Source organism: Cinclus cinclus, chromosome 15, assembly GCF_963662255.1.
Source record: "Cinclus cinclus chromosome 15, bCinCin1.1, whole genome shotgun sequence".
NCBI classification, from domain to species: Eukaryota; Metazoa; Chordata; class Aves; order Passeriformes; family Cinclidae; genus Cinclus; species Cinclus cinclus.
The window spans coordinates 8704243-8977604 of record NC_085060.1 but is presented as its reverse complement, the minus strand read 5'-3'; the positions used below and the strand labels follow the sequence as shown (position 1 = coordinate 8977604).

At 45.4% G+C, this 273362-nt stretch overlaps 2 protein-coding genes across 4 annotated transcripts; both read right to left on the bottom strand.

Annotated features, from left to right (window-relative positions):
- Positions 1-15914: 15914 nt before the first annotated feature.
- On the bottom strand, positions 15915-70267 carry MBNL3 (muscleblind like splicing regulator 3). 3 transcript variants are annotated; one of them, XM_062502612.1, is made up of 10 exons: positions 70094-70267; positions 44321-44485; positions 36341-36541; positions 34683-34919; positions 32323-32376; positions 26984-27134; positions 24724-24759; positions 22543-22637; positions 21026-21099; positions 15915-19098 (listed from the first exon to the last, which is right to left on the bottom strand). In XM_062502612.1, the coding sequence occupies exons 1-9, from the start codon at positions 70265-70267 to the stop codon at positions 21043-21045; spliced, it is 1170 nt and encodes a 389-aa protein (XP_062358596.1). In that variant the 3' UTR covers positions 15915-19098; positions 21026-21042. The 3 variants fall into 3 exon arrangements, 2 of the variants coding, with proteins under 2 accessions (XP_062358596.1, XP_062358597.1); XM_062502613.1 differs by lacking the exon at positions 32323-32376; XR_009933639.1 differs by lacking the exons at positions 22543-22637; positions 24724-24759; positions 32323-32376.
- A 55534-nt stretch (positions 70268-125801) lies between these two features.
- HS6ST2 (heparan sulfate 6-O-sulfotransferase 2) lies at positions 125802-252991 on the bottom strand. Its single transcript, XM_062503014.1, has 2 exons — positions 252480-252991; positions 125802-126738 (listed from the first exon to the last, which is right to left on the bottom strand). Exons 1-2 carry the CDS (start codon positions 252989-252991, stop codon positions 126036-126038), a joined length of 1215 nt encoding a protein of 404 aa, XP_062358998.1. The 3' UTR covers positions 125802-126035.
- Between the last annotated feature and the right edge of the window lie 20371 nt (positions 252992-273362).

Below are 273362 nucleotides of genomic sequence, written 5' to 3'. Positions count from 1 at the left end.
TTCTTTCTAAAATAAAATCCCCCAGTCACTTCAGGCCCAATTCGATGATTCCCGCCCGTAGGAGAAGCTGCCCTCCAATATAACCACGTTTCTGCTGCTCCCTGCGGTCTGCAGAATTTCGGCAGGCACGTGTGGATTTGTCCCTTTCCCCTCTGCATCACCTGTTTGATTGCAAGTCCAAGGTAGACACAGCTGCTCTTTGTGTCCATCCTGGGCTTCCAGCAGCCCTAGAGAGGTGCCTGGTGAAGGCTAAAACTATCCAAGGGTACTGAGGAGGTGACTCTGCTTGTGGCTGTTTTCACAAACAGCTTTATTTTATTCACTTCCTTTCCATAAAGAGAACATGTCAATTATGGGACAATGTCAGTGAGGACTTTCATCCTCCAGAACAAATCTTACTTACGTTACACCACATTTCGTTCACTCTTCTTTATTACGTGGAAGTAAAAAGCCCTCTCCTTCCTTCGCCGTTGCTTCCAGAACTGTGTTGTCAAGTGAATTGCTGGCAGGAGGCAGATGTGCCTGGATGGAAGATTTTCATGTGGCTGGTGAATCAGCTCGAAAATGTAAAAAGGTGAGCATTAAAACAGGCTGCCTCCTACTTTAACCCCATTAGAAATCACGAGTTGTTGCAAAGTACCTTAATGCACTCAGGGTGCTCGGGATAAAGGAAAGCCACAGTTGCTCCCAGAGGAGCTTCCCTTCTAATTTTAACCATGACACAATCGGCGACAGTGACAAATGGGGGGAGGGAGAAAAGGGGCAAGGGAGGATGAGGGTGACAATAATAAGATTACACGGTCACTTAGGTTCATTCTGTGCATGTCTTTGTGGCACTGCTGGTCCATTATGTTTGTGATAGGTGGAGGAATGACTGTGGGAGAGGAAGGGGCAAAGTGCACAGTGGGAGAAAAGCCAAATATATTTTTGTGCAACTGACTTTAACCAGCAACACCCCGCTCATGGGCTGAGGGGAAACCCAAGTAGGTGGACCCAGGATTGGAAAACTGGATTTTTTTTCCCCCTCCTCCAGTATTGATTTGCATTGCCAAGATTTATTTCCCAACTCACGGCACTTTGTACCTGGGCATAGATGCCTACAGCTGAAGAAAAGGGCCGATCTCAAAGTGCACCAGGTTGTTCATTATCCTTAAGGCGAGTCATCCCCTTCATTAAACAGTTTGTGCAGCTCTTTCACTGCCTTGTGCCCTACCACATATCCCGAGCCACAAAAATAGCTGGTGATGTAAAAGGTTTTGAAACTCTGGATGGGAAGAGCTGCTTCTGCCATAAATGGCCAAGCCCTGAGCCAGCCATGCAGGGCACCTCCTGCCAGTACCACCTCTGCCACTCCCTCACTATCACCATCTCCTCCTCGTGAGGTGCGGCACATCCTGGGTCAGAGGCCTGACTTAATCTCTGCTGCCACTTTCTCCATGGCTCCTGCCAAGGAGAAAGGAGCAAGGCTCAGCCCTCGGTGCTGCCCCAGGAGGGTTTGCCCTTTCTCAGCAAAACAACCTTCCCAAATGAACATCCGGGCAGGATTCAATTGCTGCCAGAGCAGCTCCGTGCTGTTGATGGACTCAGCTGCTCTGTGCTGCGCCTGCAGCCAGCAACAATAAAGCAGACTCTTATTAAATTAACCTGCTAAGACACAGATCCTGCAGGGATGTTCAGGGAACAGACAGATGGCACAAGCAAGGGCCAGCAATAATTGCAATCCCCATCTCACCAATGTGAGAGATGAATCCTGCCTGGTGCTGTGCCCAGCAGGGAGGCAGGACTGGGAGGAGTACCTGAGAGATGACAAAGGAGCATGTCCAAGCATGGATGGAGTGAGGGGTGTGGAACACGTCCTGTGGTTGCCAGGGTGGGACTGCACCACCCCCCAGCAGCAAAAGCCTCCCCACTACAGCCACAGTGTGGATGCCGTGCGGCCACCACCACCTCCTGTGGGCTGTCACCACTGCCATCATTGATCGTCTCTGACGTGTTTGCCCGAGCTACAGACCAGGCTCTCCTCTGCCAGGAAGCCTGCAGCAGGCTGCTGAGCCAGGGCAGCAGGGATAGCCCAGATTTCACCTCAGTTACCATCTAGCTGGGGACATCATTTGCGTAAATACATGCAAAACCAGCTTAAGACCCAGTGTCATTTCTTCTTTGCCTCTTCCAGAGGTTTTGCTAATCCACTTACTGTGCCTTATGGTGTTCAGCATGGAAGCTGCAGGGTAGGGACCAGCTCCTCAGACCTCAAATGGCTACCAGAGCTCCGGGGCTACTCTCACATGTAGCTCATTCAAGGAGGTTGTGTCACACGAGTCACACAACTGCAATGACAGCTTAAGTGTCTTAGGGATTGGATGTGTCCACCTGGCCCAAATTTCTAATTCTGGGGCTGTTTCAGAACCTGCAGAGATACTTTTCTTTTTTGCCAACTTTTCCTGCCAATGTAGAGATGACTCAGAGGCAAATCCTGAGGACATTTCTCAGAAAGTTCTGATTTTCTGCCATCCTTCAGCTTTTAGCCATTACTTTGGTAGCAACAAAAGGCATGATGGTGCTTCAAAAGAGGTAAAGGACATTTTCAAATTCTGAAGCAGAACAGGGCTGCACTGAAATACAATTGATACAACAAGAAGGCTATTGGGATTTCTGGGAGAAGCATCTCTCTGGCTTGCAGACATAGTACCAGATCACCAGCCATTTAGAAGAGCTTGGCCCAGGAGCTGAACAGCACCACAGGGTAAGATGCTGTTGCTAGCTCTGCCACACTCACTGCCTGTGGCCCCTCACCTCCCCACCAGCCCTCTCTCCTGGTTATCCCCTCTGATGCTGCATCTTCTGCCTGCAGGATCAGCATCCAAGCGGGTCTCTGGGTCTCTGGGTGGTGATGAGTCACTGCTCCATGTGAGCAAGCTGGTGGTGGTGAAGCCAGAAATGTGGTTTCACGGGTCATTCCTCTTCCTATTTTCTCCAGACACTGAGCTCTCTCCTCGTTGCCCTTCACAGTCCAAGCTGCTGTAATCCTTTCTGCAGTGCCTGGGAAGCGCCTCCAGCTATTGCTCACTGGGTCTGTGCTGTGCTCACACTGAGCTGCAGCTCCATGGCTCTCAAAAAGAGACCTGTCCTCCACACACCCAACATGTGATGCCAGCACAGCACCCTCTCCCTGGGTACCACCTTCCACAAGTTTCTGCAAAGCTGAGGAGATGGGGCTGTCCTCAGATTTGCCTTTGTTAAATCACCAACACATGGGACAGCCTCTTCATAGAAATACATATACATACATATTTTACAGTTTCTAGCCAACAGTAGTGTAAAACTGAAAATACAGCTCCTTAAGACTAAAAAGCCAGAAGGCAACAGTGAACACATAAGCCAAACCTCTTGCTTTAAACTCAAAATGAAAAGAAAGGAGGGGGGAAGGTAAATAATCTGTCAAGATATATTTTTAAGATTTGTAAAAAGAAAGCAATTTTAAAGTGATGTCTTACAGAAAGGTTCCCATTTGCTTTTAGAATTCCACGTGTTTTCCTTTTTTATCATATTCCTGCAGCATTTGCAATTCAAATGCTACAGAAATGTGTAACCTTGCTCATGAAATTTGCTGGCCAAATGAAGCAGCCAACAATTAATTAGAGTGAACCCCCCTGCTTTACTCCCATTGGTGAGAACAAGAGAGAGAAGATGTAAAATTTAACCCAAATGGTGTATTGAGAAAATACTTTCTTATGATGTTGATATTAATAAGCAAAACCATTTCTTTCCTCCCTCTTTTTTAGTAAATTGCTTTTCACTTGACAATTTCCTCACAGCAAAGTGACAAGTATTATTCCGAGTCGTTAATTCCTCCATGTAGGCTCTGGCACTGAGCTCATTAAAGCATGCTGAGTCCCCGGGCGGGCACTGCCAGCTTGTGCAGTGACCTGAGACCAGAACAGCCACTGCCTTGTCTGTCCCCAGCCATGGGACAGGCACTGTCACCAAGACAGCTGAGCACCTTGGGCAGGTTCCTCAGTGCCTTGGGTGGGTGACACAGGGACATTTCTGTTGGAATACTGGTGGCCCTTTCCTGGAGCATCTTTCCTGGCTGGCACGGGATGCCAATATCTGAGTTCTGGTAGCACTCACGGCATGTGAGAGATACAATTCCCAGGTGGGCAATGCCACTGTCACCAAATGCTGCAGGGTGGCATGGAATATCAAATCAGAATATCACCGACCATCTTCCTGGCATGGCCCTGTTCCCCATGCTGATGACATTCACTTTCCCATCCATCTCTTTCCCCCAGCCACAGCTGAGGATGTGCAAACACACCAGCAAAGTCCCTGTGCCTAGCACATGTCCCCAAATGGCCACCCTGAAGGTGCCTCCTTGAGAGCGGAGGCATGTCTTGGATGAGATGCTTCCAGAGGAGATCAGCCTGAGGCAGAGGGAAAGGCTTTCCATAGCAGTGCAGAGCCATGGGCAGTGGGAGCCAGGCAGAACTTCTCCCCAGGCTGTGTCTGCCAACAGCCAACAATCCGTCTGCAGAGCAGGAACACAGCGAGCTCATTATGAGACACTTGATCGGCCTCCCTGTCAAGGGAGGCTGATGGGACAAAGCTGTGTGTCCTCCACACCAGAGCCTGTCAGCTCTCCTGGAAAGGACACCTGGCTGCTTGGAGACAATCCAGACACCAGCAAGGCTCTTCGTAACACCCCGGAGAGCTGCAGCCTGGATGACATGTGGCATCCATCATCATTATTCAAGGGAGCCAAACCAGCAGACCTCAGAAGCTGACTGCTCCAGGAGCATGGGAACCAAGGGGTTAAAGTGCTTGGCCAGGGAAGGTCCTGGGAGGAGAAAAGCACTGAAACTGCTTAATTAGAGTATTCAAATTAGATGGGCTTTTAAAGCAGTTAATTTCTCAACTTGAAAAAAAAAAAAAAAAACAAAATATTTGCCAGCCAGGATCAGAAGCAGTGGGAGCCATCGACAGCTTTGCTGGGGCTCCTTGTGCTGGGGAGGACTCCAGAGGTCTCTGCCATAATTATCTGCAGTCTTTGGTATTTTGTTCTGCAGTTTATGAACTTGCCTGAGCATTTTGTGGATAAAAGCTGGTGATCCAAACCCCAGCTGTATTTCTGCTTAAAGAAGCAAGGGGCTGCTGCCTGGCATTGCCGTGTGACAGTTTGGTGTTTTCAAAGAATTTCCTAATTTACAGGAGGATCAAACCAGTGGCTGGTGAAAGCAAACCGTGGCTCTGTCAGCCTGGTGCTCCCTTCCAGCCTCCAGGACAGGCAACCACATCCCATCCCTGCACAGATGGACTAACAAACAGCCCTGCATGGACCAAGCCACCACTCACACTGAGGGTTCCCTGCCTCATTGATCCACAGCCATGGACACCTCACTGTCAGCAGCCCCTGAGCAAGTCCAGCGTTGCCAGTGCCAGGGGGAGGATACTCTTCCCTCTGCCTTGTGTCACAGCAGACCTGAAGACAGCTCCAGTGTGGGGATGTGGACTTGGCATGCTGTGGGGACAGTGCCAGGGTTCATCCCTAGGTTAGTCTTTGTCTGTGAGTTGACAACTCTCCTTGCTTTGGTCCATCTGCTTCACCTCTCTGGTTTTTCTCATCTGCTTTTTTGCTGTTCTAATATTTTCTCTAATATTTAGTCCCATGCCAAATTCTTTTCCATCCTTTTAAAATTCTGCAATTCTCTTCCCCCCCCCCACCCTTACCTCGTCTGCATAATTGAGAACCATCTTGTATCCCTCTGTGTTCAGTCTTCATACCTTGTGCCACCATTATGTTCCAATCACTTAAACATGAGATCTTTGCATATTATTCCTGTGGAGACAAATTTTTGCATGTTCCCTAGAAAGAAAGTCATCCTCCATTAGCAAGTGCTTTGTGGTGAATGAGAGAGAAGGGATGTCACAGCAGGAGCAGAGGCAGCAGTGGAGGGTCCCACCCTGCACTGTGCCTCAGAGTGATACTGATGTCTGAGATGAGCTGGGATTTCTTCCCCCGCAATATCTTTGCTCTTCAATGGCTGTGAGTGAAAGGCTTTGACACCCTTCATCAGCACAGCATCAAGTGAGGGCTGGCACACATTCCCTGCCACCCTCCCTCTGGCAATGCAGCTGCCAGTGCCCCTGGTGTCACCCACCAAGTCTCAGCACAATGAGAATGGAAGGAAAAAAACCCACTTCCCCCTGCACAGACACACTGCACCAAGAGCAGAGAAAATTGATCCCTGGCTGCTGAGCTCTCTAGCACTCTGTGTTGTTGAAAGGAATAATCAAGGCTGGCCCTGGAGAAGGCAAAGACAGAAAGGAAATAAAAGCTTTCCCTGTCTGATGATTTCTCTCTGGCGCTGGGGCTCTCCCTGGGGATCCCAGTGGTGGTTTTGGGAGGCACTGGGGCTGCTTTTGCTCTGGGGCCTGGTTCAGCAGCAGATCCACAACAATCCCACAAAAATTCTGCTTTTCCTGCTCACTCAGCAGGTCTGAGGGAAAGAGGCTGCCGGGGCTCCCAGCTGAGCCCCAACAAGGGGCTGCCACATGCACTTACACTGCGTTTGGTCAGGGATGTCACTTGAGCCACAGCACAACTTCTGTCCTTCGTGTAGCAGCCATTGTCTGATGCAGAAAGCCTGGCTTTCTCCAGGTTGAGGCCCTCACATAACTGCAGGGATTGGTGTTTGGGGCAAGGATCAAAGTGCTGAAGTGCCACTCGTGGGGCTAAGACAGGAGAGAAGACTCCTCACTTGCCCACAAGCCACGGGTTGAGCTTTGCCCTCCACAAGAGTGTGGGCCATTTGCCGCAGCCCATCACCAGTGGCTCAAAATCTGGATCTGGTACTCAGTTGTTTCAACAATTATCAGATTAAAAGAAAAATCCATACTGAAAGGGGAGTCCAGAGGCTCCTCCTGGCTCCCAGCAGCACACCCTGAGCTGGCCCAGCCCCAGCTTAAGCTACTTACAGTCCAGGGGACACAAATTTCCACAGGCAGCCCCCTCAGCCCCATCCTTGCCAAGCTGTCCAAGTGCCAGGGGTAGAGCTGTGGCAATGTCAGACATCTGCAAGCAGGGGTGTGGGGGCGACCATCACATCCCCACACTGGTCCAGGGAAGCTGACTGTCACCTCAGCCCCAGGTAAGGACTGCCAGAGGGATGCTCCATCATTTGGTGGCCTGTGGAAGATGCAGGTTGGTGAGGCTGCAGGTGGGGAGAGGCAGAGGAGGAGGAGGAGGTAGCAGATCTCTCCCAGCTCCTGATCTGCAGCCCTGTGCCAGGACTGGCCAGGCTGGCTGGCTGGCGGTGGGTGTTCGTGACTCATGATCCCTGATCACCATCCATGACACATTTACTGCCAGCAGGACGGGCCTCCCGCCAGCACAGCAGCCCTGGAGCCTCACAGGAGGGTGGCTGGGCTTTGCCAGCAGCTGTGCTGATGCAGATAGGCAGGGAGGTCACCAGCTGCAGCCGTGGGATGCACAACCTGGTGTATCCTTTGGCTGGGTGGGTAATGGGGGCAGACCAGGACCCTCTGTCCCAATGTTTAGTGTGGGAGCACGGGGGCAGAGGTGGGACTTGGCCAAGGCCAAACATAGCAGGCCTTGGAGCCAGTCCAGCTTCCTCACCTCCCACAGCACCCTCCCTGCCTTCCCAAAGAGCTGGCTCCCAGCAGCAGGCCCACGGTGACAAATGCATTTAAAACATTCTTTATTAAGTGAGAAATCTCACTGCTCTCCCTATGCCAAGCCCTAATACAGTGCAGACCTAAATACAGCACTAATGCAAAAGCTTAAAGGATTTCCCATAACTGAGCAAAGCTGGCAGAGGGGTGAGAGAGCCTGGGGTGGGGGGGAACTGCAGCCCACCTCCCTCCTCAGCACGGGCTGCCTCAGTCTAACCCCACTGGTCTAAATGTGGCCACAGCCCCCACCCTTGCAATGTTCAGTGTAGGAAATCAAACTCTTCCAAGGCCTCCTCCTCCCCAGCTCAGAGCCCCAAGTTGCCCTTATGACCCTCACCAAAATCCCATTGATTTATGCAATAGCACAAGTAGCATCATGATGTGTGACCTGTGCATCACCTGTCCTCCTGCTGCCAGCACTGCCTGTCCCAAACCTCACTGAGGGTCACAACAGGGCCAGGGCAGCAGGACTGGGCACATCCAGCTTCCAAAGCACAAGGGATGCTCCAGGCAGGGGAGCTGCTGAGCCAGCACCTGCTGCTCCTGCACTCCCCAACATCATGGGGTGTGGGAGGCCACCGGCACCCTGCACCCCAGAGAATACATGGCCTTACCTTTGCATTTCCTCTGCCTCAGCACAGCCACCCTTGGCTCTGAGAACAGAGATGGGAATATCCTGTGTCTCCTTATTGGCATGGCAGAGTGTGACCCTCAGGCAGGCTCACCCCACAGGGCAAGTGGCTGATGGCTTTCATTCAGGCTTCTGTGGGGGAGAGCAAAACATAGTTTTCTTCAATAAGAGTTTTCCAGAAGCTTTACAAAGCACAAGCACCTTTGCTTTAGTGCAGCCACATGAAGCCCGAAGCACCCCCGGTGGCCCTTGATGTGATCACCAGGAGCTGTTCACCCATGGGAGCCCTTACAGACATTCAGGTGTCACTGTGCTGCAGGTGTGGGGGCAAAACCGAGGGCTGGCAGGCATGGCAGGGCTGTGGGGCCACAGCCACAAAGGCCTCACAGCCATGGGGAGCACAGGATGTGCAGGAACTGCAGCAGAAGCACTGCCAGGGAGGTGGGCTGAGCGTTGGTGCTGTGAAGCATTACAGCAGAAGCAGCATCGATTACAGACATAGGCTCCGAGCACACGGTGGCTGCACAGGGTGGGAGGCAGCAGCTCCCTTGGGAAGGCTCTGATAACATTTGCAAGCAAATCATTTACACAAACCATGGAGCAAAGCAGAAATACCTCTGTGGAGCCCAGCTGTGGCTGTGAAGAGAGAAATGGTGCAGAAGCACTGTACCAGGGCCTCCTGCCTAACAGCAGGGATCTTGCTCAGGCAGGTGGTGAGGTGTCACAGCGCCATCCCCTCACGGCTGGATTTACACTTTCACATCCAGGGGAAGGGCAGTGAGAACAGTTGGGCAGATGCCAGGGCACATGCCTGCTAAACAGGCTGGCAGAGCCACCCTGAAAAAGGCAAAATGAGGAGGGAAGGGCAAAGTAAACATCTTCCAAGTGAACCAGGCCTTGCTGGGACCCCATCATGGCTTGCTGGGTGGCTGCTCCTCCAAGCCTGTCCCCATGGCCTTCAGGCTGTGGCTTTTTCTGTCTCCCTGTCCACAGACACCTCAGAGGCCTCCCAGCCCACTCACAGGGAACCTTTGTTGGCATGTGCTGCCATCTCAGAGATGTACTCCAGGCACATCTCACCTGGGCTGGAGGAGGCACCTGAGTCCATCGTCTGCAGTAAGAGCTTAGAGCACAAGTGAGAGGATACAGGCTGTTCCTCACACCACCCTGCACTCTGACATGACCCCTGCTGGGGAGAGCTAAGGGCTGCTTGTGTTGGAGAGCATATTTTAGATCCAAAAGTCATTGGGGATTAGCCAAACATTTCTCCATTCTCTTATTGCTCATAATAAACAGATCAAATCGATCTATTTAACCAGCACTAAGACCAGAATGAATAAAAACTGGCTTTGGACCATCTGAATATGGAGGAAGTCTTGGGAAATTGAATTTTCCCCATGTTTCCCACTGAAGCTTCAGCCGAAGAGTTAAAATAGATTTTTGCATTAAACTTGGCTTTCCTGCACAAACAAGCCCCATTGAGAAAGTAGATGGGCCAGGTGCTGTAAGACTTCAAAATGACACATGCTGTAAATACAGCATCGTGAATAATTTTGCTCAGATCCTTTAAGCCAACACCATCTACAAAGCAGTTTATAGCAGCTCCTCCTGTAACTTCTGCAAATGTGCCCCAGGTAATATCACACATACCAGGCCCAAGGACGCTGTTTGGGTTTGAAACACAATTTAAAGTCTCTTGTTGATGGACTACCCTCGATTTTGAGTACTAATGGAACTCCCACCCCCAACCTCCTCCAGGGGAGATGCCTCTGAGCAGAGCTGGTGTCTCCAAGCAGCCAAGGCCCAGCCCATCCCACATCTCCAAGAAATGCATCACTTGAAAACCCTTGTCTCCATCCTGCAGGGAAAGAAAGTCAGACCAAAGCTAGCAATAAAAATTATGAGTAACCTTTCAGGAAGGATCCCATGCTTCCACATCAACTGCCTAGAAAAGTTTAAGTTCCACTTCTTTTTTTGCTCCAAGAAACAGTTCAGACATTTAACTGTGCCATCAGATGAGGCAGGAGTCATTTATAGAAGAAAGCTCTAAGTGGCCTTGACACACAAATAGAGTCAATTAACCTGCAAGGAGAAGTCAGGGGAACAGGCTGATGAAAAAGCAGCAGTTACATAATTTGTCCTGGGCTTGGTCTGTCTGTTCTCAAAGTCAGCAGCTTGTCCTACTGGGGATGAGGAGCAGTGTCTGCCCAGCCTCCTCTGGCAGTGCTTCCTCCAGCAGTGCCTCCTCACACCACTCCTGCCCCGAGCAGCTCTACTGCACCCGCATCCCCTGAAACACAAACTCCTAATCCCTCCCCCAAGTCCCAGGAGTCAGATTCTTAAACTCTTTTGGGAAAACAGCCAAGGATCCCTCTCTTGCTGTGAGGGGACTCCCTCATGCTGGCACCAAACTGCTCTGGCTGCCCCATCCAGGCTCATCCATCACATGGGTGCGCTGTCATGGTCACTGTCACCTCAGTGTGAGGTGCCAGGGCTGCACAGACACGCACACATCACCAGGGCAGTTACTCACATCCTCGGGGCTCCCGACGTTGTCCTCTGCCACCCACGAGCTGAGTGGGGCTGTGGCCTGGGACAGCCACGAGCCCTGGCTCCGTGCCTCCAGCTTAAAGCCTTGATGGAGCAAGTGGTGACCGCAGAGCAGTCTAAGGGTAAAAGCTCCTCTGATGCAATGCTGTTGGGTAAGAAGGTGCTGACCAAGGTGGCCTCACTGGTGAGCAGTTTTCTTACGTCTAAACCTACGCAACGTTACAGAAAGGACAAACAAGCTCATCAAGAAGCAATTTTCTCTTGCGGCACCTAGACTCAGCTCAGTCAATGGCTCCAGACTATGCTGAGAGGCAGCCCCAGCTTGTGCTGGCCAGAGGTGCGAGCTTGGGATGAGCTGGGCACTTGGAAGAGAGCTGGGGAATCCAGGCTGCTGCCAAATGGGAGCTCACTGTTGCATTATTGCACTGGGACATTCCAAACAGTATCTGACACGAATGCTGAAAGAGAAAAATTAATACACACATCACTGTTCTACAAAAGCGGTGGGCCTTTGAATGGGAGTTGATTCATTCTTCATGGTTATCTTCAAATGCACAGTTCTGATCTCCACTCTAATCACATCACAGACAGGGTCAGAAAGGAAGCATGGAAAAATACAAGCCAAGCAGACCACATCACATGTCTCCGAAGGTCTAAGGCACGAGAGAAACCAAAAGGCAGCATCTGGAAAGTTTTACTTTTTATTTTTCTAAAATACAAATGTCTGTCTTGTGTTAGTAACTTTAATATGATAGGCCGAATGCATCCAGTAAAAAGGAGGCACTGGCTACAGAATTCAAAATACTGAAGATATTTTCTGGAAAGAAATTTATTCTGTTGATCTACACTTCAGATATAACATTGATTCAAATCCATTAGTTATTATTTTTACATCAGAATCTTTGAAGTTTGGGACTAATAAACTGGAACTTGAAAAGTTTTTAAAGTAAACTCCTATTAATGTGTAGATATGGATCCATAAAAAACATAACCAAGAATTTTATACACTTTATTAAAAGATCAAAAAATAAACAATAACAATATAGAAGTAACATACTAAAATGAGTAGCATTATGCACATTTCTAAAGCACGTACAAGCACTACAGCAATATAATGTGGCAAAAAGAAACATAAATTCAAAGCGTACACCCTGTTGGTAGCAGTTGAGGGAATGAACTATCCTGTTATGGAACTGAAATACTGCATTAACCTACGCCTGTCTGGATCCAATGATATTTTAATTTCTTACAATTCCACAGGGCTAAGTGTAATAATAATTTGTATATATTTTCTAAACTATTCCATTAAATTGATATCTAATGTTTCCCTTACTTTGTTTTACCAGAAATGCCTATGAAAAGAAGAATGTGCTTCAAAGATCTACTTTACACAGTACAGTATAAATGTTTTTATATATTTAAATTAAAAATTGACAATTTAGGAGAACATTCTCTCTTTGATTTTAGTGATTGCCTAAAATACAATTCTCTATTTATAAAAAAAAATAGTGATCTGTTGTCAGGTGATGTAATAAAGGGTGAGGAGTTGGTTCATTTTCATGATCTAAAAAAAAAAAATTAAAACAAAGGTAATTGGAAAGAAAAAAAAAAAATCCCATAATCCAATCTAAGAATGGTCTTATCATCCCCTCATCTGCTAGGATACAAAAGCCATGGCAACAAAATCATTTGGCTTCCACCACTATCAAATAGCATCTGTGTACAGTAATAAAGAACTGGAACCTTGTAATTCGGTGTCAGGTAATTCTCTCTGTTGTGTGTTTGGAAAAATAACTTCATTTCATTTAACAGTTGTGTTATTTTGCATGTTTAAGTATCTCCTTTGAGAGGCATATAGAGTTATTTTTGATGATAGAGGATGTCAGTAAAGATCACTAGCAAAGATTTTAGCAGTGCAGTCATGATCATGCTCATACCCTGACAAAGTTTGACCAGCTATGATTCATTTCACATATTTTTCTCTCATAATCCTAGAAATGAGAAAGAGCTTGATTACAGAAACTGATTATGGCAAAGGGAGGCCATAATCATGTGGTGGCTTGAACTAGCTGATTATTTTGTATTAAAATCTAGGTTATTATATAACACCACAGAGAGAAACAACATCTCATTTCCCTCATTTTAAAGACGCTGGGGCCACTCCAACTCAGCAAAGCACCACTTGCACACCCCGTGGTGCAGAGTGGGCTGGCTGGGCACACACTGGCATCGCCAGGAGTCAGGAATGCTGGCTGAACAACAGGTCTTGGGCTTGGCAGCTACAGCTCAGCCCCCAGCCTCGGGGCATCCAGCAAAGGGCGACAGTGACATCGGATGCCACTCCCCACCAGTTCTGCTCTGGGGGACTTGACTCACGGTTCAAGTCAGGACCAGACTCATGGCAAAAACAGCTACTTTTCTGAGCAAAACTGGGGCTTGGGTTTTGCAAAAAAACAAACAAACAAACAAACCCTTAAAAAAAATCCAACAAAAACTGAAACTTGTTCCAATCAAAAAGAAATGGGTCAGCACAGGCGCTTCAGTTGCTCCAAAATCCCCCAGCACTGCAGAGTCCCAGCAGTACCAACACAAACAGGAACAAGAGGCTCTCACTGAGGTGCCACAGCTTTTTGCTCTCCTTTGGTGGCAACTCAAAGGGGCCTGTTAGCCCCTGCCACCAGCCTCCACCTCCCTGCCCCAGCAAGCACCTGAAGCACCACCATGTGCCTCTCAAATAAACACCATGGCTGTCACACAGCAGAAAGAACTGGTCCCAGAAAATCCCAACACATCCCTGTCCATCTACGGCACATCAGCTCCTTCCATTTTGTTACCGTGCCCCAAAAGGTTAAAAAAAAAACATTCAAGAAGCTGTGACCTTTCAAATTCACTCCGGGATTTAAAACACTCACCACAATGACAGTCACCTCCCACAGATAAACACTTCCAGACAGAAATAGGATTAGGTGCTAGGAAAAATGTGTGTGTGCTGCCGTGGACCTACCAGTCCTAATAGGATTCACTGAGAACACAAATCTATCAGAAACATGACCTGGGGTGTGTTTGAAAATGTAGGCTGATTTTAAAAAGTAATTTGAATCTTTGCTAGTGACCTTACTAATTAATTCCACACCGTTTCCCATTCTCTGTGCTGCAGGTTGGAGCTGACCTGTTATCAGTCTGCTGTATAATAAGCTATGGCAAACTACAAAGCTTTTACAACAGCAAAGCAACATCATGCTTTCAGATAAGTTTTATAGCAAAAAACTCCTCCTTTTCAAAGCCTTAGTAATACCTATCTCTTTTACAAACTTTTCCTGTATTATTACAGACTTTTTATATTCAAAATAAGTTCCAAGGATTTCTTTCGTGGACTATGTACATAAGTGCAAAAAAGGTGTGTCTCACACATTCGTACACTAACTGAATCAGTTTAACTGCAGCATATTTGTATCTTCAACACTGTTATGGGGTCATTCCACAATATTTTTTTTCTTATGTACAGTTTTTGCTAATATAAATTAGTATTAAAATAGTTATATGCTTAATCATTTAGCCCTGATCGTAACATAATTGTGTGAGTGTTCAATTACTGGAGAAAGGAAAATTGCAGGCAAAGCTACAGTACTGAAACTGATTAATTCTGAATTCCCACCGTGTGAATGGATGTGAAATGAAAGCAAGACCGGTCACTACGCTGTAAATACAGGCTGCTGTGTTTCTGAAGTGAAAATACTGTGGAATAACCCTTGCCACACAACAATTTCTACAAGCTATAAAACCTGACTCTAAATCCATGTGTTGTAAACTTCTTGACTGAAAAAGTGACCTTAAAGACACAAATTCAGCGTTCACATGGGACTTTGGGATTTTAAAAATATTCAATCATATCTTTATCTGACAGTATCGAACTGTACCTTTAACAAGCTCATACTGTTACACATCACTTTTAATTTACATGTGAAAATTTCACAAATAATGTATACAAAGGTAGCCATGTTGTAGTTTTGTTGCCATAGCAACAACAACTTAATATAATTAGTTAACAATGAATCTATCATTGTAGGAGTTACATACAAAGTTAATTTTGTTCTTAAACTGTAAACTATACAAACTAGTTATGGACTGTATTCTATACCTTACCATGCTTCAGTGTTGGTTTAGAATATAACTAAATGGGCTGAATACATGTATTAAAAATTTTAAACTTTCTCTAACTCTCCTTCAAAATTAAATTCATTAGTTACTAAAGATATCAAAAAAAGCAATAATGAAAACCTTAAAAACTAATGGTAGAGAAATGAAAATACGTGACATGAATTAATGCGTTGTAGCCTAGTAAAAATGAGTTGTAGCTCTATTTACATTTGGATTAGGCTATCAACTATTTTTTTTTAAGTTATTACAGTCTTTAACATACAGTATATACTCTAAGGCCTTCAACAGGCACATGGTAAAATCAGGTCAATATCAAACTAAATCCATTCAACAGGAATGGGAAATTAGATTTTCCTCATAAATTTCACCTTTTTCAATTTTCATGTCTGTGAAATGTACAAGGGATAAACAAAACGAGGACTCCAGTTTCTCAATCGCTGTGTACCCGGCGTGTCCTAGAGCTACTCCTACCGCGCCAGCGCCGGCCCGAGCCACGCCGGGGACGTCGCCGGCACACTCGTGTCCCGCTCCGGCCACCCGCGCCACCGACCTTAACGCGCCCGGCTCCGGCGGCAGCTCCGCAGGGTCCCCGCTCCAGCGGGAGCAGCTGCGGGACCCCGGCCCGGCCGCGTCGCCCTCGGGGAGCACCCGAGCGCGGAGGAGGCAGCGAGGAGGACACGGGGCTGCCCGCGGAGGGAACGGCTTCTAGAACGTTGCGATGCAAAAATGCACAGTCAAAAATCATCGGCTAAAAATTTCCAACTAAAAAACACGGCTGATTGTGAAATCATGTTCCAAATTACTAAAAACACTGTATTTAACAAAAATAATCTTAATAGTTTTATGAATCCATTTTATTTTAAATCCCTCTTTTATTGTCTGCTTATGTTACAGTTTAGTAGTAGTACTTTTTATTGAAACTACTAACAACCTCTTTTCGTGAAAATGATCAATCTCAGCTTTCATTTTCCCTCTGCATGACCCGTTTTATCCAAGTTTCAGCATTTCTTGCATATTGTTTGCATAAGGCTGAGAGAAATGGACAAAGAGAAATAACTTTGGATAAATAAAAAATATAGGTTCATGGAAAGTGGGAAGCTTATAAAAATGTCACTAAAATTATATCAATTTAAACAAACTTACATACATCTCTTGTCAAATAAAGGATGATATTCATGCTTTTATGACATTTGTTTAGAGTCACTAACTAGCTCGGTGACTTTGTAATAGTCTATTTAGGAAATTTATAGTCTGGCGACTGTTTTTTTTTTTCTTTTCTTTCTTGAACAAAGAAAATTAGAGCAAGTCATTGCACAACTAGTTTAAATAGTGCTACCTCAAAATGGCATTTTTGCCGAGATTGTTTTGAATTTGGTGAAGTTTAGTGCTTCAAGCTTTTCTTTCCTTAAACTCATTTACAAATTAACTCTAAATTTGCCAGCAATATAAAAACTGTTGTGGCACCTAATATAACTACCCTGAACATCCCTCATTGGACCTCTTTAATAAAAAATAATCCTTAAACACTTTTTTTTTTCAGTGCTTTAAATGTGACATGAAAACAGCTGTATTCTAGGTTTACATTCTATGCACATCTATGCCAGATGTTTAAGTCGATAAATAAAATAGGAGGTTACATCAAAGTTTCAAGATATACAAAAATCCATTTAGCACTGAAAAAATTTCAACCTCCTTGAACTCATAAAGCCATACAAGCTTGAATGCATCCTTTCTGGCTTAAGAAGATCAGCTCTGTTCTTTGTTGAGGCACTGGCACAGGTTGTGCAAAACCCATTTTTGATACACAAATAATTTCAAACAGGAAGTACTCAAATCCACTTTTTCCACTAACAATGTTATGGTTTTGGGAAACAGAAACACAGTGGTGAAAAGAACAGGTATGTGGTCGCCAATACAAATGAGGGTCACTGATTTCAGGCCACCCCATCACTTGTGAGCACAGATGGCTGGGGAACATCCACGGACACAAGCAACTGTCAAAACTCAGGGTCCATAAAGGAGGTCTTGGGGGGAGGGTTTTTCCCCTTTCTATCAGGGTTTGGTTCAAAGTCTGCCGAATTGAATAAAAAGATTTCTCAAGGCCTTCTTGAGCTGGGCTCCTCAAAGGTTCGGGCCATGAGGGAATCCATGGGCAGACAGTCAGAGCCTGCCCTGGGGCTGCACCCTAGGTGCACCTCCATAACTCCTGGCCCGTGGAGACACACATCTAGCAAACTGTCTGTGTCCTTACTGCAGGAGAGGGGGCAAGGAAAACCTAACCAAGTCCAAGGAACTGGGAAAAGAGAAGAAAATCTGGTTGCCTGAATTTGGCACTCTACAGGACCACTCTGGGCTCAGGGTGGTCACCCCTCCAGACACTGTGAGCTGGTCTCTTGCTTGATTCTCTTTCTCCTTGTATGGAGTTTGTGGATTTACAGCAGCAAATCCATCTCTGCCACAATGCCAATGATACTATAGAGATATGACAGGGATGAATTTGGAAGTATCCTCAACCAAAATGCATTTCTGCAGCCAGATTGTTCACAACACAGCATAACGACAGGCAGGGCTGTCCAGGGTGCACGGGCTGAAATGGTTTTATTCGTGCGTATGAAAAGGAGGTATTGAGAACTAGCCCTTGTTGTGCAGCAAACATTGCTCTTGATCAAGTAGAAGGTGCCAAAATAAATCCACTGACCGACAGGAACTCCATTAAGATGAATGTTTATCTACAGCAGAAAGCTTATGCTGAGCTTTTTGCTGCTTTGATGTGTTTGCTTTAAAGGGCCAGAGATCATAGGGGGAGAGGGGGGGAAATCACCCACTTATGGAAAATGGTGATTAAATAAATGGGGCATGCTGACAAAATTTCAACAAGAGACACATACAAGATTTCAGGCCAAAATGTTTCAGCATGCTTGGTGGAGCCAAGTCCCAAGGCTCAGTGCTACCCAGCCTGGCCGAGCCACGGCCCTGGGCCCTCCCCAGCCAACGGCTGGCACCTGCTCCTCTCCAATGCAATGAGCTTTTGCCCAACTGAAGCTGTCTCACTCCACTACCATTTTTTTTGTTGTTTGTTTTGACTGCACCATGAGAACAGCGAGAGAGATTGTGCGCCGTTTGCAGCTGAGAATGCACTTCAATGGACAACAGAGCTGCAGAAATCCCTTGATGCTTACCCCTGTCTGAGCAAATTGTTCCTGTGCCCTTACTGAGCCTGGGCTTTTGTGTTTTTGGGTTTTTTTTGTTTTTTGTTTTTTGTTTTTTTCCCAGAAGTTTCCAGAATCAGCTCATTGTATTGAAAGAAGAACCCTGAACTGGACTAAAATGATAGCTGTCCTTTCACATCACTTGTATTAAAAATTTGGAGACTATCTGAAGGCAAGTTTTAAATGATAAAAGGAGCATTTAACATAAGCAACTTTAGCTGACATTAACAGCAAAATCCAGCAAAGGGCAGAACATTCTGTGTCGTGTTTTTCAAGCACATAATTCCTGTTTCCCACAATAACATTTTTAGTAAAAAACAAACAAAACCCCATAAAACCTACAGTATATGAAAACTTAAGACATAACAATTATGAAAAAATGGTATTGAGTATACTTGATAATGATGTACACTTTAAAACAAATCAATAGACTATGATGTAAACAAAACAGTAAGATAACACTTTAAAAACAAGACAAACATTTATCCATCGATAGTATACAGTAAACCAACAGTCCGCTGTGCAGATGCACTTATCATGATGGTAGTCATAAAATGATTAAGTGTGTTAAAGTAATGTGTTATAAAAGTCTATTATAATTTCCTACTTGTATATCTCATATAACAGAGCGCTGTTTGTTAATTGTTTCTATAGTGCTTTTTTTTTTCTTCTTTTTTTTTTTTGACATTCCCATTGATCAGTTTTTGGTTAACATGTAGGCTGCAACAGGCTTACTGTAGAGGTGGTAGAGAATGATAGAGGGAAGAGGGGAATATATACAGAAAGGCCATGCGCAGCTTCCCACCAAGAAGTCCTGGTGCTCCATAATTTTACTGTTCAGAATTTCAACATGGTCTGCTGCAGGGGAAAGAAAAAAAACAACAACAAACAACTAGTGAGAAGTTAATACATCTATATTTTAAAAGTTATTCTAATACACTTACATCCTCAATGTGTTGCCCAAGAGGTTGTCATTAGTATGTTGCAGACGGACATTTTATTCCATTAATTTTCTGATGTAGGGAGAAATTGCCAATAACACACTTGGCATCCTCTTAAATTTGCACTTATGACTTTCTCTTTCCCATACACTTCATACACAATGACAGGACAAATAGTGAAAGAGGGAGGTGGACAAATAATAGTCTTCATTTTTGGATAGGATGCCAAGTAGAGACTGGCTAAGGAGAGAGCCAAAGGAATCCCTGGTCTGTGTTAGCTCTTGTTTCCTTCAGACAACCACATTAAATCTGATCCTAAGGAGTCACAAGCCAAAGGCAAACTGAGCCCAGAGATAAAACACAGACACAGAAATCCTGTGCTCAGAGGACCCTCTTTTGGGAGCAAATTGCCTCTTTGTGATGTACTCATGAAAATCCTCCACTGAAGGACCCAACAACTTATCTCCTGCAGAGCTAGACCAATCAGCCTGGCTATCAGGACTACTTTAACCACGGAGGAAAAGAAAAACAACTGTCAGACCAGCCAGTGTTTCAGTTACCGAAGTCCCATTCAGGGAGTCTCCTGAAAAAAATGCTGAAAACAATCTCAAAGACTTCAAGATGAAGCTCTTCCAATCAAACAATCTCCTTACTGGGTGGAACAGGCTGGTTTACACACGTCATGGAAATGGGTTAACATGTCCAGTGTCATGCCTGTCTGGCATTTGGAACAGCAATACAGTCTAAGCTGAACATTTTCACTAATGTGGATAAACTTGGTGTCACCCCTCATGAACAGTGTCCATAGCCACAGTTAGCAGGTCATGTATACATACGGTATTTAATTAAGGTCAGCAGAGATAAGGGCCACCACTAAGAAAGTAGCTTCTGTTGATTGCTAACAAATATCATTACAGAATTGCTTGCCAAATTAATTCCCAGTATTCAAGGACTTGCCTGTAATATGTGACCTAAGGAAGAAACGGGTGCATATCCATATCTGCATACACTAAATGGCTGCTTTGAGAAAATCTGGTGGCCTCTTGTTGAATTGGCTGAACTGCTCTTTACTCTCTTGGGGTAAAAAAACACAGTCAAGAACTGAAACTACACAGAGATTTTAGCTCACGAATATCAGCTAAAACTCACAAAGAAAAGCAATGGAAAAGTGACACTGCTGCTATGGCTGTGAAATAATACTCTGTAAATCCAAGGACAATATCCTCCATCATTCCCCTCAGATGAAACTATCACCTTAGGGAAGCCCAGGATCTGCGGGTAGGGTGAAGACTATGTTGCTTATGACATTCATTCTGGTCTTCAACCCACCATGAGCCAGGCCCTCTCTGCAGCTGACCAGCAGAGTTCTGCCCAGACCAAGCCAGCCTTGCATATGCACAGCAGCTGCTGTTGATCCAATCCTGCTTACCCCAGGAAAGAAAATATGTCACTAACAGCAAAAGAAAAGTTACACCTTTTCAGCTGACTCATTACCAGAGCAGTCTTTGCCATCAACGCTGCAAATCCCTGAGGCATCTGCAGGCAGCTGGGAGCAATGCAGAGCAAGAGCAATGTGTAAACAGAGCCATGGGGCTGGGGAGTTGCACAGGGAAGCTGCAAACACTGCCACACAGGTACTTGAGACACAGAAAACTCGTTATAAACCACAGAGCTGGTCCGTGCCTGTGCTGCAGCTGCTGAATTCCTGTTGAGTCGGCAGAGCATGAAGCCAATGGGGTCCCATGGGCTCAGTCCCCCTGCCTGAGCCAGCCCCATGTTTAAGGGATCCAGTGCCCAGGTACAAATCAATTCACCATAAAGAGAAATACCAAAAAGGAACTTACTGTTCTATCGGAAACTTCTACATCTGTGAAACAAACATGCTGCTACTCAGTTCATCTACTGATAACTGGGATATCTACAGCAAAAGAAAACAAAGAGCACAACACATTAAAACATTGCCTTGAGATCAGGCTGTTCATTCTGTCTTCAGTAACAAGTTAACATGTACATCAGTGTCTTATAAAACAGGATCTACTCCCAAGTCTTTATTTTGCTACACTTTAAGTACAATGTAGCTGCACCACTACTGATGCCTTGTGGAGTACCTGGTGATTGTACTGGGATTCTGACTCCATAGATTACAAGTAAAACAGAAATGCCTTGAAATTATCTGGCTGAAACAGGACTCACACAGCCACAGAGCAATGCTGCACAGGAAATTCTACTTTCCTCTCATGACCAATACAAGTCTGAGTAAGACCTGCTCCACCTGAAAATAACAACAAAGCACAGAAAGAGACTGGCAATTCCTACTGTGAGCAGTAAAACATTGCCTAGGACTTAGCAGGCAAAGCTACTGAAATCCTCATGACTTCACACCATCAAAAGACTAGAGGATGTCCCCAGAGATATTACTGGCATTCAGCATGGCTAACAGCCTCCTACCAAACAAAGTGACGCCTCGATTTCTTTGCAATAGCTCTAAACCTGAGAGCATGACAAATAAAAATGCTAAAATTAGTCCTGGGAGAAAAAAAAAATTAAAAGGTGTTCAAAATGTCTCTGGTCTAACTGGGAGAAGTTGTGTCACACCAAATTATCAGGAAGCATCACTAGGACAGGTTGTGCGTATACATTTCAGGACTGGTGCAGAAGCAGCCATCACACTCAGTATCTTCAGGGGAAAGTTTTGGAGAGAATTATGGCTCGGCAGACATGCATGGAATCCTGTACACTTATGGCAGTGCTACAATGGCACATCCTGCACATCCAGAGTCCTTTCTGTAGGGATGAGTGACATGCTATTGGAATAAAAAAACTTTACACTCCACAGCCTCACCCCTGATTTTTGGTTGTTTGGGGATTCTTTGGTAGTTTTTAGAGTCCAATTTTGTGGTGGGGGGAGCCCACTTTGTGTTTCGACTTCCACTTTCCAGCCCAGAGAAGACATGCCAAAATACCACAGGGAAGGATGCTAGGAGTGGTATTTCTGCTTGAGACTGAAAGCAGAAGTGCTGCAAGTCTTGCACGACTGAGGGATTCACAGCCAGTGTTTTGAGGACCCAGGAGGGGGTGTGTTTTTGGAAGAAAGCCTGGCCCCAGCCAATCGCCCATCCCTATGCTCCGGCCGGGGTTGTGCCCATCCCGCAGCGGCAGGACGGCCCCTCTCGGATCTTGGGCACACACGTGTGCACACACACACATGCACACACACACATGCACACACACACGCACGCTGCCTCTGCGCCCCAGCCTGCGCCGAGCCGGGCGGGACGGCGCTGAACCCTGCACGGGATCCAGCCCTCGCCCGGTCCTCAAGATCTGAACACGTGAAAGAAAGCCATTGAAAGGGCCAAACCTGATTGGCGGTAGCTGTTGCAGCGAAGGGGACGCTGGTGGCAGGAGTTGTTGCTGCAGACACAGTGGTGGGCGTAGCACCGTGCATCATGGGCACTTTCGGAAGGGAACCATGGAAGCGACATACAGGAGGGTGGAGCGTATATATATTTTGTTTGTTTGGTTGGTTTTATGTAACCATGGCAACATGTGGTGGATTTGGGGGCGTGGCAGGAATCACAGCAACAAGCCATGTGACATCGTCATGAAGGACACATCGGGGCGCAGCATGCAATCACAGTGCAAAGCAAGACAGCGTTGGGAAAAAAAATAAACAAGAGAGAAGGGGAAAAGCCAATTACAATTATAATTAAGGAAAAAACCAAAACATTCTCAACACTTAGTACATTTATAAGCAGAACAATGATGTATTAGACTCCGAGGGCCAAATTTCCAAAGGGGGGAGAGGATGGGTGTGCTAGCAAAAGCCCACGTCAGCTCGCACCCGTGGGGAGTTAGACACAGCCAGTGCACGTTCCTTTGGGTGGGGACATTTTGGCAAGCGCACCCTCCCGCCCGCCTGGGAAAGCTTGTCCCCTTCCCTCCCCACCCCGTCCCCGCCAGCAACCAGAGGTACATGATGCACTTTGCAGCGGCTGCCGCAGCCCTTTCATCAGGTTTTCTCGCCTCTCTCTAGCAGGGACAATGTTTCGGCACGGGACAGAGCTGGAGGCACGGCAAACGAGCGGCTGGCAGACTGGGCTCTCTCCGTACAAACTCAACATGCTTCCTTTCCACCCTAATTCTATAGGATTTGGCAAAACTCCCTTCTTGCAGGGTGGGGGGATGGAGAGGGGAAGGGACAGAGAGGGGAAAAATACACAAATGCATCTGAACAGCTACAATTTGCAGGAAGAGCATCCAAAAGGACAACGAGGCAGCAGGGAGCTTGGCAGCCTTCTGAAGCTGCACGTCCCGCAGAGCACAGTGATGGAAGGGATGCTCTGGGGCACACACGAGCATCCCCCAAACCCGGTGGGGGGGTTTGTGGGGCCGAGGAGCCCATTGGAAGGCCCAGCCATCCCCACAAACATGCGGTGGAGAAGCAGACTTGCCTTCCCGTCCACCCCAGCAGCCATGGCCAGCCCCAGCAGGGAAGGAGCATGTGCCTGTGGCTGGGCACGCTCCGGCCGTGAGATGTTGGAACGTGTGGGTTGGGGTTTCCTACAGGCAGAGGTGGACTTGAGGGACTCAGCTCCCCATCATGCAAGCGATGTATCCTCCCTGTACTACAGGGAACAGGCAGGTTCAAGAGCAGAGTGTTTAGCCATTCATGCCAGAGCTTCCAGACCTGCTCTTGGAAAGCCCTGCACCTCCCCCTGGGCTCCTGCCTCTCTCGCTCTGGCTAAAGCAGGCACACACCTGGATGCTGGTAGTCTTGCATAACCTTGGCTAGAGGATGAAAGCTCAGCTTTCACCCGCCCTGCTGTGCCTAGCAGCTGTAGACAGAGGGGAAGGTCCTCAAAGGCCTGCAGAGGTTTCATCAAGACCCAGATGCTGAGCCTGAACAGAGTGGATCCCTGCAGCACTAATGAGCATGTACTCTGCCTCCCTGCATCCTACGTGCACCTGCAGTGGTACCTCCCTATGATCTCCTGTACCTGCACACCTAACACTGCCCTACAAATGACTCTCTAGCCAGTCCATGACCCAAACCCTGCTTCTCTTGCTGTACAAGCAGCACCCTGCTCTGGCAGAGGGGCTGACCCCAGATGTGTACCTCCTTAGCACCTTTGTTGAACCAGTCACCTAAAATATCCTCAGAAGGACAACCAAAAATCCAAACTTAAGTCCACCTGTTGCTTGATTCAAAATAAAACAAAAAAAAGCCAACAGGATCCTCCCACTTCTATTTCCTCGCGTCAGATGACTTAAATGGGCTGTAAAGACATTTAAGTGACAGATTTTTGTCTCTGAAGTGGAACTAAATAGGGGTTGGAACACATCACCTTGGATTCTCTTTATTGTAAGTCACATGAAACACTGCACTGCACAGAAATTAAAAGGGATACAACCATTTAAGCCTCAAAGAAGACAGATAGACAGTCACACCACTCAGCCACCCAGATTCTCACTGATGCATACTAACTTGCAGTCTCTTTCAGATTAGGAAAAGTTGAGAAGTTTGTGTAGAAAAACCTACCAACGCTTGCAGTGGGTGTCATGCACAGAACTGACCCTGCACACCATGCATTGAAGCGTGGAAAGATGAACAAAAGGGATATTTCATTAGTGAAGCTTCAGTGTTAGGTTATCACTTTAACTAAAAAGCAGGTATTCTCTTTGCAGCATTCAGTATTTAAGCACATGCAACCAGATTCTGCATATTGTTACATCAATAGTTTAAACTCAGTTTTAAGAGATCATAGCAAGCCAAATTAATTCTTTAATTCTTGGGTAGTAGAGAATAAACTCCTCCCACCTTGGTATTAAATGATATGATTGATCCCAGAAATCAGAGTTGTTTGGGATTTTTTGGGTATTGGGTATGCTGATTTTTTTTCTGATCGTGTCAACAGAAAACAAATTACCCTCAAAAGAATGTCACACTCATGTTAAAATTGACTTTCCAAAAGCAATTTACTCCCACAAGCAGGGACTGTGATTCAAAGTTTCTAGTTTAAACTGAAAGAGGCACTTATTTTTCTGGACTTGAAAAAATTGCAGTTGTGATGCCATTTTCAAGAGACAGCCTGGCTCCCCCCTGCCATGGCAACCCACAATGCTGATCTCTCAACAACTGAACAGGAGATACTAAGAAAAGCAACAGCTCTCTTCCCCTCACCATAGTGAGAGCTGCGACGTGCCACCTCTCTGCTCTGCCTTCCTAAGCACTGCCAAGGCCAAGCCCAGAGCTGGAGTCTGATGTGTAACAAATTCATCACAGATCCATCCTCTGACTGGAAATTTGCTGCACTGCCCAGCATTAATGCCTTCAGACAAGAGCAGGTGCCAGTAAGCAGCCCTGTTATGCATCAGCCCTGGGCGTAATTTCATTGCTGTGAGACCAGCACCACAGCACAGTGAGTGCTGGGTACAGCTGATTTATCAGCTCCTTCAGAAATGCGTGTCCTTATGTCAACTTTGGCAACTGTGACCTTGAGGAAGAGGAAAGTTTAGCCAGCTGGGATCTTGGAATTCTCCAAGGTGTCTGTGTTTCCTGAAGAAGTATTTCACTTGGCATCTGTCAGAGCTGTGGTAAGGTCAGCTCAGCCCAGCTCCTCCAACGCTTTGCAGAGCACAAGGTAAGAGGCTACTACTCCATCTCTCCGCGTGAGAATCCACTTCCCTGGAAGAACATCTTGGCAGCTGCTGAGTTCTGAGTGTTTCCAAGGGCTCACAGGAGCAGAGGGTTTAGGTCCCCGCTCCCTGGGTCCACACTCCACCTGAGAAAGTTTGCTGTCAGGACACGAGTGTCTCTAAAGCTTTTCCCCTGACCCCAAAGAACAACAGGCACAGGTCCACAGTGTGTTCACCTCCAGGGGTCAGCCCAGAGAAACACCCTGCATTTATGTAAATATCATCTGACAAGTAAATACAGCATTAAACATTAAAAACATTAATTTTCCTATGATGTTCTGAATGATAATAACGATACTAAAATATGGGCTATCAACTCTGTAATATTCCTAATTCACCCACTTAAAATACTTTCCACTCCAAGCAGGTTTTTTTTATTTGGCTGCAGTTAATTAGCCAGTCAGTAGTCAGTCACATCTGCCACATTAATATTTCCAGTCCTATAAGAATTACTGAACTGCATCTTTCAATTTAACTCTGAGATCTTAAAGGTACAATAAAAGCTGGGAGTTAAATTGCTTTTAAAAAGCTTAGGGTATTGTACTGGTCAAAAGACAAGGAAGAGAGAAATATATGCCTTTAAAGAGGATTATATAATTTGTATTTACTAAAGACTAACCATTCCCTCTATAAATATCACAGCTGCAGCAATATGTAGGTCACTGAGATACAAGCTCAGGAAGGTGCCTACAGCCTCAAGAGAACAGGCACAGATGTCTATAAGATATTTTAACATGAGTCCAAGAGTGCTACACAGGAGTCAAAGAATTAATTTGGGATTAACCAGTTGAACCATAAGGAGGAAAAACAGAAAGTATGAATTCAAGAAACATGCAGACATTTTTCTTAGTTTGACTACTTAAAAAAAACCCCCAAACCACACAAAAAGGGCTAAGAAGGATCTTTACATGTGAAAAAGCTCTAAATTGTAGTAGGTGAAGGGATAAAAGTCAAACAACAGACGTTAATTTTGCATCCATTTTTAACATGAAACTACACACCAATACTCTTTTGCTAAGGACTCTTAAAAAACTGCTCATTAGCTGAACACCAAGGTCATAAAATAAACAACCATGATGGTGGGAAAGCAAGGAGACACTTACCTGTAGGGATGAATGTAGGCTGTTGCAACTGCATGTTGGCTAGAGCCTGTTGGTAGTGGAAAACGCTTGGGTTAAAGACTGTGGTGGCACCATTGTTTTTTTCAAGTGCTGGCCTCTTTGGTAAAGGTTGAAGTGCACCAGGCGGCAGGGCCTGTGGATAAGGGAGTCATTAAAGACAAGTGGAGTAAATAAAGAGGCCCAGATGTAGGTCAAGCATGCAATAAATAGTAGGGGGTCTTGGCTGCAAATCACCTGCAACTCTATCAACTTAGCAAGACAGGAAAGAGAAGAGCAGCTAAGTCACAGTAGGAATAGCTGGTGAAACAACAGCTTCACTAGGTAAGCAGTTAGTAAATGTACCAGGAGGAGGGGCAGAGTCCAGAAAGAGGGGGGATGCTAAGAAGCTTTTCAGCAAGACTGACTTGGGTATAGAGGGAGAAAAAAAGCACTGGGAAAAGGAAGGGGAGAGGTGATCACCTGGACAGGATGCTACAAAGAGCGGTTGCAGGCAACAAGCATTAAAAACCCCAAAACAAACAGGAAAAATACAGTGGATGACTATTCAAAACCCAAGAAGATTAGCATAAGCAACAAATGCCATGGGAAAAAAAATGGATGCTTGCCTCTGGTTCGACACCTGCCTACAGGTATGTATGTGTGCATGTGTGGAAGCATGCACATTGTGCAACCAACCCATGTGTCCAGATGGTAAAGCTGTAGCTGTTGCCAATTGAACATATAACATTACATTCACAGTAAAATGTGTTTCCACTTGTTAGTAGAGAGGCTGAGCAACATGGTCAAGACCAGGCCTGATTCTCCACTGCTCACACCAGAGGCACAGCCCACCACCAGCAGATTTGGACCAGCTCCCACTTTATAGAAGGTGGCCTCCATCAGTCAAATACTGCTCACTCATTATTAACAGTGGAAAAAGCCATTGACAAATCCCTTCTTTTCATTCTATCTCACCACCGGGCTTCTTCCAGCCCGTCAAACCTGTTCCATGATCAGACTTGGTAAAAAGCATTAACCCAACACAGGAACTTTTCTCAGTGAGTTACTCATCATTCATCCAAGCATGTCTCAACAGCAAAGTAGTATGTCAGGTTCTTAAGAGACAGGAAAGTTTCTAATGATTTACAGCTTTTCATTGTACCCAAGTAAGAAACCACATTTTTTTCTTCACATTGTGATAGAAAAGGGTCCTTTTTAATTATGCCCCGCAGTCCTTTTGCACGTATCACTCCCATTGACGTCAATGAGATTTATGCACGTGGAAGTCATGCAGAATCAGGTCATTTCTGACTAGTTGTTAGTCTGTATCATGTAGCAAAGCAATGGCTGAAAAACAGGGTTATCACTCCTAATTTTATTTTAATAGGTCACAAATGAATGGTAGGTAATGGAGAAGGTTTGGCTAATGAAGGGTTAAAGCTACAAACACAAAATACTCAGAAGAAAGGACACAAGCAAAGAGATTCTAAAGCACTATGAAGATCAACACACAACAGAAGGTAAGTGAAAGCTTGCAACAGTTTGTTGCCATCTAGAAACAGGTTTCACTTTAATTTGCTATAGGAGACTGCTCATCTGAGAAATGTTAAGCAACATACTTCCAGGCAAAACATTACTCCATCCTATCTCTACTCACATGGTTGCTTTTGGGTGGTTTTAATATTAAAAAAGAAAATTAGAAGAAATTGCATTTGCAAAACTGCCCTCAGACATGCACACATCCTTTGCCTATGCTAGTGGGCATTCACTCTCAGCATTAGGATTTAATCTCCCCAGATTTCTTCTGGCAGCTACCAAAAGATGGGACAAATATTCTCAGACACAGACACTAAAATCTTTTACTTAAGATCTGTATTTTAGGATGATGTATGGGTTTTCATTTCTAGGTAAGTTTTCCCTGGTATCTGTGTTAAATCTGCCTGTTACCTATAACTTGTCTATTTAACGATGGCTACATGAATGTTCCTCCAGGCACAAGACAGATCTGCAGCTTACAGTCTGGAGTAGTTTCATGTACATCACAGAGGTTTTACAGCTTTACAGTGACTGAAGAACTTGCTACTTAAATTCATGCTCCTTATGGTACCCAATTGCTAAATAATCCTTTTCAGACGCTCCCAAAATCTGTCAAAGAAGAATGTACTAATTATAGCAAAGCAACTGTGCCAGGCACATCATGGACTTTTGACTCCCTGCTTCTTGGCCAAAGGCTGTCACCACCCCAAATCCCACAATGGTAGTGCCAAAAGCACAACAGCTGAAGGCTTTGAGACCTTGCTGTGATGTCCCAGCATATCACAGGACAATTCCCAAGCCCAGCACTGCAGTCAGAGGGGAGCATACAGACACCAGCAGGCCCCAGGGATGTCAAGACACATCAGACTATCCCATCACCTCTCCAGCATCACCCCTCCTCCTAACCTGCTACACCCCCTTGGGAGAAAGGTAAAGAAAGGAGCTATGGCAGCCTCACTGATGCTCCCTCAACAGCAGCCAGGTGGAGAAACACAAATAAATGCAATATTTCCAGAGTGTTCCAAAGAACCACTCTGCAGCAGCTCCTGTGCCACCTGAAGTCCAGCTATCCCATATGGGCTCTGTGGGCAGGGTAAATAGGAACCCATCTTGATCTGCTTCTGGTTTGACCCAGTCCTGTGGGTCACCCCTCCACCCCTGCAGCTGGAGGAGTGTTCACACAGGATACATGCATATGTGCTCCTCCTGCTGCCAACCCATCTTATTTTAGATACCAAGGTGTAGGAGGGCCCAAGGAGACAGAATGATCTGGCTTCAGCCCTTCTCCAGCCTGTGCACTGAGGTAAGAGCCTCAGGCCAGGAGCACACTCACTGAAAGGTCCATCTATAATGCCTTGAAGAGGCATCTAAAACTGCACATCATGAAGCTGGGCCAATACTGCACCAGGATCTGACAGGGACACAGGATCAAACAAAGGTGTCTCATTTGACACGGGCTACAATTTTTGTATTGCTCAGGACCTGGAAGAATTGTAGAAGCTTGAGGGGATACAACATTTCTTTCTTGTACCATGTCCTGGTTCTGAAGGAATCCCAAAAGCAGAATATACAAAAGACAACAGAGACTCCTCACCACCAAATTCTGCAGTCAGTGTCTCCTCACTCCAGCAGAGGAACTAGAGTAAACCCCTGTAGCAAAGAATTTACTTGATGAGTTTGCCTCATCCAGCTGCTTGTGCTTTCCCTCTGGACAAGCGATGACCACCACAAATAAGCAGCAGCAGCTCTGGACAGTAACTTTTTCTGACTTTATTTTTTTCCTGACTTTATTTTTTTTTGTGTTTGTGTGTACACATAGGTATGCAACCTTTGCAACAGGATCTGGCCATCTGCACCAGTGAAAGGGTTAATTCAGTTCAGTATCCATGTGATAGTCCTGCACTGATCCAAATCAACAATTTCTACTAATTAAATTCCAGGCAGCCTCCCATTTTTGGGCTGGGAAAGCCACATTCCTGCTCGAATGAGCATCTGAACAAAGAGGCTTGTGCCACTTCTCTGCATGGCATGGAAAGCAATTCTTCAGCAAAACTGACAGATAAAAACACACTGCATGCCAAAGTCAGAATTTCCCACATGCTGGTTAACAAACCTCTCGTTATTTTTTTGCAGGACAAGAACTGGATTAAATCTTTGCAACAAACAATTTAATTGCACCTCAAAGTTCCCCTCAGATTTGTATCTGCTGGGACCAGATCATACTTCCACCCTTCTGCACTCAGCAAAGAGGGGCTGGGTCTGCTGCCAGGCATGACACAGAATGATCTGAGAGGACAGAGGTAGCACCCATTCCTTGGCAAGCAGCAGAAGCAAAGTGAGCAGTTTCCTCTGAAGACCATACATGCTCTTATCACTCATGAAGGTTTCAGAGGAGGTGACATGAGTGGTTGCAAACCTTTCAATGTGTCAAGAGCAGGAAGACTTGTACAAGTTTGGATTGTCTTCTCTCAGAGGGTTTGTTCAGCAGGGGAGTAGTTATGGGCTCTCCCATTCTCTGCCAGACCGTGTCTCCTCACAGTGGTGGCTCTTGGAGAGGCCAGTGAGGCACTGTGCAGGTCCTGCCTGCACTGGCTTTGGGGCCGTGTCTGTGTCAGCCGTGAGCAGAGCAAGTGAGAGGCTGCGACATCACTCAGCACCATTCCACCACTGCTGGCAGAAGCTGGGTCCTAGCAAGGCTTCCTACTGCTGCTGCCTAGAACTCTGATAAGGAGATCTCTTGACTCCTTAAACCCAAAAACAAGTCTTCAGAGAGAAAGGAGAACAGATCAGCTTCTCCTCCCTAGCTCTGGGAATGAGAAGCAACATCAGCTCAATGGTTTTACAGTTCCTCTGCATCCACTCTTCTCTCTCCCTGCTATAGCTGGGCAACAGGAGGCCTTTCTTTTAAAATGCACTGTATCCCTTATAATTTGGGAAAACAGGAAGGAGTTGTCTTCTATGGAGCCAAGACTGACAGCACTGTGAGGATGCCTTTTGCCTCACTATGAGCATCATAAAGCTAAGTAAAACATATTATTTGAGAGTAATAAAACAATCAAAGACAGCATATATGAAGACAGCTTGCAGGCAGAAGCTCAGGGAGCAGATCCCATGCTTGAGACTGAAGCAAAAGGCACCCAGAGCGAGGTCCCTTTGCTGACACTGTCCCACTGGGGAATGGGGGATGAACCACAGACAGAGCCAGCTGAGGGGACAGCCATCACCCCAGCATACCCAACACATGAGCAAAGTCCCACACTGCACCTGCTTCAGTTCCCAGCACAGATCCCTAAGGATGCTGTTCAGCCCTTTTCCCCATAAATCTCAGTTGTCTCATTACACAGAACACTCTTGTCCAGGGCAGTTACCAGCATGGCACTGTCAGGAAAGGCTGCGATGTTGAGAATACAAAGAAAAGTTACTGGATCTGTCCTGCAACGACCCAGTCCTCCGGCATTTAGAGCACACTGCAGAACTAAGGAGCTAAATTCTCAAATTCTCCCTGAAACATTGCACCTTGTGACTCCAAAGCTGCCAGTGTTTGGAAAAACAATTCAAAAGCCAGAGCTGCCTCCCCCCCAAGATTATTCACTGTCTCCAAAACACATTCAGGCTTCAGGAGGCAAAGCTCAGACATTAATGGATGGTGTGTGGGGCACAGGATTGGCATGTCTGAACGCACACTGAACATTTCTGGTTGGGATGGGCAGTCTCCCCAGGCACTAATACCACAGACCAAGAGCAGAAGGCTTTCATGCAGACTAAGATGGTTACGTGCAAAGCAAGAAGGTGAAAGGTCCAAGTACCAGGTCAAAGGTTGCCTCGAGCGGTCGCTTCAGTGATCTGACAGCTGGCTGAGTCTTAATTAGCAGGCAGCGAGCACATGATGGCAATGGGCCGGGGAGGGGGATCAAGCACAGTAACAAAAACAGCAAGCAGAGGTGTGTCAAGAGAGAGCAACAATTTGGGAAGGCGAAGAGAAAAAAAAAAGTGAAGGCATTATACAATATATTAAGAAGACGAGGCATGCACAACATGGAGTGGCTGGGTAATTACCTGGCCTAGTGGCAAGTCAGTTATTTTGCCTCGGTAAGTTTTAAAAGTAAAGAAATGTCATCACAGGACACGTGCTTTGGAGCTTTGTCACATCGGCTGGCACAGCAGGGCAGGAGAACTCAGGGATTAGCACCACCTGCACAGGGACCGGCACTGGGCTCCAGCCCTCATGCTGCAGCTACACATCATGCAGAGGCCAGCAGAGCACTCATGGAGGGGAAAGGACCACTGGAAAAGGAAGGAGCTTCAAGCACATGCTTAAGTGCTGTCCTGAACTGGGGACTGGGCCTTAACCAGTTCATCCAGTGCTGCACTGACTTCAGCCAAGCAGGAGCGAGTAAAGCTAGTACCTGTGCACATCAAATAACTGCAGGATTGGGTCCTCAGAAATGCTGACTTTAGATCTGAAGTCATTCTAAATCTGTTTTAGAATGTTGACACATAGCCTGGCATCTGTTTTTCCCTTCAAGAAAATGGAGCACCTTTCTTCCCTTTAATAAAGTCTTACACCTCAACAGGTACAGTAAATGCATCAACCCTTGAAAAGTCAATGAATAATGTAGGCTGTTTTGGTAGCAGGGGTAATGCAACAAGCCATCAATAAATATTTTAAAGGTTCTAGTCATACAAATAGGGTTAATTACATTTTTAAGAGAAGCCAGCAGAATGAATAAAACATGCATTGGCTTTGGTTAAGTAGCAGTGTCCTAGATAATTAGTGAAAAAGTCAAGATTCAGTTGTGAAAAACACAAGAGTTTCATTTAAGAAGCTTTTTTTTTGACAGACTTGGACTCTTATTTCAACAACAATAAAAACAGCAAGAAAACTAATATATAAACTCTGCAGGACAAATAAATACTGCAGTATAAATTAAATGTTCAAATTACATTCCAGGTAATAGTCATGCTACAAGGAGGGCACTTGTTTAATTTCTAGAACTGCCCTGGCTCTGCATTAAATTTCATTATGTATTAAAAGCATTAAAAGCATTATTTACTACCTTAAAAAAAGAGAAAAAAAGTACTTGGAAAAATTGTAGTGACCTTAATTCTAAACTAAAGGGGAGGCAAGAGCCGTTTTAATATTAAAAAAGTTAAGAAATCATAGAAGAGAGGGAAGGGACCTCTAGAGATCAATTGACCAACACCCTGCTCAAAGCAGGGTCAACTACAGCAGCTTGCTTGAGATTCCATTCAGGCAGTCTCTACTCTCAGTCAGTATCTCCTAGGATGGAGAATCCTGTCATAGTGCTAGACCTTTCTATGGTAAATAAATTTTTCCTGATGTTTAAATGGAATGTCCTGAATTTCAATTTGTGCTCATTGCTTCTTATCTTTTCATTGGGCACCACAGGGAAGAGTTTCCCTCCACCTTCTTTACCTCCCACATCAGGAATTTATGCACATGGTTAGGATACCCTGGGCCTCTTCTTCCCTCCCCAGCTCTCTTATCTCTGGAATTAACAGGTCCCATTAAACCAAGCTCAACAGAATGGCAAACATATATACCAGCTAGGAGTCACCTGCCAAGTCTTCCTTGACTCATGTTCAGAACTGTAGATATAAGTAGCCAAAATTCAACTTAAAATTCTACAGGTGGGACCATCTCTACCAGGTCCAAAGCATCAAATGTGTCAGGAAGTCACCCTTGTTTTGTGTCTTGTAATTTCACTAAGTCTTTGCAAAGGTATTGGATATAAGTTTGCTAAGCTCACACAACTGATATCATCTGCTTTTTGCAGAGAACAGGCCAGGATCTCCCCAAAAATGATATACTGTGTATTGAGGAAGCTGAACTGATCCTTATGACTCAGCCAGGGAAGGTGTTGGGTGCTGCTGCACTTGCATTCATGTCACATCACAATGTCAAGTCAGCAAATCACAGGGCTGGGCACAGTGTCCCTCCCTACCTGGTGAGATGTTCTGTACCACTGAGAGCTTCATGCTGTGGTGAGCACAGAGACAGGATGAAGAGATGGAATGCATCTTGCACATGCTCTCAGCTCTCTAGTCAGCCAATTACAAAGCTCTCTATTTTTCCACAAATGACACATATGACACATGAAATCTCTTAGCAATGGAAATGCAGCTTGAGAAGAGCTCTACTTACCATTGCAGCTGCAGCTGTCTGGTTCACCTGGTGTTGAGCTGCCTTGATTTTGGCTTGCAGGTGTGCAGGGGGATGAAAGTACTTGCATTTCTCCCTAGAGCATCGACCTTTGATGTAATCCATGCAAACTGTAACAGTATTTTCATTTGTGTCTATCATTGCAATATCTATAGGGTGAGCATAGCGGCAATCATTCTCACCACGTGTGCAATTTCCACGCTGAAACTCTCGACAAACCTTAAAAGAAAGTCACATTGTTGAGCAGAACATCAAGGTACTTTTCATTTCAACACAGAGTATCAGTTCAGTTGGCCACACTAAACCATGCGTATATTCTAAATCCATGCTCATCTGGGGTAGCACATATATCAACAGACACAGAGACAACTGGTGCTACTCACAACTGCTTCAGGGGATGAAAAAAACCACAACATTAACATGGCAAATTACCAAATGCAACTGAAGTACAGAATTTGTGCAAAATGGAAAGTGACCCCAGAAAATCAATGTCATTTTGACAAAACTTTTGCAGCTCAGGATTCCTTCCCTGCCTCTAAAGCTTAAATGTTAATAACTTTGCCATTTGTGTCTCACCTGGATTATATATTTGTTATGGAGCACACTCTTGGGTAGGACATTTAATTCTAAATGTTACATGTTACTGCTATTTGCAACAAGTACTTTTTCTTAAACATGAGATGCCTCTTTCACATAAATAGTCTTCCTGCCCTTCACAATAAATCCCCGAGCCTGGCATTATGTGACAGCACATTACCCAGCGATGTGTTTGAAGGTGCTGCCAAAATTACGAGTTGTACTAGGATCTCACAGATCCTCGTAAGTTATGACCACCAAAGTATCAGAGGCAGAGGAAAAGATTTCACAAAAAGTCTTCAAGGTTTCTTGTCTGAGGAACTGAGAAAAGTTGTTGAATAATATAGCAAGTGGTGTAGCTCACATACCAATGTACAATCACACTGAGTGTGGGGAAAGGTGAGACGTCAGCAAGGCAAGATAAAGTACATAACACAAAACAATGTGTTTTGAAATTACACCCTTCTCTGCTATCTTCCCGTGTTATAATTTACACCTGCAGGGGCCTCTGAATTCAGGCCCTCAGCCCTTATCTCCTGCAGAGTCTCTGCTTAGGGTTTAAAAGACATTTACAACTCCTCCACCAATAAGCCTCAGCATGTCCAGCCAACTGGGGAGGGAGAGACATCTTTCCAACACTCCACACTCACCACTCCCATCAGTGTAATGCTTAAAGCTTTTTGTAAAAGCTCAGTAAGCTCATCTCTAGAAAACAGAAACATGTTACCTCCAAAACATCTCCCACCCAACAAAGTTTAAGGGCAGACCATTTACTTGGTTTTTTGAGGGTTTTAAAGCAGGGCAGATCACATACAAAAAAACAATCCTAACCCTGCTCTAACACCCACTGATACCAGAAGACTGAGTTTTCCCAGATTTCCAAGGATTTGGGAAAAGGCCCTGCAAAAGCGTCTGCTCTGGCAGAGCGCAGCAGCCCTGTGCTAGAAAAGCTGCAAGTTGAACTCTCTACTATGTTGCATCAGGTCATTTTAGCAGAGAGCAACAGCTGGGACCACATGTCCTGTTCATCCCTCTCAGCAGTATTGTATCAGATGTCCAAATACCTCCAGTTTATCCGTACGCATCAGTTTCTGCCCAGCAGAGCCTCCCGGTACTGTAACAGTAGGATTTCCAGAAACCAGGACAGGAGTATTTGGTAAAAGCTCTGCAGGAACTAAGCCCATCCCAGGAGAAACATGACTCAGGTAGGGACTAAAAGCCATTGTGGGGCTTGTTGCAAGCGATGGAGTCACAGGAAATGTTGTCTGTGTACAGAAAGAGAAAAAACAAAGTATTAGTTAAAAAGCTCTGTCTTGGATTTCCCATCAAAGCTTTGCATGGCACTTCAATCCTTTTAGACAATTTGATTAGCCACATCAAAATGCTGTGCTCTCCAATCTATTCAGTTATTGCCAATTATTTGCGATCCATTCGCTTCTCCTGACTCACAGATTTGTGACTCATCCTGAATACAAGGCATCTTTATTTCTCAGATCAAAGCATATTGATGATCTTTATAGTTTAATGACACAATTAAGGATTTCATGCCAGCAATTAGGGCAGGCCCAAATTAAACAGACTTCTCATTCCCAAATAAATGTCTCATCTTCTTTATGCCTATGCCGCAATGCTGTAGAGAGACTCCAAGGTAAACTGCAGCTTCAGGGCCTGGAAGCAGGTAACCCCATTAGCTGCACTGCTACATCCACCATCACCCTGCCCTGAGCTCCATGTTAGCATGGCCAGTGGTCCTCAGGTTAGACCAAAGGCATCATTCAGTCAGGTCAGGTATCCCTGCTGCAGTACACTCGGTTGGTCAGGCACCCTGCACATCTGGGGTTGGTTTCAGAGTGTTAACAGGCTCCAAGCAAAAACCATTTTGCAGAAGGATCTAAGCCTGTGCTCCATGTGAATGGCAGCAAGAGGATACCAAACTCATTAATGTCACAACATGCCAGATCTCATGGCTTTGGCAAAGAGCAGGCGAGTCTTGGGCTTGGAATAGCAATGAGAGAGTGTACCAGGTGAGATGGCACAGGTGGACTAGTGAGATGTCCAGGACCCCACCTGTGCTACAAGAAGCCATGTTCTCTTTGGGCCAGAACAACAGGCCATGAAGACCTTGACCACCTCAGGTCCCTACATGGTGTTAGGCAGGTCGTCTGAGTGTAGCAGAGCTTCAGTACTGGGGGCCAGAAGCACTTCCCTGATCGACTCCAGCAGCACTCATCTGGAAAAGGAGCTGCTGTGCTGGCAGAAGGTAAGCACAAGGCTCCTAAGCAGATGCTCAGTTTAAATTCTGGGACTAGCCCCTACCACCAAGGAGTTTGTGAGGTTTTAAAGCACCACGATCCAAAGTATTCTTGGGAATTAAGCTAATTCCAGCTGATGAAAAACTCCACCTGCCCCTACTGAAGATGAGAGCATGCATGGCAGCACTCCTGCTCCTGTAGCGGGGGCTCAAGTACCCACCAGGGAAAGCAGCCTGAAACCTGCAACCATTTTTATTTTCCCTCCTGTCACCTACTCCACTGTGAACTCTGGATTCCAGTTAAAGCTGGCAGGTGTCTGTGATGCCATCTTTGGGAGCTACAGCCTCTACTTGGCAATAAATACAAGTGCGCTTACACAATGGCCTGGGGCAGGTTTTTTGGCCACACACATCATTCCCTCTTTTCTTTTGTTTTGGTACTTCTACTCCTGTGAAATTCTAAGAGAAACCACATATGACAGTGTATTTCTCAACAGCATCTTCTTCCTGGTACTTTCATACTTTACTTGTTGCTATGTGGAAGAAGTTAACCCTCAGTAACACCAGCCAACTGTCCTAACCCAGCTTTAGCTTAACAATGCCTCTTCCTAAGGCCAGTGACAGCAAGCAGCTCCCAAGCTGATGGGAAAGGGAATTGTTGACAGAATATATGCCATCTGCTCCTCAGTGAGGAGACAGCTTCCTGCATCAGTGGTGTTGGATGCTTTAAGTGTAGCAGAACCAAGTAATTCTCCTTCCGGGAGGGATTTCCTATTTTCCCTACTGCAAGCCTTAGTCAAGCACTGCTTCAGCCGTTGGGAGACTTCAGCCACTAAGGCCAAAGATCTCCCAATCCACAGACATTTTACACCTTTTTCAGCTAAAAAAGCTCTTTAGGATTTCCAAAGCTGTGACTCCCTGAACACTTTAGTGAGAAGGCAGCATCATTAGACTGTTTTCTTTTGTGTGAGTACCAGTAATTACAGTGGTATCTGCTGAACTTCTGTCTCCATTTGCACTATAAATGCTATTTTAAGGCGCTTTGCCCACCTGGCCACTTTGCACAGGTTATAGTCGGGCCTGACCTGTTGCCAGCATTTGTTTTAGGTACCCATAGTAGCCCAAACTTTGCAGTACATGTGGCTTGCACAAATGTGTGGGCAAACCTACCCTATGCTTTTCAGCAAGTAATACAGCAGAATATCCTGACTGAGGAGGTATGGCACAAATATTGCTCCAAAATCCCAACAGCCAGGCCAAGGACATCGCTGGTTTCTGAGACAAAAAGGAAGATGTTCCTCCCACTGCTGCAGGAACGATTTGTGCAGATTGGGAATGCTGGGGGCTTGCAACACCTTGCACTGACTGAATTCACCTGAAACATTCACTAAGAGATGATACACCACCCTCTTCACCAAAGCTACTACAAAGGTGGAAGCAAGACCTGCTCCCTGAAGCACAATCCCCACCTCCCTCAAAAGCAGTCCCTCTTCTCACTGGGAGCAACCAGCAAGGGCTAAGGGATCCAAGACCAAGCTGAATGAGAAAAGATGTGCATGAGGAACAACTAAGTAGCACAATCCACTTGTGATCCTGGAGACCTGCAGAGTGATGCTTGTAGGAACAGGATGAGTTTTTATTGCTACTGTTGTCTGTTCACCCCTTTCTGTGCCCTGACATCTGCTGCTGCGTTCCCAAGGTTTCACAAGCATTCTTTCTGCCCGCCTGCACCATGTGCCTGCTTCCCTGATTGGAAGTGCCAGTTGTGCTCCACACCCTGCCCGCAGGCTGGGGCTGAGCTCGCAGCCAAGCGGGTGAGCAGCCAGGGAACAAGCAGACCTCACTTGACATATTAAACCTACAAGAGCTGGGGTTTTAAGTCTGGAGTGTGTGCAGCACTCTGAGAACTGCGCCTTTGTGAGCTGGCACCAGGGAGCTCTGTATTTATTGTGGCTGATGAGGGGAAAAGATGGGCTGTGCTCACTGCCAGACCCGGCTGCCTGTCTTGGATTGGGAAATCCAGTCTGGCTCATGCATCAGTACCAGTAATAGCGATGCTGCCAGCCAATTCCTTCCTCTACGTCTGTGCAGGTCCCCCATGTCCTCAGGGAACGTGAGCAAATTTCCTCCTTGCAGCCAGAACCCAAATTTAATTTTTACTCCAAACAGCACTGCTCTCCTCAACATGCCTCCTGTCCACCTCTTGTGACAGCTGTGCTGCTTTTGGCTGGGATACAGTTAATTTTCTCCACAGTAGCTGGTGTAGGGCTGTGGTTTTAATTTGTACTGGAAACAGTGTAGATAATTCAGGGATGTTTTTGTTGCTTCTGAGCAATGTTTGCAGAGGGTCAAGGGCTTTTCTGCCTCTCACCCCACACACCCAGGGAGTTGACTATGGGGGGCAGCACAAGGAGTTGGGAGGGGACCAAGGACAGCTGACCCCAACTGACCCAAGGGATACCCCAGACCAAATGGCATCATGGTCTTGATATAAAGCTGTGGGTGGATAGAGGCAGGGAGGGAGAGCAGATCTGACAGAGCAATGTTATGGCTATACACTAAAAAACCAAACTCTCAACTTAATTGCTGATGTGTTCTAGGGCAAAAGAGAGAGATTGAAAGTATCAGCACTTACTCCTGCTGCCCCCCTTAAAGCTCTTGCTAATACAGGAAATACAGAGACAGGTTTCCTTGCAAATTAACTTCTGTAAATCACAGCATAGACACTCTACCGGTAACTCCTGTGCATAGGGAAACAGGTTGCTGTGCAGCAGCAAAGGGCTGAGGTAGCAGCTCACAAGACTGGTTTACTGAGTATTAAAATGCTTTTAAGAATAGTAATAATTTTAAAAAGCCAAAATGGCTGTTGTGAGAACCCGTATCGGGGGGGAGGGTTGCCAAGGACTTTGACAGCTCTGAGCTCCTCACAGACCTCAAGCATGGAAGCTGTTGGGTTGAAGGTGTGAGCAGAAAGAAGGAACCTCCCAGGGAGGGACATTTGTCACCACAGGTGACAACAGAACCCCCAACAGCTGATTTTGTTAACAATCTAGAAGTTGTATTCAATTTGGCTAGCAAAAATTGTGCTAAAGTTAGAGAAGAAACACAGAGTGGGTGTGAAGAGGAAGGCAGAGGAGAGGTTGGTGTTTTGTCAAACACAGGCACTGTCTCAGCCAGGAAGTGTTGATTCTGAGTTACCTCAGACCCTAAAAAAGGGAAAGCCTGAAAATGAGAGGCCCACTGTAAATAAAGAGGTGTTGATAGCCTGAAGGAGGGGAGACAGGTCACTGCCAAGCAGCTATATATGGAAAGCACACAAAAAACAATGGCTGCTTACAGTCTGGTGATAGAAACTGAAGCTAAAGACCTCGTACTGACAAGATTGAAAACCTTGATATTAAAAATTAAAATTACTTGATGCTGTCAGAAAACCCAGAAATCTGCGTACCCCTCCAATGTAACTGCATGGGGCTGGCTGGCTGGCTGGCTGCAAAACCATCCTCCAACATGAAGGCTGGACATGCTGGAGTGAATCTAATGGGCCACAGCACCCAGCTTCCTACCACCAGCGAATTTCCCCAACCAGACTGCAAAGATACATTCCTAGCTCAAAGGATCTCTCATTTGTGGGCTGCTGCAGTGTAAAAGACAGGTGTTAACACCCCACAGCATTGTCTCTTGGCAGATACCAGCTCCTGGGTGGGCCAGGGTACATGCGTTTATTCATTCCTAGCGTGCCTTAGACTAGAGGCTGAGATACAAATCAGGTTTTTGCTGCATGGAACAAATGCCTGTGCAAAGCACCTGTTGAAATTGGTGCCAGCACTTGCTCCATGCATCACTGGCCAAGCAAGTTGCTCACCCTCTGCTTTAACCCCTCCATCAGCAACCAAGGAGTGGCAGCAGGATCCTGCTGCCCCAGGAGGAGACAAAGGGCTGGGTTAAGTCTGGGCTGTCTTCAGGGGCATGGGTGTCTCAGAACCATCAAGAGTTTTGTCTACGAAGACCTTGACATAAAGAAAAGATGAAGAGCCTGAAAACAAAGAGAGGAAACAGCCCCCCTAGGCAGCAGCAGAGGCAGCTGCAGGGCAGGAGTGGTGGCAGGTGTGTCACCACTGCCGTGCTCCCAAGGCTCGTTCAGGCACTAATGGGGAAGCACCACACAAACCAGTGCCCTGCTCCACATCACTTGGACCCTGGGATGAAGCACCTCCATGGTCAGCTCCAAAAGTCTATCCCACACTGCTGCGAAGGGATAAAGCAGGATGGAGCAGGGGAACTAGACACAAGGTGCAGCACTTTTCAGGTGGTCTTGCACTGGCACACACAGGATGCAAAGTGACCATATCTGAGGAACCAGATATAACATTGACCAAAGTAGCTCTTCCTATCAATGCCAGAGCCCAGCTCGCAGACAGATGCCATTTCAGGAAGCCTGGTGAAAAGCTGCTGTGTCGAGTGCTGTTTGGTATGGATTTGGTGGGGGGGTTTTTGGTTTTTTTTAACTCAGTAGCTTTTCTGGTGAATCTGCACTTTAAAATGTCTAAGCATTCAGCTATTGTTTGGAGCTTATATTAAGCATGCTGTTTCAAATCTCATCTCTGGCAAGCATCCCAATTAAGCAGGCATCCCGTTGATCAGTTTTCGGATCACATGGGATTTGTTCTGCTGCTGTATCAGATACAATACTTTCTGCTTTGACGAATTTCATGTGTACCCAGAAGGAGGCCCCACCCTTCTCATTTAGAAAGAAAAGAATTCTCAAAGCCAGCTTCCACTGACAGCATCTTTGGGAAATCAAAGGCAGTTGAAAGAGCAATCTCTTGTTTGTCCTGAAATTGGTGTGGAGCAAGTCGGGCAGCAGGAATCAGACCAAGAGGTTGTTTAGTCTGAGTGAAGTGTGGGAAAGCATGAAGGGAGCAGTCACTGCAGAACAAATTTTTATTTTTCTTCTTTGCCCATGTCTCCCTTATGGCACAATTTAGAAACCAGGGGCCTTTCTGATCAGATAAGGTTACCTCTGAAATGACAGCACTAACCAGACAAACCAACACATTCAATCTCAGAGGCAATTTAAAAGGCAGAAGTAAAATTTAGAAGCATACTGGACCAGCAAGATTGCAAAGTGGGAAGATGGGAACTTTCCAAAGAGGAAATCCCAAACATGCTTTGAATAGCCAGTCAAAGAGCATCCACTGTGAATTCCCCACAGAGGAAAACTCAAAATAGGAAGGGTTTGCTTTGGGTACAGGGCTTGGAAACCAATGCCATTATTTTGTGAGAATTCAGGATTTCCTTCTGATGTGGACATACTTTCAAGCTGCACAAAAAAAAAAGAAGTTCAAGACTGCAGCAGATAAGAGATTTTCCTAGCTTATAGGGCAGGGCAAAGATAAAGCTACTAGCAGACACACAGGATGATCAGAGTGATGACAAACATGGAAAAGCCCCCAAAAGACAGGAGGAATATGCCAGACTGAGGAAAAAGTCCAGTCTGGTGGCAGACCACCATCATGAATGAACATTGGGCAGCATTCCCTGATGAAACAGGGAAACCTCCATCACAGGTTCTTACACCAAACATCATAATAGCCTCCAATGAGGAGGAATCCTTCATCCTTCACCCATTCAAAATCTTCCTCCCAAATTTGTCCTAAACCATCATATCTCTGGTGAGAATAAACCAGAAACACCTGAGCTTTTCAAAGCTGGGATGAAAGATGCTGGGTCCCACAAGGGCAGGGAGGCCATACACTGTAGGTGGGACACCAGGAGGCCAAATTCAGGCTGATTCACAGACTTGACACCTTCAGGCTAGAAGAGCTTGTCCAAAGGACCTGGCCAGTCCTCCCATGTGGCATAGCACAAGAAGCCTCACCCAACTACAGCACACTAAGCGCTCATTGCCTCAGGAAAGATACTCAGCCCCAACTTTAAACTGAGAACTCCTAATTAACTCTCAGTGCAGCTTATTCACATCAGCACTGAAGAGCTGCTTCAAGACCTCTGACAGCTCTTAAAATATACATTGTGACAGACTAAAACTCAGCTGACAAATGTCATCCCCTCCCAGATACACCAACCAGAAGACACAAGCCATCCTCTCCCTGGCATAACAGGGTTCTCCAGCCTGAAACCTGTTTTAACTGACAAGCAAAAGCAAGGACAGGCAGTGAAGGTTTCTCTGAACTACCTGCTCTGCAAACACCTATCTCCCACAGGCTTCCCTTCCTATCTGAAGAGAAGCAAATCTTTCCTGCTCTTATTCTAAATCAGCATTACTGTGAAAAACAAGTGACAGGGCTGTGACATTAGCACAGCTCTCTGCTGGGACAACTGCAGTGAAATGGCTCTCACTTCCAGACATTAAAAAGGATTAAAGTCTAGGTAGGATTCTTCTTCCCCAGTTTTAGTCCAACAGTGCAACACATCTAGTCCAAGAGAGTCAGCACCATCTCAGTGTAAAACAACTTTCCAAAACAGGATCCATTGGAATTGAACCACTCAGAACTTCTGGGATGTACATCAACCAACTGGTCAAATAAGCACCTGGTGATAAGACCATTTCACTTGAAGCCCGGAATCTCATAGCTCCTCAGTTATCAGAGGAAAAGAGAGACACAGCTTGCAAGGAGATGCAAAGGTAGCATCAGACACCCCTCTGGAAGATTCTGCTCAGTTCTGTGCGGCACAGCCAATGGCCTGAGCCCAGGCACAGGGCTGGGGCTTGCATGAACAAGCAGGGGAGGAAGAGGGAGCAGTGTGAGCCCGATGGGTCCATGCTGTAACTCACAATTGGCTGTAGCTGCGCGCCCGGTAGCATGAACTGCATCTGCTGAGCAAACATGGCTGCGGCCGTCTTCTGCTGGATCAGGTTGTTGCGTCCATTTATTTCAAGTTGTGTTTTTAAATGTGGGGGAGGGTGAAGATATTTGCAGTTCTCTCGGGTACACCGGCCCTAAAAAATATAATGGAACAGCATTTCAGTGAATGTAACACCCAGGGCAGCCAGAGAAATTTAATTAAGGATTGTTTGGGTTACTGGAACAACACAATCATCAAGGCGGAGGTGGCTTGGTAGCTACTGTGCCTCTTTTGTGATTTTTCTATAGTAGGTGAAGAGAAGAGCAACATGACTTCTCCTGCAGTAACACTAACTGAATACTATCAAGCTAAACTGAAAAGTAAGGCTTCCTGATGTTAAAATGATTGTTGTAAGAAAAAACCCCAAACAGTCTAACACAAATACCAATACTTTCAGAAGCTAGTGGCAACAATTCCAGAAACGACAACAAAAATTCCCTGTTTCTTTGCGTGGGTTGCTTTTCCCCTCCTTCCCAACACCAGATCACTTAATTGGCCCTGACAACCAGACAGCAAGAAACAAAACTTTCTCCACCATCTCCCCAGCTGCACTAGATAAAACTTGAAGAGGACAGCTCTGTAAGGCAGCACCTCCGATCCACAACATGCAGGTACCCTGAGATGCTGAGCACTGGCAGTCACAGGAGGAAGAAACTATTTTCCCCCATCATGCTTTCATTTGTCAAAAGTGATGTGTGTTGCATCACCGATTCCTTCCCTCCTGCAATAAATATAAGCACTGGCCATGTCAGTGGCTTCTAAAAAGCAAGAGACCACTGATGCTATCCCTACAAATCAACTGAAGTCATCACTTAAAAAACATATATAAACTGTGCCTTACTTTAATAGCATTTGCAAGTAGACATAAGAAGATAAATATCAGTACACTGCTAAATAAGAAAGCTAGCAACAAATGTTGTCATTAAGATTAAATAGTTCTTGAAAAATAAGGTTTTTTTCTCTCCCCCCTTTCTTTTTGAATGTCTTCCTCAAGAAACAAGAGGCATACAGAAGATATGAAATACTTAACATAACTTTATGCAAAAATGGTGACTTTTTTTTGAGGAACAAATTCTTTTGTGCTATTCAAAGCCTATTAAAAAAAGGCCAGACCAGAAGGCCACAGAGCTACTCCATGACAGATCATTAATAGCAGCTCCTACAGCCAGCAAAGGCATAGGACCACCCAGCCTGTCCCAGGCAGTTGTCAAGGCTGGACACAGAGTTCTCAGTCTCGGTGTAATTAAATTTGCTTTCCAAAAGGGGCACATCAGAGGACTCTAGGTACCTGCCCCTGTTAGCAGGGTCTCGTGCAGCACAGCTGTAACCCCACAGCCAGGTCCACAGGGATGCAGCTATTCCATACCACTCACCCAAGGCTCAAGGGGGAACCGCCGGGACCAGCCCCTGATGCATCCAGGATACTCCCCTGGGGATTCTTTAAAAGGCTTTTGCAAACATACAGGTGGAATCACTGGACAGTCCAAGTACCACTGCAAAAGGCAAACACCGTGACCCACTGCAGGGGCTGGTTTTGAATCCCCAGCCAGGCTCCCCAGCATGCCAGGTAGCTGTAGAGCAGCCTGAGATTTTCAAGATTTATTCTGCCTGCCTTCCTGATGGGGATAACAGCTTCACTGGGGAGAGGGCTGCAGAGCTTGACTGCAGCTTAAAAGGGGCTGTTCAACATGTGCCATGGGAACAGGCTTCTCTCTTATCTGCTCCAAGGAGATCAGAGTTAAACAAAAGGTAAATAATTAAATTCAAGTAGTGATGGGCTAAAGGCAGTGGGACAGGAAAAACACCCCACTTCCAAACTTCAGCAGCCTGGCTTGGTGGAATGAAACTTTCTGCTCCTAAAAGAGCCCAGTGGCTCCCAAGAACCCAACTCAAAAGGAAAGAGGCTTTTTAATGCTATTGTTTTGGCTTCTCATCAGTCCAACAGTCCCAGATCCCCAGCAGTGAGTTAATTGCTCAGAGGCCCTGAGGACAAGAATCTTCACCAGACTCCAGACACTTTCTCACATCTGTGTGAAGTAAGGGTAAAATGGCACCACGATGCTGGCTGGTTCTCAGACACGCAGTGCTACTACAAAGGAAATAACTGCATTAATTTCCCATCACCTGGGATCCAGCAAGAGTCCAGGGTTCAGCCTCAGAGCATATCTGCAGTGCCCCAGCTCCAGAGCTCCTGCAGGGCTGCTGCTGACCAGAAGCAGACCCCACGGAACCACAGGCTGTCCATGGCCAGGCAGCTGCTCAATTCTAAGCTCCAGCCTCCCCAAGCTTACACATCAGCCTTAGAAATTCCTCCTGACTGTAACTTGGCACAAGTGCTTTGGGTTGGGGAAATACTTATTTCTACCAAATTTGGAATAAATCCGTGTAGATGTTTCTACACTGAAGGAATGAAGAAGATGAGAAAAAGAACTACTACTTTTTGCAAACAATACTTACACAGTTGACTTCAACTTGAGAAGGACTTTGCTATTTCAACTGAAATTGTGAATATCATTGACACCAGCAACCCCAGCTTGGTGTGAAGCTTTGTTATACTTTTTTTCCTCAAAGCAGTTTGTTTAATTCCAACAGGGGGTTCTACAAACAGAATATTTTTGCTACCAATAAAAAAAACCACCATACAGCATGAGGCGTTGGTCTTGCAGACAGTCTGTAAGCTGAAACCAGTGCCCACACAGTGCTACTGGTTTCAAGGACATAGATTTGTGAGAAACAGAGCTGTGCAGATGCTGCTGCAGAGCAAAGGCTGTGAAATACTGTCAGGCAGGCCTCTGGGGGCTCAGAAAGACTAAATGAATCACTGCCACACTCAGATTCAAACCCATGCCTTTGGTCTAACTCCTCCTTGCCAACATTTTGATCCTGTGTTTCAGGGGGGGGGGGGGTGTAGTGGAAGCCACAGCTGAGTTGAGTTGCCCTCTCCAACACCACAGTAAGTTCTTCATCTCCCAGACAATGAATTTTTGGAACTGGCGATGTGATGGAGTGACACATGTTCCCAATTTAGACATCTTGCTATGTAACAACTTTCAAGACATCTCGCTCTATAGTGATGGGCACCAATAGTACCCCTGAACTCCAACACTGGTAGAGGTGAGCCCTTCTACCCTTCCATCACAACACCTACAGCTCTTGGCACTTCCCAGAAATACACACACAATCAAGACCAATTTCAGCTCTACAAAAGCTGCCAGAAGGACAAAGGAACTGCCATTTTTAACTCCTCAGTACCAGCTGCACCACAGCAGGGAAAGCAACAGGGAACTGGTAGAAAATCTGCTGTGTGGATGCTGGGCTGGGGATAAATAAGGACAACTCCATTTTACACCTGTGGCCTAGGAATACAACATGAGAAAATACAACAGGAGTTAGGCCCCCCATTTTAGATGAGCATATTTATGCTACGAGGCACAGTTTTCCTGCAGGGACTAGCTGTGGCTCCAGCATATTGAAAGCTCAGCACAGGGCACAGGACCGTTCCAGGGCTGTGCACAGACCACCAAAGGAGACTTTCTCTAAGCTGAGTGTTGCACAAAAAAGCACCATTGCAGCACCTGGAGTGGCCACATGTGCTGGTAGGGGGCCTGGTACTCAAAGAGACTGATCCATGCTGCTAAGCAGCACATTGAGCCTGTGGGCACCAGTGCAGCCATCCCCCTGGAACTGGAAATTTGATTTTTGCTGCTGTCAATTTAGCCTGAGTACTGACTCCAGGACAGGCACATTCCCACCATGTCCTGGGTGGCACACAAGTCTGCAGCCAGGGAATCACCACCCAGTAACAGACTGCTTCTGGCCTTGGTAACATGCTAAATATAGCTGTATTTTCTGGCTCCTCACAAAATGGAAGGAGTCTGAAAGACCATGTTCATCTGCTTCTTTGCCAACTACAGCCAGGAGGGAAAAACATATGGACTGCACTTCCAAAGCTCAAAAAATGGATATTAAAAATAAATCATTAAAGGATTTTATAAGAGTATCTTCTCCCCACACACTCCCCCACCCTTACAGTAGGCTGCTGGCATGTGATTGACTCTGTGTTGCCAACTTAAGTCATGCTGTGATGGCGTATACTGTAAATGGCTGGCATCTGACACCAGCTAATGTGACAGCAGCTTGCACTGCAACAAAGCCAGCTGTTTGGAGTGCACTGACAGCAGCACACTGAAATCCAGTAGAAAAACCAGCATTACACCTGGCTGTGTGGAGTTTGCACATTGTCATCTGCATCCTAACTCAGAAGGAAGCAAATAAGAGCATTCTGGTTACTGCACGAGGCTGGATGAACCTTCCCTAAGCATGTTGCACAAATTCTCTCCTCCCTGGCTGCTGAAGAGAGTTGAACTGTGCTGCAGAAACAAGGCTCCCAGCACAAACCCAACACTTGTTCACATGTGCACCAGTAATACAGTTTGTTACGGTCTCTTTAATCCCGGACACCAGTAAGGGGCTCCAGACACACATTTCTGGTTTTAATGACTGCACACTATGTCCCATCAATCATGAGCAGTTCTCATGTGAAAATCTTCAAGCTAATGTGGCTTTTTACACTCTGGAGGCTGCAGTAGGTTGGTACCCTGACTGTGCAGTCTTTTCCACAGACACTGATGACATGTGCAATGACTGACAGCAAAAAGAATGAAAAGAGACCAGGCAGGAAAGGATTTCCACGTTTCGCACAAAACCAGGCACCAAAACACAGCTTGTCTACATAACGTTTCTCTGCATGAAGCAGCAGATTTCCACCTCCCCAAGAGGAACTCAGTGGGGAAGCACATTCAGAGATGTGCTGGCCCTGCTTACTCAGTGCCTGTCACTCCAGTGCTGAGGCATGAAACTCTCTCTGTTTTCCATCCCACTCACCACATGCACACAAAGGCTCTCTGCTGGCCATAGATCCTTGCTCCTGCCACAGCTTTCTCATACATAACACAACCTCAACCACCATGCTGTCTGCCCCACATTTGCAGGGTGGGCTGCAAATTCATGCCACAGAGCATGAACTGTCCTTCAACAGTGGGAGGCAAAGTGAGAAGCTCAGGGTTGCATCCCCTGTGTCCGTACAGCACAACTAAGAACATGCTGCTTTAGGTCTCCCCCTGCTGCCACCTGCTCTGTAAGAAAAGAGAGGTCCTGGGAGGCACAGTTGGTACCTGGTGCCCAAGCTCCAAGTCCTTCACCCATCCTACAAGGACTTGAAGCTTCAAAGCTACCCTTCCAGGACAGCAAACCACCAGTGCACCACCTCTACTCAAGTGCTTTGTGCTCACTGCAGTTTGTCCCTAAGCAACCTGCTCCAGGGCCGAGCAAGTGGAATGTTGGCTGGATTGAGTGGCTCATCCTGCCACCTCCAATGCTGCACCACACTTCTCTTTCCATACAGGCAAAGAGCTGCACTGGAGGAAGGGGGATAGCTGTCCATCTCACTGCTGGATCAAACGCCTTTCACTGGCAAACATCAAATAGCATGGCAATAGCATGTTTTCAAATGGAAAACAAAGGAGGCTGGAGCTGACAAGTCAGTCTGATCATTAGTGAGTGTTAGTGTCTCAGATAGGTGTTCATGCAGCCCAGCTGTCACTCGCTGCAGTTCAAAGCCAGCCCTGAACACAACTTTATCTGCAAATCCTTTCTACAGGCTAATGAAATTTCAGAAACTATGCTGCCAACTGAGTCAGTGAGAACTGCAATATTGCAACCTCCTTTGAACACTGACCCTGGCCCGATATATCAGCTAACTTCTGCCTAAGAGCAATGCTTTCCTCCTAGCAGTGTTGGAGTAGCCCACTTTCACAGAGAAGTTTTGAAGTGAAATTACGAAGAAAACACTCCTTGAATATGTTCTCATGAAAGGTTGTTAGACCCCTACAAGCATCCTAAAAAGCAGGTCTAGAAGAATATAGCGAAATGATACATCTCCCCATTGCCCAGATAGAACACCTATTTTCTTTGTACCCATTACCTGTGTATCTCTCAAACACGGGACTCCAGCACATCAATCTCAGTCTCACAGCTGATTTTCAACTACAGTTTTGCTCCACTTGCAACAGAAACCTGAAACTTCTGGTTTAGGCCAAAACAGGAATTACCCCCTTCCTCCTTGAGGAAGGGCCCATACTTAAAGGCTGTGGTCATACCTACCCCCTTCCTTAAAACTCTTAGCTCTAGACTATTGCAAACCATCCTCTTCCAACTCTCCCAGCACAGTCTCCAAGCTTTTCCTTAGGCCACTCCCCCAGTCCCTGCTGCTGTGGGTACCTGCACAGGGCACTGTGCTCCACCCAACCCCTGACCAGTGCTGTGCAGGTACACAGATTTTTTTCAAATGTCCTGCAGATGACACTGCAGCTTTTACATCCCTGCATGTCATCTTCTTTCCTAACAATGTAATGTTCTTTGATTCACTCTCAACAAACCTTTTACAGAACTACTCCAGACCCAGCTATGCTGCACCCTGTATGAGGCAGCTGATTCACTCCAATGCTGTATTTCATACTGCTTTTATTGAACTCACTTGCCTTTTTATGGATTACTTTTCCAACCTGTCAAGACTATCTGTAACTCTGCATCTGGTTCTCTATAAAGAGTGTCTGTAGTTCCTCCCAGCTCAAAGCACCCTACCAATTTAACAAGCATACTCTCTCTATTCCATCATTCAAGCCATCAGAACAAAACAAAACTGAGCAGTCCTGCCAAGCACATCCTTCCTGACTGACACTGAACTCAGTTTTCCAAGCTGTTGTGGATAGTCACATAAAAGTTTATCCTGTGCTTTGTTCCCTGTCTTGTTTGGAAGCGGATTTGTGCTGCGTCAAAGACTCCCAAGCCTAATGCCAGCACTTCATTCTCCCTCTCTGAAATAATTCATCTCAAAGGCTTTCCAGTTCTACTGCTTTTTCTGTTCCTTTTGGGACAGATGTTGGAATTCTGGAGAGTCTGTGCTCTGCACCCCTCCTATGCCAGCAGCCCTGCTTATACAATATAGGGTACAAAGAAGCTGGTGGTCTAAAGCTACTTGTAACAGCAATAAAAAATGCAGCACAGCTGGCTGCTGACATTTTTCAAATGCAGGTGTAACACCCATTTACAGAGAGCCCAGAGACCGCAGTTATGGTGAGGATCCTGCTGTGAATAGATCATAGCTGGAGAGAAAAAACAAAAATGTATCTTCTAGTTACCATTACCAGATGGCAAACAGCCTTGAAGGCAAGGGAAGCAACACAGATTTCCTAACATACAGAAGTTTCAATTTCAATGTGTGTGAATAAAAACGCTAGAGTTAAGGTTAATCTGGTAGTTTCCAGCTACGGATGGTACAGACCCTGCAAAATGCATGTTCTAGCCAGGAAAGAGTAGAGTTCATGAATACAGAATTTGCTGGAAACGGAATTCAAACAGCCCACAAAAAGCACAAATCACAGTTTTACAGTATCTCTGGGGTGAGTTCTGCCTAACTTTGAAATTCCTGAGTTTAAAGAGCCACCTCCCTGAGCCTGCACAGACAGATGAGAAGAAAACTGCTAAAAACACTCCAGGTGTTATTTTGGCCCAACTCAGCTCCCCTGCAGTCACTTGAGAATTGTTTGCAGATTTTATGCTGTTCTGAATGATGCTCTGAGCTGCAGCAGCAGCAGCAGCAGCATGTCAGTTCTGACCCAGGGCTGCTGAGGTGAAGAGGAACATGTCTTTTGTCAGGGTACAGAGGACAAGAGTCAGACCTGCCTTTCCACAGAGCTTCAGTGGAAAAACCAGAATAACTATCACAAGCTCCCAGGGCTACCAACGTTCCCAGCACTCTGAAGGCAGCCCCAGCTTGTCACTAAAACAGCAACTGAATTTCATGGCTTCAATGAATGTTAGGTCAAGCCCTTTCTGAGCAAGCCCAGACTTGATTTTGATTGAAATGAGTGAACCTTGATGTTTTGCATGATTCCAAATGAAAGCAGGTGACATTTGGCAGCTATGACAAGAGTTTTGGGTCCTTTTTGAACTGAGAGCTCAAAGCAAAGCTCAGTGCCACATGCAAGTGCAAGGCAGCTTGAAAACCCTCGGAGCACAGCAAGCAGGTACTCTGTGTTCACTCTACTGAAGGGAGGCTGGTATACTTGGCACAGTCCCAGTCTACCCAGTTTTCCTCTCCCTACAGCTGCAGAGCAGAGCCTTGGGAAGCCAACCAATGTTTGAGCTTAAAAAACCCAAAACATTATATCCCTCTGCAACTTTAAAAGAACAGGTCAGTGAAACACCAGGTAGGGTCTAGCTCTAAGTCCAGGGAGTTAGAAAAATGCACAAGGACTGTAAAGCAAACACAGAAATCCCTGGCTCTAAGACACTGATGCTGCTCTTCGGCCTCCCCCTGTGACTGTTCTGGTGGAATATTTTTGCTTTGCAGGGAAGATAGAAAGGAAAGACACAGAATGTAAAAAAAGCCAGCATCATTTTTCCAAAAGGTATTCAAGTCCAGAAAAACAGCTGTCACCAGCCCACTGAGGAGATAACTGAACAAACACTACTAAAGACCATAATACTTCCATATCTTTGTCATTCCAGCCTTTGTCTGTGAAAGCCAACCTCTACCACAAACCAAGCTGTAGGGGCTGTGTTGTGTGCCACTGGCTCAGGGGGATGTGCTGTGCTTGAAGGCTCTCTCCCATCACAGGACTGGAAAGCTGCCCCTTGCCACCCACTCACGATGACCAACCCCTGTGGCACGTGGCCAAGCTGAAAGGGCTTCAGTCATCTACTTATTGCAGAGATGGACAGGTCACCACCAGAAAGGCACATAAGGGACTGCAGCACTTTGCCCAAGCCAGGGAGGTGCTTCCCACCACATGGCACGAACAGTTTAGCAGCTGAAAGATTTCACCAGTGTATTAAAAACGTACACTGAGCACATCACAGCGCTTCCCTCGCAGCAGGGTAAGAGAGTGATCAGGTGCAAATGCTGGGAACAGATGCACAGTGTGGCCAAGCCCTACTGCACATGCAGTCCTTTCAAGTTGTCTGCATGAAAGTGCAAAGCACTTGGACAGGGGGGCTTGCAATATCAGATGTGCTCTCCTGGAACTCAAACATGCTTATCTAGGACTCACTTAAAATCTGCAGCCTCAAAATGCTTGTCAAGCTTGTTTTTGTTACATAGCTCAAACCAGAGCAGGAGACAAAAGCAAAGAAGAAAACAGTGTTTCTATGTCCTCATCTCCCTTTTTGGTAGCACCTTAACTGGTGACAGCCACTCACAGCCATTGCCAATCACCTCAAACCACTGACCTCGGCAGGCAAATCCAGCTTCAGAAAGAAACCATGGCTTGTCACCACAGAGCTCAAGTACTATCACCCTGACATTTTAAAATATATTTTAATTAGGAACAGGGGGGACATGCAACTACTGCATTCCAGTAGACTCTAAGCAGCCACAGGCACTAGCCTAAATTCCCAAATCCTTATTCACCTGGCAATTAGGGAAGCTGAGAGCTGCTGTGAGTGAAGTTTTGCACATTGCTGAATACAGCAATGTTCCACTGAGTTTCCCCAGGACAGCACAAAGAGGTCATAGCTGTCCTCCTGCTTTCACGCAGGATTTTCATTCCAAGCTGTTTGTTATACTTGAAGGTTCTTAAAAACTCAGAGCAGTTATTTTGTTGGGGAAAAGCCCTGTAGCTCCTTCATTATATTTTTACATCTTGACAACTCTTTCCAGCTCTGTTCCCCTGCCAAGCTCTCTTCTTTGAGGCCAATGGCACGCTCTGTTATGCTCAATGAAAAAAGTGTATTGATTTTAATGTTTTTGGTTTGTGGAACATTTAACTTGCTCCAAGCAATGGACAGTGTTTACCAAACCCAAGAAATATATATTAAGAGTATGGCACTCTCAAAGTATGCTTTTTGAGCTGCAGAGCCACAGAACAGAAAAACATGTTTATCTGAGAGATTACTATTTCCAATAACAGCAATCTCATGCCACAAAAGACAGGAATAAAGACTTCATCAAGCTCTTTTCTTTTGTATCCACCAATACATTCTGATTATGCTACGTTTGTGAACCATATCACTCTGTTACCACCACATATTTGAAATTATGTTTAAACAGAGTAGAATTATCATCATTTAGAGTTCTGAACTGAGCAGTTTTAATGTCTTCCAAGTATTATTCCACTATTCTCCTAGGTTCAGGAATGTTAACAGCACAAATAAAATAGGCTTCTTTAATACAGCATCAAAAACAGGCTCTCTCCAATACAAATAAGACTTTAGAGACGTGCCTGGCCACAGACCTGCTGAAGGAAATGATCGATAACAATTACAAAAGAAGGCATTTAGTGTCCAGTAAAGAGAGCACATTTAGGACCATGTTTAGCCCTGGGACAACTGCATGCAGAGTAGGATGTGGAGTAAGTGACATCCAGCAATGTTAATATTCCTGTGCGTTTCAGTGTGGGACTGTTTCTAAAAAAATCAATTCTACCTGGAAGATAGAAACACTGGCAAGCCATTGATTTTTTTTCTATAATAAATTACCAAAAAAAAGCCGATGCCAGCTCTCTAGAACAATACTGCACAAGTACTGTATTAAAAAACCTCACAAAACCCCAAAGAAAAACAAACAAAATTAAACTTCACATGTGTTTTCTACCTTCCATCTCCTTCAATTGTGTCCCTCCTGATTGCTATTACACCACGCCAGCATTTCAAAATAGCAAGTGCAGTTTCTCTTGTCCCTTAAACCATCTTTTCATTGTAAATCCCATAATCCAATTCTATAACTTTCACCAGTTGAATCTATCAAGGTCATATGGAAAGTTGATGCTTCTGACCTTCCTCTACCTACAGTGTCTGTTGAATATTACAATTGCAGCAGGCAAACCACACGTAGACAGAACCAAGCAAAGTACATTAAAGCCCAGGAGAATAAATGTTAAAGTACTGTGTTCATGAATACAAATATCTGACATGTGACCACCTCTGGCAGCCTCACGCCTCAAGTTTACACAAGGGAAAAGGCAAATAGGGAAGAGCAAAGATTGATAACTAAGTGTCTGACCCAAACCCTCCCTCATGTCCTGCAGAGGGCAAAGTCATGCTCAGGAAACCTCATTGTCACCATGTTTCAGAAAGCAAAATGAAATTGCAAATAAAAAGATATGAAGGTGGCTAGGTTTGGTTGGGTTTTTCTATGCACTTGGCAGAATACAACCATTCCCTGAGCAGGGAATGATGTGGCTGGGCTCTGCTACTGTGGCTTTCTACATTTCAGGTAGAAACACCAAGATATGTCAGAACACAACACAACAGTAGCAATAGCTTAAACCAACAAAGGAGGAGAGCGCATGGCAATAGCAGATGCAGCAGTTCAGAAGGGTGATGGCCTCAGTTGCCACCACAGGATTTGGTCCCTGACGTCTGTCAGAGCCAGGGGTCTGATGTTCCAAGGCACAGGACACCCTTCTGCTCTTGGCTAGGATTTGCCCCATGGCAGAGAGCAAAGCCAGCTTGCCCTGCTCCTCAGCCTGATGGCCCACTGATGCCCCCAGCTGCTTTCTCAGGCTACATTTCAGTTCACCACAGACCAAGCTTTGTCCCTGTGCTCCTGCTTCAGCTACACGTGCCAGGCATATTTGTGCACAGCAGCACGTTTCCCCTTTGCTCTGGCTTTGCAGAGAAGCTACCAGAAAAGGGCTGACTGTGTGCCACCAACTCCACACATCTCCGAGCAAGGACCCCAAAGCTTTCTGGTCCATGCCAGGCCTCAGATTCCATGCCCACAGTATAATGAACTTGCTGTTGGTCAAAGGATTAAAAGTGCAGATACAAAAAGTACCTTCAAGAGAGCTCCTGCAGCCTGCTAGGCACAGCAGGCACGGACCACACATCTCACATGGACCTTGGCTTCCAAAGAGGACATTCAGGCCAAGTGACATTGAATCATAGCCCTCCATCTAGGAGGCAGCAAGGCTTGAAGAGAAAGGAAAAAAGGAAAAAGGAAAAAAAAAAAAAAAAAACAAGCAAAAATAAAAAGAAAGCCTGCCTTGCCCTAGGCAAATAATCCACCTCGGTCAGCTTTTGCAGACTGATCTATTTAGTGAGTTGTTTATTACAGTCAGTAACATATGCACATTTAAGTCACAGAGGAGATTTTTCTCTTAAAAACCACCTTCAGTAATGCTCTTTAAAAAGCACCTGGCAGCAGAAAGCAGATATGTGACCCATGTTTGCTACCATCTCAAGTGAAAGGGAGATTAAGGCAGTGTCAATGCTTGTTAGGAGCCGAGCCCATGGAGAAGCATAGCAACCTGTGGTGGCAACAGGACAGACTTTTTTACACAGAGGCAAACACGATGGTCTCACAATGCCAAAGATAATACACTGACATCTCTATGGGCAAAAGGAGTTTGGCGATGACAATTCTGAGATAAGACTGCGATTAGTGAGACATATTTAGGTGCAGTTCCCATGCACTAGTCACAAGTGCCACACAGGCAGCCAGCTTTAATGAACACGATGCCAAATTCTGTGCAAACATCTGAAAACCTCTTAATATACAATGGATTTATTACAACAACCTTGGCCAGAGCAAAACTTCTACCTGCTCTAATGACAGCACTGTTCACAAGTCCCTGTTCCCACATCTGTTCCTCCTGAGGGTGTGTGCAGATGCACACTGCCAACCTCACTCAGCCAAAGCGGATCCATGCTCTTGTCCCTAACTGAGCACACTCAGTTACAAAGCAACAAAGCCTTCCCAGGAACAGCAAACCAACACAGATGCTGCAAACCAGACTGCTCAAGAAGGCTTTTCCATGCTGACCTACATAGCCAAAATTTGGGGTCTGTAGGTCTCTACACACTGACATACAGCCCAAAGACCCCAAAATCTAGCAAGAGTGGTCTGCTTTCTCCACGTGATGCCAAGAACAGGTATTAACTGATAATGCATTTTGCAGAAACCATGATTTCAGCTGCTGAGAGGTGGCTACATTCCATGTAGTCACTGAGATCTGTTCCCCTCTGTGTAACAAGAGCTGTAGGACAGGACACTGAAAAGGTTGTATGCCTAGTTGGGTGGATTAATCCATTTACTCCTGTGGGATGCAGCTTTTGGTCTGACCTAAATTCTCCTATGAGCAGTACTGGTCTAAGTGCCAGAACAGCTAAGAAAGGAATGTGTCCTGCATGTGCATACATGTGTGTCTGTCCATCCATCTGTCCCAGCTGACCAACAAGAATGGAACTGATCAGGGCTTTCCTTTCATTTGCTTGGTGCTTTGGAGTTCATGTTTTTAATAACCACCAGATTCACTTACTTTGGTTTGAGAGCACAAGAGAAAAGCTGGGGGAGGCAGAAGCAACTAAAGCATATCCATGTGGATGTGCTTGCTTATTCAGACTTGAGGCATAAAAGCAAACTGATCAAATTACCACGGGGTTTTTCTGTCCTTCCTGTATTGCTGCTCTGCTTTCCAAATTCCTGCCCTGAACTGCTTACCCTTGTCCCGTTCAGTACTGACTGTCTGAGATGCTCAAACTTTTGTAGATGAGGAGGAATGCAAGGGTTACCTTTTGAAGGCTGCTTTCTATTAGAAAGCAATCTTAAAAAACATTACTTCCTTCTGCAACAGACACCTATCTCATGTATTTTGCTTTTGCTACTGACAAGAGATATCTTCAGATGCAGCACAATTCCTTCCTAAAAGGGCAGCAAGAAAAAGACCTTTCGATGCCCTGAAGGGGCACAGTCGGGATGAGTCAGCTGCAATGTAAATGTTCATTTGTTTTTAGGTGGGATGGGCCCCTATAGATGAGGTAGGAGGGATTGAAGGGATTTTTTTTCTGCAAGGAAGAGTGACCTTTCTTGAGGACATCTGCAGTCTCTCTGCCACGTGAGAGGAGTAGCTGCAAAGAAGCTCCAGGGTCATTAGCAAGTCTGGAATGCAGCAGGACCAGTGCCTACATAAGCAAACACTCCAACACTGCTGGAAAAAAAGCTCAAACTGGTTTAAACAAAGATAGATGGGCTTCTGATAGGGCCTCGGCAGAAATCTCTGCACAAACTTTTCAAGTGCCTCTGATACAGGCCAAGAAGGACAAAGTAAGAAAAGTGCTAACACTTTTCCTCTGATTGGGCTAAGCACTAGCACTAAAAGGATGCTTAAAATCATTCTCTGAGAATTAGCAGAATCAAAACAGGAAAAAAACCCCGTTTTGAGTAGTGTTTTTGTCCTACCTAATGTGAGTTCTATTCCAAGACTTCTAAAGATTTTATATTACTGTGGACTCTTCAAAAAACCATGCAGAGAAACACAAAACAAGAATGAAAATCCTCTTAATTCAATCCGTGCTTTATCGCACAAGGCCGCAGCAGGGGATTTCTGGCTGTGGGAATACAAATACTCATCAATGCTACAGCTCAGGGTCCTGCTCCAATTACTACCCAAACACAAAATGAGACAGTCCCAGCCTGAAGAGTTTACAGTCTAAATACACCAGACTTGGTGGAAAAACCCCAGGCGGTCAGGGGAAGCCTCAGCAACACTGGGACTGCATTCCAGCTGCTCTGTGCTGGGCTGCTGCAGCCCTGATGCCCTTGATGCCTCCCGAGCTCCTTCCTCCCGGCAGCCTGCAGTGTCCCACCTCTGCATCCCTAGCTAAAAGTGATCCTGCCCATTTGTCTCCCAGCCCCCAAGGGATTTCCCGCTCCCCGCCCCCAACTCTCCCAAGGATGGTGCAGAGCAGTTTGAGTGGGTTCTGGTGACAGGAGTGCTGTGCGGGTAATCCGTGCCCTGCTGTGACATGCCGGCCAGCAGATGCTGACAGAGCTGGCAGCAATGGTAGCCGAGCTCCCCAGTCCTATGGGAAAGTGGCTTGAGGAGCTGCACTGCTCCTCCCCAGCGTCACCCCCACATCCTTCCCTCGAGGTCGTCCCTTGCAGCTCAGAGAAGGTTTCAGACATCTCTGTCTTGCTTTTATCAACCCTGATGGCTTTCCAGCTTCGAGCACCAGAGTCACTCAGCCTGCCTTCCTTGCTCCATCTCCCACCCTGCAGCACATCACCGAGGTTTTACACGCAACAGGATTGACACAGCAGGGAGTCAAAGTCTGCAGGGAGGTAATTGTGATTATATCTTCATCTGAAAGGGCACCAGATGCACTAAGAAATAAAAATGGCTGTTGAAGCAGGAGAGGAGAGCGAGAGATTTCTCAGGCTGCCTTGTACAGCCCCTGCAGACACTACAACAGGGACAAAGGACAGGGCAGCTGCACTAGGGCTTGGGGACAAATAGGCCCAGAGGGGAGGAGGAAACAAAGCAGAAAGAAGAAACAGGGCATTAGAATAAGGCTGCAAGTCTTGCACCATCATAGCAAGGTTTGGGAGGGTTTCTGCATAAGCAGGAGCATCTTTTAGCACCTTCCCCTACAATGATTGGGAAGGAGCAACATTCCCTCCAAAGACAACTCTCTGTCTTGAAAGTCCGCTGGTTTATGAAACAAGATCCCCTCACAGGGAAGAAAGAGCTGGTTTAAAACATCGTCATCTCTGCCATGCCTGGATGACCTTCCAAGCCCTCTTTAAAGGCTCATCTATATGTCTGGCTTTCAACTCCCCACGACTGTGAACACTAAAGTGCAACTGCATGGACTGAAATGTCCAACCCCACGAGGCTCTAGCTTTCTCCTGGCAAACTCATCCTGGGTTTGCTATCTGCAGCATCACGTGGAAGGGACTCTGGGAGCAGAGCCCAAGCACTGCATGCAGCACAACACTGCACAAACCAACCATTTGGGATCAAGAGCATATAATGGCTGCAAGCCTTACCCATGCTCTGATCCTTTAGGAATGGACAGCAAGAGGAAGAAACGCAGAATAGTGGGATCTGCCAATACTGTTGGGATTACACACTGCTTTGTATTCAAACTCAGCTCAGCTGAAGCAGGGCTCTTTAAGGACCTAATCTCCGTGTGACTGTTCCCAGCCTCACCCATGCCCCTGAGGATAACAGGGACTTAGGGAAGCACAGTCATGACAGCTTCAGTCTCAGGCACATGGGCTGCAACTCCACCATGTTGGTGCTGCCCTGGCCACCTTTGAACTCCCACGCTTTCCTAAATGCCCCTCTGTTTAAGAGTTGCCTCCTCTCACTATGCATCCAGAGCTGATCACAATACCCAGAGTTTATAAGGCAAAGAAGAAGTAATGAGACAGAAGTAAAGCACCATATTTCAGGCTATTGGCTTAAATCCCCATCAGAACCTGGTGTGGGTATTGCTGGGCAGAGATGTGGACATCACTCATGGAACTCAACTGGATTCCAACACTCCTATCTGTAGTGGTTGTTTGGGGTCTTTTTCTGACACCAGCGTAGGAGAACAGCTGAAAGTTAGTGCTGTGTTAATGCAGAGTATGGTCAGAGGCAAGATAAAACTTGGAGTCACCTGGGCAATGCACTGTGATACCCATTCTAGAGTACTCGCTAAACTGCTCCTGGCTCCCATTCCCAGAGTTAAGTAGAATTTGCCTCACTTGTCAGTGGTGTTCTGTGCACCTTCCTAAGCAAAGGGTGGGGGCCAGCAGCACCCCTGTAGCAGTTATGCTGGACTGGGTGGTAGGTCTTTCTCTCTACTGTGCAGCCAGACTAATAAACAAGTAGATTGTTTTAAAAATTCCACTGCTTCAAGAGGAAAACTTCCCAGAGCACAGGCTGCCACCTTCCAAACAAGGTCAGACACTGACCTCCTCCCCCACCGCCAATGACCTTATTAGCACTGATCACGGTTCTAATAATATCCCGCACTGTAAGCAGGCCATCTGCCGTAACATTTCACTACAAACTTAGGGAATTGCTTGATTTGAGTATGCTCGTGTCCCAGCAAGCCAACTGTGCCCTCTCAGGAATATGATTCTTCCTCACAGCTTCAAGATAAATGTTGCAGAAAGGCACCTCCGTGTCTTTTCAGCTTGGAGCTGAAGCACACAGACAACAGCGTCAAGCCATTCCCAGGTGCTGGCTTCAGACAGAGGAAGTTAAAATACAGAGTTAGTGGTTAATAATCCCTCACTCCAGCATCCGGCTCCTCTGACAGTGAGGACATCAAGTAACCATGTCACTGAAATCCTAAACCAAGGCCAAACACTAACCAGACATTCAGAGAGCCAGATGCAAAACCCAGGGCTCCCAAGGGATCAGCATTACTTTTGTGCCATGTACTTTCTGCTGTGTGGACAGCAGAAAGATTTTACTATCCTAACACATTAGCTATGGTTAAGCTGAATATTTTCACTGTCATTACAGAACAGGGGACTTTCTCAACAGGCAGGTAAGCTTACAGAACTAAGCATGCTTGATAGCTATTCCTTTGGAAGGAGCCAGGGTTTGAAATGCTTACTCAGTTAGGATACCTGCCTAGAACACCCAGAGTCTTGCTACTACAGCAGCTCAGCTACACTCAGCCTTCAAAGGCATTTTTTGTACTGCTCCTGTGAGCTCAGAAAGTGCAATTAAGCACAGAGACTGACATTATAACACTTTGAAGCAGTTTGCATCATCACAAGGCTCTGAAAGGTGGTTTTCCAAATCCTTGGCCTTTCCTCTAATCAAAAGACTGTCATCAGACATGGCACGAGCACTATATGGGGTGAGGAAGGGGGTCAATGCCTGGGTCCCTGCTGTTTTATGAACACTAATAAAACAGTATTAATAAGCCAGAAGTAAAACTGCGCCTTGTATGGGGCAACATTCACCCAAGGTCTTCAAAGCATTTATTTTAATAGCAGCAAAACAATATTTATAGGGGCAGAATTTCAAAGAGCTCAGCTCCTCACTTGGAAATCTAACCACTTATTGAAATGCTCTGTGGGAGATGTCAGGCAATGGCTCTCCAGAAAGCCTGGCACATCTTGTTTATTTGTTTTAAAGCTTCTAAACAGCTCAATTACATAAAAGCATGTTACTGCACCCTCCTTCAGAAGGGTGAAGCAAGTGGCAGAAAGCTATTGTCAGCTAAGGGATTACATCAAACTGATGCTATGCCACTAAAGAAACCCACCAACTACATGTGCTCGTTCAGTCACTTCCCTTGAAGGCATCTTTCACCACCTCACCCCCAGCTCATTCTGTTGACCTAATGCAATGAGGAGCAAGAGAAGTCCCTAGATAGCTTCACCAATATTGCAGCAAGATAGGACATCACAGCCAAGGATCCTCTTTGCCCCGGACTCTGTCCAGGCATAGAGAATTGTAGGTTTGGTGCTTCTATTTCAATCCCAGTGATAGCTACTGCTACACATCAGGGCTGGAAGAAGTAATGCTTGAAGTTCTTCCCTAGAAGAATTTGGCAGTGCCATATTTTGCAACATGGCACCGTTTGAGGTGCCAGAGCTCGCTGTACACACACACACACACACACACACACACTTCCTTTTGTGCTCCCTTGGCCAACTTCTGACTCACAGCAGGCGGGGTGAACAAGACCACAGCCATTTGCTATCTGGGCCCAGCACCTCATCTCCCTCCTCCCTGTGCAGAGGAAGACCCTGGAGCTCACAAAGCATCCCCCTGCAGTCGTGCTAGGTCACAGGCACAGAGCTTGTGCTTGCAGATCCCAGAAGGCTTGTCAAGACTGCAAACTCAAGGTGTGCATGCAAAGAAACTCCCAAAAGCCAGAGGTGGCAGAGCAAAGGACCACGGGCAGCTCTCCCCCTTCAGAGAGTGGCCAAGACGACCAATTCCCACACTCAGAGCTTGATGTAACAGCTCACTCCAGCACAAGAAGCTCTTTGCTGCTCACAGGAACTCTACAACACTTAAAATCAGCCTTAAGTATTTTGCAGAACCGGAACCTTGGTCTGGACGGCTTCACTCTCCAAAAAGGAAAGCAAGCCTCAGGAGCAGGAGGTGGCACACCATGGCCAGTGAATATTGCAATATGCCCATAAAAGGTTTCAAAATATATCTGCTTAAGCACATACAGAGGCTCAGAAGGATTTAGAGTCAACATCCCAAAAGAATTTCTCTCCTGCTTTTTTAGGCAAGTGTGAGCAGCAGTCAGCACTTTACCATCATCTTCCCAACCAGAAACCCAAGGTTACTCTTGGCTAATATTAATAATGTAAATGCTGCTGGCTTTACCCTTCGAGGATGGTGGTTTGCTCACACCACAGGGAGAACAAGGCAACATGAGCTGCAGACAGAAGCAGAGGCCCTGCATTGCAAGGGATGCCTGGTGAGGAAAGGAGGGGCAAGGATGGCAGCAAAACCCCACTGCTGAATTTGCTTGGCCCATCTCCCTGAAGAGGCTGGCCTCCAAAGTGTGGTCTCAGGACCAGTTTGTGGGCAGAGTTCTGCTTTTCAACACAAGGGGAAAAGCATACAAGCCTGAGGCCCAAGGAAAAGCTGTAATCAATTAATCATCTGCAAGAAGACAGACAAGGACAGTGTTCCTGCCATTGCCCCTTACATTAGGGGTGCCTCAAACATGCCAGCCTGTGCCTACACCTCTGCCAGCCTTTTGAATCTGTCCCAGAGACACCAAGTATGAGATTGGCACTCTCACACAGGCAACAGCAAAGGCATTTGCTCCTGTGTGGGCAAGCCCTCAGGAGAAATGTGGGGTCAGGAGGTCTGGGGCACAGATGGTGCTCTCCATCTACTGCACAGCAAATACCCAGTCACCAAACATCCACCCTCTGCAGGAGCACAAGCAATGAGCTGAGAAGAGAGCATCCCTCCAGGGTAGCATCAGAACTATTCTATGCCAGGAAACCTACAGATATCTCACCTTTCTTGCCATGTTACCATGGACAACATCAAGATTACAAAGCACATGTCCTTGTAAATGTAAAGGCCACGCTAGTGTTCCCTGCTGAGGCTGCTCAGCTACAGAAAGACCCGCCCGAGATGAGGACAAGGCTAACCTCTTCACTCCCTGTAACATACCTCAAAGATCACCTCCTTGCTTTAGAGCACAGACAAGAATTCCCGGCAATGAATAACACCTTCCTGCATCTCCCCATCTATTGCTGTCCTTGCAGCACTGTCACCAGGTAAGACCAGCCTGTTTCTAGTTACACAAGTTCACCCAGCAGCTCTGCAGAGAGCCAGGACCAAGGGAATTCCAGCTGCTGGACTCTGTATTCAGTGCCTAAGGTGCTCTGTCCTCCTGCTAACCCTGCCACAGTGGCAGCAACCTGCAATAGAGAAGGCAAGGGAACAGCTCAGAGCAGCAACCTTCTAAACCATGAGTGCAAAACCCACCAGTGCTCATCTGCTATGGTTCAGCTGTCACCGATGAATGAAATGTGACTACAGGGCCAACAGAGAAACCACTGGATAACACAAAACAAATCAAACATGCTGTGTACAGACCTCTGTCCCACAAAAAGACAAGCTAGGCAGATTTAAGGTGTATCCTTTCTCTGGAAAGCTGAACATACCTAGGGAGGTCACACATCACTTTCAAGTAACCAGCCTTAATCCCACAGAGAGCATCTGCAGTCCAGACAGCAGGGCAGGCCACAGGCAGTGCCAGGCCAGCTTCTCCATCAATGCTCTCCATCCCACAGATGTGCCAAAAACTTCTGAAGACACTTCAGAAAGTATAGTATAGACAGAATGTGTGCCAATTAAATTAAGCACTGAAAACATGGAGCTTGTTGTAACCTATAGACAAGAAGAGATCAGGCCCAAATTATTTTTCCCCCACTATTCTGCTTGAAATACCAATTTACTTCAGAGAGAAATACAAAGAGAAATACAGAAATTAACAGAGAAAGACAAATACAGTATTAACAGTTTTTATAAAAAAAATTGAGTCTAAATACATTTTCTGCACTTTAAATTGTTTGATTTGGTAGTTATAAAAATTTATATTGAAAAGGTTATATAAAAAAAGCACTTATGACATGCTGTAAGACACACAAGCATCCAGAGCATCTTGGACAGAAAGCTGCTGCAAATCTACTGTTGCCACACAGGTAAGTGGCTTAATGACCATGGAAAAGTGGATGTTTGTCACACAGGTCACTTGGCTCAACACTGTTCTTGTGGAATATATACATCTCCATTACACTGAGCTGAGACATGGAGTCGGAATGTCTCCAAAAATACCACTATGTCTTTGTTTGCTTTTTTCTTCCTCCCTAAAAGTGCAACCATATGCTAAGTTTAGTGGGTGTTTTTAGTTGTTTCCTAATTTGGAGTTTATTTAAATTTCAAAAACATAGATTTGATTGCCAACCAGTAAGTCAGAAATAATTCTAGTCAAGTCAGCATAAACCAGGTACAAATTAGCATGAAAACTGTGAGGAACAGCCTCAGGTACATCAGTTTCAAGATCATATAGTACATCATTGCCCAAGCAGTGTGAACTTTTTGGACTGCCGTGGGATTTTGAATATTATTACCAGGGAATAACACTTCTTTTGGAAAATAGACAATTTAGACAGAACTACTTTTAACTTCTTTTTATGCATGTTCACAGAAAATTTTTCACCTTCTTTTTATAGTGTACTGCTTTTAAACATGCAATAGTTTAACAATGTTTTTCACGTTAGACCTTGTCAACGTGACCAAGTCAAAACTCGTATTACTGAAATTTTTCACCCCACTATTTTCTGACTCAAAATGCTCTTTGAAGCTTCAATTCACATTAACGTTTATAAAGAAAATTTTAAAACCCCTAAACAGCAAAAAACCCCAGCCCACACCTCACAAAGCTACATTTGTAAAATTTTTAAACCCCAAGTCCTCAGTGCACACATCCAAACTGTGAGCAGTATAAATCAAAGCCACTGTGAACACTTGATGTGCATTACCTACACATTTTTATGTAACATCTCACCATCTCCTAATGCCCCATCTCTCAGCTCTCTGCTCCATTAGTGACCAAAGACAACGCTTTTCTTCCTTCCTGACAACATCAGAAACTGAAAACACAACCTATGACTTTCTGGCCAGAAACTAAGAGTTGGACAGGCTCATATCCCACCTTCCTGATCCAGCCTGAATAAGAAAGTTAACTACTTGATGAGCAGCCCACCAAAGTGCCAAAACAAACCTTTGTAGGAATTGCCATGAGCCAGCAAACCATGTCCCAGTCCTTACAAAAAGCACTGGCTCTGCAAGGGACGGTGCATACTGAGTGATGAGAGAAGCAATAAACAAACCCTGAGGCCACCCGAGTTTACAAAGATGACATGACATTCCTCTCCTTTGCTCAGACCATCTCTGAGGTGCCACAGGAACTGCCTAGGAGGTACTAGAGAACACTGGCCACTGACCAGCAGCCCTTGTGGTCACTTCTGGAAGCAGGGTGGCTGAGCATAGCCAGCTCTTGTGCCTCTGGACTGCCCTCCAATCAAGCAGTGCACTCTCCTGCCATTCACACAAATTAATTCAGAGAACACTGCTTCCAGAATAACAAGGAGGGATGCACAAGTAGAGTGAGAGCTCTCCTGGCATCTGATTCAAATCGCAGTTTTTTGCAAGGAACTATTTTTAAGTTCTGTATCAATCTGCTTGAGAAAGGTTCCTTCTGCTGCCTACAAATGTGCAAACTCCCCCTTCAAAGAAACACAGCTCAGGACAGCAAGATCCAGCCTTGCACTTTCAACCTAATCCAGACCAGATGTTTCATGACCAAAGCACTGCACAACACACAACGTTCCTGCAGAGCATGCTCTGGTGAACCCCACCTGAGCATCTGTGAGAGCCCCCATTACCTTCAAGGAGTCCTGTGTGCTCTTCACAAGATTACAGGTAGCACAGATTAACCTGTGAAAGAACCCACACTGAGGCAGTCTGACTGATTCTGGAGGCCTTACTGCTTTTTCCACAGGAACAGGCATGGAATTACTATAGGAGATTGAGGAAAAAGGGGAAAAAGGGTTTCAGTAAGCATATGGATGCTGTGCATGACCTGACCAGTGAGGTGAAACCATTGTTTGCTGGGTTATCAGAAGTTCCTGTATGAAGGCATTGTTCAAGCTTAAGAGGTCTGTGAGAAAGAAAAAAACAAAACAAAACACAAGCAACAGCAGCACACAATGGATGCAGATAAGCCACGTCTGAACAAAGCCCTGGGCAGCTGCAAGACAACGAGAAAACTTATTAGCCACAAGCATCCTATATCCTGCCTCCAATAAAGCAACACAGATGTTCTGCTAATGCAGGGCATGAAAAGACAAGAGAGCACTAAGCAGCTATTGAGCTCTCCACAGGAGAGAGGTTCAGTGTTCCACAGCTGTTGGGCACAAAGACATCCACAGGATGGGCACCAAAAACCTCTTAAAGGGTCTGAGAATGTAACATCTCTCTGGTAAGGGTGGCCACCCTTACAGCCATGAGCCCCTCAAGACGACTGCAAACAGGGATTTGCCAGCCCAGAACAGAGTGACCATTGCTCGAGGGTTTAGTCCCCAGGGGAGTTGTCCCCACTGGGAAATGCATGGCATTGGACACACACACTCAGGGGACTGGAACAACCCTCCACTGCACAGGGAAACAGGGCTCTGTCCACTGAGAGCTGCTGGATCCATGGGGCTGAAGGAAGTGCTCCAAGACCCACTTTCTTGTCTGCAAAGAGGGGTGCAGAAACAGCCTCATCACCTTTGGCCAAGTGCTCTGCACAGTCGGACCTCTCCTCGAGTACTCCCTAAAGACAGAGCTGTCAGCCCTCCACAAGGCTTTCCTAAGTCCAAAAAAATCTGTTCTCTGGAAAATTCAGAGAACATGCCACTTAACCAGCACATACTGGGCATCTGCTAGTGAGTCAAGAGGAAACTGCAACCAGAAAATTATTTAACAGCCAGTTACACAGGAAACACTCTGAGCTGTAGAAGATCACACCCTACTCCTTCCTTTTTTTTTCTTTTTTTTTTTTTTTTTTTATTTTGGTGGGGTTTTTTTCCTTAACATGGTGTTCCCCATCCCATTGCCACTGCTGAAGTGGGAGAAGTGTTTGCTCATATCAGTCAGTGGGGTTTTGAACTCCAGCTTCCCATGGACTTGGTCCTGCCCATCATCCCAGCCCCAGCTGTGCAGAGAGGGGCTGGCACAGAGAGCCCGGGCATGCTGCAGGAGCTGCACTGCCAACAGCACACGTGGGGAAGCGTCACACACCGGGTGACAGCACAGCTTAGAGCCCAGCCAAGCTGGGTGGCTGCACGGGGACACCTCCCCAAGATGCTGCAAACACCAGCAAGGGACACAAAACCACCCTTCACTGCATGACAGCCCTTCCTTCCATTCACAAATAAACACTATAAAATAGGAACATAATAATCTCTTCATTAAAAGTATCTGCACTGCCTCTGGCTACAATTCAAAAGTTTCAAGGGCGTAAAGAACAAGATTTTTTTCTCCCTTCAATGAAAAAAAAAATGTTTGCCTCTCACTGTCAGCAAACCAGCAATGTAAATGAACATTTGAAAGTCACTGTATAACTAAGAGTCATTTTATATAATCAGATTAAAAAGAGAAAACTGAACGCAAACAGAAAACTTGAGCTTCTTGAAAAAAGAGAACAGAAATGAAAATATTAAGAAGTCACTAGCAGGAATAAAATGGGTAAACCAGCGTCAGTCCAGATCCAGTCCTGGTCTGAACCTCTGCATATATAATTCTACCAGTTCTGTTACTCATTATGCTCATAAAAGTAAAACCAAATCTTTTCAAGCAACAGCTGAAGATCAAGAGAAAACTTTTAAGATTGCAAAATTTTCCAGACTCTTTCTAGAAATTTTACCAGGTTGATTACTTTGGTCAAAACATTAAACACAATGTCAAGAATTCTCATTTGCTATCAGTTATCCATATGGTCTCAGAATAAAAATACTTTTGAGAAGTCATACCTTTGGAAAAAAAGAAAAAAACAGAGTGGATCTTCCTTTCCCAAGAAACATGGTGAAGTGAGGCCAGAAAGAGATACCCACAACCCCCTCCTGTGAGCCCCCCTACTCCTCATCCTGACTCACAGTTCAGGTCTGTGGTATTTTTGAAAGTCACCCCTGGAGCTCCAGCAGGGACAAGCAAACAAGAGCCATTTACAGGCTCCAAAATTGACTCTGCAAGGATTAGCACCAACTTCAAGGCTCAGCCATAGCTCCAACAGGCCTGGCAGAGCAATCGAGTTCGTGTGTCCCTAGCAGAAAGCATTTTCCCAATGGCCATCTCTGGAAATGCTGTTCTCCATATATTTTGGCTGGTCCTCACCTACAGGACAACCTTAAAGCGCATCTGCAACTCTGTCTCCAGGAAATATGAATAAAGTTGATTCATTATCTTAAAATGCTGCTTTAACTTCTGTTCATTAAAAGCACATTTCAGGTCCCTGAACCAAATGCACAGCTGATGTGATCTGGACACTCAAAACTGGGTTTTAGTTCTCTCTATTCTCCTTATTTCATTTGCTGCCCACAAACTGTGTTTTCTGTTTCAGGGACAGCTGTATAAGACCTGAGCTACCACTGAAAAAAACGCCCTGGATAAAATCCCCTCTCCCTGCAGTGCCCGGCACTCCAGGCAATCACACCCGGTATCAGATTCAGCCTGGATTTCAGGAGCAGCATCCTCCCTGCAGACACAGAGCAATAAACAGCTGTACCGCACATCCCACACCCCTGCACACCGAGCCACTGGGAAGGGAAAGAAAAGCAAGGAAGCTGAGGTAATGCACGCGTTACAGTCCTCACCTTTAGGGAGTCAAAGCAGGCAATAACTCGACCATTTTCCACATGGCAACTCCGTGACGGATGGGCGAACTTGCACTCTGCATCAGACCGAGAACAAGTCCCTCTCTGAAACTCTCGACACACTTCTAACGTCAGCCATTTTGTATCACGAACCAGGGAAACGTTTACAGCCATATTAAAAAACAAAAATTAAAATGCAAGCAATCGCACCCTTCCTCAGGGTAATATTTACTGCTGATCTTCTTTTTTCTTCTTCTTTTTTTTAAAAAAAGGGTAAAAAAGTGAATTCAAGTTAAACGTGAAGAAATAACTAACTTGTTGCTTTGGTAGAACTCCTATTCATCAGCACTTAGGTTTTCATTTAAGTCAAATCGTGTTTCTTTAAACAAGAATTAAACATAAAGCCAATCATAAAATAGAAATCTTATCAGAACAACTGAAAATCAAATTAGAGGCCAGCTCCTAAAAGTGCAATTGTAGAAGTTAAAATACAAGTGTTATATTTTGTGCCACTGCCAAAGTTACTTGCAAATAACTGGCAGACTTTCAAAAGAATTCTGTGCTCTCCAGTTAATGGTTTCAATTATTCTTGCAAAAAGCATATGCTGCTGGCAGCACTTCAGTTTGTGGAATGGTCTCGGTCCTTGGGGAGAAAACTTCGTTTTTTTTTTTTTCCTTCTATTTCTTGCTTCTAAAAATTATGGTTCACGAGCATCAAAACAGGCAAAAGGATGTCTGCTTTATTTTTTTTTCCTCTTTCTTTTCTTTTAAATATTTGCTACATAGTCGGGGAAGGAAAAAATAAAATGGCTGAGCAAACTGCGTGTAAATGGGGAGGGGAAAAAAAAAAAAAAAGGGCAAGGCTGGAGGAGCCGCCGTCAGGGCACGGGCCGCAAGCAACGCCGAATTAAACAGAGAGGGGGGCGAGGGGCAGAGAGAGGCAGCCCTAGACAGAAATCCAAGCAGCGGTGGCTTCAGGAAAGGCACTTTTCAGCAACCTGCAGGAAAAAGAGAAATAGAATCAGCCAGGAGCCTGCGGCCCCGCTCGGGCGGGCGGGCGCGGGGCGGCGCCGGCGGCCATTGCGGGCACGGGGGGCACTGCCCGCGCCGCGCTGCGCATGGGAGGCGGCGCCGGCCAATAGCGCTTGCCGTTACAGCAGCACCCGCGGGCAGCCGACCAATACAAGAGAGCGTCTCATAGGGCCGCGGTGGGTGCGGGCCGCACGCCGCAGCCCCGGGACCGTCCGCGGGGGACGGGACAGCCGGAGCTGCGGGCAGCGCCGGGGAAGAGTCTGCTCTTCGGTATTTTATTGTTTTAATTCACGTTCGCTAACCCACCCCCTCTTCTGTAGAAAATGTTCAGGCAGGAAGAGCGGCCGCTGGCTTTCTAACATGCAAGGCTCCGGCTCGGCCCTGCCGCGCGCTTCCAAGGTGTTCCATTAAAGCCATCCCCAGCGCGGGGCTGCTCCTGCCACGGCGCATGGAGACAAACGACCGGTTCGGAGCGCTCCTCTATGGAATCAGGGCCTGCAAAACCAAGAGCAAACCCGACAGGGAAACCTAAGCCACACACACACCACACACACGGAAAAAATTAACTCATTGCTCACAGCTGTAGTTTTCCACCAGACCAAAGGCAACTCGAATTACTCTGACTCCAGCAACTCGTGTTATACAACAAACAACTTTCAGTGCATTCCAGTTGAAGGCTTCCTTGGCATCCACTAAAATGTTAAGCTGTCCCAAGAGTCTCCCATTCTAATATTAGCTATACCATTGCCGCCTGATAGGATTGGGCTGTTTCCAAGTTCCCAAAATCCAGCCCTTTATCTTCCTAAAGTACGACCGTCCACTTTTGCAAATATTTGACAGGCACGGGATGTTGCCTGGTGTGACTGCTATTAAGATTTCAAGCTTTCCTAGGAGAAGAGCCTTCAACTACAAAAAAAGGAAGCTTAAATTCCTCTTTTATTATTGGTGTGTTATTGCAATTACACTGATCAGTAACTGAAACCTACTGGAGCTGGAAACAATGGAAACAATGCTATCAAGGAAGAAGTGTGGGAAGAGGCTGTCATCAGCAGCAGGGGGTGGGGCACAGAGGCTGTTTGATTCACAGATCGAATTATTTCAATTTAGAAAAAACAACGCTCATTAAACCTACACTGCAAGTACTTTCTAGGCTTAATTAGACTCAAGTTGATAACAAAACCTGCCCAGATCCCTGCAATCCAGCTTGAGGCACCAGCACAAAGCTTGGTCTGACCCATGCTTCCGGAAGGACCTTTGCATTTTTGTACATCAGGTGGGGAACAGAGACTGCAAACGTCATATTTGCTTAGCGTGTTTTAAACTTCAAAGAGAAGGAAAAAGGCACATCTAACCGTGCTCGTGTCTTTGGGGTTTTGTAAAGAAGAGGTGATCTAAATTAATTCCAATTTTGTAAACAGGGCAAATTTATACAATAATCCCGTTCACTGATATGTGGGCTCCCTGTTCAAATAAGCTCAGAAAGCAGAAGAAATTAAAAGATGGGCAGAAACCTTCTGCGGGGAGCTAAGGACTAACTGGGTGCAGCTCTTATAAACGAGCTAGAACAGGTCAGATATGGGTGGGGATTAGAAAGAATGCACTCTCAGAAGTTCTTCCTAGCAGAATGAAATACAACCATCTTGTGGATTAAGTGCTTATTCCACAGCTTCAGACTACCAAGGGAAGTGAGGGTCTGTTAATCCTGGGGATAGAATACGATGGATCTGACTTAACACACAGTTACACCAAACACTAAGGTGTCCAAACAGTATAGTAACATCTGTCCTTCCCAGCCCTTCAACCTCAAGAAATCCCAGTGTAACAAAACAGATGTTGATCTTGCTCTTAAGGCATGAAGCTCAGGAGCACACACTGCCCAAAGGTACATGGCTGCACTAAACTGCTCAGTCCTCAAAATGAAGAGCATCATGTTAATGAAACCTAAATAAAATTAACTTTACAAAACATTAAACTACAAATATCAAAACATTCACACACATGTAACACGGTGGATATTTTTCTTTACAAATCATGGCGGAGGAAACAAATCCCCTGATGGAAACTGCCCCTGCCACACACCCCGCAGAAGGGCACACTCATCTGTGCAACATTCAAGAGACAAGAAATTTTCTGTGCTATGGAAACAACCCACCTCCCTGCAGAAGGATTGACTCATCTCAGACCCTGGCACCAGAGCTCCTGTACTGGAGGAAGCCAAATTAATGAATATATTCCTCATACCACAATTCTTCAGCCTGTGAGGCACCTGGCAGAGCACAGCAGCAGCACACACTGCCCCATCACTTGTTTGCTGGGCACTCAGGAGAGCAGTTAAGCACATGCTTAAGTCTGAGCGTGCCAACAGTCTTTCTGGAATGAAAATCTGAAGCATGTACTTAGGTGCTTTGCTGAATCAGGGCCTAAATAAATGAATCTGCTTCACAGGTTTATCAGGACTGGGAGGCCAGCAAGAACAGGCAGCAGTCATCGTGTTTCGGCTTACATGATCACAGCCCAGAGGAGCACGAGTTAGGCTTTTCTGCAAGTCAACAAATACAGTTCTGTCAGTGTTTGGATTGCTGCAAATCCCTCTCCATGTGGTCACGGGGAAGGCTGGAAACGCTTGCATGCCGGGCTGACATCACAGCAAGCGCTGCACTCTGCTGCAGCGAGGCTCCCACGCACAGCCCAAGGACAGCGCACCTCAGACAGGAACCTGCCGCCGACAATACAGAGCTTCAGTTCTCCAGGCTTCCACTCCTGGCAGCAAACAACTGTTCTCACCAGAATGCACCCTTACAATTCCTTGTATTACCCTTTATGGGGGGGAGGGTGTGGGGTGGCTGGCATTTTATTCCCTTTGTTCTCCTGTATATTTCAAATGGAGGAATTAAAAAAAAAAAATCCATGCCAAAACCAACATACAACTTACAAGGATTAAAAAGTAGCTCCAGAAATCAGGGGCTTTGTTAGCATGCAGGAAATACAACAAAGGGTAGGTGCTGCCTTTTGAACCCTTCCCAGCAAGCCAGATCCATCTGGCAGGGCTCAGCTCCTCCAGTACCAGATGAGCTAATCTCATTTCAACTGCATCGGCATCAAAGCTGGAGAAAGCAGCAGAGCAGAGAGAAGAGCCTGTGGCCTTTATCCCTGTAAAGAAACTACAATATCCCTGAAGCCTCTGCTCCAGGGCCACTTGCTGGGCCTGGCTCTAATTGCCTGAGCTGCAGGAGGATGGGGCTTCCTCCAGATGTCAGATCCAGCCTTACAGCTACCGAAGTGCAGGGAACAAGGGCAGTCTGAGGAGCAAAGGTCACACCAGGGCTCGCCTCTGGCGGGACTAAGATGCCCTGACTGCTTGAGGTAACATGAGGACGAGTGTATTCACTTGATGCTTGAATTCCTCCTGCTTGCCACGAAACTGATCCCCTTCCACTGACAGCTCCCATGGATGTCAACTTGTGAGGACACTTCCTGACAGCCCAGTTCAGAAATGGTAATTTATGTGACAGGATGGATTCGAGCAGCTCCCTAGTGTAAATGATGCTATTTAAAAGAGATTTTTTTTCCTTTCCTTTTTATTTAAAAAAAAAAAAAAGACTCAGTAGAAGCGCCAAGGTGGGTTCCTTATTTACTGTTTCTCAAGGATTTCTGGTTCACAACTGCTCAGTTGAGAAACAGAAGTGCTGTTGTCCTAATGCATAGTCCAGTGACTAAGAACAGCAGCCATTCCCTTTGCCTAAAGAGGAATAGGGGTACTATAGACACATTGGAGTTTTCACAAGGTTAAGTTCCATGCCTGTTCTTTATCATATGTTATTCTGTCCATGCTCCTCTTCCACTCAAACCACCAGCCCATGACCCTGGAATTGAGGACCAGCTCTCCTGAGTCAAAGCTCAGCCCTGCCAGGCTGCAGTGTGCTGTACCTAGTTTTGCAAGTTATGGTCAGTGAAAACTCAGACCCATCCTGGATGGATGGATATCCTGGAGACACAGCAATAGAGAAATTGTGCTTGCAAAATCAAGACCTCGAATTTTATACAAATTCCACTAAAACTAAATATTGCTATTAATGTTCACTGAGTATCTAGATACTGTCACAGCCTAAAAAAGACTTCTGTCTGTGGGATTTCCTCAAAGCACTAAATTCAGCTGACAGTACAAATGCCACACACTGATCAGTCCTTGCACCTTTGAGATTATTCTGTAATCTGGTATTTTTATGGCACCTTAATGAGTATGGAAGAGCTTGGTGTGCTCACCACCACATCCTTGATAAGCCAGAATAGGGAACTCCTCACCCAAACAGCATTGAGATGTTTCCATTATCAATCTTCCAAATAAACATAGTGTTCCTGGAAACACTGCAAGGCAAAGAGAAATGGGAGCAATGAAAATAGCACACTTTACTGTTTTGTTCTGAAAGGGAAATAAAACTCTGTGGAGAATACCACCACCCATCCAACAGCCTTCCTTTCTCTTCCACTTTCACAGCAAGTAGTAAAGAACACATGAAACTATATCCTTGCTTATCAAAGGAACCAAAAAGTTATAGTCAAAGGCAAGGTTTTACTGAGAAGTGTTCTACTGTTACATTTATTGGCAGTGATGCATGAGTTAAGATAATGCACGTTTGTGGGCAGCTTTCCAAGTCAGTGAGGAGGGGAGACAACAAAGTTTAAAAAAATCTTCATCTAGGATCTACCAAGCCGGGAACACGGTGACATTAGTTGAGTTGGTTGACAGTAGAGAAGTTAATTTTGGGCCTCAGAAAAGCCCACGGCAATTTAGTTGCTGTCACCATTGTATCACAAGGCTTTACTTGGGACTGATTCAAAAGTGCTGCTTCACAACAGCAAAAGAAACCACTAAATTAACCCCCATAAAGTCCAGGCATGGATCCTCCATTGCTGAAGCACCAGTGACAGTGCTCCTACCCTACCTCACATAAAACACAGCAGTGTTCAGATTCCCACAGACACGATTCCTTTCTGTATTCCATGGTGGAACATTGACAGTTTGCACACAGCAGGGCTGCCTCGGCCACGGGCTGGCTCCTGCCCCCTGCGCTCCCAGGCTGTGCACTGGGACCAAAGCCATCTCAGCAATGGCAGCTTCTCCAGGGCTGCTCAGCGCTCGTGCTCTTAATGGGCTGCAGTATCAAGACCAAAGAAGGTCAATTCATTTTCTGTCACCTGCAAGAGGTATTTTTGCTTTCAAATTAGAAAATAATCTTCTATTTTTTGCTCTGGCCCTCATACTTTAAAACAAACACTTCAGGGACACAGTAGACACTTTGAATATTTCCTTTTTGAACATTTTGTACCTGGACACATTCTCCCTCAGGGAACAGTTTACTTAATTTAAGGTAGACCTTTACAGCTAAAAGAAAATAAACCTCCTTTTGTTCTTCTACCAGTTACTCAGAAAAAGAGCAAGTTTCCTCTACCATGGGCACGCATGGAAAGTTTCTGTTCAAGGTCTAATCACAGATGTTGGGGACCATGAATCACCAGGGGTCACACCGTGTGCCAGAAAGTCAACTCAGCTCCGAATGCCGTCTGTTCAGAACAGGATGACAGAACCCAGAAATAAATAATAAAGCCACGCAAGTAAAACAACCCCCCAATGCTGCTGCAATGGAAAAGCCTCATTTTCAGGACATAACCTCACTACAGAAGTGACAGGGTGGATATTTGGGCATGCAAGTACCACACAAATCTGTGCTGAAGGAACTGCTAACACTTCTCCTTTGCTCCCACTCTCTCATTCTGCTGGCTTACAGCATCTTTGGAGAGTGGCTGTTACTGGTTGTGACCTCTCTGGACAGAGCAGCACAAGGAACATCCTCCTGCCCCTCAGTGGGAAAGGCTGTACATACTGCATCCCATCTCTTCAGAGGCTTTCCAGCCCTGCTAAACTCCTGGATTTATGGCACTCTGGAAGATGGCTGTGGGGCTCTGCAGGGCCAGCAGTGCCACTGTACTTGGGAAAATGGATCATGCATCACTGGCCTCTGGGCACTTCCCACTGCTCTTAGATGTCCTAACACAACCTCAGCACCTCTCTTACATGCAGAGGTGGGCAATTGAAAAAAAACAAAGTGGGGAAAAAAAAGGGGAAGATATAAAATAAAGTAGCATGATGAAAGGAAGCCCTTCACTGCAGAGAAAAAGAATGTAAAAATACAGGGAATTTTATCCTCCTGTGTGTACATGCAATTCTCCAGACTTACACCCTGAAGCAAACAATCACAGGAAAAATGAATGCTGAGTTTAAGGAAATATTGAAAAAAAATCCCTTTGTTTTTGCACTTCTTGTCCACCAAAATTCAGGGAACTCCTCTCCCCTTCACTCCTACAGGATTAGTTCTTCGAAATGCTTCCACAGGCAAATGGATGGGAATTCTTTCTCCCTATCTGCTGGGGATTTCTAAGCCAAAAATGCACTACAGAAACATTGAAGTTTAAGGAGCTTTTTTGTTTATTTGTTGATCTTTGAACAAAGTCACAGAAGCTGCTGTGCTGGACCCACGCACATGCCTTGCCAGAACAAATACCTTTCCATAGGGTGTTCCAGGGCAGCATGCATTGCGGTGCTTCAAAGGGAACTTCCTCCTCTTTCACTAAATAGATTTGTTGTTAGAATAACCATACATGCATCTCTGTTCTTTTGGGCTTTTGATTTTCTTCCATTGGCTTATTTGGAACCAGTTAGAGGTCAAGACCCCTTTCCTACTTCAGCTCTCTACTAGGACTGATAGTGACCCACTGCCATCCCACCCCTGTGGGATCTGGGGGATGCTCTGTTGATCAGGCAGCCAGCCAAGTGAGACTTTTGCTTGACTAAGGCCATCAGCAGTAAGAGACACATGGAGAAAAATGCTCCCTTCTATTAGGACCTGCCTGGCAAATCCCTTCTGGCATCCTACATGAGGCAACTTCCCAGTGCTGAGGGCCAGGGAGCTGCCTTACAGTGGGGTGGCTGACCCGAAAGGACCATTTCCTCTGCAGTGCAGAAGCAGCTACTGCACTTGCTGTGAAACAGTGCTAAAATCCTCTCCAGTGCCAGCACCACTTGGGAGGGGTTAGGACCACAATTACACCAGCTGCAAACACAAAAGAAAAGGGAAAAAAAAATTGTTGGCAGGGATCTCTGGAGGTCAGCTAATCCAAACCCTGCCTCAAAGCACAGCCAGCTTCAGAGGTGGATGCTTCCATATTAAAGCATAAAGAGAGCTGTCTCACACAAAGAGAGCTCAATTGAGTCAAACAAATTTACAGAGGAGACAGGAAAGGCCAAGGCTCATTAAGGCTTGTTCCCCACCATGTAATCGTAAGAAATAGGATCAAGCAGATGTATCCCACAATCTATCTGATTATCCTACTCAGTGTTCAAGAAACCCCCAAAGTCCTTGCCAGTCAGGTGTCTGCATGTGTTTGGGACAGCTGAGAGGAGGGAATGCTTTTACCCCACTGCCCTTCCTGGGATTCTGCTGACAGTAACAACCTACAGGTATCTCCTAAGCTCCAAGTTTGATTGTAGTCCTCAAGACTGGCAATATACTCTATCAGTCAGGAGAAAAACAGTAAAAGGAGCCCAGCTCAGTCATTCACTGTGCTGCAAAGGCAGCCTGGGACTTTGAAAAGGTATCAGATGTGTTCTACACACAGAGGAGACCAACCCAGGTCTGGTGCTTCATAGATACCTCCGCCCAGGCACACATACTTGTGCCTGGAAAATTCCCACTCCAGACTTCTCAATCACAGAGCTTTCGGCTCAAAGAGACAGGTTTTTCTCCAACAAAAAGACACTTTCCCTGCAGGTCCCATACAATACCTTCTATAAGCACATACAGATACACTACAGCTGAAGACACTCCAGTGTTTCCTGCCCTACCTGGCCACCACAGGTCTGCAGAAAGAGGAGATAGTACTTGGGACTGTGGTTTGAATTCCTTCTCAGCTGGAAGAATTCAGAGAAAACAATAAAAGTTTTTCTTTTAACATTCTTTGTACTGAGCGCTTGGATAAGCCATAAGTAACTTGGCAGCAAACCAGTTTGGTACAAACACAGCACACCAGAACACAATGCAGTCATCACAAAGCCACCGCTCTGGGCCAGACAGTAATTTTCCCCTTCATGCAGGGCAGGCCTCCAAAATCTTTGTGCTCCTACATTCAAGTCCATCTGAGTTACATGATGTGTTAAAAATGAGGACTCATGCACAATAGGGAAAACACCTATCATTTATAGGCTACATGGAAGGGAATACAGTGCACAAAGGTAACCAAAATACATAGGTCAAACAATTCAGGACTTGAGAAACGTAAAGCCTTGACTAATTTCTCAACTCAGACCTCTAACAGCATCCTCAGGTTGCAAATCCAATACGCAAAGGCAGGAGGAGACTGAAAGGCTGGTAACAAAAGCATCTAATGCATTTACAATATTTTCTTTCAGAATTAAAATAAAGAAGTTAGAACAGGTAGCAAAGCAGGAAAACCAAACATAGTGGCAACTGAGAGGATATTTACCACTTCCACATGCCAGTGAAAACCCAGAGCAGCCTAGTCCTAAACCCCAAAGGCATTACCATTGCACAGGTAGTCATCATTTTGACAGGAAAGATGCTCTAGTCCTGTCAGAATGGGACCCTGGAAATAGGGGCTCAAACACTGCTGCAGCCACAGGTGGTACAAGTGACAAGTCACTAAATCCCTCCGCAAAAGGGGGTTGCTACTTTCCCATCTCTCAGCGATGTCTGGCAGATAAAACACAGGAACTGCAATCAGGCATTAAGAAACTGCTGCAGTAAAGGCTGTACAGGCACCAGATGAACAGATCTGTTTTGGACCTCACAGCCATTACAGTATGAAGCAGGATAGAAGAGAGAGAGCAGAAAGCATGCACACACACAAAGATCTGCCCCATTAATCCAGCAGGCTGCAACAGGATGAAAGGCACATCCAACAATTCCAATCCTGCTTGCGCAGCAGTAAATACCCTCCCAGCATGCAGGGGAGGAGGCACTGCTGTCGTACTTACAGGAGAGCAGCCAAACCAAAAGGCACCTAAAGCTGTAAGGGTGAGGTTTGCCACCAAGTACCACCCACTCTACTCTCTGTCCAGTGCCCCTGTGGGAAACAGGGTTTAGGTGTGCATGCAAAAAGAAGGCAGCAGAGCCAAGCCCTAAAAAGGCAGGAGGAAGTCAAAATCACCCTTGAGGCACTTCCCAAACCATTCCGAGTTAGTGTATTGGCCTCTCCTGTCTTCCATGCACCCCAAAATCTGTTATTCATTACTCTCTACCTCACTGCCAGGTAGATGAATCAACTTTTCGGGGACTGAATATCCTCCATTTTCCCTGACATGCCAGAGTCATTGACACCAACTGAAAGCCTCAGATCCTCACTTATCTCACCCTCCTGCATCTGTAACACCACAACCTGTAACTCCTCTCCCCCATGGAAGTCTTAGTGACCTGAATTATTTTCAATTTCCCCCATAATGCCCGTGGGCATGCCTTTCTTCAGAAAGCATCTGAATCAGCATGAAACCTCTGAATCAAAACCAGGAGCCCAAGGTGGTGGGCAGATGTACAGATGAACAGTGTCTTCCATGTGCCCCACCCTTCCTGCCACCAGTCTGCAGCCCCCAGCCACATGCAAACACACAAGCACCCACCCCTGTCTGTGTCTGAGCTGAATTTTAAAGAATTGGCAAAAAAACCCCAAGTAAGGATATATTCCATTAAACCTTGAGCGCACACGTTGAACCGCTATCCATTAATGAACTTCTGTCCCCCCCACCCTAGAAAAGGAGCTTGGGTGGTGGTAGAGGGAAGAGGAGATAGATGGCAAGTGAAGTCTTTGTTTTAATTGGCTGCTGTTAAGAACATTAGAAGGATGTTTGAAGGAGAATGATTACGGGCAGAGTGCAGAGGAGGTAATCAGAGGTGTCCAACAAACTGAATTTATGATGTGGCTTAGCAATCCATCACCTGGCTATCATTCCTATGTACATGCACATACGTAAGCCTTAAAATATATTTAGCTCAGGGGATCTGGAAAAGAGAGGCTTTTCTTGCAACCCCAGCTAACAGTACTTTGTTCCTTATAATATTACGGAAGCAATCTTTTTCCAACAAGGGAGGAAAATTAGATATAAAAGTTAAATTGTTTTAAATTCTTCTTAGTGTGAAGACAACTTTGTTTACTAAATGCATATGAGGGAACATATGTGTATAGCACAAACTCAGCAGTGGAAATTTGGCTCCCTGCAATTCCCTGTTATATAGATGCATTTTTTCCAGAGGAAGTCCAATGGTCTTGTTTGTTTTCACCACTAATAGAGGAGTTCAATGAAATTTTCTATTGGGAAAGTCTAATGAGGTCAGAATAAGAGAACAGAGTAACTAGGAAGGAATGTCATTGCGTTTTATTTTTAGAAGAAGGATAAAGGTGGGGCCTCACAAGAGGCAGGGGATGGGCCTGTTTTGGCACAGAGGGACAGGCTAGAATGCTTGGTCCTGTGAGTCTGAGGGGGTTTAGAGACTTTTTTTTTTAATTGCAATAATGAATCCCTTGCCAAAATCAGTGAATGAGTGGAGGGGTCCAGTTGAGAGAAGAGCAGAGTGATGCCTGGGGGTGCACAGGCAGCGGGGTGGCAGCAGCCCTGGGGAATGACTGAGGGACAGTTCTCAGCCACACTCCCCTCCCCAACCTGTTCCCCTTTCTTTCATGGGAAGATGAGCCCTTTCAGCTGCTCCACTGATCTGTGGATCTCTCTACGGCAATTTAAAGGGAACCCAAGTTACAACAGGGTAAGCATGGAGGGAATCAAGAGCCAGAAAAGCTCAGTGGAGAAATGCAGAGGGGCACATGGCTCTGCAAAGGGAGCAGTCATGACTAGGACAGGAAACAGGATTGACTGTTGCTAAGGCTGGATGTCAAAACCCAGAGAGGCAGCCTCAGGGAGAGGAGATGGGCCAGAGTAAGGCTGTGAAAATGAAAAGGAAGGAACAAAGCTAAATTAAAGAACCAAGGCAGAGCGGAAAGGGGCTTGACTAGGATAAACAGGTAAGGAGGAAAAAGGGTGCATTCAAGAGCAAGCAGGCCGTGGTCTGTTTCCTGGCATCAGCTAATCTGATTGGCACAGAGATACAAGAAACAGAGGCTTAAATAGCTCATGGGAGCAGACCTTCAGCTGGAGAGAGCCATCATCACTCAGCAATTAACTCCCTCGAAGGCTCTGCCCGCAAACCCGAAGTGCAGAGCTGACCCTGCTGAGCACTGCCAATGCAGAACGAAGGAGCATAAGAGGAAGTGTCTTTCCAAGGGTTAACATACAGCAGAGAACAAGCTGTTCCATGCATTCAGGTCACAAAAAACAGAACTGGGACTCGCAACACACACCATGCAGACACTGCTCTGCCAGGATCACCAGAGCTAAAGTGCAGGAGCAGCCAACTCTGCCTGCTAGGAATGAGACTGCAAGGAGTTTCACCTTAAAAACGTGCAAGGACAGCATTAACCCAGGGGAGAATTAGCCAGGGAACACTGAGGCATCTGAGAAGACCAGAGACTAGAATCTCTGTTCTGCCTCCTGAAATATCTCTAGGAAAGGAGTACGGGAAAATTCTTTAGGGGAAAGTGTGCAGGACCAGGCATAAAGCATTCTCTCACCCTTTTCTGTGCTGACAAGTGCTGCAGCTTTCCTACTTGTGCTGAATATATAGGTGGAAACAACCCAGATGACTGGAACCAGAACCCCAGGAATGGTTCAGCGAGGGCAAGAAAATGCTTCTTGACAGGGAGTCACGAGAGGCTGGATATGCCCTCCAGCATGCAAGCCTTCAAACATCATGTGGGGTGCATGGTTTGTGGGTACTTACTCTGCTCCTGTCCACAGGCAGGTGTGGGCAAAGAAAGCAGGAGCATGGAGGAATGATGCTCCTTCCAGCTAGGCTACAGCTGATGAAAACGATCCAGCAGCCCCATAGATGCCCAGGAGTAAGAGCACAGCAGACATGCACAATCTCCCATCCTGGTGCTCCAACCTCCCACTCCTTCTGAGGACTCCCTAAGCATGTCACTGTTTGCCTGCTCACTATTCCCCATCCATCTCCTTGCTTCAAGCTTGCCCAGGTTCCACAGCACTTCTGAAAGCTTCATGTGCCCACACATTTTGGCAAGGACCTCCAGAGTTCCATTATGACTCATATGAAGGGAAAGACCTCCTGTAAGTCCCTAGCCACAGTCATGCCCTCATGTCCCTGCCTTCCCCCGGCTGGTTTTATGATACACCACAGACTCAGCATCAGCCTCTTCCCAGAGACACACGCTTTTTGGGGCTTCTAGTATCAGCAGTGAACTTAAAATCTATGTGCAGTGGTTAACAAAGCTTATTTTCCTGTTAGATAAAAGGAAGGGGCAGAGTCAAACAGAATAATTGCAGGATAAAATGCCACAATTTCCAACACTTTCTGGGAGCTTGACATGGCAAGTCTCATTTCCAACCCCAGACTTGGGAGAAATCTTGCAATTAAAAAAATTAACAGTGACCTTGAATACAATGGCTACAGTTTAACTAACCTGCACCCAGGCTTTGTTAATCAAGAAGCCCTTCTGTAAACTACAGCACGAAGGCACTTTTCCAAAGATCAGGTTACCTCAACCCAGCCACACCATGGTGAAAACTTTAAAAATCTTTACCTAAAAGCTCAGAAGAGTTCTCCAGTGCTGAAACCACCCTATTTGCTCTTCACCCTCTCTCTGCAAGGAGCAAGATGAGCAAGGAGCCTGGCTCAACCCATGGCTAAGGCAGCCCTTGCAGTTAAGCAATAACAACCACTAAACATTTCCAGGGCACTGATGACCAGCTGGGTGGGGTTACATCACATCCATGAACCTAATCAACATCTCAAATTCTGGAACTGCATAGCAGAGGCTGCACCAGGATTATAACACAAAATGAGAAGATACTTTTAAAGCATGCATCTTTCAAGGCTCTGGAGAGCCTTACAGCTACATCTTCACAGATAATCACATCACAGGTACAGGACAAGGTTCAAGTGAGTGCCCAGAGCTAATGAGCCAGTTTATCCATTTTATCTAGCAGAGAAGTGGTTTTTACCCTCCATTCCATAGTAATGTTACATTGACAGGTGCAGCACCCACAGTAAATACTATGTCTGTCCCATATTCTGAATTATCCCTTTAGGGATGAAAGCAAAGATACATATTCAGGGAATGGATGTTTCCTGCAGCCTCCTGCACAGCTTGCAGCATTAGAAAATTAAGATGACTAGAAGAGCAAAGCCTGATGTTGCTCCTAAAGCAAAACTTATTTAGTAACATTACTCATAGGCCAGTTAAACTAGGGAGTTGGCTACTCTGGACTCTTTTCTGCTTACCTTTTTTATGGATTATAGAGCAAAATAAAAATTTCAAAGAAATGTCCTGGAAATGCCATGTGCTCTAGGACACCGAGCCTAACGTTGCCTCTCTCCTTAAATTGTTACCCTTAACAAAATATCAACTGCATGCATTTGCTCTTATTGACTAGCTGGAATACCACTGAAATGTCGTTGGAGTTGGTAATTAGTATTTTTAACTCTTGGGAAGTGATTTTTATGGCAGTACTTCCTGCTGGGGTTAGACTTAACATGTCCTCACTCCTCTGGAAGGCTCACCAAGACCACATCAGATGTAGACATCTGTGCATGTGGATGGGCCAAGGTCTTAGAAGCGTTATCAGACTACAAGAGAACTATGAGGTCCAAATGGTCTTGTTTCCATCCAGGCAGATGTTCAGCATTGTAGATTTGTGCAGTTCTCCCATCATTCTCATCTCCTGGCAGTTTCAATTGCTAGATCAGCACATCTGCCGAGCTCCACGCTATTTCTGCCCAGCCTGAGCTCTGCCTGCAGACAGGAGGGCTCTTTTTGTCTGGATCTTTGTTCTTTTAACATAATCTAAATATCACTCCCTTAACACCTGATTTAGTATTTCAACCCCTCTAATTACACACAGTGAGATTTTATCGGAAATCTGATTATTGTTTGAAAGTCTGAGCATTTCATCCCAGCCTCAGAATTGATCTATTGACTGCCTTTAAATCTCACATTTTAATTTAACATTTAACACTTTATACCCGCATTAATTACATTTCCCATGATCAATATCAACAAACACTTTCTCTGGCCCTCTCCTGATAGAGAGACCTTGGAGACCCTGCTCTGCCAAACACTCAAGACAGCTTTGCTCTTGAGCATGGGCATTGACAGGGCTGATCTACCCAGTGGAAGAGGAAGGAAAACGTCATGAGATACAATGGTAAGTAAGCAGCAAGGCTTAGTAAGCTACACCAGGTGCAGACCTGGCCATGGTAGTGGCACGGGGACTGGCCTGGCCCCAGGATGTGGGGAGCAGAGACTCCAGCCAGCTCAACATCCATCTGTCCCACTCCCACCTTGGCTGGAGGGAAATTGGGCTCTGAAGCAGGGAGCCACCAAGCACAGGTTCCACTGTAACTCCTGCTCACTCCAAACAGTGGGTGAGCTAGGCTTAGCCTGTCCAAGAGCTGCAAGCAAGCACTGGGCCATGGGACATGCCTGACTGGCTCAGTATCTCCTGACATTTAACCAGCCTGCAGCTCTAGTGCCCATGTTTGCCTCCACACAGAACAACAGGAAGAGCAAAGTGCCCCTCTGATCTCCAAGTCTAGCAGACCTCTTATGAGCAGACAAACTGCACAGATTAATTACTAATTAAGGAAGACACCCATCATGCTGCCTTTCTATCCAGCCACTGCCAGTCTCAAAGGTGGCTGCTATAAGGCACTGGATCCAGCTTTGCCATGAGGACAGTACCAAATCTCTTTCTCTAGGCCATGGGAAGCAGAACTGGCTGTGCTTGAGGAGTGTCAGGTCCTCCTTGTACCCCATCTGCAATGCATTTGTGTTTGTGTTGTGACTGGAGATTGAAGATGACATTGTCCCCAGTACTGCACAAAAAAGGAATATTTGTCCCTGAATAATTTCTCTAGCATATTAAGCACAAGTCATTCTTATGCAAAGACTGCCCTGTACAGCTGCCAAGGTCAGTAAGACCTTGCTTTATTTGCTGCATAAGGGCTGGCTGTGCAAGATTTACCTTGTACATATTTTTCCATGTGTTGTCTTAGATTTCCCTGCTGCTAGTGTCTATGCATCTTGCTGTCTGTTCAGTAGGTCATGCTACCTTCTCTGGCTATTAATAATGACTACCCAATATTCAGTGCTCCAGAACAGTCAGAATTCCAGCAAACCAACTCTAACAGTATGTTTAATTCAAAAGACAGCAAGAACAACATTGAATAACAATTTTCAAGGAAAACATGCTCCACAGATTTTGCTAACAACATCAATATGTTTCTATTTTCAGGGGGTCATGACCTGGTATCCACTCACACAGACATCACTGTTCACATTCTAGTATCTACATACAGATGATTTTTTTGTGCAAGGATTGCATTCAACCACATGGCAATGCCTGCACATACAGGCTCTGGATTACAATATCAGTGAGTGCAGTCTTCAGGAAGCAGCCAAGTACTGAAGAACCTGGGTTTAAATAGATGACAGGATCTGAAAATAATTCCCTGTGTTTTTTAAACTGCAGACACATTTTTACAGACTACAGCCAATAGTTATACCTAGACTAAGGATTGTCCCTCTCCCCAGCTTACTAAACCCTGTAACATTGCAGGTACAACAGTCAAATTTAGATAGTCACACAAGGAAGAAAAACAGTATTTTTTTTGCAATATCACAATACTGCAAAACTCAAAGTTCTTGACATTTAACCCAAGCAGCTCCTTTGCAGAAGAACAGAATTAAGTGCTCCTCCTGAGGTCAGTGGCCAGTTAGGAAAACTTGCCTCCCCTGCCCAGGAAGCACCCTGCCTCACCCCAGCCTCTGAACCCAAATCAGCGGGGAGATGGCAAACAAAAATGTCTAACACATCCCCTGATCTGCCAGGAGCAGTGCAGCAGAATCCCCAAGGTAGCCATCTTTCTTGCTGTTTTACTTCCCCACACCTGATCCACCACAGCAGCATTTGGTGCTGAGCTCCAGCTTATCAGTGTCTGATGCAAACAAGCTTCCAGACAGTGAGGAGATCTGGTCTGGTGGGAACAGCAAGCCAGGACCCCAGAACATGGCTCATACACCCTTCTTCCAGCTCATATCAAAAGAAATCAAGCTGGTTTAACTGTTTCACTTTGCCCCCCAACATTGCTTGAACCCCATTCACAATTTACAGCTAATAACACTAATGTCACATCACCCTGAGGGCTACAAGCTCCTGGGGTAGAAATCCTCTTCCCCCTTTACCCTGCAGCAGTCTCTGACCTTGGTAAAACTCCACAGCCATTACCAGTAACACAAACCATCATTCAAACTTAAACACATCCTGGTGCCAGCAGCTTCTCAACTGGAGACAGGCAGCTCTACAATGGGGCTGCACAGAGGGGTTAAAAAGCACTGCTGAAAAGGGATACAAACAAGGACTCCAGGCTCTGAGCAAGCACACTCTGCCATACAAAAGGTGAGCATCACTTGTGAGCAAGAGCTGTCTGGCTAAGTATACTGCCTTTGTTAACAGAGAAGGCTACATGATGGAGTGGGCTAATTAACTGCATTTTACTTTGGGAAACCCAGGCTTAAATCCTGGCTCTTGTCACAGTTGAAAATGAATTTAGGGACTAGAATGAAGGCCAAGGTAATTTATTTTCTACAAAATCATCAAATAGTTGCCCATCCCCTAATGGAGAGGCCCAGAATTCTATGTGAAGCCACTGCTGCTTATGCAGTTTCTCCAAATATGTAAGTTATTAACTTATTGACATGAGTGGTGATAACAGCTACCCATGCTGCTTAGCTGGACTGAGCACCCCAGCATGATGAATCTCACCATTCAACATGGCCTGTGCTTCATGATGTAGTGCCACACCGCTTGCAGGTCCTACAGGGAGGGACATCATGCCTGGCAGGATTTAAAATTCAATTTTCATATGGAGTCATTTATCCCTTAACTTTGAAGAGCTAAAGCACAACTCTGGTGTAACTCTAGTTACTTCACTGGAAAACCACTAGGACTGGTTGTGGTCCAAGGGAGCTGAGGGTAATTTCCCCACTTCCTCCCGGATGAAGGCTGCCCAGCAGAGCCAGGAGGGAAGTAAGTACTTTCCCCATAAAGTAATTCTCTATTTTTATCATGCTAAGAAAGTCTTTCATTTGGAAACTAAAACTCCTGCTTCAAGAAGAAGCTAAGCACTCTCTTCCTTTCTGATTTATACCACAGAAGCGTTCATCTAATCAAATCAGCCATTTTTTCTGAAAGGCACCATTGTGGAAAAAAATCTGAACAGTACACCAGCTCCTGAAGGTCTCCAGGTAAGAAGTAAAGATAAATTACATTCCCGACCCTGGAGGTGGCATGTTCCTTCATACTACTGTTTGCAGTGTCACCTCACCCATCCCTAGTGTCACAGCTCTTCTGAGAGCAACATACTTAATGGGTAAGCAGCAGCTAATGATCATAAAGCACAGTTTTGGGCACAATATGCTGTTCTACCAAAGTATGAGGTTAGTGCTTCTGAAGTGCCATCACTCTCCTCTTTCCTTCTCTCTCAAAAGAGACAGCCTCCAATATCCTCAGTCACCACCACAACTGAATTTGGGCAGGAGGACACAATGGAGGTCAAAAGGAGCAAAGAAACATTTTCTGAAGCAGCTTCCAGCACATAATGCTCCAGCATACAGCACAGCTCCGCAATACAGCACCTTTCATCTGTACCAAGCAGGAGACCCAGACACTTAACCCTCCAACACAACAAAGTGAGGGGCGGGTGTTGTCATCACAGTAGGGTTTTACACCAAGCCAAAGGTTTGTGAGGGAGGTTTCCCTTGAACAGCAGAAGAGGAAAGCTTAAGTCAGACTTCTGTCCAAAAAGTCAGACTCAGTGGGAAGACACAGCAGCCAGTGTCCTGGGGCTCACAGAGAGCTCAGAGACCAGGAGGTCCCTGCTCCTAGGAACAGACAGATTGCCAAGGCCAACCCAAATTCTGCAAGTAAGGGCCACACATCTCCCCCCACTCTTATCTTTAAATCCTCTTTACTCTGCAGAGCTATTCTCCACCCTCCTTCCCTTTTAATCAGGCCTGACCTACAGACGTCAGCCTCATTTCGGCTAAGTCAACACAACTGCCACATCTAGGATGCTGTTACAGGAAAAACTTTACACTCTTGGCTGGATTCCAGAGTCTACTTCTTGGTCTAGACCTGACCTCGTTCCTTCTCTTCAAGCTTAATCCTATACCTTAAGGGCACACAGCGACTCCAACATGGGCCTGTCTATGCTCAGTCTCCCCTTCAACCTGCAGACTCTTTTGATCACCCTACACAAATACCAACAATTATTGACAGGAGGCTCCCTCAGAACTGGTTGTTCTTAAAAAACACACGTGTTCAAAAGCCAAAAAGCAAACAAAACACACAGTACTTTCTGAAAGCTGAATCCTTACCCTAGAGCTCACCTAACAGAACAAGAGCCTTAAATCAACAGTTCCCAAAGTTTCCTCAGAAGCAGCTCTGGCCTCACTGAAACCATAGCCAAGTTTGGAATGGCCAGCTTCATCTAAACGTTAGAAGGGGGATGAAACCAACCTTAAAAACAATTTCTTTCCAATGCCTCTGTCATGGGCAGGAATACCTTCCACTAAAACAGGTTGCTCAAAGCCCTATCCAACCTGGCCTTGAGCACTTATTCATCCTGTGTCAGAAACACAAGTCAGGACACCAATAACACAAAGAACACCTTGTGTGAGCACAAAGGACTTCAACCAGATACCACATCACCCCCTGACAGCACTTTACCAGGCACAGCTCAGTGACCTGCTGCAATGCTGTAGTCAAAGAGCAAGCTGGCTCCTCTATTCTGCCACACATGGCCTGGTCCCTGCTGTCCCCACCCCAGGTGGCCAATGCGCAGGAGGCACAGGATAGAGATGGATGGACAACAGCTTGTCCTATCTTGCCCAAACACACCATACAAAGAGGGTATCAACAGTGAGCAGGATCTAGCTCCTGCACCTTGTGACCCAAAAACCTCGACCCCAGTCACACATCAGTAGCAGCAGTGGGAATATCAAACCACAAATAAGGTACTAGTAGCTTATTTTTTATCTGCTTATTCCAAGGCAGCTAGCTGTGGATTCAACCTTCAGGCAACAATGCAGGTTTCTGTTAGCTCTCAAAAACATTTGCACAGTGCTTTGTAAAGTGTTTGTGGGCGATGTTTGAAACCCTAATTATCTGTTTCTGACACGATGCTGAACCAATACTCTCCTAGTTCACAAGGAGCTGTAAAAGCAAAACTCCATCAAGGCTAGGAAGAGCCTTTGGATCAAATTGTCTGAGCTCTGAAACAGTCTTTGAATGTGCTGCAAGAAATCCTCCATACAAACACACCTTTCATATCAAGGAAGGAGGAGGGGAGGAAAAGAAAAAGAGATTAAAACCAAAAGCCAGATCTTCAGGTAACAGAAAAATCAGAGGTTCTCCCTCAGTTTACAGTGCCATGGATTTGAGCCAAAGGTGCTTTTAAAGTCCTTTTATGAAATATTTTAATCTTTCAGCCTGTTATGTGTGCAAGCTAGGCAGTGCTTTTCAGAGAAATTATTTATTCAGCTTTACAGTGACTAACCTGAATTTCCAGACTGCTTCAAAAGAAATACTGAAATATTTCTTCACAAAAGGCAAAGAGCATAAGACTTCTTCCCTCCTTGTTTTTCCTTTCCTTTTTTCCTCAGATGAAACATTTCTACCTCTCGTCTAATAAATAAACAAATTATGTACCTTCCCTTAAAAATATGCTCTTCTCTTCACCTCCATGCCAAAAATGTGCTGACAGTTTTTTATTTTTTCTTTGCAGATCCCACTCAAAATGCAATAAATTCCTTTTTCTAAAAAAATTATTTTTCAGTTTAGCTACATACATGAAAAAAACCAGCAAGTGTTACATCACTGGCTGCAGTTTTACAACCTGGAATAAACTGAAGACCATGCTGAAAAGCATGGGATTACCATGGGCTTGGTATTAGTGAGATAACCTGGGAGAAACAGCCACAGTCAAAAAGGAAATTACAGGGTCAGTGAAAGTGGCCACACTGTTACATGAACTGCCTGAGTGTTACTTCCTAGTAAGTAAGTAGCATCACAACACTTCGCATACAATTAAGGCTTTAATCCAAGCCATCAGATGAAGGACCAGTTCCAAAAGGCGTGGACTCACCAGGATACATTTCCTGGCTCCCAGGGTAGATGTCCTGAGGACAGGGAGCTCAGGTAGCACACGCCTCTCTTCACCATGCCTTCACTATGTGCCTGCCACCGGGGAAGCAATGTCACAAACAGCAGGTCTGGTTTAAAGCAAGGTTTAAGGTTCTTACAACTGTATTTCATCAGGGGTAATCTCTAATTCTGCAGTGTGGAGGGTGGATGTACATTTTCTTGGGTGGAGATGCCCTCTATGCAACCCAGCCTAAGACCTTCACTTACACAGGGCTGTGATTAGGGGATTCAGGTCATAAGCAAGCAAATCTCACGCTTTAATTCTCTCTGTCTCTCATTTTGGTTGCCTGGATCTCCAGGATGAGTAACATCACATTCCTACAGAAACCATGCTGTTCATGTGCAGCATCTCTCTCCCTCAGAAAAGGGAAATGCACGAGGCTGATCATGATAAGCTCCCACTCAAAGATGTTGGATGTGCCACAGCACTTTTTCCCCAAGCTGAAAACTCCAAGCAGCAATTCTAAAGCCAGTCTTGCCTCCTCACCTCCACAATCCAGCTAACAATATTGCATCAAATTCATCAATACCAGTGCATTTGTACCTCCCCTCTGGTAAACCGTCCAGAAAGTCATGCATCCAAAACTACAGCAGCCTGCACCTTCTTGCACTTTTTCAGTTTCCTCCTAAGATCACCCTTCTGAGGATCTCTGTGGCAACACACATTCTAAAGCCACACACACAAAAGCATATCAGATTGCAGCCCTTGTTTCGATCTCCTGTAAGTATCATGCAGGATTAACCCCTTGCTAAATGATCTGGGACTACGGTAACACACTACCAGATTTGCTATTTATTTGTGGCAGCTTTCACTACTTGCAGATGCTGTCCAAAAATACAGAAGAAAAATGTGTGCCCCTGGGAGCTCACAGTCTACAGGCAGAGGTGAGGAGAAACGCTCTGTTCTTATTAATGCAGTTCTACAGAGAGCTGGGGAAAAAAAGAAGCCATGTCTGTGTGCTTCTCAGAAGCAGATTATGGTTAATAATACAAAGATTACCAACATTAAATTAATTTAAATTCATTCCTCTATCATTCCGAATATTAAGGTTTTTTACCTTTCTCCCAGAATCAATCCCATTTGTAGTCAGCTTCATCCTCTGCCTATCACAAAGTTATCATATTTGGACAATAATCACCACAGTGGACTTCTCGACAGTTTTGTTGTATTTGGAGTCTAAAAACAAAAAAGTATTTGCAGCGTTAGGATGCTTACGATTGCTGCATAAATCTCTGAAGAAGTTTCTGCAGTCCTAATGGGCTCTTTGCCTATCAACAGGGGAAAGTGTCACTTGTGCTATATTAGTGTCACTCCTTCAGACAGAACAAGTGGTGTTCAGCCTCCCTCAGGGAGAGGGAGCTGACACTCACCAGTGTGGAACATGCCACAACACCAGCACATGGCACGTGCCCACTGGACCAATAAAAAAAGTGTCTGTTGCTGGCGACCAAAACTTGATTTTAAATTTGAGTTGCTCCTCACTAACATTCAGATTCAAACTGAAGACACTGCTCTGTACCACCCCCTAGGAATGTAATGGTTTTACAGCCAGTGTAGCAAACTGAAGATGGAGCACAGTAATAGCAGCAAAGCCAAACACAGATTTATTTTTATGAGGGGGAAAAAAAAATCCTTTTGAAATTTAAGTTTCAGTTTAACTGTAAAATCCCTCTCCCCAGTCATCATGACGCTGACAGAGACATCCGAGGATGCTCAAGAGAAAGCCATCAGGAAAGCAAGCCATGTCACGTTTGCTGCAGAAGATCACAAATGATTGAGATTAAAAAGTGTTTCGCAAGTGTTTGAATCTACATTTTAGTGAGAGAAAGGGAACTTCATGTCAAAAAACCTGCAAATCAGTGCCAGTCAGTCCCATATCTGGCATGCTTAGTTGGATGGTGGCATTCCCCTCTTGCCCTTCTGGTGCCTACATTGGAAAGTCAAGCCAACATGTCCCCACCCCTATAAAACCAGAATTAGTGGGCAGTTGTCTGAAATGTAATGTGTGGTGATTTGCCACTGCATGGGATCAGTCCAACTCAACTGCCCAGTCCTTTTGTTTCAAAAAGGGAATTACTGCCGCTAAAAAGACACCTGCCTTAGCTCATGGCCTTATGCAATGGATGCTCTAAGCATTTTTCTAATTACATCAGTATATAATTATTGGAGTGTTTTATTGAAGCAAAAAACCCCAGCACCTTGCGAAAGGCTGCCAGAAACTGACTCAGCCTCACCCATGCAGACGCTCTCCTGCAGCACTGGGCATCCTCCAGCTCCACTTTCACCACCTTTTCCAGCTGACCCAAGCACAGCTGCATTTGCCCAGGCATCATTCCTGCCCTCTCTCTTAGCCAGGACAGGCATTCATGAGACTGACAAAGCAGAGGAAAGAGGACAGCAACAGTGAGGAAAGAGAACACACCTTTCAGTGCCAAAAAACATATGAAGTGCATGAAGGAGCAGGCTTAGCTCATCGCTGCACCCATGAAGACAAGAGCACTTGGCATAGCCTGGGAGCTCAAGCAGCCAATGGCTCTGCCTTGACAATGCCCCATTGTCAAGAGGTTTCCACCTCTTGTCCCAGATACACACATTCCTCACAAGATGTTCCAAGATCTAGAGGAAAACTTTATCATGTCATGCATTTCTGTCATGCAAAATGGTGTCACCACCCAACTAGGGGCATCTACGTCGGGTCTCTACACCTGGGCTGAATTTAGAAGTCCACGTATCTCTAGAAAAACAAGATGGATGGCACTGTACAGAAAACAAATCTGTTATTAAACACATGAGAAGCTTTCCTGTACCTTATTAATAGATCTCAAGGTCTTGTCAGAAGGATAACCTTCCACCTAACACAGGGCACAGAATGAATTTGGCATTTGGCAGCAGCATCCTCATTCCAACCTTGATACTTGAACATCAGCTACTGAATGAGTCATAGTACAACACAGTCACCAGAGCTGGAAAGTCCCCAACCCAGCATTTCTCTCCCTTCAGCAAGGTTCATAAAACCTCATGCAGATTCTGCCCTATATGCCATATTCATCTCCTCAGTCTCAGAAGAAACATGGATCACAGCTACTCAACCCACTGCTCTGTGGACCCTGAAAATCATGATGAAGGTGGTCAATCCCATGAGAAAGCCACCCAAGAGAGGTGTCCTGGGCAGACTGGTGCAAGGGAGTGTGCAGTGCAGGCATGGGGAGGAGTGGGGATAACCTGCCTGCACTTTTGAGCAAGGGGGAGAGGCTGGTTGCACCTAGAGGCAGCAGAGGAGGTGTCACCTCACTGCAGAGATGCAGGAGGGAAGGGGCTCACAGTTCATCCTGCAGAAGAGCAGCCCACTCTGGTTTCCTTATTTACATGACCTGAAGTGCAGCTTCCTCAAGCACCATGTGAAAGGTGCTGCTTCATTAGCCAGACCACACCTGGGCACTTGGGACACCGCCAACGTTTGCTCTGTTTGCTCGTCACTGAGGCTCTGCTTAACGAAGGGCACTGAGGTTGTCACACCAAGTGCTTCACTGAGTAGTTAGTTGAGCCAAGTTCATCACTGATGGACCTGGTCTGAGAAACAGAGTACAGGGAACGGAGGCATATGTTTGTGGATCAGGAGCCAGCAAATGCAAGGTGGAGATGCCAGTGCCAAAACTGGGCAGTCTGTCGAAGAGCACGGAGGCTTCACAAAACACCTCTGCACTCTGACTTCCTCAGTCAGATACAACTCCAGCATCTGGAGGCTCAAGAGAAAGGAGGATAAATAACCTGTAACCCTGTGGATGGCTCCATGCTACTGTTTCTTTTTTGTACTTCAGAAATAATGTCACTGAAATGTATCTGAGAGCAACACAACCCCCCTGGGCCAGCACTGCTTATTACTATTTGTATAAAAATGTTCAGAGTATATTTGAAAGGAGCCCACTGATACCTGGTATGGCCATACAAAGAATTCTCCATCCTGACTTGCTGGCTGCAGAGTAGGAGATCCTAAAACTGAGCAACTTCAGAAGAGTGAACGAGCACTGATTAAGAGTTTTGATCAGATTTTGGGGGAGAGAAACCCAAACACTTCTGCTGCCCAGCCAGGGAAGAGCCCAAAGAGCCTGATTCTCTCTTCTCCATGAGTTTTGCACCCTATGGCCTGCAGTAACATTTTGCATGCTGTGGACTAACCCAATGCTCTGGAGAACAACTCCCCACAGCAGCCCAGCAGTCAGCCATGGCTCAGAGCTTGTCCTTTACCAGGCAGGATTTTCCACCATGACATGGGGATGTTTCACAGCTCACCATTCCAGCCTTTAGGACCACTTTAACAACTGGTCCATCAACCCACACAGGCTCCTCCCAGCATCACAGCCCTGCGTTGCACAACCACACCTCACCACCACACAGTCCCAGAACCTTCCACCAAAACATTACCAAATGCTTCACAAGCACTAACGAATTAAGTTCCAGCATCCCAATTAACTCCAGGAGCAGAGAAGCAGGCTGAAGTGTCCCCATCTCCCTGTAAACCTGCTGGGGAGCCAGGCATGGCAGACAGACCTGCCAGCTCCCTTCCTCTGCTCAGCTACAGACCTGTGAGATATTTCAAAGGCTCTTTCCAAAACAGAAGGACAGGAGAAAAAAAGAAAAAGCTTTCTGTTTTCCTTGAAAAGCAGGTCGTGCAACAAAGAAAGCACTAATAAAGGTTTCACCATCCAAATTAAAAGTCAAAGCCAGCAATGAAGTGTCTCTGAAATATAAGAAACACGTTGTGCACTGCGTGAAATTTATTGCTGCCTAGCAGAATGAAGCCAAACATCTTAATATGGAAAAACACCGCTACTTTTGACCCAAACAGATTGGGAACAGGAAGTAAAAACAAATCACCCAGCTGCAGCCTCCCCACACTAAGAGGAGCAGCAGCCAGTGCTTCCTGCCCACCCTCACCCTGTCCATGGCTGCCAAGGTCTGCACACTGTTTGCTCAGGGGCCAATCCCACCTAAAACAGATAGTTTGCTATTAAAGCTGTTGTAGGCAAGATCAGGCCTTTATTGAAGGTGATTCAGCTGGGAAGAGCCAGGAAAATGGAACTGCAGGAATCACCCCAATGCTGCAGCCATTTGCAAACTGCACAGGGACAGGCTCCCCTACAAGCAGATTCCCCTTCTTTCAGTGGTTCTCTAGATTTTCACCAGCCAAATTCCTGACTCAAGACAGGCATATTTCAAGAGTTAATTTTGGTTTTACTACATTATCACCAGCAAACCCTGAGAAATTAAGTCAAGCCTCAATTGGCTCAAAACATAATTGCATTTCTCTTAAATAATAACTTTGCATTATTTCATTTTTGTTGGGTTTTTTGGTTGTTTTTTTTTCTAGCTCGTGCATATTACATTTTAATTATATTTTAAAGCTTTCATTTGCAGCTACAGGAATAACCCAGAAAGACATACAGATAAGCTTATTTTCAAATCATCACTTGACGAAGGACATGAAGCTTTAAAAAAAAAAGTGACAAATATACTAAAGGCCTTGGGAAAAAAATGAGACATGCAAAACTGAAAGTCCATTATCTCTTTTGTTAAAGCAAGTAACTCAGTGCCAAAGAGAATGGCTTTAAGACCTCAGCAGAGCAAACGCTGAATATCACACACGTAATGTAGTAGAAAATGTCATTTACACAAATGCTACACACTGAATAGCAGCTCAGAACCCAGTATTCTGACTAAAATTCTGCTTTCAGCAAATCTTGTAAGTATCACTTTTATCAGCTCGAGCAGATTTTTCCTACAAGATTTTAAAAGATTACATGCCAGGTGTAGAATACTTCATAAAGCAAAATTAGATTTTTGCCTTGCGTGATTTTTTAAATTTTTTTTTATATATATAATAGCAACCAGCAAATTACAGCCATTAGTATGACACTGCCTTCACAGCAGATTTATGGCAGCATTACCAAAAGCAGAATTTCATCCAACAACACTTCTGGATAACACAGACATCTGCAGAAACAAGGGGGGGAAAGCGCATAAGCATGCACAACCACACATTTTTTGCATTACCATCCAAGACTTTTACAAGAATGGGTGTTTTGTGGCACTATTTTGCAAGACAGTACCCTGAGCACGCACAAGGGTCTGGTACACTCTTCTGCACACAGCGACCTCCAGTCCTACCTCATATTATTTTAAATCCCTCACCTTCACGCTCATAAATACAGCTTTGGCAGAGGAGCTGCACTGCAAGGAAGGAAACTCGCCCCACACTCCTGCTACAGTGCTACATGAAATCCTCCCTCTGCCCCAGCAAGCTCCCGGCAAAAATATCCAAGTTTATCACGCCAAGGAAAGAACAATAAGTGCGAGTCCGAAAAGGCAGTCAGAAGTACCGCCAAAAAATCAGAGTTCTTTCTCAAAAAAAGGCCCTCCCTTAGGAAGCCTGCCAATCAAACCCGATCACGAGGCTGTTTTCCGAGGGTGAATAGAGTTCTTATTGACACAGCTTATGTCTGCAGCGTGCAGCCCTCCACAAGGCTTTCAAGAGCAGATCGGATTACACAGACACATTCTCTCTGATTTTATGCATTCAGAAGCCCTCAGACATAAAATACACGGCTCAGAAGGCCACCGCTTTTCCAGCTTGCTATTGGGCTATGTGCTTTTACAAAAAAAAAAAAAAAAAAACAAAAAAAAAAAAAAAAAAAAACAGGCAAACATATCCTGGCACCTTCACTTGGGCTCCCAAGGCTCTCACCCTCACTCAGCAGGGCCTTATAATTTGCAGGCCAAGCCACAGATTTGCTCCATGTGAATAATACAAGACGACTCATTCCCATGGTGAGTACTTAGCATCAGAATGAGAGAAGGGAAAAAACAAATATCTGCTGACACCATTTAAAATGGGAGACGATAACATCGCTCTGGGTAGACAATCCTTCCTGGAAGACCACATGGAAAAAGGGAAGGATGCACACCTTTTCAAAGAAAAACATGCACTGCACAGCTTAGCAGGCAAGAGGTGACCAACTGCAAAAGCATCATAAGCACAAATTCAGGTAAATCATCTATCCAGGGGCAGTGATTTGCACACATGGATATCTAGAGAAAACAAATTAGAAGGATCCATTTATACCATTTCTATACTTATGGGGCACAAAAAGGAATTCCATTTCAGCAGCAGACACAGAGAGAAAGTCTGGGGAAACCTGTGGTGTCGCATTAGAGGTGAACAGAGAATTAAAAAATGTTTTATTATAAATGCTCCAGCTTAAAGACTGAACTTCAGCAAAAGAGACAAGTCTTTGCTTAAATCATATGACAAATTAGAACCTGAACATTGCCCTTGAGATGGACGCATGCACTGCCCAGAGATCTGAACCACACCAATTTAAAAGAAGCTCACAACCCACCCTTCCAAAAAACAGCCTAAAAAGCAAAACAGTATATTACACATGGGTAAGTGGATCCCTATCACCTAAAAAGGAACTCCTGCATCAACTCAGCCACACTGAATTTAAACTTCTCACTGAAATATTACATATGGCAAACACAGCAAATCAAGCAAGCTTGAGCTTCAGAGCTTTTAAGGGATTTTAAGAGCAAACACACACTGTTCAATAAAGACATCTTCTCTTCCCTGCTTTCAGGCTGCAGTCACTCCCTAACCAAGATTTTCTAGCATTTTGCTTAAGATTTTTCTCACATTTTTCCTGATGGCTGCTGGGAGGCTGGACCTGGGCAATGGAAATGCAAGATGCCATGTCTGTCTGACATTCTTTGGTTGGATGTTGGCAGTGTTCTCAAAGGACACCAAGAGAGCCATCACTCCTGTGATTACCTCTGCAGACTGAGATCTAAGGAAACTGTGCTTTTCAGTGCTCAGTCTCTGTCTCAATGAGCAGCCTTGTGTTTCTAGTACTCAGTTTCCACACATGACTTCTAGGATGTTCATGGTCAAAAAAGCCTGCTCCTATGAATGCCCCATACTCTTTCCCAACACATCTGAGTCATGCAATGGTTCACTTTTTGGTGACAAAGCCAAATTGTCACCACCAGCACAGAAGGGCATCTGTGGGCATCAGTCACTAAATACCAACTGCAGATTCATCATCTTCACCTGTGCCTGAATTAGCCACAAAGAAAATTGTTATTTGTTTTCAGGCTCCTGACTGAGCTGCAGGCACTGGTGACTAGGCCAGCCATGGTTTGACTTGGGCCTTTAGAAAGCTCCCTTTGCCAGGGCCCCCCAAGTCCTCGTGCCAACACAACCATTTCTGTGGCCACATGGAGAAGCTGAGAGATGGCTAAAATGAATGTCTTTTCTTTTCTTGTTATTCTGCAAGATTATTCTTAAAAGACAAGGATGGAAGAGACTGGAGGAAAAGGAGAGAAGCAGCACCACTTCCATCACAGCACCAGCTTCAAAATTGATTTGCAAGCTATGCTGCTAAAAGCAAGAAAGCCAGCCTCTCTCTGCAGTCACAAGTTTTTAAGTTGCACTTTGAGATTCCCTTAAACGTGCAGAACAGCCCCTCAGAACTCCACATCTGAAGGCATCATAAGTGCAAAATTCTAAGCTACACATATTCCTCTAGCCAAGACGGGACAAGCACAGGAGAAAATTTCTAGGTCTGTAAAATTCTAAGAATAACATTTAAGGCTTACGCCAGCCATTCCCCAACAGGAATAAGAGGGCAGAGCAGGCCCCCATTACTTGTGATGTGGAATTGGCCATGAAAACCACTAGAAAATCCTGTGTGGATTCAACATCTGAGAGGGACAACTGCTCAGTAACCTTCCTGCAGCACATCATTCAGTACTGGGAGGGAGGAATGACAGGTCTAGACCCAATCCCTCTTTCTCCATGTGGGTCCCTGACAGCAGCAAAAAGGATGTGGCACCCTGAATTCTGCTGACCTGGCCAGATGCTGCAGCAGAAGGCTGAGCAGGACAGTTTACAGCACCGCGGGGCTAATTTCCTTGCTGACCACCAGGTCTGCTTTGGGCCCTTGCCAACATAGCCCAAAAGGCCCATAAGGCAGCACCAGATCTGCAGCAGCCACACAGCTGTAAACAGGCTGATCCAGGTGCACACATAAAACTCAGATGGTCTAGGAAGACCAACAGAGCCCAAAGTAGACTGCTCCTTCTCCTGCGATCAGCACATCCCATAATACCTAGAAACTTCAGCACAGTCCATTGTCTTTGAAAGAGAAACACTCAAAACACTGAAATAACTCTCAGAACTTTTCTGGGCCAGCTCTACTTTAAAAGGACTTCATTTAAATATGTACCACGTCTATATATAGGCACACACGCCAAGGGAAATTAACACCCGTGAGCAGAGCTGGTGCCCACACAGGGTACCTCTGCACAGCCTCCCAGGTCTGCCTGTGCAGCTCCACACCACTACAACCCTACAGCACACCAGAGCTGCTTGGAGCCGCCCCAGGAAGATCCTGCCCCACTGGCAGGAGCAATTAAAAGACCACAGCCTGCAGGCTCTCCACCAGACCAGGCTCTACACCAGACTTGCTAACACTCATCATTCTTGGGGTATGGAGAGTAATGGGGGCAGGGAAGTTTCAAGACCAAATTAGAGTCCTTTAAGTCCTTCACTTCTGCACGAAGCTGAGCCCTCAAGCCCTCCCTTCGGGATTTTTTTCCCCTCCCAGGACCGAGATGCGTGATTTGGACGTTCATTAGTAAATTAAGCTCCAAGAAGCAGAACTGTGCCACGTAAGGCATTTCTCCAGCCTGGAGAGCAGCACCATTGCAGCCTCCACATACCACCTTAACAGCAAAACACCCACAAGGAGGACCCATGGGGGAAAACATCTCTGCAACCCCATGGAAGCTGCTCTGTGGAAACTAACTGCATTACTTCTGCTTCTGTATAATCCCAGAATAACTAGTTTCATTCAGACTGCTCCAACTCAGACACTCGATAGTTTCAACCTGGTATACACTATAACCTCACTCTAATTACAGGATCATGTTAGGTGTCCAACAACTGCTGCAATTTAGTCTTGCCTGATACATCCCAGCCAAAAATTGCTCATCCCACCTCTCACTCGCTTACTTTTTGGCAACCTTTGAATGGAGGCAGGGATACCCAGCAACACCTCAGCATCTGACACCCCAAGCCCCAGAAAGATTAAGTCATTATTTCCTTGCGGTAACAGAGGCAATGGCTTCCATCAGCGCAGAATAAACTAGTTTTAGGCAAAAAGCGCAGACATGACACTAGTGTTCATGCACTTCTCTATGCAAACGCAATACAGGATGATTGCTAAGAGCATAGCACCACGAATTCGCACGTCACCCCCTGAGCCTGGTGCTGATCACACACGGAGCCTATCTGAGCAAGAGGGGAGTTTTCAGAGGCGAAAGCTGCAAGACCACGCAGTCGGACTTTCACTAACTCAAAGGCAGGGGACGTTCCTCACAGCAGCGCACGTCTTGCCTTCGAGCTCAAAATTGCATCCGCGGCTCCCGCTGCCATGAAACGGGAAGGTTTTCTCCCTGCAGCCGCTCGCCCGCGCCTGAGCCGAATGTTAACAGGTCCCTGCCTCGCGTCAGCTTCGCCACCGCCTCATGCTCGGCCGGGGAATGCTCCGCTGCCCGAGCGGACGAGCTGTCCGGCCATGGCTCGGCGATGATTCAGCAAGGGGGTGGCTCCCGGTGAGAAGGCACACCTCCTGCGAGCTGTCACACCGCGGGGCCGGGGCAAAATGGGAGACAGAACTTGCTCTGTCTATCATGGCTGCACTTTCCAAAATGCGTAACCTGGCCTGGTAGGGGCGAGGGGTGCGAAAGGGAGAGGCGAGGGAAGGAGGGTGTGTTTCCATCAGCAGGCACACGGGAATAATTGTAGGAAACATCTCGAGGCTTTTACCGAGAGCACAAGTAAATGAAGGGGGGAAAAAAAAAAAAAAAAAAAAAGCCAGACACTTTGGGAGCCAGCATCAACTTCGCCAGGCTGTGTTCTTTGTTTCTAGGCAGACTCCAGTGCGGTGGCAAGAATGAACAAATGCGCATGTCTTCATAAGAGTCAAAAAAAAAAAAAAAAAAAAAAGAAAAAAAAAAAAAAAGAAGAAGGAAAAAAAAAAAAGGGAAAGAAAAAATCCCCCCTCCCCTCCGGCCCCTCTCTCGCCGCTGCGGCGGCCGGAGCCCTCCGGAGAGTTTGGGCTGTTCTTCCAGAAGTAAAACTCCGCTTCCCGCTGCTCCGAGCAGGGGTTTGCCACGCTACCAGGCGACCGGGGGGTACGGCAGCGCCTGCAACACTTTCGGCTGCAAAAATTAGTTTTGGTGTGGGTTTCGCGATTTAATTTTTTTTTTTTTTCCCATTAAAGAACGGAACGCCGCCTCCGCCACGCTCCAACCGCGCCAGCCGCCCGCCGGAGCGGAGCCCGGGCCCGCCGCCGCCGCCGCCAGACAAAGGAGCGATGCGGAGCCGCGCCAGCACCCGCGGCCAGCCCGCCTGCGCTCCCGGGACAGTGGGACCGGGACCGGCCGCCGCGCCTCCTCCCCGGAGCGCACCCCCCCCCCCCCCCGTCCCCCGCGGCTCGGGGGGGCACCGAGCGCCCAGCGGCCGCCCCGGCCTTACCTCGCAGCGGCGGCGGCACTCGCAAGCAGCGGCGGCCGCTCCGTGCCACGCGCGGCGGCGCGGGGCGAGCCACGGGGGCCGGTTTAGCGCGGGGGCCGCCTGCGCGCCGCCATTTTAACGCCTCCCGCCCGCCCTCCGCCCCCCTCACCCCCCTCTCCCCGCGGCCACGCGCGGCGTGGAAATGCCACTCAGCGTCCCCCCCCCTCGTCCTCCCCGTCCCCGCCGTTACATTGACGCAGCGGCTCCTGGTCGCCGGGCCCGCCGTGGCGGAGCTATAGCAGCAGGGCAGCAGCAGCAGCCGCCGCCGTCGTGGCCCCTCCGCCTCCCGCCGCCGGGCGCACATGGTACGCTCCGGGGCCGCGCCGCGCCGCGCCCCGCCGGCCGCGCGCGCCGCCCGGCTGCTGCCATGGCAACCGCCCCGCGACCCCCGCCCCGCCGCGACCCGCGGGACGCGCCCCGGGGCCGCCGCTCCCGCCGCTGGCCGGGATGCCCGGAGCATCTCCCGGCACCCGCGCCTCTGGCCGGCCGCGGTACACGGAGCCCCCGCGCTCCCGCACCGAGCCCACCTGTCCCCAAAGCCGCCGCCACCTGCTGAGGGGCTGCCACTGCCCCCAAGCCACCGCCATACCTCCCTGCCGTGGCCCCTTCACCCCCAGCTGTCATCGCACCTCCCTGGCGTGTTCATCCCCAAAGCCATCATCGCACATCCCTGACGTGTCCCCTCTATCCCTGAAGCCATTATCACACCTCCTTACTGGGGCCCCGCTGTCTCCAAAACCACCGTGACATCCCCCCCGCTGAGGTGCTGCATCCCTGCTGTCCCCAGATCGCTGTCACATATTCCTGCTGTGTCTCCTCTGTCCCCAAAGCCGCCATCATACGCCACTCATACACACGTATCCACACTGTCCCCAAAGCCTCTATCACTTGTCCCCATTGTGTCCCTGCTGTCTCCAAAACTACCATCACACCTTCTTGTTGTGTCCACGCTGTCCCAAAAACCACCATCACATCCTCCTTCTAAGGGGCTGTATTTCCACTGTCCACAAAGCCACCATGATACCTTCCCGCTCCGTACCCTCAGACTCCAAAGCCGCTATCACAGCCCCCTGATGAGGGATTGAATCCCTACTGTCCTCAAACCACCATCACATATCTCTGCTGTGTCCTCAGTGCCCCAAAGACACCATCCCATCCACCTGCTGAGGGGCTGCATCCCCACTGTTCATAAAGCAGCCATCTCAACCCCCGCACTGTATCCCTGCTGTCCCAAAGTCACCATCATATACCCCCACTGTGTCCTCTCTATTGCCAAAGCCACCATTACACCCTCCTGCTCTGCTTTTTCTGTTCCCAAGCCACCATCATATGCCACCCACTGTGTCCCCGCTGTGCCCAATGCCACCATCATACCTTCTCACTCTGTATCTTGTGTCCCCAAAGCCACTCTTACATGTCCCCACAGTATCCCTACTGCTCCCAAGGCCATTATTACACCTCCGTGCTCTGTTGCTGCTGTCCCCAAAGTCACCATCACCTCCCCGACTGCACCCATCCTTAAGTCCAAAGCCATCATTGCACCCCCTCCACACCGAGGGGCCATATCCCCGCTGTCCCCAAGCAATCATCACATTCCCCCAAACACATCTCATTTGTCCTCGAAGCCATCACCACAGCCTCCCGTCGCCGAAGCTGTCGTCACTCCGACCCCCCCCCAACCAGAGGGGCCGTGTCCCTGCCAGGCTTGGCCACCCTTACCTGGGTAGTGGCACAGCTCTTCCACGCTGCAGTGCTCATTTTCACTCCTGTTTTGCAACAGAAGATTGCGTACGCCAGGACAGTCGCGAGGGAGAGTAGGCGCAATGTGAAGCAGATGAGCGAGTAAATCATGAAGCCGCCGTACATGTTCTGCATACTGCAAACGAGGAGCTAATTTCCTGGCAGCCAGCTTCAGGATGCTTCAAGTCAGTCTCTGCCGATGTGGCCCTTAAAAACCTCCCAGGCTGTGGCTGCAAGCAGCCCTGCTCCTTTCTCTCTTTAGCATCTAATTCCCACAAATACAGATAATTGAATTATGCATTTTGTTAGGGGGAGCGGAAAACAACCGGCAACCGGTGGATCACTGAGGAAACCAAAGTCAGACGCTTTTTTTTCCCTTAATTCAGCATTTTGGGGGGGTTGGTGACATTTTGTCAAGCATGAACTCAACCAGAGGTAGAGAGAAGCAGCTGAGGGTTGTTTATTGCACACAGAGTAGCCCTCCCTGACAGCAGCACTAATGGAAATAACACTGATAAAACTGTCGTGTTCATGGTCTGAGCAGCAAAGTGTGAGCCCTGGTTTCTGTGCCCTGTTCTGACAACCACTTCCCCAGTGACCACCAGCAGACCCCTTCACTTCCTTCCTAGTTACCACCACTGATTCATAGCTGAGATCAATTAGTTAATGTTTGCAAAGTCAGTTGAAGATGACAAAGCGTTACATGCTGCTAATAAAACCATAATGATCCATCCCACTGTTAAACATTAAACACACAATGAGGTGTAAAAAAATTTACCACATTTATGGAAAATTCCTCTTCCTGAAAGGACAAAATATTAGCTCCTAAAAAAAAGAAGGATGAGCACAAATTTGCACCACAGGGTTGTGTCTCAAGGGTTTGGCTTCTGCTTGGGTGTTTGCTACTGATTATTTGTGTGTCCATGGGCATGCCACTTGGGCCAGCAATTGCTGACCCACCTGAGGACAGATGCTTAATCCAGAGCTAGCCAAAAATCACCAGAAGGTTTTGGAAAGGGGTGGTCCTTTCCATTTTGTGCCTCTGCTTCCCAGACTGCTAGGTGGGATGAGGATTGCAGCTCTGTAGCCTGATTTTTGCAAACAACATAATACAGCAGTTAGCAAACCCTCGTAACATGGTCATTAGAAGCCTGGGGAGCTGTGCTGCCTGCAAGACACGTCACACCACAGTGTGAGGAACACAGGTGGGTGTGTGGGACTTTCTAGGAGATTTTTCTTGGCAATGAGTCTTGCTTTAAATGTAGAACTGGTAGCTATGCCACTGTTAGGGCCCTAGGTTGCTGTATGTAGAGCAGCACATGTCTGATGCTTTGACCTACAGGCAAGAAGGAGGAGATGAACCAGGAAAACCACATTTGTCTGTAGCTTTGGGCCTGCACGGGGCCACATTCATGGTGATGAAGCTCTGGTGTTTCTGGCAGGGCAGAAGCCATGGGTGGGGATTTGCACAACAGGAATTCCAGGCAGTTTAGGATTTGCTATAGCAATCTCAGAGAGGAGAATTCCTCTCCAAAAAGAGCAGCCCTTTGACAAGTTATTCCTCATTTCCTCCACCAAACTGCCCTCTGCAAGGAGCACGCCTGGGCTGCAACAGCCTATTGCATTTTCCTCCTGAAATCTGATGCTGCCCTGCTTTGATGGCGATCAGTTGAAGACTGCAGAAAAGCTGAATCATGAAACAGAGGTTATAAACAAGGTTATTTTTAACGAAGGAAATGAATCCCACATCATTCAGAAGTCGAAGCAAGGGACTGTCAGCTTGGGCTTGCAGGTCTCATTTCTGCCCCGACGTTCTTTATGTCCTAGAGCAAATTAAAATCTCTCTAGCCTTTAATTTACCTCCTTGTAGCATGGACAAAGCAGCAGACTCCAGTTGTGCTTTCTTTGTAGAGCTAAGCTCCTGGTGTGGCAATAAAGCGATGCTGGGAGCTGTGTGATGCCAAGGGCTGGCTTGCTCTGCCACCCAGCACCTTGCAGAGCTATTTTCAGCCATGCAAAATGATCACACGCAGTATTTCAACAATGTTCATAGACATTTCAGATGCAGAGAGAGACTAACCAGACTGATTCCCCTCTCCCATATTTCACAGTCTTACATTTCAATTCCCACATGGAGCCCAGTCAGTCCTGCTTCATTTTGCTCACTGCAAATTCAAAACAGACAAGTTTTGCAACCCAGAGACTCATGCCGTGTCCTTCAGGCACTGGGGTACTGCTGATGTGTTGTAGGTAGCCAGCCTAGGGGGAGGGAAGATGGGTCTGGTTCACCTACAGCAAACTGGGAAATTTCCTGAGTATGCCACTTTTCTCACATTTAAATTCTTCCAAGAAAAGCATATTTCTTTTTTTTTCCTAGGAAAGATGATTCAACTCAGAGAAGAAGGAGATTGAGGCTGGGGCTAGCCAGGCTTCTGTGCACTTCCCAAGAAATATGAACAATTCCACATACAGATCCTTGCAAACCTGCATTCTCTGCTTCAGGCCTGAGTTAACAAGTGCTTTGGGTGTGTCTTCTCAACATGACAGAGATAACTACCAAGGTTAAAGAATTCTAGATTTTTTGAAAATGTTTTGTAAATATATGTATTTAAATACATACACATGTATATTTACAAAAACTTTAGGAGATTGTAAACTTCCCTGCCGTGTTTACTTAAAATGCTGTTAAGGAGGACTTTTCCTCCTGGAGGAACTTACCTTGCTCACTCAAGTTTTCTTTAACTAGTGATTTCCACACAGAAAATATAAGGTAGAACCCAAAGCAGAAATGGGTTGGATCCCAAGCATGCTCTTCTCCCCCAGCCCATCTTCACTTACCTGCTGGAAGCAGACAATAAACCTTCATTGGCTTGGGACTCACAGCAAAGCCTTGGCACAGGTGCCCAAGAACCTCCAGCCCAGCTGTGAGAAGTGGAACAGGACCAACCTTGCCAGCCAGTTCCCTCTTGCTGGTGCCTGCAAGGACATGTGGCTACAAGCCAGCAGATGGAATAACCATTGCCCCACACTAGTTATGGGGCAGGGATGCTACAAGGCTCTGCTAATTAGTGCTTGAGACGCCTCTGTGATCTGTAGATGAAAGGTGATTTACAGCTGCTAATTATTGCTCTCCTTCATGTGAAGTCTATTATTTCCTGGTGTCCCTCATTTTGACTCATGCCACATCCTGTATTTGGCACAGGGCAGGTTCCTCTCTGTAGAGGTGGTGCTTTACATCTCCAGCTGCTTGTACACTGTGCAAGTGTGCGTGGTCTGCTCTCAGCATCCATTCGAGGCAGCCTGGCAGGGTCCATGCTTGGGAAACTTGGGCTGGAATTTGCACAGAGTTACAACACTTGAGGAGATGGCTAGGCTGGTGGATTCAGAGGGGCTACATTCAATGTTGGGTACTCAGCTGGATTGTGCACTCAACTCTGAGCAGTCAGAGGACCAGCTCAGTGAACCAGAGAGAAGAAACAGGAATATCCCGAGCTTCTCTGCTTGGGACTGCCCCAGGGAAGGGGAAGAAGCCAGAGAGGACCAGACTCTTAGTCTATGGCTTCTCATCTGTGTCCCAAACCTCCTGGGCAGGAATTACAAAGCAGGAGAGATTTGTGTCTCTGGCAGGTGTCTGGAGGGAAGGGATATTAACGTGGTTTTGTGAGCAGCCCATGGATAGTAGAAGAAGCAGATATATTCAATGTCCTTCCCACGTTATGCCCCATGGCACATACAAGTCGTCAGGTCGCAAAAGCAAGCGGCATTTTGCTCTTATTGCTAAATAAAACAGCAGAAAGTAGCACGTGGTGTAAGGTAGTTGTAACAACTAGGAAGAAATATCTCTCATACTCTACACCAAAGCAATTCTACCACAGAGTGGGATTTTCTTCCCCCTCACTCACAGTGCAGCTCTCCAGCTGGGCAGTAAATGGCCACTCACACAAGCTGGCACAAGGCAGTCAGGGATTTTTACAACTGAAAGAGACCTACCTCCTGCCTAGCCCACAGCAGTTTCCACCTTCTTCCCTGAAGTCCACAGGATTTTAAACCTGCAAATGATGAAACTCCCAGGCAGCCTCATGAACAAGAGAACAAGGAGGACTGGATGGGGTTTCCAGCCCCTGTGCAGCCCTCTTTCCATCACCCTGTTCCCTTGGCTCCACCAAGCCCTCCTGGCAGCTGTTTGCCGACACAGTGAATTGGTCTGGGGCTGCCATTTCTCTCCTCATGGACACAACAGTCACACTCCAATTCCAGCTTTGGAGTGCTCTCAAACCTGTTTGGGTCCCGTGCCACCTCCCTGGGAGCCAAGGATGGCAAGAGCCCTGCTTGTCCTCTGCAAAAGCCCCACCAGTGTACACACAGGCTACCCACAGATGTGTAACATGCAGGAATGAGAGTGCTGAGCAGAAACAAGGTTGCAGAGCTGCGCCCCAGTGGCAATGCACGTGTTTACAGACTGTTTCAGAAGTGTTGGTGCCCAGTGGGCTGATGAAGGCTGCAGTTTCTCTGGGCCAGTGTCACCCTCACACCCACCTGCAGAGCCCTTTGTGGGGGCCATCAGACCCATGGTCCCTGCAGCCCATGCTGGAGGAACTTGGTGCTTCAGGCTGATGTTGTGACACCTTCCCCTGCTCCACATTCCTGCAGTATTGTGGATCTTCCGAGGTGTTAAGAAAACCACAAGCTAATTCCTTTTCTTGCTACAAGACAATCAATGGAGTGAGCCTAACACTGCTATGAGGAGTGTGGTTTCTCATTAGGGGTCCCGCCAAAGGGAAAACACAGAAAGATCCCCACCATAACATCTGCCTTCTGCTGTGTTGTATTTTTTTGCTGCAGCATTTTCTTCAGAAGGTTTTGTCCTGAATTCCTCAATGTGACGGGGTAGAGGGGCCTTGGGTCCAAAGTTGCTTTGCACACCACTCACTCTCCTGGCAGTGAAACCCAGCATTTGCTGGGACAGGGTCCTGCACTGTATTCCTGCAATTCTGTATGTATTCTACTAAGGGAAATGCTGAAAAGAAGTCTTCAAAACCTAACCCTGCTCCAGCAGAAGCTGATTTTAATGGCTGCTGCTGAGTATTCACCTTATATTACCAAGATGTTACCAAGGAGCGAGCAGAAACACAGGCCATGAGCTCGGCTTAGAAATTGACATTTTACATAAGAGGTTGACAAACCAGGATCATTTTGACACGTTCAATAAGAGAAATCATGGTAGAGTATTAAAATTATTTTATTTTTAGCAGCTGAATATTCACAAATAACAGTTTTTAATAAGCACAAATGACGACATCAAACTGCCACACCCCTAACTGAAACCATCACTCACTTCTTCTGGCAGGCGGGGAGGGATTTCTCAGCTTTCCTCCTCCTTTTAAATAACCTCTGCAGCAAAGAAACACTAAAAGGTGGAAAAAACACACAATCTTGCGTGGTGGTGACATTGACAGATGTGATGGTGCGGGCTGTACATGACGTTGTGATTTTTTATTAATAACTCTGCACTGCAGAGCTCAGTTAGGAAAAGGAGTGCCTGAGTGCGTGGGGAGAACAGCTTTGTTCTTTGGACTTGCAAGAGAAGGAACGTAACGTCAAAGGTAGAAACACAGGAGGGGAACAAGACTCACAAAGGAGGCAATGGACTGGGGGTGGCTGTGAGCATCAGGTACAAGCAGCAGACGAGACCCCGGCCATCAGGTATCCAGGCTTTCAGATCAATTGACTTGGATCAACAACAAGAGGGCAGGAAAACACGCTCTCAATTTGTGGGAGCAGATAAGAGAGGTCCAGTTGTTTTAAACAGAAGAGTTTGGGAGTTTATCTTTGCTGACTGTTATGGTGGATTACTCACAGGAAAATGCTTGGTCCCTTACTCCGGCAAAAGAGTGTTCTTGTCTCCCCTGGCCCACGCAAATCAACCATGCAGAGGTGTGCAGAGCCGGGCAGGATGGAGAACCAGGGATTCCTTCTCCAAAGCCAGCAAGTGGCTGCAGCCGCCCCATTTGCCCCTCTCCGAAGCAGCCACGGAGGAACTGCGATGCAGGAAGGACATGGGCGGCTGTGGAGCAGTCGGGAGAGCCGCGGAGAGCCCGGGTGCCAGCGTGTGATGAACACACTGTCCCCAGTCACGTCCTGCACCGCCGAGGGGAAGGAAACCAAGCTTCAAAGGGAGGGAGGCAGGAGGGGCCCGAGTTTCCGGGGGCGGCTGCTCCTCTGTGTTTGTCATCATCCGAAAGAAGAGTGAAAGTTTTCGCTCTTGGGATAATTATTAAAGACATTTGGGTCTTGCTTTCACATGCCCTCTTCTTTTTTGTTTTTTTAATTAACTGTAAACTCCATCCTGGCTGCTAAACAGGGATCTGTGGAACTGAAGCTTGTATAAATGTAGTGATTTATGTTCCTTTGGAAGTGAACTGGCATTTCTGAGGAACCCCACCCAGGCCAAGCAAATACCATGGGAGTGCACTGACTCACTGGTTGCTGGCATTCTCCTCTCCTCTCCTCTCCTCTCCTCTCCTCTCCTCTCCTCTCCTCTCCTCTCCTCTCCTCTCCTCTCCTCTCCTCTCCTCTCCTCTCCTCTCCTCTCCTCTCCTCTCCTCTCCTCTCCTCTCCCTCTCCCTCTCCCTCTCCCTCTCCCTCTCCCTCTCCCTCTCCCTCTCCCTCGATGGAGCCTGCCGCAAATTTGGGCACACATGAGACAGTCCTGGGAAGTGAACCCAGAGACACCTCACCTGGAAGAAGCGCCTGCCAAAACCTCCGGCTCCCAGGAGAGGCTCAGAAGGGAAGAGCAGCAGCTCTGCAAGGCTGAGTGAAGCTGTAATCACCGGAGCGATGCGCTGCGATGCGCTGGAGGAAGCAGCGTGCTGGCACAGCCTGTGCCTCCAGCGAGGGCTAAGAACCTGCTGCCAGTTACCAAACGTTCGAGTCACCCGAAGGCAGAGCAGAGCCCTGCGCAGTGACCTGCCTGGCAAGCCTTGGCAGAAGCCCCTTTGCTTTGCTACACCGTGAGAGCAGCCGGGAGGGTAGATAAGCTTGAGAAAGCTCTAAAAAAAAAAAAAAAAATATATATAAAATTAAATCCAGTCCTGACTAGAGAAAGATCAGCCAAGGCAGCAATACCCACTGAGCGCCTGGCACAGGGGAGCCCGACTTAGAGAAATCACTTCAGCCATGTGCAGGGGCAATCTTGGTTAAATAAATAAATAAATAGACACCACCACATTGTTAAAATGACCTCTGCCTACTCAGTGCTCTGCTCCCTCACATTAATGCAATTGTGTTTGATGAATTCAGGGAGAAAAGTCCCTTTTGACTGCAGTGTTTCCAACAACCTTATGGGCTGGTTCGTGCCTGGCTCACAGGACATCTCCCAGCTTTTGAATACATCCCATATACAAGAAGGTCTCCTGGGACCACCTGTTCACTGCCCCACCCAGCCTAAGGAGACCCTTTTCCCCTGCACCCAGAGACAGCAACACTGATCGTGGGTGTACCTGGGTGGTATTTGTCTGGAAGAGCGTGTGCTGGGCTCCTACAGCTCCCAAATGCCATAAAGTGAACCAGCTGAGCCGGTCTTCCCTTGCTGGTTTTTTGTTGTTGTTGTTAGTTTGGTTTTTTTGCTAGCTATCCATCCAATATCTGCTGTAATAAAAAGGCAAATCAGGAAACAATGCCGTCTGTTTGTGTGTTGTAAACTGGGAAAACAGCTGCTACTCCTGGGCTAAATGGAAAGCCTTTCCTTGAAAGCCATAGCAAACAGAGTTTCTCCTTCCAGTTGCTGCACCATATCACAAAGAATGGCTTCTGCCAGCCTTGCTACCTTTTTTCTAAATAAAACCATGTACAATGGTGGGGAACAACACACAGGACACAACTCTTCCCCTCAGTGCTCAGCTGTGCCTTTGGAGAGCCTGAGATGCACCTAAGAAGAAGAAAAATTATTTTCATTGCTGGCAATGACCAGCATGCAGGGGAGGCCGAACACACACTGTCCCCTGTGTGTCCCCCTGAATTGTGGCATCGTCTCCAAACACAACCAGCACCATCCTCCCTGTGGACTTTCCCTGAAGATCACAGCACTGAGAGACACTGCATCTGGTGTGCATTGCAGATCACTGTGGAATAATATCTCCATCTCACGTTGAAACAAACCTCCCGGGGTCATTGGTGGACTCAGGATATGATGATCTATGGAGGTATCACCCTTTCCCAAATGGGTTCTCATTCATTCTTCCAGGGTCACTGCTCCAAGCAGAATGTGTGACAGGCTTCATCAGAAGCTAAAAGCTGCTTTAAATCTCCTTTTGGGCTGCCTGGGCAGCCCAGCCTGCACACTCCCCACCGTCCCCAAACACACAGAGACTTTGTTTAAGCATTACTCAGCTAATATTTCTTTTTCCATGACTTACAAAAGGTGCACTAATCACTGTGGGATAGCAGGAAGGCCAGGAAGGATTGCCAGTCCTTGCACCACCACAGCTCCAACCCCTGACCCTCAAATGACACAGTGTGTGTATCCCACCCACCGAGCTGTGCGTCCACCTCTGTGCCAGGGCTCGGCTGCAATCCTGGAAAGCCTTCCCAGTTAGCTAGTGTCTACTACTCTCTCCCAGCCTGTTGCTGGATTTATTTACCTCAGTGACAGGTCTTTTCAGGACTTGCAGCGTCAGGCCTAGAGCCCCTTTGAAACTTTATATAGATGGGAGTACGAAAAGAGCACAGGAGCAAGAGGATATAAATAAATGGGAGATGTCTGCTCTTGGCTGCGAATAACCCTGCTTGATGGGAGAAAACTTTTGTCCTATTTTCTGTTTTATCAGTGGAACAGCACTTGACAAGACCACTGCTTGGCTTTTCTTTTCTTGTCATTCAGAAGGAAACATTTCTGCCTTAACAGAGATGATGTTTCCTTGCAGACAGAAAAGCAGCCCGTACCCGAGCTGCAGCAGAGACAGATCATCAAAGCTCCAACAAAGCTGCTGTTGTGCTGTAAGGCAGCAAAGCAAACAGCCTGTGCCTGTTATCATTTGGGCTTCACATGTGCAGCACTGTGACCACCATTAACAACAGCATGGGCTAAATTCTCATATCCCTGCTCTGATTCCAGCCCTATTCCACTAACAGCCCCATAAAGCTGCCAGGGCAAATAGTCATTGTGAAAATACGGGACTTGGAGTGGCTGTGCCACTCGTCCTGGCCTCACACAGTGCATTAATCTCCTCAAGGATCCATCAGCACACAGGGATTGCATCACCAGCTCCCAATATTAGCTCCCAAAGGAGTCAAAATTGAATATCTGCTATCCTAAATCATACCTTATAAACAAGCATCATTTAGCTGAGGAAAAATGGGGGCTCAGGAGGCAGTCAGAATCTGTGATTTTGCTGATGAGCTGGGAGCTCTCTTTCCCTGTTCCCAATACAAAGAGGGCTCAGGCAGCAAGGAAAGCAGAGAAAAGCTCCCTCTCCCCAGCCCCAAGGACTTCCCTCTCTGGGAAGCAGCCATGGGAGCACAGGGGGACTTCAAGAAGAGATAAAGCGAATTTGTGGGTGGTGGGAACACAAAGATCTGGGAAGTAGGAGAAACAGATGGAACTTCAGATGAAACAGAATTGCAAAAATAATTTCCCGTCGCTGGAAATATGTTAATTGACTCCTGGATACCTTCAACAATGGCTGTGCTCCCAAGAGTGGGATACTGTGTAAAAGCATCTCCTTGATTTGCACACAATGTTTCAGAGGGGAAGAAGAATACCGGGCAATATCCAAAAGGAACAACATCACCTAACCTGGGATATCCTCAAAAGGCAGCATTTAGATGTATTGAAACAAACATCTTTTTCCCATCTAAAATTCTAACCAACACCAGCATATTCAAGCAATGCACTTTACTTTCAGCAAACCGGTCCTACGGTTTTTTTTTTTTTTTTTTTTTTTTTTTTTTTTTTTTTTTTTTTTTTTTTTTTTTAAGCGTTTATTCCTTAAAGACACGCATTTTCCTAGGGGAGAGGTCAGGATCAGGCAGGGCCCGGGCTTTGGGAAGAAAGGCAGGAGCCTGGCAGCAGGCTGGGGATTGGTTTTTCCATGGCTCCCTCTAGTGTGTACAATCCAAAATGGGATTGAACATAGACAATGTGCATTTGATGCTACTTAAAATAAATTTAATACTACAGGCACTTAAAAAGTATTTCCAGATAAGATGTTTGCTCTAGTAGAAATTCTGCCCCTCTTCAACAGAAAAAAATCTACTGGGGCCACAGGAGCAGCTGGCTGAATTTTTGCATGGTCACAGTCTGATTTCCTGTGTTTCTGAACCAAAAATTAAAAGGTCGGAAAGAATCTTCTGTAACAGCAGCTCTGGCCTATTTTTCACCTATTGCTTTTTCTTTTATTCATATCTTCCTCAGGGACTGATCTACCTATTAGAATAATAGGGTTATTTTCTGAGACTAATCTAAGAAAATAAATTAAAAAGTCAAAACCTTTCATTAGATCTCAAAGAGACAGAATTTCTCGGTCAAGGAGAGCTGAGACACTCAGGAATAAATGTCCAGCAAATAACATTTATTAATTATGCATATTCATACTCACAGCCATGGACAAAGGCAGCCTCCACCAGCAGGCTCACAGGAGGCTGCCTGCAAACTAATGTGTTAAGTAAACAGCTCCTTTATTGGTCTAAGCAGCCATGCAGTAAAGGAGCTCATATTTCCAAGTATCTGTGTAGCAAAATAATAGAAAAGCTATTAAAGTCCAGAGAAAGATTGCATTATATTACTTACATTAAAGCCTAAATCAGTATGGATGTAAATATTAGGGTTCCTACTTTCTTCCACTTCTGAACACCAAGCAGAACTTGGCCAGCACATAGAAATGATATCAATACATGGCTCTTCTTCCCCTGGACCTTAGATGGGGCCAGGGAGGGGAGAACCTTGCCCTGAGGGCAGAGATCCTGGCATTGGGTGAGGGTCAGGCTGAGTTGTGATGCCCAGGCATCTCTACTGCTTGGCAGGTGGGAACATTGAACACTGAGCCCCATGATCACAATAGAATCTTCCTTACACAACAGCTTATGGCAAGGAGCATCCTTGGCTTTGGGGCCTGAGAAATGGGCTCTTCTCTGAGGTCTCACAAGAAAGTCAACCTTGAGATGTGCTTGGTAAGTCTCCTCCTCTCCCAGCTGCATCTTCTTTGCTCCCCTGGAAGCTGAACTCTCCCTTGAGGAGCCAAGCTGACCATCAGACAAAGGAAAATAAATGAGTCACACCTCAACACTTTGGTCAAGCAAATCCAAGGTGCATCCTGCTTAATTATTATCAACCCTGAGAATTAATGAGAACAATTTCCCAGGACTAGAGCTATGGTGTTGCGTGTGATTGCAGGGGATGCATCCAACCCCCACACCAGGTCTGTGAGGAAGATGAGCAGTGCCAGTGTCAGATCAGGACCTTAGCCTCTATCATGACCTGCTGCATAAAAGCAATATATAAAATAATCAACTGGTTGCAAAGCAGGAGAGTTCTGCTTTGCAGCTGACTGATGGCAAGCAGCTTTGCCAGTCTTTGCCTCAGGGCAGCCTCCCTCCCACCCCCAAAACCTCTCCATGCCTGGGTTTCCCTTCCAGGGAAGGCTGTAGGGCTGCACAGAATGGCCCTGCACAGCGTCCTGCAAAGGACAGAAGCTTGCAGCTATTGCACCATCCCTACAGGCACAGAGTCAGCACCACTGCCCCAGAGGCTGGTGCCAGCTGAGATCTTTCTTTATGGGGACAGAATGAGCTGACCCAAGAATATTCAGAACCCACATAGCAGCAGGACCTTTTCTAAGAGTGTGTCACATGTGTCAAGGGTAGTTGACATGATTAGATTTCCTCCACTTGGGCTCTGGACTTGGTGGACTCTGCACAATTCAGCTGTTTGCACTTGCATGGAGTGCAACTTTATCTGGCAAAAACATCCCTCGGGGAGCAGCAGCCAGGCTTCATCTGGAGACAGCAGGAACTGGAGGATCCCCTGCTCCCCTCAGTGGCTTGTTCCAGGAGTTAATCACCTTTGCTCAGAAATTTGTGCATGAACCAGAAACATGAAATTAATGATTTCTTTCATCTCCTGCCTTGGCAGCCTGCTTGGGCTGCTCGTTCTAGTGACAGCAATGATTCAGTAATCTGAAAAACATTGTACTTCATTTACAGTATTAACAGCTGAGTGTACAGATACAGAGATTGTATTTACCCTCATGGAAAGGCTGCTCTGCAGCTTGCAGAAGGTGAAAAATGTCTCACCTTTATATCTTAATTTCTAGCATTGCCTCTGCAACCTTTGGTTTGGCCTTCACTTTTTTGCAGAAGAGACAGAAAAGCAGCCATGTCAAAGAGGTGAGGATTTAGGGCATGGGTTACCAGATTCAGCAAAGGAGGCAGGAGTACATGGACCCCACTTTCCCTTTGTCACAGCTTATGGTCCATGCCTTACAAACCTCCAGCCCAAAAACTGTTGTCTTATCCACCACCCAGGTGTCTTGGAGGGAAAGACTCTGCTGTGTTCTTGAGTTCCATCCTGCTGAGGAGCTGAACACCACTGGGAAAAAAAATGTAGAATCTGATATTTCAGTTCTGATATTCTCCCCATCTGAAATCTGACCTGCCACTCCCAGAAAATAAATGCAGCCAAACCAGATAATGGCAGCCCTCTACCCTTCCATGGGAAAGGGAGAGATCAGCTATGACAAATGCAGAAGGCCACAAAAAGTGTACTGCCTTAAAGAGCCATCAGAGTAATTTTAAAATCAATGTGATGTTTGACAGAGCCAGCACGACTCCTTCCAGACTGGCAGCAACATCCCAAAAGGCCCTAGAAGGGACTTAGAATTCTGCAGGCAGCACTTTGCACACACTGACGCCGATGCAGCATTTTCTCAGCAAGGCCATAAAAAACGAATTAAAAAAAAAAAAAAAAAGAGGCAGCATTGCAATGGTGTGGCCAGCTGGTGAGGGGAAGTGGCACGGTGTGTGAGTCAGAAGCACCACAGCAACCCTGCAGAGCCACCCACACACCACGGGCATGCATGGCCAGGCAGCCATGGTGGAGAATGTGCTCAAATCAGCCCCAGCAGGCAGCATTATTTTGGCAGAGTGTGGTGCTTGTGGGGTCCCTGGGCAGGACTGGGCATGGCTGGACCGGGGGATCCGTGAGCAATCCTGGTATGGACGTAGCTGAAACACAGCAGCGGTACCCACAGTATGGCAGGGCAGAGGGGCACAGGACTGTGACAAGGACTCACCATGGACACTGTCCTGCCTTCTCTGTGCCCCATTCACCCTTCCTGAGCAGCCCCAGATGGGAGGTCCCAAACGTATCTCTCTGAGGAGTGGATTTGCCCGCTCAGAGCTCACAAGTCTTTAGTGATTTCCAGAATGATGGTCATATTCCAGGCTCCTTGGCTAGGGGAAGAGCTCTCCACCATCCCTCTTGGCAATAGCTGCCCATGTGTCACCTCTTGGTTTAGTTGCTGCCAGCTATGGTGGTACCTGGCACCACCCGGGCCACCTCCAGGTGTGAGTCCTCCGTGTGCAAACTCAAACACTGGAGCACAGGACCTGAGGGAGTCAGTTCTGTGATTCCCTTCTCATTATTCCCATACATTTTTACTCTAACACTATATTTTTCTGTATTTTAAAAATTCAGCATATCACTACTTTTTATTCACGATTCATTATTCCCAGGAAGCACCTGTATCTTTTATATATATAAATAAGCAATACACCCAGACCTGCTCATTGCATTCATCCGTCCACCCCAGGAATTAGCCCCTCTGGTCTGAGGGGCTAACCATGTGATTTTCTATTGAATCAAAATAAACACATGCCCATGAAAAAAACCTCAGAGGATTACAACAAATGAGGCAAAGGCAGCAGCAGTAAATGCACTTCCCAGCAGCAGAGGTTACCCCACATCATCACTAAACCCCCAGCACTGGGAACTGAGGAAAGGGGATTTCTTTACATTGGCCTTCAGCACAGGAGCAAGAATTACTCCAGGTGTGGCAGTTTTTCAGAGAACACAAAAATCCCAGTAATGACTGTAAATCTGTGGCTGCTGTCTGCAAACACCTTTGGGGAGCACAACCATGGGGTGCACTGGGCAGCAGACAGTGGCACCTGGGGTCAGTCTGGATGTGGTGACTTCTCCCCGCCAGACCCGGACAAGCAGCCAGGATCACGGGGGCCCAGCTGGGATGTGCATCACAGCCCCTTCCCTGCGGGGAGAGTTTTGGCTCTTCGTGTGTCCCAGGAGCAGAAGTTCCTGCCTGGCCCAACTGTGAGTAGTGAGCAACCACCAGGTACAGCCAGCCTGGGGTTTTGACAGGAGGAGTTTTGCCGAGCTGATGGGATGTGAGTGGGTGCTGAGGGCCCCTGCCCAGCTGCGGTTTCTCACCCAGCCACGCCACCACTTTCTACACCCCTCTCTGTCCCCAAATCCCTGCCATGGGGCGGACTCGGGGCCAGCTCTCAGCCACACACAGAGCGCACCTGCACAACAAAGGATGCTCCAGGAGGGCTGGGCCCCAGTTCCGTGCATCCTGCACATCCCGTGCATCCCGTTCATTCTGGGCATCCCGTTCATTCTGGGCATCCCCCGCATCCCGGGCATCCCCCCCCCATCCCGGGCATCCCGTTCATTCTGGGCATCCCGTTCATTCTGGGCATCCCCCGCATCCCGGGCATCCCCCCCATCCCGGGCATCCCGTTCATTCTGGGCATCCCCCGCATCCCGGGCATCCCCCCCCATCCCGGGCATCCCGTTCATTCTGGGCATCCCCCCCATCCCGGGCATCCCGTTCATTCTGGGCATCCCCCGCATCCCGGGCATCCCGTGCCGCAGCAGCATCTCCGCAGAGCATCCCCGCTGGGAGCCGGGCCGGGTGGGCTCTCACCGACATCCAGACGGTCCCAGCCTGCGGGGACAGGGACAAGGACTGGGCCGGGCTCCTGCCCTGTCGCCCATTAGCAGGGGATTGACTTCAAAGACTGATGCTGCTGTGGGTGCTGCAGCCGTTCAGACAGCTTTATTCATTAGTAATTAGGCAGGCGTTGTCTGCCATCTAGATTAATCCCACTTTTAATTATTTTGAAACTGTGAGATTTCCCAGGCATTAAAGATTATGTACGCGCTTGCTGATTCCACAGCAATTATTCTAATGTAATGATGTCTATTAATACGCTTCCCAGCTTGCCATGCCCAGAGGGGAAATTCCCAGTCTGCCCCTGTGGAGCACACATCTCCCACGAGGCATAACCCCCCTATTTACCTGCTTATGTGGCACAAAAGAACACTTTCCATGTGCTTCACCTAATATTAATAACATTAGAGAGCTGTTGCTGTATCAAGTACCAAGCAATGATTGCAAAGGGGAGAGAGACCCCTTACAGCAACAGCCCACCCAAAAACCAGCATGTTATTTTTGAAGGATATTTTGAAAGGAAAAGTCATAGTATTTCTATCCCAAATTAGACAAAACCATTTACCTGAAATCAAAGGTTTAATTCAGCTTGTGGATCATTTGAGCTTGTTAAAGATCACCTTTGCAATCTAAAGACAGCATTTAAAAGAAGAACACAGTTTCAAAGAGGGACAGTGAATGAAGTGTGAGCTGAGAACCTCAAAACAGAGCTGTTCCAAAATCTCACCTTTCCTTTGGTCTAAATATCGCCCAAACTCACCCGTTTCTCACTATAATTCTCATAATTCCCAAACTTCATATATCAGAGAATTTGCTATTCACTGATGAAGCAAGTGTTGTGCCATTGGCCACCAACTGATATTGTGAAGCTGAGATGTAATTATCAGAATGAGAGCTCAAGTGAGTGCTGTGCCAGGACCCATTTGCATCCCTCTACCCATGAATGCCTATCAGAAAATACATATATTTGACATTAATCTCTCTAGCTTATATAGAGGTTTACGTGACAACTGCTTGTGCACATCCCATCAAGTGAAAACCTTATTTGCAGTCAAATGAGGGAAAACATAGATTAAAATAGCTGAGGATACCAGAAGGCAGTGGTTGTATTGTCCTGAAAATGAACACCCAGCCCTCACTATAACTATTTTGATTGCTTTGCATATATATTGTTTCAGCATTTCATTGCTCCCCAAACAAAAAGTGAAATAACCTCTCCTGCCTGGCCTAATGTATCCTCACAGAGCTAAACTGCATGACAGAGCTGCTGGGTAGAGACCATGGGTAATTTGGCTGATAGATCCTCTGGAAGCTCAGAGCCAAATTCGATTTCAGGCCCAAACTCATCGGTCTGTCTCTAGAGATGGCAAAGCAGTGATATTAGCATGATGGGAACGCCGCTCACTCTGAACTCAAGAAATGGATTAAATGAAATTACACTCTTCCCTGATGAGGCTAGTGGAACAGGGAGATTGCTTTAGGAAACCCAGAATTGAATTTCATAGGTAAGAGTTCAGACACTGTGCTATTTGCTCAGGAAGGTTTGTGCAGGCTGCTCCTATGTGGAGCCACAGCTGCCAGAGGGGCAGGAAGGACACGGTGCCAGCTGCCTCTGGAGCCTGGAACCCACCCTCATTCAATCACTGCTTGGTTTGGCAGTGCTCCAGCCACTTGGAGGGCAGCAGATCCCACATTCCCATCCCAGCACCCCCATTCCCACTTGTAAGGGACTCCCCACTTCTCCCCTCCCAGACACTGCCACCCCAAGTGGGGTCCAGCAAACCAAACTATCCCCAGCTCCACCCAAACACTTTGGAGACAGGGATATTTTTTGTAAGTGAAAGATTTAAATTTATCCCCCGCTTGGAAAATACTTCTGCAGAAGATGTCCCTGTAAGGATGACCTCTCCACCCAGAGCTGATCTCTGTGCTTCCCTGGGAGTACTGGGCCAGCCTGGCAGCTCAGGGCTGCAGCTCAAGGTTTGCATTACTTTGACAGGTTTCCTCAATTATCTGATATTTCTGGCTCAAATTTAAGACAGGAGATGTATCAGGTTCTCCTCTCCTCTCCTCTCCTCTCCTCTCCTCTCCTCTCCTCTCCTCTCCTCTCCTCTCATTGATTTAAAGAGCAGAAACAGCTGAAACAGCAATTGCTCTGCTGTCAGTGGCTCTGATACTGACTCTGATACCCATGGCTCTGATATTTTGGATAATGTGTGAATTTTCAGAACTACACAAAAAAGCCCATTAGTTCATTTTCAAAAATGACACCACTGGAAGCAAACGTATTACAGCACACTAAATTGGATGGATCATTTGCCATATAAAGAGGATGCAAAGGTCATTGACAAAAATCACCTGAGCAGTTCACGTCCAATAGCCTTCACATACCAGATCCCCTTTAGGAAAACTTTAGTTGAAACTCTAAATACACCCCTTTGCAAGGCCACACAGGTCTCACAGTTATCAACTTTCTAATTTTTTGGAGGGCAAAAAGAACCGAGACTTTAACATTAATTTTAGCACCACTCGTCTCCATCTCTTCAACAGCCCTGGGCTCCACACTGACTGGCCCAGGTGGATGCTGGGCTGGGCTGGGCTGGAGGTGCTGACATCTCTTTCCATCCCTGGAAACTCAGGAGGCATCTCGGTGCTCCAAAGTTTTCTTAACGTGTTTCCAGTCTTTTCAGAACTCACCAGAGGGTTTGAGAGCTCTGACTTGACTCACTGCTGTAGCTCCTCAGCTTCTGAAGTTTGACTGTTCAAACACATCCCCCACTCCTTCATCCTTCCTCTCCTGCAGTAAGAGTTTTCTCAGCTGTCAAATTACTCCCCTCAAAAGGCAACCCCAATTGGTTTTACGCCAGACTTCACTGCTGGGCGCTTTTTTAGCTGCAGGGAGGCATCTCGCATGACCTCTATCCCATTAGCAGCTCCTGCAGCAGCTCTCTCAGTGCACTAACAGACCTGCCTATAAAGCCAGTCAAATGCAGATCTGCTGGCAGAACGCTCCACTCCCTGCTCCACAGGGCTCAAAAAGCCTCACAGAGGTAAAATGCCCCTTCAGGGGCTCATAGGAGAAGGGCAGCTCTGTCCTCACAGGGGAATTCCAGTAGATCAAGGCAAAGTCTGCCGTGGACACCTTCATGTTGATTGTCCAGCTGCAAGCCTGGCAAACTTGTGGACCTTTTATAGCCACCATGAAAAAAAAAAAAAAACCCTCCATTCAAACTGTCAAAAAGTATCTTTGTGGCATCTCTGGCCAAGAAGATGCTCAGAGAGCTGGAGAACCTCCCCTTTGGAATGAGGCTGAGAGAGCTGGGTGTATCCAGCCTGGAGAAGGCTCTGGGGACACCTCAAAGTGCCCAAAGGGGCTCCAAGAGAGCTGAAGAGGGAGTCTTGACAAGGGATGGAGTGACAGGACAAGGAGGAATGGCTTTAAACTGAAAGCAAGAAGCTATACATAAGATATTAGGAAGAAATTCCTCTCTGGGGGGTGGTGAGGCCCTGGCACAGGTTGCTCTGAGAAGCTGTGGATGCCTGGGAGTGTCCAAGGCCAGGCTGGACAGGGCTTGGAGCAACCTGGGACAGTGGAAGATGCCCCTGCCAATTTTTTTTTTGTGTCCCCAGAAGGGATACAGTGGGATGCACTGGAAGTCAGTGGCTAGGCAGCATCCTCCAGAGTCAACCATATGCATACACACATATGTACGTACACACAAAGAATTCCTCAATGCTGCAGACCACTAACAATCATATTTAAAATCACCAGAAAACACAGCTTGTGTTTCTGAGGGATGCTCAGAAAAGAAGTTAAAACCTCTGCAGTAACTTCTGAAACAGACAAAAGCCCAGGGTGGCTTTGCCCTTGAAAGCTGTAGTTTAAATACAATTTGGAAAAGCCGTGACTTTAAATTCACATACTTGCTGTCAACTGCTATTTCACTCATGTTGGAATTACCATCCATTCTCAACTGGGCAGCTCTCAACACATCGTCAGAAAAAGAAATAATCACATGAAAATCAGAAGTCTGTAGTTAAATTTTATTTATCAGTTCTATTGTTAAATGACACAATCAAAGTCAGTGGATTGGCCTGTAAATCTACACAATAAGACAGCGTCTACGGTGGAAATCAGTAGAATTTGATATGGTTATGACAAAATGGTATCCTTATATTCGTACATCCCCTATATACAATAAACAGTATACACAAAGAAGATGCAACTAGTCTCTGTAAACCATGCACACCACAGCATAAAAACAAGATGCACCTTCTGCAACAGGCCTCCAGCTCACCCACAGTTAAGTCCTGTTTACAGCAGTGCCTTTCAGTTTCAAGAGCGAATTATTTTCCCCCGTGAAAATCAAAATACAACTGAGACATCATATTGGCAACTGCAGTTTTCATTAAAAAAAAATAAATTGCTGTACATGAAGTTATTCTCTTCTCAAAGCTGCTAATGCAGGGTATTGGTTTGCTGCTGCTTTGCTCTCCCCTTGCCCTTGGCAGGGTTGCTGCCCCCAGGCTGCCACACAACATCAGATGTAAAACCACTTCCAGGTAACTTAGGCGTGGAGCTGTAAGATGTTTTTAAAGCCTTCTGCCTCATTTTCTGCCCCCCTGCCTTTCATGGTGTATAGAGTATTACAGGTAAAAGGCAACAGTGCAAGTGAGCCTTAAGCATTGTGTCCCTGGGGCCACAGAGGGCCCTTCCCAGGTGTCTCTGCTCAGTGCCAAGCTCAAGAGCACTGCAGGACAAATGTTCTGAACTTGCTGAATGTCTGGCCCGAGCCTTGCAGAGGTTTATATTTTTTTTTTGCATAGAGATTTATAGGAGCCCCTTGCACCACGTGCCCCATTTGCTCTCCCTGTGGGTCTGGGGGAGGTTGCAGGGCTGAGGGTGTGGCTCTGCACCCCAAGCCCCAGCAAAGCCTGCTCAGGAGCAAGCTGCTGCACCCCATGCACCACAAATCTTTCTCCTCCTGTGTAACTATGGCTATGGAAAAACTGGCTTCTGTCATTCTCAGTCCTCATCTGTCATTGCTATGAAGGGCTCAAAAGCATAGGAAAAAAAAAGCCCTGTTCTTATCTGGTGTAGCAAAGATTTACTGGAAGTAAATCCTAATTCAAGTGTAAATCTACTTCCATTGAGCAATTCTCTTCATAATATTGCTGGGATTAGAGAGTTTTGTGACTTTTTAAAGACACTACACAAATATTGGCAATACAATTTCATCTAGTTTATACCACCAATTATTAAGGAATGATAAATTCAGCATTATGCATTCTAATGGGTAAGAAAGACTTAAAGTGAGACACTGTCACAGGATTATAATTTGAAGAAGGCTTTATGAAACAAACATGAGAATGTGCTGTAATTTTTCCAGAATGGTTAAAATCATACTGCCCTGAAAAATTCTGGAAACAGTGTCTGTAACATCAGCACTGAGCTCAGAAAAGTATGTATGTCTTTTTTTTTTTCTTTATTTTAAATATGAGATAGACCAAGCTTAAAACTCTAAACAGCAGTAGGTAGAAAAAGTTTAAAATTTTAAATATTTATATACCTAGAGAAATTACTTCTATTCATTTTAAAAGCCAATATTATACATAAAACTAGTCGATAATTTTTCTAGACCTTTATTGTTCTCTTCACTGTCCACTCATTAACTTGGTAAATATCATAAGCAGTTGGTGCCCATGAAAACACATTATTAAAGTAAAATTAAGACAAAATCAAAGGGAAAAGGTTTTGTTCATATACTGTATTGTGAGAGTATGCTAAATGCTCGTTATTAGGAAATGAGTTTGCTTTCCAGATAAATTTCAGCCGAGCATCATAAACATTTTCTAGCATCCCGTTTTGTACTCATAACTAATTTAAGGAATTTTTTTCTTTCACTTCTTTTAAATAAACGTCCAAGCAAACATTTCCGATGAGCCGAGACGGCTCCTGTATTTCATAAATAATCCAACAAACCTAAAAAGGACAATTTAATTACACGCTAGGATTAAGTGTTCCACGTACAGTACAACATTTACTGCAAAGGCAACTGCAAAGGCAACATTTTGACCTCTTTTTGCTTCAGACCCTTGAGAAGCATCACTTGTTCGTGGGTTGGGTTGGGCTCTGCTTCTTTTCCACCCTTGGCAGGTGCCCCCCACTATCGCCGCCACCTCTCCACGTTCCCCGTGTAGTCAGTGCTGGAGCTGTTCTCCCCCTGCTCCCTCAGGTGCGCCTGCTTCGCCCGCAGGATCTTCCGCTGCTCCTGGCGTTTCCGCCGCGCCTCCTGGTGCTCCTTCTGCCGCATGTACTGGTACCGCTGCAAAAACAGGTCTTTTGCATAATCGTACAATTCCATATCTAAAAAATTGAGGGCCTCGATGCGCTGCTGAGTCTGCTTGTCTATCTCCACGCTGGAGGCCCTTGTGCTATTGTACTGCGTGAACGGCGAGATGAAGTTCATGCTGAAAGTCTTCTCAAAGAGATACTGAGTCTTGCGCTGGAACTCGGTCAGGCCGAAGAAGGCCATCCGCTTCAGGTTCTCCTTGGCGCTGTCCAGCAGAACCTTATTTCTCTGCTCCTCGGGCATGACCGACAGGTTGTAGCATCCCACCAGGCTGAGGTCGGAGAGCATGCGGACCTGGCGGTTGTTGGCCAGGTTGTAGGGGCAGTCCATGAACTCCTGCAGGGAACAGCCCGACCAGTCGTCCCCCGTGTAGCAGCTGGGCAGCTCCTCGGTGGTCGGGGAGCGGCCGTCGCAGACGTGCAGGGACGCCTTCCACGTGGCTCCTCGCTGGACGTGGCGCCATTCGCTCAGGTACCGGGACACGGGGTCACGCAGGATGGTGATGTAGTAGAAATTCCTGCCAAGGGGAGAGGAAAACAGCGTTTAGTCCCGCGTGTCTCCAGCACAGAGCGCGTTAACGCTCAGAATCAATACAAACGGGGAGATGCACTTAAGAGGCTTTCAGCAGCCCTGCTGCAGAGGCTCCTCCACAAGTTCACCTCTACAGGGTGAAGGACAGCTGAACAAATCCCTGGGGGGAGTGTGAAGGGCTGTGTCTTCCTGCACACACACACAGAACTGTCTCTGTTTAGCAGCTGCAGTCTCTACAGAGGCCAAGGGAACCCAAGACTCCCCTCTGTGCTGGGCTGTGAGGCTGTGCTGCCATGTGGTAACAGGCTCCTGTTGGTGCTCCAGCTGACGGTCGCAACAGACCTTGGGAGAATACTTCAAGTATCTCCCAAGATGTAAGCCACAACCCAAGCAGGACACAGGTAGCTTTGGCTCTTTTAATTTCCTTGTACAACAGAGCTGCATGGACAGGTTTCCACAGCTGCCTACGTTCCTTGAGGAACAGTTGTGGGCCTCAGCTGCACAAGCCCCAGAGCAGCAGAACACCTCTGAGAAAGGTTCCTACAGAACCTTTCCTTTTGCAGGCCAGATAAATGGGGTGTGCCCAGAAGCCCCAAACCACTTCCACCCTAACAAAAACCTTGGCAAAGCCCATGCAAATCCTGTTTTATTCTCCTGCCTTCATCTGATACAGGACTGAAATGATGGGAGAGGAGAGATAAGTGAATAACAAGAAATTAAAGGATACATTACAGTATTTTGTAAGAGAAAACATTTTCAAGAGAGGTGCTGGCTTTGGTTTGAAGCAACAGGATAGTAGCACACGTGGGGGACACACTGCCACAGGGAACCCATCAGGCCACCAGCTGGAAAAGCTGCAAGTTCAACCACAGAACTTGCCCGGAGTTCACTCTGGGTTGCATGTTAACATCCACCATCAGACACCATGCTGTCCACCATCACAGTCTGAAGATGGACACAGCTCCTCGAACCTCCACTGACATGACCATGGCCTCACCCGGATGATGCTGGAGGAACACCATCAGGATACCAGCCATCTGCTTAAGCAAATGGAATTAAAGTAGCTCAATAGGCAAATTGTCCTGCCAGGGAAGGCCACTCCTCCATGAGGATGACACCAAGGAGTGTGTGCCCAGGAGCCCTGAGCCCCCAGGGTGTGATTGCCATGTCCTTGGTGCTGTGTAAGGAAAAGAAGGACATTAATTGCTTTCTCAAGCGACACTGTGACTGGCCACATTGAAACCAACTTTTGTTCCCTGTCGTTTCCTTTTAGAGAAAAGCCACTAGATGTCAATGTTTTACAGAAAATTGTCTTTGAATGGACTAAAAAGTGAGTCACAAGCACGAAAAGATCCAGCTGCACAGGGAAAGAAAACCTGGAGAGTCACCATTCCTCTTCCTATTCAGCGCATCCACACTCATGAATAATTAAATAATGAGTAAGTACAATAAACGTGCAAAGCCAAATAAAGCCAATGAGCCCCGTACAGGGTCAGTGGCTGGAAACAACAGCACTCAATGCTTGGAGCTGGGACACCACAATCAGCACCATCCTCATGCTCACCTGGGGTGGTGCTGCTGCCACCCACCCTGCTCAGAGGGATTTGGCCACAGATTCACACAGGCAAAGGGAGCCAAAGTCCCTGTCACAATCCCAAGGAAGTTCCTTTTCCACAGAAGTGCCATTCAGTGATTTCACTGTGAGAGCTGGAGGTAAAAGGAACCACGAGTAAAGCTCACTTTCATGAGTGAGTGGCAGCTGCTAACCCCACAGTGTTTCTTGCAGAGATGGGAAGAGTTTTGCTCTGTCTTATCTCAGCAGGTCTCTGGTAGCATTGGAGAATCCAGCCTGGCAAAGAGGAAGGGTTTTCCATGAGCACCACCTCAACCAGCCACTCCAATGGGCAGGAATTGTCCCTGTTTATGCTTGTGCCTCAAGCTCCTTTGATGAAGCAGCAACACAGCCTTGTTAGGATCTCCAACATGGGGAAATGGAGCATCACTGGGACAAACCCCAGCCCTTTCTTTACCTTCTGCCAGGATTCCTGAGCCTTGGACCTGGCTTACTGGGACACTGCACTAAACTAATGACCCAACCATACAGCACTAACCTCTGTATTAACTACAGCAACTAACATACATCAGCAAACCTCTGACGACTGAGGAGGCAACAGCAAAGCCCTGCTTACCCCAGAGGCCCTTGTACAAGGTGGCCCATGAGTAATTCAGCTCAGGGGAGAAGGGTGCAGGCACAGGGGTGCTACCAGCTGAAGGAAAAGGCCAACCAGTCTGAATGCTATAAGGTCATCACAGAAATCGATGGGGAGTTAATGCAAGAAGGGAAACAAATCCTGAGCCAAGATCGATCCCGTGAGCGTTTTATTATAGTTCAAACTCTTCAGCCACTCTCCCTTTGTGCTCTTTGGTCGCAGGCGGTGACAAAGCGTCTCCCTTGGCTGCTGTTGTAAAAAACAAAAGAATGAATAAAAACTCATGTGTTGGTGGAAGAGGCTGTGTTGTAACAGATCACCCTGGGCTGCCTCATCTAGGCAGGTGTCTCCATCTGTGCCTGCCAGGAACACGCTGCAGTCTAGGGAGACCGGGGAAGATGAGGCTGATAAAGATGTTCACTGGACTCTGCAGTGAGCATGGAGGTGTCTGGACTTCCCCAGTACCCTGAGCTCAGGATGACAGGCAGGGATACTCATGGGATGCCCCAGGCAGGACACATATCCTTCCTGGCCTGAGCACAGCTCACTGAAACAGGCTTGCAGCAGTTACTTATTCTACCTTGTTATTTCCCAGATGAATCCTGCTTTCAAGAAATGAGATGTCTTACAGAGAGATGCTTTATCAGTTGCTGGGCTAATCTCAGCAATTTTATGCATTTCTCTCCTTCTTAAGCCTGCCTGTTAAAATTCTACCGAAAGATGCACTGACCCCTTTTGGGAACACCAGCTTTTGCCCCAAGCCTCTCTTCTGAGTTAGGAATCATGGCAGCTCCAAGAAAGCAGCCATGCTGCCCTGCGTTTATCTGAACTGAGCTTCAGAAAGTCACAAAAGCTTTAATGCATCTTCAAGTCAGAGCCATGCCAGAGATGATTTCAGCCATCAGCACTTTGAGCACCATTCTGCTGCAACCGAGGAAGACTCAAAGCTTTGCAATTATTTTTAGCTCTGTATGTAACAGCTTGTTCTTTCTGCTGTCTTATCAAGGGGGTGTTGAGCTCCTGCCCATTACTTGAAGTGTGTGCTTCAGAGCCTGAAACAACATGTTTGCAGGTAGAGCTCCAACTACTGTGAATCATCCTTCCAGTTTAGGGCTGCACTCACCAGAAACATGGCTTTTCTGATGAAGTTGGGTGGCCATGAAGAAGAGAAAGGGAGCTCGAGGGCAACTCACAAAGTAGGTTGACCCTGGAGGCATCAGGAATGTGGGATGATGGGACAGTGACTTGCTTCTGGTATCTCCCTGAGCACTGTTATTCCTTGAGGAATGAAGGGACTGAACAGTCCCACAATGTTGAGTTTGCTCCCCATGCTGCATCTGCTTGCTTTGAAGGATAATCCTGTGGTCACACAGTCCATTCCTGCCAGCCCTTTCCCCACCTCTGCCAAATACAGGGGCAGAATGAGATTCCCTTTTTTCAATCTAATACCTTTTTTTTTTTTAAGAATCCTTGCATCAAATTTCTAATTGCAACATTTTTTAAAAAATTAAAGGAAAAAAAGTTGAAGTCCAGGTAAGGAACTGTGAAACCCTAGGGGATGATAACATTGAGTAAAGCCAGAGACTTCAGAGTCTGGAGAAGCTGCAAGGGAAGGGATATGCAGGTAGCCACACCACGATGCACAGGGGGCTCATTGTGTGCAGAACTAGAGAGGTGAGGAGCAGGTAACTAATTATAATCATCAAAAATGGGTCAGAATCTCCCAAAGTCAAAGCACATCTCATCCCAACCCCACTGCCCCACTGTTTAATCGCCTGTTGAGGTCAAGGGAGGCTGGAGGTCAGATACCAGCAGCTACCATGGCTTCAGCCTGGAAACCTGAGCCCAGCTTGATGGAACTATGAGGTAAGGACTGGAGAGGGGAGCTGAAAGCTGAACATCCCTCAACATTACATCCATTAGTGGTTTAATAGGTAAGGCACTGAGTGACCTTTTCCCATTTCTGCTGAGAAGTGAGGCTGTAGCAAGAAGGTTACCGAGGGTAAGAAACCTACAGCCTTCACACAGGGAGCACTGCAGCCCTAGAAACATCCCCATCTCCCCCACACACTGCTCCAGGGGCAAACTAACCCAGGAAAACATAGCTTCAGCACAGGGCTGAGGAAGCAGAGCTATGATTTCCAGGGAAAGTACTGGGGCAGTCTCATTCACCATGCAAAAGTAAGGCTATGCTTTAAGCTGGTTCAAACACGCCAGTTTGTATCTAAGTCAAGCTCAGCCAGATGGCAAGCCTGGCTAGGATGTTTGGAGTCACAGACAGGGCTTGTGCAATAAATGGGAGGCAATTTTATACAAGTGTCTCCATCTCTTTGACTGGAGGTGGGGGAGGCAAGGAAATTTGTTAAGTTTCCAAATCTGTGTGGGCTTTTTTTGCCCAGTTCATGGACTTTGTGGTACATTAACAGGGCAGTGTGAAACCAAGTTCTGCTCCAGGTGAAGATGGGTATTTTGAAAGAAAAGTTCACTCTGAAAGTGCAGGGGCAAAGGGACAGACCAGATTTGTGCCACATCGAGGAGAAATGCAAATAAAATGAACTAAAACCCTGCAGCAAATATTCTGCATATGATGCAAAGGATTAAAGATGGAGCTACTGAAAGAAAGAAAAGTAATCATAGGGTTGGCACTTCAGCACCAGAAACAATGCACAATCACCAGAGCCAGCACGCAGCACAAGGACATCCATGTCCTTCCCCCCTCTGCACAAACTGCTCATGCTGCTGAATAAAAATCTGGAGAGCTCATTTATAAAAGAGCAGTCACATACTCATTCCTTCAAAAGCTGAGCAATTTGGCTTTTTCTGAGATGGCAACTTGTCTCAGCTCATCTGACCACAGGAAGATGCTCCCACACTGTCGCCTCGCACGCAGATCTGAGATCCCATCTCCTTCTCCTCCACTGCTCCCAGCAATGAAGTGAAACTGTGTCACAGGCAGTCTTCTGTACCTCTCCCTCACCCCACACCTCTCGGAAAATGAGGATTATTTGACAGCAAAGTCACAGACAGTGATGGAAGGTCAGGAACACGAACAATGCCAGTCTGACATTCCTTGTTCTGCTCTTAGAAACCCTCCCTGTGGGCTCCAAAGCTGCTGCTGGATTTTAATCTCCGGCAGAGGGTCTCCCAGCCGATCAATCATGGCCACCACATCTCTCTGAGAAGTCAAACTCAATTACGCCATGCCGGGCGCTGAGTGCTTTGCTCCCAGAAGTTGAGGTTAATTCCCATCAAGAGTGGCCCACTGAGAATTTGATTTGCTAATACCACAAATTGTTCCTCCAAGAGAAATACCACTGCTGCCTAATTTGTTGGAGTCAGGCATCTGTTTGGAGATCACTCAGAGAGAGGCAAAGCATTCATTTAATACCGTGACTCATCCTGATTCTTAACTAACTCTGTCACCTAGAGACACAATCAGAAGAGTAGGGGTGAGCATCTTGGTGAGAGCCTCTCCTGCTTCAACCATCCCTGCTTGGAACTTTCCCCCAAAACGAGAATGGCCCTTCCCTGCCAAGAGCTGCTCCGGCAGCATAACTCACAGAGATGAGGCCAAAATATTTGGCAAGATTACTGAGGCAGTGCTGGGAATCAAATGTTTGCATCCACTCTAGATTGGTCCCAGATGCTTCCCAGCAGTGATGTGGATGGCAAAGGCAGCAGTGGAGATGCATTCATTGCTCATGGGCTTCCCACAGTGCTGCTCTGCTCCACGGCCTCCTGGCCCCCCCCAGACAAACTCCATCTTGGAGTGGGAGAGGAGCAAGGGGGGGGCTGTCGAGTTCCCTGTGAGCTGCAGGGAGAAGATCTCATGCCCTGTATTCCATGGCTCTCCATGCCCTGGATCTGGACCTGCAGCCTGGCTGCCCATGCCAGGATCTCCCCTGCCACTGTCACAGCTCTTGCAAGGAGGCAACCATGGAGTGGAGTATTGGAACAGGACTGCTCCCCTTCTCTCCCCAAAGACCTCGGTGCAACTCCTGCCCAGTTGGATCCTGGGCTGGCTACTACTTGTTACTACTTGCTCCTCTCTTTATTCAGTCATTTAAATGAAACTAGACATCCTGGTCCACCTCATCCAAAATTCACAGTACAATCTAGATGAACAAATCCCTTCTTCATTAAAGAAGTGATGGATAAAGATTATGGGGAGGGAGAGAAGGAAGAACAAACACCCTTTTCTCTGCAGAAGCCTGCAAAACTACCTGGACTATATTCCTTTACTCTGGGTCTCAGGATGGCAGAAGCAAACAATACATTAGCTATGAAAAAGGCCTGGAAGGAAAGGAGATAAGTATTTCAGGACTACGAATTAAAGCTGTTAGCAAATGCAAATTTACATTTCCTCTAAGTAATCATTATGTTTTCACTTCTATCAGCACCCAATGAATCACAGAGATGTTTTGTCTAGAAACACTAATGGTGGGGGTAGGAAGCCAGCAGCCTACCCACAGCAACAGCAGCAGGAGAGAAATGCCAGAGGAACCCATAAAAAGGAGCTGGATTTTTCAAGAACAGCAATTATACCAGCCCATCATTGCCCGTGAAATTACCAAATATGAAAAATTTGCAGAGAAAAAGCATTTCAGAAACAGAGAAAGGCAGCAATTTAGCAGGTCAAGGTACACATTCATATATGTGCAGGCATGGCATATGCAAACAAAGATAATGAAAATAAGGCTTTAAATAAGTAAAAAATATGCAGCCTCACACACACACGTGCTCCCAGCTACCCTCATGCACAAAGTCATTGTCCACAGTGTTGCCTGCAGAGGGGAGAGCAGCCCTGCAGATCTGCCAGAGAGTGGTATTAATTTCATAATTGCCTGCATTATTAAGATCTCTGCAGGATACCCGTGCTCACAACTAATTCAGCAAGAACAGTGACCTTTTAATTTTTATTTTTTTTCAGCAGTGCATAAAAAGAGAAGCAAGATCCTGTTTTTAGACTCAGCAAACAGAAGAGTGACTCAGCTGCTGGTGCCAGTCCCCAGGCCTCTGCCTCCATCCTGGAGTCTGGCATGGGAAAGGGTGGCAATACTGGGCAGAGGGGCCCAGACCCATCCCACCCACCTGACCTGCTGGATAAAGGACTGACCTGCCCTTTGGAAACACCCAGCTTCCATCACAGCCTATCTAGAGCAGCTAAGTTTCCCATCTCATGTGCTTAGTTATATGACAGAGGCATCAGGACAGAGGGCAGCAGTGGTGTGGAGCCCCCAGGCTGGAGATGGGAGGTCAAACTCAAGGAAAGGAGAGAGAAGGTGACAGTAGGATCAGTGTTTGCCATGCTTCCATTGTGCTGGATGATGGGCTGCAGTACAGTGACCCTGGATTTCTCAGGTCTCGACAGCATGCAAGGCCTTGGCTTTGGAAAGTGCCTTTCTTGTCTTGGGCAATTTTCCTTTAATAAACAGGAGGCAGAGCTGAATTTTGCTCTTTAATACACACTAAGAAAACTCAAGGTCTGAGCGATGTCTTTTGAAACATCTGACACCCACAGAGTGCCAGGAGAACCTTCCTACTCCTGGTGTGAGAAGCTGTCCCTGTCCCCTGGAGCTCCTGGAGCCACATCACAAACATCTTCCAGCCATGGTACAGCGTGGCCCCATCACAGAGCTCTTACAGAGTCATTAAAAAGCATGGCAGATATCCCAAAGCAAAAAGGTGGCCACTGCAACAGAGCTGGTGAATAACCACAGGATGCTGCTATAAATCAGACCTTTACAACAGTATTTACCCCATCTAAATGCTGCTGCAGGAATTAGTTTCAACGTGTAACTGATATTTCTGTGGTGGCAAAGATCGAGGTTTGCAGAGCCTACACTCCATAAGCAGTGGTTTACAGAGATGGAATAGTGGCAGTTTTTCATTTTCCAGAGTCCACTCACCCTTCCAAGAATCTTAATGCCTCATTGATTCATAATACAGTACATAAAGATTTCATTTTTTCTTGCACACAGTGATATATTATGGAGGCAATCTATTTTGCCACTGAAAAGTTTGCTTAGTAGAGAAATTTGGAGTTTTGACATTCAGGAAATTACAGTCATCTGTAAAGTACGATTGATATGCCAAGGCTAACATTTTCATTGCACTTATGGAGCCAGAATAACTATGCGAAAATATTTATTATATTCTTAAAAAAAACCCAACTTCTTGTTTATAAAAAGCATATATTTAGCAATAAAAAAAGCTTTATCCTTATATCCATATATATGTAACTATGTCTCAAACATGCAAAGCCACATACTCTCTTGACCAGAAGAAAATACTTTAAACAATCGAATAAAACCAGTATTTCAGACAAGCTCTGCATGGTGCAAGCAGAAGACACGAGCTGACACATGGCTGCACAGAGCTGCACAAAAGCAGAGAAATGAGACAGGGGCTGCCCCAGTGAACCTGCCCAGGGTCCCTGGGGCTGTGGACACTCGTGCTGCCAGCCACAGCCACCCATGGGAAGCAGGCAATTACTGGAGCCTGTGTGCTTCATTCACAGTTTTGTGGCTAATATGATCCAGGAGGAAGTGGGTGAGGAGGGCTCTGGTCTCAGCTTGGCACGCACACTTGTCTTCTTTATGAACACATCAGCGTGTATTCAGAAGTTGTGATTTATCCTATATCCTGAGCATTCACTGCAAATTCGTAATCGCTGCCTGATCACCCCTCCCAACTCCTCTCTTTATGACAGTAGCTACTACTGAACATCCTGCTGGAGAAACCTTGGAGCTCTCAAGAAAAAGATCCTACGATCAGCCCCGAGAGCTCTGCATCTCCCACAGCGGGAAATTAACTCCAGAGAGGTATTTATAAAATCATTTGTTGCTATATCAGAGCTCAATCAATTCTCTTCAATAATACATAAAAGAAGGAGGTTTGGCTCACATGAAAGAACTAATTCTTTCACAAGCCATTTGCAGATAATCTTCTGTACGCCAGTTAATACCTCCCACGATAGGTTATACAAAAGAGCTTTAAAAAACTAAATGGAGGATATATAGCACATAAAAAGACACATTAGTGTAACTTATATTTTGCTTATCATAACTACTGTGCGTCCAGAAATACAAGGAAAATCCTTCCCAGTCTTTCTAAAATTTTGTCAAAAGCAAGCATCTATTGAAAACATTTTTGCAATGTAATTAATGAACTGATACTAATGTAATTCTCAGCCTGCTGCCAAAAGAGGGATAGAGGAACGGACAGTGTATTTACAGCTGCAACTTCTACAGTTTTAATTTCAGCTCTCATTGATTCCATTGAGCACCATGAGACTGTATAATGAAGAAATCTGTATCAATTGAAAATACCAAGTGTGCTCCTGCCCCACTAGGGCACTACTGTAATATCATGTAATGGAAGGGGATTCTCATTTAATTGAATTGGAAATGAAACACATATTAGCTAAGAAAACTTAATCAGTCCAATAATATTAAAATGGGCCACTCAGACAAACTATACTGATTAAGTCACTTGCAAACATTTCCGTAATCATCACTGAGACTTGTGGCGTTAATGATTTAAACTCACTTTTCTACTCCAGGGAACAAAATTGCAATTTCACAGCAGACAATTAGAATGTTTTAAGCCCTCTCTCACATACTACAATACAGTCTCCTGGCAGAATCAGAGGGCCTCATCCTGCAAGGATACATCTTGAGCTCTGATGTACAAGGTCTGCATGGATGCTGGGATGTTTAAGATGGGAGACAGTCCTGAAAGCACCTGGCTGGCTGGGAAGTGTTTCTGAGGTACTGGCTGTGGTTTCTCCACAGACTTCATCTTTAATCCTGACTTGTTACCGATGGCACGCTCCAATGCACTGCAACACTCTGAGCTCCAAATGGCTCCCAGCAGACCGGGATTTTAAAACTTGTATTCACACGCAGTTGACATAACTGGATTTAAAATTTTCATGGAACAGCAGAGTGCATTTCTAGTAAAACTCCATGGATGCATTTGTTGTGTCAAAGCTCAGCTGGGAGGGGTTTTACATCAGCTAAGCAAGCAAGACTAAGTAAACATTACAAGATGTGCACAACATCTTGTTTCCCATGTCTGCCAGTTCCGCCCCAAACATTAGTAAAAGTATATCTTACTCAGTCTGAATCAGTGAGGACAATGCCCTTAGAAAGCCATGTTAACAGAAATGTCACTTCAGCCTCTCATACAACCCTGAACAAACCCAGGGATGTGTCCATTGTGTTGTGCTCAGAAGGACTATCCACACAATCCAAGCTCGTGGTGTCCCTGGAAATTGGAGATTGAGCTAGCAAAACCTCATCAGATGCTTTCCTGGCAGTCAGTGACAGCACATTCAGCACCAACATCAGCTCGGACACATTGCATTTTTTTGGATTTCAGATGCCCCCTATATTGTTAATTAATTTGTACCATTAAGACATTCAAAATCCTACTTGCAGACAGTTAAAAGCAAATTCAATTTTTCCATCTTTTCAGTGCCACGAAACTCCAGCCAAAGTGGCAGCTGAACTGAGGCCACTACAGAAAGGCAACTACCTAGGCTGGGCAACGAGAGGAGTCCAGCAGGACTGGCACTGCTATGCAAAAAGCACCCAATTCCACTGTCCATGAACAGAGCTACTTGCTTTGCCTTTTGCTCTGGCTCTCTCACCATGAAGGTATCACAAGCTTGGGTCAAGATCTCACCTTTCTTTGAGCAGCTTCTCACTGCAGATCTTGAGCCCTGAGCTCCCAGCTCTCAGTACCCACAGCCAAACACACAGGCAGCACTTTGACCCTCAGCTGGAGGGAAGTCTTGCTTAGGCTACCTGAGAAACCCTTAAAACCAAGCTGACTTTAGCTGAAGCCAAAGATAATCTACCCCTGCCAGAAGGGATATGATAAACACAGTATGATAAACCTAAAGCAAAATAAACCACATGACATGTAGGGTTATTCACTAAGGCCACCGCTCCTTCCAAAAGGATCTGTCATTGCTCCCATTCCCCTAACCTCGCCCTCAAAATATGAAAAAAAAAAAAAAAAAAAAAAAAAAGGAAGAAGCAAAACTCCTCTACGAGCAGCGAGAGATGTTTCAAAACAGTTTCATTCCTATCTGTGAGTATCTCTTGAAAGATTTTCAGAAGACACAGTTCTACTCCTCCATGGATTATTCTGGCTAAAAATGTGTGTGACATTTTAATTATCAAGTACAAATGCTACTGCAAGTAAGCAATGAAACAGATGGTGTCCTGAATTTTACAGTACAGCCACATTTTCCAGCTCAAATTTACAGTTCACCAATCATCAGCTTTAAGTTCTGTCTCTGCTGCAGCTTCCCTAACCATCTGAAACACCACAATCCTCCAATGCTGAGAGCGCAGCTTTGAGAAAGTTGGGAAATTTTGGGAAATTCAACTCAAGCTGTCCTCCTCTAAGCAAATGTTTCCAATGAGGGAACGAAGTGGAGCACAGCTCTGTACATAAAATAGCATGGCAGGGAAGAAGTGGGAGAGCACTGAGGAACTGCCCTGCTCAAGGGAGCAAAGAGGTGATCCTGATACCTCCATCTCCATGAAGGACCTGATTTGTTTCTCATCCTCTTCCTCAGTGAACTCCACCCATATCAGTTACAAGTCCTGAGATTTCCTTCTCTGCCCATCTGGTGTACTCAGCAGTCCCTTCAGAGGGAAGGGACAGGATGGAATGAGTGCCCTTTCAGGATCCACCAGTGCCAAATCCCACATCACCAGGGAACAACAGAGTAGCAAAGCCAGAAGCTTTTCCATTAATTGCTGGTCTTCTACCATCCTTCCAAAAAACCCTCAATGCTTAAGATCAGAGTTGCAGTTTCACATGTTTATTTCCTCCCACTTACAAAACATAAAATATAATTCAAGACACAGGAGCCACACATTCCTAGGAGGACCTAGGAATACTCATCTGGATAGTCATTGGCATCGTGGTACCATTTGCACCACGGCAAATGTGGTCCTTGCTTTGAGGAGCTTTATTATCCAGTTCAGACAACACTCTAGGAGAGAGTGTGAGTCTAGTGACTCCTGGGGAACAGATGTAGCAGCATTCCCAGATTCCAGCAGCAAACACAATGAGTTTTCAGCTGTCCCTCTTAGCTGTGTGTGGCCAGGCTGAGGAGCACACGATGCCCTCATTGAACAGGCTCTTGATTTAACAGGCTGTGACCAAACTGAATCCTGGAAAGCTTTCCTGATACTCCACTCCATTCATCTCCACTAAAAGGGAGCTGCTGCAGGGGCTTATGGAATCAGTGCTGCAATTATGACCAGGAAACATTTTCTGGGAAGGTGTCCCAGAAAGTAATACACTGAACATTTCCTCTCACCACTTGCAGTACTGAGCAGTAACTCCTCTCACTGTCAGCATCAGCTTTGAGCCAGGTCTCCAAGGAAGGGCACCCCTCCTGACCTGCCCCTGTGCTGGAACAGGGCTGGGACCACCAGCTCTGCTCTCACCATTCAGTTTGTGTAGACATCCCCGGGATGTGGAAGTACTGCTGCAAGGATCAGACAAAGGGAGATGCTTCACAGGCCAAGGCATGGATTTTTTGGACCTCAGACCTCTCCCATTTTGCTTTGAAATGGAGCAGAGCTTTGGAGGTGGAGGGGCCAATGTCAACTTTGCAGACAGGCAGCGATGCTCAGTCACAAAAGCATTTGCAATGTGGGCTCTGCCTCTTGCATGCAAGGCTTGTCACTTAGTCCAGCACCACGCTGGCATCCAGGGGTGAAGGTGGCAAGATCTGTGGTGTTCCTCTAAGACCATCTGGGAACCTCTTCCTAAAGGGAACCAAACAGGATACTCACAGATCAGAAGGGATCTGAGAACTGAGCTTGTCTTGGAGCACAGCTGCTTTTATAAAACTTTCCAGTGAGCTCCTGAACACCCAGGGAAACATGCCTGGGTATTTTGTCCCTGTGGAGAGAAGCCAAAGCAGTGTCCAGTGCCCTCAGTGCCAGGGTACACAGCCTGGTTCATGGCAGATTGATGCTTCTGCATTTGAACTCAGCCAACAGGTGCTCCAGAGCATGATGAAGTGCATGGCAGCAGTCAAGCTCTGCTCTCAGTCACACTGGCAGCTGGATTGCTGCGATAAATAAACCTGAAAATCAACTGTCTGAGCAGCAACAGCTTCTTCCTATGTCTACATCCCTGGAGGGGTTAATCTAGAATTATCTAGTTTATTCCCAAATTGCAGGCAGAAGTGTCTTTCCCCATTTAGCAGATTAAGAAACTGTGCTCTACCAAATTTATCTGAACAATTCATTCCCATGAAATTACACTGGGTTTTGAACTGAGGTTTATATACGCCATTGTATTTGCAGGCTAAGCAATCCACTGAGGGGCCAGATTAAAGCACAGCTAAACACCACCTGAGCGGGCTTTTCTGGCAAAGCATCTGTGCAGGGATGGGGACAAGAGCAGCAGGTGCAAAAGGGCTCCCAGCAGCGGTAATCTGGGCCAGGGCTCGGGCACAACAGCAGCATCTTCAGCTGCATCTCCCCCATCCTGTCATTAAAACATTAGCACCCCCATAACTCATTTCAACATAATGCGACTAGGCTCCTCTTCACATTATTTTAAACAAAATGACACTTTCTCTAGACACTTAAATGCATCCTGGCCTCATCACATCAACAGAGGAAGCATATTTTTTCTGTTTATGTGAAAGGTGATATTGGATGCATCATACATTGAAATCGTTTGCTGGCTTCCTCTCATGACATAAGTAAGGGGAAAAAAAGTCAGAGAAGACAGATTTTAAAGATGTATGCATATGCATGATCATTTTCTAACCTAGAACATTATTAAATTCTTTCATATATTCATGTGAGAACTGTGAAAGATTATGAAAGTAGAGATGCTATCACTCATACTTTCCCAGAGCAAGGATTAGGGAGCTTTCTTTCTTAATAAAAGCTGTATATTTAAATACTATCTGTTTAGCCAAGCCCTAGTTAGTACTGGTCAACAGAGGTACAGCTCACATCCCTGCTTTGCAGAGTAAACCTATCTGCAGGTCCAGCCCAAATACAGGGCAAGACTGAGCAAGAGACATCACAGGCTGGTCAGAGCTTTGACCTCTTAATGGGTACTAAATGCCTTTAAATTTCTTCAGTTTCACAGGTCTAGCACCCTCTACCAAAAATACACCCCACATGGCCCATCCAGCTTCTTCCCAGCCCTCGGAGAACTGAGCCCTGCCAAACTCTGAGCCGTGTTACCCAAAGGCACTGCAGAAATCTTCTGGTTTGCAAGTGATGCTAAATTCATCTAAACAGCTTTATTTATGAGTGGTGTTACATCCCACTTCTTGGGGAGACAGATCTGCCACTAGAATTGCCTTTTCCTGCCTGCAGAAACTGTAACTCTGCATCAACATTACACAATTATTTTAAAACCACTATTTAGATAGCTCTATGGTAATGGATATGCACTCCAACTCCAGTGCCACAGAATTTGCATAGCAGAATTTTTTTTCATGCTTCTTAAAGATTAATAATTTAAAGCAAGTTGTAACTGTGCTAAGATTTAGTCTTATGTTTTCATCACTGCTTTATATTCTCATAAATATCCAACATTCCCAAGTACATAGGAATCTGAGATGGTATTCAAGAGAAAAAACTGCAGCCAATATATCTTCCGTTTATGGAATTGAATACAAGATCATATTCAAAGTGCTGCATTTACTGACTGATTTTGAATACATAAAATATATAGCCATTGCAAATTCACCTTTCATTGCAAAGCTTTGTTCTTGTAGTGACATAACTTATTGCAAGATTAGAGCCCCAAGTACAGCTGGGTCGTTTTTTGTGTTCTCCATTCCCACAAACACGACTGGGAGAGATAGGTCGTGCTCTCTATCAAAGTTGTGCTTACCACACAGCAATATTGCAACACGTCCCATTAGAGTTATGTCTGCTGAGACTGTGAGCACAGACTTGGCTGCAGGCACCTCCTAATGGAATTACATAATTGGAGGCATGTCATCTAAATCTGAACAAATTGGATTCCCTTGTCATGCACTATTGAATCAGAACGGGAAGAATACTCCATGCTGTTATCTGTGGTAAACCACAGTGGCAAATCCAGCATCACTAATATTTTGATAACGTGATGTTTATTAAAAACGGGGCAGAAGGAAAAAAAAATATAAGTTTCATGTAAGGCATGTCAAAATCATGTTGCATGGAAAAATGAGCTCATCCAAGCTTGGTTTCAGACTGGGAATTACATTAATGGTTTATGATGGTTGCCATGTTAAGAAGATGTAACTGAAGACCCACGCAAGGCTGGTTGCCTGTAGCAGCCAGGGAAGTGCAGACAAGGATTTGAGACAGGCCCCACCAGCAGCTATGCACATGGCAGGAGTGACAGCCACCAAGGTGTTCACTCTGCCACAGTCCCTCCCTGCCCAGTCTGTGGCAGATCACAGCATTAGCATTCCCATCCTGGAAACAAATTCTCCAGCCCTTGCAATTCACAGGCATGCCCTGCTTTTCGTTTACAAGTATATCAACTTTAATTTGGAATTACTGGAGGAATCATATAACGAGGGAGCAGTAACTTTGAGCACACTGAACTGTGCATTCAGGGCAAATTTTCACTGAGCGCTGAGCTCGACCTCCAGCTCTGCACGTATGAAAGAACACAGGCATTAATTACATTACCAGAATCACTAATCACCTCATTGCATCTTTACATTTCATCAGCTAAATGCTGGTGCAAAATGAGAGGCTTTTTTCACCCTGTAATTCAGCTCTTCAAGCCTCACCAGGATACTTCCACAAGCACACGGAATTAATTCATTAATAAAAACAGCAAGAAAAAAAGAAATGAAGAAATTAATTGTGAAGCCTTACATAATTCATGTTCTCATAGGTAATTAATTGTGGTCCAGCTCAGGCTCCTGTGTCCACACCAGGCCATCAGGGCACAGGGCACAGGAGCTGGCCCCCAAGAAGAATGTGATGAGCTGGAGGGGCAGAGCACCAACCTGCTGTCTGGTCCAGGTGATGAGCTGAGGGTCTGTGAGGACAAGAGGGGTTTTTGTAGCATGACTCTCCTGGGGCTGGCACACTGCAGAAATTCAGGTTTCAGTATGCCAGCAGCACGCTGGCTGCACACTAACAGCTCCACTGCCTGTGCCCCAGCAGTCCTGCAGGACTGTGCCAAATGCTGAGCTATACTCTGAGCGAGGGAGAAACTGTCAGATCACCAAATTACCTCAAGTTGTGAGAGCACACAGCAGGGAAAAAAGTGTTAACTACCTAGTGAGCCTCTGCCTGTAGATCAACCCTGCAGGGAGTCAGGTGAACTTTTACTGGGAGCTCTGGGCTCTGAGCAAGCCCCCATTGGCAGCACAGCATCACACCACAGGCAACCCCACTCTGCAGATGCATGGTCCCAATTCAGCAGCCCCTTGCAAAGAGACCCCCAAAAAGCTGTACCCCTAAAATCTGCACAGCTGCCTGGTCTAAAGGGCCATTAATCTACATGGACAAAAGAACTGCTTGAAGAACAACTGCTCCTTAGGGCTGCCCAGCATCATATTTTCAGGCAAGTGGGTTTCTCTGCCATGGGTTGAAACAATGGCACCTCACTGTCAACTCAGCTGCTGAGCTCCCAGGAGTAACTGTGCCACAGAAAGCAAAAAATGTGATGATGGCAGGAATGGGGCAGCTCCGCACAGTAGGGAAAGAAGCAATGATAGGAGAACCCATGCTCCAACTGTGACTGTTCCCAACTGTGACCACTTCTTCAATGCCACCATGTGGTCCTGCCTTGATGGTTTATCCAGCCCAAAATACTGCACTAATATTTAGTGATAGTTCTAGATATAAAAGGAGGGAGAGGGAAAAGGAAAATCAAAAACCAGCTTGGGTATTTTGCAAGAGTTGGCAATACCTGGCACATCGTCAAACTAAAGACCTTAAATTCCACTGACATTACCTGATCTCTAATCACCATTAAAATTAAATCCAAGAAGTTTCAATATCCCTGGCAGAAGGACAGGCTGTGTGGATTGCTTACCCTGGCACTGCTCTGCAGGAGCACAGCAGGGACCTGTACCAAACTCCCTGCTTCCATGGTTCTCTGTTCAACTCACATCCTGAAAACTGTGTTAAATAAATTGCAAAGATTGTTTACCTGCTCCTCTCAGGCTTGGAGTATCATGGGGGAGTTGACTGACCACAGCACAAACAAAACTGAATGGGATTATTGACTGCAGCACCCCAATTCTTTTACCAAACCTCTTCTGTTAATCTGCAGCTTCAGCCTTTTCTGCCACCACACTGTGACCTGTCTCCTCACATGCCCAGCTCCACAGAGCTCTCTTCCATGATGGCAGTGCCTTGCTCTCCTTGACCAAAATGATCCTCTTAAGTGACTGTCGCATATGCAAAAGACCTGAAAGCCTAAATTACATGATACACTCTTACATCTTCACAGCAAGCGCCAGCCTGTCTTAAAGCCTCAGCACATCTGCTTACACAAATGACCTCAACCATGTTGCTAAGGCTGAGTCGTTGCAGGGCTCAGTGACACTGTGCTGTATCCTCGAGTGACATAACTGACGCCACCACACCACAAGGACTCGACACAGTCGTGCTGCAGAGGCTGCTGTTTTGGCAACAAACCTGGAACTGAACTGCAGACCTCCAGGATGGGCAGCAACAGATCTGTTCTTGGCATTAGAGCAGGGAACTGGGGCTGATGCAGGCTTTCAATCTGATATGGCTTAGAAGGAGCCACGACAAACATCCCCCGGGGCAGTGGTGTGGAGTCAGGACTCACCACCTTCTGCAACACCAGTTACAGACAGAGCTGAGCCAGCAGAGCCCTCAAGCCACCTGGGCTCACACAGCATGACAAAACCCCAGAGCACAACAGCCAGAGAAGAGAGGTGGGAAGAGCACACCAGGATGCTAAGCAACAGAAATGTCCTCCACACACAGGCAAGAACAACATCCACTGAACTGGAAGACACCAGCACAGCAGCTGTGATCCTGTACACACAAACAACATCATTAAAACCAATATTTTAACTCCCAAATTGTAGGATGCTCCTGTTAGCAGTAATGGACATAGCCACCTTTGCTAGCTGGCAGGCATTTCCACAACTCTCCAGGGCACCTCCAGTATTCAGAAAGAAACCTTTACTCATCCACAGAGAGGTTATAAACCACATTCCTGCACTCAGACTCCTTTGCTTAAGACGTATCAGCTTGCAATTAATACAACTAATTAATATCGCTAATTAATGAATTGAAGCAAGGGCAGGGAGCTAGGAGAACATTGCTTTTGATAGCTATGAAATGCACTAACAAGAACCAGCTGGATAATTACTTCTCTCTTCAGGAGTTTTTACTAGTTGATTTTCCATCAAAAAAGCTCTTGTGAATATTTGAAGAAAAAATTTTAAGAATAGGGTGAGAAAACTGCTGTCCAGTTTTGCTAGTGTGACTTATCTTCACCCCGCAGAGATGCTGTTGGATTTTAATGGACATGAAGCAGCCCAGATGGGAGAGGGATGGCATGTGCTCCAATTAGCAATCACACCTCTTAAAACCAACTGACCATGAGACATAAGCCCCCCAGGAGAAGATCCTGTCAGCGTTCATGGGGATTATTTGCCTGGAAAAGACTATGTTGGAGTAGGGGTTCATGCACAGGCATGAACATGCACTGAGCTGGGGAAGGAAATACTGAAAAACATCCCTGGAGTGTCCACGGGGCCTCATTTTCCTCCTTCATGGCCAGGGCAGCCTTGGTGTCTCCCTTGGATGTTAATTAGGGGCTGCTGGTCACCCAGCCTATAGCCATGCCATGGTTGAAAGAACACCCAAAACCCACACCTGAGACAGCCTGGGGCTGGGGTGTATCTCTGTGGAGGGGTGGGTTACACAGCAACAACAGCTGGCTGGAATAATAAATTAGCACCTAATTAACAGGAGTGCTGGCTGCAAAGCACTGCGTTAATGGAATAGAAAAAAAAAAAAAAAAAAAAAGAAGGCAAAGAGCTGGTGCTGTGAAACAGGGAGATTGCTTTAGAAGCTGCTTCGTCAAGGACGTCTTCGAAGTCGAGGGTTTAAAAGCTGAAGGAAGAAAAGTGTTTTTGTGGGGGGAAACTTGCCCAGCCCTTACCCAAGGTCAGGATTTGTTTCCTGAGCAGGCATTAGCAACCAGCACTTGCCAGACTCTCCCTGTCAGGTAGAAAAAGGGGCTGTAATGTCTTTAAGTTGCATGCCAGAGGACAAGGTAAGCATTTGGGATGCAGATAATACAGTCAGGACAAATATTTATTGGGTCAGTAGTCACTGGTGAGAAAGAGGAGCTATAAAGTGGAGATAACAGGGAATAATGCTACCACAATGGGAAACTGCACTAATGACTTAACAGCTCTTCGCACCTCTCCATAAAAACCTCCTAAGGGAAAACTCCTATTCAGTGCAGAGGAAACAGTGGTATAAATCTCCTTCCTGCTACATCTGACCCCCTTAGCTCTCGCAGCTGCTGCCAGACCAGCTTCTGCCTTACCCTTCTGTGCTTCTAACCTGCTTTTGCTTCTCTTCTCCACACAAACCAACATAAAACCTCTCCCCAGCTTCATGGCAGGTCACAGCAGCTCTGGTGGAGCAAAGCAGGTGGAGACACCCCTCCCACTATTCTCTGAACTTGGGGACATCACGGCTGGCACAGCAGCAAGGCTGACCTGCACCCTCCCAAACCCCAGCCAGCACTTCAGGGGACTGTGCAGGCAAGGCTAATGCAGAACAAGTGTCCCTTCTAAGTAGGAGACACGAAGGACACAGTTTTAAAAAATGCCGTTTAACTGTCTTTAATTAATATTCCAAAGTACACGTAAGCTTTTAACACACAGCAGGATCACTGTGAAAGATTTATGAGATTGGCTCACCTTTTGCTAAGTGCTGCCTTGGGTCATCAGCACAAACTTATTGTCAGCCCATACACCAGTGGGGAGCTGCAGCGAGAGGGGAAGGGGAACATCTGCACAAATATGATGTGACCTACTTTTACAGTAATTTGAATGCATATCTGGGAAAAAAAACCACCCCACCCTCTGAAATTTTAAGGGAGAATTATAAATCAAAGCACGACAGTAAACAAGTCATTTGTGAAGTCGTATTGTCGACTCAGTACAAACAAGAGATTCATCAAATAATAAAATACTACTTTAGAAGAAAACAAGCACAATTATTTTATAATTATGGCTGCTCTAGTCTTCTGAGGGCAGGAAACCTTCCTACCTCCATAGAATCATAATTGAGACTCATCAAAGTCCTGTAAAAGCAAATCAATATCTGCTCTTGGCAGGACGAGTTAATTAATACCGGAGTGCTCTCCTGCCTGGCTGTCAGGCTGATGGTGCTCAACACAAGATGCTCTGTGAACAACCATCCAGCACCCCTTGGCTACTGGTGAGAAAGGAGAGTCGGGATGTAGGGGCACTGTGGGCTGTGCTCTGCCTTGTAAAGGACACAGACATCAGGCCATTCAAATCTCTAAAATGCAGGAGACTCAGTCAGCACCATATGGCTAATTTTATGAAGGGAATTCAAAGCCATGTCCTTTTCACCACTACTGCACTTGCGGAGCTGGTCCCTGGTTGTGTGTGCTCATCTGAGGTGCTGTGCTACCCCCACATCAGACACAGCGTGGAGGAGCTGGTTGTCATCAGGTAACTGGCTCATGCCAACAGCAGTGGTGGCTTAACACCCTGCCAGAGACTTCAGAGGTGCCACTTCAAATATTGGCAACCAGAGAGCAAGCTTTCATCTTTCCATGGCAGATTCACTGGAGCTCTGTGCCATTTACTGTGCTACTTCCTTCTCTTTTTTGCTTATTATGAGACCTTTAAAATGGAAGGTTTGTCTGCCCTCTGTGATTAGCAAAGATCTCACAGCCTCCCTAAAAGTGCAGAGAAAATTACAGCCAAGAACACGATAGCAGTTAGACACTCAGAGCAGGAAGGAGTGAGACACACTCAGCAGATTGCTTTGAAGCAAATACTCAGTAAAATATTACTGAACTTATTTTTAGCCTCATTTTCTAAAGAAATCAGCCTCCTATGAACATACTGTCCACCTCCCTCCCCTCTCACCACACTCCCCGTAATTTTTTAATTGGCTCCTTTATGTGGAGACTCCTCTGTTAAATTGGGGTAGAAGATAAATAAGCATTGAGAAGGGATATAGGGGAAAACACCCAGCTGGCTATGGAGAGCAGGAATTGCTGGGAACTGCAGTCGGCCTGACAGCAGAAGTGTCTCCTGTCACCTGTGTCTGAGATGAGATGGACATGCAGGGTGATACTTAGCATGGAAGGCTGGCAGATGCAGCAGGGGCAGAATGCAGAGGTACTGCTTGATGGCTTTGCTGAAGAACAGCATTCACCATGTCCCAAGAGTGCCAGTGACGTTTTACAGACCTCCTGCCAAGAGCAGCTGATATGTCATCTCAAATCAGGCATAAAAATGGGACAAAGATGCAAAATGCCAGAAGAGTAGGAAAAGCCAGTTCTGCTGAGTGCCGCTGCTGATGTAGTTCTATTGTTGTTTAATGGTTTTCTTGGATTAAACAAGGGAGAAGATAGAAGTGTGCAGAGAGAACTGGCTGTTCCCTGTCACAAGGAAAAGGCATCAAACACAGAGAAGGGCTCAGCAACAAAAATACATGGGTCAGAAGAGAGCACACACAGGAGAAATGGGTGAGGAAACAGTCTGCAAGGTAACAGGAGTGGAGGAGTACAGCTGCCAGTCAGCAGAGTGCCCACTGGAGCCAGGACCAGATCGTAGGTGCCAGCTATTGGCTGGGAGAAAGAATTTTCTTCTGCCCAGTTAGCACAGACTTCACCTGGGTCAGTGTTTTACTACGAGGATGAGGAGAGATTGCAGGTTATTAACTTGCCAGAGGGCTAAGTGATGTCAAAATCCATTGCTGGAGCTCAGGTAAGTGGCTGGGTAAACACACCCTCTGCCCAACACCACCTGGTCCATTAGCTGGTGCTGCCATCGTGGGAGAGCTGAAGGGACAGCGATCCATAGGGATGCTGCTGTTTATACCCCAGCTCTCATTTCACTGCAGTCCCTGAGCAGACTGAAACACTGCCAGAAAGTGGATAGTCAGGAAAAGGCTCCACCATCTACACCCCACCACCCTGTTCTTTCCACGTACCCATTTCTTCAGGGAGCAGACAAGGAAGGCACATTGCTTACTCACACTGGTTTCACCTCATTTTATCCCCTTCCCTCCCATTCCTTAGGTTTTGTTCTGCTCTGGAATTTAAGAAAAAAATAAGCGCAACCTCTCCAAACCTTTTGGGAGCAGTGAGGGCAGCCGGTCCCCAAGAACACACATACACACACACACACACACACACACACACATACACACACACACACATACACACACACACACATCCACGGGCTTTCTGTTCTTCAGAGCAGGTTCACAGCACTGCCAGCCTGGCTCCCCGCTGCCTTTAGCTGAGGAAGGAACGCAGTCAGTGGACATCACTGCACCATTCAACATCTGTTAGGGACTTTGCTTCAAACACCTCTCTGGCAGATGTGGCTGAGAGGCTCACATTATCCATGAGAGACACCGAAGGAGCACGGCAGAGAGCCTGGGTGCAATTTGTCTGCAAACAGCTGAGCATCCCAGTGCAGAGCTGGCTGACCTGAGACAGTTCGCTATTTCTGTGTGCTGTTTTCTGTTCCAAATAAACCTCTCCATGCACTTCTGCACCTAGACAGCGAGTCTGGATACATATCCCACTTCCCTGTGGTGAGCAGAGGGGGCCTCTCCACAGGTACCTGCACCGGGCAGCTTGTGAGGGATAAACCATTCTGTAGGCTCAGGGTTTATTTTAGAAGATGCTCTGTGCATTTCTGTGTGGCTCTGTGGTGCCCCAGGAGCCAGAGGAAGGAGGAAAGCTGCCCCTGCATAGCACCAGCCTGGTAAACAGAAATGTTCAGCCTCTTCCAGGTCACTGCATACAGAGATGCCCATTTATTTTCAAAACCAAATTTTGCATGGATCTATAGAGCAAAGGCGACATTTTTTTGCTATCCGGGCATCTTCCTTGTCTCTGCTTTAGAGAGACAACAGCTAGAGCAAGCTGAAGAAATAGAAAGGCACAGAGCAAATACTCTTCCAGTGGAATTATCAGAGCAGTGGGGCAGCCCCAGGATGGGACAAGCCTTTAGGAGGAACAGGGGAAGGAGCACTGCTTCCCCCAGTACCAGTGCAAGTTCCTCACAAGCCTGCCGGTCACGTCCTTCCAACCAGACCATCACATCTCATATACAGGTCTGGCATCCTGAGCCAAGACCCCACAATAGACCAGTGCCCCACAAGACTGCACTCATACTAGACAAATTATCTGATTTTTTTAAGATGCAAGTTTTTGGACTTGGCAAGACAAGCTGCCTTGATGTATATAAAGACCAGACTTTGTATTCTTGCTATTTCAGGCAAAAATACTTCCCAACAGTCTAAATATCAACATTACTTTCCCTTGCATCCAGTGCTCCTATCACTGCTAAAGGAGGCTGTAAGAATAGGAAACACCACAGACATTCCTTTTTTGCAAGTCTCACCTTTCCTGTGGATTTGGCAATTATTGCAAACAACATTGGATGAGTTCAACAGTAGGTGAGTGAAAAATTTGATCTGACAGCCCTAATTGAGCCTGAAGTCCCATTTACTGAAAATGATCTGGCATAATTAAAAATTCACAACTGGAGACCAGTTGTGAACACTATATATTATAGGTTCTCTGAATTACTCTGGGAAACATATGCTCTCCAAGCTTTGGTCTTGCAGCCAAAACAGCTCAAGCCACATTGATGTATTCATTTGAGAGGAGTAGCTCTGGATATCAGGGAGGAAGGGATGGCAAGAGGGTGGTGGCTGTGCTGAACTCACACCAGGCACAGGTTTACAAATGTTCCTTCTGCTTCTACAATTCCTTCTGCTGCAGTATGTTGCTATCCTTACACCATACTCTTCACTAGCATGTTAGGGCAGTAACAGAACAGCTCCTGCTTTTCTATTCTATTTCCAGTTTCTCGTGTTGTCTCAGTATAAAGCAAAGGGACAAACTTTCCTGTTAGCACTAATGGAAGCAGCTCTGCAAGCTCAAGGGCTCTTGAAACCTCAGCCCTGTACCTGTTGCTGACACTCAACATCCTTGGTGCCCCAGTACAGACACATGTGCAGCTTTCCAATTGCTTTCTCCTTATTAACGTAATTGGGATTTAATTCCAGCACATCATTTGCAAGCCTCACTTAGCCTGAGACAACTTAGGGGAATGTGACTGTAAACATTTTAATTTCTCCTTTTAACAAACCACCAAGATATGGCCAATAAATAGAGTATTTGAACAAACACAGGACTGCTTTCACTACAGCAGGGTGTAGGACCTGGGACATGAATCCAGTTGCAGTATGTTAGGGAAATAAAAGCCTCAATAAACAAAGCACACTCTGTTCTGCACACAAACATACCAATCACAGCTAAATAACAGGCTTTAGATAGTTTATAACAAGACATAACTTTTAAGTGTTTTTAGGAACAGCTCTCAACCAGGAGATTTAACTGAGCTGAACACTGAAGGTACTAATCAAATGCTCTAGAGCTGGATCTCACTTGATTTGCAGGATACACGTGCAAAAAAAAGAGTAGTTGCCTAACATTAGTATTTTTGAGAGCAAGCATATCCACAGTTCTAACTGCATTATATTTTTATCTAGACTAGTGTAACAATCACCCCATCCTATACCAAAGGCTGCAATGGATAGAACATGTCATTCAGCTTTCTTCTCTAGCAGTTTTGTTGTGGGGTGGACTTCATTCTCCTTCTCTGTGTCAGCTGCTGAGAAGCAGCATGACAACCAAAACTTTCCAATAAATCACAAGGCAGTGACTCATCTAAACCCTTCATTTCAGAGGAACAGCAAGGTGTCATCCTCCCAGCAGCGCCGCAGCCATCGTTAGCGATGCTGCTTTTCCCAGGCACGTCACCTGTGCTGCAAGCCAAAAATAGGCCATCCCAAAATAGGCTGAAGAGGCAGGAGAGGGATCCGAGCGGCACATGCAGGCTTTTCCAACAAGCAATGCAAAACCTACTGCATGCCCAGGACGGAGAAAAAACCCAAACACATTTAAACCCTGGTTAATCCGGCAGGGCATCTGGACCTCTCTGGGCTCTGCTGTGATGCTGATTTGAGCATCGAGGTGTGAGACGATCATTTATGCACCAAGGTGCTCATCTGCTGCCAGAGAAGAGCCCACAGCAGTCACACCTTGTCACCTTCCTGTGCTAGAAGGTGGAATGATGCAGGAGCTGGAGCTGGGCACCTCTCCACATGCTGCTGCAGCAGATATAGGGCCAACCAAAGAGAATTCCACTGTGGTGGGGGTCAGCAGATCATTCCCAGAGTCCAACACTCTACCTGGGGCTATGAAACATCAGGATTCAGCTTTGTCCCTCATTTAACCAGGGACAGCTGCAAGTGGGTTCTGTTTCTCTGTCAGCACTGTGGGATCAAATGTGTTTTAGTGAGGGAAGTTCTAACTCCCCAAAACTCTGTTTCCTTTGCAGCAGATCACAAAGGGTAAAAGCAGGTGTAAGGTCTCCTGTCAAACTAATGCCCTTTTATTTATATTTCTTTTGTGGCTTTTTGTCATCACCATCTAAGGTCTTCCCAAGACAAACTGCAGAGAGGCAAACTGAAGAGAACGATACAGGGCTCAGATCAGATACTCCAAGGGCTTGTGAAAGGATTTAGGAAAAGGCAGCAATCTGAACACTGAATTTTCATGTATTTCACCCATTTCCTGGGCTATCTGCATGCTCTGCAACAACAGATGAACCGAAAGCACCTCTGCCTGCCAAGTTTGCAAAAGCCTGAATTTAGCCCATGCTCCAACTACCTAGGTCCACTAAAGCACAACAGAGCCCAGAAGACTCAAAATATAGTAATCTGGAAGAAAAAATAACACCCAGCACAAACGACTCTCCCTCTGCTGATTTCAACCACCAAATTTCATTACTTTTGCTGCTATCTTGCTGATTTTCTGGCACAACACTCAGAACACTGGAACAGGCTATTTTGCACAACATCTGCCATCATTGAGGGACTCTGCAGTCTGTAGACTTGCAGGCAATTTATTGCCCATATTCCTCCCCTGGACAGCCCATCCTTAAGCTTTACACAGAAAGCATTTGCAGCAAGCCTGCTTTGATGCTCTCTGTACAAACTGTGACCTCTAACCCTGTCCCCAAACAGTGATACTTACTGCTCTTATTTTGTACTAATGCTTTTATTTCTACTTTTATTTTTGCACTAATTTGGTTAAAAAAAGAGATATTCCAAAACTGCAAAAACAACGACAAAAAAATCTCCCTGTGCCGGGGTTGCTGCTGCCCTTAGCTAAGATTTCCTTCTGTCTTTTAAGGTGTCATCTGATGTTGATGGCAAAATATTCTCCTGGGATCACACACAGCCTGTCCTCATAAATTGCTGGCAAGGATCCTTCTAAGTTTGCCTGAGAAGCATCTTGCCTCAAACAAATCCATATTTATAGGCTCCGGATATGTTTTTCAGCTGGTGCTTTTTATTATTACAAACAAGGCAAATAAAACAAGAAAATTTAGTTCTATGTGCATGCTGGATTCAATGAAGAGAGCAAAATTTGCATAACTTTGAAGCATAATCTTCCAAAGCAACAGCTAATCTGCTAGTGATTATCTTTCTATTTGTTTATCACTGCCTGTATTGATGGGAAGATGAAACAGGACAGCACTGCGTCAACAGAGGGGGCATCCACGACAGGGTTCAAATATGAAGCTCAGGCAGGTATCCAGGTGTTTGTTTTTAGTTAGGCTAAAAGTTATTCTATCTCATGAATACCTGGCCTTTCCCAAGCTGCTGGATCCCAGAGAGTTTCACAGCCTTGGGAGAGTCTCCAGGGTGTGGGTTCAGCTGCCAAGTGATCAACTTTCTATCTATTAAACATCTGAAACGAGCTCAAATCTGGCGAGCCGCCACTTCACAAGCCCACAGAATAACAAGCTCATTGTAAGTCCTTTTAGCATGGATTAATTGGTGCACAGAGCTGGCAGTGTGAAGAGGGCAAGAAAACAACCACCCAGTTCCCCCTCAGAAAAGGCAGAAGGCTCATCAAATTTCATTTGCTCCGGATACTGGGTGAGTAAAGACTTCCGTGCTACACGAGCAGGCACAAGCTGTCACTGAGTCTGGCCTCAGCTGTGCAGCACCCTGGTTGTCTGCTGCTATTTTAGCATTTCCTGCCATTCCAGTGGTTGTTTAGGAAAGGAAATAAATTAGAAAAGCATCTGGAAACATTGCAGCTATCATCATGGTAATTAGTTGAAGGGAAAACAGCCCAAAGTGTATCCATGAAGAAAGGAAACAAGAAACATGAAGTTCTGTTCAGTTCTGGCTAAGCTCTATGGCTCTGTGTTCTCCAACTCCCTCGCACGGTAAAAAAGAGCATGAATAGTGTCTTAACATATTGCAGGGAGCACAGGAAAGAGATTTATTTACATAAGGTTTCAATGCTGTCACTAAGAGTTTTTAAAAAATATTTCTGTGGGGCTATGGCTGTCATTAATCTGTTAGGAATATCCCTGGTGCCAAGTCAAACACAGGAATTACCAAGTTTTCTGCAAATCAGCATATCTACCTCCTTTACCCCACATCCTCCAAGATGCACTTGCTGTCTTTCAGCTTGAATTTTGGCCATGCGAGCACCTTGGCTCAGGAGACTACATCTGTTCTGCCAGGCAGATCTGCACTGCACAACCCTGTGCAGAGGGTTGGGTCACATTTTTTGGGTGTTCAAAAGCTGCCAGTGTGCTACTACAAGCAGTGTACAATGTATGTGACCCCAGGGAGCATCAGAGAGAAGAAAGAACTGTGACGAGAAACAGGAGGAACATTCTGACATCCCAAGATGCATTTTTCCTGACAGCTCACTGGGCAAAGGACAGCCAAAGGATTGTGTTGTCTAATGAATCAATAATTTTTGGAGAGAATTTCATTAGCTCTGACACCTTTTGCTGATAGAGGGGTAACTGGAAGTCATTCAAGTCATTGGACCCCGTGATAGTATCTGCATACTGATGGAGTGCTAATTGTATTTGGGACATCAAAAGGTCATAAATCAAACTGGCTTCTCCCTGGGAATACAATAACTCAATTCATACATGAAGGATTTTAAAATTTAAACTCATGATCAAATGGGGAGCTACACTTATTAACATTTCTTCCACTGTGTTCCAACCCCTCAGTCAAGTGGCTGAATTGTCCAAACAGGCTTAAAACTACAGTTAATCAATACTGACTGTGTTATTAAGCAGCATGTGGCCAGAAAACTGCCTGCTGGTTTGTGTCAGCCCATTCTTCTTCCAAAGACCAAATGATAGAAGCAGTCCCTTTATTCCCACTAGGTGCCTGCAAAAACTCAGGACCAAACCTCAGCTGATTTTACACCTCTGCCTGCCTTAACATTTCTCTTCTGGTCGCAACTCAAAGCCTGGCTATTCATCATGTGGCTGAAAGAGTGTGATGCTGGCAGGAGGGGGCTGCTGGTGGCCACCTTCCCATCCAGAAGGCATCACAGGTGCTGTAAGCATTGCTCCAGAACCAGTGCACCAGCAATTATTAACACAATAAAAAACTACTTTGTCCAGATGACAATTAATAGTAGATGAAAAGGAAAACAAAGGGGGGAACACGAGTGCTAAACAGATTGCAACATGCAGATTTTTGTGTACTGCTCTGCAGAAGGAAATCATGGGACAAATCAGCTACATCGTAAAAGAATTGGGCAAGTTAGTGTCAAAGAACCTGAATGTGGCAGGAATATATATCCACAGTGGAGCCAGCCTTAGCGATAAATGTAAAAACTGTACTGACACTTCCGAGGGCTCCAGCTAGCAGAGGAGAAATAATGCCATGCCCTCATTTTGCAGTCAGATTTTTTGACTTAGTACTTTGCTCACTCATCAGGGCCACTAAGAAGAGTGAGCTTCATGCAAAGCACAGCACAGAATGATGCCTGTGGGCAGGCGTACCACTAACCAGGACACTGACAGATTACCCAGGGAAGAGGAGGTATTTCTGCTCTTTGCCATTTTTAAGACACCTCTTACCACACTGAGGATGGTAAAGGCACAGGAGAGCCTGCCTTGGAAAGGAGGAGCACACAGGAGGAAACTTGGATCTCTAGTGAGGCAGATACAGCTTTGAAATAAAGCAAAACCTAAGAATAAGGCAGCTTTTGGAGTTTGCAAATTTCCTTGCTCTCGTACTTTGTTTTTCCCTCCTGCTGAAAAACACGCCTGGATAATTGGCTTTGGCACAGCACCGGCTCTGCAGCTGCCTCCCTCCCTCTCCCAGGGGTGTCTGCACCGTCAGCAAGCAGCTCTTGCCCAGGACCATTTGTAACAGGGATGGAGCAGGGTACACAAACCCACTGTGCTGCACGCTCGGCTGCCCGATCCAGGCTGAATCAGCTGTCACACACTGTCTGGATCACTGATGAGCACCTTCCCTTGGCTCCTACAGCAATCTCTTCTTTACTGTGCTGAGCAGCAAGTATGGCTCTAAATTCAGCCCCATAAAGGTCCCCGGATCCTTGTTTCAGCTCACAAATCCAAAGGAAAGCTCCCACACTCTAACGACAGCTCGTGCTATCCACCCTCCTGCAGGTGGCTAAGGGGGAGTGAATTAACTCTCCTGGGGTCACACACAGTGGGGCTTTGCAAGTACATAATGTCACAGCCAGCCTGACCAAGAACAGAGCACCAGGGCAGACCACCAGGTAGGGGAGGAGCTTTCAGAAGCTTCTGCCTTGGACCAGAGTGTGGGATGCTCCCTTCCTTCCCTAGCACATCCCTGTTCAGCAGGGCAGTCTCCCAGGCTTATTGCTTGAAGACAAGGGGAAAAGAGAAAGGAATTAGCCTTTAGACAACCCCATTCCTCTCCTCTTTTCTGCAGTGGTAGCCTCACTCCAACAGGCTTTAAATTCCATGTAATTTTAAGACAACTGAAAGATGGAGGAGACAAACTCCCTCCTGCTGACCTGAGACTGACTCAGAAGTAATCATGTCTAACAGAAGTAAACTTGAAGGCTGAGACCACTGACACCTGCAAGAGGAACAAGCAGGAGAGGGACAGTCTGTGTTTCATCAGCTCAGCCTCGTTCTACAAGCAGGGGGACGACATGGAGGAGCAACATGGAGCAGATAAGAGAAGAGAAGGTGAGTCAGAAAGGTGAATGCCCAGAGCAGCTAACCATAGTGAGTCCCTGAGCTCTTTATCTGCACACTCAGGGTATGGTGCAGCCATGACCCAAGCAATAAAATGCATGGAAAGCCAACACTCCTGTGTTGTCTGTATCCATCCAGAGAGACACCCAGATGTCCATGAGGGACCTCAGCCTGTGGTGCAGGTGGCAATGTGCTTGGGAACACAACAGCAGATATGCCACATCAACAAGGTGTTTTCAATTCCCCCCAAAAATAGATAGATTCTGATCTATGTATCTTGTATAGATTATAACAAAGGCTCTGATAAACATTTTCTCTCAGCTGCTTTATTCCAAAATTTGTGTGATTTTTCTTCCCTCTCTTTGTATTTTTAATTAAATGGAACTCACACCATCTAAATAACAACCTAACTTCTCGATGTCAATTTATGCAACAACAGACCCAATCAAAAGAACATTGTTTGGGTATTTCCAGACTATCCCTCCATGTTTCCAATAGCCAGGATAGTTAGTGGAGCATGAAATTATTATAGTAATGGGTTCTAAATGTGCAGGTGTTTAACTGGAAAACCATGATCAGAGAGATGGTGGTGAAGCTGCAGGTGCATTTATTTAAATGGCTCATTTCCAACTTCTCCCTCTGTTTCAGGACCTGCATTCTGCTGAAGAACTCCTCCATACACCTCTCATAACCTGTGAGTAGCCAAAAATCAGAATTGGCTTTCATGACCACCTCTTCCTGCCAGATTATATAGGATACACAGCACAAGGACCATTACTTTCAGTGTGGGCACTCTGATCCTGAATATATTGTCTTTACTACCTGAAACACTGCCTACTTTTATTCCACTGCCTTATTCCTTCTGCTAGACCCCAAGTCCCATAAGATCAAAGCATCATCCAACATCGATGAGCTACAAGACTCAGGCTCACACGATGCCTTTGGCATCTGTAGACTGATAAGGTTAAAGAATAAATGGTTGGGGCTTTTTTTTGGGCAATCCACAGAGAGCTCTGCCGAGATGAGACACTGGCTTATGAGGCTCATTATGATCATACTGCAGCACTGACCTTCAGCACGCAGCAAAGGAAAGCAGGATTTAGTGTTCATGTCAACAGCATAATGAAACAACTCAGAGGAAGGCCAGCCTCAGCCACAACTTTTATCCTGCTAAAGAACTTGCAAATCCACAGCAGTGAGAGAGAGTCTGCAAACAAAAATTAAAGGACGCCTTCAGCCTTTTCATCCCAGGCTCCCATTGTACAGAAGAAGTCATAAATAAGGCAACAAAACATTTTGCTGGATAAAAAGCCATTACAGAAGGCAATTCTCAGCCTTGCATCTGGAGCTTTCCTGGCAGCAGCCATTTGGGTGAGATCAGCTCCCCAGGGACTGGTGGCTTGCATCCGAAACCCAGCCTTGGCCAGACCCTGCAGTGTAACACACTGAGGTGAGGGACCTCAACAGGGCTGGAGTCATAGCACAGCAAAGAGGAGGAGTCCCCAGCATCACCAGCTCCCAGAAAATCCCTTCACGCCCTGGTTTCTTTTAGGGGTGGATTAGAGGTTGCTAAGAGTAGTTACCTCTATTTAGTATTTTAGAGGTAGCTATAGTACCCTCTGCAACCTGAAAGCAATGTGATCAATCCGTGGCACGCAGCTGAAGTCAGCAAGAGCTTCCCTCAGAAGAACCTGCATCCAGCACTCTGAGCCATGCAAACACATCTAAAAATGCAGCAGGCCTTTTAGCTCCCTCTCATTAAACCAAACACATCCACAATCCCTGGGAACACGCCGACAGGCAGCTGCAACTGCAGATGAGGGACAGACCACAGCTTCAAATGTGCTCCACAGCCTAGTGTCCCTCTGCTCTTGAGCCCTGATGACTTTTCATCCCTGTAGTCAGTAAACACCGTGTGACAAAACAAAAGGTATTGGAGAGTCCTTCCCAGCCCTCGTGCACCACATGTGTGCAGCTGGTTCTGCTGCAGTGGCTGAAGTGTCAGATGGTAATTTATTTTCTATATCATTTAGCCAGCTTGCAATTATAATTTGATTGACTTACTGGAAATCCCAGAAGACCACCTGCCTCAAAAGGAGAGTCACCTCCTTAGAATTCAAATTAGTAGCCAAATTAATCAATCCTTACATAGTGATTTCAGTAATTTGATGAATTACCATCAACACTGCATTGCTGATTTACCCTGGCTATGATACTTCTTTGATAAGCATATTGCTTTGTTGCTATTTTAACAAGGTTGACAGCATTGGGGGGACTCATCTTTCTCAGAAGTGTGTGAAAACACTTTGCCAAGACATGGTGCACATCTGTATTGATAAATTGCACATGAGCTAAGAAGGAGGGACTTGGGCTCACCTCTCCTTATGCTCACTGCCCCTGCCTTGGGGTACATCTTGTCTGTTCTGCAGCCCTTGAGCAGACCATGACCTGAGTTTTGGGTGATGGGAATGATCACCCTTCACCCTTTCCCTCCCCCAGCCATCAGGTCTGCTGGATGGGGCAGGATCAGGACAACCTAGGAACCTTCTGCAGAAGAAGGAGGGTATTTTCTCCAGTTACTTACTCAGGTAGGTCTGCTAATGACCAGACCATTCAGAGTTGAGCAGCAGAACAAGAAGAGACAGAAGATGACAACTTTTGGTCTTCTGTCAGTTTATGAAAGCAAATAAGGTGCAAAAATTGTATGATCATGTACAATGGATGGGATGACCAGCTGTGACCAGGTTTGAGCGTAACTGTGAGCAATCTCAGTTAAAGCTGAATGCAAGAAAATAATGTTTCAAGAAATGTACTAGTTTTCCTATATATCCTCTACTTTTAAGTTACTTTAGTCAATTAACATCAAATTCTAAGAAGTCACTTTCTGGAATGCCTCTTTCCACCCAAGGCAAGTGGTGAAACAAAAATCAAATCCAGCCAATTAGCTGCAAAGGTAAGACAAGGGGACCTGGGTTAGCAAGAGGTACCAAACAATCAGCCAAACCTCCCTTCAGGGACACAACCAGCACACATGAACAGAACAAGAAAATGAAACATTGATTATTTAAACCCAAGGTGCTGCTTGGCAATGCAAATCACAATTACAATCAGGAATTTAACAACCACTTTCAACTGAAGACCAGTGCATTGGGATGGATGATTAATGCTTGTTTACTTGTGGGGTGGCTGTATTGGGGGAAATCAAGCTGCAGCCCCTTCCCTTTGCTGCAACTCCATCTGCTGGGGGAGCAGGAGGACCTGTAACACATCAAGGTCAAGTCCCTGTGCCAGGTTCAGCATCAGGAAGGATCTCTAAACATCTGCCAAACTAGTAGCAGCAAAGTTGGAACAGAACAATAACCCAAGCAGTGCTTTTCAATTATATAGATGATGCAGTCCAAATCTTAAGTAGGTTTAAACACTTGCCTTGGCTGTTTCTTCTTTTGCATAATGAGAATCTGCTACTGAAATGAAAAATAGTTAATTGCAAAAAAACCTCTCAGCAACCCAAAATTGCCATGTTTGAGCAACTGGTGACAACTGTGCAGCCAACAGGCTTCCCAGAAGACAGAGAGATGTACAGAAAAGCAGCCTGAAGGACAAATCATTATCATATCACCCGTGGTCCTTTATAACTGATTCCTAGAAAAAGACCATAGGTCTTTTAACATACTTATCTCCACATAAAAGTAGGCTTAAAACTAACCAGCATTGTTTCACAAACTGGCAGTGATGGCACATTTGTGGGGATGCTCATGTGCTCACAGGCTTGGATTTACTGTTTCTGCCTGGTGAATGTTTCCAGGAAGAGAGAAAAAAACATCCATGCCAGGAAAGGCTTGGGAGAAACTGCTTCTAAAACTAGGAAAGCTGACGGACAGGCTCCAGTCTTTCTTTACACAAAAATTTTGTTGCATCTTCCACGTTCAAGATGCTCAAGGAGTTGGGGTTTGAGCTCAGGTCTCTGGGGGCTGGTGGTGCACCAGGCTGGAAGGGATCACAATGCACGATCCTATATCTCACAGTTAATTCTCACATCCACAGATTCACACAGACATCATTTAGCTCCTTGCAAAGAAACCCTGGTTTGATTCCTCTGTCCTCAGGCACCACCAAACAGGTCCTTGTCTTTGCAGAAGACTCTAAGTGCTGCTGTGGCAGACATGAAAATCCAGTTAACATTCCCTTTCAGTTTGATTAACGTGCCTTAATGCAATCCAATTAACAAAGTATATTATGGTTTCTAACATCACAGCTTTTATATCCTTTTCTAACCAGGAAAAATCTATGACATATGATACATCCATTAGAAAGGAGCAGATAGCTCTCACTCTGAAGCTCCCTGTTGCCTGATCCAAAGCCAGATAGGGTCAGCAGAAACACAGTTGCTGACTCCAGCAGGTCACGGATCAGGCACTAGAGAGTGAAATCTATAAATGCCCTTTCACTGGGGAAGTCACATTACTGAGGTCCATGAATTATGTGGGGGGAAAAAAAATCCCAGCTAAGAGCTGCAGTATTTACCACACTGTCTCAGCTGTAAAAACCTTTCCTGGGAATCAGAGGTTGGGCAGTGGAGACTGCAAAAGACTTTGTGAGAATTAGGATCAGATGGATTAGCTAAGCACCATCAGGCCAAAACTGTAAAGAAACATTAGACAAGGTGTATTTGAAATGAAAGCGAGCACAAAGTCTTTCCAGGATTAAGTCCTTCCACTGTTATTCCTTTCAAAATAAGTAAAAGCAAGGTAAGATTAATTCCTTGTCAAGCCTGTGAAGAACAGACTCCAGCACAGAAATAAACACAAATTGAATTTACTCTGGTGGCTTCAGATAGGTCACATCAAGCCAGAACTAATGCAATATTGACCTCCTCTTACTCTAGGACTATATAACAAAGCAGCCAACAGCATTGCAGGCACTGCAAATTCATTGCCTTCAATAATGTCTGGGTAGTGAAGTTAGCCTGGGATACAGGCTGCATTCAATAGGCACCTCCAGCAGCAGGAAGCAGGATGAACACAAAAAATGGGACATTTAGGTGCCATCTGAGACAGACAAGTGCCTGCAGTGCTCACCACAGTCCTGACCACTGAATGGCCATACCGTCACTCTCACCAGTAACATCCTGAGGCCTGACTGGGCAGCCACAGCCCAAGGGGAAGGCAGCATCTGCAGGCACTCAGTGTACATTCTGAAGCCACACAAAGCTGCAAAATTTTAAGTAGCACAGGCACCAAAAGAACCCCCATCCTGTGCAGAGCCAGGTTTTGCAGTGCTGTGCTTGACCTCTGCTGTGCATTTCCTGCAAATGCTGCTGGGATTTCATCCATCTCTGCAGCCCCCAATGGAAATCAGCTGCTGTGACAACAGCTGTGCTGGGAATCCCTCCTCTCTTAGGCCCCGGGAATCACAGAATCACAAAATGAACTAGGTTGGAAAAGACCTTTGAGATCATCAATTGAAATCTAACCTAACCTAACACCTGCTCATCAACTAAACCATGGCCCTGAGTGCCATGTCCACTTTTTTAAACAAGTCCAGGGACAGTGACTCCACCACCTCCCTGGACAGATGATTCCACTGTCCTATCACTCCTTCAGTGAAGATTTTTTTTTCTGATGTCTAACCTAAACTTTTGCGGGTGCAATTTAAGACTGTGTCTTCTCATTCTGTCAGTTGTTGCCTGCAAGAAGAGCCTGACCCTTACCTGGCTACAGCCACTTTTCAGGAAGTTGTAGAGAGTGATAAGGTCACCTCTGAGTCTCCTTTTCTCCAGGCTGAACAACCCCAGCTCCCTCAGCCTTTCCTCACAGGGTTTGTGTTCCAAGCCCCTCACCAGCCTTGTTGCCTCCTCTGGACACTTCTGAGCATCTCAATGTCCTTCCTAAACTGGGGTGCCCAGAACTGGACACAGCACTCAAGGTGCAGCCTCACCAATGCTGAGTACAGGGGAAAGATCGGGTAAAATTGGGGGGTTCAGGTCTGATGTTTTATTTACTGATTTTCATGCAAGGAACCACAAGAACAAAGCATTAAGCAGGATCAAGCTGATGGCTTAAGGAAGTTTTGAACAATCTCCCTGCCCTTGTACTGGATGACCTTACACAGATCACACAAAAATCTCAGAATAAGGTATTTATCATATTCTTCAGTAAAGCAAGCATGGAGCTTTTAATGGAAATGCCATACAAACTTCAGATGGAGCTCAGTGGAAATGCACCTTCTCTGCCCTTCCATCAGTCTAGGGCATTTACCTCTCCTCTCTGTAATTATACTATTATCAGCCATGTAAAAGAACAGAAACCAGTGTAAAAAGCACAATGCAGCTACACAAGATCAGAACATGTCCACGTCATTGTGTACTTCACATTGATGCTTATAAATTAATTTCTGCCAGCTATAATTCCATCAAGCAGTCCCCGAGACATTGGGTGGCTCTCTCTCATTATGAAATCTTGGGAAGCATCAAAGATTTGCTTCCACAACTTATTCCCAACCATGGCTGCTTGCAATGGGAGTTGCACGATCCATCAAAGGGCAAAATAAATCACACCTGCTTGTGCAAATAAGAGCAAGTAAGACCAAAGGTGCACGTTCCTAAGAGGTTTCCATCAGAATGCTTTTGAAGAAAAACTGGGCTGTTGACAAAACTATTTATCACAAAATGTTTCTTTTCCTCAGGGAGCTTCCACAGATTGGGAAGGTAAACATTTGAGACAAAACAATCAGAAAACTTTCAGCCACAAAGAGAAGCTATACTGCCACATCTCAACAGGCTGCCTTTTCTCTGCATTTTCTTCTTTCTGGACAAATTGGTATGGGCTGCATCTCTTACCAGGCTGCAGTAGCAAGAGGGGCTGTGCAGCACACACTGGGAGAGGTCTTCTGGCCCTGCACACCCTCGGGACACAACAAGCAAATAGTGAGAAGGAGGATGTGAAATAAGGATGCAAAACCTCTCTGAAATTCCCGTTTCATATTTTCTCCTTGATAAAACCTAGATTTCCAGCAGGAAACACACAAAAATTTCTTATTTGCCTTAGCTATTGCTATTCCAGGATACCAGAGCTGCTAATTTCTTCCCCTTCTTGAGTCAAGATCTCCCAGTCAGAAACAAGGAACACTCCAATAAGCAACTTCTCTCTTGTTCTTATTCAATCTGCAAACCCCTCCAGAGAGAGATCTTTTTAGGGACCCAACCTTGTAGGAGAAAATAGCTCCATAAAAGGAGAAAAAAATTAAAAAGGAGCAAAGAAGCCCTTAAGATGTCTTCCCTTTTCCCTTTGATGAGTTTTGCCCAACTCTTCTCCTCCTCACATGAGCATTTATTACCTGTATTACTTGTGTTGCCTGATGGCTGAGGAAGGGTGGGAGAGACAGATGAGAGTAAGGGAGACTGGAAAACACCAGCAATAAGCAACTCCAAGATCTCTCTTCCCTTTCATAAGTAATTTGATTTCTAAGTTCCCAGTGAACAGAGAAACACAGATTATACCCCAAAATACCTGTTTCAAACCCATGCAGTCAGAGCAAGATCCTGTTTCAGAGGAAATGGTGGTACAAATGCTCCAGAAGAGCATCCTCACAGCCTGATGAATTGAGTTGGTGGCTCATCTGCATTGCAAATAGGCACTGCCTTGCACAGTCCAGCTCCAGCAAGTGCTGAGGGACCCACTCACACAGCTTTACCCTTCATGCCTCTAAGCAAGCATTATTTATAGCCTTGCACTCAACCTGTAATAAACGCGAATCAGATTAAAAACCCGTTAATAGTTCATATTTATTAGCAGTGCATGGAAGGTACTCATAAAAATAAGTAAATTATGTTGGCGCAAGCCTGCACATTCACTTTTTTAAATGAGATTTTGGGTTCATTGCATATTAAATCATTTGGCTCTTGGATTACACAATATTCTCATTTCAAGCAAGTTCTCTAAAGACACTGTTTTGTCCTTTTAGCCACCATTTAACAGCAGTCTCAACCTCTTAGTGAGGGCCCATGATTTCAGTGGCCTGTGCTTCATGGATCTGTAAATGTTTGCTACCATGTAGGACATATGTGCCACAAGTAAGTTACTTTTCTCCAACATTATTTATGCAGAAAAAGTTGCAGCTCAGTACAGGAAAAGACCTTTAGAGGATCTTACATTTCAAGATTGCCACCAAAAGCTTGAAAGGACTTTCACATCCAATCACTTTACTAAGCTGCTCATTTTTTTCCTAACTCTTCACTGCACAGACTCAACCACAGGCTCTGCAGACCTTTCTCTGATGTGGGCATAAACTTGCTGCCACCAGGGAGAGATGTGCTCCTTCCTGAACAGCAAGGAGAAAGTGATCAACCAGCCCTACAGCACAAGGCTGGGCAAAAAAAGGAACGTGGTGAGACGTGCTGCCCCATTTCAGGATCAGAAAAAACAGAACTTGTGTTTTTGTCAGGATCCAGCAGCTTCCTGAGGAAGAGCCATGTGCTTTTAAAAACTCCCAAAAAAAGTCTACTGCAGCTCAGGATTCAGCAGACATTCAAAAATTGGGTAATTCCCAGGGTTAGGTTCTTTGCCAGCATATCCTTTGCTCCCAACTTACTAACTCATCTCTACATCAAACTCAGGTTATGTGGCCTGAGTTCTATAAAAGAGAACTCACCCAAGACCTACACTTAAACAATTTCAAAAGGCAATGCTGCTCATAATGTGGATTTCCCAGCTCCCATGATTTCCAGAGTGCACCCTATTTGCACATGAGTGCAAATAAAACCATAATTTTGTACAGGGTCAACACAGGCATGATTTTGTATATCTTCTCGTGGGCATGACCAACTTTGTACCCCATTTTCCAAAATCACACCCAGATATGCAAAATTTCTTTTCCAAAGGTATATTTTGTCATCTGGAGTGCAGGAGCAGATGAGCAGGTGAAGCCAGAAAGCAGGTCTCATCTTTTGGTACTCACTAGGCAGGGATGCTCTGGCAACAAGCAGGTATCCAAGGTATCACTGAGCCCTCACTTCTTATGACAACAGCAGTACAAGGATCCATTGTTGAGAGTCTGAGACACAGCCATGACTACATATATTCACATACATTTCACTGCTTAGACAGAAGCTTGGGAAAGACAAGACTATCGCAGGCACGGTGTTGCAAGCACAATAAAAATAATCTGGTTACAACTGACTGCAGAGCCTATGATACCACTGGCTAGGGGGAGAAAAAGAGAGAGGCACTCTGAGAATTAATGTTCTTCCAGTCTATAGAGAAACAAATGAGTTTCTGGTGCTGAACAATTAGTACTCCTGTTAATTATGCGTGCGGGTTAGAAATAACACCAAGCATTTGGGACTGCTTCCATTTTGATTGTTTTCTTTCTGCACTGGATAACAAAAATATATTCAGACAGCTAAATAAATCCTTCATAACACTGATGGGACTTCTTGTTCACAGCAAGCAGTTATGCAAATTGCTAATTATGAGCCAGAGATAATCATAATCTAGCACATTTATGCAACCACATGTACAACAGGGATAGCTAAAGCAATAGTTGCCTTATTGTCCTCACTGCATTTTTAAAAGTCATGCCAATGGCTAGCTCACTGCTTGGCAGCACAGCCTGGCGCAGTGGGTGTTACAGCCCAGGAACAGCCACATGCCCCTGGGATGCTACAAAATAGAAGGTTTAATATACTGGAAAACAACACAGTCACAGGAATAAAAACTCCAGGTACTTCCTAGAAAAATAAATGGGAGAGCAGCTATCAAAGCATCCCCACTAGTTTTGTATTGTCTCTTGAGAACTTGCTGCACCCTAAGCTCAGGTAGATACTCAGCCACTTTTCAGTGGTGCCAGGCTTCAAATCCTGGGCTCTCAGGACACCACTGGGTCAAGTTCCACCCACTCGAAACCTGTCTAAAATCCTGACCCAAGTGTGCTTGGGACAGAAGCACATGAGTTGGTAGGGATCCTCAGTGTGCCCATTTTTCCTCTCAGGCCTGAAAGGAAAAAGGCTCAGAGCTACCCAAAAAGGTGATCTTCCTACCACTAATGAAGTAGGCACATTAAATGAAAGCTTCAGTGCTTATCCTGAGCCGCATTTCATGAAAAGTATCAGCTTCAGTGATGTCCTTTTGCTGCACACTGGGGGTGACAGATTTAAAACACCTAACAGTCATAAAACAAAATCCAAAAACATAAGAAAGAAGGAAGACTCAAAACAAACACAAACCTGCCCAGCCTAGAGCGGTTCCAGCTCATTTACTCTCAGCCAGCACATACTCGCCTGGCTATTTCTGTCCAGTTTCCCAGATCAGTTATTCCAGCTCAATAAAACCAGCAATGCATTATCATTTTCATTTAAGGCTCCAAATTCCAACGTTTACACCACTTACTGCAAAAAAAATAGAGGTAAGAGCACAAAGTACTGCAATGCTGGGGAAGGTGCATGGTGACATCCAAAACAAACCGCAAGGGAACAGCTGGGAAGGTGGCCTGTTTCTGCCCTAATTAGTCATCGTTTTGGCAAACCCCAGGGAAATGCAGTGAAAACAACCCTGTGACTCCACATACCCAAAACACAGAGAGAAGCTCTGGATAGGCTCTGAACTGGAAATGATGGATGTGGCTCACTCACACTGTAATTAAATCTCCTTCCACAAAATAAGAACAGCGATCTGGGTCCTGCCGCAAAAAAACCTGCTGCGTCATGGAAATGGAAAAGACCAGAAAGACCTGAGAGGAATTGCCAACGATTTTGTTATGACTGTTGGTAAGATATTAAACTCAAAGAGAAAGTTTGCTCAGACCTGATTGTCTCTGCTGGGTGAGCAACTAGAGCAGGGCATCAGGAAAGGGGTCAGAGCTGGAGAGTCCCCCTGAGCTGGCACCGAGAAAGCAGCGACCACACCTGGGTGCTGCTGCTCCCAGGGAACCCAACCTTGTAGGAGAGCCTTCTGCTTGCAAGGAGCTGGAGGTGAGCAGGTGAAAGAGTAAATTTATGCAGGGCTGGATCCCCACTCATCCCATGCCAGCCAACCTGACTCTTGCCTGGTGGTGCTCATGCACGTACCAGACCCAGCACACCAGAACTGCTGGGCCTCCTGGCACCCCTCTGGGGTCATCCCACTGCCTTGCAGAGGGTGTGCAGCAACAGTAGGGGAGAGCTGCACCTAAGCATGGATGCTGTCCAGCTAACAGTAGCAGTTTTCCAGGAGTGAAGGCTGTGCAGGAGAACAACTCAAAACCAGTAACCAGAGACAGTCCAGGATCAAACCTTCAAAACCTGAGAAAAAACCCAAGAATCCTTCACCTACACAAATACATCCATGCTTGGTTATCTGTATTTGGCTTCAGCTCACAGCATTTAGGTTCTTGTCTTTGAGCTGTTCTTAGGAGCAGGAGGATTAGAAATTTGTTTTGCTCCTTGAAGAAGAATAATCCAAGTAAAATCTTAGTTCCTAGAGAGGAACTATCCAAAAAACAATTTCAAGAGGTTGCATTTGGTAGGTTCCTAAATGTATTATGCTCTGTTTGACATTCACATGGCCCACCAAATTCAGTTTTACCTTGGCTGTTATTTTGCAGCACTAATACCTAATCACTGGGGACAGAATGGGACATACCACAGACTGTTCCATTTGAATTGGAGGCTATTTCCTCTCTAAAATGTAATGTAAAAGGTTAGGGAAAAGATGCAAATCTTCATGCATTGTGTAATAACAGTGAGCTTACCTGCAAGTAGGGATTTCCAGAAGAGTTAAGATGAAAACCAAAGACACCAAATATCCCATCATTTCAAGTGTTTCCAATCATTGCAGGTGAAAGGCATTAAGAGAAAGAAAAAAAAAGACACTGATTAGCATAACAATACAGTGTTTGCAATACATTTTTAACACTCATAATTGCATTCATAATACCAGTAAGAACCAGGAGCTGTTATACCAGTTTTTCTTTATAGGATTTGCTTATATTTGAGATTGGTTTTACACCAATTTTTCACAATACTGGGCTCCAATTTACAGCCTTCACTCAGGTAAAGTTCACACAACAGCCACAGAATTCAGACGAGACAAGGAAAGCTTTGCAACGCTTGCTCTGAAGGTACAGGTCCTCTAGCCAAGAAAATACAAAAAAACCCTAAAAGATCCAGAAAGTAGACAGCTGTAATTTATATCCTGTGGCAAGCAGAATTCAAAGTCTGCTCTACTTTTACCAAGATTTCTATCTGCAGCTGCATGGTGCATTTTCAAATTCATTCTTTTTCCTTGTGGAAATCAAAACAAAGCCATAAGAACTTCATTGCAGCACCAGTCTGTTGCCCATATAACTTTATGTGATCAAGCCTCACATAACGTAATAAAAGAACTGTGTAAAACATAGTTTTACAATACTTGAGCATACATTTAAACAGCTGAGGAGTTCCTCCAACCTGATGGAGCACACTACTTTCCATCTATTCCTGGAGACTGCAAATTTCAGGTGGCTTTCATTGCTCCTTTGTGGCTCACATTCCTGCCCAGCAGCTAGATGGAAACTCGCAGGGCACTTACTTACAACTGATCTGGCTCTTGCAGAAGAAGCAATTCTCATTTGAGCAGTAAGAGGAATCTACCTTTGCAGTGCATCCTTAGGAAAAGACACACTGGGAGTTGCTACATAGAAATTCTGCCTGGAATTTGTATTCCTTTTTTCTTGTTGTGTTTATTTGTTGGTTTGTTTGTTTTTTTTTCCCCTCCTCCTTTAACAGTTACAGAAAATATGTGAACTGGTATCTTAAAGACAAAATAAGAAACACCAGATAAACAGAGAGAAATACTGTAGGAACTATCTCTTTACATTTGATTACACACTGGACAACCTGAGCTCCTGTAATCATATGAAATCAGAATCTGAACTGCTGTTAAACACATAAATAGTTTCCACTCCCTGATTACCAGGAAAAGCTTGAAAATGTGATCCCCACAGGCCTGGAATAAACAAATAAAGAAACCCAAGTTTGGCTGTGATCCTGCAAAGCTCTTAAGCATAAGCTTAGCTTTGCAAAATCAATGGGACTCTGTGAGCTTCTAGAGAACTTCAAGCTCATGAGAGATTTGTGGGATCAAATCAGGAAAAAAATCTGAAGGTCTTAAGTCTTAACCTAATGGTATTTCAGCTTCTCTAATGCCTAAAGTTTTAATTTGAATGCTGAGGACTAAGCTTAATATGTTTGCATAAAATTATTTATTCAGCAGTCTTTAAAAAGGTGAAAGGTCTTAGAAGACCTTCAGTGGGGGATCTGACAAAGCATCTATCAACCATCCTCTGTCCCACAGGTGGGATGGCAGCAGACCTAAAAACATAGAAGACAAAATCACCACTTACATCTATCATAATTACAGCACTTTAGCCAGTGCTTTCAACATAAATATTACTTCCATGCCTGTCTTCAAGTCTGCACAGTTTAAAATGGAAAAAAAAAACTGTTTAAAATTGTTATTGCACTTCACTCCAAGCTGTTACAACCTTGAGAAGTAAAATAACAGAAACTGTCTAAATTTTGAAGCACTTGGGAAGAAAATATTTAAAATGTATAAGGATTTTGCTCAAATGTCTGCCAGGCATTGTGTGGCCCAATAGTCCTCAATCAACACGTTTGCTCATATCAGCTAACAAGGAAGTGACTATGTGCAAGAGCTCCAAATGAGCTTAACACTGTTTTGGTTTTTTTTGTTTTCTTTTGTTTGTTTTTATTCAAATAATTCAAATAATTCAGCCCTCAAAACAGACATCTTTCTGATAGGAATTCACTGATTTAGCAGCTCCCCAAGGGTCATAGCATGCAGTTACTAACAATGGGAAAATAAAAAAATCAATGTCACACTCAACAGTAACTTCTTTTTACTACTGCTGTTTTTAATGAGTCTGAACTAGAAAGTCAGGGGGGGCACCTGATGACAGTGAACAGCCCTGATGGTCTCTGCAAGCAAAGAGGGAGAGAGAAGGGAAAGGCAAAGCTCCTTTCCCACCCAAAGCAACCATTGTAGGTACCATCATGTCTCTTCTTCCAAAGAGCCCAATGAGATACATCAGCAGATCACATGAAAGCTGATATTGTACAAGAAAAAACATAAAAGAGTGACTGCACAGAATTCAAGGAGAGGAAAAGTAACCCTGAACAAAAAAGAGACTGTACTGTAAAGTGAGCTGAAGTGCTTTCCAACCAACAACTAAGTAGACTAAACCTCTGCTATCCCCTTGTTTTAAACCTGACTATTTGCAGTCAAAAGCAGGATAAAGACTGTACTTGAAAGCCATTACCAAACTGCTTCTTGAATTATTCCTTTATAGTAGCTGTTAAACCATAAACACACATTTTGCTAATGCTCATTTCTCATGTTTTTCCCCAAACGTTTTTACTGCTGGATTGCAATGATAAACACCAGCGACTCTGATATTTCTTCCACTTTCTCTGAGAATGAAGGCACATGCCCCCAGCAATGTATTCACCAAGGTACCAATCACATTTTTTAAACTAAGTGGATTTGATGATGAGAATTGCTGAACAAATATTCAGCAAATGATGTTTATTGCCTACGCGAATGTTAACCGTGCCACACCAGCCGATAACTGGCCCTTAAAGCACTCAGCTGCCTGTATTTATAGGAACAACTCTCCTGATCTGGAGCACGAATTAGCTGAGCAAAGCCTGGCCATTTCCATCCCTCACGTACCCTCCAGTGCCACTGTGATTTGCATTGTAGACTTCGGGCTCATCTGAGTGCACCTTTCCTGTAAAATACATTTCTGCCTGAAGCTCCACAGAGATTAAAGAGTCTTACATTCTGCAGTTGGTTTTCCTAAAGTGCTTCCTGCCTACCTTAGTAAGGGACATTTCTAAGCAGGAGGGTTTAAATAATTTCTTTCTGATGACAGGTTATGTGATGAGTCACTTGTCCAAGTGCGGGGATATCCATATCCACATGTGGATTTTTGTCCCTTTTTTGCAGAAATCACCTTGCAATTCCTGCACGTCACCTGACTTGACTCTGAAGCTGGCTCTGCTACAAGAAAAGGACTTAAAAGATGGCTAGAGACCCGTTCCAACTTCCCACATCCTCTGACTGCAGGCAGACACCGATGCATCTGCAGGCAGCCCATGCCAGCATGCAGAATCCACAGCCCAGAAATGCAGATGTGCAAGTCTCTGCCCAAGCACTGTGAACAGCACCAGCCAAAGGCAGCTGCAGCCTGCTTCAGTACTGCAAGCACCCTGATATTCCCAGTTTACAGGCAGGTTCCTCTGACATAGAGTAGTTTTTTTCACCATGTCTGCAGCCTCTGTAGAAAGCCACATCTCCCTAGAATGAACCATGGGCTGAACAGCTCTGGATGCACACGCTGTCACTTGGTTTGGGTACAGGACAGAGCCCACACTCACTTTCCTCTGTAAAGCCAACTTCTCCAGAATAATATACTTTGTATGCCACAGGGCTAGGAAAAAGCATGACAAAAAAAATATGGATATTAAGAATTACTAAAAGTTAGTCACTGAATACCATAGTCTAAGCTATTTTTTAATAGCCTGAACACTTTCCAATTTGTCTGTTCTTCTCAGTCAAGAGTTTGTGTTTGCAGAGATCTTGAAAAATTGGCTAAGCTGTGCACACAGTGAAACAGAGCAAGTCAAGGACAAAGCTACAAACCTGAGCATCCATTTGGAGTTTGCAAGATTCTTAAGAGATTTTTTTTTTTTCCAGTCAAGCTGATTAATGCTGTTTTAATGTGCAATATTTTGTGTTTAATAACCCCGGCCTTGCTTCTGAAAGAAGGAAAGGGTTTTACAGTTCAGCATTTTACAGTCAGTTTTGCAAAGGGCTACCAGTAGATTGCATCCATAATTTTTTATGATGCCACCTCTGACAGCAGATGGCAAACTGCCAAGGTAGAGTCCAGCTTCCTGCCTGGAATGGCAATATTTTGGGGCAGAGTGGCATAAAATGTGACTGCAAAAAGAAGAAATGCAAAACCAAAAGCAAAGCAACATAACTTGGCCAGGGCTGCTGAAATTAATTACACATGTATATATTTATTTTAGAAGTCTCCATCCCCTGGGAACTCCTCAAATGACAAAAAAATGGAAAACCATTTTACTCCTCCCTCAGTCACTGCCCATCCCAGCCTGAGATTATGGGCACTAATCAAAGCAGGATGGGAAGAACATTAAACATTTGGTGAAAAGCATTCAGGGTCAGTGTTCTGCATCACTGCCCTGGAGGAGCTGAAGGTGAAGAGGGGAGAGCTGCCCCAGGAGAGTCACTGCCCACCTGCCATCTCATGAGAGAGATGCTACTCAGTGCAAAAACCCCTTGCCAGGGGGACAAGCTACTTCTGCTCTACATTTTCAAATTTCCTCTTGCAGAAGCTTACATCCAGACCCAAAGCCAATCCCAAAACACCACCAAGAAACCTGTACTGAAGATGATTTGCTTTAGTTAACACTTCTCTGCATCTCCACTGAGCAGAAAGCCAGGCTTTTATTACAATAAGCTCCTTCCACAGGAAGGGCTTCACTTTTAACTACACCATTTTAAGGTTATATATTGTTCTCTGGCCCTTAAATGTAATTAAATATAGATGTTTTTAGAGCTTAATGTCAGTTTAAATTCCAGGCTGGAGCAAGTAATTTGTTTGCATGTTCAATGAACAAACCATTTCTCCCACATTTCAAAGACCTGTGCTCATGCATCATGTATAAAGGTTGCCTTTCTCCAAGCAAAAAGGTCAAACAAAACTGAAATTACACTTGGCCCTCTAAGGAGGAATAAAGTTCCCTAAAAACCAGAAATCAAAATTTTGATCTTCCTGCCTCAAAAACCTAATAGTTCCAAATTTTCTAGTCCTGTTAGTTCCTGACTCCCTAGTGTGATCTCAAATGCTTCCACGCTGGCTTGTGTCAACATGAGCTGCAGACAGCTAAGGGTGCACAGCTATTGTGGTGATTGTGCAAGGGTTTGGGATTATATTTCCTGGGGTCATCTAACTCAACGCTGATGATGAGTCACAGTCCAAGACACACCATCAGATTAGAAGTAAAAATGCACATAAAATAAACACCAACCATCTCCCAACCTTTCCACCACCAATGTTTGCTCAACAAACACCTCCATCCCACATGTGCAGTCAGTCCCCTGCTGAGCCAGGACTACAGCCCTCCAAATAACTAAGTTTAACTTAGTCAAAACCCTCCTTTTTCGAAAATTTTCTTCTCTGAAGGCATTGCCCACTATTTGTTTATTTATAAAATTTATTTAAGATTGCTCCTCATAGAATTGTCTGAGTTGCAATGACTCCTGTACACAAGCAGCCACTACCAAAGAGATGTGAGTGTCAAGACAGTTTGCCTCAAAATTTCAGAGGAAACTTTCCTGCTCTGTAGGGAGCATCCCTTTTCCAGCATGGGGACAAATCACACAGAGGCAGCCTTAGATGCAGCAGGCTGTGGTCTTCCTGTTCCCAAGCCAAAAGGCCTAAGAAAGCTTCTCCCATGAGCAACAATGAGTTACTAATCCCAGGTTTCGCTTATTCACTGTGAATGCATCCTTTTCTAAAAAACATTGTTCGATCCCTTAGAAAAAGCACTGGAAAGAAACCAAAATCATTGTGTTGCAGTAATTGCTAGTGATTTTGCTCAGCTTACAAGTACAGAGCTTTTATTTCAATACCACTTCAAAAGTCAGCTGGCACAAGAGGGTTGGCCCATTTCTTGATTTACTTTGCATCACTTTTGGTAAAAAATATTTTACAAGTCAAGTGCTCCAGTGAGACTGAGTGGTAACTTGTTTGTACTCAGATGCTTCCTCCACTGGGATTACACTGCTCTCACTAGAATTGGCAGTGGGGGCACTGGGGTGAATTCACACCTTCACAATTCTGAGACTTCAGACACAGGACTGTTATTTAAAGTTGCAAAACTATTCAGCTAGGGAGGCAGAGGGGCTGTGCAACCTGGCAGATTCATTTCTAGCCACTGTCCCCTGGGATCAGCCTCCCCTCTGACATGAACTCTGCACAAAACATGTCTGAAAACAATTTAGAATGTCAGAAGACCCCCATGCACTTGACCCTGTGCAAGGCTACAGTGCTCCTGTTGTTACCTGCAGCTTCCCATGCACAGCAGCAACTCGGCAAGGGGGCTGTTCTAGCCCTTTACAAAACACACAATTCATGGTTCCTTCTCCTGGTGCCCACTGCTCATCTTTCCTTGCATTGTTTTGTTTCCACCTCTGCAAGCATCTGCTGCACCAGGGGCTCTGCAAACACCACCCGTCCCAGGACCCAGCACATAAAATTGAGTTTTATCTATTTCAAAGTACAAAGAGGAAACCCTGAAGAAAAATCAGGAGCACCCTGGCAGCTCTGAGGCTGCATCAGTATTTCTTCTCTCCTTTGTTTCGCTGTGCTTTTTGTACTGAGAGTCAAAGCGCAGCCATCCAAGGAAATCAGGCCCAGGTTATTCAGCTTCTGGCCTCTGGCTCTTGCTATGGATCCTGCACTAGATTAAAGAGTTCTTTAACAGAAGTGATTTTCTCTGCAGGAAGGTATTTAACCACAGTCCCTTGGCCATCTTTGTGGCAATTTGAAAAGCTCAAGGAGGTCTGTATCCCACTCCAGCACTCCCACTTTTGGGTATCTTTTTTAAGGAGGTGGTCCCCATGGCACCTGGATGTGGACTGTGGTACAATGCAGTGGCCAGTGGGACAAAGTGCCTCCACACTGTCCAGTGAGCCCAGGCTTCCAGCAGCTCCCACACCACCTACTCTGCATCATCCTCAGCAAGGGGCACAGACCATGGGGGAAACACTGATGTGGGGGACAAGAGGGGACTTTTATCCTGAGCAAAAACAAACAGGGATTGGTCAAGTGATTTTCTTCTTCTCACTGATGGTTCTCTGAGCTAAAATAAATTATTATTATTTTTTTTAAAATCAAATCTTTGGACAGGTTTCCTCAATCCATTTACTTTCATTTTTTAAAAAAATATTTCCCGATCAGTGGCACACTAAATTATTTGCCATGACATTAATTATGCATTATTTACTTAACACATGGTAATTTATGTTGACAATGACAATAATTCTCTGTGTTGAAGGTGCTGGATGCTGACTAGTCACCAAGGGAGATGCTTCTACCTAGCTGAACAAAATACTTCACAGTCATTTCAGACATTAGTGGTTTGATACTAGCTCTGAGGAGGCAGAAAACAGCAGAAATGTCTAAAACATCTGTCTAAAATTTCTCTCCACTGAGGTATTTCAGTACCTATTTCATCATAGGAGCAACAGGATTTGGCACTGCTTGATCATCTGGGGTTAAAAGGGAGAGGATGGAGGAAGGTTAAGTGACAGTCGTACAGGAAACTCCGTATTTTGCTATCAATAGTTAATCTACTGTGTCACATTTCTTAGAGAACTAAATGAAATGCAGCAAACACTGTGTAAAATTGGAGCTAGGGAGCAGAATGATTTTGTAGAGCAAATAACTGTCTCATACTGGCTGTTTTATGCCTTATTGAACAACCAGCAGTTTATGAAAAAAAAGTTTCATAAATACCGGTGGAGATTTCCTTCCCAGGAAGCACTCTGTGGATTTACAGGGGCTCAAATGAGTGTGGGAAGAGCAACCTGAGGGCTGAGGAGTGAGTCCCTGGCCAGTGCTGTGGGTCTGGTGAAGACAGAGCAGCAAGCATGGGGCAGGCAGGCTCCTTCTGGAGCAGCATCACTGCTTTGCTCCACGCTGTCACAGCTGGACAGGCTCAGCAGCTGGAGTGGCCCAGGTGGCATAAGGAAACCCAGTGGTCAGGGCTTTGAGCATCCAAGCACATAAAAGATTACATATTAGGAAGAAATTAGAAATTCTTCCTTCTGAGGATGAGGCCCTGGCACAGAGTGCCCAGAGAAGCTGTGGTTGCCCCGTTCCTGGAAGTGTTCCAGGCCAGGTTGGATGGGACTCTGAGCAACGTGGGATAGTGGAAGGTGTCCCTGCCCACCGCAGGGGAGGTTGAAATGATCTTTAAGGTCCTTTCCCACCTAAACCATTCCATGATTCTATTTTAAACCTTGCTGCTGCTGGTTGGGATCCCAGCACCTCTGACTGAGAAGTGACAGCACAGCACTCAGCACATGGATGCAATTGCAGTGGGGGAAGAAGGGCTGTTTTGAGGGCTCTCCTGGTCAATTCCTAGAAACAGGATGGAGGAAAACTTCTGGGAATACCCCTGAGGACTGTGAAAAGTAGGATTTTAAATCTTTTTTTTTTTTTTTTTTCAGAAGACTGCAGAGAAAATAAAAAACACCCATGGAAATCACATACAGGCTCACTGAGGTTTCTTGCCACACACCAGGGATCATCCAGGAGGAGAAAACACATTGAACCTTGCAGTGTATTAAAATCCAAATGGAAAAAGCCTGGTCATTAAATCACCTGGTGCTGTGGTACACATGGCTGCTTGCATTATCGAGTAATTTTCACATACAAGTCCCAAGCCTTTACCCAGAGCTCTGAATGTTCTGCATCACCCATGGCATGTGACCTCAGGCCTCAGCATTCGCTGAGATGACTTGGCAGACACAAAAATGCATTACCTTCATCTCAACTAAAACCTGTTACCTCCACGACTCAACCTCACCTACAGTGTAGGAGTAAGTCTGACTTTACTTGTAAAACCAGGATTTTTGCCAGATGCTACTGCAATTAGAAATACTATTTTTAACATCTCAAGTGCAGCTAGTTTTTATAAGTTAAATCATGGTGAATCTAAATTAACTTCTATTAAATGAGTCAGGAACAAGCATTTAATACTGCAATCAAGTATTTTCCTCTGTTGCCCTCTTGCCCTCCTCACCTCCAAAAACAACCAACAGTATCAGCACAACACAGAGACACACCAGCTTAGTTTAAAACACAAAACAACACAAAACAACTTTCTGTGTGGATTTCCCAAGGACAAGCGAAGTTTAGGAAAAACAAAGAAACCATTATTGTGAACCACGTTGGTAACGCTTCAAAAATCTGGATTGAAGAATTATTGACTGACTCTGAAAGCCATTTCACTGTGGGAAAAACACAGTCTGAGCGTCACTGGGTCTGAGGAGAAGTGCTAACTCCCAAAGTATCAAGGCCCTGAAAGCAAAGCAATAAAATGTATGTTTTATGAAGTTTCCTTGCAAGAAGGCTCCATCAGTTACAGCCCCCACGGGAAGCGGCAGGCGGCCAGCACTGTGTTTTTGCTGTGTTTTTGCCATAATGTGCTAATGCTGGCTCTATTTTATACTTCTCTGGACAACATCACAGCACCCCAGCTCTCTGCTCGGCAGGACGTAAGGCTGAGATTGAGCATACCATAATTTCAAGCCTCCCTTCATCTCTCTGCTCAAGCTACACCACAAAACCCACCCCGCACCCCTCTCCCCTGTTGCATCTCTGCTGGGCTCTGCCTTGCCTGCTGGATGCAGTCAGCAAGCATGGCTGGTGTGAGAGAGGGAGAGTCAAGGAGAAGCTTGCTGTCGACCCTCTGATAGCTTTTTTTATGTTTAAATGATGTGATAAAAATCAGCAATGAATTATGCAGCATCACTTGATAAGTCCAACCCCAACAGTTCTTGAGAATTCCATTTTAAAGTTAAATTGGAGTTTGATCCTTTATCTCAAAGCTTTAATAAACTAAGCAAGCCATGTGCTGTGGTCTCCACTGAATTGTTCTTCAGCAGGCTGCGGTGCTCTCTCCCTCCCCATCCCCAAGCACATAGGAAGCTCAGGAGCTCTCCCTGACCTACACAAGAGCATCTCCTGCAAAACAAAGGTCTTGCCCTCCCCTGTGCTGCAAACAGTTTAATTTGCCAGCCAAGTTCTTCCAGCCTTGCATCCACCAGCTCTCCCTCGGAAACACCCACTACTATTGCTGTCATACCACACACCTACATACTATCACTTTGGGAAGTGCAACCATTTTTCCTTGGCCTTTGCTTGGTTTCACTCTTTGAAGATATCTTTGCAGTGTCTGTAAGCCAGCAAGTCTTGTACCTGATCTTTATCTCAGGTTAGCAGAATTTAACCTAGAGAGTATCACTGGTCCTACCCCAACACTGCTTTCCCAGTCTGGGAGGGTGATTACCCCTAACTGATTCCAGGACACTGGCCACTCTCTCGTTTGTGGGATCATCAGCAAGAAAAATGGCTGTAGCCATTAATGGGACAAGTATTTTGATGGATGAACTATCACAGCAATGCTTGCTGTACCATTTCATACTGCAGCCAGCTCCCTTCTTGCCAAATTATGGAAGACCAAACCTGCAAAATTAAGGGTTTCTGTTTGTTCATCTGTTTTCCTTGCTCTGGGCAGCAATTTTAAAGATTCCAGCTATGAGTACTTTAGTGGAGAGGCTGAACAGATGCCTTGCTGCAATGTTAACCACAGTTCAGGTTTCCAGACTTCTGGGGCTTCCCTTTGAGGGCTTTTTGGAGATGGGGTGCAGAAGCTGAGGTGTAAGATCCCCAGGATCTCAGCATTCAGCAAAGCAGAGCTGGTGATGCAAGCTCAAATTTCATCTTGTGAAAACAGAGCAGAGCATTGCTGCAGGACCATTTCCCATTCAAGAGGGAATTGAGAGCATTGAGAGCACAAATCCAAATGTCCAGAATGAGAACACCCACCTCAACCCCACTGCACGGCAACAGCATTAATAGAGCCACCACTGAGGGAAAACAACAACACACACCTCTAACAAAAGCATTCATAAAGCACTAAAAGGCTGAGCTAGCTCACACCACTCCAGGCCTTGACTTCCTGTGCCTCGTCTGTGACGTTACCAAAATGGACAGTGTAATTAATTAAATTAAAATGCATTAAGCAATCCAGTAGGAAGGTAGAGCTGCCTATTTCAGTTTTCCTGAAGTACCAATTATTACAGCAGGGGGAAAGAAAACAGCCATCATCATAGCCCTGGTGCCATTAAAAATAAAATCCAGGGGGAAAATAAGCATAAGGAATAGCAAAGCACAATGTGCAATTGTGACCCAGTAAAAAATGGGAACAAGAGCAGTCACTGCAGAGAAAAATAGGCACAAACAGGAGTGAAACAGGCAAACTGCTTGCTCCCTGCATGACTCCAGGGCAGTCCTGAATGAGCAGTGGCCAGTGGCTCATTATACCCACCCACAGACTGTGCTGGACAGCCAAGTCATGAACCCCCGAAAATGAGGCAATCTCTCCATAATTTGAAACCAAATTACTTTGGTGTAGTAGCTAGGAACAGAACCTGGCCTGGGGAAGGGATCAGTTTCCTTGTTAAGAAAATTAATCTCTCCATTGACAGCATTTTTTCAGAGGAGGGTACCCCTAGAAATGGCAGAGGAGAGTGCCTGCACCCCAGCTGCAACACCCAAGCACCACCACCACCACCACCAAGCCCGTCTGGCTTGGTGACAGACATGAAAATAAAACACATCCTTGTGAAAAGATGCTGCACGTAGAAGGAAACTCACTGTCCTTGCAGAAAACAGCCTTCAAATTGCAGCCAATGCCTTGAAGAAGCTATTTGTTCCTGTATCTATGGCAGCAGCCTTTGGTGCCTCCACAGCCCTGGGACAGACCAGTGGCCCTGCATGCCTGGCCACACAGAGCCAGCCTGAAGCCAGCTGAAACCCACCAGAAACCTGGAGAAGTGTCTGCAAAGGAGGAAGTGTCTTCCTGAGAAATTCTTTTGAGCGCAATTCTTTTGAGCTCTCAGCAAATAAACTGAACAAAATGAACACTAAGATATGCCCCTGGATGTTCAGCTGGAAGCTGACCCCTGGCTTTGTCCACAACATGTTGGCCCCTTCCTTGCCCAAACCCTCCTGCCCCAAAGCACAGGACCAAGTGATGCCACTTCAATTCCACTGGCTGATGCATTGTTTGAGCCAATTGTCAGAGAGAGGTTGCAGCACCCACATGCAAGGAAGGCCTTATTCTGCAATGATGCTGAGATACAGCATCATCCTGAATGCTGATGCACTCGAGCACTCAAGCCCAGCAAAAGAGATTTCCCATGGAGAGCATCCTCCAGTGGGTCCTCTCTGCATCAATACCATGCTACACTCTCATGCCAAACCTCCTTCGTTTCAGCAGGGCCACAGTAAGGCTGTATGGATTTTATTAAATCCAGACCTTCCCTGCCATGTCCAGAGATCCTGACACGCAGCATCTGCTATTAGAACATTTATCTTCTGGCATGAGGTGTGTCATACATACAACCCCAAGAGCCACAGGCATGAGGCTGGAACAGCTTGCTGATATTTTACTTTTACAAATAAAACCAGAGAAACGATTGCAGGCACGGGATGTCCAGCAGATAGCTGAAAGAACTGATTTGGATCGACAGCTACAGGCTCCTGCAGCCACAGGAGAGAGGTTAAGACTGAAAAATGTTCCCATAAAATACCAGTTTATCATAGCCACCTCTGCCAGTCCTCCTCCATCTTTCCACAAGAATAACAATAAATGGTTTCTCCATTATTTTGCTATTTCCCATGCTGCACAGAGCAAGCACCACTGCCAAGATCAGAAAGTTCCTGCAAGAGATTGCAAGCCTGATTCCTCTGCTTTGTCCTGCAGACTTCTGAGGGAACCTGCAGAGCCATTATCAGGGCTGGCTCCCATCAACGAGCCTTTCATCTGCTAAAGCCTCATATTGACACTTGCTTATTTATAGCAACTGCACTGCACCATTCATTTAAACACATCAGCATTTGTGAATAAAAGATAAAGTGGACTTTGAAGCACTGGCCTCAAAACACACCAGCCAGAAACAGGAGACAAAGCTCTCTGAAGGTGAAGCTGCAATTGCTTGTTGCCCCTCAGCTCCCTGCAACCTGACCTGTATCTGCAGAGGATGCACATCCATTCCCCAAACCTCCTTCTTTCCAGCCAATCTGAATAGCATCAAAAGGTTGCAAGGACTCCAATATTTCTTGGCTTCACCCAACCCACACTTAAATTAACTGCTCTTAATTATTCCCTTTGATTTAGTACACTCTAGGTACAAAACACCTGCTACAGATCTTTACCATCAATGTTCACTGTTGGCTGTCAACATTTCCATCATCATCATAATTCTATTTAATCACCACCTCTCATTGGGATCTACCAGCAGAAAACCAAACAGAACTGTTCACAACTTGTCTGCAAAGAACAAGCCAGCTGAAGGGAAGAGAAGAAAAAGGGCTCTAATCCTGCAGCAAATATAACTAAGTTACAAAGGTAAACCAAAAATATTGAAAAAATCCAGGGATAACATGAAATATTTAGTGACCATGGTGTGAAGTGCGTATGCTTTTCACTTCCTATCATGCACTAGTGAAGCCAATTTTTAATTAAACAAAACCAACAATAAAACTCCAAGCCTGGATCTCTGAGCAGCAGAAGGGCAAGATTGATGCCAAAGAAACTTGGATGCAGACAGGAGCATCCAAGAACGTGGCATTTCCAAACCCTGTGCAAACATGAGAGGTCACTCAGGATTGAAACAGTCTAATTTAAGACCCATCTAATTCAGCCTGAAGCAGCTGAATAGGGTTAATTTGGATTTAAGTGAGTAAAGGAGAATAAAATCAAGACTCTAGGATTCAGCACTGATATTAATCTGGCTTTATGACACAACTCACGATATTTTATACTCTTATAGTTTCAGCTTTTGGCATCTGGCTTTCCAGCTATAAAACATTTGGGTCTTTGTCAGTCTGGAAATGAAAAATAAAAAAAAAACCAACCCAAAATTTAATGCGATTCAAGTGCATCCGAAGAACTCAAAATATAAAAGAAGATGCTCCTTCATTCCTGTGATTTTAATGTTACAGTCAACCATACTTAACAGGGAGAAGCTGCCACGTGTGAGCTCAGGTCCTGGTTGCTGCTAGGTGGAGCATCATACACACGTTATTAGTCATGCAAATCGTGATCCAATTGAGCTTAAATCCTCACAGAACTCAAATCTCTTTGAGAACAGTCCAAGAGCTCAAATAAGAGGCTGAATTTCAACTTGGCTGAGCCCATTAACAGCTGATCAGGAGGCACCTCCAACATGCTGCTGCAATCCCAACTCTGGGTATATCTTAACTCACAGGAGTCCAGTGGGAGCACTCCCACAGCTTTGCACAGTGCAGGCATCACTCCAGCATCCAGATGTGCATGAGAGGGTATTTATGACCAGGTATCATCAGGCACAGCCTGTTTTAGTGATATTTTTCTGGCTAACTTCTGAATCACAACAAAGGGCAGTACATTCTGCAGCAAAGGAAGTTGAGCACTAATTTTTTTAAACCTTTGTCTTGTTATTTTGCTTCTGAAAAAAGTAAGAAGTACGAGCACACAAAAAAGCAGTGGCACTGTGCATGAACCATGGGAGCTGTGTCTTCTCTAGGCACACACACCCTTGGCTGCATCACCAAGCCTGGGTGAGTGCCACTGATGGGATATAGGAGGAACAGTTAATTAGGATAAATCTTCACACATGAATCTGCATAATGGCAATATTTATAACCACGGCTTTTCAGCAGTCTGGTTTACTCCACACCACGAACTCAGTGTTGTCAGCTGCCTGCCTTAATTATGTCAAGAGCCTGTGTGGGCCAGAGAAACATTTCTTTCTCCTATCTCTCCTAACCCCTTTAAGACCATCATATTCTTTTCTGTCACTGGCACCTGGATGCTCTTCTTGGTAGCAGGATGCTCAATCCCTTTTCAAAAAAAACCAGCAAAATCCTGCATTCAGTTGGCCAGTAAAAAGGAGGAAAGCTTGCTGTTTTTTTTTTTTCTGCAGCACCACAATGTGTGATAAAATGTTATGCTTTTAAAAGCAGAGAGATTTCATCAGAAGCAGCGTGTTACCTAAAGCATCATTTTCAACGCAGAGACAGCAGGAAAACACTACTTTAACATGGGAAGAGCTCTCTACAGGAATAGGGTAGGTTTGAGATAACCTGCTTTTCTCTGCACAGAGATGAGCAGCAATTTGGCAGCCAGAATGAAGGGCAGCAATATGATGCAGCAGCTCTGATGGTCTTACCAGACACAGAAAAATACACATCTCCCCTTTAAACATCTTCTGAACTCTCTCCCCACAAGTGAATTGACATACTTCAGGAAAAAAACCCTAGTTTGTTCAACACTAAGTGCACAATTTTGTGCTAATGCACAATTCTGGGTCCACAGAGTACCACACTCCTGTGGACAGGCGCAGCAGGGAACCACTGCTGAAATCAATATTGCTTATCAATGAAGGGGAAAATACATCCAGGTCTTTGAAGACTTTTAAGCTCATTGTAATGAAGCTTCCTGCTCTAATCTAGCCTGTGCACACAACAAAATCAGCCAGACTTCTGTTTGCAATTCCTGCATTTTAAATAATTCACAAAGAAATCAAGGCAGCTTATCACGGCGCACAGGGAATCACAGTGGATGCGGTCTTGCTGCAGTGCTCTTCCCTCCAACGCCTGTTGCTCCTGGTTCTGCAGGACAGCCCTACCCTTTGGTGCCATAAACATTTTAGGAACAGCCCAGGTCAAAGGACCACCTAAACCCCCTCTGCACCAGATGCCCTCTGGAGACTTCTCCCACTACTGGGGGAAACACTGAGATTTTATACAGCAGACTCCTCTAGCAAAAGAGCAGTGCTGGGGAAAAAGGTGAAACCTTCAATAGCCATAAGAGAGGCAAAGGCAGACCTTGCCAAGTCAGGCCTTGCCAGGTTCTACATCCCTGTGAGAACATAAAGCCTGTGGAGAGCTCCTCAGCAGAGGAGCTTCAGCGTTCAGAGCAGTGGGACCTGCCACAGGAGCTCGCTGCTGAGCAGGATGCAGCCACCCCTGGCACTGCTCCCTGCCCCAGGTGCCCTGGAGCTGGCCTTCAACATTGCCACAGCAGAGTCCTGATCACTGCCAGCAGCCCTGCTCCACCCTCAGCCCAGGGCAGACAGGGGTGTCCACGGAGAAGCCTTGGAATAACAGAAAGCACACAGCATTGGTGGATGGGTACACGTGTGGGTACACGTGTGGGAATTGGAGGGAAGGCCAGGGAGTCCCCCAGGGAGCCAAAGCCTGACACCACAGTGAGAATGCATCTTCAGTGCAATGTTTTCCCCTGTTCTCTTACGCTTCAGCATCTCCACTCAACCATGTCCAGCCAAGCTGTTGTTACTGGCCACAGCATTGCTGCCCCGGGGCTGAATTAGTGCTTCTTCTGCAGCCAGCTCTGCTCTTGCCTGAAGGGCTGCCAGGGAGGGAGTGGAGGAAGGCTCCTTCCAGCAGCCACCCTCACGGCATGGATGTGCAATACTTATATAATTCACTTTGAAGCTCCCTGCCTTCGGGCATGAAGCAGCAGCCAACATACAGTTATCTTGCTCTGTAAACTCCCAGTCAACAGACAGCACTTCTCAGTACTGGTGTCTTCCCTGATGTGTTTGTCAACAGCTCTGCCCCTCTCAAAGAATAGTTTTTTTGGAGGTGAGGAGGTAGCAACCCTTTACCTGGGTTGGATGCCAGTGGTCCAGCATCCCTGCCCATTGAGGCAGGGGCTGCTGGAAGTGTCAGGGTGCCTGGCACACACCTACTGCAACTTCATCTCTTGCATCTCTATGTTTTGCATTCCCATGACAAGCACTTCCAGAAGCTATTTTTCTTCTTCCAGTTTTAGTTTCAAAACCAGGAAAAAGTCAGTTTGCTTTTCCTGATAAAAATCAGGAAACCTTAGAAGCAACTTTGTCTAAATAAACTGTTTTTAAATGATGAAAAACTGTGGGAAACTGTTCTCACCAGAGTTCATCTGGCTTGGAACCAATTCTCTGATTCTTTTTTCTCCAGAAACCTCCCCAAGTGAGTATGTTCATCAGCCCCATCTTGGTAGGAGCCCTATCAAAACTACCTCTGCAGGGACTTACCTACCCAGAATCTCTTCCCTGGGCTCCCCAGGGCTCCATGTCCTGAGCCCACCTGAAGAATGGAGTGCAGTTCTGAGGCTGCTCAGCACTGGGCTACAGCCCAGAGCCCCTGAGGTACCAGGAACAACTCATTTCTCCCCAAACTGCTTGGGTAGCTGCCTCCAACTTACAGAGAGCATCATGTTCCTAATGTTCCTCATGCATTTCTGGAACCTAGAGAATTGAAGATGCCATGAGTGGACTCCCGGAGCAGACCTGAGCAGGGGAGTGGGATAGGCCAGTATTTCCTGCAGGAAGCAGAGCCTCCCCTGTCAGGCTTTGGGTGGAGGGGCAAGCAAACCCCCAGAGAAAGCTGCTGACACTCTGCAGCCTATTCCCTTAAATCTAGTGCATTTCCCCCTTGCCTGAGCACCGCAGTACTTTTCAGTCTCAGCTTTTTAATCTGATGCTCACATTTAAGTGTTCTGCTAATTAAACATTCCACTGCAAAGCTTCTGTTGGATACCCTCCTCTCCCCTTGCCAGAGCAGGGCAGCACTGTGGAGCAATACACTGTGGAGCAGCCTGATGGCCCTGACAGCTCTGGGAATAAGATGGCACTGGTCCCAGAGAGCACCAAACCCCCACAGCTTGGGGATTATGTTACACTTCAACCTGTCATCCATCAAAACCTAGAAACCAATCTCACCCAGTGGAAGAAAAATCAATAGCTTTCTCTTTCAGCACCAGGGGATGTATTTTGTCTCCTATCCCAGGGTCTTAATCAAGGGACATGATCCCAGATAACTTATCAGTGATAGTTTTGTAGCAGCTAAGGACATCTGCCACATCACAGTGGATTTTAGCCATGGGCCACATCTCTGGTTCAAAATTCATTCCTGTTAAGAGAAGTTCAACCAAAGCATTAGATGGAGCAGTGCAGGTCAAGCCATGCAGGTCCCTGCTAGAAGGAGAACACCACATACTTCAGGAGCTGAGGTGGAGACAGCCCCAGTGACAATTTGTGTTCTGACTGGATGGCAGCCCAGTAACACCCCTGTGCCAGCCGGTCACCTCGTCTTGCACTATTTCTGAGATGAGGTTGCAGTACCTGGAAGCACCAGGAGACTGGAGATACTGAGTACTCTTTGACAGAAAGAAAGTACCCGTAACCCTATCGCTGAACACCCTGATGGGCTAACTGCTACATTAGACATCTGAACAAACAATATTAATCACTACATTAAACAACAAAAATTAATGCTGAGCTGATGAGCAGTGTCACACTGTCTTCACCTGCAGTGCCCTGCATGACCACATCTGCATCAGGTCAGCTGCAGGGTCTGAACTGGTCCCAGTAACTCTGAACATTCCTGCTCACCAAACCCATGGTGAGGTCATTTCCCCTGGCAGCCCACAAGCAGAGCAGCAGCACACAGCATCAGTGACCTGCTTTCCTTCTTTTGGCATGTCTGTTGCAGAACGCAGCTGCAAAGTGGGCAGAAATGTGATGCTGAGTAGTGTTTTATTCTCAAAACCTTTTGCATTTTGCTTCCTTCTTCTGGAGCAGACAGGCAATACTCCTTGGAAAGGAAAGGTGTTTCAGCACTTTGGTAGCTTCTGGGCTCCTGGAGAAAGTGCAGTGACAAGGGACAGACAAGGATATGACAGTGCTTTTGGTCCTGACACTGCTCACAGAGAGAGTGGATCCTGTTTCCACACCAGCAGTGCCCAAGGCAGCTCATAGGCAGCCCCATAACTCTGCTGGGATCAGCAGAGCTCTGGACCGAGCTTCCCATCGACCAGGAGACACCAGGGAGTGCTGGACTGTTTTTAGAGCCTCTGGCTTGGCAATGAATTTAATTTAATTTATTTACAAAAACAGCATTTTTGCAACAAGCCTGCGTTAAAAGCATAAATAAAACATTTTATGTCACACTGGATTTTCACAGAAGGAATCAATAGAGTTTTGATTTAGTAATAATGAGAAGAGAGCCCTGTTTACTACCTGTCAGAAGGGCAACAAAAAGCTCCAAAGAGTCTCACTCCGTCTTGGCACTTTCAAGCTGCCACTTTGCACTGGCAGTGCAGGGAGCAGCGTGCGGTATCCCACATGGCTGGGAGAACATTCCAAACCAGGCAGCAGCAGACACAGCTCACTCTACCATTCTTCCCTTTTAACTCTTCCCCATGGCCTCGCTGGTTTCAGGTCTCTGGTCCTTTTCCATCAGGTTTTCCAAGTGCTCGTATTGGGGGGGGGTTGATTAAAAGCAGCACCTACACCTGAAATACCTTTGCTCCACACACAAGACCTGCAGCCAGGGATGGTAGGGAACAACTCAATCACCCCTCTGCAGCAAGATGCCCAAATCCTACAGATCTGGCATGTTGCACTCTCCCCTGCAGATCCCTACCACTCTCCACAGCATCTCCAAAACCCCACATCCAAGACTGAAGATGATGCTGCCAACTAAAAAGGGGCCTGGAGCACAGCACAGCAAGAGCACAGAGTTGCTAACCTCTGGGTCTTTTTCCCCCAAAAATCCATCCTGAGTTGACCAATGCCAAATCCAATGAAGAAACAAGGCAGCAGCTCTCCAGGAATGGATTACAGGAAAGACAAGGCACCATTGAGCCCTCTCCCACTGAAGACCCACCCACCCTTGTGCTGCTACTGCTGGATGGAAGCAGGACTGTGGCAGAAACCAAAGCATTCCTGTGCTGGTGGATGTTTTGCTGCTAATTAGGCTGGAAGTACAGCATTGCCTCTTTGTGGTCCTGGCAGACGTCACTCGCTGTACCTGGGCACAGGGGACACACAGCAGGCACTATCTCATTAACACAGACCCACTCCCAGCCTTGCTACATCCTCCTCCCAGGTGTCAGCCACCAGCTCCCACTGGATCCGTGTCACTGGAACTGGAAAACATGGAAGCATGAACTTGTTTGCTAACTTGCTCATCCCTGTGTTTCCAGGTGAGGAAGATGAAAGGTTACAACAAGCCTAGAACAGCACCAAGCCTTTGCTTGGGCTTGCCCCCTCCACACCTGAGAGAGTAGGAGGCTGTGAGAGGATAAAAGCCCCAGCCCTCTCCACAACATCCAGAGTGATTTTCAAATCAAGTCTGCTCACGTAGTCATCATCAGATACATGGGACTTCCAGTTAATTAGTTTCTAATGTTATTAATTACCTGTCTTGCAAGCATTTTACATCAGACGCACAATGTTTAATTTCATACATAAGAACCCTGAGCACTCAACTACCAGTATTAATCGGGAGGACTGTTTTTAATGCCAGTCTCATTTTCACAGCACAGTACTAGTACTTACATGAGGAAAGCTCTGCTACATCCCATCATCTGGCACTCAGTTATCACCAAGAAGCACAAGAACCACATGCTGTTGTTTAATTAAGCCTCTGTAGTGCAAAGGGGGTTGCTGTGTTTTTCGTTAAGAAAAAGACCCCCTGGGTACTCAGCACTGCTCCTGTGGCGCCCTGAGCCCCTCCACAGAGCACAGCCCTGGGGATTCTCCAGGCAGCTTTTGCATTTTCCTCAGATGTTTGCACTCACTGCCTGCCCCTGAATGGGCTTGCTCCGCAGTTTATTTTGGGAGGCTGAATATTGCACTTGGAGCACGTTTCACAGAATGTGAATACCCCACTTTGTCACGGAGTTGCATGCTGCTTCCTTCATCCATCACTCATCCCGGGCCTGAGTGGAGGCAGGGAAGAAAGGGTGGGTGTGGGAAAACCATGGTTTAGCACTGTCTGTAAAATAAAATGAGGCATCATTCCACGGGTCTATTTGAATAGAGAAAATGCCCAGCCTCATTTGCACATACTGATAATGACCACAGCCATTAATACTCCAAGCCACAGGCTCTGAGCTCAGCGTGAGGAAGGAAGAGATTGTGTTCCTTGCAGACAGCAATCCCATGGACCAAACAAGCCCTCACCAGGCTCACCTGGTACTGCTGAGGGTAGATCAGCAACACCAGGGTCGTCCCAGCCCTTGCCACACTGCACCCATGTTCCCCCAAAGCAAAGGCACCCAGGGGTTCCCCTGTGCTCCATGCTGACGTCAGGCCAATTGAGTATTCTCCTTGCTAACTTGCTCAGAAAACCCCCATGATACTTCAAGCCAAGGGCTCTCAGCTTCTTAAAACAGCTCTCTCTACAACTGGGTGAAGTAGGAAACAGTATTGGCACAATTCTGATGATGAGCTGCTGTAAAAACTCTGTTTCTATGGCAACACCACATTACAAAGCTATTTGGATATTCATTACAGCTTTCTAATTCTTAAAAACCTACTTAGTCCATATTTCCCATTTATTCCAAGATCCTCTCTGGGATCTGTGTAACTCTCTCCAAACTGCATGGTGGACCCTTGCTTTGAAATGCTCTGTTCACCTGCCCACCAGGGAGGAGACCTTCCCTCCAGGTGTGCTGAGGCCAGCATGACTGCAGAGGGAAGTGAAAGACCCTGCTCTGTATCTGGACTAAGAGAGTCAAGAAAACAGTGACCTTCTGTGATGCTCTTTGAAACTCCTGTCATGGCATGTTGAACAATTTAAACCTTAAAATAGACTGAGAACAAAAGGATGGTATCATTAACAAAAAAACAGACTAAACCAAAACCAAGAAAAAAACCCATACAGGAGAAAGGTTCACAAGCACAAATCAAGAGAACAGAAGAAAAATGATCAACAAATCAACACCACTGCATTTAGACAATTACTAAAGGACAGAGCACAGCCATCTGCTAGAACATGGGTCTCATGAAGCAACAAGGCAAGCACAGCACTGCTTATACAAGGAAAGTCTTTGTTTCAAGAAAAATATATGCACTGTCATCAAAGTACTGGCCCTTGCACTATGCCACCCCAAAGGCACAATCTTCTGAACACTGGGTTCCTTATGAACCTCAGACAGCCTTGAAGAGGAGGCAGTCTTTCCCCATCACTACTAGAAAAGGAGAAGGGGCAGCACACACTAAATTAATCAAAAGAGCAACTAAAACTGGAGTCCTCACTCTTAAATGTAGAGATTCCTTTTTACTACCACCTTGCCCCTTACAAAGAGAGCAGACTGAAAGAGGAGCCTCAGGGTACAGTCACAGGCATCCAGCTCAGTCTGCAGCACCTCAAGTGATGGCAGCAATGAGGTCAACTAGGAGCAACTACAGTCCTGAAATTACAACAAACTTTTATTGTAAACCCCCCCCCCCAAAAAAAACCAAAACAAACCAAAACAAAAAAAAAAAACCATACAAACAAACAAACAAACAAACAAAACTAAAAAAAACCCAAAACAAAGCCAAAAAAACCCCCAAGCAACTTTATTTCTCCTTCCAGCATGTCCAGTAGGTAAAGTTATAGCAGAGCTCAATGTTGCAGGCAGAGGAGAGGCAAGGATGCCCACGGGTCTGAGAGAGGGATCTGTCACCTCCAGGCATCATCAGGATCTCTGGACTTGCCACAAAATCCAATATTCTTTGGAACAAAGACTGTGGTTTCAGACCTTGCAAGAAACTTATCTTCCTGGGTCTAGGTTATGGTCTGTCTGCACATTCGTCTGAACCACTGTGGATCTGATCTCCTTCAGCAATTCTCTGTTTACTGCAGTGAGAGCATGAGGACTGTCTCATTAACACCCTGAAAACAGACAGAAAGCAACTGAAAGCTTCAGACATTAAATCATACACCAAAGAAAACCCACAATGTTATGCTGCAAGCACCACAGACAGGACTCAAGACCACTTTGCTGGTTATTTTGGGTGTACAAGGCTCTATCCCCAGCACTATTTGCAGCAAGACCTATGGCCATATCAGCAGCACCATCTGTGACTCCATCTGAGCTTGTAAGCTAAGCCACACTGGACACAGTGCTTTCAGCTAGAGCGGCTATTTCCTGCTTCCCTGGTGTGCAATGCCAATGACAACAAATTGTGGCTGCCTATTACATTCCAGAAATGGCCCCACTGCAGCAGCAGACCGTACTTAAAGTTAAATCTAATGTAACATGCACTTAAATATGCACGTGCAAAAAAATCCATGTGGCACTTCAGGCACAAGTATTACTAAGTCTAGGTGTCCATTACCAGTTCAAGGTATCAGTTTAAGAAGAGCTGTAAAAATGATCTCTGCAAACAAAATGGCCATTTCTAATAATCTTGCCAAAAGTAAAAAATTTATGGTGCACTATAATTACATTTCCAAAGCTAGAGGAATCATCACATGAAACAAGAGTTCATGAAATGCTACAAAAATGTGCCACCACAGGAACACATCTCTGCTGGAGCAGGGAGTGATGGAAAGCTGTTTGTTTATTCTTAGCCTCTAGAGGTCACAGCCTCACAGTTAAATCCCTGAAGTCAGACAAGCAGTCGCTATTTTTGCTCCAATACATGATTTATAAGATGTTGCAATCTTTTAAACAGCCCAATTTAAGGTCTCAATTTTGTGAACATCAGAAGAAACTTTGCTTGGCCTTACTAGGTCCACATAATCCACAGAGCTGAGCACAGGAAGGGTGTCACAGCAATGCCTCAGCTCCTGCAAGTTGCACGGGTCCCATTTGCAACCCACGGTGCTGAGATGACAGGAGTGGGTAGAACTGCCGAAGCATGAAATTGGTTTAAAGTGAAGATCTGTTTTTCTTTGAGATCAAACCACATCTGAGAATACCAATAGCAGTCTATTCCCCCCTGAAATCTGATCTGTACCACTGTTTTTCGTCCTCTTATTTTCTTGTTTGGAAACCAAAACCTACCTATACTATTACCTGTGAGTTTTTCACTTGACCAAATGTCATCAGGCAGTTTGCAGCAAGCTCTTGAAATAGAGAGGACAAAATGTCTCCTTGGTAATTCCTCCAGGCCATGAGATACAAAGCACCATGACCTATCCTGTGCCATTCAGGAGAGCCTCCCCAACTCACTCTAAGTCAGGGCCCACTCAGCAGCAGCAGCAGCAGCTGAGCAGAGCAATATTCCTGGCACTGATGGACACCTCAGTCCAATCACCCAAGCATGGCAACTAGCTGGAGCCTTTTTAACATTCCATGAAATGGTTAAAGGCAGCATGTCCCCCTGAGGAGCGAGGAGGAAGCCGAGGATGCTTGGCTGATGATGATGGATGCTGGGCTCCCCTGGTGCCAGATTCCTTACCCAGACACTTGAGTGCCAGACCCATGGTGCCACCCCTTCTAGACTTTGCATTATCAGAATATATAACATAAATGCATGCTCCTAGACTTTAACAGGACTTTCTTCCGGAGACAAACAAGCCCTCTCTTTTCACACTGTTACTTGCTTATAAATAGTTCAAACTCATTAATAACTTAAAAGCAGGTGATGCTTGGTGTGGTTCAATTACAGCTGCAGCATTTAGTGTACTACCACTCTTCAGCATGCCTCCATCATGTAGTAGCTTGTAACCAGATAACAGGCTTCCCCAGAGGGAGCAAAATCCCGACTTCCAAGCAAGAAAGCTGGCTTGCATCTAAACCAGAAATTTTAATGTGACAGCACTGCTGCAGGTTCTTTCTGGACACAGAAAAGCTGTGTCAGAAAAGCAGAAGCCAAGCCCAGACCAAAGCTGAATGTACAAAATGATGTTCCTGTTTTGCAAATATCACCAGTTAGGCAGTGAACCTATTCTTCCTTCTGCCTCAGTGACTGCCTGACCACACTGAAACACATTGATAGAGAAGTCAGACTTCGAATAAAACATGAAAGGACCTATCTGAGCATTTCTGCAAAATTCTCTGAGCCCTTGAACAAATGTTAGAAGCTCAGGTCATAACACAGCACTTGCATAAACTTCATCAAGACACCTTCATTTGAAACTTACCTTTCCTGAAATCCTTTTCCTGCCATTATTCCTACAGTATGCAAAAGCATGCAAAGCTCATTCAGGCCCAGACAGTCCTAAAGAACCCACACAACTCCAATGTCTAGGAACAGCAGCCAAGAAAACATTCTGAAGGAATAAAAATCAATCCGCTCCTGCTCCCTTCAAACATTACATTTTATTGTTTGGCTATTAAAAACTTCAACACCACACCAAACACAGAGGCATCTACCAGGCACTTCAGCTTCACTTCAAGATTCACTGCTGGGAATGAGCTGCTCACTCCTCACCCCTGTATAAAATGCTGTGCTTGTCCCCATCCTGCTGGGGATCACAGTCTTCCCTCCACCCCAGGGTCTTTAAGGCAGCACCCACTGCCAGGCACATTTCACAAACCCTGGCTCTACCACCACCAATCTTCTTGCCCCAAAAAACTGGACCTGGAACAATAACTGATACTTGCAAGTATCAGATAACCATGCTCTTGCCACAGTGTGATTAGAGGTCCAAACCAAAATAAAAAACCAGCATAATCCAGCCTATGTCACCCCACAGAGACAATAGCTTCTGTTGGGAAAACTTAATACTGTGGACAGCTTCTGAATCCTTTAATCAGTTGAATCTGAAGATTGCCATTTGTGCTTTGTCAGTCTCTTAAAAATGTACCTGCATTTCAAACTGCCTCAATGAAAGGTACTTACATGTAGGTAGAGCAAAGCTGACAGGTTTGTCTCCAGTTGCAACAGACCAGATTTCCAAAATTTAGCTCAGCATTTCTAAATGCAGACAGGGGTGCATTTCCTACTGGAATCAGCTGCAGTTCAATATAGGAGTTGATTAGGTGCTCACTGTGACTGCTCCAGAAGTCAATGTACATATGCCCATACTGAAGATGGAACCCTGCTCCTCCTGGGTCACAGAGGGGTCAGGTCTGCTACTCCTTTTTATTACGACAAGGATATAAGAAGGGTTTCAGAGGAATATGTATCACTATCACTTCCAAATTTCTCTTTTTTCCCAGTTCCTAAGCAACTTCTCAATCTCAAACAAACAAATACAAACTAGAATATATGCTCTCTGCACGTGTTAGCTAGGCTGAGAAGGTTAATTAAAGCAACTGGATCTCCAGTACAAAAGGAAAAGACCATACCCTGCCTCCATCATCTCTATAACCATGGAGTTGCTAAACAGCATTGGTCCCTGTATCTACCCCAAAGGAATCCCACTTGAAATAGAACCTTTAACAATTCTCCCTTGCATATGACCCAGCCAGTTCCCCCCCACCTTGCAGTCCATCCATTTCCCTAGTTTGGCTACAAGGATGCTTCAGAAGATGACAGTCCAGCTGGCATTGAGGTGGTCCAAATCCCCACCATGAGTTCAGACAGCAGCTAGGAGCCTTCCAGTTATTGGAGCAAGCTTCATCCACCTCCTCCTTTCAACCTCTGCCTACTGCTTGCATCCCCTTGCTGACCCAACTTCTGATCCTGACCCATAAGCTCTCAGCAAATGTTTATAAAGCTACAAATGCCAATACAACCCATAGCAAAACCCAAAAATAATGCATACCTGCATCTGCACAAGACATTCACATTTATGTGGCTTGAGCTGGCCTGGAAATACTCACTTTCCCTCAAATCACTGTTTAATTAAAAAAGCAGTACCTTACCTCAGTACCATAAAAAATGGTACAGCAAATCTGCATGCTGTTTGCTTAAATCAGTTTAAAAGACTGCATTCAGCCCAAGTGCATCCTACTGAGCAGGGCTGGAGAGTTGTTTCTCTGAAGGTTGGTGGTGGTATTTTTAGGAAAACATATACTAAAATCTCTATTAATAGCCACTTACAAAATTACTAATAGCTATGAGGTCTTTTTTTCTTCTTTTTTAATACGTGCTTGAAACAACCTTCAAAAACTTGAATCATCTGCCTGCTATCAGTTTGAGCCTGACGGGTGTTATTTTGTTATTTCTGAACACTCAGTTGAATCAGTGCTCATGCATGCACTTAAGAAAGTGAAATCTGGAAGAATCGCACCAGGACAGACTTTTGGGAATGCTCTAAGTGCAGATTCATCAGATTGTGCCTCAAAACCAAACCATCATTCTGCTAAAAATTACTCAGTTGTACGCCCCTGTTCATTCGGAAAGATGATGCTATTGTTAGGAAAACACGCTAATTAGGATTCCTGTGCTAGTTTCAGTCTGAGTTTCTCTTCAAAATCTGCCTCTAGCAAATGCTGAATCTGTTGCTTTTGTTTAACTGAAACAGGCTTATCGTTTCTTTTTCCTTTCCTATATTTTACAGCTCAGATTTGAGTAAGAATTTCAGTTTAGAAGTGAAAGAGCTCTTGCCAAGAACACATTCCTGTAACATTGCAATTAGTCGGTTTGTTTTATTATTTTTTCCCCACATAGATGTTTATTTGCAAATGACGAACCATCCCATATATGCACACAATGCAAGTTAGTGTTTTTCACCTACTCTTTGTCTGCAAGGACTTAGCTACCATGAGCCAAACTGCATATTTAATGTATTTTAAAACAGTTCTATTTGCTGCATTATTGCTGCGGAGTTTTGGACGGCATCCAAGGGTACTAAGTTTAGCTACAAAACAGGCTCTTTTAAAATAATTTCCTTGTTAAGAAGCTGACTGCAGAGCCTCTGGCCACTGTTTGGCATGGCAAAGCAATAAGCAGGGCGCTGCCAGCACTAGGAAAAGGCAGCAATCCACAGGCACATGTGGCATTTCTCCCCACGGGTGACATCCCGAATGGTGCATCTGAGGGAAGAAGCCCTGCTGTCCTGTCCATTCCCCACCTGTGCTGTTTGATGAAACACCCAGCATTGATCACATCAGGGCTGCCTGCATGGCTCTGACACAGTGATTTACGGCTGGGCAACCTAAGGGAACCTAAATCCCCCTGCAGCTGGAAAGCAATTTCAGTCACTTAACGATGGTAAAGGGCAGGAAAAGCTCCCTGCACACACTCCCGTGTCCCCTCCTGCTTAACTCCTGGAACATGTATGCACAGAGCACAGTGTGGCAGGATGTCACACTGGCATGGTGGGCACAGCACGCTGGCAGACACCCTCCTCCTCCTCTTGGCTGTCACTTCAGGTGAACACCACTCAACAAGCCCGTCAGGGCAGGGATGCTGGAGGCCACCCCTCTGGAGCATCCCCGGGGTTTAGTGCACAGGTCGGTGAAGGCACACCTGACAGCTCCAGCAGAGACTCATGTCTGAAAAACCCTAAGCCAGACCTAGCCAAATGAAAAGTGAGAACAGACCTGACACCTCTCCTTGGTAGATCTCTTTGACAGACCTCCACAGAGCGGCTCCTGAATGCCCAGAGTATACAAATATCCTAGATTCTTCCCTAAGATTTAACTGGATTCAGAGGAACCAATGATCTGTAAAACAGCAGGCAGCTGCACCAAGAAAAATATAGAGTTTTCTGTAATGAATTACTCGGTATTATTATTTCTGATTTCTGACTTAAATTAGTGATACTGCAAAACCCTCCTACTCCTACCCTATCTCAGATGTGACTGGCAGAAACAGAAGAAATTTCAGGATTTTTCAAAGGTTCATGCCTGAGGTCTCCTGCAAACAATTCCTTAGTAGTTTGGCACCAGTCCCAGCAAATACGTAACACCACTGTAGGTGAGATGATCTCCAGGCCATAGAATATTATATTCAGCTCTTTCTCCTCAGAAAAAAACCCACACTATAGTTACTTCCTTCGTCTCTGTGTAGAAGCAGGTTTCTTCCACTTACTTAAACTCAGCTTTTATGACTACATTTATAACTACATTTAATTCTCACACAGATCATCCTCTACTAGGAAAACTGAACACTATAGCAATCCCAATTAGATTTGGGAGAAAGAATAGTCTATCTATCTCTTTATAATTATTATGAGAATGTATTCAATTTGCTACTTTCATCTAACAGCAATTACAACTGTTTACCAGTTCTAAAGCACATCCTTTAGGAAGCCATGAGTCATATTTCATGCTAATCACTATTTATTTGGTATTCTCTTCCAAAAATAAAGGGATCAGCTACAAACCCTTAAACAGAAATGATAAGAGAAAAAAAAATCTAATGAAGCAGTGCATAAGAAAGAGATAAAAAAACTAAGATCTTCCACACACTAAACAGTTTTACAAAGCACCCATTGTAAAATTCATCCCCAGGACAAATGCTGACTACATATAAGACTGTTTAAGGCACTGCTTTGAAGCTACTTGGAAAAAATTAGCAGGCTGCTGGTACTACAAAAAAAAAAATCTTCCTTCAATGAGATTTAAGCAAGTTTTAGAAGAAGAAAGATTCCAGCAAAGAGATGAGATAGCCATGAACAGACCACTAATGAATACACTGTGTCTCCTGGGCTCTAAAACAATTCTATCTGCTCCTGTTTGGCACAGTCTGGGGGCGATGATTGTGCTCCCACAGAAGAGAAATGCCCTCCTGCTTCTGACAGCCTGAGGCATAGCAGGTTGCTGTGAGCACTTTGCATCCAGCTGCTCTCCTTGCAGCCCCTCCATCAGCAGCTTTTTGATAATGTCCTTAATGCCAGAAACACATAGGGAGCTTCTCCTTTGTCGTTTAAATCTACAGACGTGAAAATATCACAGAACTTGAGCAAGAGACTGATACAGTATGATTGGTGATTAGTACAGACTGAATGAGCAACTACAGGTTGTACGTCTCAGAGAACAACACGGTTGTGTGGCAGGTCCATGTGTTCTGGCAGGGATGTGACCTGACACTGGCCTCAGCCGTGCTATGGCTGGCTGCAGTAATGGACTGCTGTCTAGGTTTGAAAGACAGGTGTCTGCTAAGAAAGGCAGGAGCCTCTCTTGAAATGGAAAATGTAAACTCCCTCCCTCCAAATTATTATAATTTTGAAATTAAGGGGCTCTCAGACAAAGATATGGGAATAGGAATAACAGTTCTTTACTAGGAAAAAATAAGATAGGAATACAGTATTGCAAAAAACAAACCCAAAACACGGACAGAGTCAGAATATAACCTGACACCCCGTCAGTCACTCAGGGTGCTGGTAGCAGTCCCATTAAATGGTGGCTGCATCCTCCTGCAGTGACAGATATGGTTCTGTTGAAGCAGTGGTTCTGTGGAAAGGTCCAGTTTTCCTCTGAAGGTCCAGTGGGAAAAGGCTGCCTTGGTGTTCCAAATCTCAGATTTTATCTAGGTAGGAAATTCTTGGCTCCTCCCCCAGGGTGGAGCATCTCCCAATGGGATGATGGAATTTTATCAGTCATGTAATGCGATTCAATGGCCCATTTAATAGGAGATATCTTCCTGGAGGAAGGATGGGTTGTGGAAAAGATTAAGAACACTGCACCACCTGGTTTTTAACAGATGGTGATAGAATACTGACTTCTGGTTACATCCTATATTGCAACCTAAGACAAATGCTGACCAGTTCCCCATGATCTCTGTGTGGTGGCTGTGCTGGGGCAGAAGGTCAGAGCCCAGCCAGTGAGGATTAATTTAACCTTATCTGGACTTGGGTATAGATGGAGCCCCACTGGAGGGTCAGTGGAGCTGGAGAGGTCAGAGGGTGACTGTCCTCTGGGGATGGAACACAACCTAAGATAACTCTTCCAAGATTGAAAGCCCTCATCTGATGGGGTGAGTAACTGCACATTCTGGGTTATCCTTTTTAAAAACAGGAGAATACTTCAGTAGATCACATAATGAGTTTTGACATCACAAATCTGTACTCACATTTGGACAGGGCTTCAATTGGTTTAGTTTATCTGGTTTAACTGGTTTATAAAATATACCTAATTTGAATACATAATTTGTTTCAATTTTATAAACTGCTTCAACAGGTTGTCATCTCTAGCCACCCATCGTCATGTACACACACAAATCAGGAAACCAATAGCTGATGGATCAGCAGTGGCTGGCAGCCCTGATCAGCTCCATGTGGCACTGTGGCTTGTGCTTGTGCAAAATCAAGCTCCAACTATTTGAATGGCTAATCTAAAACTAACAGGAAGCAAATTTCAGATTAATCCAATTATTTGTGCTAAATTAAAATCCTTCACTAATCCTTCATCAATGCCTGGTGATTTTACAGAGGAGAGAAACTGGGAGTTTCTGTAACTGATGGGAAGCTGTACAAGGTAACGTAAGCATGGGACCTGCTGCATGCCAGGCATGAAAGGTTGTGAACCAGTAAGAGATCCCTGGGCTCCACCCCAGCCCTGGACTGGACGCAGGCAGCAGGTCCTCACCATGGAGCAACCAGGTCCTCCTCTGCAGGCCGCACAACTGGTCATGCCACAGAAAAAAAAAGGAAAAGGGAAACTACTGAATTACTAAGGCTGAAAAAGACACCTTCGCTCATTGAGTCCAACCATGAACCCAGCACTGCCAAGCCCACCACTAAACCACACCACTCTTTAGCATTCCATATGCAGATGTGAGGTTGGTGTGGCACACGCAGGGCACAACTGCTTTTAACAAATAATTGTGGCTGCATCGTAAAATAACGAGAAACCTCAGCACACTGCAAAGAGAAACAAAAATCTCGGTTCTTGTCCTGATGCAAGCAGCTCCAACTGGAACCGTAAGTCCAAACTGGGGTCTGAAACCCCACGTTGGGGTCTGAGCATGCTGCTCATCCCTCTCTTTACTTAGGCCATCTGTCTCCAGCTCCTCATGCATCCAGCCGGGGCAATGCGGCAGGGCAGGGTAAGCACTTCCACAAACACTGCCATAGTGCACTTGCTGTCTTCCACAAACACTGCCATAGTGCACTTGCTGTCGGGACACACAGCCATCAGGGCTGCTGTCTCAACAGCCTTCACAAGACAGCCATTCACACCAGCAAACCCCCCCCTCAACAGCCACCACCCACGTCTTTTCCACAGCACCAAAATAAACTCATTCATTTGAACATTCAACAGCATTTTCCCTGCACAGGAGGAAGATGCATGAAGGCTTCTTCTGAAAGCAGCATTATTCAGTGCTCAAGCTGCTATTTATTTGTTAGAGGATGAGCAAGAAAAGGAGACATCGATGTACAACAGCTCTCTTGAGCAGTGTGTGAGTTTATGCTGAATGCGGACGATGGTGAAGTGAAGCCAAGAGGTGCTTCTCAAACTACACTGAGGCAGAAAACCCTGCCTCCAGTGACTCCAGGACCCAGGAGATTTCCAAAAAGATTCCCTTGGTGGGTCACAGAGGCCTCTCAGCACATAGGCACTGATGAATGACCCAAGGCCAGCAAGACAACACAAACCATGGGAACAACTGCAGGAGCCCATAGGCCAAGAGCATTTCTGCTGGAATAAGGCAAACATCAAGCTTTTTAAAATGGCACCTTTCTAAAAGGAGAGAAAAGAAAAAGAGAAGAAGAAAGTTTTTCAGCCACTACTAAAACTACTAAAACATGGATTATATTTACTATGCACATCCAAAAAAGTGCTCTTCTGCTTTAGGAGATGTTGGCAAAGACATGACCTTTAATGCTGTGAGTTAGAGCAAAGGATGGATTTAGTGTCAAAGGACCAACTCCTGTGGAAAGAAGTAATTACAGCAGAAACCCATCTCATGGGGATTTTTATTGAAGAAAAGGTTTTAAACTATAAACCAAAGGTGCTCCTGTTAAGTACAAGCCCTAGAAAATACCTGGAGATTTTGCTCTGATCACCATAGGTTGTGCTCAGAATTAAGAAATGGTCTCACAGTTAAAGAATTACTCTTGGAGGTTAGGATTTTTCTTTTTTCTCTCAGAAAACTTTCTCCCATCTGTTGCCTAAGAAATTATAACGACCAGTACTTAACAGATCCAAAAGAAGTGGCCGAGGTGGGGTGAAGGGGTGCAATGGCTGCAGCCCTTTAGCTGGGGCTTTTCTTTTAAGATTTTGGCTAGGAGGGTGAGGGGCTGGACTGGGCTCCAAGCTTTCTCTTGCTCTTGGGATTGGAGGGCAATGGCCAACTTGCTGCCACTACGGAGTCCAGCCTGTCACTGCTTCCTCCTACCGCGAGGGAGGCTTTTGCTTTTAAGAACTGGAACCTTATTAACACCTGATCACACTCCAAACAACCCCACCATCTACTCGGGTGCTCCAGAGCACAAATTTGGGACCCCAATGCTCTCCCCCTTCCCACAGGTCGCGTCTCCCAGCCGCGTGCGGCAGCTGCTACGGAAACCTGACTGCTGCTGCCCAAGCCCGCTGCTTTCTGCCGCTGCCTGCGGCTTTTTCGCTACACTTGAACCCAACACCCCATGTCCCCCTGACCCACCCAGCTCCTGCTAGGGCCGTGGAGGAGTTTCCCTTCGCTGCCTTCGCTTTGTCACCAGGCTGTGCCCGCCCCTGCTGTCGCAGCCGCCATTGCCGCGCGGCCTCGGAGCCACAGCGCCCCCTGCAGCCACGGGGGAATCATCGCACCCGCCCTGCCCGGCCGGGAGCCACCAGCGCCCCTGCTGGCTGGGTCGGGAACTGCGCCAAGGAGGAAATGGCTCTAAGGGTGGGAAGAGACTTTTGGGTTTTCTGTTCTTTGTTGTTACTATTGTTGTTGGTTGCTGTCTTACACATATGCATACTACTAAAGAACTGTTGTTCTTTTTCCCATAAGTTTGCCTGAAAGTCCCTTAATTTCGAAGTTATAATAATTTGGAGGGATGCAGGTAATATTTTCCATTCCAAGGAAGGTTCCTGCCTTCCTTGGCAGACACTGATCTTTCAAACAAAGACACAAACCAACAGCCAAAATGAACCAGCAGTGACTCATTAAATGCTTACTAATCAAAGTGGAGGAAAAAAATTCATTATCTTCTAGACATCAGTAAAAGAAGGTTTTGCAAAAAATGTGGTAAAACCATGACATTCAAATGAGACCTCAAAAACACACTAAGGAGAACCATTACAAGAAATCTGTACATGCATCCCTCTCTGAAAACATGCTTTTCACTGGCTCACAGATATCAGAAGTTAAGTCATTGGGTCAAACAGCTCATCTCTCCCCACCATACATCTCAGGGAAGAAATCAAATATTTGGGACACCCATAATTCAAGCTTCTTAAATCTCAAAATTAAATTAAGTTCACTTAATAAGCTACATGTCATGCACTTCTTCTAAAGGGCTTACTTTTTGAAAGATTTAATAAACCTTAAATAAATAAATAAAACATTGTACATCAAGAAGTTATAAAGTTCAAGTATGATAACCTTGAATTTAGTTTCTTGCACACGGTAATGAAGCTCCAGAGCATTGGAAATTCCTGCTGCTGAAGAGAAAAATAAATTGGGCAGACACAGTGAGTGCTATCCCCTAGTACAAACGAACATAAACAAGATGCAAGAATGCAAAGCCAGCATGTGTGGCCAGCTATAATTTTCTGTGATTAGAGACTAAAATGAAATGTAAAACAACATCCCAGAGTGTCAAATTAGTCAAAAAAGTCATGGACAACATAAAAAGAGGATTGTTGGAAGTCTTACAAACGCTTATAAAAATGATGAAAATGAAAACCAGACTCATCTGGGTATATTCAAATGGGTTTTCTCTTTAGCTTCCTCTTGCACCCACCACTGGATTTTTTAAGAGGAGTCTTGGTGGGGTTTGTGAGGTGCAGGCAGGATCCCAAGCATCCCCCTGATCCCCTTGGGACAAGGTGCTGGAGTGGCACAGATCCACAGCCCTGCAGTGCCCTTGGCTGGGGCTGCTTCCCACACTTTTCCTCAGTAGCATTGAAAAAGAGAGGAATGAAACTGGGGTGTTTCAGGCAGAAAACACTGCAAGATGAGCCCTCACCCAAGAGCAATAAAGCAGTATACTACTATATAGAAAATAATTTGGGACTAGAGAGCATTCCTTCATCCAAACCCAGATATTCCAGCAGATGTTCCCACAGTGCTCTGGCTGAGGTCACCAGGAACAATGCCACACTCATACGAGGTGACACAGCACCTGGCCTGCACATACAGCTGAGTGTTCTCCATCAACAGCAAGCCATATCCAAGGCCAGAAGCACCTGATGAGCTCAGAATAGGAGACAGGTTCACCCATGGGAAATGCTCAGTCCAAAAGGAACAGTGGAAACACAGGGGTCAGTGTAACCTCCTCAAACTGGCAGACAGAGCGTACAGGCGGGTGGACACGTACACGTGCAAATCCTCATTCTGTTGTTCCCTCTGCAACTAGAAACGTGCCCAGCAAGGTGGGAAGCTGGTACCTTAACAATGCACAGCAGGGCACAAAAGGCAAAGTGCCTCCCCTGGGAAACAGGAGATGTATCACTGTGTGCCATCTCACTGTGCCAAAATCAAAAATTCCCAGGCACCTCTCACTTCACTGGATGAGAAGCCTGATGGTAAAGAAGGCTACAAGGTTTGGAACAAGAATCTTATTCTGCCGTGGGGTGCTGTAGGAAGGCTGGGACACCAGCCTGGAAACATATCCTTACACTTACACTCTCCCAGGCAGCTGCATGGCTTCCTCCCTGTCTCTAAGAAATAAGCAAGCCCTATCCTGAAAATAAGCAGGATTTGTCTTCCCCAGGAGGCTGTGAACAACTGCTTGGAAATATTAAGGATATTTCAATATCCTTAATTTCTAGCCAAAATGTGTTTCTGGGCAGCTCATCCCCGCAATAATACACTGGCCATAAGCATTCAGCTTCAGGTCTAAAGCCTTGCTAGCAGATGAAGATGCATCTGCTTCCCTGCAGATAAGCAGCTCTGCTGAGGAGGCTCCAGACAACACATTAATCCTTCTAAAGTCAGTTGCAATTTAAGGTCATTAAACAAATTCAAAATTAACGAACTCCATGTAGAAAGCTGATGTATTGGGTTCCTATGGACTGTCACATCTATCAGCACATCTGTGCATCAGGCTGCTTCCCACCATGGCTCTTCATTATCCCAAGATCTAGAGAAAGCAGTCATCGAGCTCTGGAGTCAGAGACAAGGGGAGGCAATATGGAAAGATGTGTTACCTCTCCTTCTTCCCTTCCATCCCAAGCACCCCCTCTGTAGGACAAGTGGTAGAACATCAAACCAGCAGGACCTTATGTCACTGATTTCTGACATTTCAGACACTTTCAAAGTATCTCCCTGAAACATCCTGGTGAAGAATCTAAGTGGAAGCTGCAAGCATAGAGATGAAAACTCCTTGTTTAGCATGATAAAACCAAACAAAGCAACGGAGACACTTGTTCCGTTTCACAGAGGAAGAGGCAGCATTAGGCTAAAAGCTGCTCCTAGGCAGCAGATGGCTGGGGTCGTGGGTCCCAAAGCAGAGGAGGGGTGTCCCTCTGCCTTGGTTCAGATGGGCAGGTGATGCCTCAAGATCTCAAATGGAAGAAGCAGCACAAAACAGAAGACCTCATCAGCAAGGGTAGTTAGGAGGCAGGAAAGTGCAGTACCAGGAGCCAGATCCAGTTTTCCACAGAAACATCGCTCACCCAAAAGGACTTGAATACTTTTGCCACATTCTGAAAAGAGGTTCCAAGTCCAGCAACCTGTGCACCTGTCCTGTATTCATGGCCATCCCAACAACAGTTTGTCCTCCCATGCCCCGTTCCTAAGGACCCCCAAGAGGTTTTGCATGTGCCCACCTATAATCAGTCCCAGTAACACCATTTCTAGTCCATAGTTCTTCACGCACCAATGACAGACTAACTGCATGTGAAACTGCTCCTCATTTACACTGGATGAACTCAGAGTAGAGATTTCAGAGTATGTGGAGCTGAAAAAAGAAAGGTGCACCTTTATTCATCCCTTTCATCTTTGCTTCAGGAGCCCAAGGGTCTTGACAGATAACTTTTGTTAGTTTATCACCTTTAGAGAGCAAGAGTCCGCAGCACAGAAATGTGTTCAGAACTGAGATCACATAGGGAGCAGAGCCTCTCCTTAAAAGCAGAAGTAGCCTCCAGCAGAAAATTAGAGAAGATAGGGCTGAATGATCCTGTGAGGTCACCTGACTTGCCGAACTGTCAGTCCATAACTCATGGGCAATGCTTAGCCTTTCCCATCCAAGAGCACCTCTCAATTGCTAACACTTGCAGCTTTAGCTGACAAGTTTCTCATTGTTTCTTAACCTTTCATTTGGCAGCAGCATCAGTCATTACAGATTTTTCTTACAAGACAATCAGCTCCAGTACACCTGAAGGGGAAACAAAGCAGGAGGTTATGAACACTTGGCACTGTAATCAACCCAGTTCAAGCTACAGCAAGTCTCTAAACTTACTTTATTGCTGCCACAAGACTTCGATACGAGCTTTTCCAGGACAGAACTACTGGAACTCCAGCCAAAGAGCCCTGCACAACATGCCTGAATCAAGCACTCAGTAAATTCTTTTTGGGATGGACACCGTGGTGACAGACCAAGGTTTAAACACACCCTACCACAACTACAAATCATCACTAAAATACCACAAATGCCTGTCTTGTCATCCCTGGGTTTGCTCAGGAAGCTGCACATCACTGAAGGCACAGCTTGCCTCTCTCAAGGAAGAATTCAGGGAAAAACATGGCTGATTTCAGCAGCAACACTAAAGCTTCTTTAAAACATAAAGACTGCAATACTTGTGTAGGCCAAAGACCTCTCTAGCCTGGAATCCTAAGGTGATTTTGTTCAGTCTTTGAGCTTGTATAAATTTGGAGTACCCACAGTGAAGAGGAGTCATGAGGATCCACCTCCCACAGATTGTTTGAAGTTGATGCCTGCTGGCCCGTGAGACAGGAGCCAGTGATCCCTTGTCCGGTCCCTCCAAAACACACATGGTTTTGTAGGTTTTGATCATATCCTCACTCCCCACCATCAGTTTTCCAGGCAGTGTGACCTCTCCTTTGTGTGCAGTTCTGAAGCTCAGCCCTGCTGCTGGCGGTACAGCTGTCACAGCTGCCCCCATGGGGTGTCATCTGTGCAGAGAGAGAGACTACTGTGGGTCTGGGAGGGATGGGACATTCAAAAGCCAAAAGAAGAAGTCTCCTTAACTGAGAGAGGGTTAAGGGGCAACGGCAAGATGCAAAAAAAAGAACAATTAACCCGTGATCAAATCTATTCATCTTTGTTTACTACAGTTGTATAATTGAAGCCCAAAGACTTGGCTGTTTGAGATGCTCAGCAGCACCCTGTGGGAGGGGGAAACCAGCAGAGTTGTAACCTGTCCTTCAGGCTGTTTACTACATAAAAAACAAGTTTTCTCCCCTCAGACATAAAACTCACAGACTGCTTCCCACACACGCTGCAGCATAAAATCTGAGTCCTTACAAAAGCAAGTATGGTGGGACAGACAAGAACCCTCCCATACTGCAGCCTGGATTGGGCAGAAGCATCAGCAGGTCTTGCTTCCCACAGGTTTTCTGGGGTCTCAGCCTGACCTGCAGCCAGCCTGCAGAGAGGACCCCCAGGGAAATTCCCCCAGGGAAAAAAGCAACAGGCCTCAAAGGTTTTACAGTAAAGAAATTATGCCAGAAACACTGCTCCAGTCCAGTGCTTTCCATGGAAAATGGAAGACTATTTTTTGCTTAGATAAAAGATAATGAGTAAATACAGAGCGATGGGGACAAAGGTTTTAAATAGGATTTTCCACTAATTACTTGGTCTTTGTAATTTCCATTTTCCTACCTCTGCAGGAACACTGTCCCAGAGCCTTCTCCTGGGAATCATCACATGATGGTGCTTGCACAGCACCTGGCAGGGTGAAGGATCAGACCCCAGCCAAGCTCCCAGCACATTACTTTTTATAAATACAAACTTCATTTGAAACTATAAACATCCCTAATTTAGAACTTTGTTTAGAATATAAAAATCTTGAAAGACTTTCTCCAGATAGTATTTTGCTTATAGATTCCAGCCCCCTCCCCCAGCAATTTGGATGTCTTCTTAGTGGTTATTCTTTCCTTTTTCTTTACAATAGAAAGTATTCCTCAGCCCCCAGGAAATCTGTCTAGACAGAAGGGCAAAAAGAAAGGAAAATGCTTCATGGGCAAAAAAAGCAGAGCTCTACAGAAACATTTTATATTCTCTCAATAAAGAAGAATTTAAGTATTAACAAGCTACAAATGTTGGAGAACTAATTTCACATACTTTTCTTTCCTCCAAATTAGGCTGTTATTATTTAAAATAGAAAAAACAGCACTTTGCATTGTAAATTACTTCCACTTCTGTGTCATGCAGCCTCAACAAGCTACACTGAAATTCACACACACAAAAATCTACACTTTGCCATGAGCTGAGTATACACCCTCCTCCTTTTGAGCCCAGTTCCTAGTAATTCTGTGAGACTTTCAAAATGACATTCTGAGCACAAAAATCCAGCAGCTTACAGCTGTCAGAAGGGCAATGTGGGAAATGATGTGTGTGCACCAACTTTCTGAATTAATTGGGGTCCGACGGCACACGGAGCAGTGCGGTGTGCAAAGAGAGCAGGGTGTTTGAGCATTTAGCATTTCCCTGCTCCTCAGGCATGGAGAGATGTGACTTTGCTCCCGTGCCATCCACATGGTCCCCCAAACCCAGGGCTCCCTTGATGAACCATACCACCAGGCAGGGGCAAGGATTTCGGGGTGATTTTGACAAGAAAAGGAGAAAGGAACCCAAAATATTTGTGGTATTTCAGATTTACTTTCACTGCAACCTATATAAAATGCATCCCCAGTGGTACTAGTTGCTTGTTATCATCATACATGAAGGAACTCTGCATGAAAGAGCTATGCTCATGGAAAATAGGTTTAAGGTCAAGTACAATCCCATCCTGAGCTACCTAGAAGAGAACAGGCAGCAGTGTCCTCTTCTGCAGTGAATATCTTGGGATCTACTCTCCTCTTACAGGGCAAGGTGCTCCAGGCAGGCCAGAACTGAAGACTGACAGCATTTAAACAGAGGAAATACTTTCATGATGGTACATCCCACCTCTTGAGTCAAACGGGTGTGGAACTTTTTTTCTACGAAAGCCTTGCATATTGAGCAAAATGTCCACTTCTTTACAAAACAATACCCTAAAACCATCCTATTAGCACAGCAGGTACTCCACACATATCATCTTGGAATAATTTTCATTCATAAAGTATCTCCTTCAACCTTTAAGATGCTCCCTTGTCATAGACACTTCCAGTGACAGCACTGTACATTGCCAGTGAAAAATCAGAGTTGACATCTACATTTTAACTTTAAGAGAAAATGCAATTTACAACTTCCATACGTCCAGATGAAAGAAATCTAGTTATCTTTTATGAAAGCAATTATTTAGGCTATCAGAAATAAAACAAAGCAGCGACATATTTGACAAGCTACATGCCCCAAAACAGATTAAAAAAATAAAGTAATACCTTTTTTCCACTAGCCTACATTAAATAGGAGCAAGAGGAAAGGGAGAGAGAAATGCCCCCACCTTTTCAGGCATAAATTAAATGGACACATTCAATATAATCTGCATTAGGACTACACTTTAACTGACAAACAACTCAAGCTAGGAGAGTGAGCCCTTCCCACTTCCCCAGTGCTCAGAAAGGCGCGTTAATAGGGGACCGCAACCAAACGCTGCGATATTCCACATCCAGTAGCTTAGCAACTGCTTCTATTTCTTATGGCTTTTCTGAGAAAGAGGTGCAAGAGGGGGCAGAAGCAGCATGGAGGAAGCAAATGTCATGTTTGGTTTCCTTCTGAGTAGCTGATGAGAGGGAATAAGGACGCGCGGTCGTTACGGAGGGGAAGGATGCGGCGCTCGTGGAGGGACTCTGCAGACGGCGAGTGGCAATCCCAGCCCAGCAGCTCTGCTATTTCCTCATCCTTGAAGGCATGGAGAAATCTCACCACGTCTAGAGCACAGTCAAAGTAGAGCAAATGCATTATTTATTACCAGAAGCTTGGGAGGGGAAAAAAAAAAGAAAGATGTTCAGAGACTCCTTCCTCCCTGTAGCTCTCAAGTTCTTTGGTCACATCAAAATTCCTCATGCTTAGTTATCTCTGCTGTCTGCTTGAGTGGGGAAGAAAAGCCTGACTAACAACAGCCAGAGTGTGCCCAGGCCCAGCAAGGCTCTGCCTCCAGCACAGCAGCCCACCCTGTTTCACTTCCAAAGATATACATATTATTACCAGAATACTTCACCTGAACAGCCTTAATAAAATACGAGGGGATATTAACTAAGCTGTAAAAATCTATAAAAATTCTGCTTTACAAGAGATATTTACCTATGAATCAGCAGTTGGGTTAATTCATTATTCAGTAGGCTTGTTATTTACAGTGTATTACAGCTTTGTAAATTATTTATACGTGCTTGTCTCTGTCTGTGCATGGTTTTCCCTTAAGAGACAGGAAATGTTTATTATCTCCCACACAGGGAGGTTGTTTCAGTCAGAGGTAGGATATTGAAGCATCTGAGGCTTCACTCTAGCTTTCTTCTAACCTGCATTCTGCCGTGCTGTTCTGTGTATGGGATGCAAGCACACTGAGCACAGGGATCCCAGGGAAATTCACCCCAGCACCTGAGAGGTTTCAACTCCAACCCAGCCTTTTTGCACCACGTAAGTGAGGATCCATTCAGACAGCAGCTATCCCAGGGCCACCCCCAGCCAGCCACAGCTCCAGGAGGAAAACACTTAAAATTTCATTTTGTGTCAAAGTGCAAATACCCACCATCAAACCAGACTCCTTTCCTAAAAAGGACACTTTTTACCTGCTAAGGGTAGGTTAGGTTTTAAAATCTGTTACCTAATGGGCAAGGATGTGGATTTTATGTAGTGAGTGCCAAGAACACCATTGGAGGGACCCCATCACCATCCTTCCAGACAGAGAGCTGGACCATAGCTATGGGTAAGATGAGCTATGGGAGAAAAATTCTTTACTCAGAGAGTGGTGAGGCACTGGAACAGGTTGCCAGAAGTCATGGGTTGGGCTGGGTTGGGCAACGAGCAACCCAGCCAGTGGAAGGTAACCCTGCCCAGGGTAGGGTGTTAGAATGAGATGATCTTTATGATCCTTTCCAACCCAAATCATTCTATGGTTCTACGAGAAGCCATTAAACACAAGAGCTCTGCTGCATTGCTGCCCTTGGCCTGCTACTCTGGGCACCCAACATGAACCTGGGAACATTAAAAGCTTTCTTAGACCTGAAAAATATCAACAGGAGCTCAGTGGACTCTTTCATGCATCCCAAAATTGGTCAGCCACTCAGCTCCCACAGATACCAGTTGCAGAGGAGACTTGCCAGTCCTCATGTAGGCCTAACAAACAGGGTTTGGCACCCATGTCCCTTCAAAACACTCCAGTGACTGCTCTGATCCCACCATTCCTTTCCTTAGTAAGTAATGAGAAAATAATTATTAAATATGGGGTTTTTAAGGCATCTAGAAAATTTAAGACTTTTCATAAACAAAAAAAATGAAGCCCATTTTCCTGCATTAATGAAATTCCAACCCCCACGCAAATGCAGCTTGGTGCCCATCCAAGATAAGCATAGTTCATATGAGCCATGGTATTTGCCATTCCCAACATAAAAATACGTGCAGATGGACATGTGCTAAGCCACATACTAGCTCTGAGTGTGCTTGCCTGTTCAGCAAGTATAACAACAAATTTAGAGCAGGAATGCTAACAACTGTAAACAGCTCGTTTTAGTACTCCTATCCACTGATAAATGGGAATTACTTAAAAAACACCTATATACCTGGAAGTTGGAAAAATATTGACTCCAAACATTTCTCCTGCTGGCCTGAGTAATGATGAGAGACCTCAAGAGTGGAGTGAATGATGAAATAGGGGTGGATGAGCTTCAGTGCAAATAAAGGTACCAGACAGGTACCACTGAGGTAGAAAACATCCAGGCAGGAACAATCAAAAAGCCTGACAGGGCAGAGCAGAGATGCAAAGGGTCAGACTAATCACCCCTTGGGGCATCTCTAATGTTGGAGGCAATCAAAGATCAAATTTGCTCAAATTGCAGGCAGACAAGGACGTGACAGCTCTGGAGAGGCAGAGGAGCTCTTCTCCATGCAGAGCTGGGGCAGGCTGTGACCAGCATGCACTGAGCTCACACCACCCCTGCCTGCAAAGCGAAAACACAAAGTGTATTTAACTTGATTAAATATTAACAACATGCCTATGTAAAGTCAGCATTAAATCACTAATCGCATTACCAATTTTTTAAATACCATTGGCAATGTCTGGCCCAATTTATGTCAAGCCACTCCAACAAAGAACTACAGTCTTTTCATTACCACTAAAATTACAACATTTCTGACCTCAAAGAAGTCTGTCACAGAGCTATTGTTTCTTTTTCCCAATCTACTGGTTGTGAAAACTTAATGAAACTGCTTATAGATACCTTTCTTCCTTTTGAATTAAGTGAATGGATTTCCTTCCCATATCAGAAACCACAGCAGCCCTGAGATGGCCCATTTTTCACTCTCACAGCCAGAGCTCCTATCTTTAGGTCTTAAAGAACAATGGTTTGTTGTCATGTAACTTTTTCCTTAGTAAACACTCAATGTACAGTTTGATTATTCTTACACATTTTGATAATGCAATGGTTTTTCCATTCATAACTGACTTTCCAAGATAACAAAGATTTTTACTGACAGAAACTTGCCTTTCTCTCAGCTGCCTGAAAAGTGAATTTATTAGAAATACTTCCAGTGGCTAACAGCTTGCACTTATATCTGCAACAAATTTTCCAGTGGGTCTCCCACATTAAAGTAATGTCAATGCAAGATCAAGACCAGAATCTGAAGCAACAATTTGTGTTGGGAATCTGCATGGCCTTGTTTTTTTGAATAAGAAAGTATTCTCAAACTACATCAGAAATACATTTTGTAATACTCTTTTCACTATCAACTGAAGATTTGAAATACTTCTATTCGTTATTTGATTCGTTATGAGATTTCAAAGAGAAAACTTTTTAAAAATAGGTTTGGTGATGAAGTTTTACAGAAAACAAACCACCGAACTGGATTAAAGAAGGTGACTTCTGCATGCAGGGGCTCAGCAGATACACCCTGTAAGAAGGTACCACACTAGTCCCAGACTTTTCAAACAACTTTATCCTCTCACACTTGAAAAATAACTGGATTTAGACAAACTGAGGAGCTTAGTAGAGTCTTCTCTTAAGAAGAAACAGTGAGATCTACTAATCCTCAGATTTTCAGAAGCATGGTACAGACAGGCCATCAGACCCATTTTTCGCATTCTAAACTTGCTCATTAGAAGCACAGTCCTAATGTAAAGGACAATATTTCTTTTGTGCATCTGATATACTTTAGATAATTATATTTCAGTACAGCTACGCAAATGCTATTTTTGTGCATACTAATTGAATTCCAGTTTCTTTTCAAAGAGAGTTTGAGACAAAATCACAGGCAAAACAACAGTAATTAGTATATCAAGAACGCTACAAATCCTAACACACACATATAAATATATACAGCTTATTAAATATGTATGCATGGACATTGGATTTTTTTTTTTGTGGATAAGAAAGAGGGAACACCAAATCCAAGGTAATACAGCCTCTCTTCCTCAGTATATTTTATGGCTACCAGCCCATGAGAATCATTTAAATAAATATAAATGCAAACTCAAGATTCAAGTCAATTATTTAAATGAAGGCTGTTGCCTTCATTTGTTGTGACTAAATCCAGTGGTTTAAATCCATCAAGCCCAAGTCTGAAGTCTTACACAAGCTTGTCCATCACCAGACTATTGGTGCTGTGCTTTGCTCACCTTATCATTTTTGAGCAAAAGAGGTGAAATCCTGGGGATTTTAACCATCCTTTTACATGCCCATTGCTCAAGGACTGTCTGTGAAGCTGCCAACCCAGCCTCAAGCCATGCACAACTCCCAGCCAGTCCCTGGCAGCAAATCCCTCAGCCCTGCCATTGGGGAAGATAATTGAGTCCCGTGGCAAGGAGATGGCTCAGCTAAAAGTCACAGCTGGCCAGAGCCAGGACAGAAGCACAAACATGGTGATGAGGGCAAGGGGAAGGTGCCCACAGCTCCCCATGGATGTGCTTTCAAGGATTCCTGCAGATGCAGAACTGAGTGCAGCCCTCGTGACTACCAAGGCAGAAGCACCACAGGCACCCCAAATAACACAGCCCCCCCTGAGAGCACTGCATGCCTGCTCTCAATGCATAAACTCCAGTGCTCAGAGCCAAGCATGACAGCAGAGGACCTTTCCTGTAACTGCTTTGCTGCTTGTTAACAACACTCTTAAACTAAACTAAACATGGAACCAAAACTGTGCTTTTCTCTCTGCCTTCCCTCCCCACACCTACCTCCCCAACATGTAACACATCCCTCGTTGTAGATCCCTGCCTAGGAGCTGTTTCAGCATTGAAACTCTGGACGGGCTCTAACAGGAATCATTCAACTGTCCTCAGAGAAAACCTGGTTTCCCAGCTGTGTGTATCGACTGGGTATCTGCAGTGCAGAAGACTCCGTAAGCAAACAGAGAACGGTGCCAGCTCTTCCCCCTGCAATCTGGTCCCTATTAATTTAGAATTATTTGAAAACTCCAATGAAATATTGAATTAAAATGTAATTGCAGGGGTTGGGAAAGGTTGTGGCACTAAAGCTCTTATGAAGCTGCTTCATCTACATGACATTTTGGCAGCATTTACTGCCAGCTATGCAATTTAAGTGTGGAAGCTTAATAGCCAAAGGGAGAAAGATCCCAAAGCTGCACAGTTTGGAGTGTCACCCCACATTGTAGGATAACCGTTTAGAGGCAGGATATCTCAATATACCAGTCCTAAGCCTCCCATGCAGTGAAAAAAGAGTTCATATAAAGGAAGACACATTCCAACAACAGGAGAAAAAAGGTAAAAAGGGGGAAGAAAAGCGTAAAACCAGAAAATCAGCTCTTGATTGGTTTCCACGTGCCATCTAAGACTCAAAACATGCAGTTCTTTCTTTAACCCCGTGGGCACATTTTAGCAAGCACTTCCCTCAGTGGTATGGTGTGCCGTAGCTGCACTCTCTCTTCCAGCTCAGTTTTTTTTACTCTGCATTGACTCCCCAGCCTGGTTCACTGTAGAGCCATGATGAGGAAAGCAGCAGAGCAGAAGCAGCTTCAGCTGATGGAGAGAAATGCTCTTTAAGCCATGGTCTGAAACAGCGTAGGCAGACAGTGAGTTAGATCCATGTTCTGCTGCTCCTGTTTCATATTCATTATCATCCAGCAGCAGCCACCAACGCACTCGCCCGCTCTTCTGGAGCTCAGACATGCATGGCCACCCTGCTCCCTCCCCAGCCTCCCTCCTTGCTGGGCTGTGCCTAAACGCCCTCTGAGCCCATGAGGGAGCAGGGCGGCAGGAATAACCCCACACCACCATCATACAACCCTTTTCCTACAGCTCATGGCAGCCATGCCTTTCTGGTTAGACCAAGGCATTCAAGGTGAGTACTCTGCCTCATCTAAGTCACATCCTGCACGTGCTGCAGCAAGAGTTAGCAACAGGACACAAATATACCAGGTATTACGTACAGCCCCACTTCGGGATGGCAGAGCATCTCTGACCTCCCCAGTATCCATCTGGCTGTTTCCAATCAGCACAGACAACAGCTCACGCAGGAGCCCGAGAGCTTTTACACGCCCACCATCAGCTGCGTGCATAAATAGAGACTCGTCTGCTCCACAGACACCGTGTCCTGCAGCCCAAAGTAACTCAATATCCTCCCACCACGCCACCAGCCTCTCCCTCAGACATCCATATAAAGAAGCCTTTGCAGGCATCTTTAAAAAAAATCCCACAACTCCAGCAGAGCAGAAGCGAGTTGTAAGTCAGCAGATCCCACACGAACCTCACGTTTCAACCAGGATGCTCTGCCCACAGCTCCCTCCTGACAGCTACGCTGCTAAACTGGGACATGTGGAACCAGTCAGACTCCTGTGGCACTTAGCCACATCTCTAAATAAATCCTTATCACCACCCAGCATCTCACTGCAAGGCAGTGGGGTGCCACTGGGACACACAGTCCCAGCAAGGCAAGAGGTTGAGGAAACACTGCCACATGTTTGTGCTGTCCCCAGACACATCCCTGTGTTGACCCAAAATCCCAAAAGCTGACCAAAAGACAGCACTGAGCATCACTGACTCGGCCTCCCTGGTTGCAAGGACAAGTCCCCATGTGTTGTTACTCCACCACATTCAAGAGGGGATGGCAATAACTTCTCATCTACGCATGTTTGCCAGAAACACCGTGGCTGTTGTTTTATTCAGCCACGAGGAATGCAAAGACATTTGCCACAGACATGGCAAACATACCACTTGTCCAGCTACAAGTTCTAAATACTGTCTCCCTTCAGGAAAAAGCAGATCTAGAATACAAATAAACCCAAATCTACTAAGGCTCTAAACAAGAGTTCCCCTTTTAGCCCCTTGCTCTCCACCACCCCCAGAAGGATGTAGGAGTCTTCACAGAGATAGATCTTTATTTATAGGCACAGATTAGCATATAGGACTCCAGTGTGCAATGTGCCCCCATGAGACAGAGTCCAAGGCGACACCAGCCACAGACAGTTATTGATTACGAGTCAAAATGAAGAACGGTCTGTTTTGAACTGAACAGTTTTATTACAGTCTTTGCTACCAAGACACAGTGGCTCTGAAGACTGGCTTCAGCAAGCAAATCTCCAGGCAATCTGTCAAAGGCAATGCCAGCATATTATTCTACAGGGTTATTCAAGTGACCTTAAAGCAACTGTATGGACCTCTGATATTTGTGCAGGTCAAAGACTGTCTTCATGCATTCTGAAGACATATAGTAGATACACATTGTGTCAAAAGAGGAACATTTTTCCCCCTTACTAAAGTCTTTTAGCTCATTTAGTAACAAAGAACATAGAAAGTTGAGAAGTACCAAGACACCATGAAACTCACTTAAATGTTCATGCTTTCTATCCCCACAAAGAAGCTACTCTACAGCAAATAACTTACAGAGCCCAATATCCTCTCACTCTCCAAAGCCAGTTATTTCACTTGGCTAGACACTAATTCCAGTTTCATTAGATGAGTATCAGCTTCCAGAGTTAAACTGAATCCATAACATGACATGGAAACTAAACCTAGTGAAACAATTCCCATGGATTGCCACTTTTAAAAACATGCTCCTGCACAGCATTAGCATGACCACAGCTCAGCTTCAGCTCTTCATTCTCAAGTCAAAGGTATTTATTTAAAGTCTGTCTTAGCTGCTTGGGTCAGTCTGTACCCACCCATACTAACAGATTTTTGCACAGCACAAAGCAGTGGTGTTTCCCTAACCTGTCAGCCTAACCCAGGCAGCAGCTATACCTAGGTAGGCAACAAAGCCACGAGTCTGCTCACCAAGAGATCTTCTCACCTGCCAACAGATGCTTACAACACCATGATGAATATTAACCAACCAACTTGCACACCAATGTGCAGCTAAGCAGATGCTTCTTGACTTTCTAATAAAATAGCTAACAAAAACCAGTTTATTTCTTTCTGGATCTGATGGCAAACAATAGTGAGTACTCCAAATATGCAGCCTTCTACATAACACACCCACTCTGTTGACATAATAATTCAGTAGAAAAATAATCTCTTTCAGCAGAAGAATAACCACATTAATTGAAAGTCTTGCAGTTCAGGCCTAATCCCAAGCACTGACCCATGCAGGTGAGGGAAAGGCTGGGAACTGTCCCATAGCTGAGATCATAGCAAGTGCATCCTCACTCATGGGTTAAGTAACACCCCAGTGGCATTCCCCACAGCAGAGAAGCAAGGAAGCAACCTTCATCCTCCCAAGGAACTGACAGAGAAGGTACAAACATAGCTTATTCCCAAAAGGGAAATTTGTGCAACTAACCTATCCTGCAAAAGCACTCACATACCTGCCTCTTTCTGGCTACAATTACCAGGCATTTGGTATTTTGAGAAAAGCAGGACTGCAATTAGAGCTCAGAGCCTGAATGAGCTCTGCAGAAAAAAAAACCCACTGGGATGCACAGGTTTCTCACTTAACCAGCACACAAAATAATGATCCATCAGCCATAAGAAATATTGTTGTTTTGTTTCTACTGTTCCCAACTCGTACATTCTCTTGCTTCAGCTACCAACCATATTCAGAAAAGCAGATGGCATCATTCAAGCAAAATTAAAATAGATAAGAGCACGCTAACTTTTTATGCCTTATGATGATCATCTTTATGATTTTGATTCCAAAGTGCGAAAACTATACCAGATCCAAGATAGTATAAAGTGCGTCATGGGAGAAGGATTAACAAACATCCTTCCACTCCTACAGCAAATGCAGATTCCACAAAGGTTTTGCAAACCTATAGTTCTAACATTAATGTGACTGAGGTTGGCCACAGTTTGGGAAAAGTGAGTTGAGGGCACATGCATTTATGTACAATTATGTGCACACAGCAGGGAAAAGTGTGCAACTCAAACAAACTGGGCTGCATCACAAAATCCTAGGGCCAAGCCACCTTGCAAAAGTCACACACACTTACAGGAGAGAGAGTATTAAAAAAAATATATAGTTGGAACTGTTTTACCAACACAGTAGTCAGCACTGTGTAAGTGAACAGAGGGACAGACTGTGACACTTGCACCCCAGAAGAGAGGGAAGGGTGGGTAGGGGAGGAAAGCCTCAAGAGAGAAGCCTCTCCAGTTGAGACAAGGAGTTCACCCCTTCCCAAACTCTCCTTATCTGTAACACCACTGTCACCAGAGGTGGGTTTTCACAGCTGTGTGCACCTGGTGCTCAGACTGCAGACATCCACCCCACACCAGCAGCCACAACACAGGACATTTATGGCCCTGCAATGCTGCTCCATGCCTCATCCAATCTGCATCTGCAGCCTGTGGAAAGGCTCTGTGTGTGTTTGTTTTTCCAGTAACAGGGAAGTGGAGAAAGGAAAAGATTCAAAGTCATTGCAAAGGCACATCTGAGAATGCAGCTTTGTGCAGAGATGTTGAGATACGTGGAAAGCAGCTGAACTCATTTTTGAAAGCATTTTTCTTCCTCCTAAAGGCTCTGCTGCCATCCTGGCAAAGTGTACCCTTGTCAGTCAGTGGCTAACCTTGTCAAGGGGAAGAAAAGGCTGGGATGTGACAGGTTTGACAACCTGTCGGATGCCTGGTGCTCTGCTCTCCTCCTGATCTGATCACTATCAAACATTAAACCATTGTTCCTCCACACAGGAATGCAACTTGATGCTTGCAAGCCTCAGCCAAGAAAGACAGTGAGGCTGGTGAGCTGCCAAGATCCTTGCTTTGTCCCTTCCTTGCACGTTCTAGACTTCACTTTTATGATCTGATTGTTGAATGTGTCACACTGGGAGCAGTCCCACAGGAGTCCCAAAACAGGGACACTGAAATTGCTATTGGTTTCCAGGAAAAGAACTAGAGGTGGATGATGGACCTGTAATGTACGAGAGACCTGGGTGACAACTGCCTGGTTGTCAGTCTTCACAACCTAGCTTGCAAAGCAAATCCAAAACATGGAGAAACCCCCGAGAGACCAAAATCTCCCCCATCCTCTCAGAAAAGCAAAACAGCCCTGCTCCCATGCAACATGTACTGAAAACCCTGGCACAGTGCACATCACTCAGCCTTTAGACACCCACTGAATGAGATCATATAAACATAAGGACTCTCTCTGTGTTCAGGAGGGGATAAAATATTTTAATTCATCTCTTCCCTCCACACACAAAACCTCTGCTCTTCCGGAGCAGCTTTCAGGATACACGAGCAAAAGCAGAAGCACTGACTGTAAAACCCTGCTCTTTATGCTCTTTAATTCCACTGACACTGCAAGAGTCAAAGGCTGAATAGTCAGGAGTAAAAAGTATCCTGCAATCAGGAGCTAGCTACAGCAAGTGAAGTTGGAGCTCTAGTGTATATTTGAAGAGCCCATTTAGCCAACAGATGCCAAGGACAGACTACAAGTAGCACTTAAATTGTTCTTTCATAGAGTGCATATTTAACTTAGGGCAAGATGGTCTGTTATCCTCCCAATTCCCAGTGGGCTTAAGTCAGAACTTGCATCTGGTTAATTTGTTTCATGAAGACCTCAGCAACAAAATCAAGATGCCTGCTGCAAAGCCCAGCTGCTTCAGTACAGTGTGGCCATCTAAAAGGTAAGTTGACTTCAGCGACCTGGTGGCTTCCCCAAGTCTCAGGAAGCATGTTAACTCTTCACAGCCTTCTCTGTTAAAATGCAAAGCAGGCTGGGGAACAACATCCCCAAAGAGCAGTCCTCAAGTTGTACCATGTTAGGAGGAGGTACAACTGGACTTCCACAGCACTTTGAAGTGTAGTGTTGCCCAACTCATCCCAACAGATCTGAAGTGGGGCAGCACGTCCACCACTGTTCAGTACCACTGCTGCCCCAAGACATTCAGTGGTTGGGCACATGGCTGCAGCATCCCTGGGGCCAGGATCAACGGGCTGCTCCTGCTCTCAGCTGCTGGCAGGTAACACCACCATGGAAACACAGAGACCAGCTGGGTGGGGGCAGTGGTGCTGTGTGACAGCACAGGACAGCAAGGCTGGCTCTGTAGGGAGCTGTCATAAGACCAAACACACTAACTCAGAGGATCAGACAAGCTTTATGGAATACACAAGCCCTTTTTATGTCTTTGTAACTTGTTTGCCTGATGACTTGTGGATTCTTCCCCCTCCCACCAGAACATGCTTCAGATTCTGAAGCTCAGGACATTGCCAACAAAAAAGATGGGTGAAGCTGCTCCTTCCTACTCCACTCTGCTGCGTCCTCACCTCTTCTCGCCACTGCAAACAGGTGTGGAGATCGCACAACATACATTCATCCAACCACAACATTTGCTGCTCTGTACAGGGCCAAAACCAAGCTTGTGCAAAGTTTAAAACACAGGTAAGCATTTGGGGAAGAAATACAACAGTAAGAATATTTTTCTCTTTAATAAATAAAATTCCACATCTCACATCACTTACGGATTTCCAGGGCTGCTCCCTTGCTGCAGACAGCTTGCTGTTCACTTAGCTTTAAGGATCCTCCCTCTCTTTATGCACCAAATTTGGTTTGTTTTTTTTTTTTTTTTAAACAAATAAAAACTAAGGCTTTTAAAGAGTGATATCCCTTTTCAAGGCAGTGAGGAAATAGATTCCTTTTAGCATGCTTCATGCTTGAAAAGGTTACAGTGGCCTTTCAAAATACCACATGCTGTGCATTCTGTACAGCATTAATGACTTAGAGGATGCTCTGATACTTTCTAGTACATCTTAACCTTTTAAAATTGGGGCTTCATTGTCTTACCTTAATAAGCAGTTTGTTCACCTTATGTCACTTATGTCTCACAAAGGCCACCCCAGCTGAAAATATACATTAGATGTAAAACCACTTGTCTTGCGTGCATAGTTTAGCACATGTGGCAGCAAAGCAATGGCATAAAGTAGAATATGCTTATTCTGTCCTCCCATTATTTCTCTCCACTGTGACTAAAGCTACTCAATAATCCCAGAGGAGCAGTTCCCTGGCTCTTCACAGTACCTCTTTTAAACACAGAGCAAGAGGGCATCAAGAAAGGTGTAAGGTTTTATTCACTGCACAGAAGTTGATGGGCCAGTGCAAGCACAATGGCTCTCTGGGAAAAGGGAGGGCAGGAATCGATAAGAAATCAGCACTGATTAAAGCTGCTTGACATTTTTTTACATTAATCACGTTTCCATGCCCTTGTGAATGCAAAGTGCAAAATCTATAGCCATAAAAGTGTGACTGGGAACACCCTATCTGCACTGGGATGTGGGAGAGAAAAATCTTAAAAATCTTAGTGAATATCTCATTTTAGGTGATATACACAATATCACCTTCTTATGCCAAGAAAACCTGGAAAGCAAACAGAGCACCAAGACATCTTCCCTGCCTGCTGTAAGCCCTGCCAGTTTAGACAACACTGCCTTTGTCCAATCCACCAACTCTACTATTAACAACCTGAGGAGAAAAAAAAAAATCATTAAAACACACACCTAGAAGCTAAGATACAGCCACAACAAGAAGTCAATCACTCCTGCTGGAGAACAAGTTACAAGATACCACAGAAAGCAATGATGTCTTCATTAGCTTTTACAGTAAACATCCCCTTGGAAAGCAGCCTTTATGATCCACCAAGGGCAATAAAGATGTCTTTGCAAATTGATGAGACAAATACTTTAGAGGCATAGTTTCCTCCAGAGCTAGTGGGAAACAGAAGATAATAGCATTCTTTAAAATCATATATAGAGAAAAAAACCTTATTCATCATTATCATGGCAAGTTCACACACATAACAAAATTAGGGTCAAGCACAGAAAGGGCTTTAAGCACACCAATAAAGAGTGAGGGGAGTTTCTGGCCAGGAAGGGTGCACTGAGGTGCCTGGAGAGGAAAGGTCTGGTTGTCTCAGTGTAAGCTGGATACCCACAGATCCACCTGTACTCTCAATTCTCACCTGTAACCATGAGGACCATTCTGTGCAACAGCTTTTCACCATTATTTGGGGACGTTCCTGAGTGATAAAACAAAGGAGAAGGAAAACAGAAAGATAACAACAAGTGTCTGATACACAACAGAGCAGGTCTGAGATTCTCCTTGCACTAATCAGATATGATGCTGACCAACCACATTCTACAGAAAAACAATTTTTGAGCAAGGACTGAGTGACCAGAAGCAAAAGAAATTAAATTTCCAGGTCTCAACTGGCAGTCTTAAAATTTAATTTTATCCAAGGCCTCTCTCCTAGCATGAAAATATGAAATGCCTCAAATAGAATAGCTCTGTTCTTCAAAGCAGTTGTGCTTTTCAGAATGGCCTTGGAAGCAACTGGAAGCCAGCAGCACAGGTACATCTGGGGTGGGGGGCAGGTGAGCAAAACAGAACTAAGATTCTTTGCTTGCTTTTTTTTGCTCCAACTACACTTATCATGGATGTTTCTAAATCACATTTTGGGGCACCTGGAACACTGGGGCTAAGCCCCAGGGACAAGGAGATCTGGCAGCAGCAATGCCCTGCACAAAGCCCGGCCACCCCCACAGCTGGCTGCAGGACTGGAGGGTTTGCCAGAGAGGGAACCTTAGGGAAAGGACTGGCTGAAGAATTTGTCACTGTTTCTATTACAGCTTTGCTGCCAAATTAAATACAGTGTACCCCAAAAAATTACATTTGTCATAAAACCAACTCTGAGTACAGACTTCATAGAGAGCTCTCCCTTGCAAGGATCCAGGGACTTGTATGCTCTCCATACCTTTCTTAACACACTCCACGTGCACCGGGTGAGCCAATCCAGTTTCACAAGATGTATTGCTTAATTAATAATTTTGATGCTGGCAATTAAGGTGTGTTTGAAAGAAGATAATGAATATTTTTTCACATGAAAGCACCACCTTTTTAGTCTAGCAAACCTCTGTGCAAACTATAATTGATAGTTTGGTTTAACATGGAATATTCACGCTGCAATTATGGGGTTTTATTGCTCTATGCTACTGCACTTCACACAAAAAATATTTTCATTATCATAAATTCCTTTGCTAGCAGATTGCTTAGGATGGGAAGGGAAAAAAGCAGCAGTGTCTCCAGAGCTGGAAATCTTGGTTTGTTTCTTGTAGCACAGCAGTGGAGGAGCTCTCAGAGGAGATGGTTGTGCCTGTCCTGACTCCATCCTGCAGGCAAAGCAAGATTTCAGCTCTAGGGTATTTCAGCCCTAGGGTATTCCCCGGATAGGAAATGTTAACCCAAACAAGTTTTTCAGTTCACTGCTAGATATGTTAGCCTTAGCTCCAGGAACGAGCCTGCAAGGAAGCAAAGCAGCACCAGCTCCCTGTGTACCCCAGCACACCTGGGGCCACCACTGTCCTTGGCTGGCCCACAGGTCCCTGGAGGCATCTCTGATTCTCTCTGCATGAGATGCTGTTCATGGCAGGAGATGTACTCCCCTTCTCTTGGAAAAACACCATTTCTCAGACCAAAAGGACACAGCACTTCACTGCCTGCCTCTCTCAGAGCTCCAACATGGTGCCAAAGAGGATTCCCATTTCAAGGGAAAACAGGAAGGCTGCTCTGCAGGACAACGGGGCCTTGCAGGAAACCAGCTCTCCACCCAGAAACCCATCTAGGGAACCCTGACCCCAACCCCTAGACCCACCTTCCAAGGGATGGTCCAGTAACAACAGGTATGTGCTCCACAGGGTCAGTGGATAGGGACACCCTGATCTCCCACCGCAACAGCCATTTGACAACACATCTTCTGGAGCACTAATGGCTTTCCACCATGTCCTCTGCCATGACCAAACCACTGCTACCTGGAAAAAGCCTTGCCCAGATCCAAAAGTTATCCATCTGCTCTCAAGAGAGATGACATTGACTTAAGTTGAAGAGGAGTTAATAGAAGAAAATTCACAGTCTCAGGGCTTAGATGTGGCACACAGCTTTTATTTTCCAGAGCTCCTTGGTGCTGCCACCAAGCCTTATTCTTGAGTTAAAGCTCTTCCCTCCCCTGCTTAGAAAGAGGGTTTACCAATTAAGAGTTGCAGAATATGCTGTAATCCAGAAAGCAAACATGAACCAGCATGAAACAGACACAAAGTTATTTTAATACCAGACATTCCCTGTGGAAGCAGAGCCTATGCTCCAGCCACATTTTGCCACCCTGCCAGGACCAGGACCAGCAGGAAGGCTGCTTCAACCACACAGCTTCTGCAGAACCATCCCAAACCAGAACCAGGAAACAAAGCACCCACTCAGCCAGACACTGACAGAGCCCTGTGTTCTTGCCCAGCCTCAGCAGCACGAACGTGCTTGAACATGAGGTGCACAAAACTACTCAAAAATTCTGCTAGACTTGCTCTAAAATAAGTCTCGGAGGAAATGGCAAACTTCACTTCATAAGCACTTAAATAAATTTAATGCTATCTATAGCTGCAGTTCTAACTATAGCTACAGCTCAGCAACCCTGCAGAGTTGCATTTTAAGACATTCCTTAACTAGAAACAATTTGCATCAAGCTGTGTAAGGTGCTGCTTCTTACCAAGAACAGAGAGGTAATTTGTGCTTTTCCCCTCCTTGTGCTGTTTAATTTCCTAGGAGGCTCAATGGCTCACCTGGCCATTTATATCACAATACCACTAAGTTTGCAGAACTGCTGCAGACTGTGATCGTTACAACAGCTGTGCCATGAGTTTCCACAGTTCTGTCCCAAAATGCTGCTCTGCAGTGCTATGAAAGGATCATGACAATTCTGCAGTACTTGTGAGAGTGAATAAATCTATTGTGCATATGGCACAGCAGCCCACACCACTTCTGGGATCTGAACCTTTGCAGTTGAAAAGCTATGGGTGCATGTGTCCACTGCACATCCTGCGAAGAATTACTTCCTTTCAAATGCTCCTTTCCATGTTACAGAGCAGCCCAGCTACAATTTTTCCACAGTGAATTGGGCCCTAATTACTGAACAGTTTGTGAACAACTGCCCTTAAAATGTTAACAGCTGAAATGATGATAACAATAATTCCGTTTGCAGTTCTAATGGCCCCTCATTAGAGCCGCTTAATTAAATATTTTCCAAAACTATACCAGAAAAAGAGTCTGCTCTCTCAACTGGAAAAGCAGAATCCAAAGCAGCCGCAAGGAAATGGTGGCTTTTCCAGCTGAAGTATTTCCTAGGGCCAAAGACAAGGCATGACCTCACCCATGTCCCTAACACTGCAGACATTGCCATCATGAATCTGTTCATTCAGCAGGAAAGAGCTGCAGGTCGTACTGGGAGTATTTCCCTGTGAGCATTGTGCCATAAATTAGAAACACTTAATCCATTTACACTTATTTAGCCTTTATGCTATCTCTCCACCCTGTTCACCAGCTGCTTTTGGTAGGATGAAGCAATTATTTAGCATTCCCCCACAACAAGTAAAAGTAATAAATGTGCTTCCTTCAACCCAAACAAAGCAGAATAAAAAGAAAGTTTATATTAAGTAAGTGTTTATGGCATAAGCAGTACTATGGCAGATGCTCTTTCATCACCCCAGGTCCCCATCATCTGCCCCCACCTTTGCAGAGCCACATCTAATCCTCTTAGCCACGCACCAACAAATAAAGTCTTCACATTACCTTTCCCTCCATGCAAATGAGACGAATCAAGATTCAATGGCAAACCATAACTGGTTTACTCCAACACAAGCAGTTTTTTTACAAGCAGAGAGATGGTCTGGAAAAGCAAACACACTCTTGGTGTTGGGGTTGAACTCAACCCCAAATGAGTTATAAGTACTTCTGGCACACAGGGTAGGTGTCCTTTTTTCATCAATGCAGTTGACAGAATCACAATGTCTTAATGTAGGCAATAATGTTCCTTGTTCTCCCAGGTATCTCTGCCTTCCTTCAGATCTTTGCAAAGCTGCTGGTAAAATCCCGTTTTATCAATGAATGCTTTCCAAAGTGCTACAGACAACAGCAGGGTTAAAACATCCATTGAAACCTTGGATAGCCACTGGGAGGTGATATGCAAAATATACCATAATCCCTGAAGGGGATTACACCTTTGCAGTGTACTCAAAACAAATTTCCACCTTGATTACACATCACAGAAGGTTTCATCCTGCTCTATTAACTTGAGGGGGGGAAAAAAAGCCAAACAGATTAGCTTGGACAGGTCTGAATTAATTTTTATTATTTCTCCAAGTACAACTTTAAAAAATTTAGGGCCTTTCTACCACCTACATCAGAATATGAAATAATCAACAACAATTTTTCCAAAGCCATAGCTGTATTACCTTGAATTCAAACTTCAAATTAAAGCTACTTTAATAGTCAAAAACCATCAAAGCCTCAACATAAACTTAAAGCCCTTAAAGCACACCCATCTGGTTGGGAATTAAAGTGGAAGGACATTCAGCTGCAGCCAAGAGGTGAGAACCAGTAGCTTCGATGTGATTTTATTTTGGCAAAATCTGTGTCAAAAGCCTTAACTGAATCCAGTAAACACTTTCTAAAGTACATGCAAGAAACAGAGTCAGGAGCCAGAAAATGAAAGTGATGATGCTAAGGAAAAGGAAAACTGGAGAGGAGAGAAAGCTGTTGGGGCTGGAATGGGGAAGGATTTGCAGGTAGTCCAGCAGCAGGAAAAGAGCCCACACCAAGCACACTCAGAGCCATTGTACAACACATGGGAAGGGGTTTCAGGAGCCTGTGTGACACAGCCAGCTGTTAACACCTCCCTCTCAATTTGGGGCACAAACACATGCACCAGCACTAACCAGATCTGAGTGTCACTGCCTTTCCTGCAGACTGTCAGGCAAACATCTGTCAGAACGTCTCAGTTGTTTAATCACATAAAATGTTTCCTCTTCATTTTTGGCACCTTATACTGACATAGTCTATGGCAAGATGTCTCTGTAACGTGCTCCATCAGCATAAAGCAAAAGAAAAGCTGTTTATAAATAAAGGAGGCACAGTTTGAGGCTGATATTAGGTTTTCATGTGCTTGCTAGCAGCCAAACATACATTACAGCAGAATAATGGCAAATAAAGCATGAGCATATGCACGGTGCAGGAGAAGCACCCCTGAGCAGTTCTGCACCACGCTTTAATTTCCTCAAACATTATCTCTGTAACAAACTGCAAGTGTGATGAATGATCCCTTTCCTCTGCCTGGCCATGTTCGGACTTTCAACTGCTGTCTGTTGGTTACTGGTTCTGGACATCTGAATGTAAATTTTTTTATTTTTCAAAGCAGCACTCATTCAATATTGATTTTAACACCAAGTGAAAAAAAAAACAAAAAACAAAAAACAAAAAAAAAAAAAAAAACAAACCAAACAAAAAACCAAAACAAATAAAAGCCCCCTCCCCCCAAAAAATAAACCCAAAAGCAGAAGGAGACAAATGCATCCCCTTAAACTACCACTGCAGCTCTTCATCTGCAATTCAAGAATATTTCTGTGACAAATTATATATATTGAAGATCCTGCCAAATACCAATTGCATGAATGTTAAAAGCTACAAGGAAAGCAGTTAACAATTCCCCTTACTGCTGCAACTTCTATCCTATGCAGAATCTGAGACAGGAAATCACAGGATCTCTGTCTCAATAGCATTGCTAAAGGATAAAGCAGAAACAGCCAACACCAAATGGTTTCACTAACACACTGTCAAGTTCTTTTAGAAGCCATCTCCTTTTTAAAATAAGCAAAATTTAATCAGAGGTTGAAAGCAGGACATAGGAAGAAGAACTAGTTACAGCTAGGGAGGTTGATTTGGTTTTCCAAGGAGCATCTCTCTGCTAAAGACTCTCTCTCCTGCCCACTCCAGTTGCAGTCACCACCACAAATCAGCTCCCAGACAGGTGCGAGTCAAATTAATCAGCATATCTTAGTCATTTATTAAAGCCCTACTAAAATCCAGTGAGAGGAAACAAGCAGAAAACCATCAGTGGGTGAAACTACCCTCACTGTTAAACACTTGCCTTTCTTCTAGCTTTTTGTACAATCACCCTGCATCCTCAGTGGCAAAGTATTAGGATTTTTGCTCCTTTTGGCAACACAACACATTAGTTCTCCACATCTGTCACCAGAAATACAAAGCTCTGGGGAGCAGCACTGCACCCAGAGTGATGACTCCATGTACCTGTGACTTCCCAGCCCACCTCTGCCCACCTTCCTGCTCTCCACCTGCTTGTTACCCTCGCCCTCCACAGACTTTTCCCTCCCAGGCTTGGATGCACTTGTCTCTCCAGCTGCTCTCCCTACCTTCCCTTCATTTCTACACTCATCAGACATGCTTTTAACAAAACACTTGAGATCCTCACAGCCAGCCTGAATCTAAGGATTGCTGATTCTTTCTGCATAAGATTTAAAGAACAGTCTTTCCCTGCCTAGCCACGTGTAGCAGCGACAGCTCATTGCACAACTCAATTACAGCACATTTCTTGACCTCTGCAACAGAATCTTGTCCTGCTCATATCCATTCTTAGAGAGCTGAGGAGAAAGGTCCTTTTCCTAGCCAGCAATTTCAATTGCATCTCCATTGATATAGTCATCCATTCCTGCTTTTCTACTCAACCAGCTGTTTGGCTTCAGATAAAGGTAAACATTCCCACTTTTCCCGTCATCTCCCAATTCTGCTGGGAAGAGCTGAATCCCACCCCCAAGCCACCCACACCATCCACAAGCCAAGCAAAACAACCAGCCTCAGAGTTTTCCTCCACAGCAAGATCTTCCATACAGTTTAACAAAAACACCTGGAAAGTAGCTCAGCTTCTTCTACAAGAACCCTTTCAATAAAGTATCTTCAGAAGCCTCCAGCTCCTTTAGGTCTCTGCTGATATTGTCAACAGACCTGGTGGTCCTGGGCTCTCCTGTATCAACTGACATCATTTTGAAGGTGAGAACATCACACACTCTGGAGCACTTTCCAAAAGAATGGGAAGACCAGCTGGATCCCAAGACTTCACTGCTTTTTAGCAGTGAAAAAAACAAGCAAATACCACTTTAAAAAAAGAATTTGCAATGCAGAGAGACCCTGACAGCCAAGCCAGTTTTGAAGATGAGCACTACTTCTTACACATTCCTCTACTTTCTGGACCATTTTGCATTTTCTACCATACAGTGTTTTTGGAGACAGGAGGAGGATGGATATTCATGGCACACCTGTGCTGCCCAAGAACAGCCCAAACCATTCAAATTTTGCTATTTCATTAGGGCTACAGCAAAACTACTAGCAATTCATAGCAACAGTACCCTTCTCATCCAGGGATACTAGAGGAATTTCCAGACCTAAAATGCTGCATTACTTGCATCTATTGCTAGACACAAACTCATCTAAGTCAATGATACAAGGGAGTTGTGTAAGCACTCCTTCCATCCATGTGCATCTTCCCCACAGCCAGTCTATTTCCTCCCTTCTCTTACAAGTTCATCTGATGCATACACACACTGGTGTAGAAATTTTGAAGTTCCCATCCCAGCAGGTTTTGCTTCAGATGTGGCTGGTCAACCACATTCAATAGCAGTGGTTGAACAGAACCAGTTGCACATGGTGAACAGCAGTGTCTGAATAAGTCCACAGGTCTGTTTAATCAACGGTCTGCTTAATTACAGCAGGAAGGCTCATTTACTACTGCCTTTTCAAATGTAGTTTTTCTACTTTTATGGGTTTTTCACCTTAAAAAGTTAGTATAACTGAGTTAACATCCATGAAGAATAGGCAGTTAGTTCCATGGATGAGACTAGCTAACAAGCTTGAGCAAGTTTTATGTTTGACTGTCAGCTGATCTGGGGACATTAAGTCATTTATGTGGTCTCTGCTGCAGACACTCATTACCTCACTGTGTAGGATTCCTCAGAACTACTTCCTTTTTTTTTTCTTTTTAAAGTCATACTTGAAGTAGCCCTTAATTATTTGTGGTCTGGCAGAAGCTGTAATACTAACCTACTAATGAGAGAAATACAGCATGCACAATAATTATCTGCCACTACGTGCACTGAAATGAAAGTGAGCACGTTAACTTAAGCCTGAAAGACTGTTTTAATTCTAAATTTGAAAATAGAATTTGATGGTGCATGATTAAACTTAAAATTCTACAATCAGGCAGGTGCTACTGGAGCAAGAACATGTTAACTTTATAACAGTGAGAAGTTTTACGAAATCTTCCTTAAAAAAAAATCAAGCTAAAAATAAGCACTCACTCTAAAACACCGTTTTGCTCTGCTTCTACAAATCTTTATGATTTACTTTTGAGTCAATAATTCACTAAAATTAACAAGATGAAATTATGTTTTGACAAGTTCCAGTGCTGATGAACAGATTTTTATATCACGAATTCAGCTTCACCTCATTTTTCCACCACAGCTGACAGTCGAGACGTGAATCATTCATTCCTTCTGGCCTTTGTGTATTTTATCAAATGCTACAGGGAACAACTAACTTCAATTCCCTCAAATCATTTCATAAAATGCCAAACAAAATGTTCTTTCATACTTTGATAAAATTAAGTTCCATAGGAAAGAAAACATACATCTAGCCAAGCTCAACCATTTTGACCAGATGCTGCCATCAGACTAACCTTACCAACAGAGATCAACTACACATAACCCTGCCACTCTATATATATACACACACATATAATACACCATTGGATAAGATTTCCACCCTTCTTGGGCACCATACAAGGTTATCTTCTGCATATGGCTCGTGCCCCACCACACCAAACAAATGGGTGTTATAGATAAACCTTTTAGGATAAATATTTGTCCCTAGAGTCAAGGAGCTGAAGTAATTACAATACACCCAAGAGGACAGGTACATGTAGCACATGCCCAAAACTTAGCAGAATTCATACACAGGAGCTTTGGAAAGCTTATGGAAGATGCTTAACAACCAGAACAGCAGCCAGAGCACTCCCAGAAGGATGTAGACCTGAGACTCCAAGGGGAGAAAGAGCAAGAACCATTTATAGGCTGAACACCAATCAGAAAGGATGTGCAAGGAAACTGCTCCCTCTGCTCAGCTCTCTCCTGAGTAGATGTCACTAACTACCTCTCCTCCTTGGCCAGATAGCTCAGAGAACTCCAGATTTTGGGTAAATGGTCAAAAAGGAAGTCATTCCCTTTAGACAGAAGTCAGGTTCTGCAAGCTTCTTGCTTCTCCCAGAAAACTGGAGCTGTTGGGATCCTGGGAAGCTCCTGCCATACAACAAAATTCCAGGGAAAAACACACAGCAAATTTTTATCATAGACACAGAGAGAGGCAAATCTTAAGTAACTCTACCAAAGTAAATGGGTCTGCAACAGAGAACATGATCCCTGTGATAACAAACCAAATCCATAAAGTCTCCATTTTCTAGTACAGACTGGATGTTTTCCATTTAAAGCGTTTTAAATGCAGCACCTGAGGTACTATCCTAGCCTTGCTGAAGTCAGCAATGACAGCAACTTCCACCAGCTCCTAAACCCCACAAGGACATCATCCAAGGTCAGGCAGTGTGCAGGGACTTGAAGGATGCTGCCTCCTCCTCCCAAAAACTGAGCATCTCCTCCCCTTGTACCTTTACCAGGAACAGCACCAACTGGAGACACCCGAGAGTGTAAGAGGCTGCTCTATTTGCAGCTGCAAACATTTTAGTTATTCTGAAAATTCAACCAACACAGCTGTGAGATCTGAAATATGACTCGGTGGAATTTGCGTCTTACTGCAGGCAATCACATTTATTATAATAAATAACTATAAATAAATAATGAGGTTGCTTAACAGGGACACTGGTAACCTGTCTAGACAATTGCAGCAGTGACGTACTCTGCACTGGAATGTTCTCCACATTAACAATAAGTCTTGATTAAAAGAATTACCTTTTTTTTTTTTTTTAAGTGAGGCAATGATTGCTTATTTAAAAATACTAAAGCATGCTTCTCAGCTCTACCAGCATGCACTCGGCAAGCTTAGCTAGTAACACCTCACTCTTTAGCAAGCCTTCACTGAAGCAGACCCTTAGAAAAATCAGGAAAACACTCCGGCATGCAGCATTCCTTACCACATAACCCAAATTTTCCTATTTGAAGCAGCAAATACTGCCTCATGGATAGGCTGATGTACCCATGGCTCAACAGCACCCTGTGACCATCACTGCAGAGTCGTGGTGGTGCTTTGTGGAAGGGAGAACTGTTCTCCCTTTCCCTGGCATTTCACTGTCTGCTTAATGGAGAAAAACAGTGGCCAAACTAATAGCTGGGACATATGACCTTAATTAATTAGCAGACCTGGTGGAAAATGCCAGCTCCGCACTGTCACTGCCTTGCTTTCAAGGACCCTCTGCCTGCATCAGCAGCACAGAGACACTGGGACCATTAATGTTTGCTCCAGGATAAGGACAGATGATGCGAGGGTGGCTTTAGCAAGCTGGTAGAGAGAGAGAAGGGCTGAGACAAAGGAGTGACCTCCTGTGAATCTGTTTGTGGTGAACGTCTTCCTCTCCATAGTGACAGGCCCTAGGAGAAACTCCCCAAGAACAAAGCTAAGGTCAGCTGCAAGGGATGCAGAGCTGAGCAGATGGTCGTCTGCCACCTCACCAATCAGCAGAATCATTCACTTCAACTGCCTCATGAAATATTTCCTCACTTCTTCCTCTCTCTCTCTAGCTGTCTTCTTTCATCCAGGCAACTGTGTCCACAACAAAACAAAAACAAAAACAAAAACAAAAAAACCAAAACAAAAAAAAACAAAACAAAACAAAACAAAAAAAACAACAACAACAAAAAAAACAACAGACCACGACCTCCTTAGGTGACTCCCAAATCCTACAGGCAACTGCAAGAAGCAACACTCTGGGAATAACACCAAAAAAATTCTTACTCTATAGAAATATCCCCTGCCCTCAAACAGGTCTGCAGTTAAAAACCATTTCAATAATAAACTATCAATACTGGTAACCACTCTTCAGGAAAAAAATCTTTTTTCCCCTAAGCCATTTGTCTGCCCTTGGAGGAAAATCCCAGTGTTATGGACTTCCTAGAAATAAATTCTACAAGCAGCAGCTGTACTAATGTTCACAGAACGGCCATAAGAAACTTGACCAAGGATTTGAAAGACATCTGGCTATGCAGGAGAGATGTGTGTTCACATAGGCATGGTTTCACTAGTCTGGTTCTAGTGCTGGTTCAAAATCTTGTGCATCACAAAAATGAAAACCACAATCACAGCTGCCTGTTGGGAATTACAAATTTATTTACATGAGTTACATTAGGGATTAAATATTATGTAGTTTTGCAACTAAAAACAAAGTTAAATTATTGTTACCACCTCTAAATCATTAAGGCACTTCCAGCTCTGGGTTAAACATGTTTTGAATACCTGTAATAAATAAAACAAGTAGATTCCATAAAGGCTGTATTTTTTCAGGGGACATGACATTATCCAGTTCCTCCAGGACCACAGGCAGCCTTGCAATTTAAACCAAATTTCTCCCTCTAATTTCCCATCTCCTTTTTTTTTTAAAGCTCAAGTTCTTTCAATATCCACTGCACGTTAGATTTATAATGCTAATCAAACTTCTCCAGGTAGAGATAGAGTTTATAAATTAATCCTGGGTAAAATAAATACATCAGCCAATCTTGGTACAAACATTCCTGCCTCTGATTAAGATGAATTCCAGGACCATGTGGCATGCATTTCAAAAGGGTGAAGAAGCAGCAGAGATGCACTCAACACAGTGTATTTGCATCAATATGACCTCAAAGCCACAATGCCTGGGCAGGTGGCAGGATGAGACTCTAGTTATTATGCAGAAGTACAACTTGCTTTGCTGTTCCTTCACGCCTCCTTAGCCAGGCAGTGAGCTCCAGGTGCACAGTGCTTGCTGGTGGCAGGGCTGGAGGGTTTGGCTCTGAGCCCCCTGGTACAGGAGCTAGGATCACCCGAGTTCAGTCTCACACCAAGGGACACAAACTGCACCTTCCAAGGCTTGCCAGCTGCTCTAAGATATTTATAAATAAGTGCCCACAACTTAGTGGTACTTTCCTGTTTTATGCTAACTACAGGCACCTATAAGAAGTGATCAATAATAGTCTGTGCCATACCCTAAGAACCCTAAAATGTTAAGTGCAGGAACCCTCACAGACAAGACATTATGGCATTTATAGAGGCTGCACTGCTGTAACAAAAGCTATTTATATACTAACTCAGCAGAGCTGAAATGTTCATCTGCTAACAAAATTGGCTTGGGTGGATTAAACAGGACCCAGGGCCAGAAGTCTGAGCAGCTCTGTTCCCCTGTATCAGGTGTAGCTCTACAATGAGCCAGCTCCCAGAGCAACCAGTAGAAAGAAAATGCATTAAAGCTGCAACTAAGCATTCATGCATGAGGAATATAAGGGCATCAGGGGTATCGCAACCCACTGGGAAGGAGAAATTTCTAACCCTGAAGTCATCTCAATGATACCATTTGACTGCAGTGCTAAGGCAAGGCTGCCCAGCTTGCCATGCAAAGATCACAAGCACAGAAGAGGGCACAGAGTTGTCCATCAGTCAAGGTGGACTCACCTTGGACTCACCCTTCTCACTCACCCACCTGAGAGCCAGAGCCACCTGGCCACATCCCCACCACGCATGTCAGCCCATACCTTCCATGCCACTGGCACCACTGGCTGCCCCTTGGCTGTGCCAGGGCACAAAGTCTTGGTTAGTTGCTATCAGTGCCCTAATTTATCATTCTTTACATAGTGTTAAGTGTGTATTATATATCTGACAGGCTTCACTTAAGCAGACACCACTTGTTGGTGTAACAGGTACAGTTTGAAGAGAAGTACTAAGTACCTTCCTCATTAAATGAAAACACAGTGGTCCAAATCTCTGCCTTCAATTCCGCAGTGAAATTCCCTCTCTTTCACCACGGACACGAAACAATTGCCAATTAAGAAGTGAAAACAGAACTCAATGCAACACTAAAGCAATTAAATAGGAAAAAAGTCACGAGAGAAGAATGAATGCAGTCTACTGGGGAAGAAAAAAAGAAATTAGTCCTCTAAAAGCAACAGTAAAAAACCTGTATGTACTGGATTTGATTTTAAGAAAATATTAGCAATAATACATATGCTCAGTTGCCCAGAAGAATTAGTTTTAAAGAGAAAACAGAGTTTAAAAAATACACTTAGAAAGGAATACTATTGTTCAGGTTTATGTACTGTTGCTGCCATACACTGTTGCACTTCCAAATGCTTCAGAGATCACAAAGAGCTCTCTCATCCCCAAAATGAAGCCCAGCAAATTGCTAATGATAACAGCTAAAGCAAGACATGGAAACCCAGTTGTAAAAATGAACAATGTCAGAAACAGCACTCTGGTTTAATACCCTAAGCAGGCAGCCAAGTGCAGCTCACAGACGCATCCTCCCAGCAAACTCCTCTGAAGAGCCAGGGCAAATCTGGAATTACTAATTATGAGTATCCAAGGAGGATGCAGTGACATTTCTTTGTAAGGCTGGAGCATTTTGTGGCTATTACACTGGCTTTTAACCTCCCATCCCATCATACAACTCCTATGAGTTTTGTGATCCCAGCATAAACCCTGTGGAAAAGAGCTGACACTGCAAAATCCCAGCTCTTATCATTAAAGCTAACCGGATCCTGTTCCTCAACCAATTTAAGACAGAGCTGATGTAGGGCATGAATTATCTCTTTTCCTGGCAGGCAGCCTCTCCAGGGAAGGGGGCTCTTCATGCAATGAACGGGATGAGCACCATTGTCTTTAACAGGACTGAGTTGGGCCATGAAAGCACCACCCCTGCCAAGTCCAGGGCACACACCATGGGGAGTCTGCAGATTTCAGCTCCACAGCAGCCAGACCAGGCAGCCCTGGAGATCAAATCAAGATCAGACCTGGCAGCACCCCAGGGCACAGCGTCTGCTTTGACATTTTCAATGCCCTGTGGATGCCTCCAGGAGCAAGCTGAGGATGAGCTGCCAGAAGCATAACAGCCAGTACAAACTCCTTCCCCAGGTAGTTCAAACTCACTGCAGACTCGCTGTTAACTCCCAGAAAACTTAATTTCAATGCAGAACTGAAATCCTCTAGTGTTACCTCTTCTAAAAGCTTACCTTGTGCTCAAGAACAAAAGTAACATTCTAAACCCAAGGGAATGTAAGGGTTACACTATGTGTGTGTTAGACAGGTCTTAAAGTGTTCTGATGTCTGGGCAACTGGTAAGAAGAGGGATCTGAGCTGAAATATCTAAAAATTCCTGTGTGTTTAGGAAGCTTTACAAATAAACTCAGCTATTGATCACAGTACTGACCCTTTCAGCTTGCACAAACCTAGAATTTTAATATCTCCTCCACGTATCAAGAAGAAACTCCAAACTAAGGTCATGTCTTAACAAAACCAAATAACGTTCTTCTAAAATGTGTATTATATCATTGCTATTAAACAACTGACAGTGCAGCATTTTCAGGTATCCTGTGACCATCTCTAGCATTTGCCACTGTGGAAACAAATATTCTTGGACAACAAAGCAGCCGAAGAGCTTCAGGATGCCAAACTGCACAAGCTCATCCCTTAACACAAATATTGTTCTGAGACGCTAACATGCACAAATTCAATGGCATTTACTTACTCATCCTCTAAAGCTCAGGTTAATTTCCTTTTGATCATGTCCACCCTTGGCTTAAAACCCAAGACAGAGCGTTACAACAACTTTCAGACAAATTCACAAGCCAAGAGCAAGGAAACACTGCAGGTCATAAGCCTCCCCTCAGCAGACAGCACTCAGCAAGATGCAGGTCATTCAATTCAGAGCAATAGTTCCCACCCCAGGAAGCCAGAGAAGGTGCTTCTCAAGTCACTGCACACACCTCCCATCTGTGGGATGCAGGAACATACAGCCAACTGCAACAAGCAGGGAGTTACCTCAGGGAAAAGGTGGTGTTACAAAAGCAAAACAGGCAACAGCTTCCAGTTAAAGCAGAGCTTTAACTTTGCTTAAAGCAGAGGCTATTTGATTTTTAAACCCACACCTATTTATAGTCACAGTAAGTGAAAATGTCTGTTGATACTCGTGTTAGCAAGAGTCACTCTAATTATTAACTACAGCTCTGTGGCCTATGGTGCCTTCTCCAAAGAACCTGCAGGAACATCTCCACTACCATGAACAGAAATACCAGTTCTGACCTCAAGGAGACCAGCCCTTTGCCATCTGGGAGCAGCCAGAATCCTGCACCCTGCAATGCTGCAGGAAGGAGACAGAGGTTTGCAGCACATGGGACTGTCCCACTCCAGCTCCATTGGTCACTGCCTCCATCTGCACCTCCAGCACATGGAAATAAGCTCACCAACACACTGCCACCACCAACCTTCTGAACTTCCATGAAGCAGACAGAAAAAGGGTAAAACTCTACAGGGAAAAGCTGCCTGCTGGTTTGCTTCTTACACTGAGTTGCTCCTCCAGCATCAGCCTGTCCCCTCCAAATTGCTTTTATATCTTGCTGTACAAAATGTCTTTTTCTTCTCAGAGAGGGTGGAGCATCTCATAGGAATGATGACCAGATTTCACAATATGTAGTTTTGAAGGTTGGTGTTAAATTTGACACTGTAGCTCCAAAGTAATTGTGACTAACCACTAAATCAGCATGTGTAATGGATTCCTCTGAACATTTATAGCTAGCAGCTCCATTATGCTCTAATCTGGAAAACGTCTAAACGACTCTCCACAAAAATTAGATGAGAACATAAATGTCTTGATAAAAACAAGATTCCAGAGATACCCCACTTAACCACAGTGACTTCTAAAACATAATGTCTAGTGCAATAACATCCACTGGAGTGCAGTCATTTGTTATTTCATTTTTAAACCCATGCTTCAAGACATCAATCTAGAGAGCATTGAGTCTATGTGAAAGGTAAAACAATTAAGAACAAACCTCTAGGACAGTGCTGGGATCTCCAAGAAGAGCGAGTGGCAGCAAAGGAAATGAGGAGCACCAAGAGGCTGCCTCTCCCTGCTGCCAAAGGATAATGTCAGAGTCATCCTTAATGCTCATCCCTACACATCATTTGAATGAAAACCCCTCAGTCCACAGGAGAACAACACACTAAGAATTGTCTGTCCTTGTTCAGACTCAGCCTCCTCCTAAAGCTGTGATTTCCAAACTCTCAAAGTCTAGGGATTACACAGCTCCTGAGGGAGAGGCACCACCTTAGAGATCTTGTCTGCCCTCTCTTACATAGAAAATGTTGCCAGAAAAAGGCCTTTATGCAATCAAAACCACAATAAAAATAATACAATTATTATTATTATTATTATTATTACAAGAAGCAAAAGAGGGATACTGATTCATTCCATTTTCCTGGAAAAGCTTGAACTGTGTTTAAAGCAGAGGACAAGTTGAAATTTTCCATTAGTGAAGAAAAAAAAAGAAAAAAAAAAGAAAAAAAAAAGGGAAAAAAAAGGAAAAAAAAAAGAAGAAAAAAACTTGTTTAAAGAAAGAAAGGGGAAAACCCACTCAGGTTAGTGCTCAAGCACAATAAATTTTGCCACAAAGTCTCTGCTAGGCAGAAACCCTGCTCCCAGCCGAAGGAGCGGTGGAGCTTGCCAAAAAGATGCTCATTCAACGTAAAAACTGTGCAGAAAATAAAAAGCAGGAAGAGAATCCCAACCTTCAAGGAGGGAGGGAACAGACAACTTTTTGACAGTCCTCCCAGAAAATTTGCTCCAGTCTCCCTGCCTAGGGGGCACCTGGGAATGGGGGTGAGGAAGAGGTGGCTGGGATGCGACTGCTGCAGGTGACCCCAAAGAGCAGCACTTGCAGCCTGGAGTGATCTCATCTTACTCTGGGCCAGCAACACAGACGTCAGTCTAAACCAGGGGCTTAAAAACACTTCACCACTACACTTTCCTGATCTGTACTGTGCATTCCTACCCCACAACCAAGGATCAAAGCCAAGTGATTGCAGCACATCCCAGCCCTGCTACCAGCATTAAAGTGAAGGGTTTTGCTTTTGTCCTTAGCAGAAAGGAATGTTTCATCCCAGCTGCTCAAGCAAAGATGAAAAACCACTTGCAAAAGAAAAGGATGTTGTTCACATGAACTAAAACGTCTGTCTTCTGCTCCTCACTTCTCCAAATATCCAAAATTGGCTCCCAGCAGGTATCACACTGCAGATTTTAGGATCAGTTACTCTAGCACAGGTCACACCTTGGGGACACAGTGTACTCTTCAGCTTCTGTAAATCCCACAGTAACCTAAATCCAAAAGAAAGCACATCTCCAAGTCCTGTAACAGAGCCCAACACAAACTTCCACAAATACAAAAAGGGAATGACTTCCAGCAGCCCAGAACTGCAATTCCTACCTTTATATTGCGTCCCATATGTGTGCTTCCCCTTTCTATAGGAAATTAAGTCAGTCCTCTGTTTTAACCAAACTATTAGCCATGCCTTAAAAGACATAGTCCTAGACAGGCAAGCCAGTTGTAACTGCTCATGTGTCCAGTTGACTTCTGTCTGCCAAGAGTTTGGTGGGAGGACATGAGGTTCCCACCCCAAAAACGTTGAAATGTATGAAAGTCACAGGAAAGCATCTTGGTAGCACCTGCTGCCAAAAAAGAGCAACTCACTTCATAGACTGTAGTACCTTCCCTTGATGATCAGATTTCAGCTTGAGCGCCCACTGTCATGAGAAGACAGACCTCAAGTTTAACCAACCTAACCCCCATTATAAGCAACTAAAAGTACTGGGACTCCTACATGTACTGAGACATACAAATATCCTTTAAAAGAGTTTTAATCACAAGAGTAAAGAGACCAGAATATCACTTACCTTGATGGACCATTTTATAAGACATTAAATATTTTTACTGTAAGGGAAAAAATAAAGTATGATACTGCACTTTATACTCATAACTCTTCTATGATTACAGAGGTTTATAGCAGGAAGCAATTCACCTTCCTGACATCAGATGATACATGAGGAAAAGCAGAAGCAAAAATGTTCTGCTAATTCCAGAAAAATAACGTAACATGATGGGAAAAGCAAAATCAACCTTTCAGAGAAGAAACAAGAGAGCCTTAGATTCCTTTAAAAAAGCCTTTAATTGCAATTTCCCAAGTACAGTTAATTTGTAACATTTAATACACAAGCTGTCATCAGCCTTAAACCTCAATTTCCAGACTCAGCTGTACCTGGGAGAGCAGCAGGATGGGCTGAGCATACAATCAAATCCTCTAGCACAACTGCTGAGCCTCCGCAGCCAAGCCAGAGAATCTGCTTATATATTTTACAAATAACTGGATCCTTCCATAATCCAGGCTCTGAGAAATTTTTATCTCACCATGAGCTCAGTTATTCTTAAGTCCTTTCTGTGTTTTTTTCTCTAGGCTGACTGATACACTGACCAATTTTATAAAAAGGATTGGCTGACGGGAGGTCTGGATTCAGGTCAAACAGAGTTGGCCATTTTACTGTATTCTTTCAGATGCTGATGGAAAAGAGATCTAAAACTCCCATTTTCACCTATACCCTCAAACAAACCTGCCTAGGAAAGCTATCTCTTCCCATAGCCTTCTCCTGCAAAGGCCTGGCTGTTACACAGTCTGAAACAGCTGCTGCTTCTGGTTGTCCAGGTCCCCAACCCAAGGCTGATATACCAGCCAGGATGGACAACATCACATGGATGCATCAACTTACCCAAGCTGCTCCCCAGGTCTCTGGGTCCTGTATAACAGGAAATCTCAACTTTCACTTGTCTAAGCAAGTCTCTAGACCCTGCACCCTCTGCTCATCTTGGTGCACACACAGCTGCAGCACCGACCAGCCCCAAGGTATAAGACAGCAAGAATTACAGAATTACTGGCATCCCAAACAAGAGCAAACACCCGTGGAACCCCAAGTCTGCAGAGCACAAAACTTTGCCACTCCAGGGCAACAAAACATACTGACACCATTACTGATCCCTATCCTGCAAAGCTCTGAGCAATAAATTTAAACACTTTGAGTCTATGCTTAAGCAATATATTTAAGTACTTTTGTTAACACAACAGAGTTTAGGTGACAAGACATAGTTTGTGTGCCTCTTAAACCTAGTGATGGACAACCTCCTTCTGATCCCATATCCAGAAATACCAGCACCACTAGATATCTTCACTTAAATGTCCCAATAAATAAATTTTAAAATATTTATGGTAGATTTTCCCAAAAGCTGTATTGTACCAAAACTCTGGCCAAATGCAATTAGCCATGCTCACAGACAAGGATAGTTTACATAACTTTCATCCTTGCAAGCAACAAAACAGCTCAGTAACTCAAAACACAAGGCAGTGCTAACACATTTCCTGCGCAGTATTTTCTCCTGACTGTATTTCTAGCAAAACTGGAATTTCTTCTTGCACATGGTAGCATGTTAACTATGTCACAAAACTCTGGGTGATAAAGCAGCTTGCAGAACAGTTTCCCAGTCACAACTCATCCCTAGCCACTGCCCTCTTGTTCAGCTCTTCTGTACCTTTGCTAGCTCCAATCTCCAGCAGGTATTATCAGTACTACCCTATAAATCTAACTGAGTAAGGAAGTTGTCTCTAGACATAAAATTCTGAGAGTGCTCGTATTCCAATCCAGAACACTGCTGACATCCAAAATGCATCAGCAAAACTATCAGCATGGAAAGTGAGCCAGTAGAAGGCTGGCTCATCTCAGGAAAAGCAGCTGCAGGTGCAACTACTCTTTTCACTTGTCTTCTGCCTCTTCTCTGGAAATGGGATGAAAAAAGGCTTTCATAACTCTACTTCGCAAAATCCATTAGTTATGTTTATGGGCTCACCTGGGGTCTAGCTATCTGAAGCAGGACTGACTCAAATGGCAATACAGGATAGTTTTTCAAATTAAGAGAGTTTAAGAGATACAAGGAACTGACGAACTGAAGTTTCTCCTAGGTCTCTGCAACCATTGTGCCTTCTGATGGTGTTGTCCTCTCCACTCTGAGCAGCAGCAGCCTTGAGAGCCACCAGACAAAGCAACAGCTTAAAGTACAGCAGTTTCACTCCTACTGACTTTGGTCAGGACATCTGGTGTCAGATACCCAAAGTCTCCTGCTCAGAGGGCAAGTCCTGGCTTTTTTCACTACATCCTCCAGTCAGAGCACCATGTTCACAAACATACCTTTAGAGCATGATTAGATCTTACTTCAGGACACCTGTACCAGGCTTAGGATCTTCTTGAGTTGCTCCTTTTAAAAAGCAAAGTTGTACACTGATTCATCCATGAAAAAGGGTAAAAACAAAATCATACAAGAGGTCTGGCCTAGAAGCACTGAGTGGTGTGACCCCACACCAGCAGCCATGTGGACAGGGAACTTCCCTCTTACCTTTCTGGGAAAGGAAGGAACACCAGAACCCTCCCAGGACCTCAATACATACATGGTGCCTCTCACCTCTCACTACAGCACATTGGTTTTATATCTCAACACTACAGCTTCCCTAAATTCAAACTGAACACAAATATTTCCAGTGTCTCTACCTAGGACTAGTCACATATAGGCAGCAAAGCTACTACATGCAGTCAGGGTAGGAAATTCAACATCTTTTATGCTATGTACAGATGGAAAGATATCCTCATGAAAAGAGCTGAATTACACAGATAAGGCAGTGGCTGAGAGATGACAGACTTGGTGATGAAGACAAGACTCATCCCAGGCGTAATGTTCTGGCTTCTCAAATCCCACTCTCATGTTTATGTACCACTTTTCTTTCATGACCAGAACCAGCACACAGACCCCAGCAGCAACACATCACCTGAAAGCCAAACAACTGAGCTTTATAGTCAGCTGCATTTGAAGGCAAAAATTCTACCCCACATTTTATTGACCTAACGACTAAAGTTACTGGAAATCACTGAAGTATAAAAACCCAAACCTACTGAAGTTTTGGCTAAAGATGTGCACTTAGGAAAAGAGAAAATGGAGTGACCATGCCAACAAGAAACTTCCTCTCTTACCAGAGACTGATTCGCAGCACACAAGAATTAAAGGAGTTGAAGACTAATTTATGCCATTTACGTTTTTGCAAATCACTCAGCTACCATCCAGCAGGCACATCCTGTTGTGTCTGACATTTCCTTGAGTGCTTTTGTCTTCTCCCTTCTCTGTGCTACCACTGTTCTGATTAGAACAAACACCCCCACAGAAAAAGAAACAGCTCTGTGAAAGGCAGAAGCCACACAGGCATCTTCCTTCCCTTCTACAGTTGGTGGAATTAGCTCCAGGAGGAACAAAAACTGCTGCTCTTCTGGAAATGTTGCAGGGACAGATGCCTACTCCCACCTCCAGCCCCACTTAAGTCCTCCATGGGGATGAGAACCCCCACAGCACTTTCATTATCAAGATGAGTTAACTGCTGGCAAAAAATATGATAAAGTTAATACCTGGGAGGTTTTGCTTAAGCAGGACACAAGCTTATTCCAAATAACTTTCTCTGAACCCACAACAAAAAAAACCCCTTGCAACCTCAGAATACCTTGGGATTGCTCCAGGGACTAACTTTCCCACAAGCAAAAGGAAATGCTCTCCCCTCAGTTACCCTGAAAGAGAAACTCTCAAAAGCAGCTTCTTTGGCTCTGACCAAGGAAACATTGTTTTGCTTAACAGGGGGGTTAAAATAGCTGCTTTTCTCTGAACCCAAGAAAGGCCGGAGAAAATAATCAGTGGCAGAGAGTGTTTTAGTCACTCGATTTGGGCGTCTGCCGAAGGATCTTACAGTCCAAGCAGCTCACTGAATGAGCTGATTGCCATTGCTGGGAGCCTTGCAATGTTTGAACTTGGCCAAAAAAAAAAAAAAAAAGGAGCTATGGTAGAATTGATCTTCCAGCTACTTGGACCTCTAGGAGCATCAAAACTGCACAATCCTTTTGATGACGGCAAATTAGGAGCATTTGCTACAAGGATCCCATGAAAGGCAGACTCTTCTTCATGCCTTTATGGAGATGTGCAAAATCATTTATGCTGCAAGATTATCTCCCTCGGAGCTGCATATATTTAGTTATATTACATCAAAAGTTTGGCTCCTTCAGAGTTGGATAAGCAGCTGAGAAGCAAGAAGTAACATGATGTGAGCCTCACCCCTAATGGATCTTATGATTTATAGGTCTCTAAAGACTAATGATTTTTTCCAAGATCAAAAATGAGGAGATTTCACTCAAAGCTGTATATAATAGCTTAAAGGGGTTCTGTCTTTAAAAGCATGAACAGCTGAGAAAGAAGGCTAAAGTCAGGGAAAAAGGAAAAAAGCTGGTCCTAAATGCCACTTATTCACAAACATTATCTTGTTATATGCATATATTCACTATCCACCCAGAGATATGGGAATGGATTGGAAAGGCAACAGCAAATGAAGTGTTTAGACTTTCTATTTCCACAAAAGCCACCCCACTTGATGATAAACACAGGTCCCACCCTATGAAAATGTATTAAGCGAGTTCTACACTGGCTGTTTACATCAGTGATATGAACTTAAATGCAAAATAATAGATTACTTTGGCTTCTTAGTCTCACATTAGCAAATGCAATTATCTTTCATTAATTTTACAGAGTGTTCACAGTAGAAATTAAATAATTTCTTCATGTCTAAGAAAAACTTTACCATGTTAATTATTCATAAATACCAAAGTCTCCTACTTATTACTCATCACAAATGTCATTCGTTTCAATAACGCCTGAATAATTTGGTGCTACCCTATTAGTCCCAGAACACAATGTACAATTGCCAGCAACAGCAAGTCAATCACAAACAATAATCCACGCTTGCCAGCTGCCAAGCAAGAAGAGGAGGAGGAGGAGGAAGAGGAAGGTAGGAATGGCATTTTCCCCCCATCCCAATCACCATGCTGCCTCCATCATCCCATAGAAAAGGAGAGTCCCACATCTCCTGTCATGGAGATGTCGTGGTTGGCTTTGCTTCCATCCAGGATGTGGCAGACTCAGGAACTGCTTGGGCAAGAATTCCATCCCCAAACAGGGAACAAGGACCCAGACTCCCGAGGAACAAAGGCAGCAGCTGGGGATGCTCCCCTGCAATGGGAATTAACTGATCGAGAAGGGGAGATTAATCCTCACAAGTATGTAAGGAGCCTACAAGGATAATTCCAGAAATGCCTGAGGGCTGCTCGCCCACAGTAATCCCTGCAGAGTGAAACAAAACCCAGGCACCATTGCTGCAGCAAAGTGGTTAAATAAGGAATTAGCCAGAGTTTTACACCTTGGCTGCTCCACAGGTTGAGCTTGTAGGAGGGGAAGAGATGACTGAAAAGTTACTGCAGGAATAAAATAAGATGAATATGCTGGAGTTGCAAGTTTTTGTATTATCTCTTCAGTAATTTAAAGATAAACCTGTCTACATCACCAAAATCTCTTAGAGTTGCACCAAATCACAAATCACAAATGCATATATATTTTTTTTTCCCATAAAAATGTCAAGAAAACCTTTGATACAAGGTTCATTTGACATGGGGTCCATCCAGCCCAGCTGTCATGCCCTTGGTATGACAGAGGCATCCTGGACCCTACTGCACTTCCCAAAGCCTGTGTCTTCTCAGAAAGACCCATTCCAACATTCCATTTCCAGCCACATATTAATTATTTTTGCTTTCTAGCAAGTTACATGAGCTAATTTGGGCCAATGCCATACAGAAATGCTGCCTTTATTATTACGGTTGTGGAGAAAGTAAATTAATGCAAAGGATTGCACACAGAGGCCTAATCCATTTGAGGTAAATCAATGCATTGCACATTTAAATTGCTCTGCTTTCCTTCAGAAAAGTACATTGAAGTGATTCATTAGGCACTGAACTGTTCACAGAAACAGACCAATTCTCTTAGGCATGCCAGTGCATCTCTGCTAGTTAAATTTAAAAAGCAATCAAATCTACTAATAAGTCCTTTTTGCCGACATTTACATCGGTAGAGAACATGATTTCTGACAATTCAGATTAAATAAATGAAGCACAAATTAATCTCAGTTAATATGTCTCAGAACAAATGCTCAACTGGTTAAACTTAAAAATCTGTCTTTTAATAAAAATAACTTATTGGTAATGCCTGACTTCCAAGCGCCTTTGATAACCTTTATTAAAGGTTATAAAGTTATCAAGAGGGATCACAAGGCACAATCTGTGTCTATTTTAATACAGTCAAAGCATTTATTTATAGTTTAATTTGAATATTATAAATTCCAAAAAAAAATTAGCAGAAAGGCACCCTTTTAATAAAAAGTAATCATATCTTAGTATAGCAGCTCCATGCCACAGTGTTCAAATTCCCACTCTATTCTTTAGGGAGGACCAACTCAGATAACATATGGAATAAACAATTCAAGGTGTAACACCTGTGCCTCATATCTTGCTCTACTGCAATCACCAGGGTTTATTTCTGCAACAATTAATGCCTTCTCTCTACTTACAAGAAATTCTCCAAACTTAAAGGCAGTAGGAAACATATACTTTCAAATAACTAAAAGTCAATTTGCACTTCATTAGAGGAGAACTGAAGAGACCTAATATGAAAAATTATTTTTTAATCCCTTTAAGAAGTCCAACACTTTATCTGCAAAACCAGCAATACCAATTTAGAGAGCTTTACAAGTCCTTATAGCCCAAACCTAAAAAACCCATGAACTTAAGTTTATAACCAAGCCTTTCAAGATCAGGCCTTATAATGGGATTAGGTGAAGGAAACACTTGTACTTATGAAAATAATCCCTTGCCCTTCCCCTCAAAACCCCTTTTACACGCTGTAGGCTGGTCCACTGCTCCTACTGCTTTGGTCCCAATAGGTACCATGCAGGAAAATTCAGCTGCTGGAGGTGCACATTTGTGGGTGGCAAGATAGTATTCACTGCAAATCCCACCCTGCAAGCACCAGGCTGAAGCAAGCAGGGTCATTAGGAAATCTTGCTGAACAATGAAGCAGCTCAGAGTCACTCAGGCCTGGCAGCATCTCTGCAAAAGCTCTGATTTGTTTGTTTTTTTGTTGGTTTTGTTTTTTTGGTATTTTTGGTGGTTTGTTGTTTGGTCTTTTTTTTTTTGTTTTGTTTGTTTGTTTTCTTTTTTCTGATTATAATTGTTGCCCAGTTTTTCCCAGGGAGTTTCAGTGATGTGTATTTCAAGGGCACGCAGGCACCATCTTGGTGCTCTGGCCAGAGCCCAGGTTAGAGCAGGTAACCCCATCTGCTTGCTCACAGCCTCCAGCTCAGCTGTGCTGGTCCCCTCTCACCCCAAGCAGCACCCCAGACTTCACCCCAAAAGCAGCAGCACTGGGGGACTCTGTCCTTGGAAATGGTATCTGATCCACCAGCTCCAGAGGTTTTAAATTGTTCACCACCTGCCATAGCCTGCATTATCCACTCAAAGTCTTGGGGTGCCACAGGACCCTAAAGCATCTCTTCAGCCTACAGAGGGTTTAGTGCTGATTTATGGGCCTTAACTATTCCCCAGCTCCCCCACTGCAGGTGAAACACTGAGTTCATCCACTCGCACAGCTATACAACACCTCTGCAGTAGGGAGAGGCACACTCAACAGCTGCTAAGAACTAAACCCTACAAGTGGCTTTTCTCCCCCTGGCAGTGCTACATGATGGTTTTCCCCCTCCACAGCAAAGCAGTTTACTGGGAAACTGTTACCAATACCTTTGTAGCTGTGTACACACAGCACCATGACAAAAACTCACCTTGGGGAAAACTAAAAACTAAACTAACCCTACCTCAGACCCAGTACTGCAGACCTCAAAGTAGATGACTCCACATTTTCAAGAGCATCTGGATTAATCTGTTCAGCCAACAGAGACACACACTGTGTTTCCAGTTTGCTAGGAAGTGTTTCAACTTTTTTTTTTTCCAATTTTTGTAAAACTCAATTTGGAAGGGTTTCAGTAACACGCAGAGACAAGATAAGAACACCCACACTGCCAGCAGATTCTGCCCCACATCACAACCTGGTGCCAACATCAGGCCTCCCAAAAGCCAGCAGGCACCAACCTGGTCCAACAGACTTGTACCAGCAGCACAAAATTTCTTCCAATCTCAGACTTTCTGGCTCCAGAGGCAGTTCTACAAGCTCATTCTCCTTTCAACAGTGAACATCTCCTTCCTTTAATGCTACCCAGGAGGAACATCAAATACAGCCTGACCTTCAACCACAACCATATCTCTCACCCAACCAGGGGACAAAGCCATGACACCACTTAAGAATGTTGGTACCTGTACTTGCTCCTATGTCTCATTACAGTTTCCTGTCTAACCTCAAGGTCTTTTGTTTCTTGCAATGGTGCCACTAGATTTACTGCTATAGACAACTTCAGTAGACACGTCCCATAATAATTAGCCAGAGCTGAGAGAAATCTCTGTTCTGTGATGCACAGTTACTTTGGATGCTGCCTCCGTTCAGTGTGCCAAAAGCTTTGAGGCTTCCACAATCAATCAAGTGACCCAAGTCAGTCACTCATGACTAGGAAAAAGCACATTTCTCCTTTCTCACCACTGGTGCCAAGAAACTGAGACAATCCTCTCCTTTCTGCCACCACCATCAGCCCATTCCACCCACCTCCCAAGTGGCAGATCCAAAGGACTGAAAGCATCAACTTTGCCTGTACCTTCCCCCTTCACTCTTATATGATTTTTGGTTGCTGCAGTGGTGAGCAGGGCTGATGGAACAGGAGACAAACAGGAACAGAAGCACACAGAACATGCACTCCAATGGGATCTAAGGAGAGAAACTCAGAAATCCCTCACCTCACACCCAGAGAACCATGTTCCCTCAGAGGAAGAAAGAACCAAAGGAGAAGATTTATTTACCTGCTTGCTATTTATCAAGCCACCATTGCAAAGGAAAGGAAGTTTTGAGAACCTATATGCTCACAGACAGGAAAGCACCATGGTGCTAAACCCACCTCAGGATTGTGTTAAAGCACATCCTGAGTATTTTCACTGCTCCAGTGAAGGAATCTGCATGCCAAACCTGCAAATCCCAGAGAAAACAGAGCTAGACTACCAACAGAATTCAAAGTAGATACTGCAGGATGACTGCTGAAGGCAGCAAGGTTCTTCAGGTGTACACCCTCCAGGCTGATCCCATCACATCCTACCACAGCGATGCTCTGTACCCAGTGCTGAGCACTGCATGGTCCAGGACAGAGTTCCCTCTAGACTAACAAAGACTCAACTTTTAAACAAAATAAAAGGCCCCTAGAGACCAGACCAGGTAACAAGCAATCTGACAAGCAAACTAACCACACCTGAAAAGACAAACATCTCTGCAAAGTAACCACACATAGGTGCTAGCCAAAAGGTTTGATGGAACATTTGGGTATTTCCAGACAAGGCTACACAGCCCCAAGACAGTAACTACAGACTGCTTGATGCAGCTGCCAAGGAGTTCAACTCACTCTCACAACAGGTCTAACTTTTCAATCATCTCAACTATAAATGCAGGAATTTCCACCCTTGTCAAGCCAAGGTTCGCTTGAGAAAATTCTTCTCTGCTCCTGATTGAATCCTTCTCCCTGCCCTCACAATGCTCCCTGAATGGGCCTTGCACTCCTCCAAGTTGCTTCCCCTTCTCTCAAGATTTGCACAGCAGGGCTGTGACTTCCTTTCCCTTCCCACCAGCACACATGACCCAGAATGGTCAGGCCTCCCCCTAAAAGCCTCAGTTCAGGAATAGCCAGGCTGACCCCACTTGGAGCCAGCACGGCTTCCCATCTTAGACACCCTCATCCCACATCTACTGCTGCTCTGAAAGCAGCTTTTATCTGCCCAGAAAAGGCTTAGACTTTCTGTCTGTTACTGGCAGTAGGTAGAGGTGCTAGTTAACCAGTTGTCAGCTGAACCGCTGCTAAACTGAGAACACAAACTAAAATTAAAGACAAGGTATTAAAATGGGCAGAAAGACTTGAAAGAACTATTGTTCATTTAAGAACTTCTCTTCCTGTATTTTTATACATTTAGAAATTGGAGTCCAAATAATTGTTTGTCAAGACATTTTTTTAGGATAACTAGCTATTCAGCAAGCTGTGTAATTAGGTTATTAAAAGTATAATATAATTTCAAAGGCTTTGAGAGAGTAGACCTCTACCTAACACAAAATCATCACAGCTTCATTTTCCTCCCTCTCTCCTGGCTTCAGTCCCAAGTCCTAGCGATCTCTCAGAAGTCAGCTGTGACAGCATACATTGTTTATAGGATGAGGAACCATTGTTCTGAACTCCTGAGCAGGTACATGAACCGCTTCCATTCCAACTCAGGAAAGCATGTCTGGTATTCAACAAAGGAAAAAAAATACAAAGCCAGAAGCTGTAGACAGGCTCTCTGAGCCTGATGTGCCCTTCCCCCTCTGGGGGTGGTGGGTTCAGGAGAAGGAGCATCCCATTTTTCTGGAGAGCACAGCTAAGGCCAAGCACAGACAGATCTGTCTCTGGGAAAGGAAGGAAATCCCTGACCCATAGCTAAAGCTCTGCAGGCCAGGCCCATCTCTAGGGAAACAGAAACACATAACACTGGAAGTGGTACAGCAAAACAGAGCACATGCTATGCGATTTATGTTTCTGCTGACAAACAACACGTTTATAGGACAGGTAAAATAAACTACATAGCTGCAAGGCTCAGCAGCCTGAAACCAGGAAGCTAACAGACCCAGAGGGCAAGGAGCTCGTCCTGATGTTAGCAAATGGGATGTCACAAAAATTGGACAATTAAAATTTAAAGCAGTAGGGAAGACAAAAGAGGAAGAATCACAATAGCCAAGTCTGATGAAGAGCTGCTCCTTGGGTACAGGACCATAATGATGCTAAGCATTTTTCTACTAGATGGCAGTGTAGTGTCACACTATATAAAAGGAATTCTAGAAATAAATTGCTTTGTATTTCAAACGAATCTGTGCTTAGACTTGACTTCAGATAGCATTATATATAACAGGAGCTTCTTTGTAAAGGGATCTGCCATTACTCTCACAGCACAATAGGAATGATACTTAGTTTCTAATTTCCTACAAAAGAAAAGACACTGAAACCCTGAGTTCTGCTACACAGTACAGCTGCATGCACAGCCACAGACAAGCTCCTGAGTCTGTTAAAACCGAAGGTGGGCTCTGATCAAAGAGCTCTGGGAGCGGAGGAAGCAGGTCCTCACTGCTCAGGGGGAAAGGGCAGCTGGGCTTCTGAAAGTCAGGGACAACTTTTATGCAACCCCATTGCTATGGTCAGGGGAGGTTAGCAACTTCAAAGGAAGACCCAGGGATAAAGAGAGAGCAGTGGCACTGAAATTCAAAATGCAAGCACAAAACAATCAAGGTTAGGGCTGAAGAACAACGCAAATATTTGCAGGCAACTGAGCTATAACAGTAACCTTTACTTTACAAGGCCGCCATTCTTAAACCAAACTTCAGGTACCAAGAAGATACAGTAGCTCAGCGACACTCCCTAAACCAACACGAATTCTTGGAGTACACTGGAGCTACAGGAGAAGCTCTGGAGGAATCTCCCAGGCAGCCGAAGCACTCTCTCCCCTGCGAGAGCCGCTGCGGGGGTCCCCAAGCTATTCCTGTGTCACCCGGCTCATCACCCACCAGCGGTCACACCCGCGACAGCCGGCGGGACATCACTTCCATCGCCTCCCTGCCGGCGGAGCGGGGCAGCTTTCGCTCACTCTGCAGAGCTCGGGCACGCTGCACCCACCGCAGCAGCCCCGGGCCAGGGCGGCTGCCGGAGGTGCCACCCGCTCCGTGCCGGGATGCTCGGGTCACACCGCGCTCCCTCCTCCTCCTCCTCCCGCCGCCGCAGCATCCCCGGCACGGCTGCGCCCCGCGGGCCAGCGCCCGTCCCGCCGCCGCCGCAGACCGGGGAGGGACCGGGGTCCGCGGGGAGCCCCCCGGGGGCACGGCCTCACCTGGAGGGACGGAGCCGCACCTCCTTCTTGCTGTCCACCACGGAGGGCACGCAGTTGGTGAGCTCGGTCCAGTCGGCGTGCAGCCCGCAGCTCCAGCCGGTGGAGAAGCGGGAGAAGAGCCAGGTCTCCCGCTTGCCGGGCCGGTGGCAGGTGCACTTCTTCTGCCCGGCGCGGCACTCGCAGGGCTGCTCCAGCTGGATGTTGCGGACCAGGTGCCGCCCGAAGGTGGTGCCGCCCGTCTTCTGGATGTGCAGGAACACGATCAGGTCGTCCCCCTTGATGTTGAAGTCCACCCGCCGCAGCAAGTCGTCGGCGGAGAAATTGAAACGGGGAACGAAACGCGCCGGCGTCTCGTCCTCCGCCCGGTACGGGTCGGCGGCGGCGGCGGGGCTGAGGGCGCGGAGCCGCAGGAGCTGGCACTCGGTGCCCGGGCAGACGTACTGCAGCACGATCACGGCGAAGAGGAAGAGCATCACCAGCGCCAGCAGCACCTTGTGGGACCGGTCCTCCATCGTCGCCGGGAGCGCCGCGCATCGCCGCCGCCGCCCCGCTCAGAGCCGCCGCAGCCGCCGCCGCCGTCGCCGCGGGGGGACCCGCGCCGCCGCCATCGCCCGCCGCTGCTCACGGCCCTTCCCGGCAGCCCCCGCGCCGGCCCCGCCGCGCGCCTGTGCCCGCCCCGCAGCGGCCCCGCCCCCTCCAGGCCCCGCCCCCCGGGACCGCCCCGCGCGGGACGGCACCGGCACCGGGACAGCACCGTCATCGGGACAGCACCGTCATCGGGACAGCACCGGGACAGCACCGACACCGGGACAGCACCGGCACCGGGACGGCACCAGCACAGCACCGGAACAGAACCGGCTTCGCCCCCTCCCACCTCGCCTGGACCGTCCTAGCGCGGCCTCTCCGCTCCGCACTGGGACTGAGACTTCACCGGCAGCGCCCCCGGGACTGGGACCATGCCGCACCGCGCTCCACGCATGGACCGGGACCGGCACGGCACCGGGACCGTCGGGCACACGGAGTATGCTCTGAGCGTGGCCGGCCCGGAGCGCCCCGGGATGCTCCGCGCCCCTGTGCCCGTGCCCATCCTGCCCGCCCCGGTGCCCGCTGGCAGCAGCGCCGCAGGGCACAGGATGCTGTTCCACCGGGAACATCCCCGGTAATGGCAGTGGCGCCTCTGCGGAGTCACCGTCCCGCCCGGCCATCACACCAGCACACCGCCGTCGCTGGGCACCGAGCTGTCCGCTTTCTGTCCACACCTCACACCAACACCCAGTGCTTTGGTTTTGTTCTGGGTTTTTTTTTGGGTGGAGAGTTAGTGCATCGAGTGTTTTTCTTGATGCCCCAAGTGGTTTCTGTTGATTCAGGTAGAAAATACCTGCTCTATCTCTGTCAGTATATTTCAAAACCTCTCGGCGCAACGAGAGTGTTCTGTTAATAAAACAATAACAACAAGGGCTCTGTGGATTTACCTCCGATTACAGTCCTGTGTATATTTGTATGCAAGTGATGTTTGGCCCTCCAGCTGCTGGTGGCTGTTCAGTGAGGCCTGTGGGTGGGAGCACATGGGGGTGCTCACCCCGTGTTCCCCCGTGCCATTCCACAGGGACACCCCCAGTCCCCCCACCTGGCAGGACCGTGGAGCACGACACAGCCAGTGAGCCCGAGGCTTTCCTTTCCCTCTTGGTACAACTGATGTAGGGGCGATTAATGCCTGTGAGAGCTGCAGCCTCGCAAGAAAGAAGAGCAATTTAAAAAAAAAAAAAAGAAAGGAAAAGAGTTTTCTGGCTACAGGCTTTCACCCCATCCCCAGTGTCCTGTCCTTCATGGAAAAGCAGCTGGGGCAGGACCATGGATTTGGCCACCCCCAGTTTGACCAATGTGCTCCAATACTTAACTGATTTTACACAGAGGTGCTGCATTTCAGGAAACCCCAATCTGAGGTAGGGCTGGAAATGTCTGAGCTTCTCCTTCCCCTCCCCACCACATTATCCCAGCTTTTTCTTCCCTGTCCTTTGGGATGCCTCTGTTTCTCTGCCTGGCCAGCTAGCCTAGAGCTGAATTTTCTAATATGCACAGCAGGCAGCAAAGAAAAGAGTTTGTAAACACTCTCCCAGACCTTTATTCATCATAAAACAAACTAACTAAATAAATAAATAAAATAAAATACTTGCCTCCTTTTTCTCCTCCTCTCAAGCAATTCTCTCTAAATAATTTTAGCAGGTAAATGTGGTGTTTGGAGGTGATTTCTTTATTATGGTTTTCATCCTTGAGCAACCTCTCCTGTCTTTTCTATTTTTTCCAGGTGTCCATAATATTTTGAAAACATTGAAAACACACCATAACAGGCAATTTTATCACAAAGATTCTAGAAATGAGAACTACTGAGTTAATTTGGTTCCATTTGGATCTCCAAAATGAAAGGATTACACCATTTAATGAAAACTCTGTGTTCTGAAATTCAAGCCTTAAAATTATAAAGATGTACCTGTGCTTTATATCCATCATTCTCTCACAGTCGTTTGTATAAAAAATATGTTTGCCTCCAGTTTTATTTACTTTACATTATGAAATAACAAAGATGTGTGGTGAGTTAAAACCAATCCTGAATGCTAATACCTGGGAATTAAGCAGATAGAATAACAATGGTCTAATGTCTACACTAAATTAATATATACTATAAAAGATACGATGCGTGCTGGGTTGGTGTTCCCAGCAGAGCCATTATTTTGGAATGGGCTAAACAAACAATGATCATCCTTTCAGTAATGACTGATGGTCTCCAGTCTGCTGCCTTCTCACTCTCAGTATGTAAATGATGCTCTCGAGCTTTGATCCAGGAACCCAAAACATTTGCTTAGGCATTAAAGAAATGAAAATTGCTCCGAACTGGATAAAATAGCACAGGGTAGAGCTGTTAAGGTTTCACAGCACGGGCAAGATTCAATGGCTGGTGGGGCAGCTGGTTTAAGTTAAGAGGTCAAGCAAAACCACTGAGTGCCTGGTAACACCAGTGAAAAAAATCTCAACTCCTTCTCCATGGCACCCCCAGACACCCAAACACAGGATCCCTGTTGCCACTCCCCACACGTGGTCCTTTTCTGCTGGCACAGGGGATCCTCTCACCCCATGTCTCAGTGTGTGGTCATGCCCAGATGAGCACATGGGTACAGCCACAGCTCCTCTCCCACCTACAAGTGTCCTCTGCCACTGGCGGGTCCCTTCTGCACCACCCTGTCAGCAGCTGCCTCCCTTCAGTACAGCAGAGCCAAGATGAGCTGGTGCAGGATCTCATTTTGGGCTGAACCTCTCTTATTACCCCTGGGAACATTCAGAAAATCAGGAGTTTGATGCAAAGGAACTGGGTGTTTGCCCAGAGACAGATCAATAAAACACCTTGTGCCTCAAGCCCTAGATTGATCTCTGCTTTAGGAAACTGTTGTTTGCTCATCAGTTGGGGCTGATCATCACATCCCAGTGTACTTCCTGAAAACCTTTGTTTCCACAGCATCTGAATTTCACCTCTGCATTTGGCTGGCAAATGGTGATTGCTTGTCTCCAACAAAAAGAAAACACACATCAGCTTTGAGATATGCAGGCTCTTAATGAGTTAAACAGAGCTTTGCCAGGAATTGAGGCCTCCAGCTTATTGAAAGGAGCAAGGTTTCATATCAGTTCAGCTTGAGCAGGTCCCACTGTCCACTGTTTGGTACAGGTAAGGGCAGGAGTGCAGCCAGCTTGAACCCCCGGGCAGATGGGCAGCACTGGGCTGTGGCAGCCCTGGTCAGAGCTGGGGCAACCCCAACTGCTGGGAGGATTAAGTCTTTTTCAGATGAGAGGGGAAACCTTATTTACACAATAGTACAATTAGAATAACTTGATTAAAAGAAATGCAAACAAGCCATTAGATTTGCTTTATCTCCTTGTAATGTGATTCATCTTATAGTACTTGTGCAGGAAGGGGAGGGAAGATAGATGAAATAAGTACAGAAAAGACTCCTGTGTCATGAAAATAGCATATTTATTAAAATAACAAACACAATAATCACCAGCCCAACTGCTACAACTTTCCTTTATGGAATTGCCTATCTTGTCTGGAATAGCTGATGGCTAAACAAGTTTGTGGCCAGGGCACTTAAAACTACTTTTCCCATCATTTGTCCTCGAAGTGATGAAGTGGATACTCTAGCTTTGTCCCCAGCTGCCCAAAGGGACTTCCACCACTTCCATAAGATATGCAAACCAGAAACTTCCATAATTTTACTTCTCCTTTTAGACCGGGCAAAACCAAATTATGAAGTCAAAAGGTACCACCAGGAGACAGACAGCATTGAAGACACCACTCTACTCCCTAAGGAAACAAGTCTTAAAATGAATGGAAAAGCACAGAGCAATGACATGGACATTGCATGGGAGAAGAAGCAAAGCCAAGAGCAAGTAAGTATCTGGGAAAGGACCAAAGAAATGTTGTGGTGGGAGGGAGATGGAAGCACTGTTAGCACCTCATAGAATAAGACCCTACTGTAGTAAATGGTATGCAAATGAGTGAATGCATGGAGCAGTGGGGCGATGAATAAACTAATTAGAAATTGAGGCTTGATTATTCATGGACTTGACATATCAGAGAGCAGCTAATCAAAGGAATAATGCAAGTCTGCATATTCTTTGTGATGTGGGCATCAAAGTCTTCCTTCTTGTCACTATGGCATCACTGCTGCTCATTCCTAAAACCAAATACACTTGATGCAAGTGTAACATCTTGCTCTGTATTAAGAGATGGGTCTTGGAAAGGTTGAGTTGTTCAAAAGAGCTCTGTTTCTTCCAGCTATTGAACTGATCATGCATTTATCTCTACTTATAGATCTTACCTCCCTGAACACAAACATTTCCCAAAGCTCTTTGGGTGTGTGGTAAACTGGGCAGCCTTTAAAAGCTTCAGACAAAGACCTGGATACTCAAGGGACCCACCTTACAGGATGATTGCAAGATAATCCCTTACAGTTTCATTTTGCTGACTGATCGCTAAATAAACTTTGCCTAAATGCCACATGGCATTTCGATGGACTTGGCAGGAGGTATTTGCACAGAATTTGCTGGGTGCAGGAAGCTTTTGGGAGTACCTCCTTCCCAACACATGGCATCAGAAACCTTCCGTTCAGGCTGTTCATTGCAGCAAATCTTGGAGCCAGAAAAAAGGCAGGCTAGCTTTCAAGTTACAAAGCATCAGCAGAATTTCCATTTCACACATAGATCCCAGTCCTGTGAAAGGTTTTAAAGGGGGACCTGATGTGGGACTGACACCTGGCCATGTACCAAGTGTCTGGGCAACAGTTGGAGGGTGAATAAATGATACTGCCCCATCACCACTGATTCTTTCCCAGCATGAAACTGGCTGAGAAACTGCTGAAACATCGAATTCCCTTTTGATGAGGACAGCCTGGGACAACTCCAGGGAACAGGATCCATGGGGATGAAAGGGCTCTTTCAAGTATGCCTCTGAATCAGTGGGAAAAGTGAGAAGTTGGGATTGCTCCTGCCACTGTTTGCTTGTCTGGATAATTACAGTGATGGGTATATTAATACCATCTGGCATTAGATCCAAAAAGCAACCAGGCATTGAAACAGATTACTGGTGAGGTGTGTGAAGAACCCTTTTGGAGGTGCTTATGAGCAGATTAGGAGGAATTAGAAAGGGTGTGAGCCAACAAAGCCCAGGTTTGCAGACCGTATGGTCCAAGGGACAATTTGTGCCCACTTTGAAGATAGATATATAATGCAAAACTAGTGTATCTGACCTAGCTCGGGACAAAATCTGCAGCATTTGCCTGATTAAGGTTGGTAAAAGGCTAAGATAACATACAGTGGTCTTCAGCAGTGGTTTTACACTGAAGAAAAAGGCTGTTAAAAGACTCATACAAATATTTGTTGAATCTTCCTAAAACCGAGGGGGAACCACGTGGCCCTGAAAGAACAGTGAGAAAAGACTTAACCTTACCTCAATAATAATATAATATACATTATCTCAATAAGTAGTCCTGTGTGAAGTGAAAGCAGTGGGATTTGGTCCAAGGGCATTCAAAACATCTGAAAGGTGAAATTTGCCCTTCACAGTGAAATTATTCCAGTTTAACAACACTGGTTTTGAAATAGATTTAATAAAACTGGTACCACCTTTTGCCTGGGCATTCCTCAATCCTAGAATAGTTAGTATCAATTTAACTTAATTTGGTGCCATTCTGTGTACAGACTGCATCTTGGATGCTGTATAAATATTTGCTTGTTGAAATTGATGCTGAATTTGGGCAACACAGTGTTGTGGAATTAACCTATGTGACAGAGGATCAGATGCAGGAGCAAAAAAAAAAATCATCTCAGGAAGATGTCTTAAATTTCAGATGACTTCATGCAATTACCTAGTTTTTAAAATGAACAGAAGAATAAATGAAGGTGAAGCAAAATAATTTCAGGAATATAATAATAATAATAATAATAAAAGAAGCTTTGAGGACAGCTTTTTCCAGCAGCAGGGCTAATGAATCTTCAGGGAGTGCTCCCATAGTCCAGTGAAACAAATAAATGCTCATTTCACAGTAAGGTTTTGCAACTGCACATTTACCAGGAATAGCAAATAAATAATTCACAGTTTCTGAAGATGCGAAGATAAATTTTCTTTCTTTTGCTTCAAATCTAGGATTGCCAAGCTGCTAAAGGCCTACAGCAAACATGCCCCTAAAAAAAAGAAAATGAGGGACAAAGCAGGAGTTTCACATTCCAGTTATGTGTAAAAAGACTCCTAAAAAAGAAAAAGCTCCCTTTCCTCCATAGCCCACCCCCCCACACACGCACACACACACACACTGCTGCTGTGAGTCCACAGGGAAACAGAATATTTGTGTTATATTACATTGAAACTTCTGGTAAAGAAAACAAAAATGCAATCAAACATTTTAAATTTCACCACAACAGAATTCAGTAGAAAATCCCCAGCTGGACTGGATGTAAATAACATACTGAGTGCAGCAATTTCTTGTGGTTTCCCAAAAACACTCAGGGTTCATACCATTTCAGCACTTTGCAATAATTCACAGAAAACCAGGGCAGTGTGAATTTTTACCTCCCGATCCTAAATTCTACCACCTTGGCCTGGGCCAGCTCTCCCCAGGCACCCTGGGCCAGCCCTGTGTGCATTACTACAGTCACAGGCTGAATCCCTGAATTCCCCCCTGGAATCCCTCTTTGCAGGGATGCTGCCAGTCCTGCATGTGCCTGAGCAGCCACTTCACTGGATCAAAATAGTAGCAGCTATTTCAATCTGCTGCTGCAATACATCTGAAGAAATTCCTTGCAATCCCTTACTTCTGTTCCCAGCTGAGGCAGAGCCGTGTGGCAGGGAGTGCACGTGCAGATCGTGTCCCCTGACCAGAGCCTTCCCTCCTTCCTTCCTTCCTTGGACAGGAGATGGATGTGGGGCACCCACTCCGTGCTCTGAGCACCACTCCACCCAGTGAGGGCTGCTCATCCTGGGCTCAGCCTCCTGCTCAGAGCTTTGGGAATGCTGAATCCAAGGAAAAGACGGCTGGGGACCAGCAGCAGGCTCACCACAGCCTCAACATCCCCTCACCTATCTGATGCCAGTGTGAATTCTTCATGCCTCAGGCTGAGGGCTGCACAGTCAAACACTTGCTATGTGTACTACAGTATCTAGTCCAACACTGCTTAAATCAGAGAAGCCAGCAGATGACCTCCTTTGTGTCTTGAACCTCTGGTAACTGCTCATTAATGTAATCAGAAGTTAAGTGGGCAGAGGAGAGGGGGCCAATGCTTGGTTTCCTGCCCCCTCACAGGGACAGGGTCCACTGCTGTGTGTGTGTGTGTGCACTGTTACTCACACATGTGCACTAGGTTACTGTGCAAGAATTACCAGTCCAAAGAGATGATGAAGAGATTATGTTATTATAATGCATGGGTCTGGCTCCAATCATTTTCCTGCTCATCTTTCCCTATTAGAGATAAGCAACACATAATCCTGGCCTTGCACATTAAGGGGGTGGAGGGCAGCACCTCTCAGCATCAAAATTTAGGAGATTCCCTACAAGAATATGTGTCCTCCTAATGCACAGAGCTTTTATGGACCTCCCTAAGTCCAAAGTGATACAACAGTTTTCCAAGAGCTCCCTCTAACCATGAATTTTTGAGACATTCAGGGTAATTAATCTGGCTGTGACACTATGCAGAACACTGCAACAACCAGAAGAAAAATAACTTATCAAAAATATTATTTTCTTTCATGCAAAGAATCAAACTTTAAATGATTCCATCTGTCACTTTCATCTGCACCCTGTTTCATTGGCTGGATTTTGCTCATTAAGATAAATTTCAAGCCAGCAGATCATTTTTACCTTCAGGGCTTTGATGAAATGTAGTGTTTGGGACTTCCTCCCTTCCTCCATTTTAGACAGCCTTGACAGAAGAATAAATGTTTCTCTCTTATGCTGCTTTGCATTTGTATGGAATGGCTTTAACCTTCCAAAAAGAAACACACTACAGTCAAATTCTTCCTGCTCTTCCCATGGGATTAGGACCCAGCCAAACCCTTCCAATAAAAGTTTCCCACTCAACCTTGAATCATAAACCCCTCTTTTCTTTATTACTCTGTCTCCTCCAAACTTCTTTAGCAAACCTCTAGCCTTTTCAAAGGTGGGCTGGAGAGTTTCTATGCCATGCAAATGGTTCAAACATTTTTGTTTCTTCCCTGAAAAGACTTAAAAGTAATTTGTTGGATTCCTCACCTCATAACCAAACACAACTGTACACTGTGCACTCTGTGTGTACAGCTCCCTGTGCTTTCAGTCCCAATGATTTATTTTACTGTAAGTGTTAATTATACATTGGAATGGCTTAATGAGAGATGTGATAAATCATCTGCCACTTAAAGTCTTTAAATCAAGGCTGGATGCTTTCAGTGGGGTCCTGCTCCGTGCCTGGAGCACACAGAGGCTCCCAGTGCATTTGCAGGGGGGGTATATAATCACATAGTCATGGTCAGCCATGGTATTGAGGAATTAGGGGATGAGCAAGATGGCCTTTGTCATGCAGGGTGTAAGATTAGTTGGACTTAATGGTCTGTTTTGGCCTTTAAATCTATGAATAGGGATAAGGAAAGAGGGAAAAGAAAACAAAAGAGAACAAAAGTCCCTATTATAGCCACCAAGTTTCTGCCTTCTGAAAGCAGAGCCAGAGGGACTGCAGGCAGCTGGGGCTAGAAATGAGTGCTGGGCACTCCTTTGCACTGTCCCTGCTCCCAGAGCTCCCCAAGGTCTCCTAAGCTCCCCAAACAGGTTCTTGCAAGCAAAGCCAGGAGCCCAAACACACTGGGATTTGCTGACGTCTTTGAGAAAACAACCCACATGAGTGCACACACAATGCTCAAATTATTTTCAATTTCTTTCCCCTCCTAAGGTCATTTGAGGTGTTCCAGAACTAGAAATCTAATGCTTTTTCTATTTCTAAATTAAGCTAATTAAAATTTTAATCTGCTGGACATTATCTTATTGCATAATTAGAAGAGCTTATATTGCAGTGGTTTGGTTAGTACCGATCCTTTTTGCTTTAAATTGTATTTCATTAATTGAACAGGGCTTAGATAGGTGCTTATAAGGTCCTAAGCCAGCTATCTGTTCTTTACAAAATACTCCGTTCTCCCTTTCAACTGTACCTGCTCTGAGCCTGCAAGCTTTATGCTATAATAGCTTTCCTTTAGTGAAGGGTGGGTTATTACACCCATGATCCACATGGGAATTTCAGGAATTATAGGCACCCTCACAGACACCATTGTAGGCTGACTTCACAGAGCAAACACAAAGGATCTTTGCTGGAAAATGGCAAATCCAAACCCTACCCACTGACTTGCTGATATCACCTGCTTAATCATGGGTTATTGCATAATTAATTACTCCCAGTTCACTGTGAAGTCCCAAAAAACCTTTCTATAGACTAGACTGGTATTACTCTGCCATACATTTAAAAGAGATTACTGTTAATTAATTTAGCTCATCTGCATACCTAAAATTCAGCTAAGCCCTCTATCGTGTTACCTTCTGTCATTTCAGATGTGTAGGACTTCCAAACTCCTGTAGAAACAGGAAGGGATTAAATTCATCTATAGAGATAGAAAACACTCTACAAAGTTGCTTTTCAACACTTCCCACAGGGTCCTGTGAAGAGTAGAACCTGGAACCTGGCAGAATCCTTCCTGCTGGTTATCCATCCCACCAGGAGTCAACTTCCCTGCAAGACTTTCCACCGAGTGCTTTCCAAAGGCACTAAATTTCCTGAAAGCATAAATAACATGTTAAACCACAATTTATCTGCTCCTGGGGCTAAGGCACCCGAACAAGTGAACATAAATCACTCAGAATATTTATGACATGCTGACACATTTCCATTCTAAAATAGGAGTCCGACAAATCCTCATAAATGCTCCTCCGGACCCATCCCCATCCCATTCACCCCAGACACAGTCACCAATTCTGCATGGGAACCTCCACAGTGCCTGAGGCTGACATGGATGGACTGAGGGCTCTGCTTCAACCACAACAAATGAGTAAATAATTACATTAATAATGAGCCAGACCTTCCAGCTGGCCAAGTCTCAGAAGCCAGGGCACTTTTGCTAAACAATTTCAGATTAAAAAGAAGCAAGCAACCTGCTGACAAAACTAAACAGCTCCATGCAGCAGAAATCCCATGGATAAAAATTTTCTCCATATTTCTCCGTAAGTATTTCTCCATAAGGAAAGCAGAAAACAATTCAGTATAAAAATTCTTGGGGTTTCTTTTCTGGTGATTTTTTTTGTTGGTTTTTTCAAAACACACACAAAAGCCCTCAGAAAAAGATTTGAAAACACTCATTATTCTTCAGCTAGCAGCTTCTTCTAAAAAGATGGAGAGGGTTAGTAGAAGGTTGCATCCAAAGTATTTTTTTTGAAAGCACAATTTTGTTAGGCTCTGTTGTCAGCATGCCTTCATGAGCTGCTTTGGGGTTAGGGGCTGACAGCAGCCCAGTTAGCTGGCAGGGAATTGTGTGGATCTGTGGGGATGTGGAGCTCTCAGCATGGCAGTGAGCTGTAAGGCACAGCATGCCCAGGGCCAACCTGCAGCTCCCAGCACTGGGTTAGGGAGCTGCTGTGACACAGGGAAAACTTGGGGCTGCAGAGCTCCAACACTTACCTGCTCTTTCAGGTCCTGTTTGGAAATCAACACAAAGTTGCTCCTCAGTTGCAGAACAGACAGCGCTTAAGCAGAATCCATTTCCTAACCCATAGCTCATTTCCAGAGCAGTCAGTGACTCTGCCCAAGGTGAGTCCCAGCAGCCCTCTCTGCATTTAATTTGCACACTGGTTTTGTTCAGGGTGCAGTTCCTGCATTGCCACCTCTCCAACACTGGCATTTTCCAGGCTCACAGCCAAAGGGATGCTTAGGCAGACACTCCTGCAGACAGAAAGCTAAAGCTGGTTTGCTTTGCATTTGCTCCAAGAGGGGCAGGATGGAGAACAATGCTTTGCATTCAGGCCAGATGTCTGAGCTCATCACTCAGAGTTTGCTTGCAATGAGTGTTCCACCATGCTTGAGGCAGGGAATGGTTTCTGCTGACCAGACCCTCCACTTCCCTGCCCCCACTGCCTCTAGAGTTGGGTCTCTCACTTAGGTGATGTCAAAACTCAAGGTGTATTTCTTATGAAGGCAAGGGTTCACACCCCATTGTGCCACCCTTCTTGAATTCCCTTTCAGGGATCCTGAAGAATGGGACCACAGCAACTTTGATGGGAAGAGCCTCTCATCCAGCCTCCTCCTCAAAACAGGGTTGTCACCAGCACTAAGTAAGTTTGCCCATGGCTTTGTCTAGCCAGAGCATGAAAACCTTCCAGGCTGTGGATGCCACAATCCCACTGGATGACCATGCATCTGTCTCACAGAGAAGTAGTCCTGATCTCCAGTTTGAGTTCTCCCAAGATGCTGCTGTCCCTTGTAACATCATTTGCCTTTACCAAGAAGAGTTTGGCTCTGTCATTTCTGCAGGTAGCTGTAGGTTGCTGTAGGTTGCTGTTAGCTCACTCCTTCACCACCCCAAACTAGCCTAAGGCTCATCAGAGAGAACCTTGAAGGGCATCTTAAGCCCCAGAAATCTCCCTCCTCTCCAGTTTCCTCAGTCAAACTGGGATCAGCCAGTTCTGGGAGCACAGGTCTAGGTCTTGGTCTGTACTTCACAGCATACATCCCAGTCCCTTTGACCCAGCCAAGCAAAGCCTGCTCAGGACACCACTGAGGGGGGCACAAAGTTCTCCCACACATATTGTCCAAGATCACTGTGGAGGCACCCATGACGAGCAGGCAGAAAGGAGAAACCATTCAGTGATCATTTGTCCTGCTCACTGAGTTGTCTGAAAACTGTGGCTTGGGCAGGCATTAATGCAGCTAGAGCTTCAGTGGCTCAGTAGATGCCCACTATTTGGTGGCCCCCAACCATATTCTAAGGCCTTCTCAGTCTCCAGCCTGACTGAAGTCCACCCTTTACACTTAACTTCCTAGTTTACATGGCAAAACAGCTTCCCAAAATATCCCTGTGCCACACTGAACAATCTTGCTGTCAGGACTCAAATTTCTGTGATTGGTAATGAGTGCACCAGGCATCAGAACTAGGTCATTAAAATATCTTTCATGATGAACAGTGTAAAATAAATGCGGATAAATTGTATTATTCTGGGTCATTTAATTTTAAGTGCAGCAGCCTCTGTATTTTTTTGCCACTTAAACGATATGCAGCATGAAACAGCACAAATAAATACAGATGTAGAGAACATTAGATACACTTTGTAAGAGCAAATTATACACGTTCACATTTCATTCTACTTAGATCAAAATTAGATGGTTTTCCTCCATTATCTCAGTGGATACACTAAAAGTCAGTGATTTATGAAAGAAACCAGTGTGAATGCCATTATAATTGATTAACCTAAGAGACTGGTGACCTACTTATAGATATACAAATATGATTATAATTGTGCAGTAAGTAATTGAATGTTCTGCAGGACTTCTTTATAATGTGACTGTAATGCATAAAAATAAGAGGTAGAAAAAAGGCATCAGTGCTGTGCATGCTCTGAGATCCTAGGGAGAGGTGCTGAGTGCTTCCTGCTCTCTCCTGTCAAGGTGAATTGGTGTTGAGACTCTGCAAAAACAACTCACTCCTGAACAGCAGCATTTCCCTGAAATAGACTGTCCTGTGGACAAAAGGCTCCACTGTGCTTTGTGGCTGGGATAACTGTGGACACCCTGAGCAGAGCTCATTGTCTGGGAGATGCTGCACACAGACCCCTCCCAAGTCATCTCTACTGGAGCCCCTCTTCAAAGACTTCCTTTGAGTCAAAAAAGGGGGACGGGCCAGGGGCCATGGAGAAATAAAACGAAGTTATAGGTCCCTGTTTCTAAACCACCCCTTTGCAGAGGGACTCGGCACTGCCTAGTGGGTCTGGGAGTCTGCCAAACCTCAGGTCTCTGCCAGCTGTGACTGAGTCCAACACTGCTGCCATGTCTGCTAATGGGTACGAGCGCCCACTTGCCTGTGCCACAGTCACAGGACTCAGCAAAGTGCAAGAGCATCTCCCTGCCTCCAGTGTTTTGCAGTCCACATACAGAACAGGGGCAACAGATGAATACAGTCCCCAAGTGCTGGTGGCTCATGGCTTGAAGCCTAAAGTCCTTACCTAGACCATGCAAATGGCTATAATCTGCAATCCCAGGCAGCGCTCCTTGCTAATTGTGTTTCCCAACACCTCAGCAATGTGTATCCTGCTGGACAATGTGCCAGCATCACCCAGCTCACAGCTTCTTGGAGGCCCTCATGGCATTATTATGTGTCACAGATTTTGCTGTATCTTTTGCTGCCAGTCACTTCTTCTGACTTAATTTGCCTGAACTCCTCTGCATGGACACGGACGACAGAGCTAACCTCTGACAATGACACACACCAGCTCTCTGCAGAACAAAATTCTAGATTCATAATTTGAATGACTAAATATACCAAAGACCAGTGATGAATTATTTAAAATCTATACAAATTTTGATGCTGCATACTGAGCTAGAGACTTGAATGCACCTCTGCAATTATGAGTCCCTTTGCCTACAGCTCCATCATGGAAAAGCATCCATTTAAAGCCCCTGGGATAAATGATCTGCTACAATTCCCTGGACTGGAAACCCTGGAGATGATGTGGGAGCCAGGAGTTGCTAGGATGGGATTCAGTTAATTAGCACTGTGTCTGAGGAGAGCCGTAACAGCATAATGAAACAAATAGAATAAAAGCAGTTTAAAGTGACTCCGGTGGATTGATGGGTGGGCTCTGCTGACTGTGGAACAGTCAGATTGTACCCATGCGTGCCTGGCTCTGCACTTGTCATGCATTGCTCACACTGTGGGAGAGGGATGAGGAAGAGGGTGGGTCATTGCAGCTCTGCAAGGGCTCTCTGGCATGATGTGTGTTAGGGGCAGATAGGTGGAAACCATTGCCAGCAGCCCCTTGCTGCCACAGCACACCTGGCTCAGTGTCAGCCTTGTTTGTGTAGAGCCAAAGCCACCACCCTCTAAATCCTCATGCAGGATGGGGCCAGGTCCAGCACACACAGCTCCTCAGAAGCCACAGTCAGCCATTGTAGCACCAGGAATGTCTGGCTCCCCAAGGACAACCTTGTACACAGCTCCTGTACCTGCTGTAGGTGTCCCATTGCTGTTGAGGGGTCCTGGCAGGGCTTGCAGGACTCCTGTCTCCTTGCATCCTGCCATGGACTTGGTCAAGCACATGCTGGCAATGGCTTTGCTGTGCCCTGCAGCAGAGCAGTATGCCCATTCAGCTGCAGAGCACCATTTAGAGCACATTCCAGAGAAAACTTGTATCCCACCTCCCAAGGAGTTGCCCCTGAGCTCAGCATTCAAGTGACTGGATATAGATGGCCATATTTGACTTCTTCATCCATCCTTTCCAGTGTTGAGAGCCGCCAAGGGATGACTGACAGGTTCTGCTTTTACAGTGTGTTTTGCATTCTTTTCAATATTCAGTTGTCTGAAAGAGGAATACGTTGGCCCCAGCAATGCTGCATTTGAAAGAGATCCTGGCTTCTTCAGCATAAATTGTTCAGGGTATTTTTACAGTCGGCATAAAAATACTGACACTACAGGTATGGATAGCTCTGTTATCGTGCCTGGGGCTAATAAAGAAAGTGCAAGGAAAAAAAAAAGAGAAAGCCATAAGTTAAACCCCTGTTTTACAGCAATCACACTCTTCCTTTTAATTTTTAAACTTCTCAGATTCCAGCTTCCATTAAAATGAATCAGTAAAAGATAAACAGAACTGCCAAGCTGCACTGTTTTGAAGCAGAGAGATGACTCCCAGCTTGGCCAAGCATTCTGACTGCCGAATATAATATACACTAAAAGGACAAAGCATAACAATGCAATCTCTATCTTTACCACAGGGAACTGGAGCTGTGCCCAGCAGTGGTGTCTAGTCCTGAGCATTTCCTATCTACTGAAAACTGGAAAGAACTGCTGGGGACAGGTAGCAGCTATTAGCTGAGCTACTGAAATTATATCTGCAGTTTTGCTTAAACAAGAGGAGCATAAATAAACCTAGACTGGCTTTCTCCTTAGTCAAAGTCCTCACTGCTGCTGCAGAGGCATTTATATTGTGGCTTTGCCCAGCCCATTACTGCCAAAGAGCCTGACCCACACAAGCCACATAGGAATTTCATTGCTCCAGCACCATGACATGTCTCTTCATACAGAGCTGCTCCTCATCCCTACCAGCAGCAGCTGGGGCAAACCCTCACTTTCTGCTTCCCCCTTCACTTCAATCCTCCCCTCCTTTCACCTGCACTCCACAAATCCAAGCTAATGAGAATTCTGGGGCCAAACAAATTCCTATGGGTAGTACCTGTGCCACTCTCATCCCTCCACATACATCAGCTGCTCTTCCTTTCTGAGCATTGCTTGGAGTGAAGACAGACCTGCAGTGAAATAATCTCAGTTTCAAGACCATTGCAGAGATTACAAATGACTTGTTTCCAGTTGGATGCAAGGTTTACTAATTTCCCACCAGCACTCAGGTGGCAAGTTTGCCACATGAATAATTGTGTGTCCAGAAAAGTGCTCCACTGGTAGGGTTATTAGCAGGAAAACAGGAATTCAGTTGGAAAGCATTAATAAACCTTAAAGACAACAGCTGTTATGGTGATTGATCCACTATCCAAGTGTACGGAGCTCGTACAGGATGAAGGAGCAGAGGTTATTGCACAGGGAGGATATATTGAGAAGTGGGAAAGGAGACAGGGCTGCTATAGATGCCAGGGATAAAAATTGGTAGTATCGGGTTCAAAAACATTTAAAACCCCACACATATTTTCCAAACTTGACTCAAAATTGAATTTAAGTAATTTGCAGCATTTGTTGCTTAGAATGTTACTTGCTTACTTTTAATACACATGGCCAATGGAGGCAGAAGAGTTTAGTTTGTGGCACAGAGAAATTTCTGTTTATTCCCCTGGATCAGCAGATGCTGCAGTGTGAAGACTGCAGATGCCCCAAGGAGCACATCCAAATGTGCCCAGTGCACCCATCCCTCCTCCTGAGGGGAGTGATGAATTCACCAAGATCTTTCTAGGGCTGAAAGAAGGATTGAGGAGGGAACAGAATTGCCCATTGAAATGCCAAGAATTTCTGGCCCACTGTGTCTGGTGCAAGGCTCTACTGCTGAGGAATAGCTGCACATTGGGATCATGACTCTTTTCTGCTTGTGTGCATCAGGACTTTGTCCTTTGGCACAGACTGAAGTCAGTTTTTGGTCTGTCTGGCTAAAGATGCTGGTAAGAAAAGGAGAAAGTGAGCCTAAGGTGGAATGTTTGGAATGTAGGAACATACTGTGCTTTTCTTCAGCTCTCTTTGCCTTCCTGGAAACATCTTTTTCTGCTGGGATATACCATCATCCTAGCAGTATTGACTTTGCAAGACCTGAAAGGTCAACCCATGGTCATAACATGTCACATTATGTGACAGAGCAGTGGGAATTCAGGTCCCTCCACAGAGGACCATCACTGAGGCAGGGAGCAGGCTGTGATCCACCTGGAAGTGTTCACATCATGGCATTACAGGTTATGCCAACTGTGCTATAGGGTGTTGAGCTCACTGCAGTATGTTTCCTTACAAAAGGAAACAAAACCAAATCCTTTCCAGTTTATTATTTCAGCTAATTATATGAACCAACAGTATTTAATCCAAACCATTTTAGGAAAATAAGTGGAGAATATTTGCACAACCAAAGCAACCATTTTTCTCCTGCCAGGGTGGCAGATGCAAACATAAAGAGTAACATGTCCATACATCTCCAATCTCAACTTCTTATGGAACAATATAAAAGCAATCTGGTTGTGAACTGATCCAAAGCAAATACAATATTTCAGAATACGCCACATTTAGTTGGTGGGGCTGATTTATATGATGCAATTTAAAGACCAGTGTGCAAATATGGAGGGGAAGACTATTTCCCCTTCACACTTTCTTACCTCACAGACATTGTTTTTGTTCTGCATGTTGAGAGAGGAGCCCTTGGCCTATGCAGCAGCTGCCTTTGAAGGATGAGCACTGACAGGTTTCTATTGGCACTTCCAAAAAGGGTTGTTTTACAGGTGAGAGTTCCCTTCGTCATACAGAGCATTTTGTCATTTATTGTGTGATCCGTGAAACATTGCACAGTGGTCTTCAAAATAAATACTGCTGAAAGCATCCCCTGCCAGACCTCAGTTTGTAAGTAGTCAAAAATGAGTAGATGTGGCACTTCACAATATGGTTTAGTGGGAATGGTGGCATTTGGACAAAGGCTAGACTTGATGAACTTGGAGGTCTTTTCCAACCTTAATGGTTCTATGGTTCTGTGACCTTCCTCAGGGCATCTCAGTGCACTGAACATCAGTGCTGGCAGTGCTGGGAGTGCTGCAGCCAGCGGCCACCACTGAGCCTGGGATGGCAGCCTGGGATGAACCCATGCTGTAGCATCTCCTTTGTCACACATCATCTGAGAGGCAAACAGCTCATTGTGCTTGACGTTTCCACAACTCTTTTCCTGAGAAAGTGCTGCTCCAGTCATCATCTCTGCTCTGTTTTCAGATTTCATGGTCAGTTTCCAAGATTTAGTGGCTTTTCAGCAGGCAGAGGAGTACCTCGGTTGTGTGGCACCGCAGTCCTATGTAGAAATAATTGCCGAAGTAAATCAGAAACAAGGGGAGTCCTAGTAAAAAAATAAAAAATGGAAATCCCATCTTTTAAAAGTGAAATTAAAAATAAAATAAAATAAAAAGGAGGAGAAAGAAATACCCCTAGGATAATTGTTATTTTCATTAAGGACATTGCTAAAGGATTTATAAAACAAGTCCAGTCCCAGTTTTCAGTTTGCATTGCTAAACCTTGATCAATCATTTTGCAATGAACTTAGCATCCATTTGTTAGGGACCTGCAGGTTTTCTGAATGAAATCCTCCAGCAGTCCCTCATGGGCTGCAATCAGGAAAGATGCCAAGTGCTCTGGATGGTTGCTGCTGCTGCCTTGAACAGGAGTGATCCTGAATCCTTCCCCAGCTCAACCCCATCCCGCTCCCTGTTCCCTGGAAGAACCAAAACTTGAAGTCTACACATGGCAAAATCCATGTTTTACATCCAGACACCCTCATTATTTCAGGCTGCCTCAGCCCTGTAACATCACAGGCTAGTGTAAGACACCACCAGGCTGGAGCTGCTCTAAGTTACGCTTCCCAGGAGAGAGGGAGGTCAACAACAACTACAGTAAACACATGAACTTAGTGCTGTCTTTGCTGCTTCCCCTCTTGTTGCCAGCAGTTTCATTTGGGCATTTTGCACACTCTTTGTGTGAAGGGTGCTCTTGAAAAGGGCTGAGTCCTGGGACTTTGAGAGCCCTGATACCTGGATTTCATGAGCAAGGCAAAACAGCCACTCTGAATTAAAGAAACGTCTTATGGCAATGTCATTAAACAGATTTGCTAATGAATAACAATTCAATTACATTAATTTAGTATTCAGATTGCTAACCAAAACTCCTCTTCCCTCACTTCTGCAAAACTTCAGGAGAGGCTGGGCATTTCCCTCAGTTTCAGAAGGAATCTGGCAGCTCCTGGCGCATTGAGCTGCGATGGAAACTTCTGGACTGTCTAGCCCTGCTGGTGGCTGCAGGATCCCCAGGACATTCCAGGACTTTTCTGCTGTGAAATATGCTTGATATGGAGGCTGAATAAACTGTGGTGTGCTGCATTCAGGAGTTTTTCAAATTAGCACTGAAGACAGTCTCCAGTCTTAAAGTTCAGGTATTCTGAGGGTTGTTTAAGGGTGAGCATGGTTGAGCTGGGCTAGACCTCCATTATTTTCCAAACACTGGGTTTTCTGTCATCTTTATTTATTATACTTGATACTCCCTTAATGGAGGTTTTCCCTGGATTTCTTCTGGGATGTGCCATACTCCCTTTTCTTGTGATGAGAAGTATTCCCCTGCCAGAACACAGCCATGACTTGATGACTCAAATTTGCAAAGTCACTTTGTTTTTTATGCAAATCTGATTATCAGTGCAGAAAGAGGTCCCTTCATTTTCACGGAAAAGTGGTCTGTTCTGCTTCAGACAAAACTCTGGATGTTTCCATAATTACACACTGACCTGTGTTGAACAAGCCCGCTCAAAGGCTATTTTATCTCAGCATGACCAGACTTTATCAGATTTATTCTATCTAAAGAAAGCTACATCACAGATAAATAACTTCAGTGGTAGATTGCAGTATGAGAAAAGCAAATTATTTGGCAACTATTCGCCTTTTCCCTCCTTAGTCACCTGGTTTATAGGGCTGTTAATAAATTCACCTGGCTAAAAATGTAGCCTTAGAATAGAAGAGACAACCTCACTGCTTTTCCACTTCATGAAGTTTTATTTTGAGTCCGTTTTTCCTCTTGCCCTCTAGAGACTTCATGTCTCAGCGACACTTTCTGATTCTCTGCTGCCAGTCTGGGAGGGTGGCCAGGAGACGATGTGAGGGGACTTTTTTGGTGCTTTCACTGAAGGACAATGGCTCCTTGCTGTAACTACAGTTCTGCAAGGTGTTTTGTGCATCACTGGCACCTCACCTCCTTGCACACAACCTTCCTTCCAGCCATCCTTATCCCAAATTACTCCCATGTGGGCTGGGACTGGATCTGCCTGCAGGTAGGAAGCAGCTCCACCATGGTGCCCTGTTGGGTGGGTCAGCCCAGGCACTGCCTCTCCATGCAAGGTGGCTCCTTTTATTGCCATGGTCCCTTCTTGCTGCAAGCATGATAAATGACAGAACTCTTCATCCATTTTCCTATAGGAGAATTAAAGTTTTAATGATTAACCTTTATAAATTACAAGAGCAATACTCTAAATAATAAATAGTTCCTGGCCAGGTCTGAGCTATTATGCTCCAGCATGATATGCTGAGCCCCCATCTGCATTTATTTTCCATACTGTATTCAAGTCCTCTTATGTCATTGAGATAAGCAGTCAGGAGATATGTGTTTTCCAAAATGATGTCCTCATTCATCATTTCTTCCTCGCTGCTCAGCCTGATTACATTTAATTCAAGAAGAAAGAAGTCTCGCCTGGGCCCACTGAGCATATAAGGTTAAAAAAGCAATACAAATGAAGCAACAGCTTCCTGGAGAAATGGCTACAGAACACAAAATAACAGCATCCCTTATCAGCACCGATGCCGTGTATTTTTCCTCCTCATTTTCAGAGAAAACTCACAGCACAAATGACCCAT

Bases quoted from the DNA above. Each gene is read 5' to 3' on its own strand.
- MBNL3 (XM_062502612.1), bottom strand. From the start codon at position 70,267: ATGGCTGTAAACGTTTCCCTGGTTCGTGATACAAAATGGCTGACGTTA. The intron at 27,135-32,322 runs GTACTTGGACCT...CCTTATCCACAG, and splicing joins TCGAGGCAACCTTTGACCTG to GCCCTGCCGCCTGGTGCACT. The intron at 24,760-26,983 runs GTAAGTGTCTCC...CATGGTGTGCAG, and splicing joins GCCTACATTCATCCCTACAG to GGTCAGTTCTGTGCATGACA.
- HS6ST2 (XM_062503014.1), bottom strand. From the start codon at position 252,991: ATGGAGGACCGGTCCCACAAGGTGCTGCTGGCGCTGGTGATGCTCTTC. The intron at 126,739-252,479 runs GTGAGGCCGTGC...TCCCCTTGGCAG, and splicing joins GTGCGGCTCCGTCCCTCCAG to GAATTTCTACTACATCACCA.